Below are 288,358 nucleotides of genomic sequence, written 5' to 3' on the forward strand. Positions count from 1 at the left end.
AGTTATCAAAGTGGGGGAAAAAAATGGGAAGGGGAAAAAGAACAGGGACCTGTCCAGGAAGCATTAATTTGGCTCTTCAAATTTCCTGAAACGGTGCTTAAGTTACTATTACAAAATACAATACAGTGTTCACAACACACTATGAGGTAACAGTATCAGTCAGTTTATCAAAGAAAATGCTTTTGTTCTCAGAATATACACGATTAAAGCTGTCTGAGCAGGACTATTAACAAGATTCTGCTACAGACATTTTCATTTCTTCTGTGCTATTTCTGTATCAAACTTCCTCATCGTGGTATAGAATTAACAGCCAAAATAATTTTATTTCTAAGGCTAAAACAGTTCTATGACCAAACCTGTTCTCCTTACTTCTGCAACATCATGCAGTGATCAAGTTTGCAGGACTGCAGGGAAAATATTCTAGAATTGACTGCTTCTTCCTTTTTAAAAGGAGCAACCCATCTCCATGTTCCAGAAAAGGAGCCGGCGGGGGGAAAACCCAGCTTGATTGGGTAGGGAAATCTTGAAAGATATCAAAAAGAGGAATGTCTATAAGCTCTGGAAGAAGGGACAAGCGTCTTGGGTGGACTACAGGGAGGAAGTGAGATTGTGCAGGGAAAACATCAGGAGGGCTAAGGCCCAACTAGAAATCAAATTGGCTAAGTCTGTGAAAGATAATAAAAAAACTTTCTACAAATACATTAACAAGAAAAGGAGGACTAGGGAGAATATTCAGTCCCTATTGGATGCAGAAGGAACAACAGTGACAAGGGATGAGGACAAGGCTGAGGTACTTAATGCCTTCTTTGCCTCAGTCTTTAATAGTAAGGGAACTTGTTCCCCCTGTGTACAAACCCAGGAGTCAGAGGAGCAGAATGAGGCTCCCATGATCCAAGAGGAAGCAGTTAAGAGACTTGCTTGCCCAGCTAGAGACCCACAAGTCTATGGGGCCGGATGGGATCCACCCAAGATGGAGCTGGCAGATGTCCTTTCCAAACCCCTTTCCATCATCTGCCAGTGGTCCTGGCTGACTGGGAATGTTCCACTGGACTGGAGGCTGGCTGATATTGTGCCCATCTACAAGAAGGGTTGCAGGGAGAATCCAGGGAACTCCAGGCCTGTCAGTCTGACCTCAGTGCCAGGGAAAGTCATGGAACAGGTGATCTTGAGTGCTATCATGAAGCACATGCAAGAGAATCGGGTGATCAGGCCCAGTCAAAGTGAGTTCATGAAAGGCAGGTCTTGCCAAACTAACCTTATCACCTTCTATGACAAAGTGACTCGACTACTGGATGAGGGAAAGGCTGTGGATATAGTCTTCTTGGACTTCAGTAAAGCCTTTGACACAGTTTCTCACAGCATTCTGCTTAGGAAACTGTCAGCCTCTGGACTGGACAGGCGCGCACTCTCCTGGGTTGAAAATTGATTGGATGGCCAGGCCCAGAGAGTGGTGGTAAATGGAGTTAACTCCAGCTGGAGGCCAGTTACAAGTGGGGTTCCCCAGGGCTCGGTACTGGGTCCAGCCCTGTTCAATGTTTTTATCAATGACCTGAATAAAGGCATTGAGTGCACTCTTAGCAAGTTTGCAGATGACACTAAGCTGGGTGGCAGCGTGGATCTGATGGAAGGTAGGGAGGTTCTGCAAAGGGATCTGAACAGGCTGGACCACTGGGCTGAGACCAATGGCATGAGGTTTAACAAGGCCAAATGCTGGGTCCTGCACTTGGGGCACAACAACCCTATGCAGTGCTACAGACTAGGAGAAGTCTGGCTAGAAAGCTGCCTAGAGGAGAGGGACTTGGGGGTGTTGGTTGACAGCCGACTGAACATAAGCCAACAGTGTGCCCAAGTGGCCAAGAAGGCCAATAGCATTTTGGCTTGTATCAGAAACAGTGTGACCAGCAGGTCCAGGGAGGTTATTCTCCCTCTGTACTTGGCACTGGTGAGACTGCACCTTGAGTCCTCTGTTCAGTTCTGGGCCCCTCACCACAAGAAGGATGTTGAGGCTCTGGAGTGTGTCCAGAGAAGAGCAACAAAGCTGGTGAGGGGGCTGGAGAACAAGTCTTACAAAGAGCAGCTGAGAGAGCTGGGGTTGTTTAGCCTGGAGAAGAGGAGGCTGAGGGGAGACCTTATTGCTCTCTACAACTACCTGAAAGGAGGTTGTGGAGAGGAGGGAGCTGGCCTCTTCTCCCAAGTGACAGGGGACAGGACAAGGGGGAATGGCCTCAAGCTCTGCCAGGGGAGGTTCAGGCTGGACATCAGGAAAAAATTTTTCACGGAAAGGGTCATTGGGCACTGGAACAGCCTGCCCAGAGAGGTGCTTGAGTCACCTTCCCTGGAGGTGTTTAAGGGACAGGTGGATGAGGTGCTCAGGGACATGGTTTAGGGATTGTTAGGAATGGTTGGACTCGATGATCCAGTGGGTCCTTTCCAACCTAGTGATTCTATGATTAATTATTAAAATATTTGTATCAATTATTTCACACTTCTGTTAGTAATTTTTATTCCCCTTTTCAAAAACCCCAATATTCAAGAAGCAATTAAAAATCTTTTCTGAACTGCACAAAGATCTTCAATATGGAAGCTGTAGCAGTGGACTTTATATAGAAAAAAAGAATATGGGCTTCCAAATTGAAAATAGATGGCAGCACACCTAAAATGATTTATAGTCAGAAGCTGGCTAGGAGGCAGAAACTGATGATCAACAGCAATTAATTAATTAAGTATTGGTGTCTACTTAACAAAACATTTTTCTCTCATTACGAAACCAAACAGATTTGTCTAAATTAAAAAGCTATTTAATATGGTTTTGCAAACAAGCAACCTTCTTCCACAAAAAAAAGAAAAACTTAAATGAGAACTTGGTTTATAATTAGATCTAAACTAGCAGAATCCACACTTGTTACTTCTATATAGTGACACTGATGGAAGGTCTGGATTTGCTGTGCTTTATCAGCCCAAGAATGACAGACAGTTAAGAGCTTTCAATTTTAAGAAACAAATACTAAATTATCTTCTGGAGAACACTTTGCTTTTGTCCTTTTTCATTTCCAACTATTGGCCTTTTCTAATAAAAAAGAAGTGTTGAGGGTTTTTTTCTGTAAAAAATTAAACTGAAAGTAGAAGGCTTTCTTGATCTATTGCACATTAACAATATTGAGAAAATGCAAAACTTTGATATAATGCTATCTATTTTGCCAGGTAATAACTTCAGGTGACTTAAGATTGCAATAATTTTTTTCCACATTAGGATATTTGTGGAATAAGTCAACTCAACATAGTCTTTTTTAATAGAAAGACAGAAACATACATCATGTGAAATCATACTCTCATTTTATGAAAGTTAATGATTTAACTTTTTTGATTTGTAGGCGGTAATAAGCTTCAGGCAACAGGAAGTAAACTGGAAGAAATGAAATCAGCTGAAAGTGTTAAAACAGCAACTGCTGCTACAGTACAAACACAGGAAGTAAAATCAGACACAGCAGCTGAACCAGTGACTCCCACGACTCTTGCTGCCTTGCAAAGCAATGTCCAGCCAGTGGGCCATGACTATGTGGAGGAGGTATTTATATGAAAATGTGGACTACTTTTTAACTATTTCAGTGAAAAATTATTCAACGTGAGACAACCACAGAATGGTTGAGGTTGGAAGGGACCTCTGGAGGTCATCTGGGGGTCCAATCCCACTCAAGCAGGGCCACCTAGAGCCCAGGACCATGTCCAGACAGCTTCTGAAAATCTCCAAGGAGGGAGACTCTACAAGTTCCCTGGGCAACCTGTGCCAGTGCTCAGTCACCCTCACAGTAAAAAAAAGTATTTCTTGATGTTCAGAGGGAACCTCCTGTGTTTCAGTTTGTGCCCATTGCCTGTGGTCCTGTCACTGGGCACCACTGAAAAGAGCCTATAGAACACACATTTTGTAGCACTCTGTAAACAAGCTACTAAGGACCTGCCAAATCTGCTTCATGAAGCTCCCTTTTAGGCATTTTAAGTGAATCCTGTGTTTTCTGCTCAAAATATTAAATTTATTCTTATGGAAGGACTGCTTTAACCTGATTGCTTTGTCTCTTCACTTTCAGATGTGGTAAACATACAAACCGTTTACGGGGTGCAGTCTTTTGCTAAGATGCAAACAGAATAGTATCTTGTGCTTATGATAGCAAAGGAAAAAGTTTCTTTCAATCAGTTTTTCCATTTTCTCAAGAACACATTTAGGATTAACTATGAAGACAGTTTTGAACTTGAACTGTATTCCAATTATACGTTTTTATATTACAACTCAAAAGGAAATTTCAAATTAGTTGTTCAGGTTCTTAAGTCTATAAACCACCTCAATAAAAGGAATAATAATTTTAAAAAATTAATCTCCACTTCAAAACTACAGATGGATCTCAATTTATTATTCACTTAAAGACTGTTTATTTACTAAAAAAAAAAATCCTCTATGCTATTTAGAAACTCCTCCATCCCATGATGATCCAGTTTCAAATTTCACTATAACTGTCAAGTAAAACATACTGTGAGCACCTAATCTTAAAAGGACTAGAAGATGAATGAAATTTAATCCTCTTCTTTAACTATTATACATTGGAGTAAATGAAAATGTATGTACTCTATGTTCATTTCCAGAAAACAATAGATAGTTTCCCTGAAGCTGAAGAAGGGCCTGAAGGCAACAGACAGTAACTCGCTAGTGTTGATAACTACAAGTGGCCATTTTAATTTAAGGGCCTTGGGACCTGATGCTGATTCTCCTCCTCCTCCGTGGTGCCCGGCTCCACCTCCCCACCCTCATGCCACTGGGGATACAGGGAGGCCCTTGTCAGGAGGATAAGAATACACACCCGCGGGCGGGGCAGACAAGCAGAAGGGTCCTAAGCACAAACATCCCGAACAAGCGGGATGCAGAAGAGGCCCCCACACTGGGCGGGGGATGGGAGCAGTCCCGAGCACTCACCCCCGAGGGGGTGGGGAGATCCCGATCAGAGACAAGGGACCGGAGACGAAGAGGGAAGAGGTAGCTCCGGGCCTGGACAGAGGGAGGGGCAGGGTGGGATCGCGGCGGTTACCTATACTGGGCAGCAGCCCCGCTATGGGTGAAACCAAAGTAGTTGCCGGTGGCCATTTTGGCATCTTCTCCCAGCCGGCTGGGCACTGTGGCGACGATAACCAAGAGGCGGCGACGGCGGCGGTGGTGGTCGGGACCATGACAGGAGGCCCGGCAGGAGGAGGAAGCGGGGGTAGAGGAGGAAGAGAAGGGGACAGGCAGACAAAAGACAGAAAGAGCGCGCGAGCGCCATGTCAGACACGGTGCCTCAGGACCCCGTTTCCCCGCCCTGCGCGCGGGCCGCATCCCCTCCCCCTCATCGCCGACCCCCGCGCGCACAGACACAAATAAACACCGTTTATAAGCGCCATTACTTACCATAGGTGAACGAAACTACCGGGCATATAGGAATCATGAGTCCAAGCAGGCAGCGACAACAGCGACTAAACTCTTAACTCTCACCCCCTCCTCCCCCCTCCTCACCGCCGCGAGTACTCCCTTCCCCCCCCACACACCTACGGCGACAACGGCGGAGTGCGGCCGGGCCAGGACCGTGCGCACGCGCGAGACGTGAGAGGCCGCTGGGAGTTGTAGTCTGGCCCATGACTGCACACACACCACATCACCCCCCAGAAGATCGCGCTTGCTGCCGCGGTAGCCGCCGCCGCACTTCAGAAGCGGATCCTCATATGCGCATGCGCGGGATGTGCAAACGCTCTTGAGAACTGTAGTCTCTCTCCCTGAGGCCCAGGCGCGAAGGAGAGCTGCTGTCAGAGAAGCGCTGCACGTACCGCTCGGCCTGCCGCTTTCCTCCCTCCATTATCCCGTGTTTTGCACTCACAGTCACACTGATACCAAAAATGTCGGCAAATAAAATATTTGGAATCTGTCTATATATTGACTCTCTTGTCTTGACTCAAACCCAGGGCCCTGGTTAGGGCCACTAATTTGGCTTTCTGAGCAGAGGTTGTTGATGGCAAAGCACGAGCTTCCACTATGGAGCTTATTGTGGTAACTGCATACCCCGACAACCTTTTTTTTTTCCTCCTTGCACAAAACTGCTCCCGTCCATAAATAATTACCGGTCTGGATTCTCAAATGGTTGATCTTTAAGGTCCGGATGGCTGAAATATACTTCAGTCATCTGCAAACAATCATACTCGGGAGTCCCTTCCACATGGTCAGTAGAGAGAAACACTGCCAGGTTAACAACTGAGATGGTCTTAAGGAGGACATCATCGCGCTCTAATGATATCACCTGGTACTTCAACATTCAACTAGGAGAGAGCCAATGTCCTCTTTTTGTTCCAAGACAGTGTTGACCATATGTGGTACATATACTGTCATCTTCTGACACATTGTAAATCTGCATGCTTCCCAGATCAATATTACTGTGGCAGCAACTGCTTTCAGTCAGGCCGGCCATCCTTGGCTGACATTATCCAGTTGTTTTGAGAGACAGATCACTGCGCATCTCTGCTCCCCCAGAAATTGCAACAGCACTCCCAGGGCTGTCCCATGCCTCTCATCAAAATATTTTTATAAGTCTGGAAGCCCAAGTGCTGTTGCTTTTATTAAAGTAACATATCTGCTTTAGGTGATATACACAGGTGGGAGAGGAATATAAACCATAGCTTGTATTTGTCCAGTAAAATCAGAATAACACCGGGTTACACAAAAATACTTTGCAAAGTAACACTCGAATGACCCACTAACCAAGCACTTAAACCATTACCAATAGGACCAAAAGCTTGGAGCGATACCTTGTGAACGCATTAATCCCTTATTTTGATTGAGGAGGCTCTGGAGAAGATCCAAGCAGGAGCATTTACTGTTATCCTGTGTCTCCGCTGAGCGCTGGGTTGCTGGTTTCCTTGGTTCTTTAATGTTAACAGTTTACCCCCAATATCGTATTTGAAACGGCGTTGATTTGTAAAGTAAGAACGTTTTCGACATTTATGGTAACGGTCCAGGTGTTGTTGAGTTCTTGGCCCCTTTTGTCTGTTTTCACCTGTATGGGAATTCTCAAGGCTGCAAATGCATTAACTTTTCTATTCCTTTGCAGTTTTTTAATCTCAGAGGATACTCCTTTTGGACTCTTAAATCATGCTCTCATTAGTGTCTGGCTAAAATCCCCTTTACGGTTGTCTGCACTAGGACCCAGCAGTTGCTGATCTAAGAAAGGACACTGGAGTGCAGAGTGTTCTTCATAAATTGTTACTCCCCTAGAGAGAGATAAGGACTCCCAAGCTGAAAGAAAAAAAAAATCTTCACATTCAAAAAAAAATCAGGAGAACGGTGGGGGAGGAAAAGGTGGTGGGGGGAACTCACACACAGCCACAGAGCTGGTTTTTTTTCCATTTTCTTTTTCTATTTTCTACGTTCTTTTTTCTATTTTTCTATTTTTCCTTTTTCCATTTTCTTTTCTGTTTTTCTTTCTGTATTTTCTACTTTCTTTCTTTTTTCTATTTTTTTTTCATTTTCTATTCTCTCTCTCTCTCCATCTTTTTTTTTTGGTATTTTAAAATTTTGTCCTCTGCAGCCTTTCACTTCAAAGGTCCCAGGTAAATCTACCTGTTTGCCAGCTTAGTGGATGCTTGAGATTGAAAGGTCTCAGAGTTTCATTTTTAAGATTAATCAAAGAAGCGGAGGCTCAAACTCCTATAACCAATTTGCAAATCTTACAAATGTTTAAAGTGCTTTAAACGCAGACACACACACAGAACCACTCTTTTGAAAGCTAGCTTAATATACCTATGCAATGTTGTTTATGACCAGTCAATAAGAAAAGCATGATGGTATGAATATTTGAACTATACATGGTACCAAACACATACGACACTTTAAATATGCACATGTAATAAAAAATAAGGTTTGTATCGATTGTTTAACAGGTAATAGTCTTTGGTTGTTACAGCATTTTTGTGGAAAAGGACTATCCTGTGGTGGCTGTGAATTATTCATGCATGCGATGGAGCCGGCGGCTGCTTCAAGCACTGGGGCAGTGGGCAGCTTGGTGGTGAAACAGTCAGTACTTTCACTTTTTACAGCTTTTTTAATTTCTTTTATCGCTTCATAACTAACTGATTCCCAGCAAAGATCTGCATCTCGTAATAAATCATGGGAGAAATTTGCAACAGTTCAACCTGTCCCCGGAGCTGCGCCTCCCTTCTTGAGGAGGAGGACTTGTGCCCATCTGAATTACTTTCATCCTCAGAAGTTTCACTTGGTAGTGGAGGACAGACGAATGGATTAGTGGTATTCAGCGGAGATCTTACATCGGAAAGAGGTGGGGCAGAGGACTGTACTAGATTTAATTGCTTGCCTTTACCTTGTGGCTTGGATTCGCTCGCAAGTTCAGCAGGTGTATTATATTCTGACTCACATTCTATCAATAGCCCATATTTAATAAACTGATCTATTATTGGTCAGATACCTTCCCGGTCTTCCACTCTTAGTGGATATTGTTTGATTCTTGCAGCATTTGCCCCTTGCTTTACCTTAACTACTATTGGGGAGGCAGTTTTTGCTTTTCCCAGTGCCTCCGATGCCCATATCCCTGGGTATACCTCATTCCGGACTTCTTCGGGTATCTCAGTTTTGGTGGGAATATTGATGAGAACTAAGCTTAAAACCCCAATTAATTGTTGGCCTTTTACCTTAAATTCTACTTTTCCTCATTCAAATTTTATTTCCGCTTTCAATTGTTCCAAAAATCCCTCCCCGACAAAGGTTTTGTTGAATTTGGCATATACAAAAATTTATGTACCCCCTACTGTTTTCCCAGTTTAAAACCAGGGGTTTCAAAAAGTATGCCTTTTCCTTCTGGCCAGTAGCTCCCCTTAACGTTACAAAATCATCAATAGGTGTTAAAACATGATTTAAAACTGAAAATGTTGCTCCTGTATCAACCAAAACCTCTAATTTTTGTTGTTGTTTCCCTAGCTTTAATACAACCAGTGGATCCGCTAGGCTAGATTCCCCAAGTCCCCGTCAGTCCTCCTTGATGTGAGCCTGTATCCTGTTTCATTTTCTTCTTTCAGGACACCCATTTTTCCAGTGACCCTCCCTTTTACACCATGCACATTGATTTCTTACCCAAACCCTCCTAGATCCGTGTTTCTTTATTTCCCAAGCTTCCTGTAACGCTGCAACTAGCATCCTCCTATCCTTCTTCTTTTCTTCTTCACGGTTACTATATATTATCCAGGCTTCATCAAACAGCCTCTCTAGATCCCTACTTTCCGTTGGCCTTAATTTCTGTAACTTCCTTCGAATGTCTGGTGTTGATTTTTCTAAGAATATAAAGATTAGATGTTGCATTCCTACTTCTGATCCTGGATTAAGGGGGTTATGTCTCTGCATGGTGTTCTGTCCTATCCTACATGTTGAACAATATCGTCTTGAACAAACCATCCCTTGGGAGCACGGCGACCCGGAGCATGGCAAAGAGGTGCAGGGCACATTAGTGTAACAGGGCAGTTTGAGTGGCAGTTCGAGCAGCCAGGGCGAGCAGGGAGGGCGCAGAGAGTGGCTGGAGGCCGGCCATAAAGGACTGTTGACCATGGTGGTAACCCGGCAGAAGATTAAAACCGCTCTAAATGCTGCAGCGAGCAGGATAGATGTTGCCACCCGGACAGAGCCTCAGTGGGTCCATGCAGCTCCCCAGAGCCTGGGCTGTAGGCAGTGCCCCCCTCCTACACTAGCACACACCTCTGGCACTGGCTCCACTTGTGGAAGCTGTGCTCGCCTAGGGGAACTACTTCGCATAGTGGCAGAGCTGAGGGAGGAGGTGAATAGAATAAGGACCATCAGGGAATGTGAGAGGGAGATGGATCACTGGAGCAGCGTCCTCTCACAAAATCAGCAGGCTGCTGGAGTTAGTGCGGCTGAGCAACTCCCACCTGCAAACTGTAAGGTTTGGGGAACAAGAGATGGGGAATGGCAGCAAATTCCTGCCCGGCGCAGGAAACCTGCTCCCCCCACCCAGACAACAAACCCCCAGATCCCCTTGAGGAATAAATATGAAGCGCTGCAGGTGGAAGCTATCCCTAAGGATGAAGAAGATGGCTCCCACAGCCTAGAAACATTCCCTAGGCTGTGCCATCCTCAGATGACCATAAAAACATCCTCAGTAAATAAGAAGAGGAGTGTTGTGAGGGAGGTTCAGAGGCCCTTGTTTTTTGTTGAGGAAGGAAGACGTGCACAACTCAATATGAGTTATAAGCAGGCTCCGTTTATTGCCTTCAGATAGCTCAGTTATATACAGCGCGAGTTAATTATGCCTACTAGTCCTACTCTGATTGGCGAAGCCTAAGGGTTAGGTTTTTACATGTGTCCTCCTACTTGCGGTTTCAGCTTAAGCTAGTTTCTCATTCTTTCTACAGCTAGTTCCCTAAGGTTATTTATGAAACTAGTCAAGGTCACAGTGTCCTTGCCAGTTCGCGCTATCAACATGATTGTGCAGCTTCTTGGTCCTCCTCCATTCCTCCCAGGAGGGGCGAGGAGAGCAGTTATCGGTGAAGACTGAGGCAAAAAATTTGTTGAGTACCTCAGCCTTTTCCTCATCTGTTGATACATGATCCCCATTTCCAGTCATCAGTGGGGTCCAGTTCCATCCAGTTCCAACCCCCCTGCCATGGGCAGGGACACGTCCCACTAGATCAGGCTGCCCAAGGCCCCATCCAACCTGGCCTTGAACACCTCCAGGGATGGGGCAGCCACAACCTCCCTGTGCAACCTGGGCCAGGACCTCACCACCCTCAGTGTGAAGAATTTCCTCCTAATTTCTAGTCTAAATTTGCCCCTCTCCAGTTTATAGCCTCTCCTCGTCCTATCACTCCAGGCCCTTGTAGAAAGTCCTTCCCCAGCTTTCTTGTACACCCTCTTCAAGTACTGGAATGTCACTATGAGGTCTCCTCGGTGCCTTCTCTTCTCCAGGCTGAACAAGCCCAACTCTCTCAGCCTGTCCTCTTACAGGACGTGATCCAGCCCTCTGGTCATCTCCATGGCCTCCTCTAGACCCATTCCAAGAGCTCCATTTCCTTCTTATGTTGGGGATTCCAGAACTGGACACAATACTCCAGGTGGGGTCTCAGCAGAGCAGAGGGGCAGAATCACCTCCCTCGACCTGCTGGCCACACTTCTTTGGATGCAGCCCAGGGCACTGTTGGCCTTCTGGGCTGTGAGTGCACATTGCTGGCTCATATTGAGCTTCCCATCAATCAGCATGCCAAGTCCTTCTCTGCAGGGCTGCTCTCAATCACATCATCCCCCAGCCTGTATTGAAACCGGGGATTGCCCCGACCCAGGCGTAAGACCTTGCACTTGGCCTGGTTGAACCAGTCCCAGTACAGACCCCTGAGGGACACCATTTGTCACGGATCTCCATCTGGACTTTGAGACATTGACCACTACTCTCTGAATATGACCATCCAACCAGTTTCTTATCCACTGAACTGAGGGGATTGAAGATAACGGACTCCAAGTGCAAATCGAAGACCCCTTATTGATCAGAAGGCTAAGCTTATATATGTTTTCTTAACTGTCCACGCGCTCAAACTTACAATCTTATTGGTTAATTACTATTGTTCACGTGCCTATTCTAAACAGTTAATTGGTTAACTGACTGTGCATATTTACATGCTCTTCTACATTATCATCATAACTTGCATTTTCTTAAGCCTTGTTTTCTTTCTTCTACCCCAGGCGTGCTGCCAATTCTTCTCATTCCTCCCTCCAACTCTCTCTTATCTTGTCGTTCAAGGTCCTTTAAAAACATTGTGGCCTCCAGCTTCTAAGAATGTTTCCACACCGAACAGTCCACCCATGAAATCCATATCTCTCCAATTTAGAGAGAAGGATGTTGTGGGGGACCATGTCAAAGGCTTTGCAGAAGTCTAGATAGATCATGTTGGCAAATCAACTCTCAAAGACTCGCTTTGGAGTTTTAGAAAGCAAGCATCCTTTGTCAGGCCTGGGCAACATACAGGAGTGATCTCCATCAGTCACATGCAGCAAGACAAAAGCTGGTTACAGAATATATTTCCCACTTACATGCATCTATATACATTTTCCCAGAAATCTTATGGATATGCTATTGCTTTCCAAGGTCTAATTTTAATGTTATTATGAAACTTTGCAACAGTCAGATCTCTTGCTCATTTGGAGCTGGCTCCAGCTCTGCCTGACCTTGCCTTAGAGAAACACTGCAAACAGAGGGGATTAGAGAAGAAGAGACACCTGTTCAGCACAGATCACACTGAACACAAGACGTTATTATCTCCAAAGAATGAACAGTGTCTGGAAAAACATTGTCTGAAAGAAAACATGCTCTCAGAGGGACATTCCGACTAACTTTCAAAAAACACAATTACTTAGATGAAACTGAACTCTACTTTAGCTAAAATCAAAACCATTCCACTTTTTTAATAGTAACTACTTCCTGTATCAGTATAAGTCCAAAATAAACTTCCTGGTTTTCCTCAATTAAAAGTTTTAAGACATTCCTTTATTTAAACTATTTTATTCTTATTTTAGGAAGAACAAAACAAAATTTTAACAGCTACCTTCATATACAAATGTTAAGAATGAGTGAAGGGGGATCCTGTCATTATGTATGCTGCATCAGAAGAAAATAAATATTACCCTTAATTTCAATGACAAGGTCAAGATGTTAATAGGAGTTGTGTAAAAGCACTGAAAGCACAATGAACAAAGTTAGATGAAGGACTTGCTTCATTCAGTTTTTACCACAAAGGATCATTCCTCAGGCTTTTGGCTAAAGTCATAGAATCATAGAATAGTTTGGGTTGGAAGGGACCTTAAAGATCATCTAGTTCCAACACCCCTGCTATGGACAGGGACACGTCCCACTAGATCAGGCTGCCCAAGGCCCCATCCAACCTGGCCTTGAACACCTCCAGGGATGGGGCAGCCACAACTTCCCTGGGCAACCTGTTCCAGTGCCTCAACACTCTCATAGTGAAGAAATTCTTCCTTATGTCTAGTCTAAATCTGTCCCTCTCCAATTTATACCCATTGCCCCTGGTCCTATCCCCACAAGCCTTTGTGAACAGTCCCTCCCCAGCTTTATTGTAGCCCCCCTTCAGGTACTGGAAGGCTGCTATAAGATCTCCTCTGAGCCTTCTCTTCTCCAGGCTGAACAAGCCCAACTCTCTCAGCCTGTCCTCGTAGGGAAGGTGCTCCAGCCCTCTGATCATCTTTGTAGCCCTCCTCTGGACCCGTTCTAACAGTTCCATATCCTCCTTATTTTGAGGATTCCAGAACTGGACGCAATACTTCAGATGAGATCTGGATTAAAGCCTCTGAAGTCAGTACTTTACTAAAAACATCAAAGATAAGAAAAAGACAGAAAAATCCCCTTTAATTCAAGTATCAATATATATACATGTGATCCTCGGTATTTTATTTTACTTGTGAAAATACTTTACAAGTGACCCATTATCAAATACTACTGAAGCTCAGAGCACTCAGTGAAAGTGTGAGATGGAAAAATGTCTTCATAAACAATTATTAAAATAATTGTGTCCACGTAGAAGATGGTTGTGAAGAATATGAAACTCCTAGAACACTTCACAATTCTTCATAAGATCCTAAGTCAAATATGCAGCTTTAACACACCTTCAGTAAAACTATAATTCAGCATCTTAAGACTCTAAAAGAAGCCATTTCAGTTACTTTAGTCACTTGTAATAAAACTTTGCTGGTCCACCCCTCACCATGATATGCACTTAAGCCAACTAAAAACCTCATAAACCAAGACAAGCAACATGAATGAAAATAAGCAAGCTGGATAAGCGCGTCTCCCTAGTGAGAATGCTACCAAAAAAAAGTTTCTGATAGCCATCCTTTGCAGTCATTTTGTTTTGTATTGAGATGGAATTAAGTTTAGTGTTGTAAGCAGCTTCCTTTAAAAAAATCATAAACTATCAAGCAGTTACTGTTCTAGATCTCAGACAAGACAACTCATATTCATCTATTTGCAAAAACTTGCAATTTGTATAAATTTAAAATATACTCCAAAGGAGTCATGTAATAAGACAACTAATCTAAATCAGTTTTTAATAGACGCTGCTGGTTTTACTCCAATTGCTAATTAAGATTTAACTGATGGCCATGCAGCTACACTTCTTATTCCACTCACTGCACAGAAGTATCTTCTTCTGAGATGTGCATACAACTGTTCGAGTCACCATCATTAAAAGAACTAAAATCCAGCTAACACACCTTAGTATAGAAATTAATGTATCAATAGAGCCAGGCCATTTGAACAATGGGTTTCCCACAAATACATTGTTTTATTTCTTGAATTTCTAAGACAAGAATAAACATACATTCAGGAAACTAGGAAGATTTTTAACATCTCTGATATTTAAAAGGTTACACTACAAAGTCCAGTAGTGCATTTGATTTCATACTACCTAATTTATCCATTACTTGGATGAGTTAAGGATTTTATCCCAAAACAGTAATGTTACATTACATATTTTCAGACAAGAAGTGCACCTGTCTTTTCAGAGTATTCATTTGGCAAGGAAACATTCTGGCTGACAGGATCAAATTTAACAAACCCCTTAGCTTTCATTTGCTTGTAAAAACATATTCTTCTGATAAAGATTTAAGTATCACCTGCTCTAAAGTCTCTGCTTCTCAGCAGGATAAACCATCAAGATGGGCAAGCAAGCACATCAGATTGTCCTTCTGAACTATCTGCTCAGTTCCTTCCCACCACAGGGAAGGCAATATGTACTAGAGCTCTGGTTTCATAACAGCCCTGGGAAGAGGACTCCTGAGAGTTTTAACCTTGTAGTAATTTACTGGAACAGAGTTGGCAGGAGGAACTGTACAACAGTGTTATTAGCATGTAAATATACACAGTGTTGGCCACCTAGGTTCCCTCCTCTAGCACATTCAAAACTGCTAGTGTTTTACTAGTCTCTCACTATATAATAAAACCTAGTTCCATAGAATACAGACTCTCCTAAAAAAGATTTAAGTATTTTTATAAATTTACTAAGCCAAGGTACATGATAAATTAATACCGAACAGAAAACTGGGCCAGGATTCACAGAGGTGGAAATTCCAAGTGTCCAAGCTGACACAGCTGAATGGGACTATTTTTAAAGTAGTAACTGACCCAGCATTTTACAAAAAATTAGACCCCCAACCAAGTACCTAGAATTAACCTTCAAAAAGCAAAGCCCTAGAATTATGTCTTTGATAAAATAATTGGCTTTAAAATATAACAAATTACAGAAAATTCAAGCCTTTTATAAAGTAAATAATTCGCACTGCAAAGTAAACAGATACTAGAGACTGCTTCTAACAATTCTCAAACTGAAACATCAAAATATATATCTCATGACATTTGTCAAACTGTTTAAATAATTATTTGCTCACGTGAAGAGTGAAGTAAATAAAACAAGCAGAGTACCTATCCCCTATTAATCTTCTGCAGTCAAGATGTGGTACAATTTTGTTGTAAAACCTGCTTTCAGCTCCTCTATAGCTCTGTCTAGAAAAACTCATGACTTTAAAACTTCAAATTTTATTCCAGGGGAAAGAACCATTGTACCTTCTTCTGTCTCTATTCAACATTTTAGAAGACCTTTTAAACTGAAAGATTTATCTGAAGTTTCTCACGAAGATTTCCTAGCACTTCTAGATTATGGGAAAACAAATGTTTTATCTTTTTAATCCAGAAAGAAAATAATGAAGGAATTGAACTATTATGAACAACATTATTCAGTAAAAACTACACCAGAAGTGGTACAGTTATCTGCAACCTTGTTTCTACTCTACTCAGCTCTTGTGAGACCTTCTGGAATCCCCAACATAAGAAGGATGTGGAGGTGTTGGAACAGGTCCAGAGGAGGGCTATAAAGATGATCCAAGGGCTGGAGCACCTCTGCTATGACAGGCAGAGTTGGGGTTGTTCAGCCTGGAGAAGAGAAGGCTCAGAGGAGACCTTATAACAGCCTTCCAGTACCTGAAGTGGCTCCAGGAAAGCTGGAGAAGGACTTTTTACAAAGGCATGGAGTGATAGGACGAGGGGGAATGACTTTAAATTGGAAGGGGGCAGATTTAGACTAGACATTAGGAAGAATTTCTTCACGATGAGGGTGGGGAGGCCCTGGCCCAGGTTGCCCAGAGAAATGGTGGCTGCCCCATCCCTGGAGGTGTTCAAGGCCAGGTTGGATGGGGCCTTGGGCAGCCTGGTCCAGTGGGAGGTCCCCCTACTCATGGCAGGGGGGTTGGAACTGGATGGGTTTTGAGGCCACTTCCAACCCAAACCATTCTATGATTCTATGATTTTACAGATATGTGTTTATTGCCAATACATTCATAAATAGTGGTAATCTGTTTAATTTTTAGTTTAGTTATAAAGTCTCTCATTTTATGATGTTTATGATTGACATCTTTAGAAGTAAAACTCAAACCCCTCACATTTTTGCAGTAAAATTTGTATATCAGCAATACAGAACAACAGTATCTGTTCTACTGTTCTAAGAAAGGTAATGACTATTTCCAGTTATAATAATTATTTGTAAACTTCTTGCAATCTCTAAGACACTAGAAGGGGTACAGATTGAGTACTAGAATTTCTGATGAAAGAATAAACACAGTAATGAAGCACAAAATAAAGATCCAGTGGAAAAAGCATAGAAGGAGGTGGAGAGGAGTGAGTGGTCTACATCAGCATATCGGTTTGATCACCTCTATTTCCCATGGCTTTGGTTTGCATCCCAGATTGGTCTTGGAGCAGGCAAACTAGTTTTCTTTAAAAGTGAACTATACTGGAAGACTGTGCTTCCAGAGCACACCTGACACATTCCAACTACTAACTGAGGTTCCCTCCATGGGACCAGACTAGTAGTAGTCTGAAAAAACACCTCTTAAAGCATATTCACCTCCTGCTCTCATTCAGGGTAGAGAAAGAAGTTCATTCAGAATTTAAAGGGGAAAATACTACTGCCATTTTTAGCTGCCACATAACTGGAGAATACATATAAATAGTTATGTCGATGCCAAGAGCTCTTTAAAAAAGTAATAATCCCTCAATGGAAACTTTCAAGCAGCATAACACAGAAAAATTACACAATGATTTGTCACAAGGAGGAAGTAAAAGAAAGTACAATTTTACATCATTGCTCTTATGATATAATGAGATGTGCATTCCAAAACTGAAGTTACCTCAATTAACACTATTCAACACATCTTTGTTGGGTTGGGCCAGTCCTTCCCAATTCACTACATATGTTCATAAATTGTGAAGGGATATGTTAAACTGCTTCTTTTTTTTTTCCCCTTTCTGCAAATATTTCTCCACCCATAAATATTGGCAAGGATACATATCTTGGACAGAGTTCTGAAGAAAAAGAGTATTTATAATTTTGTTCCCTGAACTGTGAAAATAATAGGCAAATAAAAGGACACAGCTACCTCACATGCCTCTGGACTGAGCCGGTAAAGCAGAATGAAAGCAGGCAGTGTAGAGGCTCCCCAGCAACCAGGAAGGAGCAGACTGCTGAGCCCACCTGACGGAGACCAACTCACAGGGACGCCTTAAAGAGACAGACGGACTACCGCTCTGGTGGCGAGTAGCAATATTTTATTCTCCAAATGGAGTTTTTATACTCTTCTGGTTCCTCTTCGGACAATGATTAAGTGCTTCTAGTTAAGATAACATCGTGCTTGCATGCACTATTTACATACTTTATTACTATTCTTGTCGTGAGAAAGCAGGCTCTATAAGTTCTACAAACAAGGGTCTACGTGTCTGGCCAGAGTTCACATAACATCCTTAACTAAGTCTGCAGGTGTTCCTGGAGTGTATACATTTAGCTTGGGCCCTGGAATGGGGAGAAACCCATTATATTGCCAAGAACCTCTGTGTCCACGTCCTCCCTTCCAGGAGGAGCGGCTTTTGATCTTAGCACAGTGTTCTGTTATTGATCCTTCCAGGCCCTACAGAACACTGCTCTCAAGGCCTCTGGCTTCATCATTCTGCTTTTGACCCTTTCAGGCCCTCAGAATGTATAATGGTTCTCCTCATTTCACCCTTTCTTTTTAAATTGAAAGCAGAATCAGCTTATCTTTAATGTGTTCCAATTTCATTTTTCTCATGTCCACGATTATTTGTCAAAACTGTTTTATGATAAGCCTCAAGATGTATGGACAGACAAGTAGTCCCAAAAAAATTACAATAGCAATTATTATTAAGCCATAAATCCCTTGTTTAAAAGATTCAAAAGATGGAGGTAACTCACTGACATATGCAGCTGTTTGAATACTGGTGGTCAAGGAAATAGAAGCCACTGTTACAGTAATAGCAGCGATTAGGGCCGCAATTCCCGCTATTATTAGCCCAATCATTCTCTTATGCCGATACATTAGCGGCTGCGTCGCTTATTCTAATATTTCCGATCCTCTATCAGCGTACCAATTTTGTGATAAATTGATAGGTAAATATACATAATCAGGTTGTTTTACCAATAAAAAGGAATCACTAGTACTGTTTATACAATTAGAGATTTGACAGTTGGTGCAATTAACTGTATCGTTAACGATGATCAACATTCCGCTTAAGAACGCATAAGGTTCTGGAACACAAGCCCGCATATAGAATTCAGTGACATTTTGTGTTTCTTCCATTGCCCATACTGATCCCACTTGGATCCATGAGATGTCCAGTTTTTTTTGCTTTAATTTTTCCCAAGGCAGCAACAGCCTTCCATAAGTTGGAATAAAATGTTCGATTATTTTTTGTCCATATTCCGGAGACTAGAATTATTGGCCGCGATTGCCTATTAATCATGTTCCAGTCACATAGGGACGTATTAGAACATGTTGTTTCATTGGCATAACACATTCTTCAAGATGGTGCAAAGTCCATCCTTGGAGGAGATACACTTTGGCATGGGGAAATATGCGGTGGGGGTGTTCCAGGACCTTTGTTTCTATTCTTAAGATTTGGATAATAAAAATCTAAGGCCCAATGAATTCCTGCCGACACATTAGTGTCCCAGTCATGTTGGATAATCACTTCCTCACATGATGATTCGGTACGATTGATTTGAAAACACATTGGATTGCCATCTAACCTTCCAGAAAAATTAAAACTTGCTGAAAAGATCACAATATGTTTATCAGAATATTGTCCCATAAACATAGTCTGATTATTAAATATGGGAATATCTGTCGGCTCTTCCCATGTAACTGGATGGATAACAGGAGGGTTGGGAACAAATGCCCAATATGTTTCTGCCTTACATCCGTGTTGTAACAGCCATAGGGTGCTCAGCAACGTTGCTAACAATCGAATCCCCATCTCCCAGTCTCTACTCAACGACAGCCTCTGCATTCATCGCCGTAGTTTCCCCATTCTTGTTTTTGGCATGTCGGACGCACCTTCCCGGAATCCACCATGGCGAAGTTTCGTCTGTAGGAAAAACACAAACATACCCTCTGCCCCAGATCAGTACCGGATCAGGACCACGCATTTTTCCATCCATTGGGTCTTTCCAGTATACCTCAGGCTTAATATTAATTTTATGATTCCACTGTCTGTCAGCAGCAGATTGACCATCTTCGTCCAACGTTAAAAAATTGAGGATGAATAGGGCATGCGATAATAAAGAAAATGGGGTATCCTTTACCCCCCATGTCCCCCTTTTTATTTTATTAATTTGAATTTTCAAAAGATGATTATACTTTTCAACAATTCCTTGCCCTTGTGGATTATATGGAATACCCGTCTTGTGTTGGATGGAAAATTGCTGACAAAAGGTTCTGAATCCTTGACTGGTGTAGGCAGGGCCGTTATCAGTTTTAATCATTTTTGGGATTCCCAGGACACTAAAACAATGGAGTAAATGAGTGCATACATGTGATAATTTTTCTCCTGACAAGGCAGATGCCACGGAAAAATGTGAGAAAGTATCTATGGTGACATGAACATATGAAAGTTTTCCAAAGGCTGGAATATGAGTGACATCCATTTGCCATAAATCATTAGGTAATAAGCCCCTAGGGTTGATACCATATTGAGGGGCAGGTAATAATGGAGCACAGGAGGGACAGTTCTTAACTATTGATGGCGCTTGTTCTCGAGTAATATTACACATTTTCCTTAAAGTTCGAGCTGATAAATGATGTAATTCATGTAGGTGTGTGGCTTTGGATATGTTATATACTTGTGGTTTCGTCAGATTATCAGCTGCTTGATTACCTTGTGCCATAGGACCAGGCAGGTTAGAATGACTACGAATGTGTCCCACAAAAACTGGACAATCCCTTTGTAACAATAGGGATTGTATAAGGCTCAAATGCTGTTGGATAAAAGTCACTTTAGAATTTATGACTGGTACTGTTTCAAGCATATACAAAGCTTGCACAATGTATAGACTATCCGTGATGATATTCAAAGGCTGAGTGTATTTTAGTAAGGCTTGATAGACGGCATATAGTTCAGCCATTTGTGCAGATACATCCTGTAACATCCAAACATAATGATTAGGTGGTGCTAGTAATACAGCACGGCCATTGGAAGAGCCATCAGTATACACAGTCAAGGCATTTTTTTAAAGGTGCTTGTTTTACTATAGTCGGGAAGACAATAGTATGATACGTAGCAAAGCTAAGCAATTTATCCATCGGATATTTGTTAGAAAGTTCTCCTGGAAAAGTTGCAAGGGATAAAGCAAACTCATCCACTGTGTTAAGCAACCACGTAATTTGATCAGGTTTATAAGGTAAAATAATTTTAGCAGGTTCTTTTCCAAGATGAGTTATACTCAATTTTCGTCCCTGCTGTACACAATCTGCAATTTTATGAGAGTATGATTTCAAAGTTGTACTTTGGTTATGGCGACCATGAATCCAACAAAGAATTCCATTTTGATACAAAACTCCAGTGGGGGACAATTTAGTGGGGAGAACAAGCAAATTCCAAGGTTTAGCTAAATTGGCATAATTTAATCTTGCATTTGTCATGGCATTTTCTACCTTTGTTAAAGCTTGTGAAGCTTCTTTTGTTAAATTTCTAGGGGAATTAGGATCAGAGTCCCCTTCCAATATTTTGAATAAGGGACTAAGCTCTGAAGTGGTAAGTTTCAGGAATGGCCTTATCCAATTGATATCACCCAAAAGTTTCTGAAAATCATTTAAGGTTGTCAGGTGTTGTACTGAAAGGGCAATTTTTTGTGGTGCAAAGTACTTAGGGTATAGCTGAAACCCCAAGTATTTAAAAAGGAAAAGTTCGCTGTATTTTATCTTGGGCTATCTTCAGCCCGCTTTGTTCCAATTGTTGTTCCATATGGGAATAGGCCGCTACTAGTAATTCGACAGATTCAGCAGCCAACAAGATGTCATCCATATAGTGGATACAAATCAATGATGGAAAACACTGCCTCGTCTGTTTAAGACTTTTATCCACAAATTTCTGACATAATATAGGACTATTAGCCATACCTTGAGGTAAAACTTCCCATTGGTAGCGGTCCATAGGTTCGCTGTAATTAATAGAAGGAACACTAAAAGCAAATCTTTGGCAGTCATCAGGATCCAGCAATATGGTATAAAAACAGTCCTTTAAGTCTATGATCAGCAAATGCCTGACAGAGAATAACAAAAACATACATATTGGATGACCATCAAGTCGTTTTTTGTTTGTTTGTTTGGGTTTTTTTTTTTTTTGAGCAATGTTTTTTTCAATTTTGCCCAAAGTTTGTTGTGCATCACTCCTAAAAGTACGAGGTGCTGTTAAAGCCACGTCCTCCCTTAAGAAGATCAAATAATGCACTTAGTTCTGCATTAGTTATACCCAAATAAGGTTTAACTCAATTGATTGTTCCTAGGAGCTTTTGTAAATTGTTTTAACTACTATTTGCAATTTGGCTTGCTGGGGTTCCATTGTGGCATTCAAACTTTTCCTACTCAAAATATTTCCAGGTTTGAATTTTTTCCAGGTGTGACTTGAAGGCCTATTTTCTCTAATACAATCCTTGAAATGGTATTAATTGAGTAATACAACTGCTTTGGGTGATATACACAGGAGGGAAAGGAATATAAACCATAGCTTGTATTTGTCTAGTAAAATCAGAATTAATAACACCAGGTTATACAAAAAGACTTTGCAAAGTGACACTCGAATGACCTACTAACCAAAACACTTAAACCGTTACCAATAGGACCAAAAGCTTAAAGCGAAACCTTCAATCCCTTATTATTGAGGAGGCTGTAGAGAAGATCCAAGCAGGAGCATTTACTGTTGTCACACGTCTCCGCTGCATGCTGGGTTGCTGGTTTCCTTGGTTCTTTGATGTTAACGGTTTACCCCCCGGCTTCTTTCGTCTGTTTTTACCTGTATGGGAATTCTCAAGGCTGCAAATGCATTAACTTTTCTATTCCTTTGCAGTTTTTTACTCTCAGAGAATACTCCTTTTGGGGTCTTAAATCATGTCTTCATTAGTGTCTGGCTAAAATCCCCTTTACAGTTGTCTGCACTGGGACCCAGCAGTTGCTGATCTGATAAGGGACACTGAAATGCAGAGTGTTCTTCATAAATTGTTACTCCCTTAGAGAGAGATAAGGACTCCCAAGCTGAAACAAACAAAAAACCCTTACAGGAGTAAGGGGGGAGATGGGGGGGGGGGGGGGAACTCACACACAGCCACAGGGCTGGGTTTTTTTCCATTTTCTTCTTCTATTTTCTATGTTCTTTTTTCTATTTTTCTATGTTTTTTCTTTTTCCATTTTCTTTTCTGTTTTCTTTCTGTATTTCCTATTTTCTTTCTTTTTTCTATTTTTTTTTTCTAGGTATTTTAAAATCTTGTCATCTGTAGCCTTTCACTTCAAAGGTCCCAGGTAAATCTACCTGTTTGCCGGCTTAATGGACGTTTGAGATTGAAAGGTTTCAGAGTTGCATTTTTAAGATTAATCAAAACAGAGGCTCAATATAACCAAAACCCAATTTGCAAGTCTTACAAACGTTTAAAGCGCTTTAAACACACACACGCATACACACATACAGAACCACTCTTTTGAGAGCTAGCTTAATATACTTATACAATATTGTTTACGACCGGTCAATAAGAACAGCATGATGGTATGAATATTTAAACTACACATGGTGCCGAACACACACAACACTCAAAACATGCACATATATCACAAAATAAGGTTTGTATCAATTGTTTCAATCTGTTTTCTAGTTACCTTTACTCCTCTAGCACAAAGTAAAGATTTAAGCATACTTGCAAATATTTTTCGTTCTGTACTTAATGCTATTCCCATTTCTTATCATGTCTGCTCTATAATACACTATTCCTTACCTTCGGACTCTGACCAACCGCGGCTGTTGAAGGCAAGCGACGTCCTGTCCTTTAGCAGCCGAGGTTCCCGGGTTTCGGCACCAAATGACAGAGACCAGCTCACAGGGACGCCTTAAAGAGACAGATGGACTACCGCTCTGGTGGCGAGTAGCAATATTTTATTCTCCAAATGGAGTTTTTATACTCTTCTGGTTCCTCTTCGGACAATGATTAAGTGCTTCTAGTTAAGATAACATCGTGCTTGCATGCACTATTTACATACTTTATTACTATTCTTGTCGTGAGAAAGCAGGCTCTATAAGTTCTACAAACAAGGGTCTACGTGTCTGGCCAGAGTTCACATAACATCCTTAACTAAATCTGCAGGTGTTCCTGGAGTGTATACATTTAGCTTGGGCTCTGGAATGGGGAGAAACCCATTATATTGCCAAGAACCTCTGTGTCCACATCCTCCCTTCCAGGAGGAGCGGCTTTTGATCTTAGCACAGTGTTCTGTTATTGATCCTTCCAGGCCCTACAGAACACTGCTCTCAAGGCCTCTGGCTTCATCATTCTGCTTTTGACCCTTTCAGGCCCTCAGAATGTATAATGGTTCTCCTCACCCACCCACAGCCACACAGCGCGGCTACATGGCACAAAGCACCCAACCTACAATCGCTGCCGCCCACAAGACAGAAGGCTTCAACAGCCTCTTCGCCTGGCAGCCCCAGGGAGCAGCACATGTGCCCACCAGTCACACACAGACGGCAGACCCATTAACCTGCAGTGAGGAAGCCTCATATCTCACCTGGAAGCTGGCAGCACCTCCCACTTCTTCCTGCGGCCTCTGTGGCCACCAAGTTTTGTTAAGAGAAAGGTTTGCCACTGAAGGAAAGAATAAATCATCAAGAATAATAAGAATAATAAGAATAGTAAGAATCAAATCTTGGCCAGCTTGCAGTAAGAAAGAATGTGATTGTAACAGGAATTTAGCTTGTTTACTAGTTGAAACAAGGACAGTCCCTCAGCGGGAACAAAGGACAGACCTGAGCTCACCAAGAGGACAAAACGAGGAAGGAGATAAGATAAAGAGCATTAGAGGATTCTGAAGACAGAATGGAACTGTGATGTACATTCGAGAGTGGGTGATAAGATTTCACAGCATAACCACTCGCTCCCTAAATCGTGTCAGCTTAGGGTAGGGAAGGCAGTACCACTTCTCTCACGCTACAAAGTGAGCAGAGTCAGATAAACGTTTTACCTTACTAAAGAAAGAGTCCTCCCTCTCCCGAAGGGCCAAAGAAAGAAAGAAAGAAACAAACCACAACAAATTCCCTCCCTCGTCAGAAAAATATCACCTAAAGTAGCACCGCTGCCCTTGCCTAGCAGTGGAGGGAATGGAGTTGGGCTGCGAAGGTAAAACCTACTGAGAGTACCACAGAAACGAGGAAACAAACACCCGCCAAAAGGACAGAAACAGTAGCTACAGCAGATTACATCTCCGAGAGCTAACTGTGACCTAGTTTACCGCTGTACAGAAGACTACAACTCCCGGCAGGCGCCGCGAAGACTGGCTACCGGAAGTGGGACGGAAGACAAGGGGCGGATCTGATAAATAGTGGCACAGAGCGCCTGCCTCACGTAACGTGATGGTGGTGGTTGCGTTCTAAGTGCAGCGCGTGTCAAGTAGATGCGTACTCGTTCTTCCTCTCCTTATTGCTTCTATGTTGTGGCTGTAGGTAGAGGCTGTGGAGCTACAGTAAGGGGAAAGCCCAAGTTTGTGTGCCTCGGCGCCGGCTGGTTGCTGGCAGGGCCGGGCGGCGCTGTGGGAGCGAAGCAGTGCTACTCCGATAGAGCCCGCTGCTCACGTCCCTTCAACAGGAGGAGACTGAGGCTGCTGTGGGTGGGGGTTGCTCGGCTTTTTCCTGCTCGGCTATGTCTGACAATCAGAGTTGGAATTCCTCCGGCTCTGAAGAGGATCCTGAGACTGAACTCGGGCTGCCTGTTGAGCTCTGTGGGGTACTCAGCAAGGTAAGTTGTATTTCCTTCTCTCCGCAGCCTGTGCCTGACGGCCTCTCGCTTCCCCTCTCTACGCCGAACTACGGCTCCACCCTCCCGTAGCTGGCCGAGGGCTGTCAGCTCCATCTGTCTCCTCCCAGCCCTACCTCTCTGGACGATCCGGCCGAGGCTCCCGCCTCCTTGGGTACTGGTGGAGGGGCCTGGTGGGTGCGCGGGAGGCGCCGGCACGGCCGAGACGGGGGCCATCTGATGCGGGGAGCCTGCTAGGCAGCTGCTCCGGCGCAAACCGCCCGCACTCCCTCCCTCAGTTGGGGGTACCAACCCCGCCGGGCTGGGGTGGGGATATCGCGTACTTTTACCCCCATATCTGCGTAGTGCCCGCTCGTCTCTCCCCACCCCCGAGAGGCGGTGTGAGGAAGCACTTTGATGGGGAAGAGCCGCGAGTGCGGCTTCAGCCCTGGCCGGGTGGCTAGGGAAGGTGTCGCTGCCCAGCCCGAGTCCTTGCCGCCCTCACCGAGCCCACTGGCTGCCTGGAGTGAGCTTCTGGGGGCGAGGGGGCGGCCGGGTGCGCTCGGGGAGGGTGTCTCCCTTCAGACTTCTGGCCGAAGCTGGTGGCGGCCTGGGCGCAGGCTGGAGCTGCGGCATCCCGCACGCCCCACCCGGGAGCTCCTGAAGGTAACCCCCGCCCGTGGTCACTTTCCAGGAGCAGGCCCCAGTACAGGAGCGGCACAACCTTTAGTCCAAGTATCAACACAGGGCAATAAAATACCCCTGCAGCAACAGACAAATGGAGATGGGGTGGAGGGGAAGGAAAACGGAGCTTGTTTTTTCCCCTTTTAAAAATAAACTTCATTTTTTGCTCTTTTATCGCTGAAAATAAGATGACTTGCAAGTATGCATTGGATGATACTGGGAAGCTTTAGGAGTGCTTTGAAATTGAATGTTGGATTGCTAAGTTTGAAAGCAGTTTTTTTTTTTAAACAGAAAGGGCATTCAGAATAATGTTGATTATCTTTAGAATTGAAGCACTATGTTTTGAATTTCTTTCCTTTCCTATACAGTAAGGCCACGCAGAGGCCAGTGTAGAAGGCACAGATCATGGAATGCTGAGATCATAAACAGGCCCTGGATGCTGAGTAAGCAGCTGTAGTGGGGCCAGTGCTCTTCTTTTTGTGAGGGACTTTGTGAACCCCTTCCAGTCTTGAAAATGTTTCTAAGCCCAGAGTTGGGAGAAATGGTTAGGAGAAAAGAAAGGCCTTAGCTCCTAACTTTAAGATCTTATCTAATAGTGGGTGGTGGAGGGAGAGGATGAGATGCATGTGAGCTATTATAGCAGTTAAAATGTGAGGTTTTGATTTAGTTGCATATTTTTATTGGTTTTTTTTTCATTGCAAAGTTTTTCTTTGATTAGATGCTTCCTATTATTATTTGATATGCAATTGATTTTTTTTGTTGGCGAATTAAATACTTTATTAAGTCTTAGTGCTGTGTTTTTAGTGGTGTAGCAGATGAAGCCATGGCTGCTTCTGACATTCTGTAGCTTAGGTATGTGCAAATGTTTCTGGATCACTATGCTGAGTGTAGTTGATGCTGTCTTTCCTGTGAGAACACAGGATGCAATCTGAACAGTCATGTATGGCAAAATCTGTTGCAGTGAATATGCTTGAGGGATAAGTTTACCTTTTGCTAGTTGATGCCTCAGCAATACTTGAAACAAACTAATTAAAACAAAGTGGTAGCATACCAAGCTTTCTATTAAAGAAATATTTTTAATAACTTGTTATGTGTAATTACATTTTAAATCAATGAAAGTAGGCTGCAGTTCTCAGTGTTCTTAGTAGTGTTTCAGTTGTTCTGCCTTTTGGTCAAGGAAGAAGCTTTGAAGGAAATGGAGTAATTTGGTAGGAGAATCTTATTGGAATTGCCTGCCTGTCCCTAAATGTTTCAAACTTCATTTTTTTTCATTGTATTTGCTGCTTACCATTTTAAGGTGCATACAAAGAAGAAACTTTGATGTGGAAGTGTCTTTCTTGAAGCACAAGAATCTAGATGCTTGAACTAGTGTTCTTCTCTTTGTCGAAACCTTGTTTCTGTATACTTTAAGGAGTCTCTTAGTTCATGGCATGCTTTGATTGCAACAGCAAATGCAAGATTGACTGCTATATTTACCTTGCTTACCTGTGTCAAAGAGGGAAAGGTGTCCTCCCTGTCCCTTGCTTTTTTGTCAAGATAACTTTGGACTCTACCTTTTGCATATGGAAAGAGTTCAGAATATGAGAGATGAGAAAAGGAAGAAGGCAGGAAATAATATACCTCCGTGACAGCTTGTGCTACCAGTTCATGTACTAAGCACAGCTGAGGCTTTCTTAAAGAAATACTAAACTTAGAAATTTGATATATTAAGAGATCGTAAAGGGCTTTAGTTTTGAAGAGCAAATCTAGGTCTTACCTACATTTTGAAAATTGTTAGAAATTTATCAGCTATAGAATTTTTCTGTAGACCTATTGTTATTAATAGAGTTAACGTGCTGTTATGTGATATTATACTACACATTAGTTAATACATGTAGAAATGAGCCTGTTGGTCCACTTTCTTCCCCCATTTGTTATAAAAATGATGAATAATGGTTGGAATTAAATGCTAAACAGACATTTTAAACTTATTTCTTGGAGCTTTTTGTCAAAGAACGGTTATCATAATCAAAAAAGTGCATGTGTGATAAAAGTTTCAGTGGTTCTGTTTCCATTTTTATCTAATTTATAATTTTTGCACTGATTGAAGACTAAACATCAGTGTGTAGCCAAAGTTATAGAACAGTCATCAGTGTCATGATTCTACAAAATGCAGTTCAGTATTGTTGAGAAGATCTTGCAAAGAATAAGATAAATAATCAGAACTTTTAGTCACTTCTAACTAGATCTTTGTATGTTGAATCCAGGGCTTATTCCTAGAATATCACTTTCATTCCATGTGTGGATGTGGAGTCTCTAGAAAAAGCTGAATAACAAAAGGATGATTGGTTGTCTCCTAATAAGCAAGTATCATCTTAATGAGAGTGTTTAGGAATTAAAACCTAAAGCAATCTTTGGACAATATTAAATTGATAAAGAACTGATTGGTCTAGGTGCTGTAATAGTTATTACTAGTGAGATAGTGGCATGTGTTTATATGAAGAGAACTAGATAGTTTAATAAACTAATTTCTGTAGGAATTAACAACTGGATGCCACTCTGTCCAGGTCCACTACATCCACAGCCTTTCCCTCGTCTGCTAGGCAGGTCATCTTGTTGTAGAAGGAGATCAGGTTGGTCAAGTGGGATCTGCCCTTCATGAACCCATGCTGGCTGGGCCTGATCCCCTGGTTGTCCTGTGTGCTGTGTGATGGCACTCAAGATGATGACCTGCTCCAGGTCTGGAGTTTCCTGACTCCTCATTCTGGCCCTTCTTTTAGACAGGTGTCACATTGGCAAGCCTCCAGTCAACTGGGACCTCCCCAGTCAGCCAGGACTGCTGTTAAATGATGGAGAGTGGCTTGGAAAGCTCCTCTGCCAGGTCCCTCAGTGCCGTTGGGTGGATTCCACCTGGCCCCATAGACTTGAGTGTCCAGGTGGCATTGCAGGTCGCTGACTGCTTCCTCCTGGATTATGGGGGGTTTATTCTGCTCCCCGTCCCTGTCTTCTGGCTCAGGGGGCTGAAGACCCTGGGGGATAACTGGTCTGACTATTAAAGACTGAGGCGAAGAAGGCATTAAGCACCTCAGCCTTTTCCTTATCCTTTGTCACTGTGTTTCTCTCCATGTCCAATAAAGTCTGGAGATTCTCCTTAACCCTCCTTTTGTTGTTAATGTATTTATAGAAACTTTTTTTTGTCTTTTACAGCAGTAGCCAGATTAAGTTCTGTCATTATCTTATTGTTCATTTGAAATAACTGAGTTTTAGTACCCCCAGGAGGCTATAAAATTATTTTAGGTGCTCTGGGGATAAGAGCAATAGAAGTTCTCATTTGGGAAGAACTCTTATGGAAGTTTTTTTTTCCTCCAAGTGCTTGAAAGACTGAGGAATATCAGCCAAACTGTTGTGGTTGTTGGTTGTTGTCGTTTTGAATTTTTTTTTACAGTGGACCAACTACATTCATGGGTGGCAGGATCGATGGGTAGTTCTGAAGAGCAACATACTCAGTTATTACAAGTCTGAAGATGAAACGGAATATGGCTGCAGAGGCTCTATCTGTCTGAGCAAGGCTGTTATTACGGTAAGCGCTATTTTAGTATTGTCATTTTTTCATGTTTTGGGGCATTAAATATTTGTAGGCTGATGTCTGGTGAAAGCAAATATGGGTATGTCAAATAAATTGTTAGGTAATATAATATTAATTTTAGGGATGATAGTGCAACACTGTGGAGCAGGGCAAGGATTTACCAGTAAGAAAACAAGTTGTTCTCTTTTGAGACATTGTAATGGTTTAACCCCAGCCTGGCCAATTTCAGCAGCTAAAACAGGAGTAGTTGGCCTCCCAATTTCCTTGCTTTCTTATTGTGAGGTGATCAAACATTTGAACAGGCTTGTCCAGAGAGGTTGTGAAGTCTCTGTCTGTGGAGATATTCAAGCCTTAACTGGATGCAGCCCTGGGCAATCTGCTCTAGGTGACCCTGCCTGAGCAGGGGGCTTGGACCAGATAATTTCAAGAGGTCCCTTCCAACCTCAACTGTTCTGTGACTCATGCCAACCACAGGCTACTTGGCCTCCCCTCCTGGATAGCCCTCTTGTAACAGAGGAGGCCATCCCTCACATCAAGGTCCGGTATGGCATGTATCCCCACTGCTCAACACCTACTGGATTGCAGCCAACAGCGGAGCTAAATGTTGTTCTTGGTGGCAAACACAGAGGCCAACCCAGTCTTGCCATGGACTATGGTAGGAGGTGCTTAGCCAGTCTCAGTCCTTTCACCTGGTTGTCAATGCAGCATTTCACCTGTCTCATCCTGTAACAAATTGCTACCTTGGCAAAGCACAAGCAGATCTGCACCCTGTTGTAATTGTTCTGCTACTGCAAAAGTGTGTTGAAGATGTTGGTAGCTGTGGGGGACCAACTGAAGAAAATTTCACAGCAGTGGTGTTCTCCCACTCTCTTAATTGGTTCCATTACCTGTTTTACAACTTTGCATCATGATGTGCAGTAATTAGGATCTTTTTAGCTTTTGCCTTAGCATTTTCCAACAGCTGCTGTAAATTTGCATACAGTTTCTTTTACAAGTGACAAATCTATACTGATGGGGGTTGGGGTTATACTATGATAGAAGGTATGGTGTCCAGTTAGCACCTGGCTAGTTAACATGGGTGGTTTATATACAGAATTGCAGCCTCTGACAATAGCTACACTGCAGGCACACACATCTGAGCCATTAGACATGGTCTGATTATAAGCTTCATTATTCTGCACATATTTGTACATAGTCCTGAACCCCCTTCTTTCCCTACATACACTAATGTGGTTTTATTACTGCTCTGGGAATGATCTCCAAATGGCCCACCCCTTCTTTGGGGTCAAAGCAAACAGCACTCACCTTAAAGGCACCATCTTTACATATGAATCCCAGCCCCCTGTCCAAAATGTGGGCTTCCAAATCTACTGATTGCCATTTTCCATCAGACCCCCTCATCCACATGTGATGCTCCAGGGAGTAGAGCACAGACACATTTGTCTTTATCCCCAGGGCTGTGATGTAGCATGCCTTTTGCCAGTGCCTTTCATCAATAGCATCCAAGGTAAGACTGAGGACCATTAAGAAGCCACAAGTCTTATGAGCCATTTGTAGGCCATCAGCACCTGCATGTATTTTAATGCATAGGAGACCACAAATAGTTAAATGTTGAAATGATAACAGAAAGGTTTTGCTGTCAATGGAACTTATTCATTACTGTATGTCTTATGATTACTTTGGTAGAGAAGGGAAATTGGGTTTCTTACTGACTTAATGTTCAGCAGCACTGATCTGATGTAGTTGGGATCTTCATTTTTTGACAGTCTTTCACTGTACTGTAAATTGAGTTTTCCTTGATCCAGAGTCAGGTGTCGTAACTACCTATCTCCTAATCTGCTGTATTGCAGGAAACTTTCCTTAAGTACAAAGCAGGGCATGAGTAGTATTGTTGGAAAACTCTAGTTTGTCTTACTAAAATGTAGTCGAATAACTAATAGTTCTAACAATTCTATTAAATATAGTTAAAAACTAACTACTCTGTTGAAATTTCGCTTGCTCCAGGGTATAGTCTCAGGTATCCTTATTTGGGAAGGAATGCTGAAAACTCTTACTGAGCCAGAAGAAATCTTATCTATGTTAACAGGACATAGAGTTGGTATCTTTTCTAATGCAAGCAGTAAACTTGCAAAGAGATAACAGTTTGCATAAAAATGTAAAGAATGCTGAAAATGTTGCAAGACCTGATGTGGCAATCACCGAAATGAATATGTATTAGAGTAGGTTGCATCCCTTTTGAATATGTAACAGATTGAGCAACACTTTAAGGATAAATGGCGAATGCGATGTGACGGTCTTGGAACCAGATTTGGGTGTGCATACCCCTGGTTCCCGGGGCCTCGAAATAAAGCACCACATATAACCTTCTTCGTATGGTTATGTGTTTGTCTCTACGCTAACAGTATGAGATGGGGGGATTGGATTCTCAGGAAGCTTTCTTTTAGGTGCTCAGATTAGATATGTACTTTTGCCTTTAATGAGGGGCACAATGGTTTTCTGTGTGTAATTAATGCTACTAGTAGTATAGAATGTCCACAGCTGCAACAATTAGGCCTAACTCAGCTGGCTACAATTCTTCTCACATAACAACCCACAATTCCCCTTTCTTTATTTACAACTTGTAAGGCATTAACTGTCTCCTTCATGTCTTTGTTTTCTTTTTTATAAGATTCAGTTTCTCCAAGTCTTTCTCTGTCATCTCACTCCCTTTGCTCCTTCAAGCACTCTATTATTCTTTCCTTTTCTGATAGAGCTGCTTCTAAGGTTGCTACTGCTGCTTCTGTGTTACTAGAACCCATCTGCAATGACTTCACTCTGTCTTTGACATTAGTTAGTTGACATGCTTTTCATTTTTCCTTTATACTGTTTAAAAGCTCTTGCCAGCAATTCCACATTCAACAAAGCTTCATTTCTTTGTTGCTCTGCTCTCTTTCCTCACATTGAATGTGGCAGTCTGGTTTAAAACGTCCCTCCTTGCCACATCTACAACAGAAAGTCTTTCTGTCCCCATTTGTAGCCAGAGTGGTAGCCATTAGCTGTGCTTGATAGGGGAATGACCCCACCTGCATTTTTCTATCACTAATTGTAAAATTAAAACCTCTTTAGCTGCCAGGTGGTCTACCTGCTTGTCCACTGTGCCCTTCAATCTGTATTCAAACATTAACCACAGGGTTGTCCCTGGTAGCCACATCCCACAGTTTAACTCCTGCGGCGTTCCAGACTTCTATATTACATAGATGAGTCACATCTAAACCTGGCTCCTGACCCTATATCCATTTCAACAAAGTCCTAAGTCATTGCTCATCATACTTGGCACCTTGTTCTTTCAAAATTAGTTTAAGATGTTAAGTGTAGAACGCTCTTACATGGACAGTGCGGACCCCATCCTGGTCTCTTTCTCAGTTGCTCACCTTCTTTCAGGCATCGTTGTCCGGACTACTTCAGTGCTCCTCACTGGCTTTATGATGTTCAACCAAGCATCGCTGGATCCTATCCGGGTCCCATTCTCAGGTGCTCACAGTCTTTCAGGTGTTGTACTACTTCAGTGCTCCTCCCTGGCTTTATTACATTCAACCGAGCTTTGCCAGACCCTATCCCAGTCCCAGGTTCATGACCCACGTTGGGTGCCATTTGCAGCAATTAAAGGCCCAGCCTCCCTTTAGGTGATCTAAGGACATCCCTCTATTATGCCCAGGCAAAGCTTTATATACCCTTATCACCTCATTAGCAGCTACCCCAGTGATTTGCCACTTCTAAGGATCTCACAGCTGCAGCAATTAGGCCTAACTCAGCTGGCTACAATTCTTCTCACATATCATCCCACAGAGTTCAAAGTTCGTCTTCCAGGAAAACTTACCTTTCAGCTTGTAGTATCTTTGCCTTCATTACTGTCTATTCTGATAGTGCCATTGATGCTTTTATTCAGAGGGACTTGTACTATCTCAGGCAGTGACAGTGTGATATATCAAGAAGCAACAAGGTATGCATGGAGCAATTTAATTTCAAGAAGTCCCTTCCAGTTTATCTGCTGTGCCTCCCCCTGCTCCAGGCAGTCTCACAGACTAGAATAATAGAATAGAATCATAGAATCACCAAGTTGGAAAAACAGTGCAAGGGTAACAGTGACCTGACCTGACCTGAGCTGAGCTTGCTAAGGATGCACTCAATGCCTTCATCTAGGTCATGTGTACACTTAGTATTTTTTGTCACTAGAGGTGATAGGAAGAATTAAAAAAGTTTGTTCTACCTTAAATTTGAGCTTCTATTGATTCAAAGGAATTGACTCTCAGATGGGCTGTAAGTAAAAGTACCTTTATTTATCCAGCTGGGAGGACAGTATCTGTGTCATGGCCCACTTTAAAAAAAAAAAGTGAACTCTTTATCCCAGTACGGCGCCAGAGTGATCCAAAGTCACTCAGGAGGAGGGTGTAAACGATACTTTCTACTAAACAAGCTGCATGCCCTTAAAACACTAGATTCAAATGAACAAACAACCCGTATGCAACAGAGTACAGTCAGAAAAGCTGTAGCCACGGAAACCAGAACAGCCCTTCAGTCTGCAACGATCGGCAACACTGTAACAATCTGCTTAACTTAAGGGAACCAGGAAACAGCATGGGGAGCCAGAGTCAAACTAAAATCAAACCAAACCCACCAGCTACAGCCCACTGCAGCCACACATGTTGCAAAGAGGAAAGAGAGAAAAAAGAAGTAAAGGAGAAAAGAGAGAAATAGTTACAAGAGAAATAGGAAAGATGAGAGACAGTCACTGTGAGAAACACTTATTCACTGCTAAAATATTGAAAAGGACAAAGTCTTCAAAGCAATGGCAATAATTTTATTTTACAATTCAGTGCTGAATTGGATGCCCTTCTAAAAAAGGCATCCCATCTTACAAAAACAGTGGGTATATATACTAGTTTTAGACAAAGGACCTTGTAAGTCCTCAAAGAATGTTTATTTTTTAGGTTATCCAACCATGTCTGGAGACTCCCTTCAGGTTCTCTCTTGACCTAAACCAGCTACATCTTACAAGACAGATTTATATGATGAGATAATTAAACATACAAACCAGCTGCAACAAAACTTATCAATTAATTCTCACAGTCACCACCTTAGGAACTCTGCATGTAGCAACATGTGTTTCTTTGTCCAGTGGGTCCAGAAGATGGTGAATGTCCAGACACTACACAACACAAGACACAGACACAAGACATGAGGTTGCAGGCTTTTGTGGGGATTTTTAAGCTCTCTGTCGCTTCCCCTCACCGGATCAGGTGGGAGGACAGGTAACACACTTGCATGCCCCCCACTAGGCAGATCCAGACATGCTCTCCAATGTGTCCACTCTTGTCGCTGGGGGCCATCATCTGCTTTGAGCCATTAACCCATGCCATGCCGGGTCTATACACCATTCCCCCCCCCCCACACACACACACACAGTGGGGTTTTGGCCTAGTTTATCAACACTCCACTTTTTATCAAACACTCCATACATCACGTGGTTAGTATTGATAAGCAGGCAGTTAGGTTATATAACTTCTAAGTTCCCCTTCAACCCTCCTTCTTACTAAATTGTTTACTTCAGAAGTTGCTAAGCAGTAATTGCTGAGCTGTAATCTTAACCCCTCAGGTGGTAGGCCCCTGTTTGCAACAAGCCAGTTACATAAATGCTAAGAGTCGTTTAATTTTGTTAAGCAAGCTTATTCCCAACCTTGTCCCTTAATTCACTATTCAGGTAAGATTCATATCTGCCATGTTGTTTAATCTAGTGATTGGTCTTCATTTTACTTTCTGTATTACTGATATAGAAAAACGTTTTTATTTCTAATTTGGTAGCTCAAACAAGATGCAATAACTGTGATGCAATGATTTTCCTTGGGTTTGGTTATACTGAGACGATGCATACTCATGTAAAAATCTTAGATCGAACTTCAGTAGTAGAAAGTTGAAACTGTCTCTTGAGTGCTCTGTGACCCTGGTGGAAAAAATTGATGAGAAGCATTTGCTTGTTGCATAATGTTTGGTACTGGTCCTAATGCTACCGCAGATACTAATTGGTCAGCCCGGGCATTTCCTTCTGCTATAAAATCAGGTAAGTCAGTATGGCTTTTTATGTGTAGAATATAATAGGGTAGGCTGCGCTTTTGTACGGTTTCCCACAGGAGCTTCATAACTCCAAACAACAGGTGGTTTGTCACTTGTCCAAGAACTGTTTTATCCAATCTCTGCACTAGGCCTGCAACATAAGCAGAGTCGGTTACCACGTTTATGGCTTGTGGGAACTGTTGAAATGCCAATGTGACTGCTCGTAATTCCACCACTTGTGGGAAGCCTTGTTGATGCTCAATTAAATGTTGCCAATTTTGTCCATCAAACCATGTAACAGCAGCTTTTCCTGTTTTCCCAGACCCATCTGTGAAAACTGTGGATCCATCAACAGGTGCTGTTTGGCTTAACAATTTCTGTGCGATAGAGATTTGAGTTCCCAGTTTACAAAGTGGATGGGAAGGAAAATGATACAATATCTGGCCTGTAAAATTGAGTAGCACAGCTTGAAGTGCAGAACTATTGGCAAGGCACCATTCAAAATATTGAACTTGTAGAGGAATAACAATACATTCCGGATCTCGTGCCAATAGTTCCACACATCGTGTTTGAATTTTTATAATGAGTTGAGCTAACAGCTCATATAATCCTGGAGCAGCCTTCTTTGTTTGAAATGGTAAGAAGATCCACTCCAATATATGGAGGGGGTCTTCCCACCCCTGATCCCACTGCACGAGCGCAGCATAGGGCATTGAGCCTTCCACAAAGACCAATGCCTGCACAATTGCAGTCAGGTCAATGCGCCAGACATGCTTTTCCTGAATGGCTTGCTCTACTAGTGTCATAGAATCATAGAATCACCAGGTTGGAAAGGACCCACCGGATCATTGAGTCCAACCATTCCTAACACTCCCTTAAACCATGCCCCTAAGCACTTCATCCACCCGTTCCTTAAGCACCTCCAGGGAAGCTGACTTGACCACTTCCCTGGGCAGCCTGTTCCAGTGCCCGATGACTCTTTCCATGAACAACTTTTTTCTGATATCCAGCCTGAACCTCCCCTGGTGGAGCTTGAGGCCATTCCCCCTTGTTCTGTCCTCTGTCACTTGGGAGAAGAGGCCAGCTCCCTCCTCTCCACAACCTCCTTTCAGGTAGTTGTAGAGAGCAATAAGGTCTCCCCTCAGCCTCCTCTTCTCCAGGCTAAACAACCCCAGCTCTCTCAGACACTCCTCGTAAGGCTTGTTCTCCAGCCCCCTCACCAGCTTTGTTGCTCTTCTCTGGACATGCTCCAGAGCCTCAACATCCTTCTTGTGGTGAGGGGCCCAGAACTGAACAGAGGACTCAAGGTGCAGTCTCACCAGTGCTGAGTACAGAGGGAGAATAACCTCCCTGGACCCGCTGGTCATGCCATTTCTGATACAAGCCAAGATGCCATTGGCCTTCTTGGCCACCTGGGCACACTGCTGACTCATGTTCAGAACATTTTTGTCTTCTTTATTTAGAATCATGGGTGCTGCAATATCTCTGTCCCCTTTTAACCGATCAACTAGGGGTTGTATTTGTGATGATGTAAGGCCCAAATAGGGTCTCAGCCAATTTATAATTCCAACTATTTTTTGAACATCATTTAAAGTCTTGATTTCAGTTACTGTCTCAATTGCCTAAGGTTGGACTGTTTTGGCCAGCACTTTCATGCCCAAATACAACCATGGTTGAACATGTTGTACCTTTTCAGGGGCAATGACCAGGCCATAACATTCCAACATTTGTCTAGTGTCCCTTTCCAATTCTCCTAGTTGTTCTGACATTGCAGCAGCCAATAAGATGTCATCCATATAATGATAGCAATAGCATTCAGGATATTTCTGCCGCACAGCACTCAGTGCCTGGGTTACAAACCATTGACAGATGGTAGGTGAGTTTTTCATCCCTTGGTGTAAAACCTTCCAATGATATCTTTTTGTGGGTTCTGCATGATTAGTCGAAGGAACTGTAAAAGCAAATTTTTCGACATCATTTTCATCTAAAGGAATTGCAAAGAAACAATCTCTTAAGTCCATCACCAGTATGTCCCATTGCATTGGAATCGTTGTTGGGGAAGGTAGTCCCGGCTGTAGTGCCCCCATGGTTGCAAGCACTTCATCGATTTTTCACAGGTCATGTAATAATCGCCATTTTCCTGATTTCTTTTTGATCACAAAAACTGGTGTGTTCCAAGGACTGTGTGACTCTTCAATATGGCCTGCAGCTAACTGTTCTACCCCTAATGTGTGCAGGGCTGTGAGTTTCCCTTTGTTAAGGGGCCACTGATCCACCCACACGGGCTTATCTGTGAGCCATCACAACCTTAAAGTTCGTTTTTTACTGCCCTGCAGGATAGTGACCCCTATGGAAAATCCGTTGTGATACGGACTCCCCATTGTCCCAAACAGTCTCTTCCCCAGAGGTTTAAGGGGGCTGGAGTAACATAAGGTTGTATAGTGGCATTTTGCCCTTCGGGATTCATAATAATGACAGGTTTTGCTGCAATGAGACTAGTAGCCATACCTCCTAGTCCCATTACTCCTGAAGTTGCAGGTACCACAGGCCAAGAATCAGGCCAGTCCCTTCGAACAATGATAGTAATGTCAGCCCCTGTGTCAAGCAGTCCAGATATTTGAATGGAATGTGGAAAAGCGGTGTTCATAACAAGGATACATTTCATTTCTTGCCTTGTGTCTGAGAGAGGTTGTGACCAACAAATTTGAGGTGGTCCAGTGGATCCAAATCCCCCATCTGCACGGATGACTTGTTCTATTTTAAGAACACTGCTTTTAAAAGGCAGCAATTGTGCAATGCGAGTTCCCTCTTGTATTGTAACGGGGGGGGGGGGTGGTGTGATAGTAGAAACCATTGCAAAAATGTGTCCTGTAAAGTCCTCATCAATTACTCCCACATGAACTAGAATGTTTTGTAAGATAGCACTGGAACGTCCGATAAGTAAGGCGCTGAGTCCATAACCGATGGGCCCCCACGCTTTCAGAGGGACCTTGTGTACTCCCTGTGTATTAATAGTTACTGTGTGGGCGGTGGATGCATCCATCACTGCTGCTCTGCTGGTTTTTACTTATAACAGGTCGCAAAGGCCTGGGGCTGCATTGCAGGAGACCAAGCGTTCTTCATGGGCACGGGTATTTGTGTCTGGGCGCGCCCCCCCCCCCCCCCCCCCCCCCCCGTGCTCTGTCTCCCGTTTCCCGGCTGTAGCAACTCTCCATTTATGTGATATTTGGACTGGCATTGCTTAGCAAAGTGTCCAGATTTCCCACACCTGAGACATCTGCTAACAGCTGATGTGATCGCTGATCTAGCAGTGCCATTATTCTTTTTTCGTCTATTTGAACAGGCAGTTTTGAGATGCCCAGTCTGGTTACATTTACAACATCCTTTGTCAGGTGTTCCAATGGCTGCCATAGCAACAGCAAGAGCAGCCATTTTTTGGTCAGCCGACCCCATCTGGGCACAAGCCATGATCATAGTTTCAAGAGTTGGTTCACCTGGCAAGGCACGTATTATTTTTTGACAATCTGCATTAGCATTATCTTGCACCAGCTGTGTGATCAACAGTGTTTTGACATAGTCATCAAAAACTTGGCGTTCTACAGCAGCCCGCAGCCTCTCTACAAATTGTAAAAATGGCTCTCGAACTCCCTGTCTAATTGTTGTATATTTATCCTTTGGTTCATTGATCTCAGCTATTCTCATCAGTGCTTCAAGCCCTACTGCTTTTACCTGTTCAAACACTGAAGGGTGCCACTGAGCTTGATTCTGTGGATTACTAAACTGCCCAGTTCCTGTTAAAACATCTACACCGTTCCCATGTCGGGGAACTGGGGGAGCTGCAGGTTCCGTATTGCCTGTGCTTCTGCCCTTTGGGTCCAAATATTTCAAAAAACTGTGCACTGAACAGGCTGAAACATAATTTGTGCAATTTGGGCAAAGTCATATGGTGTCATTTCTTCCATAGTTAATAATCGAAGCAATTGCATTGTTGCAGGGGAGCTGGGACCATACTGTGTAACAGTTTTTTGAAGTTCCTGTATTACTTTCCAGGTGTATGGTCTGTGCTCATCCATAATTCCATGTCCTGGATCCCCCTGGACCACCGGGAATGCCATAGCTCTTGCAGAACTCTGTCACATTCCTTTAAAGGTGTAGTTATTGCCTCGGACAATGCCCAAAGTCCTTCTAGCATAGCCTGTTGTTTTACCTTTTGCCAAAATACACAGGGATCATACGGTCTCACAGTAACCTGTGCCGGGGGTGATTCGCACACTTGAGGGGTTTGAGGTTTACTGGAGGAACCCCCAAAGGTTGGCTTGGCGTTAGCTTGGATCTTTCTATTTTTTGAAGGAGCCGCCTCAGTGCCCGCCCCTGCCACAGGATTGTCCCAATCACCCGGCTCATCTGGCAGAGGCGGGTGTACCAAGGGATTGTACGCTTCGGGTGCCCCTCACTCTTCAGGGGGCAGTGGAGGGGCAGACGGCATTCCGGGATTAACCCGCCATCGGCTTTGTTTATATATCGGACAAGCCGAGTCTGTTTCATTGTCTGACTCATCAACAAGAAAACTTTTTTGCACTAACGGAGATGGTTTATTCTTTGGGTGCGTTAGCAGATTTCTTGAATTTAGGTGTTGGAACTCAGATAGAGATGCAGAGTCTGGGTCGGCAGTTAATATGGAAAATTCCTCTTGCTCCGTTAACAGATCCTCAGCAGATGGAGGCTCTCTCGGGAGGCAAGGGGTGAAAGATCTTGCTCTGCCCGATCCCTCTGTTTTTTAAAGTCTTTCAAAGTATCAAACAAAAGGCACCATGTGGATAACAAGGATACTGACTCTTTGTCTCTGTGTGAAGTGCTATCAAACAGCCTATTCCCTATTTCTTTCCAATTCGAAACAGTAAATGATGTCATTATACCTGGAGTATAACCCTGTCTCTTGCTCCATAAAAGCATCTTTTGCAACATTAATTCCTCTAGCTTTACCCCCTTCTTTTCTAGTATTTGCTTCCACATGCTTATAATCATTTCCTCCTCTTTTGTTAGTGAGGCTCCCATCTTTTTTCCCCAGCAGCTCACCTGCACTCGGTGGCTTCTTAAAAGTTCCGGATCCGGAATTAAGCAGCTTCTCTCACCACTCCTCTTGGCTATTCTCGCCGAAAACTCTTTTAACAGGTTCTCTCGCCGCTCCTCTTGGCTATTCTTGCCGAAAACTCTTTTAGCAGCTTTTCTCGCTGCTCGTCTTGGCTATTCTTGCCGAAAACTCTTTTACAGTGGCTATTCCACCTCGTGGAACCCCAAAATTAAAACTCTCAGAAAATCGCTTGCTATATCACGTCGGGGTCACCAGATGTCGCTGTTGAGACACGACACGGTGATGTGGAAGCAAGTTTCTCTATTGAAGTTACATGGCTGGCGGGCCCGCGCTTGATTTTACACGGGCCTCTTACACCCTTTATTAACACACGCGTTTCCGCGTGATTGGATTAGCTTATACATAAACAATCTGTGAATGGATGGTACTACTTTCGTGCACAGTCCTATATTGTCTGCCCACTTCCCGTCCCATGATCTCCTTACGAGTACAGTCAGCAGGGGTCCCCAGCCCGCTGTGGACCTCCACACCAGACCTCACTTTCTGATATGCGTTTCTGGAACGCTAAGGGTCATAGAATCATTAGGTTGGAAAAGACTTTAGAGCATGGCATATTAACATGCACAGACTCAGCTTTCATTTCAAGCTAAGACCTAGTTTATTGTTACAAGCTCATATTTATACCTTACTAAAAATGTCAATACCGCTCCTACAAGACCCTCATAAAAATTTCCACGTTATGTTTTTCTCATTCCAACCTCCTTGTGACCACTGTTATTGTTTCATGCCTTCTTGTTTCTGCCAGCGATATTTATTCTTCTCAGGCCCACGGCTTGCTGGATATTAAATGTTCTGTACTCCTGCTCCAGAGGCTTAACAACACTCGTGGCTATTTCCTGCTCACCATCTCTTCTGACATTAGAGATCATCAACTCCAACCATCCCTTTCTACTACTGAATTGTGTCCCCAAGCACCTCATCTACCTGCTTTTTAAACACCTCCAGGGATGGGGACTCAACCACCTCCCTGGGCAGACTGTTCCAGTGCTTGATCATCCTTCAGGCCAGACTTTTTCTGCCATGATGGTGACATCTGCACCAGTATCCACCAACACAGTTATTTGAATTGTTTGATTTTCTAACATCAATATCACCTTTAATTGTGGTTTTGATTTTTGAATTTCTAATGCTCACATTATCTGTTTTGCTTGTCTTGTAGATCCAAAGCCTCCACTCCCCCTTTCTTTGTTTTCAGCTTGGGGAGCTTTACTTTTAAAAGGTATTAATTGTGCTATTAGACTGAATGCCTGACACAGAGTAACAAAACCAAACAAACACATTGGATGACCATCAAGTCATCTATGGGCTTTTCTCTGAGTAATGGCTTTTTCAATTTTGCCCAAAGTTTGTTGTGCTTCACTCATAAGAGTAGGAGGGGCTGTTAAAGCCATGTCCCCCTTGAGAAAATCAAATAATGGACTTAGTTCTACATTAGTAATATCCAAATAAAGTTTAACTCAATTGATTGTTCCTAGGAGCTTTTGTAAATCGTTTTAACTACTATTTGCAATTTGACTTGCTGAGGTTCAATTGTGGCATTCAAAAATTTTCCACTCAAGATATTTCCAGGTTTGAATTTTTTCAGGTGCAACTTGAAGGCCTATTTTCTCTAATACAATCTTTGAAATGGTATTAATTAAGCAGCACAACTGCTTCGGGTTATATACACAGGTGGAAAAGGAATATAAACCATAGCTTGTATTTGTCCAGTAAAATCAGAATTAATAACACCAGGTTATACAAAAAGACTTTGCAAAGTGACACTCGAACGACCCACTAACCAAGCACTTAAACCATTACCAAAAGCTTGGAGTGATACTTTGTGAACGCATTAATCCCTTATTTTGATTGTGGTGGTTGTGGAGAAGATCCAAGCGGGAGCATTTACTGTTGTCACTGGGTTGCTGGTTTCCTTGGTTCTTTAATGTTAACGGTTTACCCCCAATATCATATTTGGAATGGTGTTGATTTGTAAAGTGACAACCTTTTCGACATTTATGGTAACAGTCCAGGCATTGTTGAATTCCTGGCCCCTTTTGTCTGTTTTTACCTGTACGAAAATTCTCAAGGCTGCAAATGCATTAACTTTTCTATTCCTTTGCAGTTTTTTAATCTCAGAGGATACCCCTTTTGAGCTCTTAAATTATGCTCTCATTAGTGTCTGGCTAAAATCCCCTTTATGATTGTCTGCACTATGACCCAGTAGTTGCTGATCTGAGAAGGGACACTGGAATGCAGAGTGTTCTTCATAAATTGTTACTCCCCTAGAGAGAGATAAGGACTCTCAAGCTGAAAGAAATAAAACTGTTTTCTATTTTCCATTTTCTTTTTTCTATGTTCTTTTTTTTTATTTTTCTATTTTCTATTTTTTCTCCATTTTCTTTTCTCTTTTCCTTTCTGTATTTTCTATTTTCTTTCATTTTCCTATTTTTTCCCCATTTTCTTTTTTCTCTCTCTCTCCTTTCTTTTTTTTTCCTAGGTATTTTAAAATTTTGTCCTCTCCAACCTTTCATTCCAAAGGTCCCAGGTAAATCTACCTGTTTGTCAGCTTAGTGTATGTTTGAGATTGAAAGGTCTAGAGTTGCATTTTTAAGATTAATCAAAACAAGCAGAGGCTCAAACTCCTATAACTAAAACCCAACTTGCAAATCTTACAAACGTTTAAAGCACTTTAAACACACACACACACACAGAACCACTCTTTTGAAAGCTAGCTTAATATACCCATACAATTTTGTTTACAACCAGTCAATAAGAACAGCACGATGATATGAATATTTAAACTATACACGGTACTGAACACATACAACACTTTAAATATGCACATGTATTATAAAATAAGGTTTGTATCGATTGTTTAACAGGTAATAGTCTTTGGTTGTTACAGCATTTTCGGGCAAAGGACTGTCTTGTGGTGGCTGTGAATTATTCATGCATGCGACAGAGCCTGTGGCTGCTTCAGGCGCTGGGTCGGTGGGCGGAGCCGGGGGGGGCAGCTTGGCAGCGAAACAGTCAGTACTTTCTCTTTTTACAGCTTTTCAAATTTCTTTTATCACTTCATAACTAACTGATTCCCAGCGAAGATCTGCATCTTGTGAATAAATCATGGAAAAAACTTGCAACACTTAAAACTTTCCCCACAGCTGCGCCTCCCTCCTCAAGGAGGAGGACTTGTGCCCATCTGAATTACTTTCATCCTCAGAAGTTTCACTTGGTAGTGGAGGACAGAGGAGCAGATTAGTGGTATTCAGTGGAGGTCTTACATCGGAAAGAGGTGGGGCAGAGGACTGTACTACAGTTAATCATTCGCCTTTACCTTGTGGCTTGGATTCACTTGCAAGTTCAGTGGGCATCTTATAAGTCCTGTCTGTAGTTGGATATGATTGTTTCTTAACAGCTTCCTCATCCTCAGAATCACTCCACAATGGTGATCCCTTTTTTATTTTCCTTGAAGTCCTTTTAGAAGTCACCTTTAGGTCCTTCAATACCGGACCAGGAGGGTCAGGATTGTTTAAGGCACCAGCCTCTGCTAGATCTTCTTGTGCTTTAAAATCTTTCAGTGTTTCATATAGCAATCGCCACGTTGTTAACACACGGGAAGCATTTAAATCTCCCTTTGTGGCATGTTCAAACAGTAATTCACCAGCCTCCTTCCAAGTCCCAATGTCAAAAACACACAGTGATTCCGCGGGCACATTCTTACTCCCTAACCATGCTAATAACAATTCCAGTTTATGTTCTTCCTAATGAACTCCTTTCCTTTTCAAAATATGCTTAAACATCTTTACTATTGCCTTTTCTTCTGTTGACATATTCGCCCGCATCTTATACTACTAAGTTTCTCAGCTGCTCACCTGAATCTCGTGGAACAGGTGATTATAGGCTGTCGGAGTGGGAGGCGGACCCGGAGTAACGATGGAGTCTCAATATGAGTATGATCGTTCTCATTTATTCATGCACCTTACACTTCTTATATACTTATTCCAATAGTGCACGCGCTAACAAAACAAATCCTAATTGGTTATGTCCCGCTGTTCATGCACCTTATGCTGTCACGCAACTGGCCAGACGCTCTTGAGCACGCGAAAGGGGCAGATACAAGGTTCTCATCACAACTCTTCGGGACTTTCCCACGCTGGATTCCACATTCTTGTATTCTACTCCCTTTTATCTTATCTCAAGGTCAGGCCTAGCTACAGACAGCAAACCCTGGATTGTTCACTGCTATTAAATCATGAGCCATCCTTCCGCAATTCCCCCTTTTTGTTTTGAACAAGCCAGGGTTCATTTGTTGTTCACGATAGCATTTTTCTTAGACATAACCTTACACAACTGAAAAGAACTATTTCTACAAGTATAACTATCAACAACATTAATCACGTTTTTAGTACGCTCCTAAGCCAACCAGTCAATCCTAACCAGTTGGATAATCCATCCAAATCAAAGAAAAGAGAAAAAAAAGGAGAGACCTAGGTCAAAATCGCCACAGCCATGACCATGCGCCAATAATAAACAAAAAAAGAAGAAAAATTTATTGCTGCAGCCAGTTCAGACAAAATTCGACTTGTCATGTTGGCTTGCTTCACTACCGAACAAAATAATTTTTCTAAGTTTTTATGCGCTTTTATGGCTGCGACTCTTGATAGCAAAAGAAATGCAAAAATCTTTCCCAAAAATTCCATAATTCAGGTCTCTTTTCCACCTTGTGGGATGAGTTTGATTTGGATGATGATATGGAACGCCCAAACTGGGCTGACCAATGGTACATGGTCCACCCTTTGGGTTAGAGGGCATGCCTGCCCACGCTCGATTACCACAGATCGAAAGGTATCCTGGTGGTAATCGTCTTGGTAATACAGTGCCAGGAGCGGAGTGAGTTTTATTTTGCATTGTAATGTTGCACCACTTCCGCTCCCAATCACTGCTGTTCCCCATGGGATTAATTATTGTTGGTGCTGCTTGGTCCGCTAGTCTTGTTTCCTTGTATACCTCAGACCACGATGCTAATCCTATAAAAACAAAAAAAACACAAAAAACAATACGTAGCATTCAGAGAATCCACAAGTTCAAGTTCTTGTGGTTCGGATCCAATTGGAAGTTTGTTATCCCAATTATCATATTTATCGAATGCTTTGCTCTGGTTTTCCCATCAAAAGGGTGAGTTACTAGTGATGTTAAACTGTAACTTCAACTCTTGCATTGTTTGATTAAAGTTAAAAAAAAATTATTTTTTTTTTTTTATGGGAAGTCCTATAAGACAAGTCACAAATGGTCGCCAAACTGGCACAAAACTAGTAATGTTCAAGACTTGTGCAAGAGTAATCCATACATTTTTCGATACTGTTTCCATTTACAAGAATGCCTACAGTTTTCTTTTACTTTCTTCCAATTTTGATCCTTAATAGTCCATATTACAGGGTCACTGATTATTATCACAGTCACCACAGTTATGGAACACCCAGGGATCACAATTCCCACAATTACAGCTTTCTTCATTCATTCCTGTGCAGGATCTTCTTGTGTAGGCCATTGATCACGTTCTGATGACGTCTGTAGATAGGGTCGAATGCTTTTTGCTGGTATCCACCTAGGACCACCTTCTGTGGAAACACACATATATCCTCGACCATTAAATATTACAGCAACAGGTCCTTTCCATATTCCCATTACTGGATCTCTATATAATACTCGAAAGCTGGGAATAATTGTCTTTTCATTCAACCTTATACTTTGATGATGTATTATCACCAGTGGCTCTTCTCTATCACTCATTAAACACAAATAGTTTAATGTGAACAAAACCTTATTCAATCTCATTTGCACGTCCATTTCAGTGTCTTTTTGTCTTTGTAAATAATCTTTCAACACTTGATGAGTTCGCTCCATCAAAGCCTGCCCAGTGGGAGAGTGTGGGATTCCTGTGATATGTTGTACTCCCCACTTGGACAAAAAGACCCTTGTCTTTTGACTAGTATAGGCAGGCCCATTATCTGTTTTTATGGTCTCAGGCACCCCCATTACAGCAAAGCAGGACAACAGGTGTTTACACACATGTTGTGCTTTCTCACCAGGTAATGCGGTTGCCCATACAAATTTTGAAAAGGTATCGATTGTCACGTGAACATATTTTAGTCTTCCAAATTCCCCAATGTGAGTGACATCCATTTGCCAAAGCTCTAAGGACTTTAGTCCTTTAGGGTTAACTCCGATCCCTATTCCTGGACCGTGATTTCCAGATCTTGGACAGGCTTGTACAATACTACGGGCTTCATTCTCTGTTAAGCCATACTGTCGTTTTAATCCTTTGGCATTCTGGTGAAATTGGTCGTGACTCTGTCTTGCTAGACAAAATTTATCCATAGGGGGCATATGCTGAACTGGACTAACGAAGCTATCTGCTATCTGATTACTCCTTCCTAGTCCTACGTCAAGTTGATGACTTCGCACATGAATAACACAACAAGGCTCTGTGCGTGGTTGAAGCGTGGAGCGTAATTGCACAAACAATGCTCCTAATCTTGGGTTAGTTGTCTGTCTTAGAAGAGCATCCTCTAATCTTGGGACTACTCCTGCTACATATAGTGAGTCTGTTACAACATTAAGAGGGGTGGTTAGCCAATTCAACAGGGCCCAACCAACAGCAGTTAACTTTAAGGTCTGTAAAGAATCTTGGGGCTGTCCCTCCAAAATATGCTTGTGCCATTCAGCACGTTTGTGCCATACACAAACAGCACGATGCAGTCGTTTTCCAGCATCAGTATATACAGTAAGGCCATCCACCAGTGGTTGCCTACTGACTTTCATTCTTTTCAGCCACTGATTTCGTGTCAATATCTGCCACTTTTTCCCTTGCGGCTGCTGCGAATGTATTTGTCCTTCAAATCCTAATAGGGCTTCCTGAAGTGGTATTACATTTCGTAACCACCACTCTAGGTCTACAGCATTAACTGGAATGCTAATGTCTGCAGGTTCTTGACCACTGATCTCAATAATTCGAGATCTGCCTTTTCATACTAACTCTGCCACAGCTTCGGGTCTGGTTTGAATGCTCGTTTTTGGCTGCACACCCAGAAACACCCATTCCAATACCCAGAATGATTCAGCTTTATCAGTTCTCTTACTACTGGCAATGGCAGGGTCATTCAGGTCTCCATCCTTCCCAGATTCCCCTCTTTTGTTTTGCCATCGACAGATGACTGCATATGGGGATTCGCTATTCTTACAAACCAAAAGCGATATCGGTAAATTCAGTATCTTCCAAGATGACCAAGATATTTTGTAAGCGACAACTGATTTTTTGTAAAAGAGTCCTTTGATCTGCAGTAAGCTCAATTTTGGAGGCTGTGTCAGCATTGTGCAACAACACAGTCAAGGGAGCAATATCAGAGTTGGAAATGTCCACACAACGGTGGACCTATTGAATATTCCCTAACAATGTTTGAACATCTTTAACAGTTCATAAACTGGTCATCAGTTCGATTTTCAGGTCAGTTCGATTTCGTCAGGTGGGATTTGGGCATCAGAAATGCACCAGCCCAAATACTTCCACAGAGCTGACCTTTATACTTTTTCAGTTGCAACAACAAGTCCTTTATCTCTCAGCATATCCCTCAATGTCTGCAGTGCCAGTTCATCAAATGGTTCTTATAACGGACACTGGAATGCAGAGTGTTCTTCATAAATTGTTACTCCCCGAGAGAGAGATAAGGACTGCCAAACTGAAACAAAACAAAACAAAAAAAAAAACCTTCACATATCAGGAGTAAGGGCAGGGAGGAATGGGGGGGAAAAGAAAACCTCACACACAGCCACAGGGCTGGGGTTTTTTTTCCATTTTCTTTTTCTATTGTCTACGTTCTTTTTGGGTTTGTTTGGTTTTTGTTTTGTTTTGTTTTGTTTTGTTTGTTTGTTTTTTTTTTTTTTTTCAGTTTGAAATTGTGTCCTCTGCAGCCTTTCACTTCAAAGGTCCCAGGTAAATCTACCTGTTTGCCGGCTTAGTGGACGTTTGAGATTGAAAGGTCTCAGAGTTGCATTTTTAAGATTAATCGAAACAAACAGAGGCTCAAGCTCCTATAACCAAAACCCAATTTGCAAATCTTACAAACGTTTAAAGCGCTTTAAACACACACACACAGAACCACTCTTTTGAGACCTGGCTTAATATACCTATGCAATATTGTTTACGACCAGTCAATAAGAATAGCACGGTGGTATGAATATTTAAACTATACACGGTACCGAACACATACAACACTTACAATATGCACATATATTATAAAATAAGGTTTGTATCAATTGTTTAACAGGTAACAGTCCTTGGTTGTCATATACTTTTAATACAGCCTTTTGTCCTTCAGGGAACTCTAATTGAATCGGTTCCCGACTGATCTGTGGGAGAGAGTGTCCTCCTACTCCAGCTATAGCTGATAAAGGTTGCTCCACTGGCCAATGTCGAGGCCATGTTTCACAGCTGATTATCATGATATCTGCACCAGTGTCTAACATGGCTCGAATCTGTCGATTCTCATTGTCACGGAGTAGTCCAATTGCTAATACAGGCCGTTGATGTAGTTTAGTGGTAAAGCAAACAGCAGGGCCTGTAGATCCAAAACCTCGGTCGCCCCTATAGAATTCCACTCGGGACTGTGAAGGTAAGATACTTTCAATGGCCACAATCTGTGCTATTTTACTACCTGCTGGTATAAAGATAGGTGGATAAAGTGTATACACCATAACTTGTATCGTCCCTGTATAATCTGCGTCGATGATCCAATGGGTCCTTTCCAACCTTGTGATTCTGTGATTCTGTGATTCTGTGATCAATCCAGGTATTATAATTAATAATGCCCTTCATTCCCACATTGATAACACTTCCCGTGGAAGGATTGGTTGGTTGATGACTTTCCTCCCTTTAGCACACAGCCCCTTCCTTTCTGAGGTGCGGTAGCAAGTGATTGCACAAGTTCACGTACAGCTCCCTGCACTGCGGCAGCAACAGAGCTACTTTGTTTATAAGAGTCAGCTCCTTCTACTCTTAAAAGCATCTTCTCCTGAAGCAGTCCTTCAGGGCAAGGGAGCCCATGAGGGTTGGGCGCTCTTGAAAAATGAAATCCTAGCAGCTCAAGAGCAGGCCATCCCTGTGTTCCGGAAAAGGAGCCGGCGGGGGGAAAAGCCAGCTTGGTGGAGCAGGGAGATCTCAAGATGCGTCAATAAGAAGAAGAAGCTCTATGTGCTCTGGAGGAAAGGACAGGCATCTTGGGTGGACTACAGGGACGAAGTGAGATCGTGCAGGGAAAAAATCAGGAGGGCCAAGGCCCAACTAGAATTAAAACTCGCTAAGTCTGTGAAAGACAACAAAAAGTCTTTCTACAAGTACATTAACAGGAAAAGGAGGACGAGGGAGAATATCCAGTCTCTAGTGGATGCAGAAGGAATAACAGTGACAGGGGATAAGGACAAGGCTGAGGTACTTAATGCCTTCTTCGCCTCAGTCTTTAATAGCAAAGAAAGTTGTTCCTTCTGTTTACAAATCCAAGAGTTAGAGGGGCAGATTGAGGCTCCCGTGATCCAAGAGGAGGCGGTTAGAGACTTGCTTGCCCAGCTAGACTCCCACAAGTCTATGGGGCCGGATGGGATCCACCCAAGAGTATTGAAGGAGCTGGCGGATGTCCTTTCCAAACCCCTATCCATCATCTTCCAGAGGTCCTGGCTGACTGGGGAAGTTCCACTAGACTGGAGGCTGGCTGATGTTGTGCCCATCTACAAGAAGGGTTGCAGAGAGGATCCGGGGAACTACAGGCCTGTCAGTCTGACCTCAGTGCCAGGGAAAGTCATGGAACAGGTAATCTTGAGTGCTATCATGAAGCACATGCAAGAGAACCGGGTGATCAGGCCCAGTCAGCATGGGTTTACAAAAGGCAGATCTTGCCAAACTAACCTAATCACCTTCTATGACAAAATCACTCGACTACTGGATGGGGGAAAGGCTGTGGATGTAGTCTTCTTGGACTTCAGTAAAGCCTTTGACACAGTTTCTCACAGCATTCTGCTTCAGAAACTGTCAGCCTCTGGCCTGGACAGGCGCACACTCTCCTGGGTTGAAAACTGGTTGGATGGCCGGGCCCAGAGAGTGGTGGTCAACGGAGTTAACTCCAGCTGGAGGCCAGTCACAAGTGGAGTTCCTCAGGGCTCAGTACTGGGTCCAGCTCTGTTCAATGTCTTTATCAATGACCTGGATGAAGGCACTGAGTGCACCCTCAGCAAGTTTGCAGATGACACTAAGCTGGGAGGAAGTGTCGACCTGCTGGAGGGTAGGGAGGCTCTGCAAAGGGATCTGAACAGGCTGGACTGCTGGGCCGAGACCAATGGGATGAGGTTTAACAAGGCCAAATGCCGGGTCCTGCACTTGGGGCACAACAACCCTATGCAGCGCTACAGACTGGGGGAAGAATGGCTGGAGAGCTGCACGGAAGAGAAGGACCTGGGGGTGCTGGTTGACAGCCGACTGAACATGAGCCAGCAGTGTGCCCAGGTGGCCAAGAAGGCCAACGGCATTTTGGCTTGTATCAGAAATGGGGTCACCAGCAGGTCCAGGGAGGTGATTCTCCCTCTGTACTCAGCACTGGTGAGACCGCACCTTGAGTACTGTGTTCAGTTCTGGACCCCTCACCACAAGAAGGATGTTGAGGCTCTGGAGCGTGTCCAGAGAAGAGCAACAAAGCTGGTGAGGGGGCTGGAGAACAAGTCTTATGAGGAGCGGCTGAGAGAGCTGGGGTTGTTTAGCCTTGAGAAGAGGAGGCTGAGGGGAGACCTTATTACTCTCTACAACTACCTGAAAGGATGTTGTGGAGAGGAGGGAGCTGGCCTCTTCTCCCAGGTGACAGGGGACAGGACAAGAGGGAATGGCCTGAAGCTCCGTCAGGGGAGGTTCAGGTTGGATATCAGAAAAAAATTCTTCACAGTAAGAGTCATTGGGTACTGGAACAGGCTGCCCAGGGAGGTGGTCGAGTCGCCTTCCCTGGAGGTGTTTAAGGAACGGGTGGATGAAGTGCTTAGGGACATGGTTTAGGGAGTGTTAGGAATGGTTGGACTCGATGATCCAATGGGTCCTTTCCAACCTTGTGATTCTGTGATTCCACTCCGGCTCCCTTTGGGAGCCCGGCTAGAATCTGTTTGGTAGCCTTGTTGGCATTATCGAAGGCCAATACTCGAAACATTTGCTCTTTACTTTCAGGAGAGAGATCAGGGTGGTTCATGACGTTTTCCCAAAGTCGATCAACAAAGTGGGTATATTTCCCTGTTGCACCCTGCACCAGGTTACCAAACGATGGGGCACTAGGTCCTGGTAGGCTCAAAAAGGCTTCTAAAGCTAATTGGGTGGATTAGCGCAGCATATCCTCAGGAAAGGTGGTTTGCACTCTGGTATCAGCATATTGACCTTGACCGGTGAGCATATCTGGTGTTACCCCCCTAAGGGGATCCTGTGGATCCTGGCGACGTACTGCTGTTGTAACTGCACGCTGCTGCCATGAGGATTGCCATAGCAAAAGTTGAGTCGGGGTCAAAAGTAGTCTCATTAAATTTTGACAATCATACAGACACATCAAATCTGCTGAGAAAATCCAGGTCACTATCTGTCGCACAGCTTCGGATTTCGGCCCATATGTGGTCACGGTGGCATGTGCCTGTTGTAAAATCTTCCAATCATGCGGTTCCCACCTCCCCTGTCCATTTTCTTGGACGACAGGAAAGGCTAAGGGCATTAGCCCCTCACTATTGTTAGGTGACATCCACTGGCCTTGCACTATGGCATCTTTGATAATTCCCTTCCATTGCACTCCCCGTAATAAAGCCGGTCGAGTAGTGGATAAGCAGGGCGGTAAGGCTTGTTCGGCGACAATGAAGGATACAGAGGCGGAGGGGAAGGCGGCACTAGAGGAGTTAATTCCTCGATTGGGGGGGCAGAAGCCTGTACCGAAGGAGGAGTACAGGAACATGGGCAGCAACTAAAGCCACCCTTGGGTACTTCCTGCTTTTTCTCAGTCGGTTCCATGTCTCCCAACGCATCAACTTCCTCCTTCCCGAACCAGCGCTCCCCCTCCTTCTCCCCTGTTTCAGCTTTTCGCGTTAACTCGCCAACATTCTTGCAAATAGTTCCTTTCATGCCTTTCACCGCAGGCAATCCGAATAAACGGGAAATCGAACCCGCCCCGGCTGGGTTTTTCTCGACATTAGGTAGAGGTCCCAGCATTTGGGCTGCTGCACAAGCCACCTCCCTCTCCGCTTTCATCTCTTTTGAAGTGTCCAACACCAAATTCCAATCCCCGCTAACAGTTTTAATTTCCTTTTCCTCTTTGTCTGTTCCTGATATAGTCTTTTGCCACAACGTTTCTCCATAATCTCGCCACTCCGTAACAAAAAACATCATGTGCAGATCAGTAAAGTGTCCCCATTTTCTACCTAAATGTAGAAGTTTTATCAGCAGTTTTGTGGGCAGTTCATGCCCTCTCTTAGAGAGGATTCCCACAAGTAGCGTTGCTGCAGCTTCTGTTTCCATAATTATCCCTAAGGGGTGAGGAGCGACCTCACACCAGCTGTCTACCTTGACTATGCACAGGCAGCGCTTCCCTTAGCCGCTGTTTTCCCACTCCCCTCCTCTAGCTGCTTACCGCAGTCTTGGAGAAGTCAAAGGTGTCCTGTAACCATCCTCTGCTACCAGATGTCGGAGTGGGAGGCGGACCCGGAGTAACGATGGAGTCTCAATATGAGTATGATCATTCTCATTTATTCATGCACCTTACACTTCTTATATACTTATTCCAATAGTGCACGCGCTAACAAAACAAATCCTAATTGGTTATGTCCCGCTGTTCATGCACCTTATGCTGTCACGCAACTGGCCAGACGCTCTTGAGCACGCGAAAGGGGCAGATACAAGGTTCTCATCACAACTCTTCGGGACTTTCCCACGCTGGATTCCACATTCTTGTATTCTACTCCCTTTTATCTTATCTCAAGGTCAGGCCTAGCTACAGACAGCAAACCCTGGATTGTTCACTGCTATTAAATCATGAGCCATCCTTCCGCAATAGGCCCCGGGACTTTCTCCTTTTTTCCGCTTGGTCCAGCCGGCAAGATGATCATTCAGCTGAGACATCTCCTCTGTACGGTATCTTCTTCGGCATCTTTCAGATCCCCAGATCGGCGCCTCTCTTGCTGCGTCACGTGAACGTCGGGGTCACCATTTGAGGAGACTGAAGATAAGGGACTCCAAGTGCAAATCAAAGATCCTTTATTAATCAGAAGACTAAACTTACATATCTCTTCTTGACTGTCCATGCGCTCAAGCTTGCAATCTTATTGGTTAATTACTACTGTTCACGCGCCTATTCTAAACACTGAATGGGTTAACTGACTCTGTGCATATTTACATGCTCTTCTACATTGTCATCATAACTTGTATTTTCTTAAGCCTTATTTTCTTTCTTCTACTCTGGACATGCTGCCAATTCTTTTAATTCCTACCTCCAGCTCTCTCTTATCTCACCATTCAAGGTCCTTTAAAAACATTGTGGGCTCCAGCTTCTAAGAATGTTTCCACACTTGATAACCCTTTCTGTGACAAAATTTTTCCTAATGTCCAATCTAAACTTCCCCTGGTGCAGCTTGAGGCCATTCCCTCTTGTCCTATCACTTGGAAGAAGAGACCGACACCCACCTCTCTGCAACCTCCTTTTAGGTAATTGTAGAGAGCAATAAGTCTCCCCTCAGCCTCCTCTTCTCCAGGCTAAACAACCCCAGTTCCTTCAGCCGCTCCTCGTAAGACTTGTTCTCCAGCCCCTTCCCCAGTTTTGTCACTCTTCTCTGGACACACTCCAGTCCCTCAATGTCCTTCTTGTAGTGAGGGGCCCAAAACTGAACACAAGATTCAAGGTGGGGCCTCCCTAGTGCCGAGTATAGGGGCACAATCACTTCCCTAGTCCTGCTCGCCACAGTGTTTCTGATGCAATCCAAGATGCTGTTGGCCTTCTTGGCCACCTGGGCCACTGCTGGCTCATGTTCAGCCGCTGTCAACCAACACCCCAGGTCTTTCTCTGCCAGGCAGCTTTCCATCCACTCTTCCCCAAGCCTGTAGCACTGCACGGGGTTGTTGTGACCCAAGTGCAGGTCTCAGCACTTGGCCTTGTTAAACCTCAGCCCATTGATCCAGTGTGCCTGTCCAGGCCAGTGGATGCCAGTTTCTCAAGCAGAATGCTGTGAAAAATGGTTTCAAAGGCTTTTCTGAAGTCCAGGTCCACTACATCCACAGCCTTTCCTTCATCCATCAAGCAGGTCACCTTGTCACAGAATGAGATCAGGTTAGTTTGGCAGGACCTGCCTTTCATAAACCCATGCCGAGTGGGCCTAATCTCCTGGTGTACTGTGTGTGTTGTGTGATGGCACTCAAGATGAACCACTCCATGACCTTCCCCGGCACCGAGGTCAGGCTGACAGGTCTGTAGTTTCCTGCATGCTCCCTCCAGCCCTTCTTGTAAATGGGAGTAATATCTGCCAGCCTCCAGTCCAATGGATCCTCCCCAGTCAGCCAGGACTGCTGGTAGATGATGGAAAGGGGTTTGGTGAGCACCTCCGCCAGCTCCCTTAATGCCCTCAGGTGGATCCCATCTGGCTCTGTAGACTTATGAATATTTAATTTGCCTAGCAGGTCTCTAATCATTTCCTCTTGGATCAAGGGAGCTTTGTTCTGCTCTCCCTCTCTGTCTAGGAGATCTTATAGCAACCTTCCAGTACCTGAAATGCATCTACAAGAAAGCTGGGGAGGGACTGTTCACAAAGGCTTGTAGTGATAGGACTAGGGGCAATGGGTATAAATTGGAGAGGGACAGATTTAGACTAGACATAAGGAAGAATTTCTTCACTATGAGAGTGTTGAAGCACTGGAACAGGTTGCCCAGGGAAGTTGTGGATGCCCCATCCCTGGAGGTGTTCAAGGCCCGTTTATGAGACTTCTCCCAGTTGCTTGTAGAATATCTCATCAGCTTCCTCATCCTAGCTAGGTGGTCTATAGCAGACTCCCACCACAAAATCTGCCTTATTAGGAACCTCTGATTTTCACCCATAGACACTGAACCCTATCATCACCGTCAATGAGTTTGAAGCTGTCAAAACTCTCTCTAACATAGAGGGCTACCCCACTGCCTCTCCTTCCTCGCCTATCCCTCCTTGTCACTGTTGAGACACGACACAGTGATGTGGAAGCAAGTTTCTTTATCGATGTTCTATGGCTGGCTGGCTGGCTCAGCTTGATGTTACATGACCACCTCTTTGTTGATCTTACACGCGCCTCATACCTTTTGTCAACACGCACGTCTTCGCATGATTGGTTTAGCTTATATATAAACAGTCTGTGGCTGGATGGTACTTCTTTCTCGCGCGATCCTGTATGGTCTGCTCACTTCCTGTCCCATGACCTCCAGGTTCCGCAGATGTTGCCTCCTTGTTTACGTCTCGGCCTTCCGGGTACGGTCAGCAGGGGTCCTCAGCCCACTGTAGACCCCAACACCTCCTGAAGAGTCTGTAGCCTTCCGTGGCAGCACTCCAGTTACGTGAGTCATCCTGTTAGTGTAGAGACAAACACATAACCATTCCAGGAGGGTTATATGTGGTACTTCATTTCGAGGCTCTGGGAACCAGGGGTATGCACACCCAAATCTGGTTCAAAGACGATCACGGCGCGTCCACAATTTAACCCTTAAGTGTTTTGCAATCTAATGTATATTCAACAGATTACATCATTTCTTCATGCATATGTATTTGAGGATTGTCACATCATTTGTGTGGACACCAGCATTTCCTTATCTTCACTTGACTACCCTTGGTATGCTTCTGGCCTTCACAAATGTAGGCTGTGTTCAGATAAGGTTGTTAGTAAAAGCGTAGGCTCTGCTTGGATAAGGTTGTTAGTACATACTTTCTAAGCACTCCCTAATACCATGTACTTGTGAAGGTTTTATGTGGTTTGTGAGAAAACCGTTGCTGTCTGCAGAGACAGACACAAAGTCTGCACATACTTAACTATAAAGATCAACAAAATTAAATGCTAAACACAATATATATAACCTATGATTTTAATCTTATTTTAATTGAGCCCTGATTCTTCAGCTAAATTAACGTTTTCCAACATTTCCCCCCTTTGAAAATACTTCATTTTTCTGCAAGTATTTTCATTTACATAACTGTTTCCTGGTAAATCGGCGGGGGTGTTGGGTGTTGTGGGTATTCTCGTGTGATGGCTCCAATGATTCTGTGAGTCCAATTGTTTTTACGAACAATTTCCTTTCGGATACACAGGTATACCAGACAAATTGCAAGAAAGATAAGCAAGAGGGTGAATAGTGTTTCAGCTAGTGATTGAATCCAGCCAGTGAGATGGATTCCTAATCCATTAAACAGTTCCCCAATCCAATTGTGACTAATTACCTCCTTTTCTCTTTCAGCCTCCTTTTCTATTTTCCCCAGTTGTGAGTTATCATATTCTATGTCTGCAGTTACATTTGGTATATGTACACAGCAATGATCAGTCCAGCCTTTGAGGTACCCGCATACTCCATGTTCTTTTAATAGCAATATATCTAATGCCATTCTGTTCTGCAAGGTCATTTTTGTTGTGGCCTGCAATTGCAAATTTAGATCTCTGAAACCCTTCTTGGTTACTCTAGCTAACCTTTCAGTTTGTCCAATTAAATTATAAATCATTTCCCTATTACGATATGCAGCTACCTGAGCAAAAAGAGATTCCAATGCCCAGCCTATTTTAACCCCAGTTGAAGGTTCTTGCCATATGTCATCTATATCTTCAATATCATCGTTTATGTCTCTCCTAGTTCAAATCTGTAAGGTTTCCAATTCACCTTTAAAAGGGGATCGCTTCCAAATTGGACATAGGGTAGGTAAGCCCAAAGTTATTTCCCATACTGGTCCTGTCATTGGGAGGTGAGTAGTCCAGGTTCCATCGTTAGCTGCCCATACAAAGTTGCCCATACTATGTATTGTCGAATATCTGCAATCTGTTTGACTTGCTCGGATCTGTATTACTTTTCCGTTAACTTTCAGATCTGGACATGCACATCCTGTTATTAAAGCCATTCTTACAGGAGGAATTGTTATCTGTCCAGGGTCTGTGTCACAATCAAAAGTCTTAGAGCAGTTCCACCATGAAACACTCTCAATGATATCCCGACTGACCTTGTTAGTTGCCAATAATGTTAGATCATTTGTTACACTCTGTTTCCCTGTCCATCTGAAACACCAAGGTGTGTCACCTCCATATTGAGATTTTTGTAAAATGCTAGTTGACCAGACAGAATCCCATTTTGCGTTTACCTCACCCTTTTCTCAGCATATCCACTCCTTTCTCTCCTGAGGGGTTATGATTTCTTTAACCACATCATATGTACACCATCCCACGTCTCCGAAACTAAACATTGAACTACTTTGGACAAACTGATGGTTTGGTAATTTGTAACAATCTTCTCGCCTTCCTGGAAATTTCCATTGCTGCTTTATATACTGTTTTTGTTTCACCTGTAACACTCTCGTTTCTTGTTCACATACTGTATTATTCCCTACATTCTTTGGGAAGGGAAAAGTCATTATTCCCCATTTCATTGGTTCCCCTGCTGTTTTCGGCAAGGGTAAACATGCCATAATTCTACTAGTGTTTTGCATTTTCGCTGTATCCGGAAGCAGTTTCATTCTGGTATTGGCATCTGTATGTTCCCATATCTGATTCATTTATTCGTCTAATAGTCTGAACTAACATTCCTCCTAATCTTAATTCTGTTAGATGCCTGCCATCATTTGGGATTTTCTTCCCATTCCTTGTCCATCCAAACTCCCTAGGTCGTGGATCATCCAATAGGCAATAGATAAGTATATCACTGTCCAGAGGAATCTGATAGTATGCATGTCCTGCCTTTATCCCATGATCCTGAAGGGGGTTACGCAAACAGAATTTATTTGACACCTTGCCTCTAGATTTCCGTTTTCCTGCAATTCCCATCTATACCTGTTTGATTCCAAATTCCTCGGGACAGTGTTTCTGACCTTGCAAAACGGAGTGGCATTTTGTCCAGTGACAGATTTCATCACTTCCTTTTTCTGTGGAACCTCTACAAAAGTGATAACCATTAGGGGTGTCAAGGACCAGATTGCAATTAAGGTATTATATACAAAATTCGACATTTATCTGCTTTTCAGTCTCAGTTTTGTTGGTCCAAGAGCTTCTACTTCCCAATTTCTAGGAACCTTTTTCACTCGAGTATAATGAATCCAAGAGTCTATTCCTTTTACTTTTACCGCAGTAAATGTTGTTAGTAGCACCAAGTACGGTCCATTCCACCGTTCCTTCAATGGTTCTTCATTCCAATCTCGAACGTAGACCTGGTCTCCTGGCTCAATTTCGTGTACTGGATTTTCTAATGATAATGGACGGTTCCAGATCAGGGCACTTCGTAGCCGCGTCAGAGTTCTACTGAGAGACAGTACATAGTTATATACATCTTGATTCCCTTTTATATGCACATTTGGATTTGGTTGCGGCGCCTCATATGGTTTCCCAAAAAGGATTTCATAAGGGCTTACTGTCATCCCACTACTTGGCTTAATTCTTATCCTTAGGAGTGCTATTGGTAACGCTTGTGGCCATTGAATTTTAGCCTCCTGACATATTTTACTGATTTGCTGCTTAATTGTCTGATTCATCTTTTCTACTTGTCCGCTTGACTGTGGCCTCCACGGAGTGTGGAGATTCCAAGAGATTCCTAACATCTTGCTTACCTCTTGAACTATAGCTGCTACGAAGTGTGGTCCCCTACATGAAGATAGGCCTAGGGGTACGCCAAATCTTGGAATAATCTCTCGCAGCAACCATTTCACTGTCTCCTTAGCTTGGTTGGTGCGACAAGGAAAGGCTTCCGGCCATACAGAAAATGTGTCAACCCCAACTAACAAATACCTGTATCCTTGACTTTTAGGTAATTCTACAAAATCAATTTGCCAATAATCACACGGTTCCATACCTACTCTGATATGTCCCATTTCTATTCCTTTTCTAACCACCGGATTGTTCTTCAAACAGATTTCACATTTCGAATTTATTGACCTTGCCATTGTTAACATCTGTGTCGAGATTATGCTGCGCTTTAAATACGCCACTAAAGCTTCTGCTCCCCAGTGACATTCCTGATGTTCCGTCTGTAAAACTGTCCGCATGATGGTAGATGGTACAATCACTTGTCCAGTTGCAGTTAGGTACCATCCATCTGAACCCAATTGGGCCTTCATTAGTCTAGCTAATTTCTCGTCTTCCTCCGAGTACTTCGGCTTCTGCGTTAAATAATTTTGTAAAGGGCTTACCTTCGTGGGTATTAAGGCCATCATATTTGATACCTGTCGTGCAATCTGTCAAGCTGTCCGGTCCGCCAACGTTTTCCCTTCAGCTATTTTGGAATCTCCTCCTTGATGTGCTTTACAGTGCATGATCGCCACCTGTTTGGGTAACTGTACAGCAGTTATCAAATTCAGAATTTCTTTTTGGTATTTTATATTCGAACCTTGCGAAGATAAGAGTCCTCGTTCTTTCCATAGTGCTCCATGTATATGAACCACTCCAAATGCATATTTTGAGTCTGTCCATATATTTACTTGTTGATCCCTGCTCAATTCCAAGGCTCTCGTGAGAGCTATTATTTCTGCTCGCTGTGCTGAAGTTCCTACAGGAAGAGCCTCTGCTTTTATTACCCCTTTTTGTGTGGTTACCGCATACCCGGCATATCGTGTCCCGTTTTCTACATAACTACTTCCATCTGTAAAAAGTTCTTGATCAGGCTGTTCAAGTGGGGTGTCCTTCAGGTCAGCCCTTGTTGCATGAGTGTGTTCGATAACTTCCACACAATCATGTTCCAAAGGGCCATCTTCCACAGGTGCTCCTAAGAAGGCTGCTGGATTTAACAAATTAGTTGGTTTTAAGCTTACATCGTCTTGTTCGGTCAGTACCGCCTGGAATTTCATCAACCTGCTAGGGGAAAGCCAATGCCCCCCTTTTTGTTCTAGGACAGTTAACACCATATGAGGTACATATACCTCAATATGCTTTCCCAAAGTCAATTTTCTGGCTTCTTGTATCAAAATCACCGTTGCTGCTACCGCTCTCAAACATGATGGCCAGCCAGCACTCACAGGGTCTAACTGTTTAGAAAAGTACCCTACTGGTCGTTTCCAGCTTCCCAACTTCTGCGTTAAGATCCCTAGTGCCAGCCGTTGCCTTTCATGGACAAACAACTGGAAGTCCTTAGTCAAATCCAGCAGGCCTAATGCTGGCGCCTTAGTCAGGGCTTCTTTTAATTTTTTTAAATGCCTCCCTCTGGGGTCCTTCCCAGATGAAAGTTGGTGACTTCTGTGCCTCATATAGAGGTTTTGCTATGAGTCCATAATCCAATATCCACAACCTACACCAGCCTGCCATTCCCAAAAATGTCCTTAATTCATGTAAGTTTTGAGGCTCTGGAATCGCACAGATTGCTCTAATACGATCCATTCCTAGTCGTCGTTGTCCCTGTCCCCAAATATAATACAGTTGTGCAGGCAATTTGAGCTTTGTCTTTCGAGACTTTGTACCCATTAAGGCCTAATTGGTTTAAAATTTCGATTGTCACTTGGATACATACTGATTTGTGTTCTGTTGCAATGAAAATATCATCCACATATTGTAGCAGAAGATATTGTGATCGCGGTACCTGAACTTTCTCCTGCATTGTCCATGATTCCAATTCTTTTGCCAGCTGGTTCCCAAAAAGCGTTGGACTGTTCTTGAATCCCTGTGGAAGCCTTGTCCATGTCAACTGCATTTTTGGTCCATTTTGCGGGTTCTCCCATTCAAAAGCGAAGAATTTCCTACTATCTTTGTCAAGGGGAATACAGAAGAAGGCATCTTTTAAATCAATTACTGTAAACCATTTGTATTTCTCCTTCACAGATGTTAACAATGTGTATGGGTTAGCTACTACCGGATGTATATCTTTCGTGATTTCATTAATAGCCCTTAAATCCTGTACCAATCTATATTCTCCATTTGGTTTCTTTACTGGAAAAAATTGGGGTATTATATTCTGATTCACATTCTTCTAATATTCCAAACTTTAAGAACTTTTCAATAATTTTCACTATTCCATATTGGGCCTCTAATTTTATGGGATATTGTTTTATCCGTACTGGTTTCGTTCCTTCCTTCAATTCTGCTACTACCGGTTGAGCCATTTTCGATTTCCCTGGTATATCAGTTTCCCATACTGTAGGGATCACTGCCTCTTCTATCTCTCTGGGTACTTGAACTTTTGGATTTTCCTTCAACACTAGTATCTGTCCTGACTTTGATTCTGGAACTTGCATAATTAATTCCCCATCCTCAAAGACAATTCTTGCATTTAATTTAGATAATAAATCCCGTCCCAACAGGGAGATTGGACAATCAGGCATATACAAGAATTCATGCCATATTTCATTTTCTCTGAATCATAGTTCCAGGGGTCGCATGAATGGCCGGGTTTCCTCTTTCCCTGTGGCTCCCACTATTGTGGTTGTCCTTTTCCCTATCTGTCCACATAAATCATTTAGAACTGAGTATGTTGCACCAGTATCTATTAAAAATTGCACTTCTTTCTCCCTAGCCTTACTTTCACTAGGGGTTCATCCTTTCCTGATTCTAGTCAGCTCTGATTCCCATACTCTCCCAAAATAATTTCCTTGGCCACCTTGGTGTTTCTGAATGGGATTCCTGGCTGCAAATTCTGCCTCATTCTGTGCGGGCACGCATTCTTCCAATGTCCTTCCTGCTTGCAATATGCACATTGGTTAATACCTAATTTATTCAACTTTGATCCTAATTCATTAGACAAGTGAGTAAATCCAACCCCCCTTCCTCATCCACGTATCAAGCCTCTTCCTCTACCTCGACCTGCAGGATTGTGCTGGCCTCTGCCCTGCATCACCGCCAGCAGATGTCGCTGTTGTCTTTGAGAACTCTCCCTCTCACGGTTATTGTATACTTTCCAAGCAGTCTCTAATAGCCTATCCAGATTACGCAGCTCCGCGCCCTCCAGTTTCTGCAGTTTCTTTCTAATATCATCCTGCGACTGCCCTAAGAAAATCAGGGCCAGCTGCACCTTAGCTTGCTCTGTTTCTACGTCTAAATCTGTGTATTTCCTCGCCACCTCTTTAAGCCGCTCCAAAAATGCAGACGGGGATTTTGTTTTCTCTTGCCTGACATTATACAGTTTTGACCAATTGATTGTTTTTGGCATAGCATTTTGTACTCCAACAACTATCCACTCCTGGTATCTCCTCAGATTTCCCATTCCTCTTGCAGTATTATAATCCCACATGGGATCTTCAGTCGGAAAATTCTGATCAACTGTCCCTGTGACAATCCCCTGCCTAATGTCTTCTCTAACTCGTTCACGGGCAGTTCTCAACACCATTTCCTTCTCTGTAGAGTCCATTAGGGTGTCTAGTAATACCTGTATATCATCCCAATCAGGATTTTGGGTTTTCAGAATCATCTTTACAACTCGTGTCACTTTACTCAGGTTCTCCCGATAAGTTCCAGCAGATTGTTTCCAGAGCATCAGATCTCCTGGAGTGAAAGGTACTTTAACATATACGGGTCCTTCTGCCCCAACCCCTTGCCAAAGTGGTGCTAATATTGCACTGGATGTCTGCTGTCTAACTTGAATATCCCGCTGCCGTGTTCGGTGGGATATTGGGGTAGTGGGATACTCCTGTTCCTCTTTGCACCCATATTTTCTATCTATTTCTACCTTATCCTCCCCATCGCCTCTTACGCCAGTATCTCTGGGGGCTGGTGGGGCTGACGGAGCCACTAATAAATCAAAATCATCATCTTCCTTATGCTGCGAAGCATTTTCCACTGCCAGACATTTCATATATTTCTTCTCAGTCACACATCCCTCACATTGCTCATCTGATTTTGTGCTGACAGCCATTATCCCACACGCCTTTTTCCATTCCTCATTCCCTCTTAAAATAAAAAACAATTCTACATATGGTACTTCATCCCATTTGCCCTTGTGCTTACAAAATAACATCAATTGTAGGATGGTATTATAATCTAAAGTTCCATTTTCTGGCCAACGCACTTGGTCCTCTAAATTATACTGTGTCCACCATACATTACAATACTCAACCAATTTCCTTTTTTTTGCATGTCTTACCCAAACCGCCCCTCTTTCCAATGCATCAAAATACACCCTAACGGTGATGACCTGGGTATCGGTGGCATTTTATAACAGTCCAGACCAACACCAAACAACAAAAACCAAACAAAATTCCACGTAACAAATAATACAGATTACCAAAAATACAAAACCAGACCACAGTTGCCAAACCTGCAGAGCTTTCACTACTGTCTTACGGACGGTGCCTAGGCTTCCCTCTGGAGCTCCGTAGCCCAACCAAGCGTAGCTTTCACCGCGTCTAACAGGCAGGATTTTACCAGACCACAGAAAATGGTACCATTCCCGGTAAAGCACCATGTCTTACCAATATCCCTGGTCCGTCGAGGGCAGTGGAGGTCAGTTGCGGTCGATGGCTCCCTGAGAATCACTCGGTGCCGGCTGGAGCACGATCCATGTGCGAGCCGCCTCAGCGATGCCCGCGAGGTCCCATCTGGGTCACCAAAACTGTTAGCGTAGAGACAAACACATAACCATTCCAGGAGGGTTATATGTGGTGCTTTATTTCGAGGCCCCGGGAACCAGGGGTATGTACCCAAATCTGGTTCCAAAGACGATCACATCGTGTCCGCAATTTAACCCTTAAGTGTTTCACAATCTAATGTATATTCAACAGATTACATCATTTCCTCATGCATATGTATTTGAGGATTGTCTCATCATTTGTGTGGACACCAGCATTTCCTTATCTTCACTTGACTACCCTTGGTATGCTTCTGGCCTTCACAAACATAGGCTGTGCTCAGTTAAGGTTGTTAGTAAAAGTGTAGGCTCTGCTCGGATAAGGTTGTTAGTACATACTTTCTAAGCATTCCCTAATACCATGTACTTGTGAAGGTTATATGTGGTTTGTGAGAAAACCGTTGCTGTCTGCAGAGACAGACACAAAGTCTGCACATACTTAACTATAAAGATCAACAAAATTAAATGCTAAACACAATATATATCAAATGCTAAATACAATATATATAACCTATGATTTTAATCTTATTTTAATTGAGCCCTGATTCTTCAGCTAAATTAACGTTTTCCAACACACGCATTCCTGAACTCAATTCCTGACCCCAGCTCCCTCCTAGCCCAGGACCCATTCCCTCATGTCTGCTCTGCAGCATCTGTGGTGACGCACAGTCATCGAGGAGTGGGGGCATGATCTCATATATTTGTATATATTTTATTACTTTCTAATTATTTACTTCATCATTATTGTTATTGTTATCATTTCATTAAAGCTGTAGTTTTAGTCTCTAACCCACAAGTCTTTTTCCTCTCATTTCCCTCTCCTTTCCTGCAGGGTGGAGTGGGGAAGGGATTTTGGAAGCTCAACCGCACAGTTTTAGCTGCAGGAATTTGGCCAAGTGGGGCTAAACTGTGACAGGCAGAAATGCTGGGCCAAGAGGCAAAGTAACAGTCAGTGCCAGCCCAGAGCCTGGCAGCACTTCGCAAAGCTATTTCCTCCACCCTGCAGTTAGGAGGAGGCATGAGTTGTTCCCCTCGCCCACGGCACAGGGGACAACATATCGTCTGCGGCAGGGGGAGAAGCGATGTGTTTCTTTGGGCTCAGGCCTCCAACAGTCCAAGGTAACATCCTTCCCAGGCAAGCTAACTGGGGCTCTGCTCATGGCAGGGCCAGCAAAGCCGAGTCCCCCAAAACTGAGCTGTTCTCTGGGGGCCCCCACTGGTCAGCTGGCTGTTGCAACCAGACCCCAGCGCCTGCCCTACTGGGACTGGCCAGAGTCCACCAGTCCAGGAGGAAACATATTGCAGAGAAGGTGATGACTGCTCTTGCCACCAGGACAAGAGGGGAGGGCAGAGGTGTCTCAGGACAGAAATATCTCATGGGGCCTCAGGATTCCAGCTGAAGACTAGCTCCGCTCTGTAGACCTGTGTGAAGCAAGAGAGGAGGGGAGCAGTTTTCACCAGACTCCTTACCCCATCCACTTCCCCCAGGAGAGGCAACAAACTGACCATGGCCCAAACTCCAGTCTCTAGTCTGGCAGCCAAGGGAATGAAGCCCTTGCTCCAGCCCCTGGGGCACCCTCTCCCTGCCCTAGTGCTGGTCCAAGTACTCAGAGGAACCTGCAGGGTCTCCTATCCCCATTACAGAGCAGGATTTATAAAGCAGGAAGCACCGCAGGTTCTGGGCAGAGCCCCCTGAAAGCAGGCAAGTCCAAGTTCCAGCAGATTGTTTCCAGAGCATCAGATCTCCTGGAGTGAAAGGTACTTTAACATATACGGGTCCTTCTGCCCCAACCCCTTGCCAAAGTGGTGCTAATATTGCACTGGATGTCTGCTGTCTAACTTGAATATCCCGCTGCCGTGTTCGGTGGGATATTGGGGTAGTGGAATACTCCTGTTCCTCTTTGCACCCATATTTTCTATCTATTTCTACCTCATCCTCCCCATCGCCTCTTACGCCAGTATCTCTGGGGGCTGGTGGGGCCGACGGAGCCACTAATAAATCAAGATCATCATCTTCCTTATGCTGTGAAGCATTTTGCACTGCCAGACATTTCATACATTTCTTCTCAGTCACACATCCCTCACATTGCTCATCCAATTTTGTGCTGACAGCCATTATCCCACACGCCTTTTTCCATTCCTCATTCCCTCTTAAAATAAAAAACAATTCTACATATGGTACTTCATCCCATTTGCCCTTGCGCTTACAAAATAACATCAATTGTAGGATGGTATTATAATCTAAAGTTCCATTTTCTGGCCAACGAACTTGATCCTCTAAATTATACTGTGTCCACCATACATTGTAATACTCAACCAATTTCTTTTTTTGCATGTCTTGCCCAAACCGCCCCTCTTTCCAATGCATCAAAATACACCCTAACGGTGATGACCTGGGTATCGGCGGCATTTTATAACAGTCCAGACCAACACCAAACAACAAAAAACAAACAAAATTCCACGTATCGAATAATACAGATTACCAGAACACAGTTGCCGAACCTGCGGAATGAATAATACAGATTACAAATAATGCAGATTACCGAAAATACAAAACCAGACCACTGTTGCCAAACCTGCAGAGCTTTCGCTACTGTCTTACGGACGGCGCCTAGACTTCCCTCTGGAGCTCCATAGCCCAACCAAGCGTAGCTTTCGCCGCGTCTAACTGGCAGGCTTTTACCAGACCAGAGAAAATGGTACCATTCCTGATAAAGCACCGTGTCTTACCAATATCCCTGGTCCGTCAGGGGCAGCAGAAGTCGGCCGCGGTCGATGGCTCCCCGAGAATCACTCGGTGCCGGCTGGAGCGAGATCGATGCGCGAGTCACCTCAGCAATGCCCGCGAGGTCCCACCTGGGTCGCCAAAACTGTTAGCGTAGAGACAAACACATAACCATTCCAGGAGGGTTATATGTGGTGCTTTATTTCGAGGCCCCGGGAACCAGGGGTATGCACACCCAAATCTGGTTCAAAGACGATCACGGTGTGTCCGCAATTTAACCCTTAAGTGTTTCACAATCTTATGTATATTCAACAGATCACATCATTTCTTCATGCATATGTATTTGAGGATTGTCTCATCATTTGTGTGGACATCAGCATTTCCTTATCTTCACTTGACTACCCTTGGTATGCTTCTGGCCTTCACAAATGTAGGCTGTGTTCAGATAAGGTTGTTAGTAAAAGTGTAGGCTCTGCTCGGATAAGGTTGTTACTTTCTAAGCATTCCCTAATATCATGTACTTGTGAAGGTTATATGTGGTTTGTGAGAAAACCGTTGCTGTCTGCAGAGACAGACACAAAGTCTGCACATACTTAACTATAAAGATCAACAAAATTAAATGCTAAACACAATATATATATAATCTATGATTTTAATCTTATTTTAATTGAGCCCTGATTCTTCAGCTAAATTAACGTTTTCCAACAATCCCACCACATTTTCATGATGGCGATTAAATCATAGTACTCCTGCCTTACGATAACTTCTAGCTGCTCCTGTTTGTTGCCCGTGCTGCGTGCATTGTTGTAGGTGCACTTCAGTCGGGCTGTTGATCCTGCTATGCTCCTAAGGGGAGCAGTGTTAATTCCTAAGCAACTACACACTGAATTATCTAACCGTTCTGTGGTGCCATTTGAAGTGCTGTCCCCTACTTCCTCTGAGATGGCAGAGCAAAGGGCCTCGCTGGCACACTGTTCCCCAGACACTGGAGTGCCATCCTCAGGATTTCTTTTGATCAAGCCTGCTTTCATCCCCCTCCCTCTTCAAACCTAGTTTAAAGCTCTGTGGATGAACCCTGCAAGTGTCTCGGTGAGTGTCCTTTTGCCCCTTGGGGACAGGTGTACCCCATCATTTGCCAGCAGGTCTGCTCTTGTGCAGGCCAACCCACGGTCAAAGAACCCAAAGTTCTGCTCCTCACAGCAGGTTTGGAGCCAGGTATTTATTTTCCAGCACTTCCTAATCTTTCCCTTATCATTGCTGGTAGTTGGAATGACAGGGGAGAAAACAATGATATTTAAATGATATTTAATTATTTAAATGATATTTAATGATATTTAAAAAATAATAATCTTACAAAATTAATGACTTTATCTAGTAACTTTAATATTTATACTGTCAAAGGAAAAGTGTCTTCAAAAACAACTCAAAGAAGAAAGGATCTTTATGCGCTTTTATAATTGCATTGAGTGTAAGGCAAGGGTAGGGGCTGCAGGGCAGCCTCTATGAAGAAAGGCTGGGGCTGCTGTGCACTGGACACAGCCAATTCCAACTGGCTCTAGTGGACCTACTTGCAGGGCACAGCTGAGCCACTCAGCCACTGTGGTGGTGCCTTGGGGTAAGCAGTTAAGAAAGGGCAAAAGCACTGTGCAGCAGTGTGAGAGAAAGAGGAGTGAGGAAAAAAGTGTGAGAAACAGCCCTGCAGTGAGAGCAGATGTTCCATGCACTGAGCAGAGATCCCCTGCAGCCCCTGGAGACCACTTTGCAGCAGGCATTTCCCTGCAGCCTGTGGAGAGGACCATGCCGGAGTGGATATCCACACTCTGGCCTGTGGACATCCCCACACCGCAGCAGCTGGATATGCATTGAAGGAAGCTGCAGCCTGTGGAGAGCCAATGCCTGGAGCAGGTTTATTCTGAAGGACTGCAGCCATGGAGAGGAACCATGCTGGAGCACAGGAAAAATGTGAAGGAGTGGCAGAGTTGAAGTATTACAAACTGACTATAACCCCCATCCCCCTGCATCCTGTGGTTTTAGTTTTGTCTTTGTTTCTCATCATCCAACTCTGTTTTTAATTGGCAATAAATTCAATGAGTTTTCACCAAGTCAAGTCTGATTTGCCCATTATGGGAATTGTTTAGTGATCTCCCTGTATTTATCTTGACCCATAGCTTTTAATCTTATTTTCTTCCACTGTACAGTTGAGGAAGAGGAGTGAGAGCACAGCTGAGTGGGCACCTGGCAGCCAGCTAGGCTATATCCACCACAATAATGTAGAATATTCATAGATATAGTTTGGGATTAATATACTTGTTTGAAAGAATAAGAAGGGACAAGGATTGCTCTTAAGCAGAGGCAGGATTTTGCTGCATGTACTCCAACTTTGGGGAAGGAAGAGATCTCTAAAGGAAAATACAGTGATAAAGGAAATAATGTTTAGGGAGGATATAACAAGGAATAGGCCATCTGGATGAGCAGTGTTCAGGCTGTATTCTGAAAATGAACAGTGACTCCAGAAAGTGATACATGAACTTGACTAAATATTCCTCCTTAATATTTAATAGAGCACAAGAGACCATGTTTTTAGACCTATCTTGTCTGGTAAAATTCTTACCAAGCATAGTATTAATTGGTAAAACACAGATAGCTTTTTTTCTTTTAAGATAATTTTGTGAAACCTAAGTAAAACAAAATGTATTGCTTTACAAAATGTCTTTTCTAAAGCAATGATTTCTCACAATTTTGCAATAGTTCTATTAGAGGAAATAAAACAGGTAGCACTTAATATTTGCTTTCATTATAAAATTACTCTTTTAAGAATATAGATGTCTTATGAGATTTCATGGCTGTGATAACAGTCCACAGAAAAATAAATCTGGTGTTCTAGCAGGATGAACGTGAAAATTAGCATTAGAAGTCTCATGGAATATGGCTTAAATATGACTGGAATTTAGAAAATCAAGAATATACTAAAATATGAAGAATTGTATTCAACAACTGAACAGATCTGCACATTTAGCCATGGGCAAACTCAATGTGCAGCTATATTAATTTTTTCTTGATCTTGTATTAAAAAAATGACTTCTTGGCATCACAAAAAAAAACCCCAATAAAAACTGGTATGTCAAAGCTTCAGGGATAAATCTTTTTGTACTGCTACTGCTGAATTAGGTGAGCACAATGTTAGTCTGCACTCATTGTGTATATGTTACTACAGCATATAACACTGGTGTATTGTATGCTGCAATTATCTTCATAGTGGTATAAGGTATTGTTTTGTTAATAACTGCAAACCAGTGGTGCTAGGATAGATAACAGCCTCTGTCACATTTATGCTAGTGCTGTTCCTGCCTGAGAGAGAACTGAAGAATGGTGATTCTTGTTTTCTGTAGGTCTGTGTTGTTTGTCTTGTGTCCTAGTGTCCTGCTCAGTATTTTCTTAATACAAAAAAAAACCCTTCAGAGTTTTAAAATAACTTCACTGTAGATAAGTTTTAGTTCTGCAATGGGAATAGCAGTTCAAGCACCCTTTATATTTGCAACATACAGACTTGAGTTGGATCTGCCCTGGGTTTCCTCTGCAGAGAAAAGAAGAAATACCATTTAGAATAGCGAGAGAGACTGGTTTAACAAGCAAAGGTTTTTTCAAGTATTTACACCCCCTCACCTCCCATGGAGTACTCTTGAAGATTATGAAGTATATAAAAACACTTAAACCTCCTTATATGATTTGCCTTAAGCATTTAAACCAGTATTTTTCAAGTAGATACTGCTCTGAAGCTTATTTCATGAGTACCTCAGGCTTAAGAACTGTATAGCAAGAAGGATTTTGTGTCAATGCAGTCAGCTATGACTCATGAGACCTGAGGTGACTATGGACTTCCTCAGTAACTGTAGCCAAGTAAATGTTTCTTCATATCAACTGCTTGATTAAAATTTAAGAGTTAGTATCAGTTGGTTTTATACAGAAAAATCTGGGACACTGGAATACTTTCAATTGCCTTTATTTTGGCAGTATTGTCTGCAGTTACCTTTGAAGAAAGCTTTGAGAGACATGCAGAAAGGATGTTTGGTGATGCCAGAGGCTTATTTCTTGCAGTGTATTCTTGCATGTGTGAGAAACACTTGTTCACTGGTAAAAACATCAAAAAGGACAAAGTCTTTGAAGCAAAGGCATAAAAATTTATTTAAAATATACAAGTCAGTTGAGTCAGGTGCATCTCTCTTAAAGAGGAGAGCAACCATTTTACAAAAATTCAAGGTATTTATCTCTCATTCTTAATTCTCTGATTGCCTGCCCCCATTTCTCATTGGATGGGGCTCACGTTGTATTCCTTTCCTCTTAAGGGAGTGTTTATTCTTTCAGGTTATCTAATCTGTGTCAACATGTCCAGAGACTGGTTTCTTGTCTGCATGTCATCTCCTGACACAAAACATCTGCATCTTGTAAAAATAGTTAAACATACAAAATGGCTGAGGCAAAATTTATGAATCCATTCTCATACATGGAATTATGGTTTAGATGTTTTTCTTTGAAATGCTGGCTCTAGAAGAAGCCCTTGACATGCACATAGGCTGCCTCTGCCAAACTCGCCTTTGAAAACTCTATAAAGGTTCTCAGGTGCTCCCATTCACAGTGTCATGTCAGTCTGGGTTTTGTTCCCCAGTGCCCTCTTAATTTGTGTATGCTGCTTGAGGGGTGGGGGTGTTAGAAAAAAGCATCTGAAGTTCTCCAACCTGCTTTAGGTCCTGAAGGTAGACAGCGAATCCTACTTGCTTTCTGCTTCCCTGTGTGACTAAAGCATTCCTCTCTTTCTTGCCTTATCTTGCTTGTGAAAGGGCAGTAGGACTTATCCTGGCCTCAGTACAGGTCCTTGGCTTGTTACACTTGAAAACCACTGTTTTTCCTGCAATGTCTTGTATCGCGAATGGAGATCTAGTGATGCACTTCACTCATAAGAGAGAATAAGCAATATGTTTATTCATCTAAAGCAGAGATTTTATAAATTTTGATAATAAATGTGACAGTAGTTTGACAAGGTTCAGTGGTAAGGTATACTTGATTATTTACTGCATAGAGGACAGGGCCAGACAAAACTGTCAGGGAGACCCTCCTGTTGAATCATGACGTTCAGGAAGGACTCCCTTGCTTTCTAAGCTGCTTCTCAGAGAGAAGTTTAGGTGTGGCTGGATCCAATCCTAGTCCCAGACTTGGTCAACACTTTATATCTAAAGGATTATATGTGCACAATCAGTCCTTTATACCTCTTAAATCACAGTTTCAGTGCACTTATTCACAGTTCCCTCACTGAGGGTCTGTTGAGGCAAGTGTTATCTAAGGGGAACTAGAAGAAAGCTTTTGATCCTCGAGGCTGAAAGAGTAACAAAGATATTCAGTGCCTTGTTTATCTTCTAGGTTTCTGCTATATCCTAACATCCACTCAGGGCACCCTGACATCTCCAGACACCTGTTAAGGGAGAAAGGCACTGAGTTGTGAGAAAGTGATAAGCTCAGTATTTAATCAATTCAATGCTGGAACCTGCATCTCCTCAAGGAAAGGAGTGTCAGATAGGGTGAACTTGTGATGGTCTAGGGGAAAGTTGTCTTTATCCTAACTAAGGATGTGAAAGAGCACAATAAGCAGTTTTTCAGAATTGTGTAACTTAATGAATATGTATTAGATAGGTGTAACAATTGTATTAATTAGGTGGGATCTTAAGCATTTGGTTTGTATAAATAACCCTTTGTGGTTTTCCATGGGGGTGCTAGTTTTGTGGAAAAATCCTTCCACCTAGCACCCTGTGCAGAATAAAAGTAATGTCTCCTGTCATAAACAGACAATGCAAAATCTTTTATCCAATCAAACAAAAGTTTATTATGAAAAATTTATTATGAGGTATTCAATTTTGCAAAGTAAGGAAGCAGCGCTGGGCGCGTGGCTGAGGCTCGGTCACATCAGCCAGAGGCGCACCTGGTCCAGGCTCCCCTCTCCTTTTATACACTTAATGAAAACCATTACATTTTGACGGGAAAGCAGTTAACAATAAGGCCCATCTGTCCCCCCATCAGCGCATGTCTTTCGAGAAGACCTGTACGATGGGCAGAGGAAGGGGGGCAGAGGAAGGGGGGGCGAGCGGCGCCCACTGGGAAGCACTGCCCCTCCAATGAACCCACACCACAGACAAGCTGGCATCACCAAAGAAAGACATTTTGGATCTCCACCCATCCTCAAGCCAAAAATGCCAATAGTCTGTTTATTCCCTTAATATTTGATCTAATTTTTGGCTTGAGATTGGAACTTTTAATCCACTTTTCTTTCCACCGTTTTTCTATACCTAAATTGAACCCACCCCACGTCTGAACTAAAACATGAACAATCCACTAAATTTTAAACAATCATTAGAGTTTTATCTTTCCCCCCTCATAGTCCATCATGAGGGTCTTTAGGGGTAGCATTATATGTCCTTATTTGGCATTGTTAACTGTCGCAAAGCCAAGCATTCTTCCCGGTTTTTCACATCTCCCCTCTAAACAAATATTTTGTTTTGGTAGTTCTTTTATTAATTTCAGGTAACACAAAGATTCTCTGAACCTCGAGGAGTTATGTTGAGAGGCATCCCTTTCAAGGGGAGATCCCAGTGTGCAGCCTGCTGTCATTTGAGGAGAGCTCAAGGGGCTCTCAGACTGCTCACTATGCATGGAGTAGGATGATTGATTCATAGTCATATTTATACACTGACCACAGGCACCAGTTTCTTCCAAATTTAGCTTGAGCTGGACACTGGCCAGCACTGCAGCCAGATGGGTGCTGTGAGGTGGATGCAGCCATCATGATCATCACTGGCCATAAGGATCACCACTGGTGGTTATTACTTGATCAGGACTACTGAAAAGGTCAGGCTGGGGGGGCAGCACACCATCACATTACTTTAACATGAACTTATTCAGTCTTATCCCATTTTTCCCCCCCCCATCAGTTGGAACTCTAACCCATGCCTTTTAGCTTGTGAGTGTGGATTATTTTTTATTGCATTGATAGTTAGCCACATCACCTGAAATCGAGGCCTTATTGTGTAATGCATTGTAAAAACTCATAGTAGATATTTCCTTTCTCAAAGAGTTTAAAGTCTAAATAGATGAGTAAATTAAAGCAAGTCCATGGTCTATTAGCATGTGAGGGGTGGTCTTGCTGTGAAAATTCTCGAATTGGGGCATGCATGGTCAGGTTGGGGGGGAGCCAGCTTCCCACTGCCACATCTCCCCCTCCCCCCCTGCGGCATCCCATCCACGGGTGAGGGGAACGGTGCCTGTTCCTACACCTCCCCCTCTCGTTGTTAAGCAGGAGCCACAGAAAAGCTTGTCAGGCTCAAGCAGCCCTGCACTCAGACAAAGCTTGAGACACAACAAATACAAGTAAACAAGTCAGTCTTTACAAAAGTCCTTATGATGGAGCCTGTCTTTAAAAAAATTGCAGAAGAAAAGGAGGGAAATAATTACTTCAGTTGCCTGAAAAGTATGGAAAATAGGCAATTAGTAAGTGCTATAAGATGGTAAATAGGTAATGTGCATTTGTCAAGAGCAAATCATGTATCTCCTACCTAACTTCCTTTTCAAGCAATATTTAGCATTGCTAGTGGAGATTTCTTATCTTTAAGCAACTTGTCTAACAGGAGCACCTGTTCAGCTGAAGTTTTTGTGATATGAAATTGGACAGTGAGCTGAGGATACCCCTAGATCTGATTTATAGTGACCTCATCTCTCAACTATAGGTAATGCAGAAGTGTGTGTGCAGTGAATGGCCCAGAAAGATGTTTAAAAGTTTTAGCTTTCTTGTCATAGCAACAGGGCATAGTTTTTCACAATAAAAAAAGTTGCTATGCAAAGAAAGGGAATACATAAACCTGCCTTTGAAAAGGGCGGAGAAGTAATGATCTTAAATCACAATAAAAGATGCTTAAGTTAGAGATGGAGGAAAAAAAATTGACAACAAGGATGGTTGTGCACTGGAATAAGTTATATATGGAAGTGTGGAACCATTAGTACTGCAGGCTTTTAAGATTAATTTTGGCAAGCCTTTCTAACTTGTAGCATGTGATAAATAATTTGGACCAAAGCAGGATTCCAATCAAAGTCCACAATTTATTAAGTAAAGGCAAGCAAACAGCACTGTGTGCGCCGGGAGTCTCTGCTCAACCACGACGCACACCCTACAATACAAGGCAACTTCTTTTATAACTTAGCTTTAGTTACATATTCCTAATGGACGTGTTTCCCCTACAAGTTCTCCACCCCTGGGTTGCGCAGGCATAGTAGTTCTTCTAGAAGCTTCTCCGGTGATTGAGAGATCTTCTATATAACAATCAAGCCCTTTACTACCCATGTGCAGTAACAGTAATTTTGTGCAACACAAACAGGTTTAACAGAAAAACACAGCAGACCCCCTTTTTCCCAACATAGGAACCATATACACACCACCCTGCTTTCCCCAAGTCTGCAGTTGTACAAGGACAAACAGAATGGCTAAAAATTACATGTCACCCTGTGGTCTCAGCATTGCTCCATACTGACATGAATCAGGTGAACACATCTCACAATCCCCCATTTTCTTTTTTATGTTATTGATTCGTGTCTTTGCCTCTAATCGAGTCAATATTTGTCTAATCGGTGTCGACTCTGGATCTTCTTTTGCCTTTAATATCATCAGGGAATGAGTTCCCTCTTTCCCTGATTCTGGATCAATGGGTATCGCAGTTATCTGCATTCCTTGTATAACCGAGTGTATTAGTCTAGTAAAACAAGGTATTAAACATGGAATTATTAACAGTCCTCCACATATCCCCAATACTATTATTCCGATTTTAGTAAGCCAGTTATCACTTATAAAGCTTCCCCATATCCTCCTAGATTGATTCCATTCCAAGTCTGAACTGGGACATGTGCAATTTTCTTCATTTCTCTTATTAGTTCATGTACAGCTTCTCCTTCATCATTAATTTCTAAACAACAATTACTAAGGTTAAATTTTCCACAAACACCCCCTTCTTGTGCTAACAAATAATCTAAAGCTAAGTGATTTTGATACAAAGCAGTCCTCATCTTGGTGTTTTGTTTTGCAATTAGTCCAAGTGCATCTCCAGTTTTATTCACAACTATTTCTACTACAGCTTGTAATTAATTATTCTATTTAACATATATATTTGTGTCCTATAGCCCCAGGACCCATCTTCTGCCCATGTAGGTGGATCATAGTAGGCAATAATTCTCTTGGGAGGCCATTCATTATCTTTCCAATTTCCAATATGTAGGCTTCGTTTATGGCGCCTTCTTCTTAACTCGTCAGCTTCAGTATATACTTGGACCCCCAATCACTCTCCCCGATTTATAGGTAACAGGAAAAAACTTGGCCTTATAGTTCCTAATACACAGGGTCCCACCCAATTTTTTGGCAAATATGCATAGGCTAGTTTACCACAAATCCAATAATGTCCTTTGGGAGTTGGCCGGCCCTTTGGTATGTTTTTCCCATTGGTCCAATTTTTAAATTGCCCATTCATTTTCAGTGGGCTTCCCCACTCATCCCATTTATTCTGAGTTTCATTCCATAGGTAACCTCCTTCACACTCCAGATTACCTACTTGTTTTCCATCTTCTTTTAAATTTTGCCAACAACTCCTCCCAATTATACTTGTTTGGAGTATCCATTGTTGTTTCCTATTACCTTTTCCCAGTGTTTTCCATACTCAGGGATCGCTAATGTTACTTTCCATAGCCTCCCATGGCCATCGTTCACCTTGATTTGTCCCACCACAAACATAACAATTAGTGACATTCAATGACTTAGCAATATTTTCAGCCAGATTTACAAATAAATTCTTAGCAACCGTGGGAATTTCATATTTTACTCCTGTCTCTATTTCATGATAAAATGAATTAAACAATAACCGGTGTTGTATTGACTCTCTAGATTTTTCTCTAATTATTATCTGTAAGACAGCTCCTGGATCTTCTCCAGGTCCATAAATCAATAGTCCAATTCTTACATCTTGCTGTTTCCATTGTTCTGGATTCCAAATACTCAGATTAATAGGGTTACAAGAATGAGCTGTGCAGTTGGAGAGGGCCAATCCCTTTTTTATCTCTGCTTTTAATTCGGTACCCCTGCATTGTTGAGGCCATCCCCATCTAGGAGCTGTACTCCAACAGGCGCAATTCCATCCAGTGCCTCCACAATAGTAATAGCTCCTGGCAATCTCATCTATATCACTGATATAACAATTGGAGGGTGGTGACAACTTAGGCCTGGGGCATATATACTTCTCACTTTTGCTATAATATTTTCTCCAGCCCATGTTTCCACAATTAGAATACGGATCATCATCAATAGTGTCACATGTGTCAAAAGTCACCGACACCGGGGTATTTAAATTGGCTATAACTTTACTTGTTCCAATCAATCTACCTCCTTCAGAATTTGTCCTTATTTTTATCCAATACTGATAGGGGAGTTCTTTTGGATCATAACATACAGTTCTGTTCCCTTCTCTACACAGAGCATATTGGGTTAGGTTATGAATACAACTTCCCATTTTTTGGCCCTTACAACCATAAATAGTATGATAAACCAAGGTCTGAGAGCTTTCTCGTCCTCTCCTAGTAGTTACTACACATTGACTACAGTTGTTTGCCATAATCTGAGTCCAGGAGCTTACCCCAAGTAGGACTAGAAGAGTTCCGGTCAAGGCCATAGTGTTTGGCGGTCACAGCCCGAAGGGGTTGCAGCCCTTGGCAGACCCTTTTTGAGCCGCACCACCAGCACCCCTCTGGTCTTGCCCTCTTCCTTAACCTCTCAGGGGGTAATCTTTAATCAAAAAACACTCTCTGGTTAAGCTGACAACAATAAAACCTAACCCACAGCAGGTTACATAGGAGGGTGTTGGTCCCCACAGTGAATATACAAAAAACCTAAACCATTTTTTGGATTAGTACATTTTGCCCTTAAATCACTGGCCCTCCTCCCATTCACTACATATTACTCCAAAAATATTCCTGTCCATTAATTCTACAGGAGTAGTTACAATGAAATTCCCACAGCAACTTAGCTTATGCTCCTTGATAAAAGCCTCTCTAAGTTCTTCTGATGGTTAGCTTAGTTTCTCCAGGCTCAGAGGTGAATCTCCATTCCTTTACGGGACCTTTCACTCGCGACACATGGGTGCATCCTTTTTCAGCAGTTCTCACAGCCATTTCTGTAGTTAATAAGACAAGAAAAGGTCCCTCCCAGAGGGGAGATAAGGTTTCCTCCTTCCATGTTTTTATTAGAACCTTATCTCCTGGTTTTAACTGATGAATTGCAAATCCCAATGGTGGTGTTTGAGCCATCATCCCAATCTCTCTCAACTCTTTTAATCTTTTTCCAAGAGTTACTATATATTTTTGAATACTATGATCTTCAATTACATTGTTCCCCAGAGGCATCCCTTGGGAATAAGGCATGCCATATAACATTTCATACGGCGATAATCCAGTTTCACTGTGCAGCTTAGTTCTTATGTTTAATAGTGCCAATGGTAAACATCTTGTCCAGGGCATCTGTGTCTCAATCATTAATTTAGCCAATTGCTGTTTTATTGTTTGGTTCATTCTTTCTACTTTCCCCGAGCTTTGGGGGTGCCACGGAGTGTGATATTCCCACTGAATACCTAATGATTGACATAATAATTTTATTATTTTAGAAGTAAAGTGTGTGCCTTGATCAGAATCAATGTACTGGATTATCCTGTATCTAGGTATTAAGTGCTCTAATAAAATTTTTACCACCATCTGGGCTGTAGCCCGCGCTACAGGGCAGGCTTCTACCCATTGTGTTAAATGATCTGCTATTACCAATAGGTATTTTACCCTCCTCACCTTAGGCAATTCAGTGAAATCAACTTGTACTTTTTCAAAAGGTCTATAAGCTGTTTTCCTTCCTCCCATGGCGGCTTGTCGAAATACCTTCTTGTTTATCTTTTGACAAGTTAAACATCCTTGTGTAATTTGCTTTGCTATTTCAAAAATCCCAATACAGCCAAATTCTTTAAGGAAATGATCACTTAACGCTTTTGTACCCCAATGTGTTTGTGTATGTAATCGCTCTAATATTCGCCTGGCATAGGCTTTTGGCAACATTTCTCGCCCATCGGGTAGCGTCCATTTTCCCTGTTCTAGCTTAGCTCCTATCCTTTCCAATTTTGCCTGTTCCTCAGGAGTAAACCTCTTCCCTGTTTCCTGTCGCCTTTCTTCGCTTATGTCTTCTTGCGTTTGTACTACATTAATTTTAGCGACTTGAGTCCTCAGGGCTGCTTCCTGGGCCTCTTTATCTGCTAGGTTATTTCCTCTGATTCGATAATCTAGTCCCTTTTGATGTCCTCTCACATGTACCACTGCTATCTCCTTTGGTTCTCTTAACACCTTTAAAATTTTCATTATTAATTCTTGATGTATTAGATTTCTCCCTTGAGTATTAATTAAGCCTCTTTCTTCCCAAATTTTTCCAAAAGTGTGGAGCACTCCATAAGCATATTTAGAGTCTGTAAAGATAGTCCCATTTTTTCCTTTTAATAATTCCAGAGCCCTCCAAAGGGCATACAGCTCACAAGCTTGAGCTGACCATGAGGGACTTAAAGGTCCTGATTCTACAAGCTCTAGATCCTTATTAACTATGGCATATCCTGATTTTCTCCTCCCTTCCACCACTTGAGAGGAGCCATCTATAAACAATGCTTCTCCCTTTTCCAATTCAGTATCTCTTAAGTCTGGCCTCACCTTAGTCTGAGTTTCAGTTACCTCTAAGCAATTATGTTGTACCTCCTCCGATGGTTCTCCAAACAGAAAGTGTGCTGGACTCTGAGCAGAAGTCACCCTCAGTTCTAAATCAGGGGAGTCTATCAGTATTGCTTCACATTTTAAGATCCGGCTGTCCGTTAACCATTTTTCTGCCTTCTGTTGTAACACATTTCTAACATGTGTGTGGGGTATACACCTTTAAAGGAGCACTAAAGGTAATTTTCCGAGCTTCCTCTATTAATAATGCTGTAGCAACCAAAGCTTGGAGACAAGCAGCCCATCCTCTACTGACTGGATCAAGTAACTTAGAACAATACCCCACAGGTTTTTTCACTCCTGCCCAATCTTGAGTAAGAACTCCATATGCTGTCTGGTTCGAAGTGTTCACAAAAAGATGAAAAGGTTTTTCTAGGTCTGGGAGGCTCAATACAGGGGCTTGTATTAATGTCTTTTTTATTTCCTCGAATTTCTGATCATCTTCTACGAACCACCTGAGTTGGTTACTCGTTAGCTTTTCATAAAGGAATTTTACCTTTTCACTATAATTTTCAAGACATGGCCTACAATATCCTAATAATCCAAATATTTGCCGAACTTCTTTTTTAGTTTTTGGAGGTCTTAAGGATAAAATTCCAGATACCCTGTCAGGATCTAACTTCTTCCTTCCCTTACTCAGCCAATGTCCTAAGTATTTTACCTCCTGTTCTACAAACTGTAGCTTTGATCGGGACACCTTCAATCCCTTCTCCCCTACAAAGTTTAAGAGTTTAATGGTGGCTCCTCGAGTCTCCCCCTCAGTTTCTCCTGCTATTAATAAATCATCTACGTATTGCAATAATTTTACCCCCTGAGGTAATGTAAAATCCTGTAAAATTTTCTCTAAAGCCTGCCCAAGTAGATTTGGTGACTCTGTAAACCCCTGTGGCAATACCGTCCATCTTAATTGCTGTTTTCGTCCTGTTTCAGGGTCCTCCCACTCGAAAGCAAAATAATCTCTGGATCCCTCATCTAAAGGACAGGCCCAAAAAGCGTCCTTCAAATCTATTACACTATACCAAGTATGCCTGGGAGAAATATGACTCAATAAAGTGTAAGGATTTGCCACTACAGGGAATTTAGTAATCGTCCGCTGATTTACAGCCCTTAAATCCTGTACCATTCTGTATGACCCATCCGGTTTCTTTACAGGCAGTATGGGTGTATTATGAGGTGGCATACATGGTTCCAAAGTTCCTTTTTTCAAAAGTCTGTCAACCACAGGTTTTAATCCTTTTCGACCCTCCATGGGTATAGGGTACTGCTTGATTCTAATCAGGCGATGTGGATCTATTATTTGAACATTTATGGGTTCCATTTTTAGTTTTCCAGTTTCCCCTTCTTTATACCATACCAAGGGGTTAATGGCTTCATCTTCCTGTGTTAAAGTATACAATTTAATCTGCACTTTGTTCCCCTGACTCTGGATGCTCAAGTTTAACTTCAAAATCAAGTCCCTTCCTAATAAATTGTATTCCGCTTCAGGGAGCAAAAGTAAATCATTGAAACAAATCTTCTCTTTTGTTTCTACTTCTGCATCCTTTAAGATGGGTACTTTAAAGGGTTCTCCCTTTGCCCCGTCTACTGACATATAACTCCTCCCTATCTCTATTCCTTTTGGAAGTGTTTGGATGGTTGATTTTTCAGCTCCTGTATCCACTAAAAATAAAACCTCCTCCTTATGGGGACCTATTAATAATTTTATCAAGGGCTCTGTTGATGTTGGAGTCCCCAAAAGATATAGCCCCTGACACCCCTATTCTTCTTTGAACATTTTCTCATCTTGTTCTTGCTTACGACAGTTCCTCTGAACATGTCCCCTCTTATTACAGTAGTAACAGATGGGAATTGTGAATCTCTCTCTCTGAGGCTGTCCCCTGGGTGCCTATTCTATTCTTTTTTCCCTTTTCTCCCCAACCGGAGTCTTAATTTTCTGACTTTCTCTCACAGCTGCTACAAAAATTTTTGCTTTCGCTTTTTGTTTTTCTTCATCCCTCCTAACATAGACCTTCTGGGCCTCTCTGAGTAACTCCTCTAATCCTCTTTCTTGCCAGTCTTCAAGTTTTTCTAATTTCCTTCTTATATCTCCCCAGGATTTGGCTACAAATTAGGTTCTGAGGAGTGCAGTCCCTGCTACTGTATTTGGATCAATTCCAGCATACATTTGTAGGCATTTCCTTAACCTCTCCAACCATTCTGTTGGAGATTCGTCTTTTCCTTGTTGTTCATTAAATGCTTTATTAATGTTTTGTCCTCGGGGAACCACTTCCCTTATTCCCTGTGTGATTAATGTTCTCAAATCCCTCATATTTTGCCTTCCTAGGGGTTGTTGGTGATCCCAGTGAGGGTCCACATTGGGCCATTTCTGATCTCCTGGGGGTCCCACCTGATTCTGTCTTTCCCAAATTCTCATTCCAACTTGTCTAATCATTCCCCGTTCCTTGGCAGTAAATAAAATCCCTAAAATGGATTGTATTTCTTCCCAGGTATAAGTATTGGGACCTAAGAATTGGTGTAATTTTTCAGCTACTCCTAAGGGATCATCTGGTAGGGTCCCCATTTCTTTCTTGAAATTCCTTCCATCTGTGGTATTTAATGGGACTGCCACAAACCCGATGCCTCCCTGATTACCTCCAAGGGGTACCTCTAGTAAGGGATATAGAGAAGCTCCCTCAGATGCAGCAGTCCTACTTCTTGTACATAAAGCTGGAGGTTGATCTCATTCTGGTGCTGTTGGTGGTGGAGGCAGGGGTAGCGGTGACTCTGGTGGAGATACTACAGCTGCTGGAGGGGGAACCGCCGCCAGAGGTGGATTGTTAAAATATGGAGGTGGAAAGTTATCCAGTGGCTCCCATTTATCCTCTTTTTCCCTTCCTTTTTCATTCTTATCTCCCTCTTCTTCCTCAAACTTTTCATCTGTTTTTAATGTAAGTATTGAGGCTGGAAAGGGACGTGAAGTCCTAATCCATAATCCTGCATAATCACTTTCCTCCTGACTAAAAGGTACCTTTGAATTAACATATATCTTTAAAGCCTGACAAATCCAGTCTTCAAAAGATCCAAAAATAGGCCAAAAACCATGTGGTTTTAAAGGTTCCTTTGGCCACTCAATCATACAATATTGAATCAATTTTAATTTACTTTTTCCTTTTCTGGGGCCCCTTTTATTCCAATTCCTAATCATTATTCCTAATGGACTTTCTGGTGGTATATCTGGTAATTTGCTCCCTTTCTTCTGGTCCTGGGTCTTCAATTTTGTTTGACCCATCCAGGAATTTTATTGTGGCAATTCCTACAGCCCTTGGTTACCCGTAAGAGTGTCTTGCAGGGGGTTTAGGATCTATCACCTACCCATGAATCCTATAGGAATCGCTTTGGTCCTTCATCGGCCAAGTCCCTCGTGGGAGATTGGAACTGTGGTTAGAAGACCTCCACAATCGCTTTGGAACCAGGTTCCGTCTCAATCACACTCTTACACACACAGGCAACCGAATCCCACCCAACCAAATGGTATACGCCTTAAAAACTTATGACTCCGTCGTCTTCGTCCGGATCTTCGCACGCAGAATTACGGGCAAAATAAACTGCTGCAGCCGGCAAGGGAGCTCAAAAAAATCAAATTTTTGCTTGCCCCTACTCAGGTTCAGGGTGGCGTTAGTCCCAACACGACCCAATCAGGAGCCACCAAATGGTGGGGCGCCCCTCCTAGATCAAGTCAGAAATCGGGAACCAAGACCATCCCGGACGAGCCCCCAGTTGTGATAAATAATTTAGACCAAAGCAGGATTCCAATCAAAGTCCACAGTTTATTAAGTAAAGGCAAGCAAACAGTGCTGGGTGTGCCGGGAGTCTCTGCTCAACCACGACGCACACCCTACAATACAAGGCAACTTCTTTTATAACTTAGCTTTAGTTACATATTCCTAATGGACGTGTTTCCCCTACAAGTTCTCCACCCCTGGGGTTGCGCAGGCATAGTAGTTCTTCTAGAAGCTTCTCCGGTGATCGAGAGATCTTCTATGTAACAATCAAGCCCTTTACTACCCATGTGCAGTAACAGTAATTTTGTGCAACACAAACAGGTTTAACAGAAAAACACAGCAGACCCCTTTTTCCCAACATAGGAACCATATACACACCACCCTGCTTTCCCCAAGTCTGCAGTTGTACAAGGACAAACAGAATGGCTAAAAATTACATGTCACCCTGTGGTCTCAGCATTGCTCCATACTGACACGAATCAGGTGAACACATCTCACATAGCATGTAATTTCTTTTAACTCCTCCCAAAGGGCCTCAGAGAGAGAGATTGAGCAGAGAAATACTGTCATGGCAGGAAAAACTTTGATAGCTGATTCTTGTATGCTTGACTTTTGGGTGAATTTTTGGGGAGAATCCTCCATTGTTGTAGGTGTGCATATCCCCCACCACATGGCTAAAAGAGGTCCTGAGAGAGGGATGGCTGGGAACAGGCTTATAAGCCTGACACATTGACACGATAGGTGGCAGTCTTGTTACCTTGAAGCAGATAAACATCTTTCTCATATATAGTAGTAGTAATGTAGCAAATGCAGTTTGAAAAAGAGGGGCCTGGACTAGAAGACTTGATATCCCTTACATACCTTTGTTCTGTGGTTCAGTGAATGCAGCATAAATAACCAGTTTTGAAAGTTGTTTGAATAGAATTAAGTTGAGATGGTCAAGTATTAAGGGAATTAGTAGCTGTAGTTGATTCACTTGATTGTCAACTTTGTCAGTTGCTGGATTTTTTTTTTTTTCTGAGAGAAGCTTAAATTTCTTTGAACTGACCTTAGGTTAAGATGCTTATCCCAATATGTGAAGCTATTTAAAAAAGTGATCTTAAAGTACTTTTGTTAAACTCTTCCTAGCTCAATTTTTATTTTCTAGTTTTCTTCTGTTGTATTTTAATTCCTCCTTGGTATATTTAAACAAGAAAGACTGTGTATTATGTGTAAGTAGATTTTGATTTCCAGAGCCTTAGAGAAGAATTCTTACTGACACTGAATTGTTGCGCATAACCTTAGAGACTGTGGTTACTTGTATGTGTAACTTTTCTTTGTATTCAAATTCAAAAAGGTGTTCAGCTATACCCATGTTACACGTTAAGCATAGTTTTCAGTGGAGGGAGGAGAAAATGTTGTGCTCTGTGTTGGATGTTTGCTAGGGAGTAACTTTGAACTGACAGTATCAGGGCACAGGGCAGATTAGATCGATGTTTTGTTCCCTTGTACTTTCCTTACCAGCTTCACTGTAATGCTAGTAAATGCTTTTTGGAATTTGAAGCATGTGAACAGAAAGTTAGATGCATTTGAGTGGTGATATGGGAAGGGATTGTATGTTGCTCCCAATTATCTGACAATCCTTTCTTAGTGAAGGTAGTTGAGGCAGAGGGTGCCACAGCTTCCTTCAATTGCCTGCCTTCCTGCTGATTTTGCTATACTCTGCTTTTATGGTTCTATCCTGGTGCTTGTTGCTGCAATATATATATTACTTCCATCTAAAATCAGTATTGATAACAATAACTTTAATTTCTCTTTCCTGCTTTGAAATTTAAAAAAAAAGGTATGATTTCCTGGCTGTGTCCACTAGTTATTTTGCTAAAGGATTCCTTTGGAAGTAGGAAGGTTTGGTCAATGTTTATGTGGAACTTTCATGACAACTTTGTTTAACAAGAATGCACTAAGCAGGCTTTTCTGTTTCAGAAGACTGCCATTTTTCATTATGGAAGTGTATGCTAGTTCATTATTTGAAACAGCTACATAAAACAGAGTTTAGAATCTAAGATGAATTCAAGACAATACAGATCAATTTTTCTAAGTACAGTATTTTAGAGTATGAGATATTATTGATCATGTTGATAATTTTAGTTATTTTTAAACTCTTTTCTTTCACAGCCCCATGACTTTGACGAATGCAGATTTGATATTAGTGTAAATGACAGTGTTTGGTACCTCCGAGCTCAGGACCCAGACCATAGACAACAGTGGGTAGATGCAATAGAACAACACAAGGTATGTTTTTTTTCCGTTTCCCTTTCTCACTCCTTCATTATATCTAGTGGTGCTTGCCGAGAGTTCTAAGGTTCACTGTACAGTCATTAAAGTACTCAAGATATTTATGACAGATAAAAGCTGCAAGATTGAAGCAGTGTGTTAAATATGTTCCAAATGAATTGATTTGCTTATACTTATATGCAACAGTTTTTAGAACTGGGAGCTAAAAACTGTGAATCTTTCTTGAGCTCTCTAGCTTGAAAAAGAAAGGGTTGCATTACATTTGAGTGAATTTTTAATGGTTTTCTCCATCTTCTCTCACTGATAATGGAACTGGTTATTATCTACATGTCCTAGATATTAACCTTGTTACTCTTACCATCCATTCTCCTAGGTTATCACTCTGTTTTTTAGGCTCATATCTTTAATCAGTTGGCTGCTTTTACTGTATGTGATTACTGGCTTTTGTCTTCTTGTCTTTTAAGGCTCTAACATTCATCAACATTTTGGTTCAGCTTTCCTGATCTATGCCTTATATCTTCCAATGAACTCTGTTACTTTTATTTTACCTAAAGAGCTTGAAGGTCGGGTATTTTTAAAGTATGTGGCACATAAAACATCTGTTTTGTTTTCAGATAGAAGATAGGCACTGCTCCGAGGTGTTGAGTTTAACTACAATACCTAGCACAGTGCAATTTCTGCATCTGGGTTATACAGGTAGAATTGTAGAATACCTCAAGTTGGACCCATAATGATCATTGAGTCCAACTCCCTGCTCCTCACAGGACTACCTAACACTAAACCATATGACTAAGAGTGTTGTCCAGATGCTCCTTGAACTCTGATAGGCTTAGTGCCATGACCACTTCCCTGGGGAGCCTGTTCCAGTAACCGACTACCCTCTCAGTGAAGAATATTTTCCTAATGTCCAATCTGAACTTCCCCTGATGCAGCCTCATGTCCTATCGCTGGTCACCAGAGAGAGATCAGCACCTCCCCCAGCTCTGTTGCCCCCCTTGAGGAAGTTGTAGACTGCGATGAGGTCACCCCTCAGCCTTCTCTTCTCCAAGGTGAACAAGCCAAATGACCTCAGGCGCTCCTCATAAGTCTTGCCCTCGAGGCCTTTCACCATCTCTGTCTCCCTCTTCTGGACACACTCTTAACAGTTTGATGTCCTTCTTTTCTTGAGGCGCCCAAAACTGCACCCAGTGCTTGAGGTGGGGCTGCACCAGTGCAGCACAGAGAGGGACAATCTCCTCCCTCAACCAGCAAACTAGGCTGTGCTTGATGCACCCCAGGACATGGTTGGCCCCTTTGGCTACCAGGGCATGCTGTTGGTTCATGTTCAACTTACCATCAACTCAATCCCCTAGATCTCTTTCCGTAGGGCTGCTCTCCATCCTCACATCCCCCAATTTGTATGTATAACTAGGATTACCCCATCCCAGGTGGATAATCTGGCACTTGTTCTTGTTAAATTTCATATTGTTGGTGATTGCCTAGCTCTCTAGTATATCCAGATCTCTCTGTAAGGCCTCTCTACCCTTGAGAGAGTCCATAGCTCCTCCTAGTTTAGTGTCATTGGCAAGCTTGCTTAAATTACATTCAAATCCTGCATCCAGATCATTTATAAAACCATTAAAGAGCACTGGCCCTAAAATTGAGCCCTGAGGAACCCCACTGGCGACTAGCCAGCAGCCTGATGGAACCCCTTTACTATGCTTTGAGCTTGACCCATCAGCCAATGGTTCACCCAGCGTATTATGGACTTGGTCTAGCTGTGTGTTGGACATTTTCTCCAGAAGGATACTGTGAGAGACAGTTTCAAAAGCTTTGCTAAGCTTTTGAAGCCACAAGATCTACGGGCTTCCCTTGGTCAACTAGACAGGTGACCTTGTGATGAAAGGAAATTAAGTTGGTTAAGCAGGGCTTTTCTCTCATGAAGCCATGCTGGCTGTGGCCAGTGACTGCATTGTCTCTTAAATGTTTTTCAGTAACTCCCTGAATAACCTTCTCCATAATTTTACAAGGCACTGGAGCGAGACTGACAGGCCCATAATTACCAGGGGTTTCCTTTTTTTTCCCTTCTTGAAACCTGGGACAACATTTGCCAGCTTCCAGTCAACTGAGACCTCTCCAGATTCCCAAGAGCATTGAAAAATAATGGAGAGAGGTCCCACAATAACATCAGCCAGCTCTTTCAGTGCCCTGAGACGAATCCCATTGGGCCCCATAGATTTATGCACATCCAGCTGGAGCAGCAAGTCCTGAACAAGTTCAGAGTAATCTGAGAGTTTATCATCCCCCCAGTCACAGTCTTCCAACACAGGGGTCTGGGGGTGCCCAAGCCCATCATCAGTGTTAAAGACAGAGGTGAAGAAGGCATTAAATGTCTCTGCTTTGTCTATATCCCTGTTTGTGAGGTGACTGACCTTGTCAAGCCATGGACCAATGTTATCTGTGATCCTCCTTTTGCTGTTGACATTTTTAAAACGCCCTTTTTGTTGTCCTTCACAGTGCTGGCCAGCTTGAACTCTAATTGAGCTTTGGCTGCGTGACTTTTCTCCCCACAGAGGCCAACAGCATCCCTGTAGTCTTCCCATGTTACCTACCCTTTTTTCCAACGTCCATACACTTTCCTTTTTCACCTAAGTTCTTGAAGAAGATCCCTGCTCAGCTAAGCCAGCCTTCTGCCCCACTTGCTTGACTTCTGACACTTTGAAATTGCCTGCTCCCATACTTTAAAGAGATGGCTCTTAAAAAGTGACCAGCATTCATGGACCCCAATACCTTCAAAAGCAGATTCTGAGGAAACCTTACTAACTAGGTCCATCAGTAGCTCAAAGTCTGCTCTCCTCGTATCCAGGGTCAAAGTTTTGCTGGCAGCTTTTTTCCTACTGCCAACAATTTGAAACTCAACTACTTGATGGTCACTGTGACCAAGACAGCCACCAATCACCACTTCACCCATGAGTCCTCTGTTTGCAAACAACAATCTGGCAGGGCACCTTTCCTAGTCGGCTCCCTTAGTAACTGCACCAAGAAGTTATCTTCAACATGCTTCAGGAATTTCCTGGACCTGTTTGTCTCTGCTTTATGATATTCCCAGTTGGCATCTGGGAAGTTAAAATCACCCCTAAGGACAAGGGCAGCAGATCTAGAGATATCCCTAAATTCCTTGTAGAATGATTCATCAGTGTTACAGGGAAACAAAATAAAATAGATACATAAGTAGGTACATGTTTCTACTTTGAGCTTCTTGAAGTATTGCTTATGTGAGTACTATCTGTAATTAGGGATTTTCACCTTTTATTAGGTAAACCTTACAATGAGCAGTAGATGCTCTTAAATTTAAGTGCTGTCTTTTGACAATGATCCTCTAAAAAATTCATCTTAATTAGAATATTAGTCCATTTATAGCTTGGCGTTTTGCATTAACTTTGATACAGAGGTAACATTAAAACATACAAAATTGTTTCAAAACTAGAATTATTTTCTAAAGTCTAGTGAAAACTATGAAGTTAACCATGTAGTGGTTTTAGAGACAAAAATACTGCAATTTGTTACTCTTGCAGTACCTCAGAAATGTCTCAAGAGGATACACTGAACAAGTTGCTGGATTACACATCTGTAGAGCTGGCATACCAAAAACTGCTTTGCAGGCATGGGGATGTTCAGGCATGGGATAATAGGGATATGGAACCTGATAACCCTTGGCTAAAATTCAGACTAGGTTTGGTGAATGATTTAGCTAGTGAACTGCAGAACTTAAGCAGAAGTCTGGCTGAGCAGAAATGTGTGCCAGGTCATTGCAAGCTACCATGAAGGAATGAATGAGGAAAATACCCGTATCCTGTTCTTGAACTATGCCCTTCTACTCTGCTCTCATGAGATCTCACCTGTAGATCTGCATTCAGTTCTGGAGTCCTCAGCATAGGAAGGACATGGATCTGTTAGAGCGAGTCCAGAGGAGGCCACGAAGATGTTCCAAGGGCTGGAGCACCTCCCATAAGAGGCCAGGCTGAGAAAGCTCGGGTTTTTCAGCCTAGAGAAGAGAAGGCTCCAGGGAGACCTTAGAGCAGCTTCCAGGGCTGAAAGGGGCTCCAGGAAAGCTGAGGGGCGCTGTTGATCAGGGAGTGCAGGGATAGGTTGAGGGGGAACGGTTTCAAGCTGAAAGAGGGGAGATTGAGATGAGATCTTAGGGAGAAATGTTTTCCTGTGAGGGTGGTAAGGCACTAGCACAGGTTGCCCAGAGAAGTCATTGATGCTCCATCCCTGGAGGCAAGGGTTTGAGCAACCTGATCCAGTGGGAGGTGTCCCTGCCCATAGTAGAGGGGGTTGGAACTGGATGGGCTTTGAGATCTATTCTAACTTAAACCATTCTATGATTCAGTATCAACAACTACAAAAAAGGATTCTTCAGGTGTGTAGACAACAAGCAGAAATGAAAGGAAAATATTGTCCTGCTGTTAAACAGGAGAGGTGAATTAGTCACCAACAGTGGTGAAAAGGCAGGGGTTCTCAATGCTTTCTTCACCTCAGTCTTTACCAGCATTGTTGGGCCCAAGGCCTTGGGCACAAAATCCCAGGCTAATGCAAACACAGACCCACCATCAGTCAATGTAATTGGTGTGTGAACTATTACAGTAGCTTGACCCCTACAAATTGATGGACCTTGACAATATCCACCTGAGGGTAAGAGAGCTGGCTGACATCATTGTGAGGCTGATTTCCATAATCTTTGAGAAGTTGTGGAGATTTGGAGACATCCCAGAAGACTGAAAGAAGGCTGATGTCACCCTGTTATGCCCCAGTCCATGAGCTACACACTCGTGTTCAGGCCTTCTTTCGACCTGCACAGTCAAAGAAGGTGGTTCAATTATCCATGCGGTGATCCAGAGGCAGACAAGGTCACTTTCAGGGTGAGATCAAAAAGCAAAATTCATTCTGACTTTGACCAAAATAAACAGACCAAAAGACTCAGGTGCACAGCTGAGATATGGGGGTGCAACTTCCCAAAGTTACAGGAAACAGATCCCAACCTATTTAGATCACAATATGATCCCTGAAAAAAGGAAGGGGAAGGGGTAACCACTCCAGAGCCCACCTGCTCCAGAGTGGGGTCCTCCATATGCTGCAGGTGGATCTCTGCTCTACTGTGGACCTCCATGGGCTTCAGGGGGATAGCCTGCCTCACCATGATCTTCACCACAGGCTGCAGGGGTATCTCTGCTCTGGTGCCTGGAGCACCTTCTCCCCACCCTCCTTGCCTGACTTTGGTGTCTGCAGAGTTGCTCCTCTCACAGATTTATACTCCTCTCTCCCAGTTGCTGTTGCACAGCAGGTTTTACCCCTCCATAATTAAACACATTATCCAGAGGCACTACCGCCATCAGTGATGGGAGAGGCACTACCGCCATCAGTGATGGGCTTGGCCTTGGCCAACTGTGGGTCCGTCTTGGAGCCAGCTGGCATTGGCTCTATCGGACACATGGGAAGCTTCTCACAGGAGCCACCCCTGTAGCGCCCTCATTACCAAAACCTTGCCATGCAAACCCAATCCAGAGGGAAAAGTCTAAGACAATGATAAGACTATCAGTGAGGCAAATGAGGAAGTAGTTTGCATGTAACCAGGAGTCCTTTCTTCTACTCAAATGTTTCATTAAACATACTTAGCAGGTATTTATCTGTAAAATATTAAATTGCAAGGCTGTATTTTACAAGGAAGCTTTTCTGTTCTTCTACCCTAACAGATAGTCAGATCTAGGATGGCTGATGACCTTTTTCTTAGATGGATCTAATGGCAATGTATATTACTGAGGAAAGGAAGACCAGACTTGTTTTCCTTATTTCTCTGGTGTAAAAATATTAATGATGCATGCACATCCAGGTATCAATACTTCTGAAAAGTTACTCTCTCAAATAATAAATTAAAAGACTGACTCCTGGTCTTTACTGTGGTTTGAAAATGGAGCATAGAATTTCATAGAATCGTAGAATTGCTTGCTTGGTTTCAGGCAGTTGTAGACAGTGATAAGGCCTCCCTTCAGCCTCCTCTTCTCTGGGCTAAACAACCCCAGTTCCCTCAGCCACCTCTCATAAGACTTGTTCTCCAGTCCCTAGACCAGCTTTGTTGCTCTTCTCCGGATGCGCTCCAGGACCTCAATGTTCTTGTAATGAGAGGCCCAAAACTGAACACAAGATTCAAGGTGGGGCCTCACCAGCGCCAAGTACAGGGGCACGATCACTTCCCTAGTCCTGCTCTCCACAGTGTTTCTGATGCAAGCCAAGATGCCGTTGGCCTTCTTGGTCACCTGGGCCACTGCTGGCTCATGTTCAGCTGCTGTCGACCAGCACCCCCAGGTCCTTCTCTGCCAGGCAGCTTCCCAGCCATTCTTCCCCAAGTCTGGAGCATGCATGGGGTTGTGACCCAAGTGCAGGACTTGGCACTTGGCCTTGTTAAACCTCATCCCATTGGCCTTGGACCATCGATCCAGCCTGTCCAGATCCCTCTGCAGAGTCTTCCTGCCCTCAGGCTGATCAACAATTCCGCCCAGCTGTTTTACCACAAGGCTTTTAGCACAGAGTGCGATCAGCATAAAAGCCCAAGCTCTCAAATACTCTGTGAAATCAACTTTTACTCAACTTATTACAGCAAGAAAGGTAACAAATCATAGTATCATAGTATCGTAGTATCATAGTATCATAATATAGTAAGGGTTGGAAGGGACCTTAAAGATCATCTAGTTCCAACCCCCCTGCCATGGGCAGGGACATCCCACTAGATCAGGCTGCCCAAGGACCCATCCAACCTGGCCTTGAACACCTCCAGGGATGGGGCAGCCACAACTTCCCTGAGCAACCTGTTCCAGTGCCTCACCACTCTCATAGTGAAGAAATTCTTCCTAATGTCTAGTCTAAATCTGCCCCTCTCCAGTTTATATCCATTCCCCCTGGTCCTATCCCCACAAGCCTTTATGAATAGCCCCTCTCCAGCTTTCCTGTAGGCCCCCTCCAGATACTGGAAGGTTGATATAAGATCTCCTCTGAGCCTTCTCTTCTCCAGGCTGAACAAGCCCAACTCTCTCAGCCTGTCCTTGTAGGGAAGGTGCTCCGGCCCTCCAATTATCTTTGTAGCCCTCCTCTGGACCCCTTCCAACAGCTCCATATCCTTCTTACGTTGAGGATTTCAGAATTGGACACAGTATTCCAGATGAGGTCTCACAAGAGAGGAGTAGAGGGGCCTTGACCTGCTGGCCATGCTTCTTTTGATGCATCCCAGAATATGGTTGGGCTTCTGGGCTGCGAGCGCACATTGCTGGCTCATGTCGAGCTTCTCATCAACCAAGTCCTTCTCTCAGGCTGCTCTCAACCTCATGAGGTTCTCAGAGGCCCACTTCTCCAGTCTGTCCAGGTCCCTCTGGATGACATCCTGTCCTTCCGCTGTGGCAACTACACCACTCAGCTTGGTGTCATCCGCAAACGTGCTGAGGGTGCACTCAATCTTGCTGTCAATATCATCGATAAAGATATTGAACAGCACCAGTCCCAGTACGGACCCCTGAGGGACACCATTTGTCATGGATCTCCATCTGGACTTTGAGCCATTGACCACTACTCTTTGAATACGACCATCCAACCAGTTTCTTATCCACCAAATAGTGCACCCATCAAATCCATATCTCTCCAATTTAGAGAGAAGGATGTTGTGGGAGACTGTGTCAAAGACTTCACAGAAGTCTAGATAGATCACATCCATGTCCACTGCTGCAGTTACCCCATCATAGAAAGCCATCAAGTTGGTCAGACAGGACTTTCTCTCTGGTGAAGCCATGCTGGCTGCCATTAATCACCTCCCTGTCCTCCATGTGCTTTAGCATAGCTTCTAGGAGGATCTGTTCCATGATCTTCCCAGGCACAGAGGTGAGGCTGACAGGTCGCTAGTTCTCAGGGTCGTCTTTTCTACCCTTTTTAAAAATGGGCACAATGTTACCCTTCTTCCAGTCACCAGGGACTTCTCCTGACTGCCAGGACTTTTCAAATATCATGCAGAGTGGCTTGGCAACCATATCAGTCAATTCCCTCAGGACTCTGGGATGCATCTCATCAGGTCCCGTGGATTTATATGTGTTCAGGTTCTTCAGGTGTTCACAAACCTGATCCTCCTCTACTTTGGGAGGGGGTCTAGCCCCTGGTCAACATCTTGCTGTCCCATGACCCAGGAGGGGCAAGGAGAGCAGTTATTGGTGAAGACTGAGGCAAAAATGTTGTTGAGCACCTCAGCCTTTCAAGTCAATGCACCTAATCATTGCTACAAGAAAATAAGTATAGTAATTAAGAAAGATACATCACCAACTGCCCTATCATCATCATCCAGAGCTGCAGTCGCCAGGGAGACTCTATTGCAGTGAGGATTTGGAGAGCCTGTCCTGGCAATTGGGGGTCCTGTGCAGTGTGTCCACCCATAGGTGGGATCTCCAACAATCATTGCGATGGGCCTAGCTTTTATACCATTGAACAAACAACTTACATCACCCTGAAAAGCAGAGTCTGGCCCCAGCTGCTTACTGCCATCCCCCTCCTCCTGAAATGTGGTCAAGGTCCCAGGAGAGGAGATAAGGAGATAGCTGAATATCTCTTATGTTTAAGCTAAGGGGCGGTAGAGATGCAATGTTCCTGCACAGCCCCTCTCTTTTTCACGCAGCATCTATGCTTGAGCTGATTCGTCAGCCAAGGTGTTGATAGTCTTTTATTGACTTGTTTACTTGAGAAGCTATAATTAAGGTGGCACAGCCCAATTCTGCAGATAATGCCAGCCATGAAACACTTTCTCACACTCTCTGTTTCAAGTATAGCACAGCACAATTCCACTGATCATAGCAATGTGAGAAGTTACAGACTGAACAGTATGCAGAGCAATGCAATATGAAACATCCATGGGTCACCCACATTACTCTGGGCCAGTCCGTCAGGCCCTGTCACTTCACCAGCTTAGTGTCATTTGCAAATTTACTAAGGGTGCATTCAATTCCCTCATCCAGGTCATTGATGAAGATATTGAACAGAACTGGCCCCAGCACTGAGCCCTGGGGACACCACGTGTGGCCAGCCTCCAACTGCATTGAACTCCATTCCCCACGACTCTTTGGGCCTGGCCATCCAGCCAGTTTTTAACCCAAGAGAGGGTGTGCCTGTCCAGGCCAGTGGCTGCCAGTTTCTCAAGCAGAAAACTGTGAATAAATGGTGTCAAAGGCTTTTCTGAAGTCCAGGTCCACTACATCCACAGCCTGTCCCTCATCCATCAAGCGGGTCACCTTATCACAAAAAGAGATCAGTTTGGTTTGGCAGGACTAGCCTTTCAAAACCCCATGCTGAGTGGGCCTAATCCCCTGGTTGTCCTGTCTGTGCTGTGTGATGGCACAAGAAGACCTGGTCCGTGACCTTCCCCGGCACAAAGGTCAAGCTGACAGGTCTGTAGTTTCCTGTATGCTCCCTCCAGCCCTTGTTGTAAATGGATGTAACATCTGCCAACCCCGAGTCCAATGGAACCTCCCCAGTCAGCCAGGACCAGCAAACATCTGGTAGATGTTGAAGTCTCCCAGAAGGAGACAAGGGCTAGCACTTGTGAGACTTCTCCCACTTGCTTGTAGAATATCTCATCAACCTCCTCATCCTGTCTGGGTAGTCTATAGCAGACTCCTACCAAGAAATCTGCCTTGTTAGGTGCTCCACTGATTTTTACCCATAGACACTCAACCCTACCATCACCATGACTGAGTTCCAGGCTATCAAACCACTCTCTAACACAGAGGGCTAGCCCATCACCTCTCCTTCCTCGCCAATCCCGCCTGAAGAATTTATAGCCATCCATGGCAGCACTCCAGTTATGCGAGTTGTCCCACCATGTTTCCGTGATGGCGATTATATCATAGTTTTCTTGCCATACAATGGCTCCCAGCTCCTCCTGTTTGTTGCCCGTGCTGCATGCATTGATGTAGGTGCACTTCAGTCAGGCTGTTGATCCTGCCACACTCCTGAGGGGAATAGTCTCAGTTCCTAAGTGACTCCTCGCTGTTGTTTCTAACCCATCAATAACCTTTGCATCTTTGCTACCAGTTGGAGCACTGTCCCCCACTTCCTCTGAGGTGGCAGAGCAAAGGGCCTCGCTGGCACACCATTCCCCAGACACTGGAGTGCCATCTCCAGGCTTTTTTCAATCAAGCTGCTTACCCTGCCTCTCAAACTGCCACGTCACACCCTTCTGCCAGGCCACGCTCCTGTTTGCTGCATTCCTGTTGTTGGTGCTCCTTAGGGGCTGTTTAAATCTCCTGTGGATGCTTCCAGGAACTTCCCCTCCTCGTCAGCCACCCATGTGGGAGCTGCTAGGACCAAGAGTCGGGAGCTGCCTGCCCCTCGCTCCCTGCTTGATTTCCCTTGCTCCAGGGACCACCAGCCTGCCTCGATCTAGCACCCGGCTGCAGAACTTACCATCCCTGCCGCCAGTTGTTGCTGATCGAGACTGTGTATCTGAGAATTTGTTTAGAAATGAATGTTTCAGGAGAAACTTATGTTTGTCCTGTTTTGTTCTATCTTAGTTTAATTTTTTTCACACAGATTCTGCATGTGTTCATTATTTACTTTGTGACTCTTCAACAAAATAAATTGACAATGTTTTAAGTCTTGAATTTTCAAAATCTGATGTTTATCAAACTGAAATACTGTTTTAAATCTTGTTGAACTTCTTACAATTCCTGTCTTTGGTATGTAAAACTGGAAGAGGTCGTTCTGCAGAGGGATATCAAATATATCAAATAATTTTGGCATGTGAGGAGTAGATAGATTCCCTTTTTCATTTTCAAGTGCTGATGTACAAGGTGTTTAGATATAAACCAGAGCCAGAGGCCTGAATTTCAAAGTCTGACTATGAAAGGCTACTGTGTGGCTACCTTGAAAGAGGGACTACTTCATTTTTTTTTTCTGTTCATTAGACACTGGGAAAAGAGTCAGCTACTTAGAATAAGGGTTATATAGAAAATTCAGGAACAGTAAAACTTAAAAAATAGTGTCTCTTTTCTAGCAACTATTTTCCCCAGATAGCTTGGAGGGAGGGTACATGGTAGCCTCAGCAGGTCAAAGATAGCTTAGCTTGTAAGTAATTCTAATTTTGTGAGTTTCTTAATTTTTTTTTTAAAAAGCAAGTTATACTATATTAGAAATTGTCAAAACAAACTCAGTAATACTCTACATCCCAATTTTTCTTATTGCTTTAAGTATGGATCTAGTTAAGATGTTGAAGAACCAAAAAGTTGCATTTGGCAGGCTCATTAAGTAAAATTTAGACATAAGTATTAAAACAGTTGATTTACATTCTTTGTTAATTGCTGATACATTTACAAACAGTAAATTAGAATTGGGACATTTAGTTTTGAAAAGATTAGTTTCTGAATTTGAATCCTAGCTCATAGATTCATTTATAAAACTACAGAGCAAAGTGTTATGCACTAGAGAAGCATCTTATATTAAAAAAAAAGAAACCCAACCCAAAAAAAGACCCAAACACCAGAGTACTCTTAAAGGAGCCCTCTCAAACCATGTTAATTATATCAGTTCTAGAAGGTTGAGCTAGTGTCAGATTGCTTAAATCAATTGGTAATACAAATCAGCTTCTGGGTAAACAGTATGAAGGGCATGAGGTAAAATGCTAACTGTGGAGTAGTATGATGTAGTAGTGTGACAAGAAGTTATGTTCTACTGTTTCCCTGCTGACTGGAAGCCAGCCAGTGTTCTAATTTACAAGAAGGGTGTGAGGGAAGACCCAGGGAACTAGAGAGCTGTTAGTCCAACCTCAGTACCTAGCAATAATATGGAGAAGATTGTACTGGGCTCTACTGAAAGACATTTAAAGAGCAATGCAATCATCAGGCACAGTCAACAGGGATTGACAAAGGGAAAGTCCTGTCTAACTCATTCAATCTCCTTCTATGATAAAATCACACACCTAGTGGATGGAGGGAAGGTGGTGGATATATTTTTTTCAGGATGTTAGGAAGGCTTTTGATGCTCTCCCTCACAGCATCCTTCTGGATAAGCTGTCCATCCATCAGATGAGCAGGTACACAGTGCGCCAGGGGAAGAACTGGCTGAAGGGCAGGGCTCAAAGGGTTGTAGTGAATGGGGCTGCATCTGGCTGGCGACCGGTCACCAGCAGTATTCCTCAGGGCTCAGTTCTAGGGCCAGTCCTGTTCAACATATTTATCAGTGATCTGGATGTTGAAAGCACCCTTAGCAAGTTTGCTGGTGATACCAAACCAGGAGGTGCTGTTGACTCTCTCGAGGGACAAGAGGATGTGGATAGGTTGGAGCATTGGGCAATCATCAGTGGCATGAAATTTAACAAGACCAAATGCTGGATTCCGCACTTGGGAGGGAGTAATGCCGGGCACAAGTATAAATTGGGAGAGGAGTGGCTGGAGAGCAGCTCTGCAGAAAGGGATCTGGGGGTGCCAGTCGACAGCAGGCTCAACAGGAGTCAGCAGTGCCCTGGCAGCCCAGAGGGCAAACCGCATCCTGGGGTGCATCAAGCACAGTATAGCATAGGTCCCTTCCAATTGAACTATCCTATCCTATCCTATCCTATCCTATCCTATCCTATCCTATCCTATCCTATCTTATCCTTTCCTGCAGTTTAGATGTTTAATAATGTGTTGCATCTCGTCTCGTCTCATCTTGTCTTGTCTTGCATTTTATTTTATTTTATTTATTTATTTTATTTATTTTATTATTTACTTCCTCAGCAGTAGTTGCTGAGGTCTGAAGAGGGTAGAAAAAAATGTGGTCCCTTAATCTGTTCAAGAGTTAGGGGTTTTTTTTGGCATTTCATCCTAATACCAGTTTTTCTATCCCTATTTCCCTCACGTCCCCCTCAACTGTTCACAAGTAAGACTGACCTGAACAGAAGCAACAAACAGTACAAGGCAGAGGAAAGCAGAGGAGTTATGAGTATAGGTAAATATTATTTAACCTTGGTTTTATTTTTCAAGTCCATAGTGAGGATTGTAGGAGAGTGATGAAGCCTCCTTTTTCTCTGATCTTGGTGGCCTAAGTGTTGGAACAATTTTCTTAAGTAGTTTTGGTGTCAGCTACTGTTTCCTGTCAGATTGATTTGGGTTGCCATGTTCTGTTGTCTGACACTCTGCAGCACATCAACAAAGTCAAAATTTCTTTTTATGCTGACACTTTGGATTGTATTGAATATCCTATTATATTCTATGATGGCTTTAACAACTAGTACTAATATAGTTTATTTCTACAGGATACCAGATACTGGAGTGAACTGTATCTTGCATGCAACTGCAAAAGTATGGTTGTTTCAAAAAGGCTTTAAAATAACTGTACTTGTGAAAGACCTGGTGAAAGAAAGTAAATGTTGGTACAGAAGGAAAAGCCAGCTGAATTATGTAGCATGGTGTGTTTCAGTGCTGCTAGAATGCAGTTTGCTTTGCATGTTAAAATATTTAGAGTCACAGACTAATTCTTGATGTGGTAACTTGTGTCTTTCAGTTTATGTAACAGGAATTTTGCTGTTCAAGCATTTGAGTTGTTAAAAGGTGAAAAGTCTGAATTACAAATAAAAGAATAACAATCTCGTGATAAGAGTAAAATATTCCTAAAATACTTGTGTATTAATGATCTGTATGTAATCTCTTGCTAGTCACTTGGAACATATGTAGTTTGCTAAATCTAGCAAAGCTTGGTGGGAGTTTTCTGAAACAGTAAAAACATGAGGGTTGGCATACTGCTCCTGAAGCTAGTGCTTTCACTGTGGTGTTGCAAGGCACTGACTTGCAGCAGCAGTGCAACTTGCCTGAGAGGAGACTGGAGAACAGTATGCAGGTATCTTTATTAAGCTGTAAAAAGTTTGGTTGCCTATTTAACAGACCTAAATGTGTAAGCAAGTTACTGATGAGTGGTAGGGCTATATGTTTAAAGGTGTTGCAAAAACAATGTTTAGTAGTTTGAAACTAGAAAACTGTGAATTGTTCCTCAGGCTTAAGCAGGAATTTGAATCTGCTCTTGTTGCTGTTCTGTCACAGTTGTGTATTGACATAAAATATGTAACTTAAGTTCTTGTGTATTCATATTTGACATCTCCCATTTAAAGCTGAATTTGCAAAAACACTCCTTGATAACTAAACAAAAAGTTAAGTCTAAGCATAGTCTTCTGAATGCTGCAGTAATAAACATTTATTTTGGATTTTGGCCTGGATCTCAGACTAAAGTAGGAAATACACAGGAGAATAGAATCATAGAATCGCCAGGTTGGAAAAGACCTCTTGGATCATCAAGTCCAACCATTCCTATCTGTCACTAAACCATGCCCCTGAGCACCTCGTCTACCCGTCTTTTAAATACCTCCAGGGATGGGGACTCAACCATCTCCCTGGGCAGCCTGTTCCAGTGCCCAATGACACTTTCCGTGAAAAATTTTTTTTCTAATATCCAGCCTGAACCTCCCCTGTCACATCTTGAGGCCATTCCCCCTTGTCCTGTCCCCTGTCACTTGGAAGAGGAGGCCAGCACCCTCCTCTCTACAACCTCCTTTCAGGTAGTTGTAGAGAGCAATAACGTCTCCCCTCAGCCTCCTCCTCTCAAGGCTAAACAACCCCAGTTCCCTCAGCCGCTCCTCGTAAAACTTGTTCTCCAGTCCCCTCACCAGCTTCGTTGCTCTTCTCTGGACACACTCCAGAGCCTCAACATCCTTCTTGTAGCGAGGGGCTCAGAACTGAACACAGGATTCAAGGTGTGGTCTCACCAGTGCTGAGTACGGAGGCAGAATAACCTCCCTGGACCTGCTAGCCACGCTGTTTCTGATACAAGCTGAGATGCCATTGGCCTTGTCCACCTGGGCACACTGCTGGCTCATGTTTAGTCGGCTGTCAATTAACACCCCCAGGTCCTTCTCCTCCAGGCAGCTTTCTAGCCACTTTTCCCCTAGTATGTCGCACTGCACACGGTTGTTGTGCCCCAAGTGCAGGACCCAGCATTTGGCCTTGTTAAATCTCATTCCATTGGTCTCAGCCCAGCCTGTTCAGATCCCTTTGGAGAGCCTCCAGCAGATCAACATTTCCTCCCAGCTTAGTGTCATCTGCAGACTTGCTAAGGGTGCACCCGATGCCTTCATCCAGGTCATTGATAAAAATATTGAACAGGACTGGACCCAGCACTGAGCCCTGGAGGACATCACTTGTGACCAGCCTCTAGCTGGAGTTAAATCCATTTACCACAATTCTTTGGGCCCGGCCATCGAACCAGTTTTCCACCCAGGAGAGTGTGTGCCTGTCCAGGCCAGAGGCAGACAGTTTCCTAAGCAGAATGCTGTGATGTAGCTGTCAAATCCAAACACTTTTACTATCTTCTGAAGTTCATTGATCCTTTAACTGTGAATACTGGGTTTTTCTACTGGAGAAATAAACTGAAGGGCTCTCCTGAAGGGTCATAAAGCTCAACCTGATTCTTCCTGTAATATAATGTGAGCTAAAAGTCATCCTTATTAGATGCCATGTTTTATTATAAGTTAGACTGGTAAGTGTTGCAACAGTGTGGGATTGTGGAATCATTTTAACCTGTTTTTGTTGTTACAGGTATTTCTTCTCTCTGTCCACATATAATCCAAGTTTTTCTTCATAGAGTAGTCTCATTCATAGTCAGTCTGGGAAGGAAATTATTCCCTTCATCTTTGCACTGCTTAAGATTTCTTGTCTTTTCTATTAGACCAAACAGCTCCACATTCCTTAATTATTGCTCACTTGAACATGTTTTACAACTCTGATACCTTGTATAGCCCTCCTCCAAAATCAGTCTTCAACTTTCTTTGAGGTACAGCACCAAAGTTGGACTTGATATTCCTACAGAGGATCTTAAAGATGTTGAATAGAACCTAGAATGGTTTTCTGTTTCATGTAGTCCACCCTGTTGTCCCAGATTAGCCCCCCTCCCTGGCCAGGTCAGTAACTAACCTGGGCAGCTTTTATCCCAGTCCCCACATCCACAAAGGAAAGGGAAATGAGAGACTTTCAGGTTGGAAACTACCACTAAAGCAGCTTTAAGGAAACAATAATGACAAAACGAAAACACAACAATAAGAAAATAGTAAAATATATTCAAGCATACAAACCCAATTCCAACTCCCCCAATACCCATATGTCACCAGTGACGCTGCAGGGCAGGCGCGGGGAAGGTCCTGGACTGGACTCAGAGGCAGGAGGGAGCTGAGCTTAGGAACTGGATCCGGGAACTGGAGGCAGGAACCAGTGGACAGGTTCAGGGACAGACAGACAGATGAGATCCTCCCTGAACATCAACCGCTGGTTGAGTTGGAGTCACCTCTCCTGTCCGTCCCTCCACTGCAGGTGTGACCCCTTTCACCACCTTGATTTCCATAGAAATAGGTGTGAGCAGTGGCCTCTCTAGGCACCAATGCCCATTACCTTGGGGATAAACATCAGGCTGAAAAATCAGATAAAAATGTTCTGCTTTAGCCCAAACCAGCACACCTGTATTGCAACGCCATGATTTTTCTATTTATTCATCTTGAGAACCAGTAAATCTGATTCATGTCTAGAACTATCTGCAGATTGTTACTTGCCTTGTACTTGTGAAGTACAATATTTTCTATAACTTAGTAAACTTTTAACTTCATTTTTCTTAAGTGTATAGAAGTGTTAAGTTTTTGCTGCTCTTCCATCAACTTCAGTCTTTCCAGCTCTGCTGTTTTGGATTTTGGTTTCTTTCTTTGTGCTGCTTACATTGGGTTCTGATTCTTTAGTGATTGTGTTCGTTGATCTAGTACTTTCTAAAGAATGGTCAGAATGGAGACTGGCTGTCTGAGGAAAGGCTAGATCATTTAGTGGTAACTTGATTGATAGCTGATCTTGCTTGTTCTGTTGGGAGTCTGAAGTGGTACACTGTGCTTGATTTGGCTGTGAGAGTTCATTTTCTTCATGGCAGCCAGTATGGGGCTGGTTTGGATTTGTCCTGGGAACAGTGTTGATAACACAGGGATGTTTCAGCTCTCGCTGAGCAGTGCTCACACAGAGCCAAGTCCTGTTCTGCTCCTCACCCCACCCCACCAGCAAGCAGACTGGGGTGCACAAGTTGGGAGGGGACACAGCTGGGACAGCTGACCCCAAATGACCAGGGGGATATTCATAGAATAGTTTGGGTTGGAAGGGACCTTAAAGATCATCCAGTTCCAAACTCCCTGCCATGAGCAGGGACACCTCCCATTAGATCAGGCTGCCCAAAGCCCCATCCAACCTGGCCTTGAACACCTCCAGGGATGGAGCAGCCACAGCTTCCCTGGGCAACCTGTTCCAGTGCCTCAACAATCTCACAGTGAAGAAATTCCTCCTTATGTCTAGTCTAAATCTGCCCCTCTCCAGTTTATACCCATTGCCCCTCGTCCTATCACTACAAACCTTCCACACCATAGGACATTATGCTTAGCATAAAAAGCGAGGTTGGCAGGGGGGACACTGCTTGGGGACTGGCTGGGTGTCAGTTGGTTGGTGGTGAGTAATTGTTTTCATTTGCATCACTTGGTTTTCTTGGGGTTTATTTTTCTCTCTCTGTTATTTTCCTTTTCATTGCAATTTATTTTTATCATCATTATTATTTTATTTCAATTATTAAACTGTTCTTATCTCAACCCACAAATATTCTCACTTTTACCCTTCCCATTCTCTTCCCCCATCCCACTGGAGGGGGAGTGAGCAAGCAGCTGTGTGTGGCTTAGTTACCAGCTGGGGTTAAACCATGACAGTCCTTTTTGGCACCCAACATGGGGCTTGAAGGGTTTGAGATAACAACAGATTTGACCAGAGCGTATTAGAAGTGATTTATATCAGTCAGTAATTGCAAGTCACATATTGATTCATCTGTTCTCTATATTAGGTTATCTGATCTGCGTCATGCTCTCTTTTTTCCTGTACATGTTGAAGACTGATGTTGGCTTTTGCAGTTTGCTGTGCCCTGTAGTGCTTAGTGATATTATTTTGCCTGGGAGGTTTATTATTAAAACACTGGCCCTGATCTTAATCTGCTACCTGGGCTCTGTACTGAAGCCATTACTGTACTTTGGGCACCATCTCATGGAGACAATTAACAATTCTACTTACTCTGAGAGGTTTTTTGTGGAGGAAATACAGAATGGATCCTGATGGAGTGAGAGAATATTTGAAAGGAAAATGCTGTGGCTGTTCCAAAGAGACACAACATACTGCACTGTGCTGGGGCCTGGCTTGATATTATGCAGCACCCCGAGGGAGAAGAGAGGGTCTCTGGATCTGAAAACAGACCGACACTATGGCTAAACCAGAGACTATATAGGTCACCCTTATAACTAAAAAGAAACAATGGAAGCAGAAGTCAATTCATTTAGTAAAGGATGAAGAAGCTTCTCCTAAGAGGGAGCAGGACAGAGAATCAGAAGAGGTAGCCTGTTCTGCAGCAGGACAGTCACAAGAACAGGAGGAGGAAGGGACTGAAACCATAAATGAGACAGAAACCACTCAATCCCTATGCCTAAATGAGCTGCGAGAGAGGTGAAAAGAATTTAGCCCTTAACCAGGCGAACTAATTCTCAGCTAGTTTCTCTGGTGCTAGGATATTGGAACCAGTAGTCAGGAATTAGAGCATAAGGAAGCCTGGCAGCTGGGATCCCTTGCTAGGGATCAGGGCATTGACAATGAGATTGGAAAAAGGGCAGGAGTCCTCAGTCTATGGTGGCGACTCCTTTCAAGTCTGAAAGACAGGCAACCCTTCAAGGAAGAACTTGCAAATTCCTGAAGCAAATGAAGCACCACTGAGGGAGGTATCCAGTATCTGAGGGAATTAGCTGTGATGGAGATGATCTATAACAAACTCAATAACGACCAGGTATCCAAAGACCTGGATAAAATCTGGTGCACATGGTCCATGCGGTGAAAGTTTATGCAAAATGCACTGTCATATGCCAACCCCCTGGTGATAATGAGCTGGACAGACATGGAAGCACCAGCTGTGGATGGATTGTCCAGACAACTCCAAGAATATGAAGATAACCTAGCTTCCTCCATGCAGGCCTGAGTCTCAGCTGTGAAGGAACTGACCTCAAAATTGTCTGAGCAATCCAAGAAAGATAGATTTTCTTCACCCACACTGACCGATGTCTCAGCTATTAAGAGTCAGCCTTTTTCTGTTCAAGGGAGAGGGTACCGGTGGTGCACACCATGTGCAATCCTGTGGTTCTTTCTGCATGACCAGGAGAGGACATGAGGAAGTGGGATGTGCACCAGTGACAATTTCACACCAGTCAAGACTCCGTGGTTCCCATCCATAAGCTGATCCATCGACTGAAGAATCAAGGAGTGATCAGTACAACTCATTCACCCTTTAATAGTCTCATATGGCCAGTGTGGAAATCTAATGGAGACTGGAGGCTAACAGTGGACTATTGAGGCCTGAATGAGGTCACACCACAGCAAAGTGCTGCCACACCAGATGTTAAGACCTGCAACCTGAACTGGAATCAAAGGCAGCCAAGTGGTTCACCACAACCAATATTGCTAATGTATTTTTCCCCATTCCTTTGGCAGCAGAGTCAAGCCGCAGTTTGCTTTCTCCTGGAGGGGCATGCAGTACAGCTGCAATCAACTGCCCCAGGAGTGGAAACACAGCCCTACCATTTGCCATGGATCAATCCAGGCTGCACTGGAACAGGATGAATCATAGAATCCCTAGGTTGGAAAAGACCTTTGAGATCATCAAGACCAACCATACATGTCCACTGCTAAAGCAGATCCCTAAGCACTTCATCTACCCATCTACCTAAACACCTCCAGGGATGGGGACTCAACTGCTGGCTCATGTTCAGCCAATGCTGACCAACACCCCCAGGTCCTTCTCTGCCAGGCAGCTTTCCAGTCACTCTTCCCCAAGCCTGGAGTGCTGCATGGGGTTGTTGTGTCCCAAGTGCAGGACTCAGCACTTGGCCTCGTTGAACCTCAGCCTGTTGCCCTCAGCCCATGGATCTAGTCTGTCCAGGTCCCTTTGCAGAGCCTCCCTACCCTCAAGCAGATAGACACTTCCACCCAGCTTAGTATCATCCGCAAACTTACTAAGGGTGCATTTGATCCCCTCATTGAGGTTATTGATGAAGATATTGAACAGGACTGGCTCCAGCACTGAGCCCTGGAGGCACCACCTGTGACCGGCCTCCAGCTGGATATCACTCCATTCCCTACGACTCTTTGAGCCCAGCCATCGAGATGGTTTTTTACCTAGCAGAGGGTGCACCTGTCCAGGGCAGTGGCTGCCATTTTCTCAAGCAGAAAACTGTGAGAGAAGGTGTCAAATACAGCTCCAGAACACCTGCAATACAGCGATGACATCATTGTGTGGGGCGACACAGCAGAGGAAGTGTTTGAGAAAGGGAAAAGAGTAATCCAGATTAATCTGAAAACTGGTTTTGCTATAAAACAAAGTAAGATCACAGGAAATCCAGTTTTTAGGAATAAGATAGCAAGATGGGTGTTGTCATATCCCAATGCATGTGATCAACAAAACAGCAACTATGTCCCCACCAACTAGCAAAAGAGAACCACAAGCCTTCTTAGGTGTGGTGGGGTTTTGGCAAATTCATATTCCATGCTACAGTCTGATCATAAGGCCTCTCTATTGAGTGACCAAAAGAAGAATGACTTTGAATGGGACCCTGAGCAGCAGCAAGCCTTTGAACAAATTAAATGGGAGTTCCTGCAGTAGCACTTGGGCCAGTTGAGACAGGGCAAGACATGAAAAATGTGCTTTACACCTCAGCCAGAGATAACGGCCCAACCTGGAGCCTCTGGCAGAAAGTACATGAAGAGATTAGAGGTCGATCTCTAGCATTCTGGAGCTTGGTATATAGACTAGTTGGGGTTGGAAGGGACCTTAAAGATCATCAAGGCCCCATCCAACCTGGCCTTGAACACCTCCAGGGATGGGACATCCACAACCTCTCTGGGCAACCTGTTCCAGTGCCTCACCAGTGCCATGGTGAAGAAATTCTTCCTAATGTCTAGACTAAATCTGCCCCTCTCCAGTTTATACCCGTTCTCCCTGGTCCTATTGCCACAAGCCTTTATGAATAGCCCCTCTCCAGCTTTCTTGTAGGCCCCCTTCAGGTACTGGGAGGTTGCTACAAGATCTCCTCAGAGCCTTCTCTTCTCCAGGCTGAACAAGCCCAACTCTCTCAACCTGTCCTCATATGGGAAGGTGCTCCAGCCCTCTGATCATCTTTGTAGCCCTCCTCTGGACCCATTTCAACAGTTCCATATCCTTCTTATGTTGAGGATTCCAGAACTGGACACAGTACTCTGGATGAGGTCTCACAAGAGAGGAATAGAGGGGCAGAATCACTTCCCTCGCCCTGCTGGCCACGCTTCTTTTGATGCAGTCCAGAATATGGTTGGCCTTCTGGGCTGCGAGCGCACATTGCTGACTCATGTTGAGATTCTCATCACTCAGCACCCCTAAGTCCTCCTCTGCAGAGCTGCTCTCAATCACATCATCCCCCGTCTCGTACTGAAAGCGGGGATTGCCCCAATCCAGGTGTAGGACCTTGCACTTGGCCTTGTTGAACCTCATGAGGTTCTCAGAGGCCTACTTCTCCAGGCTGTCCAGGTCCCTCTGGATGACATCCTGTCCTTCTGGTGTGGCAACTGCACCACTCAGCTTGGTGTCATCTGCAAACTTGCTGAGGGTGCACTCAATCTCACTGTCAATATCATTGATGAAGATATTAAACAGCACTGGTCCCAGTACAGACCCCTGAGGGACACCATTTGTCACGGATCTCCATCTGGACTTTGAGTCATTAACCACTATTCTCTGAATACAACCATCCAACCAGTTTCTTATCCACTGAACAGTCCACCCATTAAATCCCTCTCTCTCCAATTTAGAGAGAAGGATGTTGTAGGGGACCGTGTCAAAGGCTTTACAGAACTCCAGATAGATCACGTCTATTGCTTTTCCTGTGCCCACTATGTTGTCACCTCATCACAGAAAGCCACTAGGTTCATCAGGCAGGACTTATCCTTGGTGAAGCTGTGCTGCCTGTCTCTAATCACCTCCCTGTCCTCCATGTGCTTTAGCATATTTTCTAGGAGGATCTGTTCCACAATCTTCCCAGGCACAGAGGTGAGGCTGACAGGTCGGTAGTTCCCAGGGTCGTCTTTTCTACCCTTTTTAAAAATGGTCACAATGTTATCCTTCTTCCAGTCACCAGGGACTTCTCCTGACTGCCATGACTTTTCAAATATCATGCAGAGTGGCTTGGCAACCATATCTGCCAATTCCCTCAGGACTCTGGGATGCATCTCATCAGGTCCCATGGATTTATATACGTTCAGGTTCTTCAGGTGTTCGCAAACCTGATCCTCCTCTACTTTGGGAGGGGGTTTACCTCCCTGGTCACCATCTTGTTGTCCATTGGCTCAGGAGGGGTGAAGAGAGCGGTTGTCAGTGAAGACTGAGGTAAAAACATTGTTGAGTACCTCAGTCTTCTCCTCATCTGTTGATACAAGGTCACCATTTTCAACCATCAGTGAGGGTACATTCTCTTTAACCTTCCTTGATGTACCTGTAGAAGCCCTTCTTGTTGGTCTTCACCTCCCTTGCCATGTTCAGCTCCAGCTGTGCCTTGGCCTTCCTATCCCTACCCCTACACAACCGGGCAGCGTCCCTGTAGTCTTCCCAGGTTCCCTGTCCCTGCTTGTACTGCCTGTGCAGTTCCCTCTTGCTCTTCCATTTGACTAGAACGTCTCCACTCAGCCACGCCAGTCCCTTCCCTTCCCTTCCCTTCCCTTCCCTTCCCTTCCCTTCCCTTCCCTTCCCTTCCCTTCCCTTCCCTTCCCTTCCCTTCCCTTCCCTTCCCTTCCCTTCCCTTCCCTTCCCTTCCCTTCCCTTCCCTTCCCTTCCCTTCCCTTCCCTTCCCTTCCCTTCCCTTCCCTTCCCTTCCCTTCCCTTCCCTTCCCTTCCCTTCCCTTCCCTTCCCCATTTCCTGCATCTGGGGACTGAGCACTCTTGTGCCTCATGGAAAGCATTCTGAAATATTTGCCAGCTCTGCTCTGCTCCCTTGTCCCTAAGTGTGGCATGGACTCCATTCAGGGTCAAAACGAAATCCCTTTATTGTGCACAAGCAAGGCTTAATATACCCTTATCTGCCTCATTAGCAGCTACCCCATTGATTTTCCACTTCTAAGGTTCCCACAGCTACAGCAATTAAGCATAACTCTACTTCACAGAATCACAGAATCACACACAAGGTTGGAAAGGACCCATTGGATCATCGAGTCCAACCGTTCCTAACACTCCCTAAACCATGTCCCTAAGTACTTCATCCACCCGTTCCTTAAACACCTCCAGGGAAGGCGACTCGACCACCTCCCTGGGCAGCCTGTTCCAGTACCCAATGACTCTTACTGTGAAGAATTTTTTTCTGATATCCAACCTGAACCTCCCCTGACGGAGCTTCAGGCCATTCCCTCTAGTCCTGTCCCCTGTCACTTGGGAGAAGAGGCCAGCTCCCTCCTCTCCACAACCTCCTTTCAGGTAGTTGTAGAGAGTAATAAGGTCTCCCCTCAGCCTCCTCTTCTCCAGGCTAAACAACCCCAGCTCTCTCAGCCGCTCCTCATAAGACTTGTTCTCCAGCCCCCTCACCAGCTTTGTTGCTCTTCTCTGGACACGCTCCAGAGCCTCAACATCCTTCTTGTGGTGAGGGGCCCAGAACTGAACACAGTATTCGAGGTGCGGTCTCACCAGTGCCGAGTACAGAGGGAGAATAACCTCCCTGGACCTGCTGGTGACCCCATTTCTGATACAAGCCAAGATGCCATTGGCCTTCTTGGCCACCTGGGCACACTGCTGGCTCATGTTCAGTCGGCTGTCAACCAGCACCCCCAGGTCCTTCTCTTCTGTGCAGCTCTCCAGCCATTCTTCCCCCAGTCTGTAGCGCTGCATAGGGTTGTTGTGCCCCAAGTGCAGGACCCGGCATTTGGTCTTGTTAAACCTCATCCCATTGGTCTCGGCCCAGCAGTCCAGCCTGTTCAGATCCCTTTGCAGAGCCTCCCTACCCTCCAGCAGGTCGACACTTCCTCCCAGCTTAGTGTCATCTGCAAACTTGCTGAGGGTGCACTCAATGCCTTCATCCAGGTCATTGATAAAGACATTGAACAGAGCTGGACCCAGTACTGAGCCCTGAGGAACTCCACTTGTGACTGGCCTCCAGCTGGAGTTAACTCCATTGACCACCACTCTCTGGGCCCGGCCATCCAACCAGTTTTCAACCCAGGAGAGTGTGCGCCTGTCCAGGCCAGAGGCTGACAGTTTCTGAAGCAGAATGCTGTGAGAAACTGTGTCAAAGGCTTTACTGAAGTCCAAGAAGACTACATCCACAGCCTTTCCCCCATCCAGTAGTTGAGTGATTTTGTCATAGAAGGTGATCAGGTTAGTTTGGCAAGATCTGCCTTTTGTAAACCCATGTTGACTGGGCCTGATCACCCGGTTCTCTTGCGTGTGCTTCATGATAGCACTCAAGATTACCTGTTCCATGACTTTCCCTGGCACTGAGGTGAGACTGACAGGCCTGTAGTTCCCCGGATCCTCTCTGCAACCCTTCTTGTATATGGGCACAACATCAGCCAGCCTCCAGTCTAGTGGAACTTCCCCAGTCAGCCAGGACCTCTGGAAGATGATGGATAGGGGTTTGGAAAGGACATCCGCCAGTTCCTTCAATACTCTTGGGTGGATCCCATCCGGCCCCATAGACTTGTGGACGTCTAGCTGGGCAAGCAAGTCTCTAACCGCCTCCTCTTGGATCACGGGAGCCTCAATCTGCCCCTCTAACTCTTGGATTTGTAAACAGAAGGAACAACTTTCTTTGCTATTAAAGACTGAGGCGAAGAAGGCATTAAGTACCTCAGCCTTGTCCTTATCCCCTGTCACTGTTATTCCTTCTGCATCCACTAGAGACTGGATATTCTCCCTCGTCCTCCTTTTCCTGTTAATGTACTTGTAGAAAGACTTTTTGTTGTCTTTCACAGACTTAGCGAGTTTTAATTCTAGTTGGGCCTTGGCCCTCCTGATTTTTTCCCTGCACGATCTCACTTCGTCCCTGTAGTCCACCCAAGATGCCTGTCCTTTCCTCCAGAGCACATAGAGCTTCTTTTTCTTATTGACGCATCTTGAGATCACCCTGCTCCACCAAGCTGGCTTTTCCCCCCGCCGGCTCCTTTTCCGGAACACAGGGATGGCCTGCTCTTGAGCTGATAGGATTTCATTTTTCAAGAGCGCCCAACCCTCATGGGCTCCCTTGCCCTGAAGGACTGTTTCCCACGGGACTTTGCTAATCAACCTTCTGAACAGGCCAAAGTCTGCCCTCTGGAAGTTTAATGTGACTGCTTTGCTAACCCCCTTCTTAATCCCACCTAGAACTGAAAACCCTATCATCTCATGATCACTTGATCCCAGGCGTCCTCCAACCGTCAAATCCCCAACAAGACCTTCCCTATTCACAAACAGCAGGTCTAGGAAGGCACCCTCCCTTGTTGGTTCGCTAACCAGTTGTGCAAGGAAGTTGTCTTCGATGCACTCCAGGAACCTCCTAGACTGTTTCCTTTCTGCTGTATTGTACTCCCAGCAGACATCCGGAAAGTTAAAGTCTCCCACAAGGACAAGAGGCAGAGATTTAGAGACTGTCCCCAGCTGTTTATAGAAGAGTTCATCAGCAGCTTCTTCTTGGCTGGGTGGTCTGTAACAGACTCCTATCACAAAGTCCCCTTTCTTGTGGGCTCCTCCGATTTTAACCCATAGGCACTCGATCCCGTCCTCACCGTAATCCAGTTCGAGAGTTTCAAAGCACTCTTTGACATAGAGGGCTACCCCGCCTCCTTTCCTACCCTTCCTGTCCCGCCTGAAGAGTTTATATCCCAACATAGCTGTAGTCCAGTTATGTGAGTCATCCCACCACGTTTCTGTGATGGCAATGACATCATAGTCACCTTGCCCTACAACAGCTTCCAGCTCATCCTTCTTATTGCCCATGCTGCGTGCATTGGTGTAAATGCACTTCAGCTGGGCTGATGAACCTTCAGCCCTCATAAAGGGAAGAGAGTTTATTCTCGATTGACTGGTCCTTGGAATAACTAATTCCACAGACCCAGTTTTATCCTTACTGTCCCCACTTATACTCGCCCTCACTTGCCCTATTGTGGTGTACTGGTGGTCCTCTCCAGCACACCATTTCTCAGCCGCCGGTTTCCCACTTCCAGGCTCATTCCCAACTAGCCTGGTCTCCTCCCCTTCCCCCTTCACATCTAGTTTAAAGCTCTATTTAAGAGCCTAACCAGATTTTTAGAGAGAACTTTAGTTCCCCTTCGAGACAAGTATGACCCATCCCTAGTAAGAAAACCTGGGGGTGGGTGGGTCACCCCATGATCAAAGAAGCCAAAGCCTCTCTCCTCACACCAGGCTCGGAGCCAGGCATTAATCATCTGTACGTTCCTGACTTCCTGCTCCATATTCCTTAGTATTGGGATGGAGCTAAACACCACTTGAGCTCCAGAGCCCTCAATCATCTTCCCTAAATCCCTGAAGTCTCTTTTGATGGCTTTCAGCTTTCTGCGCTGTAAGTCATCATTACCTATTTGAAATACTAAGAGGGGATAGTAATCCGTTTCCTTCACCAAGGAAGGGAGTTTTCTATTGATATCCCTCACTGAAGCCCCCGGCAAGCAGCAGACCTCCCTGTGGAGCGGGTCCGGTCTGCAGATGGGACCCTCCATTCCTTTAAGAAGGGAATCCCCTAAGACGATCACTCTCCTCTTTTTCTTGACGGAGGATGTTTTTAGGGCCCTCCGAGGATGCTGGAGCCTAGGGAATGTTTCCAGGCTGTGGGGACCATCTCCTTCTTCCACTGCTTCTTCCTGGGGAATAGGTTCTACCTGCAGCATTTCATATTTATTTCTGAGGGCTATCTGGGGGTTAATTGTCTGGGTGGGGGAGCAGGTTTCCTACGCCGGACAGGAACCTGCTGCCATCCCCCAACTCTTGTTCCCCCTGCCTCACAGATTATAGGATCAAGCTGCTCCGCCGCATTGGCTCCAGCAGCCTGCTGGGTTTGTGCGAGGGCACTGCTCCAAAGATCTATGTCCCTCTCACATTCCCTGTGTACTTGCTACAGATGTGTCTTTTATCTCCATGTTTTCTCCTCCTGCTTAACTATTTCACAGTTTCTTGCTTTCGTATTTCCACTAGACTGGAGGCTGGCTGATGTTGTGCCCATCTACAAGAAGGGTTGCAGAGAGGATCCGGGGAACTACAGGCCTGTCAGTCTGACCTCAGTGCCAGGGAAAGTCATGGAACAGGTGATCTTGAGTGCTATCATGAAGCACATGCAAGAGAACCGGGTGATCGGGCCCAGTCAGCATGGGTTTACAAAAGGCAGATCTTGCCAAACTAACCTGATCACCTTCTATGACAAAGTGACTCAACTACTGGATGGGGGAAAGGCAGTGGATGGAGTCTTCTTGGACTTCAGTAAAGCCTTTGACACAGCTTCTCACAGCATTCTGCTTCAGAAACTGTCAGCCTCTGGCCTGGACAGGCGCACACTCTCCTGGGTTGAAAACTGATTGGATGGCCGGGCCCAGAGAGTGGTGGTCAATGGAGTTCACTCCAGCTGGAGGCCAGTCACAAGTGGGGTTCCTCAGGGCTCAGTACTGGGTCCAGCTCTGTTCAATGTCTTTATCAATGACCTGGATGAAGGCACTGAGTGCACCCTCAGCAAGTTTGCAGATGACACTAAGCTGGGAGGAAGTGTGGATCTGCTGGAGGGTAGGGAGGCTCTGCAAAGGGATCTGAACAGGCTGGACCGCTGGGCTGAGGCCAATGGCATGAGGTTTAACAAGGCCAAATGCCGGGTCCTGCACTTGGGGCACAACAACCCTATGCAGCGCTACAGACTGGGGGAAGAATGGCTGGAGAGCTGCACGGAAGAGAAGGACCTGGGGGTGCTGGTTGACAGCCGACTGAACATGAGCCAGCAGTGTGCCCAGGTGGACAAGAAGGCCAATGGCATCTTGGCTTGGATCAGAAATGGGGTCACCAGCAGGTCCAGGGAGGTTATTCTCCCTCTGTACTCAGCACTGGTGAGACCGCACCTCGAATACTGTGTTCAGTTCTGGGCCCCTCACCACAAGAAGGATGTTGAGGCTCTGGAGTGTGTCCAGAGAAGAGCAACGAAGCTGGTGAGGGGGCTGGAGAACAAGTCTTACGAGGAGTGTCTGAGAGAGCTGGGGTTGTTTAGCCTGGAGAAGAGGAGGCTGAGGGAAGACCTTATTACTCTCTACAACTACCTGAAAGGAGGTTGTGGAGAGGAGGGAGCTGGGCTCTTCTCCCAAGTGACAGGGGACAGGACAAGAGGGAATGGCCTGAAGCTCCGTCAGGGGAGGTTCAGGTTGGATATCAGAAAAAAATTCTTCACAGTAAGAGTCATTGGGCACTGGAACAGCTGCCCAGGGAGGTGGTTGAGTCGCCTTCCCTGGAGGTGTTTAAGGAACGGGTGGATGAAGTGCTTAGGGACATGGTTTAGGGAGTGTTAGGAATGGTTGTACTCGATGATCCAATGGGTCTTTTCCAACCTTGTGATTCTGTGATTCTGTGATTGTCTTGTATTCGCTGGTGCCGTGTATGCGCAAGGACATCGGCCATATTTTCTTGTGCACGTGTGATGGTGGAATCTTTTGCACCCACACCTGAGGACCATGTCCCAGGGGGTCCTATCAAGTAACTCCTTGAAGAGCTGGATGTCTGCTTTCCTGAAATTTAGGGTCCTGACTATACTCCTCGCCTGTCCCATATCCCTCAGGACCTTGAACTCCACCAGGATGTGATCACTGCAGTCCAGGCTGCCTCCGATCCTGATGTCACTGATGAGTTCACTTGCCTTAGTGACCATCACGTCCAGTATTGCATCTCCTCAGTTGGGAGTCTCTATCAGCTAGACTAAGAAATTATCCTCAGTGCACTCCAGGAGTCTCCTGGATTGCCTACAGCTTGCCTTGCTACTTTTCCAGCAGATGTCAGGGTGGTTGAAGTTCCCCAGTAGGGTGAGAGCTTGCGAGCATGAAGCCTCCTGTAGCTGGAGGAAGAAGGCTTCATCAGTTGTCTCTCCTTGATCGGATGGCCTGTAGCATACACCAGCCACAAGGTTCCCGTTGGTTCCTCGGTCTTTTATTCTGACCCACAAGCTTTCAACCTGTTTGTGGCTGTTCTTCAATGACAGTTCTTCACATTCTATCCCTTTCCTGACCGTTCCTTCCCAGTCTGTCCTTTCTGAACAGCCTGTAGCCATAGATAGCCACACTCTAGTCATGGGATTCACGGTAGCTTCCAGCTCTTCCTGCTTGTTGCCCAAGCTTCGTGTGCTTGTATAGAGGTACTTCAGCTGGGCTGCCGGTCACATTGCCTTCTTAATGGATCCTTTTATTTCCTATAAGGTGTTTTGGAGAAGTTTGCTCCCTGACACCTACTGCCTCAGGAGCCTCTCACTCATCTCCACAAGACTTCAGCCATGTCATGGCATCCCCAGTATGCCCCTGGGCAGCAGGTGGAGGGCCCATACCAGCACCCCAACCATTGTCTGTCCTCCCACCACTTGTCACAGGCTAGCCTGACATCATCCTCCTCCCCCTTCATATCTAGTTTAAAGCCCTATCTACGAGCCCTGCAAGCTCCTGAGCAAAGCCCCTCCTCCTGCTTTGAGAAAGGTGGCTCCCATCTGATATTTGTAAACCTGGTGCCGTGTAGGCCATCCCATTGTCAAAAAAAACCAAAGTTGTTGTGGAGCCATGTATTAATAGACTGGGCCCATCTGATCCCTACAATGTCACTACCTGTAACTGGAAGGAGGGAGGAAAAAATTACTTGGGCCCCAGATTCCCTCACTAGCTGTCCCAAGGCCCTAAAATCTCTTTTAATCTCCCTTGGGTTACGTACTGCAGCTTCATCCCCTCCCACATGGAGCAGCAGTAATGGGTAGTAGTCTGAGGGCCTTACAAGGCTGGGAAGTTTTCTAGCAATATCCCTTACCTGGGCTCCTGGGAGGCAGCAGATTTACCTGTGAGTAGGATCTGCTCGACAAATTGGACCCTCTGTTCCCCCTCAGCAGAGAGTCTCCTACAACTATGACTCTCCTTTCTGTCCTTGTGGCAGTTGTGGCAATATGGGGTGTGTGCCATTGCAGTCTCCGCCCTTGCTCTGATGTAGATGAGTCATCCCCCACGTTTTCCTCCAGTCCGTCCTCCACATCAAGAGCCTCGAATCTGTCGTGGAGAGACACCTGGGGAGGTGTGGGCAAGGAGGGAGTTAGTTTTCTGCCCTGTCGGTGGACTTGCTTCCACTCACTACTTCCTTTTGAGCCCCTGCCTACATCCTGGTGGGGGGAAGATACCAGATCCCTTTGATCATGGGCTTTTTCCTGTGGCTGTTTCTGCTCCTGTATCCTGGAGTTCAGGGTGTGGTTCCACCAGTCTATCTCTAGCTCAGAACCCCTGATGCTCCTCAGCCTCTCTACTTCCTCTTTCAGGTCTGCCACCAGGCGGAGGAGCTAGTCCACCTGCTTGCGCCTTATGCGGCCATTGCCCTTGCTGCCCTCTGTTTCCAGTGCAAGCTGGTGGCATTCCAGCCTGAGACCTGGACGGCTGCGTGTTTTCCTGGGAGCTCAGTCTGGACTGACGTGTCCCTTCTGGCAGGTGCGGAGGATGCAGCCATTCGCCGGGTGGACATCATGGTTGGGCTCCCTTTCACCGACCAAGCTTCCCTCTTGAGCATGGAGACTGTGCCCTCTCTGCACGCCCTGCCTTCGCGAACTGCTTGAGCTTGCCCCTCTGACGAGCTCGCCCCTGTTTGCGGCGCTCCCTGGAGACCATTTAAATCTCCCACAGCTGCTTCCAGGTTGCTTCCCCTGCATCAGCCATGACGTCGGAGCCTCCCCTTCTGGGAGTCCGGACCTGCCCGCTGGGCTCCCTTTGGGGTTCCTGAGCTTCCCTTGCTCTGGCAACCACCCCTTTGCCTCAGTCTAGTGCCCAGCTGCAGCACTTGCGTGTCTGCCGCCGAACCGTGTCAATTAACCATTGCTGCTGGCTTTGCCGAGTTTAAATCTCCCGTGGCTGCTTCCGGGTACCCTGGGAAAAAGCTTTTGAAGGTGCTGGGGTCCATCGGTGCTGGTCACTTTTTAAGCACCATCTCCTAAGAGCACAGGATCAGGCAATCCTGAAATGCCAGAATTCAAGCAGGCGAGGCAGAAGCCAGCCCGACTGAGCAGGGATCTCCTACTGGAACTGAGGCATAAAAGGAAGGTGTATGGCCAGTGGAAAAAAGGACAAGTGACATGGGAGGACTATAGGGATACTGATCACCACTGTGGGGCAGAAATACGTATGGCCAAAGCTCCATTAGAACTGAAGCTGGCCAGCACCATGAGGGACAGTAAAAAGGGCCTTTTAAAATACGTTCATAGCAAAAGGTACGGCAGAAGTAACATCAGCCCATTACTTGATGAGCATGGACACCTCACAAACAGGGATTTAGACAAAGCAGAGACGTTTCATGCTTCCTTCGCCTCGGTCTTCAACACCAATGATGGGCTCCCCCTCCCAGAGCCCTGGGCTGGTGGACCAAGACTGTGCAAATGCTAAACTTCCAATCCCAATGTGTGTGGGATTTGCTGCTCCAGCTGGGTCCCTATAAGTCAATGGGACCTGATGGGGTTCATCCCAGGGTACTTAAAGAGCTGACTGAGGTCATAGCGAGACCTCTCTCAATGATTTTCCAACGCTGTTCGGAATCTGGAGAGGTACCAGTTGACTGGAAGGTGGCAAATGTTGTCCCAGTCCTCAAGAAGGGCAGCAGGGATGACCCCGGTTCCTCCAGGCCTGTCAGTCTCACCTCAGTGCCTGGTGAGATTGTTCTGCGGAATTCAAACCCTATAACCCAAAAATGAGTTATAAAGCAGGTATGTTTATTGCCAGTGCTGGGGTGCAATGGGGTTCTCCTCCTAGCTTGCACACTGCATAACAAACAGCTATTTATAGTGTAAAGACATGCATAGTTATAAGCGCCTACTACGTATTCATAACTTTTCCCTGCTTCGTATTATAATTAGTTCTGGAAGGTTGTCTCCAGTCTTGTGCCTGCACAGCACCTCCTGGTGGTCGTGGGTCAGGGTCTCCGGGATGAAGTCAGCAGTCTTCCTCAGGATGAACTTTTTTTTCCCTCGAACTATGCGCAGGCGCAGTCCCCTTCTGGTTATTTTCCAGCTTGAGACTGCTGATTCTGCATTCCAGCTCTTCTTTTATCATCAGAAGTAGCATACAGACTCTCATTATCAACTTTCAAGGCCTTTGCTAACGAACAGCACGAGTTCCAGTGAGCATTCCCAACTCCCCCTGTCTGCTATTGTTCATCAAGATGATGGAGAAGATTATTCTGGGAGCCACTGAAAAACACCTAAAAGACAGCACAGTCATTGGTCCCAGCCAGCACGGGTCCACAAGGGGAAAGTCCAGATGGACAAACTTAATCTCTTTCTATGACAGAGTCACCCACCTGGTTGACCAAGGGAAGCCAGATGACGTAATCTTTCTGGAATTCAGCAAGGTCTTCGATCCCGTCTCTCTCCGACAAGGAAGGGTGCCCACCTGGACCTGCTGTTTGTGAACAGAGAAGGCCTTGTGGGGGATGTGACGGTTGGAGGATGCCTGGGACAAAGCGATCATGAGATGACAGGGTTTTCAGTTCTATGTGAGATGAAGAAGGGGATTAGCAAAACAGTCACATTAAGCTTCCAGAGGGCAGACTTTGGACTGTTCAGAAGGCTGGTTGGCAAAGTCCCATGGGAGACAGTCCTTAAGGGCAAGGGAGCCCACGAGGGCTGGGCGCTCTTCAAAAATGAAATCCTAGCAGCTCAGGAGCAAGCTGTCCCCATGTTCCGGAAAAGGAGCCAGCGGGGGAAAAAAACAGCTTGGTTGAGTAGGGAGAGCTTGAGAGGCATCAAAAAGAAGAGGAATGTCTATGAGCTTTGGAAGAAGGGACAGGCATCTTGGGTGGACTACAGGGAGGGAGATCATAGAATCACTAGGTTGGAAGGGACCCACTGGGTCATTGAGTCCAACCATCCCTAACACTCCCTAAACCATGCCCCTCAGCACCTCATCCACCCGTCCCTTAAACACCTCCAGGGAAGGTGACTCAATCACCTCCCTGGGCAGCCTATTCCAGTGCCCACTGACCCTTTCCGTGAAACATTTTTTCCTGATGTCCATCCTGAACCTCCCCTGGCAGAGCTTGAGGCCATTCCCCCTTGTCCTGTCCCCTGTCACTTGGGAGAAAAGGCCAGCTCCCTCCTCTCCACAACCTCCTTTCAGGTAGTTGTAGAGAGCAATAAGGTCTCCCCTCAGCCTCCTCTTCTCCAGGCTAAACAACCCCAGCTCTCTCAGCCGCTCCTCATAAGACTTGTTCTCCAGCCCCCTCTGAATCTGGCTGACAGTTTCTGAAGCAGTATGCTGTGAGAAACTGTGTCAAAGGCTTTACCGAAGTCCAAGAAGACTACATCCACAGCCTTTCCCCCATCCAGTAGTCGAGTCATTTTGTCATAGAAGGCAATCAGGTTATTTTGGCAAGACCTGCCTTTCGTGATCCCGTGTTGACTGGGCCTGATCACCTGGTTTTCTTGCATGTGCTTCATGATAGAATCACAGAATCACCAGGTTGGAAAGGACCCACTGGATCATCGAGTCCAACCATTCCTAACACTCCCTAAACCATGTCCCTAAGCACTTCATCCACCCTTTCCTTAAACACCTCCAGGGAAGGCAACTCGACCCCCTCCCTGGGCAGCTGTTCCAGTGCCCAATGACTCTTTCTGTGAAGAATTTTTTTCTGATATCCAACCTGAACCTCCCCTGACGGAGCTTCAGGCCATTCCCCCTTGTCCTGTCCTCTGTCACTTGGGAGAAGAGGCCAGCTCCCTCCTCTCCACAACCTCCTTTCAGGTAGTTGTAGAGAGTAATAAGGTCTTCCCTCAGCCTCCTCTTCTCCAGGCTAAAGAACCCCAGCTCTCTCAGACACTCCTCGTAAGACTTGTTCTCCAGCCCCTCACCAGCTTTGTTGCTCTTCTCTGGACACACTCCAGAGCCTCAACATCCTTCTTGTGGTGAGGGGCCCAGAACTAAACACAGTACTCAAGGTGTGGTCTCACCAGTGCCGAGTACAGAGGGAGAATAACCTCCCTGGACCTGCTGGTCACACCGTTTCTGATCCAAGCCAAGATGCCATTGGCCTTCTTGTCCACCTGGGCACACTGCTGGCTCATGTTTAGTCGGCTGTCAACCATTACCTCCAGGTCCTTCTCCTCTGTACAGCTCTCCAGCCACTCTTCCCCCAGTCTGTAGCACTGCACAGGGTTGTTGTGCCCCAAGTGCAGGACCCAGCATTTGGCCTTCTTGAACCTCATGCCATTGGTTTCAGCCCAGCGGTCCAGCCTGTTCAGATCCCTTTGCAGAGCCTCCCTACCCTCCAGCAGATCCACACTTCCTCCCAGCTTAGTGTCATCCGCAAACTTGCTGAGGGTGCACTCAATGCCTTCATCCAGGTCATTGATAAAGACATTGAACATGGCTGGACCCAGTACCGAGCCCTGAGGAACCTCACTTTTGATTGGTCTCCAGGTGGAGTTAACTTCATTTACCACCACTCTCTGGGCCCGGCCATCCAACCAGTTTTCCACCCAGGAGAGTGTGCACCTGTCCAGGCCAGAAGCAGTTTCTGAAGCAGAATGCTGTGAGAAGCTGTGTCAAAGGCTTTACTGAAGTCCAAGAAGACTACATCCACAGCCTTTCCCTTATCCAGTAAGTGGGTCACCTTGTCATAGAAGGCGATCCGGTTAGTTTGGCAAGATCTGCCCTTTGTAAACCCCTGTTGACTGGGCCTGATTACCCAGTTCTCTTGCATGTGCTTCATGATAGCACTCAAGATTACCTGTTCCATGACTTTCCCCAGCACTGAGGTCAGACTGACAGGCCTGTAGTTCCCCGGATCCTCCCTGCAACCCTTCTTGTAGATGGGCACAACATTAGCCAGCCTCCAGTCTAGTGCAACTTCCCCAGTCAGCCAGGACTGGGGCTACCATAGAGGGTACCGTAGAGGGCTACCCTGCCTCCTTTTCTACCCTTCCTGTCCCACCTGAAGAGTTTATACCCTCCATTGCTGTACTCCAGTTATATGAGTCATCCCACCACGTTTCTGTGATGGCAACGACATCATAGTCACCTTGCCCTGCAACACCTTCCAGCTCCTCCTTCTTATTGCCCATGCTGCATGCATTGGTGTAAATGCACTTCAGCTGGGCTGACGAACCTTCAGCCCTTATAAAGGGCATAGAGTTCGTTCCCAATTGTCTGGTCCTTGGAATAACTAACTCCACAGTTCCAGTTTCATTCTTGCGGTCCCCAGCTGTACTTGCCCCCTCTTGCTCTGTGGTGGTGTACTGGTGCTCCACTCCGGCACACCATATCTCAGTCGCTGGAGTCCCACTACCAGGCTCATTCCCAACTAGCCTGGTGTCCTCCCCCTCCCCCTTCACATCTATTTTAAAGCTGTATTTAAGAGCCTAACTAGATTTTTAGAAAGTACTTTAGTCCCTCTTGGAGACAAGCGTGTCCCATCCCTAGTAAGAAAGCCTGGGGGTGGGTGGGTCACTCCATGATCAAAGAAGCCAAAGCCTCTCTCCTCACACCAGGCTCGGAGCCAGGCATTAATCAGCTGTTTGTCTTTGACCTCCTGTTCCTTATTCCTTAGTGTTGGGATGGAACTAAACACCACTTGTGCTCCAGAGCCCTCCATCATTCTCCCTAGAGCCCTGAAGTCTCTCAGCTTCTGCGCTGTAAAACATCATTGCGTATTTGAAATACCAGCAGGGGGTAATAATCCATTTCCTTCACCAAGGAAGGAAGTTTTCTAGTGACATCCTTCACTGATGCCCCCGGTAAGCAGCAGACCTCCCTGTGGAGCGGCTCCGGTCTGCAGATGGGTCCCTCCACTCATTTTAGAAGGGAATCCCCCAGGACAATCACTCTGTTCTTTTTATTAACAGAGGATGTTCTTAAGGTCCTCTGAGGATGCTGGAGCCTAGGGAATGTTTCTAGGCTGTGGGAGCCATCTTCTTCATTCTTGGGGATAGGATCCACCTGCAGCGCTTCATATTTGTTCTTGAGGGTGATTTGGGGGTTTGTTGTCTGGGTGGGGGGAGCAGGTTTCCTGTGCCGGGCAGGAACTGCTGCCATTCCCCATCTCTTGTTCCCCCAGCCTTGCAGTTTGTAGGTGGGAGCTGCTTAGCCACACTGGCTCCAGCAGCCTGCTGAGTTTGTGAGAGGGTGTTGCTCCAGCGATCTATTTCCCTCTCACATTCCCTGATGGTCCTTAACCTATTTACTTCCTCCCTCAGCTCTGCCACCACGTGAAGGAGTTCCCCCACACAAGCACAGCTCCCACAAGTGTAGCCGGTACCAGAGGCATGAGCTGGTGGGGGAGGGGGGCACTGCCTGCAGCCCAGGGTCTGAATAGCTGCATGTACCCACTGAGGTTCTGTCTGGGTGGCAACATCCATCCTGTTCGCTGCGGCACCCGGAGCAGTTTTAATCTGTCTGGTAGCCACCCTGGTCCACAGCCCCATCTGACCAGCCATCACTCTCTGCCTGAGCCCTTCCTGCTCGAACCGCCGCTCGAACTGCCCCTTTATACTAACGTGCCACGCTTCTCATCACCGTGCTCCCAAGGGACCGTTTTTAAATCTCCCGCGGTACCTGCCGGGACCGCCCCCTCCCATCAGGTATCGTGCGGGCCCGTCGGCTGCTGTGTGTTAGGAGCCGAGCCCTGCTCCCGCTCCCGCTCGGTTTTTCGTAGGCTTTTCCCGTCTCAGGGAAGTGCCCCACCGCCTCAGATGGCCACCCCACCGCAGTACTCACCGTCCTGCCGCTGGATGCTGCTGAAAAATTCGAATGCATTTAAAGGTAAAGTAACTTTTTCATCACCATATAGCCAGATTGGTGACCCAGGGCGTTTTGAAATGTCTTAGAAATATTTTTATAATGTTATTTAATGAAAGACAGTGTACATGGCTGAAATAAACTTGGTGTCATGTCTAGTGCTGAGTCTTGAGGTAACTGGAACTAAGTTACCAGACTCAGCATGCAGCTGGCCCTGCAGTAAATAGCCAGTCCCGTTGCTTTAAGCAAGTGGGTTTCTATTAGTAAACTCAAAGGTGTTATTAATTTACTTTGTGAAAACAACTGGGATAGATACTTTTGATAGTGTATACTTTCATTTTATACAAATAAGGGGAATGTCAGTGTTTGTAACTGGCAGAATGATACATAGTAGCTCTTAGGAGTCAAGCGCTCTGTGGCAGGATGGCAGCACACTTTTGCACAATCTCCCTGAAAACAATATCATTCATTGAGACACCTGTGTCAAGCTTGACTTTAGTGATAAATGGCTCTTCAAATCAGGGTAAGCGCTGCTCTTTCTATCAAGAACAGAAAGTACAGAGTTGCAGTGTGGAAGTAGTGAGTGGTTAAACAGTTAAAAGTTGACACTTGCCAAACAGATCTGCATGCTGTTTACTCAGAAGTATTACTCATCAGCTCAAACAGTACTGTGCATTAACAGTTCAATAGAAAAATCTTGGATACTCTGCCTCATCTACCAAATGCAGTGTCTTTTTTCTTTCTTCTCCCTCTCCTAAAAAGAATTTGTAAGGGGTAGGTTTTCTTCAGTGAGCTTTTATTAGGGTGAAACTCATCGAGTTGATATAAACAGACCAGAGTTGCACCCTAAACATAGGGGAGTAAATGCTGCTCAGCCACACGGGTGGGGTGCACAAGTAACAATGATATCTATTATGTAACACTCAGCAGGGGTAATGTTGTTCCAAGTCCTTTGTGGCTTTTTGGTTCTTTTGACACACACACACCACACTCCCCCCATGCCCCTCCAAAAAAAGAGAATAGCTGCAGGAGCTAGCATGAATCTAAAGAGCTGAGGGAGACTTTGAAAATGGGAATTCCTTTAAAAGCCAAACAAGACAACTTGGGACGACATCTGCTTAATTCAATGTCCACTTGCCTTTATTGCAAACTTTGAAGGTAATTCTCCTAATACAATTTCTATTGTAGAAGAATAAAAAGATTTTTTTTTGGTCTCTCTGTGAAAACAAATAAAGCTGGAAAATATTCATCTACTGTCTCTTTAGTGTTATCTAGGTGAATAGACTTACTGCAGAGGAATCAAAATTCTGGTGTCTTGAACATATCTATTTTAAATGGGGAGGGGAGAAAGAAAGGTTTACTATTTAACTCCTAATATTTAAATGTCATAGATATTGATTGATATGAACATGGCCATTAGAATATGTTGGGGTTTGGCCAGAGGGGAATGGAGAGAGAGGTCTCCCTCTATCTTCCCCACAGTAATCTGAAATAACTGGTGGGGACTTTTGTATTACCCTGTAAATATTATTATCTGTGTACCACACTGTAAAATTGCTGGTTTGAGTAAGCCAAGTATAGCTGGGGCTGCTCAGCTGATATATACTAATTGCCCTGATGTATGTTATGACGCTGATAATGAAACTTGTAGATACTGTGGAGAAGCCATGCTTTTATGGGAAGATTAGATGGGAAGATTGCTCAAACTGTTGGTCCTTTACTGGAAATAACAAAAGTTTCTTTCTTTAAAACTGCATCAAATACGCTCTTTCAAGGAAGAAAACTAAGGTTGGGTATGTCTTACACATTCCATTATTTTAGCACTGATGTCATCAAGAACCCTTAATATATATGATATTGCTTGTCATTTAACATTGTTAAACTTGCTAAGTGCACTTATTGCTGGACATTATATATTTCCTGAAATAAAACTTTATGGGAAAGCCAGTGAATCAGCAGTTTCAGTTGACTACATAAGTGTATGTTGCAGCAAACCTTAATGCTGTCACTTCCAAAATGTTGAAACTTCCCTTCCAGGAAAGAAAAAACTAGTTCTTTGTCTCTCTTGGCACCCTTTCGCCTCTCTTGGATCCATGTTCCAACTGCAGCAGTAAGTTGCAACTTTATTAGTAAGTAGTTACAGTTGAGACTGTTTAAAGCTGGACTTAAACTTTCAGTGAATTCTAGCCCAACATGCTTGATTAACTATAAACAGTGCAGATTGTTTCACTTTGACCAACCCAATCTTTCTTTGCATGTGTGTCCCAGTTATGTTTCATAACAATCACTTTGACTTTGAAAGTAGATATTCTAATTCTCTGAAGAATACATCTTTATGGAGTGGAGGCCTGGATATCTAATTGGATGTGCTTTGAGCAGGAGGGTGGTACTAGAGAACCCTTGCAACCTAAGTTATTCCGTTTCTGACAAAACCCCATTGCTTACAGCAGTTAAATTCTTCCTTGCATATGTCATAATATTTTCTACCTCACAGCAAAAGGACTCCTCATTCCTGTCTTGAAATGTTCTTTTTTGTTTAACAAACTGAAGTTTTATTACCTCAACTTTGCTAGTTTTCAGACTTTGTAAATACAAGATCTGGTTTAGCTGTGTTCTTGAAGTTTTGCTTTATTCTTGCACTGTTTGGAGGTGCAGCTTCTACTTATTTCCATTCTTGTTTATACTCACCCCCAAGTATGTTTAACGAGGCTAAGCAGGAAACAAAATATCAGTTTTGTGTGTTGTTTAGTAGCATTAGTCGGTTTGAGGAAATCTATTAGGTAAACCTACCATTTTGAAATATAAAAAGAAAATGCGAAGATAAGCAACAACAGCTAATTAGATTACACTTCCCGTAATCTACTCAAACACATAGGACTTAAGGTTTGTACAAGTGTATCTAATTGAAGCTGGTAAAGGGGCTGGGGAACAAGTCTTACCAGTAGCCACTGAGGGACCTGAGGTTGTTTAGCCTGGAGAAGAGGAGGCTGAGGGGAGACCTCATCACTGTCTACAACTGCCTGAAAGGAGGTTGTAGCCAGGTGGGTGTTAGTCTCTTCTCCCAAGTGATAGGTGATGGGATGAGAGGAAATGTCGCTGTTGAGACACGACACGGTGATGTGGAAGAAAGTTTCTTTATTGAAGTTACATGGCTGGCCGGCGCCCCCGCGCTTGATCTTACACGTGCCTCTTATACCCTTTATTAACACACGCGTCTCCGCATGATTGGATTAGCTTATACATAAACAATCTGTGAATGGATGATACTACTTTTGTGCACGGTCCTATATTGTCTGCCCACCTCCTGTCCCATGATTGCCTTCCGGGTGCATTAAGCAGGGGTCCTCAGCCCGCTGTGGACCCCACAAGGAAATGGCCTCAAGTTGCAGCAGGGGAAGCTTAGATTGGATATTAGGAAAACTTTCTTCACCAAAAGGGTTATCAGACACTGGCAGAGGCTGCCCAGGGAGGTGGTGGAGTCCCCATCCCTGGTGACTGATTTAAAAGACAGCCAGATGAGGTGCTCAGGGACATGGTTTAGTAGTGGACAAGTATGGTTGGCCTTGATGATCTCAAAGGTCTTTTCCGACCAAACGATTCTATGATTAATTGTTCTTCAGAGAATTATTCTTCTGGCTTGTGTTTTAATTCTTGAAAAGAGGCCATTATGGCTGCTAGACTAATTTCTTTAATAGATCAAGTGCATTAAGTCAACAATACCAGTCATACATAGCCTCTTTTTGGAGTATCCATGTGAGTAGGGAGGTGATGCACATGGAATAAATCCATGCTCCATTATGTGTTTGGGCTTGGTCACATGAAAAGGAAGTTTGCAGTATGTGACCTGAGGCTGCAAAACTTGTGTGTCACCTGGCTGGAAAGGTTTTCTGCCAGCCTTATTGGTTTATAGCATCCCGCTATAAAATGCTTCAAGAAAGGTCTCATCTTTTTAGAGCCCTATGATACACAGGCAATCTGCAACGTTTTCCTTTACTATACTAGACTGTGGGGGAGCTTTGAGTCTGGAGTGATTTTGGATGAAAATACCATAGCCTCATCTTTCTGCCATTTTATCTGTCCGAATGTGAAGATCTGGTGGCAGCATACATATAGTGCAGAATGGACAGGGAACACCACCTTGCTTGCCTACCATCAAATTGGAGTCTGCCTCCTCTCACTTTAGCAGTGGAGGGAAGTCAGCTTTTAATGTGTTGCAATTCAAAGCAGACAACAGCATGAATATGGCCACTCTCCTTAAGTCTTACACCACATCCATACACACACTCCAGTGTCTGCTGGCAATGGCACCAGTGTTTTAAGCAGTTGCTGAGCTCTTAACACAACAGGTAGTTTTCTCATGATGAATTCTGCGGGGATATGCCACTGTAAGGGAACCAGCAATGGGATTGGACTTTAGCAGTTTGTAGAGAATATGAGGTCCAACACAACCCCCCACCCTCCCCGAGACTGTGCCTGTAACCTATTTAACAAATTAGGCAAATCAACTATGCTCACCTTCACAACAGTTCCCTTCTGAGCTGACACATTGCTGCAATCGACGCTGCCCACATCCAAAGCAATTCCACAGATCACTCTCTGAAAGGCTGTTGAGGATCTCCATCAGTTTGGCTTTCACATCTTCTGCCGACAAAAAAAGGGGTTCCTCTGAGCACCGACTTGATCTTTGGGCTCTTCACCGCACGCCTCAGTCAATAATTGAAAAGTTTCCATTGGGGATTTCTTCAGTTTCACAAGAAACTTGATGTTCACTCTTGCACACTGACATTTTCCGACCGAGGGTAAGACAATGTCTGTATTTGAACATACGTCCCCTCGCTCTGAGTGAAGGGGTCGAGCTGAGCCCTGTCTCACTGTCACAGAATCACAGAATCACCAGGTTGGAAAGGACCCACTGGATCATCGAGTCCAACCATTCCTAACACTCCCTAAACCATGTCCCTAAGCACTTCATCCACCCATTCCTTAAACACCTCCAGGGAAGGCGACTCGACCACCTCCCTGGGCAGCCTGTTCCAGTGCCCAATGACTCTTTCTGTGAAGAATTTTTTTCTGATATCCAACCTGAACCTCCCCTGGCGGAGCTTCAGGCCATTCCCTCTTGTCCTGCAAGACAAGACTTGTTATCCAGCCCCTTCACCAGCTTTGTTGCTCTTCTCTGGACACGCTCCAGAGCCTCAACATCCCTCTTGTGGTGAGGGGTCCAGAACTGAACAAGATGCCGTTGGCCTTCTTGTCCACCTGGGCACACTGCTGGCTCATGTTCAGTTGGCTGTCAACCAACACCCCCAGGTCCTTCTCTTCCGTGCAGCTCTCCAGCCACTCTTCCCCCAGTCTGTAGCACTGCATAGGGTTATTGTGCCCCAAATGCAGGACCCGGCATTTGGTCTTGTTAAACCTCATGCCATTGGTCTCGGCCCAGCGGTCCAGCCTGTTCAGATCCCTTTGCAGAGCCTCCCTACCCTCCAGCAGATCCACACTTCCTCCCAGCTTAGTGTCATCTGCAAACTTGCTGAGGGTGCACTCAGTGCCTTCATCCAGGTCATTGATAAAGACATTGAACAGAGCTGGAGCCAGTACTGAGCCCTGAGGAACTCCACTTGTGACTGGCCTCCAGCTGGAGTTAACTCCATTGACCATCACTCTCTGGGCCCGGTCATCCAACCAGTTTTCAACCCAGGAGAGTGTGCGCCTGTCCAGGCCAGAGGCTGACAGTTTCTGAAGCAGAATGCTGTGAGAAGCTGTGTCAAAGGCTTTACTGAAGTCCAAGAAGACTCCATCCACAGCCTTTCCCCCATCCAGTAGTCGAGTTTTTTTGTCATAGAAGGTGATCAGGTTAGTTTGGCAAGATCTGCCCTTTGTAAACCCATGTTGACTGGGCCTGATCACCCGGTTCTCTTGCATGTGCTTCATGATAGCACTCAAGATTACCTGTTCCATGACTTTCCCCGGCACTGAGGTGGGACTGGCAGGCCTGTAGTTCCCCGGATCCTCTCTGCAACCCTTCTCGTAGATGGGCACAACATCAGCCAGCCTCCAGTCTAGTGGAACTTCCCCAGTCAGCCAGGACTGCTGGAAGATGATGGAAAGGGGTTTGGAAAGGACATCCGCCAGCTCCTTTAATAATCTTGGGTGGATCCCATCCGGCCCCATAGACTTGTTGGAGTCTAGCTGGGCAAGCAAGTCTCTAACCGCCTCCTCTTGGATCATGGGAGCCTCATTCTGCCCCTCTAACTCTTGGATTTGTAAACAGAAGGAACAACTTTCTTTGCTATTAAAGACTGAGGCGAAGAAGGCATTAAGTACCTCAGCCTTGTCCTTATCCCCTGTCACTGTTATTCCTTCTGCATCCAATAGGGACTGGATATTCTCCCTTGTCCTTCTTTTCCTGTTAATGTATTTGTAGAAAGACTTTTTGTTGTCTTTCACAGACTTAGCCAATTTTATTTCTAGTTGGGCCTTGGCCCTCCTGATTTTTTCCCTGCACGATCTCACTTCGTCCCTGTAGTCCACCCAAGATGCCTGTCCTTTCCTCCAAAGCACATAGAGCTTCTTCTTATTATTGACACCTCTTGAGATCTCCCTGCTCCACCAAGCTGGCTTTTCCCCCCGCCGGCTCCTTTTCCGGAACACTGGGATGGCTTGCTCTTGAGCTGCTAGGATTTCATTTTTCAAGAGCGCCCAGCCCTCGTGGGCTCCCTTGCCCTGAAGGACTGTTTCCCATGGGACTTTGCTAACCAGCCTTCTGAACAGGCCAAAGTCTGCCCCCTGGAAGTTTAATGTGATAGTTTTGCTAGTCCCCTTCTTTATCCCACCTAGAACTGAAAACCCTATCATCTCATGATCGCTTAGTCCCAGGCGTCCTCCAACCGTCAAATCCCCAACAAGACCTTCTCTATTCGCAAACAGCAGGTCTAGGAAGACACCCTCCCTTATTGGTTCACTAACCAGTTGTGCGAGGAAGTTGTCTTCCATGCACTCCAGGAACCTCCTAGACTGTTTCCTTTCTGCTGTATTGTACTCCCAGCAGACATCCAGAAAATTAAAGTCACCCACAAGGACAAGAGGCAGAGATTTAGAGACTATCCCCAGCTGTTTATAGAAGAGCTCATCAGCTGCTTCTTCTTGGCTGGGTGGTCTGTAACAGACTCCTATCACAAAGTCCGCCTTCTTGTGGGCTCCTCTGATTTTAACCCATAGGCACTCGGTCCCATCCTCACCGTAATCCAGTTCAAGAGTATCAAAACACTCTTAACATAGAGGGCTACCCCGCCTCCTGTCCCACTGTGACAGGTTAGAACATGTTCTAGAACCATCTCTCCCCTCCCAATCTTGGTTCCCCAGCTATAGGGTTAGTCTCGGGTTTCTTGTGTTGAACCTCATATATGGGTCTACAAAATAATTTATTATAAGAACATACATATCGTATGTTTCTGAAGTTGCCTGGATTTTTAATAGTACAGTGTGAAGTTAAGGCGCAAGTTCTTGCAGAAAGTGTTCCTATGGTTTATACGCAATACAGTGGTGCTGTAATGAAACAAGACAGATTAGCTACTAGACAACTGAGTTGGAATAGGCTACTAAACCATTTTTATCAGTAGTACACTATTCTCTAGCTCAGGCTTATTGTGGGAAGGTTTTTGTATTGGTGCCTAGCACTGCACTGGCATCCTTGTCATCTTTAGACTTTTTACCTCTCTGAAAGTTTAATGTGCAACCTAACAATGGCCAACAGTATTTACAGTGCTATATAAAATAGGTGATAATGCTTATCTTCAAAGTCAGCAGCATTTTAGAACCTAAATGCTTTGTTTTGCTTCTGGTGCACTAGAAAGCAGCCTGTTGTGAGGTGGTTTTTTTTCTTTTTTTCTACCACTTCTGAGGTTTTCCTTTAAGGGCAGGATAGGTCAGCTTACCGTAGAGACCTGTGCTGTGCTTGAAGTTGATTTTGCTTCTGTCTTGCACAGTGTTGGCTTTCAGCAAATAAAGACAGTCTGTTTCTTTTCACATTAATGAGTAATGATAGCGTGGGTGGGTTGTTTTTGTATCAGCAGATTAAGCTGAATTTAATAGTTTTACTGATTGTGTGTGTAATGTCAGGTAACATTTTTAATTATCAAAGATTAGATTTCCAAAAGTTGCATTGCATAAAACAGTCCTACAAGCACTTAAGTAAGCCTGCTTAAACTTAAGTGTTATGGAGTAAATAACTTCTTTCAAATGAAGCGTCTCTGTATCACTACTGCATGACTACTTAGAAGTTTGGAAGGGTTTAACCAGAACTTTGTTTCTTCTGATGCTTCTCAAAGTGCATATGCATACAGAGAAAACTAGTTTGGCGAGAACCTACGTTTTGCTATTTCTCTCTAGTGGTCACACAGGATATTGACTTGGGGAGGTGAAATACATGAACTGGTATCTCTTCAAGTACTCATACATAAATAAACTACCACAGAAGTAATATGGGTTGTATGGAAACTTAATTTGTCCAGTCCTAACCTGTTAGAATGCAGTGTCGTGATATCTTGTGATGGGAGGGTATACTCCTGCTTCAGGTTGGTGGTTCAACAAGTTTTTGGAAATGATCTGCCCTTCCCTTGAAAATCAATTGCACAGAGCTCTTAGCATAATCTAAAATAGCTTCTAAAGTGCTTTGAGCCTTTTGAGGTGAGCGCTGCACTATAAACATATGGTTTTCAGCTGAAAGAAGGTAGACTGAGATGAGATCGTAGGGAGATATGTTTTGCTGTGAGGGTGGGGAGGCCCTGGCCCAGGCTGCCCAGAGAGGTGGTGTCTGCCCCATCCCTGGAGGTGTTCAAGGCCAAGCTGGATGTGGCTTGGAGCAGCCTGATTCAGTGGGAGGTGTCCCTGCCTGTGGCAGAGGGGGTGGAACTGGATGGGCTTTAAGGTCCCTCCCAACCCATTCCATGATTCTATGAACTCTGTAATTGGTGCAGTGAGCCTTCCTTGATATTTGGGGAGTTTGAGGGATGTTGAGACCTGATAAAAACAAGGGCTACAGCAAGAAGGAAGTAGGAAGAATAGGGAATAGGTTTTGAAAGCCCCCCCAAAATTTGTTAAGGTACATAAGATGTGGGATGTAAAACAAGCACTGTTGAAAGCAAAACTCCTTTCCCTCCCCCCACCTTTTTCCCCACAAAATTATTGTTGTGAAATTGCAGTTTAAATGTGGATAAAGGATAAAGATTATCAAAGGCCAGTCATTTGCCTTTTGGTTGCCTCTTTGTCAGCCTGCATTCTCTTCTCTCTGCAGTATTTTGTCTTATTGGTACTACTTCTTGACCCTTTTCTTTAAAAAGTAGTATGTGGTTCCAGGGCTTATCAACCTGTGCACCCCTCTAGCTCATGCAGCTATTAAAGATGCTTATTGTCTGCAGGCAACACATGGTGACTTATGAAAGGTGTATGGTATTTGAGAAGTAAAGACCCAAAAGATGATGTTACTTAGACTAGATGGGTGTGTATAGCAGTTATGATAATCTTAGTGCTCTATTGCTGTAGTCTTTGTTTATTCAGTTGTCTTATTATGCTTATTTTTCATCTCAGAATTCCTTTTTTTTCCTTCTGTGCATGTAACATGATTATTTACTGTGGAGTTGCAACATTTATCACTGTTGGAGGAAAAATACGTCTACATTTCTTTACCTGTTCTTGCAGCTGCAAAGAAACATCACATTAGAAGCTTTTTTCTTTTTAAGTAGACTCCTGCACTGTGCTTGGGAGGGCTGTAGGCAGGGGAATCATCATCCAGCTGCTGTGACCTGGACTGTGAAATTTCTCTCTTTGCCTTCCTGATAACTGCTTTGATAAATCAAACCTACAGACACATGTTAATTGTATCTTTAACTTCAATCCACAGAAATACATCCCAGACTGCCCTGTCTGTAGTGTCTGTTCTTCTGTCTGCAGCAATCCCTAGATAGCCCTTCCTTGGCTCATCCTAGCAGTACCCCTTCTTTCTTCAAGTATGTGTTGAAACCTTTGCAGCAAGTCTAAAAATTGCCCTTGGAACACAGGTGTTCAACAGAGCTTTTCTGCTTAGTCTCCATCAAGTCTATCATAGTACCTTCCAGCTCTTTCATTTTGTGCTTCATTACTCTTTTTTGTAAGATATTATGGTTTGATCTCATTGATGTTTTTTCACAAATACAGCAGAGAACATGATTAGAGTCACTGTATCCTAATGTCTCTTCTTTCACCTCCTAGGGTGATCTGTATGTCTTGGAGGAGCTGCCTGCTGCTTGTATTATGTAAAATAATAATTTATAATGCTAACTGAAAATGTCTGCTTTGGTGGAGAAACATACATGGAAGTGCTTGACAGGCACTAAAATGAGCCATAGTTAAAATAATTCCTTTAAGATGTGGAAGAATAATTTGCCTTATTTGATTTTTTTTTTTAAGTGGGGGAGCCTTTCAGTGAGTCTTTGCTTTACTCCAGAGTATTATTTACCCACTCTAAGAAATACTTAACTGGCAGATCAGTGTGAGCCATAATAGAGATCTGCAATATGATTCTGCGAATACTTGGTGGTTTTTCTGATGCACTACATTGTTGCTGATACCAGCACCTGCTCTAGTAAAGAATCACACAAAGCTTTGCATCATGTAGCCTGGTCTAGTGGGATGTCCCTGCCCATGGCAGGGGGGTTGGAACTAGATTATCTTTGAGGTCCCTTCCAACCCAAACTATTCTATGATTCTGTGTTGCTCTACGGATTATTATCCCCTCTTAATATTCCAAGTAGGCAATAATGATATCCAGAGGAAGAAACTGAGGGCAATTAAAAGGGACTTCGGGGCCCTGGGAAGAATGGTGAAGGGCTCCAGGGCACAAGTAGTGTTTACCTCTACCATTCCAACTACAAGGAATGAAGAGGGAGAGAACAAGAAAAATCAGACAATTAATACCTAGCTCCAAACCTGGTGTGAGGAGCAAAACTTTGGGTTCTTTGACCATAGACTGGCCTACACACCTCCAGGCTTCCTTTCCAGGGATGGGGCACACTTGTCCCCTAGAGGTGTAAGAATTCTGTCCAAAAATCTAGCAGGGCTCATTAATAGAGCTTTAAACTAGATGTGAAAGGGGAGGGGGATGAAGCCAGGCTTGACAGAAAAGAGCCTGGAAATGGCACTCCAGTGGCTGAGAGATGCTGTACTGGTGAGGACCTCCAGTGTGTCACCTCAGAGTGAGTGAGGGCGAGTACACCTAGTGACATAAAAGATGTAAATGGCACTGATGGGCTACATAATTTAAGGACCAGTCATTTGGGAATGAAGACTATTCCCTTTATGGGTGCTGCGGGATTAACAGCCCAACTGAAGTGTATCTACATCAATGCACGCAGCATGGGCAATAAACAGGAGGAATTGGAAGCTATTGTAAGGCAAGGAGGCTATGGTGTAGTTGCCATTACAGAAACATGGTGGGACGAGACATATAACTGGAATGCTGCTATGGTGGGATATAAACTCTTCAGGTGGGATAGGAAAGGTAGGAGAGGTGGTGGGGTAGCCCTCTATGTTAGAGACTGCTTTGACACCCTTGAGCTGGATAATGGTGATGACAGGATCGAGTGCCTGTGGGGAAAAATCAGAGGAGCCCACAAGAAGGCAGATATTATGATGGGAGTCTGTTGTAGACCACCCAGCCAAGAAGAAGAAGCTGAAGAGCTCTTCTACAAACAACTGGGAGAAGTCTCAAGATCGCTAGCTCTTGTCTTTGTGGGAGACTTTAATCTTCTGGATGTCTGCTGGAGGTACAATACAGCACAGAGGAAGCAGCCTAGGAGGATCCTGGAGTGTGCAGAAGACAACTTCCTCACACAATTCGTGAATGAGCCAACAAGGGAACATGCCCTCCTGGACCTGCTGTTTGTGAACAGAGAAGGCCTTGTGAGAGATGTGACGGTTGGAGGATGCCTGGGGCAAAGCAGTCATGAGATGGTAGAATTCTCAGTTCTAGGTGAGGTGAGGAGGGTGGGTAGCAGAATGGCTACATTAAACTTCCAGAGGGCAGACTTTGGACTGTTCAGAAGGCTGGTTGATAAAGTCCCATGGGAGACAGTCCTTAAGGGCAAGGGAGCCCAAGAGGGCTGGGTACTCTTCAAGAAGGAAATCCTGGCAGCGCAGGAGCGAGCTGTCCTCATGTGCCAGAAAATGAGCCGTCGGGAAAAAAACACAGCTTGGCTGAGCAGGGAGATCTAGATGGACATCAAAAAGAAAAGGAACGTCTATGAGCTTTGGAGGAAAGGGCAGGCATCTTGGGTGGACTACAGGGAGGAAGTGAGATTGTGCAGGGAAAAAATCAGGAGGGCTAAGATCCAACTAGAAATCAAATTGGCTAAGTCTGTGAAAGATAAAAAAAAATCTTTCTACAAATACATTAACAAGAAAAGGAGGACGAGGGAGAATATTCAGTCCCTATTGGATGCAGAAAGAACAACAGTGACCGGGGATAAGGACAAGGCTGCGGTACTTAATGCATTCTTTGCCTCAGTCTTTAATAGCAAGGAAAGTTGTTCCCTCTGTGTACAAACCCAGGAGTTAGAGGAGCAGAATGAGGCTCCCATGATCCAAGAGGAGGTGGTTAGAGACTTGCTTGCCCAGGGAGACACCCACAAGTCTATGGGGCCGGATGGGATCAACACAAGGGTATTGAGGGAGCTGGCACACGTGCTTGCCAAACCCCTTTCCATCATCTTCCAGCAGTCCTGTCTGACTGGGGATGTTCCACTTGACTGGAGGCTGCCTGATATTACACCCATATACAAGAAGGGTCGGAGGGAGGATCCAGGAAACTACAGGCCTGTCAGTCTGACCTCAGTGCTGGGGAAAGTCATGGAACAGGTGATCTTGAGTGCTATCATAAAGCACATGCAAGAGAACTGGGTGATCAGGCCCAGTCAATAAGGGTTCATGAAAGGCAGGTCCTGCCAAACTGACCTGATCGCCTTCTATGACAAGGTGACCCACTTACTGGATAAGGGAAAGGCTGTGGATGTAGTCTTCTTGGACTTCAGTAAAGCCTTTGACACAGCTTCTCACAGCATTCTGCTTCAGAAACTGTCTGCCTCTGGCCTGGACAGGCGCACACTCTCCTGGGTGGAAAACTGGTTGGATGGCCAGGCCCAGAGAGTGGTGGTCAATGGAGTTAACTCCAGCTGCAGGCCGGTCACAAGTGGTGTCCTCCAGGGCTCAGTGCTGGGTCCAGCTCTGTTCAATGTCTTTATCAATGACCTGGATGAGGGCATTGAATGCACCCTAAGTAAGTTTGCGGATGACACTAAGCTGGGAGGAAGTGTCGATCTGCTGGAGGGTAGGGATGATCTCCAAAGGGATCTGAACAGGCTGGACCCCTGGGCTGAGACAATGGCATGAGGTTCAACAAGGCCAAATGCCGGGTCCTGCACTGGGGGCACAACAACCCTGTGCAGTGCTACAGACTGGGGGAAGAGTGGCTAGAAGGCTGCCTGGAGGAGAAGGACCTGTTGGTGTTGATTGTCAGCTGACTGAACGTGAGCCAACAGTGTGCCCAGGTGGCCAAGAAGGCCAATGGCATCTTGGCTTGTATCAAAAATGGCATGGCCAGCAGGTCCAGGGAGGTTAAATTCCCTCTGTACTCAGCACTGGTGAGACCACACCTTGAGTACTGTGTTCAGTTCTGGGCCCCTCACCACAAGAAGGATGTTGAGGCTCTGGAGCGTGTCAAGAGAAGAGCAACGAAGCTAGTGAGGGGACTGGAGAACAAGAGCTGGCCTCTTCTCCCAAGTGACAGGGAACAGGACAAGGGGGAATGACTTCAAGTTCTGCCAGGGGAGGTTCAAGCTGGACATCAGGAAAAAAATTTTCACGGAAAGGGTCATTGGGCAATGGAACAGGCTGCCCATGGAGGTGGTTGATTCAACTTCCCTGGAGGTGTTTAAGGGATGGGTGGATGAGGTGCTGAGGGGCATGGTTTAGGGTTTGTTAGGAATGGTTGGACTCGGATGACCTAGTGGGTCCCTTCCAACCTAGTGATTCTATGATTCTTAAAGTGCAAAACCACGGCAGCAAAAGTGCGGGCAGAAAGAGGGTTTGCTGCGATTGAGAGACGGGACACAGCCTGATGTAAGCAAGATGTCGATTTTATTGTATTCTTAACATATATTTATACTAGTTACAAGCGACGCGTTTCACGCTGATTGGTTATAGTCCATTGCTGTATGAGCTAATATTTGGCATTGCTGCATAGCTACAGATATCTACTCTTTTTGCAGGTCATTAGCTTCTTTAGACAGTAACAATGTTTCCTCCTATCTAGATGGTTGCTATGCCATTTGCACGTAGCCCATGTAGCTGTTACTCCTTGCTCTTCTTTTCTTGAGGGGAGTTCTTGTTTTTAGCTTATCCAAGGTCTGTGGCCGAGCTTATCCAACACATCCCCCTTAAACAATCGTTCTGTACTTTGGGTTTTTCCACTGCCTGTCAGACCTTGTCCTACAAGGGTTCTCCAGTGCTCCCCTTGAGCAGGAAAGGGTGGGCTTGTGACAAGTGAGTGCATTTGGTCTTGTTAAACCTCATGCCATTGGTCTCGGCCCAGCGGTCCAGCCTGTTCACGTCCCTTTGCAGAGCCTCCCTACCCTCCAGCAGATCCACACTTCCACCCAGCTTAGTGTCATCTCCAAACTTGCTAAGGGTGCTCTCAATGCCTTCATCCAGGTCATTGATAAGGACATTGAACAGGACTGGACCCAGCACTGAGCCCTGGGGGAACCCCACTTGTGACTGGCCTCCAGCTGGAGTTAACTCTATTTACCATAACTCTTTGGACCTGGCATACCAACCAGTTTTCCACCCACAAGAGTGTGCACCTGTCCAGGCCAGAGGCTGACATTTTCCTAAGCAGAATGCTGTGAGAAACTGTGTCAAAGGCTTTACTGAAGTCCAAGAAGACTACAGCCACAGCCTTTCCCTCATCCAGTAGTCGAGTCACTACTCCATATAATAGGATTAATTCTTAAAAATTGAGCTTTTAACACTTCTGTTGCTATAGTTATGTAGCTATTTTTCTAGAACTCTTGTTCTGTATAAAATAGTTTTGAATGCATGATTTATAGCAGAAATTTCTAAAAATCTCTTGCCTTCTATCATTTCACTCTGTCATTTAAAAACTTCTGTTTCTGCTATTGCAGATAAGTTACAAGATTTCTGGGTTTTTTTGCTAATTTAAGCAATGTATTTAAGATGTGCCTTATTAAATATTTTGAACTTAAGAATGCCCATAGGTTTTTTTTTAAATTTTAAGTTGACGATCACTTAGCCATCTTCCACCAAGACATGAACTACATTTCTAACTACACTTACATTTCTTGGTCATATTCATTTTTCTACTTTGCTTCTACTTTTGATACTCAGCCTGTTTCTCTTTCTCCTGTTTCCTCAATGCTGGTTTTTTTGTCTTCTACCTCATCCTTTAAATGGGCCAGATCGAAACTGATTCTTGGCTCCTTCTTACTCATTTTTGCTGGGTAATCTCATTCAGTCATGTTCATTCAGGAATTATTTTAACAACTCTGGAACTCACATTTTTCTTTTCAGTCATACCTTCATTTCTCCAAAACTGTCTTCCTCTGTCACTGCTCCTTTGAAACCCAAACATGCATACTTTGTCCTGCACACTTGCAGTGTTGTCCAAATTCTCCTTTTTCAATCAGTTTCAAGCTTTTGTCCTCTCTCCTTGCTTTTAATATTCTTTAAGTTCAATTGCATCTTAATTTATCAGCACTTTCCTGCCTTCCCAAAGCCTATGCCATTTTCAATTTTTCCACAAAAGTGCAACAGCTAGAATTTCATCATTGTTTCTTGCTTGTTCCATATAATTTGTTTGGTCTCCTCTTCTCCCTGTCCCATCTGAGTTTCTCTGACACTACAGAATATCTTATTCCTGTCAAAGGTCCTTCATAATATTCTCTGTCTACTTGATCAAGTTCATCTATTAACAGCATTTCAGATATTACCCTGATCCATCTGTTTCTTTTTTCACAATTTTTTTGCAACTGCCCATGCCAACATAGAGGAGAGGTTCGGACACGAAGTATAGAATTACAGATGTCATTCTTTTTTTCATGCACGTGAGGTGTTCCATTCAAATTGGTGCACCCTGAATCTGGTTTCATACACGGTTCTTATACCTTTCAAGTGTTCAGGTACAACATGTTTTGACCGATCACTACTTAACACACACACTGCTGTTTTGCAAAGCAACTATAATTCTATGGCGGCATCATCATCCATGTGCTTTTTTTCTTGATCAAAATCATAGAATCATAGAATTGCTAGGTTGGAAAGGACCCACTGGACCATTGAGTCCAACCATTCCTAACAATCCCTAAACCATGCCCCTCAGCACCTCATCCACCCGTCCCTTAAACACCTCCAGGGAAGACGACTTAACAACCTCCCTGGGCAGCCTGTTCCAGTGCCCAATGACCCTTTCCATGAAAAATTTTTTCCTGATGTCCAGCCTGAACTGTTTTGCGGAATCAAACCCTATAACCCAAAATGAGTTATAAAGCAGGTATGTTTATTTCTAGCGCTGGGGTGCAAGGGGGTTCTCCTCCTAGCTCGCACACCGTATAGCTTAACAAGCAGCTACTTATAGTGTAAAGACATGCATAGGTATAAGTGCCTACTACATATTCATACCCTATCCCTGCTTCGTATTATAATTAGATCTGGAAAATTCACTCCAGTCTTGCGCCTGCATAGTGCCTCCTGATGGTCGTGGGCCGGGGTCTTAGGGATGAAGTAGGAAGTCTTCCTTGGGATGAATACATTTCTTTTTGAACTTTGTGCAGACTCAGTCTCCTCTGGCTGTTTTCAAATTCTTGAACCAAATGCAGCCAGCTCTCCGCACTCCAATGCCTACTTATCAGTAAACTTCTGCTAGCTGGCTCCTTTGTTATCAACTTCCAAGGTCTTCAAGGTGAACAACGCCAAGCTCTAACGAATGCTCCCAACCCCCCTTGTCTGCTTTCGCTCATCAGAACCTCCCCTGGTGGAGCTTGAGGCCATTCCCCCTTGCCCTGTCCCCTGCCACCTGGGAGAAAAGGCCAGCTCCCTCCTCTCCACAACCTCCTTTCAGGCAGTTGTAGAGAGCAATAAGGTCTCCCCTCAGCCTCCTCTTCTCCAGGCTAAACAACCCCAGTTCTCTCAGCCGCTCCTCATAAAACTTGTTCTCCAGCCCCTTTGCCAGCTTCGTTGCTCAAACTTATTATTTTTAGATCGTTCTCGTGCTACTGTAAAGAGATGTTTTACATTTTCTGCATTATTTAGTTAGTTACTATTACTGTATTTTCCCTCTTGCTTACAATATCTCACCTTGTTTTATGTAGACTATTGTTCTTTGTGAAAATAATTTCAGTCTAGTATAAAGAAGTCTGCTAAAGAAGCCTGGAATAAGCAAAAAAAATGATAGCAATAATTATCTGCTTTTCTATGATCTCTACTAATTTTGTTGCTTGTAAAACTAACATGGCAGTATTTGAATGATTGGAAGGATTAACTGAGGCTGTTGGGTGATTTTCTTCAAACTGAACCATGTTAATCTCTTGTTTAATTGTAGAATTTTTGAATGCTATGTGAAAACTGCATGGTAGGGATTGCATATACCAAAATAATGGAAACATTACCCCTTTTTTGAACCCTCAGTTATATGTTGTCTTGCTCTTTTGCGAGCACATAAGTTGCAGGTAGCTACTTCTTCCTAGATCATTATGATAACAAAAATACATTTATAGTAACTTTACAGATGTTGTGCCAACATATTAAACTTGCACACACACTCTGAATTGCCAAGTCCCTACTGCTTCCTGACAAGAAACAAATGGGTTGATTTTAGAGGAGATGACATTAAACTTACTGTCATGATTTCTAGTTTTGTATGTGGTTTGGTTTTTAGACTGAATCTGGCTATGGATCAGAGTTGAGTTTGCGACGCCATGGCTCCATGGTGTCTCTTGTTTCTGGAGCAAGTGGATACTCTGCAACGTCCACCTCTTCGTTCAAGGTCAGTGAATAACATTTTCTTAGTATTGGTGGGTAAATAACTGTCACGGCTTAGCCCAAATTTGCCCCGGCCTGATCAGCAGCTAAATGCAAATAGTTGTGACCCCCAACCACCCCCACCCCACACCCCCCACACCCCACCCCCAGAGAAAGGGCAAAGGGAAATGAGACAGAGACTTGTAGGTTGGAAACTAAAACACCTTTAATGAAACAACAATAATAATGAAGAAAATACTATTCATAAGGAAAATAATAAAATATACAAAATTGAACCATCTGATGACTTTGTCACCACAGACACTACAAAGCAGGCACAGGGAAAGGTCCCGGGCTGGACTCAGTGGCAAGTGGGAGTTAGGCTCAGGAACTGGATTCAGGAAAGCACAGATCTGAGATCAGGGGCAAACAGACAGCCGAGGTCCTCTCTGGGCGTCGGCCATCGCAGAAGAGAGCGACACTGTCATGATCCTTCAGTTTTATCCTGAGTATGACGTCTATGGGATGGAATCATCTGTTCATCGAGTTGGGGTCACCTCTCCTGCCCACCCCTCCCTGCAGGTGCCACCCTTTTCCCTTATGGTTCCACCAGCTTGAGGATGGCCTTGGTTTCCATAGGGATAAGCGTAAGCGGTGGCCTTTCTGCACACCAGTGGCCTGTTGCTTTGGTGATAATCATCATTTTAAGTATTATCACGTCTAGAGACAGACACTATCTGAAAACATGCAGTTGACTTTCAGAAAATGAAATTACGTAGATGAGGCATAGCTGAGAGCTAGCTCAAACCAGAACAATACACACACAACTGGAAAGGAAATAAGCTATGTAAAGACTTATTCATGCAATTATAGGAAAAAAAGCACAAGTCTTTGGTTTATTATAAGTGTTAGTAATTCAGCATGTGATGATGAACAGATTGTACAGGAAGCTTTTTCATGCATCTGTGCAGTTGTCCCTCTTAAACCATGGTGTCATTTTTGAATGGCAAGGAAATCAAAACTGTGAGAGGATTTATTAACCTTTCCTAGCATACTTCTGAGAATATCAGACCTTCTAAACAAAAAGAAATGCTGATTCTGTGACTTAACAAATTTGATTAATACTGACTGACAAATGATGGCTTTCTTTGTTTGATGTGTATAAATATTTCACTTGGGTGGGCTGTACTTCTGGGAGAGCAGAAGAGGAGCAGCACAAGAAAGGAGGGAGTAATGATTAGAACAAAGATCTTAAACTAGAACTGATTGTTTTCAGGCAAATAGGTGTAAACCTAGTAGCATGCAAGACTGTGTTTTTAATAAGCTTTTACTGAATGCTCTATAGTAGCAGATGCAGTCAAAAGGAAAATTTCAGACCAGTGGACAAAATGAGTAAGAAACACTTTTTATACAGTTTCTTATGTTGTTCTAACATTAATATTTTTTCACAGCTGCTGATATATGAAACGTCATTAGTGTACTTGAAGAGTTTGTTGTGGGTGTTTACTACAGGCCACATGACCAGGAATAGGAGGTCGACGAGGCCTTCTACAGACAGCTGGAAGTAGCCTCTTGCTCACAGGGCCCTGGTTCTCATGGGGGACTTCAACCACACGGATATTTGCTGGAAAGATAATACAGCCAGGCACGCACAGCCCAAGAGATTCCTGCAGAGCATGGATGAAAACTTCTTGATATAGGTGGTGAAGGAGCCAACGAGAAGGGGTGTGCTGCTGGACCTTGTACTAACAAACAAAGAAGATCTGGTTGGGGATGTGAAAGTTGGGGGCAGCCTTGGCTGCAGTGACCATGAGATGGTGGAATTCAGGATCCTGCATGGAAGAAGCAGGGCAATAAGCAGGATTACAAAACTGGACTTCAGGAGAGCTAAATTTAGCCTCTTCAAAGTCTTACTTGGAGGAATCCCATGGGATAGGTCTCCAGAAGGTATGGGATCCAAGAGAGCTGGGCAATATTCAAGCATTTCTTCCTCCAGGCTCAAGGTTGATGCATCCCTAGGAGTATGAAATCAAGCAAAGGAGGCAGGACGCCTGCATAGATGAGCAAGGAGCTTCTGGAAAAACTCAGCTGGAAGAAGGAATTTTCCAGAATGTGGAAAAAGGGACTGGCCACTTGGGAGGAATATATGAATGCTGTCAGAGTGTGCAGGGATGCAATGAGGAAGGCCAAGGCCCACTTGGAATTAAACCTGGCAAGGGGCAAACAGAAGGGCTTCTTTGAGTACATCAGTAGCAAAAGGAAGACTAGGGAAAATGTGAGCCTGCTCTGAATGAGGTGGCTGCCCTGGTGACAGAGTACTGAACTAGAGATCATTTAGACAAACTGGACACCCAAAAATTCATGGGCCCTGATGAGATGCACCCACAAGTGCTGAAGGAGCTGGCAGATGTTGTTGCTAAGTCATTGTCCATCACCTTTGAAAGATCATGGAGAACAGCAGAAGTGCCTGAGGACTGGAGAAAAGCCAACGTCACTCTAGTCTTCAAAAAGGGCAAGGAGGAGGACCCAGGAAACTACAGGCCATTCAGCCTCACCTCCATCCACGGAAAGGTGATAGAACAGCTCATCCTGGATGCCATCTCTAAGCATATGGAGGAAAAGAAGGTTATTGGGAGTGGTTAACATGAGTTCACCAAGGGGAAATCATGCTTGACCAATCTGATGGCCTTCTACGATGTCATGACTGGCTGGGTAGATGAGGGGAGAGCAGTGGATGGCATCAGCAAGGCTTGTGACACTGTATCCCACAACATCCTCATAGATAAGCTTAGGATGTGTGGGTTAGATGACTGGACAGTGAGGTGGATTGAGAAATGTCTGTATGGCAGAGCTCAGAGGGTTGTCATCAGCAGTGCAGAGCCTAGTTAGAAGCCTGTGGCCAGTGGTGTTCCCCAGGGATCGGTACCAGGCCCAGTCTTGTTCAACATATTCATCAGTGACCTAGATGAGGGCACAAAGTGCACCCTCAGCAAATTTGCTGATGATACAAAACTGGGAGCAGCAGCTGATCTACCAGAAGGCTGGGCTGCCATTCAGCAAGACCTGGACAGGCTGGAGAGCTGGGCAGAGAGGAACCTAATGAAGTTTAACAAAGGCAAGTGCAGGGTTCTGCACCTTGGGAGGAACAACCCCATGCACCAGTACAGGTCAGGGGTTGACCAGCTGGAAAGCAGCTCTGCGCAGAAGGACCTGTGAGTCCAGGTGGACAAGCAGCTAACCATGAGCCAGCAGTGTGTCCTCAAGGCCAATGGAATCCTGGGGTGCATTAAGAAGGGTGTGGCCATCAGGGCGAGGGAAGTTCTTCCCCTCTACTCTGCCCTAGTGAGGACCCCATCTGAAGTCCTGTGTCCAGTTCTGGGCTCCCCAGTTCAAGACAGGAAAGGAGCTACTGGAGAGTCAAACGGAGGCCACGGAGATGATGAGGGGACTGGAGCATGTCTCTTATGAGGAGAGGCTGAGAGACCTGGGTCTGTTTAGCCTGGAGAAGAGAAGACTGAGAGGGGACCTTATCAGTGCTTATAAATATCTAAAGGGTAGGCGCCAAGAGGATGGGGCCAGACTCTTCTCAACGGTGGCCAGCGACAGGACAAGGGGCACCGGGCACAAACTGGAGCATGAGAAGTTCCACCTGAACGCGAGGAAAAACTTCTTCACTGTGAGGGTGACAGAGCACTGGACCAGGCTGCCCAGAGAGGGTGTGGAGTCTCCTTCTCTGGAGATATTCAAACCCGCCAGGACACACTCCTGTGCAACCTGCAGTAGGTGCCCCTGCTTTAGCAGGGGGGTTGGATTGGAAGAGCTCCAGAGGGCCCTGCCAACCCCCACCATGCTGAGATTCTGGGATTTGTTCTTTATAATTGCAGGATTTTTTTTTTTTCCTCATTGAACTATTCCTGAGTAGGCTTTTTTCTCTTGTATTTTCAGAAGGGCTATAGCTTATGTGAGAAACTTGCAGAAATGGAAACCTTTAGAGACATCTTGTGTAGACAAGTTGATACTTTACAGAAATACTTTGATGCATGTGCAGATGCAGTTTCCAAAGATGAACTCCAGAGGGATAAAGGTAAAACTGTAATTAAAAACGCTTATTTCCATAGAATTTAACTTTTTACACAGTAACAGATGTTGAAATAATAGTTACTATAGCATTTGATACCATATCAATAAAATAAGTATCTTAAACTTACTCCTTAGTAATGGGATCAATCATAGGTATTTCTGCATAAACAGTGTTAGCTATTTTCACTTCAGGAGTTGGATTCCCATAAAAATCTGCTTAACCTGTAGTTGTCAATTCTATTAAAGAAATGTTCTTTTAAGCATTTGATGTTATGGAACAATATTTACCCCATAAGACGAATGCAAGTTAGTTTACTGCTGTATCTCTTACCTTTATTTTGAAAAACAATAGGATATTAGTTTTGATAAGAATAATACATTCTTTTAAAAAGGCAAAAGTTCTACCATAATGAATGCTCCTGAGATGTATTGGCTGCAGCTAGAGCACTGAATGCACACTTGAGGTCCTAGTAGACTCAGGTGTGTATGTCTGCATGTCTACAAATGTCTGGATTGCTCATCCCAGAGCACGGCTTCTTGTATTCATGCACTCTCCTGAGGCACTTATATTGATCCCATTTTTTCTGGCAGCCTGAAACTTTTACTAGTGAGAAAATAGTAGATAAGTACCATTCTATTTCTTTGAGAACTTCCTAGTATTAAAGACCAGATAGTTGCTCGATTGTAGCTCTCTGCTTATCCAGTTGTAACACCGAGATAAGGTTCTTACCATCATAGAATCATTTGGTTGGAAAAGACCTTTGAGATCATCAAGACCATCCCTGTCCACTACTAAATCATATCCCCAAGAACATCATCTAACTGTCTTTTAAACACCTCCAGGGACGGTGACTCAACCACCTCCCTGGGCAGCCTCTGCCAGTGCCAGAGAACACTCTTGGTGAAGAAATAGTTCCTAATGTCCAATCTGAACCTCCCCTGGCGCAGCTTGAGGCCATTCCCTCTTGTCCTATTGCCTGTCACTTGGAAGAAGAGAACAACATACACCTCTCTTCAACCTCCTTTCAGGCAGTCGTAGACAGTGATGAGGTCCCCACTCAGCCTCCTCTTCTCCAGGCTAAACAACCCCAGTTCCCTCAGCTGCTCCTCGTAAGACTTGTTCTCCAGACCCTTCACCAGCTACGTTGCTCTTCTTTAGACACTCCAGACCCTCAATATCGTTCTTGTAGTGAGGGACCCAAAACTGAACCCAGGACTTGAGGTGCAGCCTCACCAGTGTTGAGTCCAGGGGCACAATCACTTCCCTGCTCCTGATGGCCACACCGTTTCTGATACAGGCCAGGATGCTGTTTGCCTTCTTGGCCACCTGGGCCACTGCTGGCTCATGTTCAGCCACTGTCAACCCAAGACCTTCTCTGCCCAGCAGCTTTCCAGCCACTCTTCCCCAAGCCTGGTGTGCTCCAATGGGTTTTTGAATCCCAAGTGAAGGACTCTGCACTTGGCCTTGATGAAACTCAGCCCATGGATCCAGCCTGTTCGGATACCTCTGCAGAGCCTCCCTACCCTCAAGCAGATCGACACTTTCTTCTAGTTTAGTGTCGTCCGCAAACTTGCTAAGGCTGTACTCGATCCCCTCATCCAGGTCGTTGATAAAGATATTGAGCAGAGGGTGCACCTGTCCAGGCCAGTGGCTGCCAGTTTCTCAAGCAGAAAACTGTGAGAAACAGTGTCAAAGTCTGAAGTCCAGGTCCACTACATCCACAGCCTTTCCCTCACCCATCAAGCAGGTCACCTTGTCATAGAAGGTGATCAGGTTAGTTTGGCAGGACCTGCCTTTCATGAACCCACGCTGAGTGGGCCTGATCACCCGGTTGTCCTGTATGTGCTGTGTGATGGCACTCAAGATGACCTGGTCCATGACCTTCCCTGGCACTGAGGTCAGGCTGACAGGTCTGTAGTTTCCTGGATCCTCTCTCCAGCCCTTCTTGTAAATGGGAGTAATATCTGCCAGCCTCCAGTCCAATGGAACCTCCCCAGTCAGCCAGGACTGCTGGTAGATGGTGGAAAGGGGTTTGGTGAGCACCTCTGCCAGCTCCCTTAATACGCTTGGGTGGATCCCATCTGGCCTCATAGACTTGTGAATGTCTAATATAACAGACCAAAAGTCCGCCCTCCAGAAGTCCCAGGTGGCCATTCTGCTGACCCCCCTCCTTACTTCTCCTAGAACTGAGAATATCTGTCATCTCGTGGGTGCTGTGCCCCAGGCGTCCTCCAACCGTCACATCTCCCACAAGGCCTTCTCTGCTCACAAACAACAGGTCCAGGGGGGCACCTTCCCTAGTCGGCTCGCTTAACCCATTGTGTCACAAAGTTGTCCTCCACGCACTCCAGGAACCTCCTAGACCATTTCCTCTCTGCTGTACTGTACTTCCAGCAGACATCTGGTAGGTTGAAGTCTCCCACAAGGACAAGGGCTAGTGCTCGTGAGACTTCTCCCACTTGCTTGTAGAATACCTCATCAGCCTCCTCATCCTAGCTGGGTGGTCTATAGCAGACTCCCACCACAAGATCTGCCTTGTTAGGTGCTCCGCTGATTTTTACCCATAGACACTCAACCCTACAATCACCATCACTGAGCTCCAGTCTATCAAACCACTCTCTAACATAGAGGGCTAGCCCATTGTCTCTCCTTCCTCGTTGATTCTGCCTGAAGATTTTATAACCAGCCGTGGCAGCACTCCAGTTATGCAAGTCGTCCCACCGCATTTCCGTGATGGTGATTATATCATAGTTTTCTTGCCATACAATGGCTCCCAGCTCCTCCTGTTTGTTGCCCATGCTGAGTGCATTGATGTAGGTGCACTTCAGTCGGGCTGTTGATCCCACCACACCCCTGAGGGAAATAGTCTCAGTTCCTAAGTGACTTCTCACTGTCATTTCTAACTCATCAATAACCTTTGCATCTTTGCTGCTACTTGGAGTGCTGTCCCCCACTTCCTCTGAGGTGTCAGAGCAAAGGGCCTCGCTGGCACACCATTCCCCAGACACTGGAGTGCCATCCCCAGGCTTTTTTCGATCAAGCCTGGTTTTGTGCCCCTCCCCCTTCAGACCTAGTTTAAAGCTCTGTGGATGAGCCCTGCCATCATCTCGGTGAGTATCCTTTTGCCCCTTGGGGACAGGTGTACCCCATCATTCACCAGCAGGTCCACTCTTGTGCAGGCCAACGCACGGTCAAAGAACCCAAAGTTCTGCTCCTCACAGCAGGTTCAGAGCCAGGTATTTATTTCCTGGCTCTTCCTACTCCTTCCCTCATCATTCCCTGGAATAGGAATGGCAGGGGAAAACACTACCTGTGTCCCCGATACCTTCAGGATTCGTCCCAAGGCCCTGCAGTCCCTCTTAATTGCCCTCAGGTTTCCTGTTGGGGTTTCATTGCTGCCTACTTGGAAACTCAACAGTGGATGATAATCCGTGGGCCTGACCAGAGTTGGAAGCTTTCTTTGCACATCTCTAACTGAGGCCCCAGGTAGGCAGCAGACTTCCCTATGAAATGGGTCCCGTCTGCAGATCGGGCCTTCCGTTCCCTTCAGAAGAGAGTCTCCTGTGGCAATGACCAGTCTTTTCTTCGTTACAGAGGCCGTTTTGATGGAGGGCTTAGGGTGTCTTAACCTAGGGAATGGTTTGAGGCTGTGAGACCCATCATCCACATTAAGGTTGGGTTCCACTTCATATCTATTGTGCAAGGGAACCTGGGAGGCTGAGGTTGTCACAGGGCAGACACGGCTGTGCGCCAGGCAGGAACCTGCTGCCATTCCCCTCCATCTCCTACATTTCTCTGTTCAGCTGGATGGAGAGAGGATGGGGCGTCCTCTGTCACATGAGGCACGCCTGCCTGTTGGGTCTGAGACAGGGAGCATAGGGTGTTGCTCCAGTGGTCAATCTCCCTCCCACACTCCCTGATGGTCCTCAGCCTGCTCACCTCCTCCCTGAGCTCTGTCACCAAGTGGAGGGGTTCCTCCACCCGAGCACACCTCCCACAGGTGAATTCCCCACTGGTGTCCAATACCAGTGCAAGAGGGGGGCGCGCCCTGCAGCCTGGCATCTGGGTGGCAGCGTGCATGCACTGGGGCTCTGTCTGGGAGGCTGCATCAGTCATGGCCAATGCAGAGCTCAGAGAGGCCTTCATGTTCTGCCGAGTGGCCACCATGATTCCCCAGTAATTTCCCAGTTCATCAAAGCAAGTGCTAAATTTCAACACTGAGCAAATGTTAGTCTCCTGATGGTTTCTGACAGTAAGTTTAATAGTGGTCTTGGGCCAAAATAAAGCAGGGTTTATGGGTCATGTCTATTGTTATAGGAAAAAATCTTAAATGCTGCTTAGCCATGAAGATGCTCCTAATTTGGTTTTGCACTCTAAATAATTGGGAAAGCTTTCTCACTCCCATAACACTCACTCTCTCTCAAATTTAGTGGTAGAAGATGATGAAGATGATTTCCCTACAACACGTTCTGATGGGGATTTTTTACATAACAGTAACTGCAGTAAGGAAAAATGTAAGTATGTCAACTTTTTCACTGAAAATGCATATGAATGGTATGATACGCCTGATACAAAATGGGTATTTATGCTCTTTTCTAAGAAGAAAATTACAGGAATAGTTGGCAAGAACATTTGAATTTATGTGACAGGAAGTTCTTATTTGTGCTAAGATAATTATGAGAAGTAGCTAAGGAATGATAATCTGAGTTATTCATAATTCACAGAAGTATTAATGCAAGCTCGTCAAACTGCAATTTCCTATTCTGTGTCCAAAGCCATTTCCACTACAAAATTATGTTGAAACAGCTGCATCATTCGGGTATTGGGAACTGAGATCTGTAACAGGCAATTGCAGTTTTTCTTGCAAGTGCTATCTGCTTTAGCAGTATGCTGGAGCACAATGCTTTTCCACTTAGATATGCCCCATTATGGTTTTTCTAAGTTCTATGGCTTCATAATGGTTAAGTCAACATTGTTACTGATTGTCACTCATTATAATTTTAGCACCTTTTTAAAACTGCATTTTCCAGTGTTATGATGAACAGAATTTTGATTTTTATTCTTAAATGATCTGGTTATAGTCATTGTACTCACTGCATCCATGCAGTACATGGGAAGAACTCACACAAGTCTTGCTGGTTTAGAAATCTGATACTTCTGGCCTGCCAGAAGGTGTGTATGCATTTAAAATCTGTTTGCTTTCTTATACTTTCTCTTTTTTCCTGACTTAAATTATTTCAGTATTTACATTCTGTAGTTGCTGACAATTGAGTATTTGTTAGACTTTGGTTCACAAAACTTTGAAGCAATCCAGTTTCAAATTTGATGGAATCTCCAAAAGAATTACTTACCAAAAGCATTTTTAAGACTATAGACACTTTCTTCAAGAACCTGGAAAATATATGGGCAAAATAAGCCTTTTTGGTCATAGACTGGTTTGGGTTGGAAGGGACTGCAAAGCCCATCCAGTTCCTAAACCCTGCCATGAGCAGGGACACCTCCCACTGGACCAGGCTGCTCAAGGCAGGGGGCAGCCACAGTGTCCCTGGGCAACATGGGCCAGGGCCTCACCACCCTCATCATGAAGAATTTCCTCTTAATGTCTAGTCTAAATCTTCCCCTCTCCAGTTTAAAGCCGTTATCCCTCATCCTATCACTCCATGCCCTTGGAAAAAGTCCCTCCCCAGCTTTCTTGTACACCCCCTTCAGGTACTGGAAGGTTGCTATAAGATCTCCTCAGAGCCTTCTCCTCTCCAGGCTGAACAGCCCCAGCTCTCTCAGCCTGTCCTCGTATGGGAGGTGCTCCATTCCTCTGACCAGCTTCATAGCTTCCTATGGACCCATTCCAACAGTTCCATATCCTTCTTATGTTGAGGATTCCAGAGCTGGACACAGGACTCCAAGAGAGGTCTCAGCAGAGTGGAGCAGAGAGGCAGAATCCCCTCCCTCACCTTGCTGGCCACGCTTCTTTGGATGCAGCCCAGGACACCGTTGGCCTTCTGGTCTGCGAGCACACATTGCCAGTTCACGTCGAGCTTCTCATCGACCAGCACCCCCAAGCCCTTCTCTGCAGGGCTGCTCTCAGTCACGTTGTCCCCCATTCTATGATTCTGTAATGAAACCATGGTTTTCTGATTTCTTTTTAACTCTCTAGTTCCCCCTACATTGCATGTTTCCTTGTTGTGTTTAATTTCTCTTTCTAGATTATTGCCAAAACTGTTACAAGGAAAGGAAATGGAAGGAGCTTTCATTATTCTTCCAGAGAATTAATCATGAGAGTAGATTTTTTAATATAAATTATATATATTTATTATATAATAAATATATATAATTTATATAAAGTATAATATATATAAATTATATAAAGTTCTTGCTCTGCTACGGATTAATTGTAGTGCTGATTTCTGAAGTTAAGCAGTGAACTCTGAAGGTCTGAATAAATCTTTCTTGCTTTTTATCAGCAAAGATAAGCATGCTTGCAACACTTACCTGTAAGCAAGTCTACAGTTCCACTAATCCTATTTTATATATAAAAGTCTACATTTTTAAGGACTGTTAAGTCAGAACAAACTTCAGAACATTTCTTCATATTTACATTCTTCTGGTATATCTGCTATATATACACATTCAATATGTGAAATGTCATTAGGAAAGTTTGCATCTTTAGTACATCTGGTCATTTTAGAACATTTGAATGCAATGTGACTTCATTCTTTTTCATGGCATCTTCAACAGGAATTTGAAGTAATATCCACATTCCTCTTGTAAAAAGTTCTGTTTAACAAGTCTTCAGGAACTTATGTGCTAAAAAATTGCGATGTATTATCGGTACCTGTATATAAACTCACTCACTACAGAAAATAATTTCTGTGATCCTTTGCTTTCTGCAAAAACTTCTAATACCAGTTCTTATGAATTCTGACTCCATTAAATTTACTTTCCATCATTTATTTCTGTTAAAAGCTTTATCTTCATTTTAGTTTTCTATGCCTCTGTTTGATTTCTAAGTGATAGATTCATTAAAGGTTTAGTAGCTGAGCGCTGCAAAGCTTGATTAGAAATTAAAAATTAGACTCTGTGCCCTGAAGTGGAATCATGAGTAATGCAGTGGGAGAAGTAGGTGTCTCAGGCTGAGACACCCATGCCTGTGTTTTGAGGCTAACTGATAAGGCAAAAAATATCATAAATGGCACCCTTTTTGAAGCTTTGCCTCAGAGCAACTGTTAAGATTCTTTGGTTTCTCAACTTTCAGGTTCCCTTCTTGAAGTCTTCATCCAGTCCTGGAAAGACTGGGACAATCTTTTTAACTTTAGCTGAGAATTATAGAATCATTTATGTTGGAAAAGACCTTTAAGATCATTGAGTCCAACTGTAAACCTAACACTGCCAAGTCCATGTCCCTCAGCACCACATCTACCCATCTTTTAAATACCTCCAGGGATGGGGAGTCTACCCCTTCCCTGGGCAGCCTCTGACAGTGCTTGACAACCCTTTTGGTGAAGTAATATTTCCCCATATCCAACCTAAACCTCCCCTGGCACAACTTGAGGCCATTTCCTATCGCCACTTGGGAGAAGAGACCGACACCTACCAACATTAGTGTGTAGTGCTTGATTTGTAATTTTGTCAACCTACCTATGAGTTTACCACAGAATACGTAACTTTTTGTCACGCAAATAAATAGCCGTAAATAAAATAATTAAAAATCAAATAAGATTATTATTTAATTTAATTATTAATTAATTGTTTAAGAATAATTAAATTTAATTAATTGATTATAAATAAATAAATAAATAGATAGATAAAAATAGCCCTTTAAATAAATAAATAGGCCTTTAAATAGCCTTAGCAACAGATGGCCTGGTTGAGAGCATGAAGTAGTAGTTGTAACTGCAACATCCCAGAGTACTTGGATAGGTCAACACATGATAGTTTTATATCATACCTTTTTATGTTGAGATTTTTAAACCTATAGTTATCTGCTTAAAGCTACCTTGAAATGTTACCTTTTGGGTTTGATTAAATTTTGCAATCATACCTTTCTTAGTGCTGTATCGGATATGATTCAAAGTTGCTCTGTGTTAATTAGGCCTACTTCAAGCTGTCAAACTGCTATTGTTACAAAGTATTCCAGTTCCCTCCACCCACATTATTTGCAGAGTACAGCATTACAAGCAGACTTGAAATACAGTATAGCAATATGAAGCTGAAGGGATGCATTCCTCCTTTTGAATCTCTTTCCTTATCCTATGGATAGCTGAAAATTATTAGTGCTTTCAATTTTTATTTTTAAATTAACTTTCTAGCCAGTCTATTTTCTTCAAACAATTGTAATATAAAGCATACATGTAAAATGCTTGTTTGAGTTAAAGGCAACAATCACTGAATGATTCATGTTTGGTTTTAGTGTTTCCACATGTGGCACCCAAAGGAATTAATGGCATAGACTTTAAAGGAGAAGCTATAACTTTCAAGGCAACTACTGCTGGAATCCTTGCTACACTCTCTCATTGTGTTGAGCTTATGGTAAAACGTGAAGAAAGCTGGCAAAAAAGACTAGATAAGGTAAGATCATTTTCATTTCACTTTTTTTGAAAAAAAATGTTTTCTTTAGCTTGAAACTGAAATTTCAAATTAGCTGGTTTTAACTTTTTTATTCCAGATATTGCTTTTATTTTTATGTGCAGCATTTATTAATTTTAGGTGCTTTCATTATTTATTTCTCCTATAAAATGTTAAAACCTCATCCTCAATGTTGGTGATACAGTAGCATTCATCATATTCTTTCTTTTCCCAGCCCTTGTTCAGATAGCATTCCTGTAATTTTTATATCTGTAAAGATCCTGATAGCATTCTATAGTAAGTGTATTGCTTGCAGCCTTCAAAAGAGACCTAATTATCCATGTTTGCAAAATGATGTGCAAATCATAGAATCATAGAATAGTTTGGGTTGGAAGGGACCTTAAAGATCATCTAGTTCCAACCCCCCTGCCATGGGCAGGGACATCCCAGTAGATCAGGGGAAAAATAGGATGAGAAAGTTCATGGGTCAAAAAAAAGACAGGGAGATGCTTACCAGTTCTTGTCATGGCAGAACAGTCTCAACTTCGGGAAAAATCAATTTGTTGCTGATTGAAATAGGTACAGTTAGTGGGAAGCAAAAAGACAAACACTAAAACAGCTTTGTTCCCCCATTTCTCCTCCCATGCAGGAAATCAGGCAGGGAAGGGAAGAGAGCAGCGTGGCTGAGTGGAGACCTGCTAGTCAAACTGAAGAGCAAGAGGGAACTGCACAGGCAGTGCAAGCAGGGACAGGGAACCTGGGAAGACTACAGGGATGCTGCCCGGTTGAGAAGGGGTGGCGTCAGGAAGGCCAAGGCACAGCTGGAGCTGAACTTGGCAAGGGAAGTAAATGCTAACAAGAAGGGCTTCTACAGGTACATGAGCCAGAAAAGGAAGGTTAAAGAGAATGTACCCCAATTGATGGATGAAAGTGGGGACCTCATATCAGCAGACGAGGAGAAGGCTGAGGGACTCAAGAACGTTTTGTCTTCCCACAACTTTTGAGTGGATGGAACACAAGGCAGGGAGTGGGGAGCAAAGCCCCTCCCACTGTAAGGGAAGATCAGGTTCGTGACCACCTGAGGAACCTGAACATACATAAGTCTGTGGGACCTGGCGAGATGCATCCCAGAGTCCAGAGGGAATTGGCCGATGTGGTGGCCAAGCCACTCTGCATGGTATTTGAAAAGTCATGGCAGTCAGGAGAAGTCCCTGGTGACTGGAAGAAGGGTAACATTGTGCCCATTCATCAAAAGGGTAGAAAAGATGACCCTGGGAACTACTGACCGGTCAGCCTCACCTCTGTGCCTGGGAAGATCATGGAACAGATCCTCCTAGAAGACATGCTAAAGCACATGCAGGACAGGGAAGTGATTAGAGACAGGCAGCACAGCTTCACCAGGGGCAAGTCCTGTATGACCATCCTAGTGGCTTTCTATGATGGGATGACCACAGCAGTGGGCATGGGAAAACCAACGGACGTGATCTGTCTGGACTTCTGTAAAGCTTTTGACATGGTCCCCCACAACATCCTTCTCTCTGAATCGGAGAGATATGGATTTGATGAGTGGACAGTTCAGTGGATAAGAAACTGGTTGAATAGTTGTATTCAGAGAATAGTGTTCAATGGCTCAAAGTCCAGATGGAGATCTGTGACAAGTGGTGTCCCTCAGGGGTCCATACTGGGACCAGTGCTGTTTAATATCTTCTTCAGTGACATAGACAGTGAGATCGAGTGCACCCTCAGCAAGTCTGCAGATGACACCAAGCTGAGTGGTGCAGTTGCCACACCGGAAGGACGGGATGTCATCCAGAGGGACCTGGGCAAGCTGGAGAAGTGGGCTTCTGAGAACCTCATGAGGTTCAACCAGGCCAAGTGCAAGGTCCTACACCTGGGTCGGCGCAATCCCCAATTTCAGTACAGGCTGGGGGATGATGTGACTGAGAGCAGCCCTGCAGAGAAGGACTTGGGGTGCTGTTTGATGAGAAGCTTGACATGAGCCCACAATGCCCAGAAGGCCAACGGGGTGGAAAAGGGTGGCACCTGCAGGGAGGGGCAGACAGGAGAGGTGACTCCAACCCGATGAACAGAGGATTCCATCCCATAAACTTCATACTCGGGATAAAATTGAGGGATTATTATTATTATTATTATTATTATTATTATTATTATTTAAAAAAAGCTTGTTTAGTTTTAGTTTCCAACCCACAAGTCTTTTTTCCTCTCATTTTCCTTTCCCTGGGGGTAGGGAAGAAGGGAACTGGGAGCCCAACTGCTTGGTTTTAGCTGCCAAACTTGACTGGGCTGGGGCTGAACTGTGACAGTCTGCAGTATTCGAGGAAATATCTGCTGCAGTGGGAGTCCTCCATGGAGACCTCCACAGCCAACACCTTGACACCTACACAGTACACAAGAAGATGACAGTCTACTGTATTCAGACCTTTGCTAATGCTCTTTATTCCGCTTCAGTTGTAGGTCTTCTGTTTGGTTTTTTTTACCTTGTTTTAATTGCTAAACATGACTCTGTACAAGTGTCTTCTATGACTATGGACTTGAACGAAAAAACATTGCTCTATCATCTGATAAATAGATGCAGGAGGAGAATGATGTTGATCTCTATACTCTTGGTTTTCTGGATAGATACTTATGCTACTCTGAAAAGGAAGTAAATATTGGGAGATGCTAAAGTTCAGAATATATTCTCTAAGAGATTAGAAGGGAAAATTATATGAAATTGGGCAGCCGTTTGTGTTTGCAAGTGTTCTAAAGCTCTTGTAAGTCTGTCCAGTGTCTGTAAAAGACTAGCTAGAAGAATTGAAAGGTGCAGCATCAAGTTTGTCCTTTGTATATTAGCAGATTCACTCCAGAGGCTCTGTGCCATGCGGGTTTGTCACAGGAAGAACAGGATCTCTGTCAGTGTCTAAAAGCAATGAGTCTTACAAGTAGTGTTAAGTACCATTGTAATCCAGCTTGCCCTCCTTCCCTATCCAGCCTCCTCACTCCACTAGCTTCAGAACCAAACACAAATGTGATTAGTGAGAGTCCTGCTACTTCACAAAACTGTACAGCCTTCATCTTGTAGAGGGCCAGTTTAGCCTAAAGATGTGTGAGAGTTCTGTCTGCTGAACTTGAAGCAAATATATTTCAAAATTATAGCTGTCCTAAAATATTTCTAATATTAAAAAGCTCAAGTTCATCAGAACTTGTTGAATCCAGAGCTGACTACAATTTGATTTGAGTACAGTGTTATGAAGTATCTTTCTCTAGAAACCCTGTTTTTTAAATAAATGAAAGGTTTTTAAGTTCCACTCTGAAGGTTGGAAACTTTATTTTTAAACCTTTGAAAACAAGAAATCATTGTAAAAACAGCTTTTAATTTTGAAGGAGACTGCTAAAATAATGGACTTAGTGACTGTAATTTTAGAATTCTATATTTAGTTTTCTTACTGTTACCAAAACAGTCAGATGGCCAGACTAAAATTAATGCAAAAGCATGTAATTTTATCTAAAGGTAATTGTAGTTACAGCTTTGCTTTTGACATTTTATTCTTAGCTGTTAAGATCTTGAGCTTGACTTCTTATTTTTCCAGTGCAGTACATTTTTCAGTATAAGCCTCTTGAATGTATTTTTAAAACACACTGTTTATAAAGACAATGCATAAACAGGGAACGGATTTAATCTCTAGTATTTGGTCCATTGTTTAATTTGCAACAAAATCCTTGTGATAATGCTTTTTTTGTTGTCTGCTGCAACATTTTTCTGTTCTTGTTTCCTTTGGTCTTAATAATTGGTATTAATGTGCAAACTTATCTTCTGAATGTTACTTTAAGATTAACGTGTTTGAGTAGCTTATTTTGTTTACCTTTTACAATTGTAACTTAAATGTCTCATTGAATTTTGCAGAGTTTTAACACACCAGTAATTTTTCTGCTGTGCAATCAAACAATTTCCCAATTTCTGCCTTATATAATGTTGTTGCCAAGAGAAGCTGGCAGATTTGGAGAGCTGTTTATCGACACATAAATTACCACTAATTTGCAGACTGAAGTACAGAAAGTGTGGGCACTGGGGGGAGAACTCTTTTTTTGGGTGAGGAGGTTGTTTTTCATTTCAAGTTTTCTGATAAAACTTCTGTACTCTTAATGACTTACACTGAAGTCATTCTTTATGCATCTTTGTGACTCTCCAGTTACTTTCAAAATAGATAAACTTGCAAAATTTTGTGAAACATAAGTATTAGCAGTTATCGCCTGTGACTGATAGTTTCAGGAAGGGAGAAGCCTACATTCACAGATAAAGGCAATACTGGTCTTCATCTAAGTGCTGCTTTTTTCCTAAGAATTTTCCTGTAGAAAAATATGCTACTACTTTGCTTTGCATCAAAACTGTTGCTTTATTTTTCAAACTTTTCTTTAGAACATGGGAAGTATGTGTTCCAGAGTAAGCCTTATCACCAAATTCCCAGTTGGTAAACTCAGTCTTTCAGTGTTGTTAACGGTTTTCCACTGAATCGTTAAAGTTCAGACTGGGTTGCTGAATAATTATATCTGCAAGAAGTAGTGCGTGGTGTCCAATTGCCTAAAGAGAATGATGTTGAGTTGTCAGTATCTGCATGGAGTTCACAAAATCATTAATGTGGATCCTATGCCAGCTAATTATAGATACAAGCTTGCACACTGTGATTCACCAGTATCTCAAACCATTCAACAAGTTAGCTTTCTACTAGTCTTACTTTTGACCCTTTGTTAACACTGCCCAAGCATGTGTATCAAGGCATTTATATGACCTGTCAGATACCAAGTCTGACCCTCAACAAACTATGAATAGCTATGCTTAAACTAGATACCATATTTTGCTTGCTGATATTGTCTCTTCCACGTGACTTAAAGTATGCTCAAGGTAGCTAGCTCCCCAAGCTTTGTATTATATATGCATGTAGATGGGCACATATATAATGCATGCATGCAAATAAAATCAGAAAATCAGCAACTTTGCAATTGTTACTTGGGGGAAAGCTCTGGACTGGTCATTCCATTTATTGGCATACTGATTATTATCAGCCAATTCATTCTTGCTGCATCAAATAATCATGTAATTTTACAGGAGACAGAGAAAAGGAGAAGAATTGAAGAAGCATACGAAAATGCTGTGACAGAACTTAAGAAAAAGTCCCATTTTGGAGGGCCAGACTACGAGGTGCAAATTGTGCTTTTGAAATTTTAAAAAATGCTAAGACTTTTAAAGACTGTTTTTTTCCCCAAAGGAGAGCGAGAGAGTGTGTGCGCATGCGTGTGTAAATCAAGGTCTTTGGCTGTGCAAGTGTGTTCATGCCACTTTTCTTTTTCTTGGAAACTAAAATGGAATGAATATTTTTTTGAGAAAAGAAGTCTGTCTTCACCTCAGGCTTCCTTATTCTGCTTTTGTCTAAAGCATTTTGCTTACAGATATTTCTACTGAGTTTTTAATTATTTTCCTTGTACATTTGATACTGCTGCTCATATGCAAGTTTTGTACTCTTACTTTTTAATGAGTCAGCTGAATAGATATGTAATGCAAATAGGAAAACCCTGACTGCAGAGGCAGTCCTAGAATCTAAAGTTTAATTTGAATTTATTTTTAACTTGTCACTGCCACTTGAAATGTGTTGATAAATTCAATGATTTTAGGTTCTGTTTCATCTGTTAAATTGCATGTTTTAGTACCTTCCTCCTCAGTTTGTTTATTTAGTCAAATTCTAAGGCTCTTAAACTACCTTCTAAAGAATAATGTAGCCAATGCACCTATAATGCAGTTTCCATAATTTTTGAGAACTCAACTCTTTCATTTACGTTAATCAAGCAGATTTCTACTTACAAATCATAGTCTGAGAAATAGTAGTAATATGTTGGGTTGTTTAAAACATACTTCAGCTTAGGTTCTCCGTTGTGACTGAGGCACTGTAAAAGAAAAATATGGATAGGAAGTTGGACTTTGTCTACCTGGTTATGAACCCAACTGCTTCTCCCAGATATCCCCGATGTAAAACAGTGTTTTGAAATTTGCTCAACCAGTTTGTTTTGCAATACAATAAAAGCAGGAAATCTAGTTTTCCTAAATTGCCATTTTACTTAGTGGACATAAGTTTTTAATAGTTAACTCAACTCTACCTGCTGTTTATTGTCAAAATGTTCTTTCCACAAATTTTCAATAGCAATCCCCAGGATTTTGTCTTGTCTTGTGCTTTTGAACACATTGAGGCACTGGAATACTTGGAAGGAGTCTAACTACACAATTATATTAATGTTTACTTTACTGACACACTCTAAACATTTTTAAGAGAAGATATATGTTAATTAAAACCGAAATCTGATGTCAAAGCATATTGACACTGTTAATCAGTGGGGTCTTTTACTTATTTGTAGAACTACCTCTAAACTGTAGTTAAAGGAAATAACTTCCTTTAACAAATAGGGTTTTCAGATTAATTGTAAACTAAGAATATTGGTGAAAATATTTGAGATCTATGGAAGAAATGTAATTCTGTTAGTTATATGCATTATATATAAATATCCAATATTAAACTTAAGTGGAGCTCTCGTGTCTCCAAAATTTTAAACTAGTTTTGTTTCCTATGCTCTAGGAGGGTCCTAATAGTCTGATTAACGAAGAAGAATTCTTTGATGCTGTTGAAGCTGCTCTCGATAGACAGGATAAAATGGAAGAACAGGTATTGCTACTTGAAAAATGTGTTAATGATGGGCACTTCATGGAAGACTCAGGGGAGCTGTTGACACTCTTGAGGGCAGAGAGGCCCTGCAGAGGGATCTGGACAAACTGGAGAGCTGGGCAATTGCCAACCGCATGGAGATTAACAAGGGCAAGTGCCAGGTTTTGCCCCTGGGACACGGCAACCTTGGATGTCCATAGAGACTGGGGAGTGAGAGACTGGAGAGCAGCCCTGCATCAAACGGATCTGGGGGTTCTGGTCAACGGCAAGTTGAACACAAGCCAGCAGTGCCCTGGCAGCCAAGAGGGCAACCGTGTCCTGGGGTGCATCCAGCACGGCATCGCCATCTGGGCGAGAGAAGGGATTGTCCTGCTCTGCTCCCCACTGGTGAGGGCCCACTGCGAGTGCTGGGCACGGTTTTGGGCACTGCAGTGCAAAAAGGATCTAAAGCTACTGGAGAGTGTCCAGAGGAGGATATGGAGTTGGTGAAGGGCTTAGAGGGGAAGCCGTATGAGGAGCAGCTGAAGTCACTTGGTCTGTTCAGCCTGGAGAAGAGGAGACTGAGGGGAGACCTCACCACAGTTTACTGCTTCCTCACAAGGGAAGGAGGAGGAGCTGATCTCTTCTCTCTGGCAGCCAATGTCAGGACCCGAGGGAATGGCAGGAAGAAGTTCCAGGGGAGGGTTAGGTTGGACATTAGGAGAAGGTTCTTCACCCAGAGGGTGGTGGAGCACCGGAACATCTCCCCAGGGAAGCAGTCACGGTGCCAAGCCTGACTATATTGCAGAAGTGTTTGGCCAATGCCCTCAGCCCCACAGTGTGACTGTTGGGGTTGTCCTGTGCAGGGACAGGAGGTGGACTCGATGGTCCTTGTGGGTCCCTTCCAACTCAGGACATTCTGTGATTCTGTGAAGATTTCTGTGAGTTAGTCCTGGAGTGCATATCCTGAAGCACTAGATATTTTATACTGGTACTTATAAGTGCAATTCACTACTTAATATTTGTACAGTTAAATATCATTACTTAACATTAATTTTGAGAAAGTGACTTCACAGCTTGCATAGAAAAGGATGGTATAACTGTTAAGCTAATTGAATGTCTTTGGTTTCTAATTCCTAAATAAGTGTATTAGTCCTGAATAAAACCTATCTTTACATGTAACTAATACAAATAAGAATATCAAATGCTGCAGCTATTTTTCAAAACCTAATTATTGTTCTGAAGTTTTTTTTGACTGTAGCAGTATGTGAAATAGGAAAGGCAGTTCTGTTGGTGTTTGTTATTATTAAGAAATTGTGTAGGGTTTGCTATTTCTCTAACTCATTTCTTGAATACATTTCAGTGACAAGGATCAAAAAGGGATAATATGCATGTGATGAAATATATAAAAAATGAAAACATATAATAGTGCATAAAATGAGAGGGAATAACAAAGTGGTGACTCCTTTGTCTTAAAAGTGTTGAGGCTTATGAATACGGTGAATACAATGACTTGGTTAAGAATTATAAGACTTTCTAGTGGACATATAGTACCCAACAGAGTTTATCTGTGTTGGAGTCTCTTAGCAGAGAATAAAAGTTTTGAGTGAGTGTTGTACTACTACATGGATGCAACATCCTTAATGCTGCCAATCTATTTTACTTAACCTGGAAATACAACTTGAAGTATAGATGAATCAGTAATTCAATCTCCTGGCCCATTCACTTTGTGAGAATGACAACTTCATGTCTGTCATGGATAGCATTAGTTGTTGGAGCCACTATATAGATTGAGGATGCCTTGCTCCATTTCATAGTCCACTCAAGTAGCAGCTGACTACCAATAATTAAACCTATTTTGTTGCAGTCTCAAAGTGAAAAGGTCAGATTACACTGGCCAGCATCCTTACATTCTGGAGATGCATATTCTGCTGTGGGGACTCATAGATTCATCCAAAAGGTAAGATATTTCTCATGATCATGATCTTCCGAATAATGGACTGACTTATATTTCTAGATAATGTTTTATATGGATAGGTAAGATTGATTTTTTTTTTAGAAAATTTTATTATTTTTTTTTAGGTATTTCTAGTATAACTTTCAATGGCTTATTCATTTTCAATTGAAATAGCTGGAATTGGAAAAGAACTATTTTCTGTCTTGGCTCAAAAAAATTGACTTGTATCAAGCTTGTCAGTTAGAGATGATATTAAAGGAAAAAGAATCTCAACTTGCTCACCTCAATGTTTTTAAGATATGTTCACCAAAATTCATTTAATTGATTTAAAAAAAAAAAAAAAATCCAGTCTCTTGCATTAGAATCAGTTGACTTATTTTTTGATGCTATGCTCTTAGGGCTACACTGGGAGCATAATACATAATAGGTACATGAAATCAACATTCACTGCTGTGCTTCCTGCTCATGCTGCTTCTATTTTCCTTTTCTTTGTTATCGTGTGCTTGCAAGTTGGTACTGAATGTTCTGTTGTGCCGTTGTTCTGATTACTTGGTTTTTTCTTTATCTGTCTCTGGTAGCCCTATAGTCGCTCTTCCTCCATGTCTTCCATTGATCTAGTCAGTGCCTCTGATGTTCACAGATTCAGCGCCCAGGTACTGTATTAATGTATAGAGTGTGGGTTGCAGATCTTTGCTGTACTGCATCCTCTTCTCTAGAACATGGGGGGTTTTGTTACATAAATCACTGCTTTCTTTAAGCTATGATGTTGAGACAAAATAAAAGGAGTTCTCTATGCCTATACTAAATGGTTGTCTTTTTACATTCTGCTTGCATGCATATCACTTTTGCTGAGAACCAAATCTTGTGAAACTGTTGGATTGATTTCAGTAGCTTTAATAAAAATGCCTACAACTTGAAAATTTTGTATTTCTGATTATGATAGAAGTAATAAAATAACAACTGTTTTGTGTGGACAGGAGATTGTCTTTGCTTCAAATTGAATAGTTTTTCTTGCTTTTAAATCAAAGGTTTAATTGTGTCTTTACAATTTGTCACTTCTAATGACATTAAGATACTAAATGTTAAGGTTATCTATTAGCACTTTTTGCCTCTACAACTAGTTTTATTACTGAAAGGTCATAAAGTATGTTGTTAACAAATGTGATTGTGGGCATGAAAGTTTTTACTGAAAAGTTCGAAAATATATTAAATTATCCTTTAGAAAATGCCTGACATCCTGAATATGTGAATGTAGTCATAGTGACATATTCCAATAATGTACAAAATTACTCTAGGTGCTTGCTCTGAAATTCATGGTTTAGAGTTGAATTAGATAAATGAATTCATGTGTTTGGTCTTTATTCTCAAAAAAAATTTGTTCAGACGTAGCATTCATGCTAATAGTTTCCTTCTACTGTGGTTCATATATGATTGTGAATATGGGACTTCCTTCTAGAATCTGTTTTTGAGGTTTTGTTTGGTTTTGGGTTTTTTATAATTATTTTCTAACACTGCAAACAACCTGCTTTTTCAAATAGAAGGAATGGATTTTCTTTTGATTAACAGAACCTGGAATCACTACCTGCAGACCTTGCCACCAGGTTTGTGAGCAGAACCCTAACATTAATGGACTTGCTTATTGGACTGAAATCCCAACACTTTCCTTGACCTAATGCAGTCAGTTAATTTCTGGAATTTGAACTTATTGCAAGGGGAAAAAGTACACAGGTCATATTGTACAACACCGATAGGCTCATCTATTGGTACTCAAGTAGTCACGTTAGTAATTCAAGTTTGGTTGTTTTTGGGAGGAGGGGGAAAAATCAAGTAATAGAAAGCAAGTTTGATTCCAAAGATAGAATTGGTTGTCTATCAGGCTATAGGTACATGGCCAGTTCAATGTAAGGGAAACTCATTAAAATATGTGAACCTTCTCATTTTCATCTTTCATGCCTGTGATAACATTTGTGGATCCATATGGTAAACCTGAGTATCAGAGCACTATTGTGGCTGAAAACATAACCGTTTAAAAACAAATGTGAGGTTGATCAGATCCTTATCACAATAATGCAAATTGCCGTTAAAGATCAGAGTCAAATGGACTGGATTATGGAGTCAAGGTGCTGTCAGCAGCTGCAGGGATTATACTACAGAGAAGCTACTATCCACTGCCTTAGGATGTGGTTTCAAGTTAACTGACTCGCTGCAGTGAGATGGATGATCTTGCTAATTTGAAAGAAATCTACTGCCTTCTGCCCCCTCCTTCCCCCATATTTTCCCTAGAACAAACATTTGCCAGATCAGTAAATTGGTCCACCTGCTCTGGAGCTTCATTGCTAGTGAACAAGCAGGTGAAAAACAACTGAGATCATGAAGAGAAAAGCAGCACACCTTTTGTTGACAGTCTGCTGTGGACCTTATTAATAGGAAATTGGCCTCTGTCCCCTGGCTGAGGATTTGGCTTTTGGAAAGGCAAGCTAATATCATGATTTTGAATAAATGGGACTTGTTTCTAGACTTCATTCATACCAAGGGAATTTTGGTACTTGTAAAAGGTCAAGTAGAATCTTGCAGCTTTGTTTTTAAGACTGAGAAGTGTAAACAAATGTATTCTGATGGATTCTGGTTCTTCAGTGTACCTTCAGAAAGGCATTGATTTGCCTCTGCCAGTTGAGTGGGAGGTTATGGGCTTAAAATGCTGCAGATGTTTTGCAGATGACTTTCTCCTCTTTTAAAGAAGAACTAACAGATTTTAAAATAGTTTGAGCTTAAAGTGAACTGCCTACTTAATGTTCAGGACAAGGCTGCATGGAGTAGAGGTTGCAAATATTTTTGCAAGACCATTCCTGTAGTCTGCCAGGAACACAGAGGTGATAGTGTGGTCTCCTCAGTAGGAAAGAAGCTGTGAATCTTGACTCTGTGCCTAATGTGGTATCTGAAATAAGTGCAGGCTGACAGACAGCGACCAGCAGGTAGATCTTGATTTGGACAGGTAGTATGCACAAGACAGTTTTAGGCACTGCAATTACTTGGTCAAGTAGAAATAATTGCTTCTTAGCGAAAACCAGCATTCGCTCTCTTCTGAAAGCTGCAATGATGATACCTCTCCTTCCCCAAACCTAAGGGAGAGTTGTCTCAAAGATGTTGCATTAGGAGGAATGAAACTTTATCAGGAGAGAGAGAGCCAAACTAAAAGTGCCTTTCAAGTTTTCAGAGGAAATCGGGGAGCTAAATGCTGAACAATTCCAAAGGCCTTAAACTGTTTAGATCGCACTCCTGGTGGATGCCTCATTCTCTTCTTTCTTTGCTATTCCCCTCCTCCCTCTGCATTTAGCATAAAGCAAAAAGCAGCAAAACATAAAACAAACATAAAAGCCAGCTTTGTCCTTAATAGATTGGGAGCTAGGGGAGAAGAGAGATAGGGACCTCTAGGTGTTGCAGGTAAAGGTTGGGAGCATGGAGCATGACACGGATTCCTTTCTGAAAGAAGTGTGACCTAGAGCTAGTAAACTGAATATTTAAATTGCCCACATTCTTACCTGACTTGAATTATTAAAATATTTAATAGGATTATTAAAACCACTCATAGTTTCCCTAACAATTCCCACTTTTTTGACGTGCCTGAGTAGGAGTAATTCTCCCTTGCCCCCTCCTCCCTGAACATGACATTGTTTAACAGTTACCACTTTGGCAGGCGCAGGCAGCACAATAGGATCCCAGTTTAGGAATCTATGCAGTATGGTTATAGATCAAATAGCAAATTCTGCTTGCAAAGCTGTGAAGCAGGAGACACCATTTAAGGTTTCAACTGTTTGTCCTGCTAGCACATCAATACCCAAGAGATATTCTTTAATTGGGCCAATTGACACCATTGTGGTAAATGGTGTGACATTGTTTATTAAGGTAACGTTTTGCATTTTGCATTGAAGTGGTTTATGAGGTGGAGGGTGGGCACAAATTTGGTGGCAGGGCTGGGAGTGATTGGCTTTTTTGTATAAATGCTTACTTTTGCCATCAGCAAGACATTTAAGATCATGAGATACAGGCTTGTACAAGATCATTCCCCATTTGTTTCCTCCTTACCTGCACTGTAACTCCACTTAGTCTTACTGGCTTTTCTTTATTCACCACCTGCACAGATGGCCCTGCAATTACAGCCCCAATTACCCTCAAAGTATTTATTAAGGCACCTAGATTACCGTATCATTTGTCACTGCTGGTATTAAAGGGTTTTAGTGAGGTAGGCCTCCTCTCAAAAACTGTGTTCTGATACTTTTCATTACTGCTGCACTGTCCAGATTAGATGCCATACCCAACGCCTGAGCCATCCCTAACTGCCACACCACATTAATACGAAGACTGTACACCAGTCCCTGAGGGATGATAACTAATTTGGCTGGTTCTGCATATGCTGTTCAAAGTACTGCACACAACCACTGATACAGCATAGGTGCAATAATGTCTTGCCCATCAGGACCTGTAATATGTTGCAACTGAGCACATCCTCACCGAATGCAGGCAGAGCGCAGGAGCAACCACAGATAAAATGAAAAGAGTAAATTTATTCCCGTTACCTCATGATCTGGGGTGATTCAAAGGACAGAGTTTCCAAACCCCCTTGCTTTCTAACACTCCTCACTAAAGTGGGAGGCTAGGTGCGGCTGGGCAAGGTTTCCGAGATAATAACTCGATAACAACTATATAGTCGTTATTAAGCAGGTATTCCCTTTATTATTAGCAGCACTGGATGTGTAGGGGATTGATCCTCCAAAAACACACATCCCAAGCAAGAAAACTGTGCGTCTTTTATATTATAGATCTATGCATATTCATTTAATCACCCAAAAAGGTATTACATATTCACTCCCTTTCGAAGAATCATTAACATACCTTCACATTGTGTTGGTATGCGCAGACAATCTGTTGAGTGGTCTGTGGACCCCCTCTTGGGGTCCAAAGATGAAGGCTAGAAGTAAGGGGGGTGCACCAAACTTTGAGAAAAACAGTCTTTTTTCTGCTGGCTGCAGCAGTGTGGATTCCAGGCTTCCTTATCTTGTCTTGTGGAATGCCTGTTCCTTGCACAGCAGGTCCCCCTTTAGATAAACATCCCTCAAGGCACATACCATAGCTTAGACAATTGCTACAGATCAAGACACAAGCTCAGACATTTGCCATTCATCAGTCCCCTTTTAGAAAAAAAAACCAAACAAACATACTAACTTAGACAATTACTATTGACTAATACACAAGCTTAAAAATTTGCCACTTATCAGGGGCAACTCGGAAACAGCACCCAGCACAGGAAGCAACCAGGAATGCAGGCACTGAGGAGCTCGGGCCTTCCTAGAAAGAATGAGAGCAAACCGCTGCTTTTTCTGTATTTATCAGAGGAGAGGAGAGTCTTTGATCTTTCTCACAGCAGGGCTGGAATCTCAAGCACGTTGCATGGCTCTGAATTTCACAGGCCTATGTTAGCTAGAGACAAAGGGTGCTGCTTGTCAAGCACCCAAGACTAGACAACGATTAGCATGGCTTATGTGTTTTTCTACATCCCAGCTGCAAGGTCACTCAAGCGTGTTTTACAGTTCCTGGTCTCTGTGCCATGGGTACTTCTAATGAAGTCTGGAACAACCTTATTTGATAGGAGTAATTGTTGTATATGTTGTTAGTATGGTATTTGTCACCATGGGGATTTGGGGCAGCGATGATGAGCAAAAGCAGACAAGGCAGGTTGGGAACGTTCGTTAGAGTGTGGCGTTGTTCGCCTTGAAGACCTTGGAAGTTGATAATGAAGGAGCCAGCTAGCAGCAGTTTACTGATAAGTAGGCACTGGAATGCAGAGAGCTGGCTGTATTTGGTTCAGGAGTTTGAAAACAGCCAGAGGAGACTGAGTCTGCGCAAACTTCAAAAAGAAATATATTCATCCTGAGGAAGACTTCCTACTTCATCCCTAAAGACCCCGGCCCACGACCATCAGGAGGCACTACGCAGGCGCAAGACTGGAGACAGACCTAATTATAATACGAAGTGGGGATAGGGTATGAATATTTAGTAGGCGCTTATACCTTTGCATGTCTTTACACTATAAGTAGCTGCTTGTTAAGCTATACGGTGTGCAAGCTAGGAGGAGAACCCCCTTGCACCCCAGCACTGGAAATAAACATACCTGCTTTATAACTCATTTTGGGTTATAGAGTTTGATTCCGCATAACAGTGAGGAGAGCAAAAACCCAACAAACACAATTATCTACTCCTTTGATTTGATGCACCAGTCTGCTGCAAGGTGTGATGAGGCAAGTTTATGCAACAAATGGAAGACTTCTGTTTTTTATAGTCAAAAGTTAATGACGTAGAGTATAGTGTAGTTCAAAGATACCAGTGAGCTCTAGAAATGAGCTAGTTTGGGTATCGGAGGCAATTAGCTGCAGCAAATGATTTAGTATGGTCTGCTCCCCTGCGGTTTCCAATATTGATACATCCCCAGAGTGCTACCACTGAACTATTGAGAGTCACTTGTTTGGAGTGTAGTAATATTTGTGACACTCAACCAAATCCTTCCTTAATTGTACCCTGAAAACCATGAACTGGTCATACTCCTTTTTTTATGACATTTTCTAATTTTTATACTATGAAACTTGCTGCAAAAAAGTGTGGTCTGAGATAAGCAATGTTCAATCCGTAAAGAGCTGCCAACACTTTGTTACATTTTGTTCTTAACATATCCTGTAGTTATTCCTTCTGAATGTTGTTAACTGAAACACTTTACATGGCATATGGTTTTAGCTTTCGAAAAGAGCTTTGTCCTATATACTGCATATTTTCCATTGACTTATGAAACTTGCTTTATCTTAAAAACTTGTTCTTATTCCTGACACTTGTGGAACATTAATCTAATTTTTAAATTTTTTTAGACTAGACATTAGGAAGAATTTCTTCACTATGAGGGTGGTGAGGCAGTGGCATAGGTTGCCCAGGGAAGTTGTGGCTGCCCCATCCCTGGAGGGTTGGATGGGGCCTTGGGCAGCCTGATCTAGTGGGATGTCTCTGCCCATGGCAGGGGGGTTGGAACTAGACGATATTTAAGGTCCCTTCTAACCCTAACTATTCTATGATTTTATGATTCTCGCCAATCTTCCCTTATATTCTCACAGCTTTTAAAATGCTCTTCAGTGAATATTTGCTTTCAAGTCTTACAATGCAAAAGTAATTTCCTACATGCTGAAATAAATCTCTTAGGTAGTAATAGTGAGTTTTGACAGTTTAGAGGTGCAAGGGAAGGATAGGGAATTACCCATAAAGAATGAAGTTGGAAGTTTAATCTAGATGTTGGCTTTTCTTTCTGAAGGCCAGAAGTATCTGCTTGTTCTAACCTGTGACAGAAGGATCTGTTGTCCATGTTTAACTCCTGAACAGGATTTGAAGTATTGACTTGTAGCTTCCAGTGCTGTACAGTCCCCTGGCCAAGAAGATGGAAGGAATGATTTAAAAATGTGTATTTTTTCCTTTAAAGGTGGAAGAGATGGTACAAAAGCATATGACATATTCCTTGCAAGATGTAGGAGGAGATGCCAATTGGCAGCTAGTGGTAGAAGAAGGAGAAATGAAAGTAAGCATTTGTTTTTTTGCTTAATTGATATACAATTATATGCTGTGAAGACAGATATTTTTGTTCTTTTTTAATACTATCACTCAGAAAGTTATGCTGTTAAAACTTCTCTCTGAGAAATGTATTGTTTTAGTTAGGGTGAGAGTCAACAAGAGCTGCAGCTTATAATATATTTATTCATGCAAAATCTTATGCAACTCTTGTGATAGCTTTGTCTTTGCAGATCCCTTTCTCATTTCTCCTACTTAAATTTTGATATCAAAATGGTATGTAAATTCAATGTTATATGGTAGCAAGTTACTGTTGGCTACTCCACTGTGCTTGTATGCATTCACATGCGTGGTGATTAATAAGGTAGTTTAATCACTTTTTGGAGTAGAGATTCTTGAAATACTAGTATTTTAATGCAAAGTGTCGTGGAAGAACATCTGCATTGGTAGTTACTAGAGTACACTGACGTAGAAAAATATTAATTTGTGAGTCTTCTAGGTAAGCTTTTATCAAAGCTGATGGAAGTTTAAACAATTGAAACATGAACAGTTTTAACAATTCCTGTTCTGCATTTCTTTCTTTGTATTTGGCCATAGGTGTACAGAAGAGAGGTGGAAGAGAATGGAATAGTTTTAGATCCTTTGAAAGCAACGCATGCTGTTAAAGGGGTAACAGGGCATGAAGTTTGCCACTACTTCTGGAATGTCGATGTTCGTAATGACTGGGAAAGTAAGGAATCAGTTCTTAAGTTTTGCGTGTTTATCAACAAGCATATTGTTTATAACATTGATCTAATATCCATGATTGTATATTGATGGACTTTTTTCCCCCCCTCTTTTAGCAACAATTGAAAATTTCTATGTTGTGGAAAATTTAGCTGATAATGCAATCATCATTTACCAGATGCATAAGGTAATAACACTTCACCTGTATTCACACCTTAGTGAGAAAGTCTGGGGCATCTGTGTTCTAATCTTTTCTGAAATACTTTAATGTCTTAACAACTTAAAATACTGTTCAAAACAACAGTTCAGAATAATCATAGGAAAATAGAATCATGGGATGGTTTGGGTCGGAAGGGACGTTAAAGATCATCCAGTTCCAACCCTCTGCCATGGGCAGGGACACCTGCCACGGGATCAGGATGCTCCAAGCCCCATCCAACCTGGCCTTGAACACCTCCAGGGATGGGGCAGCCACAGCTTCCCTGGGCAGCCTGGGCCAGGGCCTCCCCACACTCATAGGAGAACATTTCTTCCTAAGATCTAATCAAAATCTCACTTCTTTCAGCTTAAAACCATTCCCCCTATTCCTATCCCTGCACTCCCCAGCTTTCCTGTAGGCCCCCTTTCTGTGCTGGAAGCTGCTCTAAGGTCTCCCTGGAGCCTTCTCTTCTCCAGGCTAAACAACCCTCAGCTTGGCCTTATAGGAGAGGTGCTCCAGCTCTCAGACCATCTTTATAGCCTTCTCTGGACCTGTTCCAACAGTTCCATATCCTTCTTATGTTGAGGATTCCAGAGCTGGACACAATACTCCAGGTGGGGTCTCAGCAGAGTGGAGCAGAGGGGCAGAATCCCCTCCCTCGCCCTGCTGGCCACGCTTCTTTGACACCATTGTGGTCTCATGTCAAGCTTCTCATCAAACAGCACCCCAAGTCCTTCTCTGCAGGGCTGCTCTCAGTCACATCATCCCCCAGCCTGTACTGAAATTGGGGATTGCGCCGACCCAGGTGTAGGACCTTGCACTTGGCCTGGTTGAACCTCATGAGGTTCTCAGAAGCCCACTTCTCCAGCTTGCCCAGGTCCCTCTGGATGACATCCCGTCCTTCCGGTGTGGCAACTGCACCACTCAGCTTGGTGTCATCTGCAGACTTGCTGAGGGTGCACTCGATCTCACTGTCTATGTCACTGAAGAAGATATTAAACAGCACTGGTCCCAGTATGGACCCCTGAGGGACACCACTTGTCACAGATCTCCATCTGGACTTTGAGCCATTGAACACTATTCTCTGAATACAACTATTCAACCAGTTTCTTATCCACTGAACTGTCCACTCATCAAATCCATATCTCTCCGATTCAGAGAGAAGGATGTTGTGGGGGACCATGTCAAAAGCTTTACAGAAGTCCAGACAGATCACGTCCGTTGGTTTTCCCATGCCCACTGCTGTGGTCATCCCATCATAGAAAGCCACTAGGATGGTCATACAGGACTTGCCCCTGGTGAAGCTGTGCTGCCTGTCTCTAATCACTTCCCTGTCCTGCATGTGCTTTAGCATGTCTTCTAGGAGGATCTGTTCCATGATCTTCCCAGGCACAGAGGTGAGGCTGACCGGTCAGTAGTTCCCAGGGTCATCTTTTCTACCCTTTTGATGAATGGGCACAATGTTATCCTTCTTCCAGTCACCAGGGACTTCTCCTGACTGCCATGACTTTTCAAATATCATGCAGAGTGGCTTGGCCACCACATCGGCCAATTCCCTCTGGACTCTGGGATGCATCTCGCCAGGTCCCACAGACTTATGTATGTTCAGGTTCCTCAGGTGGTCACGAACCTGATCTTCCCTTACAGTGGGAGGGGCTTTGCTCCCCACTCCCTGCCTTGTGTTCCATCCACTCAAAAGTTGTGGGAAGACAAAACGTTCTTGAGTCCCTCAGCCTTCTCCTCGTCTGCTGATATGAGGTCCCCACTTTCATCCATCAATTGGGGTACATTCTCTTTAACCTTCCTTTTCTGGCTCATGTACCTGTAGAAGCCCTTCTTGTTAGCATTTACTTCCCTTGTCAAGTTCAGCTCCAGCTGTGCCTTGGCCTTCCTGACGCCACCCCTTCTCAACCGGGCAGCATCCCTGTAGTCTTCCCAGGTTCCCTGTCCCTGCTTGCACTGCCTGTGCAGTTCCCTCTTGCTCTTCAGTTTGACTAGCAGGTCTCCACTCAGCCACGCTGCTGCTCTTCCCTTCCCTGCCCGATTTCCTTCATCTGGGGACTGAGTACTCTTGTGCTATATGGAAAGCATCCTTAAAGATCAACTCCTCCTGCTTGTTGCCCAAGCTTCGTGTGGATTTGTGTAGAGGCACTTCAGCTGGGCTGTTGGCCACATTGCCTTCTTAGAGGAACATCCCTTATTTCCATTAAGGTGTTTTGGAGAAGTTTCCTCCCTGACACCTACTACCTCAGGAACCTCTCACTCCTCTCCACAGGACTTCAGCCATGCCATGGCATTCCCAGCATGCCCCTGGACAGCAGGTAGAGGGCCCATACCAGCACCCCATCCCTTCAACCGCTGTCTGTCCTCCCACTGCTTGTCACAGGCTAGCCTGATATCATCCCTGTCCCCCTTCACATCTAGTTTAAAGCCCTGCAAGCTCCTGAGCAAAGACCCTCCTCCCCCTCTGAGAAAGTTGGCGTCCATCTGATACCTGTAATCCTGGTGCTGTGTAGGCCATCTCATTATCAAAAACCCCAAAGTTGTTGTGGTGACACAGCTACAGAGCCATGTATTAATAGACTGGGCCTGCCTGAGCCTTCCAGTGTCACCACCTGTAACTGGAAGGAGGGAGGAAAACATCACCTGGGCCCCAGATGCTCTTACTATATAACCTGATACACATCTATAAAACAACTACATTCTGTTTCAGTTTTGAAAATTGCATGAAATTACTAACTTGAAAAAAATTTTTTACTTAAATAACAACTGACCTGTTTTGCCTTGGTTTTTTTTTTCTTTATCTAAGGATAGTAAGTGCTTAATTTGCAAAACTGGAAAAGCTCATATTCAGGTGTTTCTCTGCAGAGGGTGTGGCCAGCTTCTCAAAGAGATGTGCTGTATTTGTCTGCCATCAGAAAGATACCAGCATTCAGTGAAAATGATCCTGAAACATGGATTGTGTGCAATTTCTCTGTGGAACATGACAGTGCTCCTGTAGGTCTTATTTTCATTCTATCAAGTTCTTCTTTTAAGATACCATTTTTCAATTATGTAGTAATGATCTTGCAATACTAGTGTTATGGGGTATGGGGTTAGGGGTATGCAAAAATACATTTTGTTTAAATGAGATGATACAATGACCTGATGAAGGAATTCTGAACCTAAAGCGTTCTTACTTTATCTCAACAGTTGGCAAACCTAAATTCTTGCAGAAAAATGGAACAAAATTTCTGGAGATGTGAAAACATTTTAAAGAACTGAGGTTACTTCGTATGGAGTCAAATCAATAGCTATTCAGTATCGTCAGACATGGGAATAGGCTTATATAACTGTAGATATGGAATCTGTTTAATCAGCAACTTATACAGTTCTGCCTTGGTTCTGTTAGATAGTAGCAATGATTACTTTCTTTGGAGTATTTCTGTGCTGATTGCTATGCTTTGCCTGCTTACAAGGGAGAAATTACTAACTGATATTTGTAAATGCTGATGCATTATTCTTTAGATGTTTCCTTACTTGTCACAATTAATGAAATAATTCACTGTATTAAGCAATACAGTGAATGAGATTCAGGCATTTCAGAACCTTTTCCCTATTCACCGTGTGCCTTTCATTTTTTTCACATTCATGTTACATCCACGTAGTGCTAGAACGCAAACTCCCTGAAAAACAATTTTTGGAGTATCTTCGACTTTATACTAAATTAAAATATTATCAGTCAAGTACACTGAATAAACTTAGTTTGAAGCTTAGAAATGTTCCTTATCTTCCTTTTTTTTTTTTGGCAGCTGAACAATCGCTGTGTCCGTGCCAAAATAAATATTGCTATGATTTGCCAGACATTAGTAAGCCCACCAGAGGAGAGCAAGGAAATAAGCAGGGACAATATCCTATGCAAGATTACATATGTAGCTAACGGTAAGGCTAAAATTTTTTAGCATGACATTCATGATATGTGCTAGTTCTGGGGATCTGAATAGTGGCAAAAAAGATATTGGTGCAGTTTTCTGTTAAATTTATATATAGGATCACATTTGTAGTATTTATGGTCAAAAAAAGATGCAAATTAATGTGCTACATAAATTGGTGAATGGGATCTTTCGTTGTGTGGCATTCTGGGAGGAATAAATGAAAGTAATGTGTAGCTCACTCCTAGGTACAGAACCTTGTGGGGCAGTGGGCAGAAGAAATGTCTGCAACTTGGATCACTTGGCATAAGCTATTAGATTCAGTAATAGTCTGGGGGTTTATTCATGTATTGTTGCCAGGGTTTTTCCCCCGGTTCATCTTGTTAGGCTGAAAAGCTGCTGACAGTAACAATACAGTTCTTCCTCAGTATTAAGAAGGGGCAAATAAGTGAGTGTCACAGTTTAGCCCTCCCTCAGCCAAGTCTGCAGCTAAACGTGGGCAGTAGTGACCCCCCAAACACACACAGGGAAAGGGAAATGAGAGAGACTTGTGAGTTGGAAAGTACAACTAAAAAAAAATCATGAATGTAACAAAACAATAATAATAATGATAATAAGGAAAATATTATTAATAAGAAAATAATTAAATATATGCAAATATACAAAATGACACACCCCCCTCCAATGACTTTGTCACCACTGACTCTGCAGAGCAGGCACTGGGAAAGGACTCAGGCTGGACTCAGTGGCAGGAGGGGGCTGGACTCGGGAACTGGATTCAGGAACACATGGATCAGGGGCAAACAGACAGACGAGGTCCTCACTGAACATTGGCCATTGCAGAAGAGAGTGACACCCTCGTGATCCCTCAGTTTTATCCTGAGTACGATGTCTATGGGATGGAATCCTCTGTTGGTCGGGTTGGGGTCACCTCTCCTGTCCACCCCTCCCTGCAGGTGCCACCTTTTTCCGCCCCTTTCCCTTACGGCTCCACCAGCTCGAGGATGGCCTTGGTTTCCGTAGGGATAAGTGTAAGCAGTGGCCTTTCTGCACACCAGTGCCCTGTGTTATCAGTTCTAAAGAGAAACGCTGTCTGAAAACATGCAGTTCACTCTCAGAAACTGAAGTTACTCAGACGAGGCTTAGCCGAAAAGTTAGAAACTGATTCTGCTTCAGCTCAGACCAGAATAATGAGGATGTTTGCAAGCTGTATAATCTAGTCTACATATTTTAAAAATTTTTAGAAGAATCATAGTCTGAAGAATGGGTTCAGAAAATCTTTGCCATACACGAGTGATGCAACTTGTATTAAATCCTGCACAAATAATACTATATGATGTTAAACTCTGGAGTAAGCTATTTTGTTTCCTGTTTAGAAGTTACCAGATTATTTAAAAAATACATTTTCATTGACAAATTTGAACTGCGATTATATGGGATGTGGCAGCTTTTTCAGCAAAGTACTTGACCTGTGAATTTAGGTGTAGTTTAGAATCGGTTCAAATTCTGTTTAAAGTACTTCAAAAATAATTTGTAAGACATTGCCTGTGTAGTAGTCCTGCAGGCAAATGCAGCAGTTATTGAAAAGTTGACTGAATTTTATTTTCTTTGAAATAAGAAGTAACTTGTCTCTTTTTCTTTGTTTCTTGGATGTACTTAAAGAATATCTTTCATTTGGACATTTCCCAAAGACAACACATCATGTTTAATGGTTTCTAAATAGTGACATCATAGAATTGGACTGGATTAGAGCCCTGAGAGTAGAAAGTACCACATTACAAGCTGTAAAGGTGTCAGTTCTGCTGATTATACTTTCCTGTTACTTCAGAAAGAGTTGCAGGAATACAAACTTAAATTTTCTTTTCCAGCTTTAAGCAGATTTGCTGTATTTCAGTGTCTGGCTTCCTGTCTACTTCTAGTGAACCCAGGAGGATGGGCACCAGCATCAGTGTTACGGGCAGTGGCAAAACGAGAATATCCAAAATTCTTAAAGCGTTTTACATCATATGTGCAAGAGAAAACGGCAGGAAAGCCTATTTTATTCTAATATTAGCAGGTATACATTCATTTTTTTATTCTAGATTCACTGTTGTAAATATTTAAGGCCAAACAGAAGTATGCAATCTAGAAATGTCTTATAATGAGCATGAAATCGCTGCTTAGTTTTAATATATGTATGAAATTTGGTTTTTAAAACATTCACGTATTTCATGCATGTTTCATGAAATTAATGAAATTCATGAAACATGCATGAAAAATAAGGACTGCACAAGTTATCAAGCATTAATTTTTGTAGGCTTTTACTAGTTTGTCTTGCAAGATTTTGCATGCCTGTTTAATTTATGTAGAACTATGAAAGGATGAAGTGTTTTTTTCTCAGCTATCACAGGCATTTTACACTTGTTCTGAAAAGTATATATACTGAAGTTTCTCTAGAACCTCATGAGATTTTGACATCTTAAATTCTAGTTATACTTGCATATCTGATAGAATATTATGAAGGTCAAAGTATTCTTTTATATTGACAGAATAGTTTAGATCTAGGATTTTTTATTAGTGGAAATTTTCTGACAAATCAGTGTCAATTACTGGAGTATTTAAAAGACTGAAATTTTTAGTCTTTCTGATGAGCCTAAGAAAGAAAAGGAATTTACAGATGTTTTCTGAGGTTAATGGATATATTTTAATGGACTAGGTCATTGGGCTAATCTAAATTTTTTTTTAAATGATGATATGACATTAGAAAATAATTTCTCAATCACTTTTGGGGATGTCTGAATCTGTCAGATGTAAGCCTTTGTGCTAAGTAAGGCTTTGCTTAATTTTTGTTAGTGTAGACTCTTGCCATATAATTCTTTATGTATAACTGTAGCGTCAAACCACCGAATTCCAACTACAAAGCAGCATTTGGTAGTTTGACTATTAGAGCATGATCTGAAAATGAGTTTTTATCACTTTTCTGTGCATGACATAGGCTACCTCTGTTTATAGGTTCTATTTATTATGTCAGACTCCAAAAGTCTTAGTAATTTGATCCTTCTGTATCAGGTGGCCCTGTAATGATTCACATTTTTAATTGTCTATTGTTAGAGAACTAGTGTAGGTGAACAATTTAAAACATGGCTGTCATGAGCCAATAGTACAAACATGATAATTGCAGTGTTGATAATACTTAAGGAGTTTAATTAATTCTTGTTTTCCTATTACTGTTCAAAATTTTCCATACTGTATTTTGTCTTTGATTACCTGCAGTAATCAGAACAAGATTGGGTGAGCATTCTGCCTTGAAGTGGCCATGCATAGAGTACTCCATGCTGGAATGAAGGATCTACAGTCTTTTTATGGTCAAAGTTCTAAGTTTTGTATACTGAAGTAAAGAAGTGTTGCAACACAATGAGACTTGAACATTTAACACTCTCGCCTAAACTTTTTGTGGAATCAGTGTGTAATTATAAATAGATGTATTGATAGCATGTATATGGCTGTTTTATTTGCTTGCTTTAGAAGAGGAAGAACATGTACAACTTTGAATCACCAACATGGATTGCTGCTTTAACTTTAAATAACTTGCAGAATTTCACTATCAACATTCCTAAGATACTTGTGCAGTTTTTGTGCGTGTCTAATGAGCACAAAAGACAAATGACACATATAGCATAGTATACATGCTTTATATGCACAAAAAAATATGTGGTATTTTGAGGAAGACGGAGCTCAGTAAAGCCTAGGTGACTTATTGGCAGTTTTTTAGTTTTCTTTGTATAATCATAGGTCATTGCTGCTTGTATCTATAATGAATCATCTTGTTACATAAAATGTCAGTTAGTAATTGAGAGCTGTCAATATTCTTATAGCTTTGCTTTTCCTATTGCCCTTACTCTTATGAAGATCTTTGAAGGAGTAAGAGTGTAAAAAGCTTTATTTTTATTCCAGATATCTTTATATTTCTATTGTAACTTTCAGTTGTATAATATGTGCTACAGAATTTTTGTTAGTAAGCATGATCCAGAAATTTCTAGGAAGATTCTGTATGAAAGGGCAAGAAACCGCCTGAAAACTAGAAGTCATCTATCCATGATATATGTGGACTGCTTTCTTGCATGATGTCTGGGGCTTTCCTGAAGCTGTGAGAATGTACATCATAATATTTATTGAAGTAATTTGGACTACATAGGACAACATTCCCAGCCTAGAATGAGGATTAATACATTATTTTCAGATCCTGTGTGTGTTTTCCTCATCTTAATAAAGCCATGCATTGAGGTTTGTGTAGAAAATGAGTTGCACTGATACTTGCATCTTGATCAAAATCCCATCAGAGCTGTAAGAACGTGTAGTTCTTATTGGAAAGTTCCCTCTAGTTGCTGTGAGAATTTAGATGTCAGCTTTGATTCTGGAGACGCTCATTAAGAGAGGACCTTGGCAGACTGGTACTGACTTCAATGTCTTTTATCTATGTCCTGTAGTTGGAAACTCTTCAAAGACTGCTGAATGTTTCACTGACCTGTGTATCTCAAGAAAAAGTTTCAGAGAGATTTTTATTTTTTTTTAAAGAAAGCTGAAGGTCTTATTTGATATAGTATGCTTGGTGAATGATTAAATGTGAACTGCACCATGTTGAAAAAACTACTTTATCTGTTCATCTCTATAGAGATGAAATCATACATAACACATGATTACATATGCACATAGATTTCATGCTGCATAACTCTTCCCTTTTTATTTGCCTTTTTCTAATGGCATGCATGGAATATGCCTTATTACAGTTATTTTAGTAATTTAAATTTGTGGAAAAGTGCCTATATGTTAATGCTAGTAAGGCATAGTAAGATGAAAATTTGTACGTTTGTACGTTTACTAAATCACTATTGAAAATTTTATACAGTGATGTTAAAAAAAAACTTGTCTCAGATGTACTCCATCATTTCACACTCAACCAAACAATGGTTCATTCCACCATAGCCACTGATGGGAATGTAAAGAAAACATTTTAAAAGTCCAAAATATAAACAGTTTAACTCTTTATTTGACATTTCTAGCAAGTGTTGAACACAGACAAGTAACTTTTTATTAATTTAATTGGATGGCTTTAGTTTACAAAGGTATGGAAAGTTTACAAAGCAGTGTATAAATCATATTAGTTGCATTTGCACTAAATGTGATGTACCTTTGCAATTTATTCTGTAAATAAAATTAAACTACAAATACTATTTGTAAAGAATATTTTACTTTTAGATAAATGATGCTGTGAAAAAGGCCAAATTCAATAATCAATGCCAATTTGATCATTAAGCAGGTATTCCTTTAATATATAATACGACATCGAACACACAGGGAATCATTTCACCTAATGCGTGTGTCCGTTGAGGCTGGTTACAGGACTTTTATACTGGTTAAACTTACATATTCATATAGATTCCAAGAAACACTGGTTACATATTCTGGAAATATTGGTTAAACATACATAAAACTTATTATCATATTTTATCACTCACTCTGGAATGTACATCACAGTTCCTTTGTGTCTTCCGAATCCTCTGATTCTCTTTATCTTATCTCTTTCCTCATTGTGTCCCCTTGGTGAGCTCAGGTCTGTCCTTTGTTCCTGCTGGGGGACTGTCCTTGTTTCAACTAGTAAACAAGCAAAACTCCTGTTACAATCACATTCTTTCTTACTGCAAGTTGGCCAAGATTTGATTCTTATTAGTCTTAATGATTTATTCCTTCCTTCAATACCCCCCTTTTCAATTCCGTTGCAAATTCTTTTGCAATTTTAGAAGATACCATCCTTTTCGATGGACTTAGCGAAATACTTTCCTGCTTCTATTTGCTGTCTTTGTTTCACTTCCAATCACTATAACTTTTTGCTGAATTTTGTCAACACCATAAGAAACACCAAAACATTATACAGGCTATGACAATTAATATTTGAGCCATTTCAGATTTGGCATCCAGGATGTAAGCTTTTCCCAGATTTTCTGAAATCCATGTGAGGTGACATCCAGCGAGATTCTATACATTATAATATCATATATTATCATTATAATATCATATAATATCATTATATTATTATATTATATTTCCAAGTTTCATCTGAGTCTGTTTCTATACGTTTTTCCTTGTTAATATAAGAGCAACAACTAGCATTTATTACTACACAAACATCATCTTCTTTGGCGGTTAAGAGATCTAGTATTATTCGATTTCATAAAACTACTTTACTAAGGGAGGATACATCTATTTGCAAGTTATGTATGGCATCTATTGTTAAGTTTTCAATTTTTTTTCTGTAGTGACTGAGGTATTAACAATTGCCTTTTCCAGTTCACTTTCAACTGAGGGAAGAATCACCAAACAAAACTGTCATATCCTGTAGGCCCTTCGATTCTTTATGATGCAGCCAATTCTGTTCCCAGGGGATGTGTATTAGTTCTGGAGGCGTATGAGAGAGTTTATAAATTTGGTCTTCGGATACTCAAGATGACTTGCTCCATGACCTTCCCCGGTACCGAGGCCAGACTCACAGGCCTGGAGTTTCCTGGCTCCTCCTTCTGGCCCTTTTTGTAGACAGGCATCACACTGGCAAGCCTCCACTCCTCTGGGATCTCCCCTGTTGACCAGGACTGCTGATAAATGATGGAGAGTGGCTTGGCAAGCTCCTCCACCAGCTCCCTCAGTGCCGTTGGGTGGATCCCATCTGGCCTCATAGACTGATGTGTGTCTAAGTGGTATAGCAGATCTCTAACCATTTCACCGTCGATTATGGGGGCTCCATTCTACTCATCGCTGTCTTCCAGCTCAGGGGGCTGGGTACCCCCAGAACAACTGGTCTCACTCTTAAAGATTGAGCATCTTGGAAATGGAGGTGTGCAGCTCAGCAGAACAGCTTTGCACAGAGGACATACCTGTGCTGTAGTGCTGCTGGTCCTGCCCCTCTGAGGTGTGTAACACTGATGTGGACCAGCAGCATCACCTATCCATGATGATGAACCTTAGGGGAAGAGCAGCATATCCATTGCTCCTGGAGGCAAGGTGCATTTCCAGCAGGCATGTGCAAATAACCTTGTCAGAACATGTTTTAATTTTTTAATTTAAGATTCTTTAATATTTTAGGGTTGAAGAAGAAGTTGATAACAAGATGACAGGAAACGCATACAAGTGTTGATTCAGTCTATGGTGCCTCAAGGTGGGTTTTGTTTCGTAGGACATTCAAGGACTTCAGAATTCAGTTTTCACATCTGGAATGACAGTGAACATTTTAAAAACTTCTGCTGGAACAGAAACAGCTATGACTTCAGTTTTCACTTCAGATTTCTGAGAAACTCGATTTTCATGTTCTAATATTTATTCTTACAAAATTTTTATTTTTCCTTTTCCTAGACAGTTTTTCCCAGTATTTCATAATGACAATTGTTATGAATAATATAGTAATTGAAATTCATTTTTAGCAATAGTTTAAAAAGATAGTTAATGTCATCTACTATTTGCTATTAGCGTACACACCTAATTTCTTTTCTAGGTCAAAGTATTTTTGTGTAGAAATTAAAATGACACAAAATATATAATAAGATGTCAGGCATAAGGAAACATGCATCACTACTAATGATCTGCTGTGTAATTAGTTAAATAAAAAAATCAGATTTGAAATCAGATGTCAAAATTCCTGAGCAAAATTATTTAAGCATAAATTCTGTGACTGCAAGCAATTTCATCATTTTTTAACTCCTGCTGGGATTTTTTTTCATGAAAAGCAGCATGTTTGCAGAGCACTTCAATAAAAAAAGCATCTTTTACTCACAAAATAAAAATTCTTGATTTTTTTTTTTTTAATTTTTAAATCAGATTTACTCATGAATAAAGATGAGCCAAATGGTGGGCCAAGCCAAAAGCAGGACCAAGCACTGAGAATATGTTGCCATTTTTCCCTGTGGTCATAGGAACCCTGTACATAATTAGATGTATTTTTCCTTCTTGAATGTGTGTAGTCTGGTCCTTAGCTTAGTTTGTTTGGTATTTTTTAAAAATGTTCTCTGTATTCATTTTCACAAGAGCAAAGAAGAGCAGATGCAAAAAACATTTGGAGATTGTACAATGGAAGGAACTGACTGGATGGTTACACTCAAAGACTTACAGTCAATGGTTCAATGCTCAAGGGGCGACCAGTGATGAGTGGCATTATTTAACATCTTTGTCACAGACATGGACGGTGGGATTGAGTGCACCCTCAGCAAGTTTGCCAATGACACCAAGCTGAATAGTGCACTTGATTCGCTGGAGGGAAGGGATGCCATTAAGAGGGACCTTGACAGGCTTGAGAGGTGGGCCTGTGCGAATCTCATGAAGTTCGACAAGGCCAAGTGCAAGGACCTACACTTGGGTCAGAGCAATCCCAAACATGGATATAGACTGGGGGATGAAGGGATTGACAGCAGCCCTGCAAAGAAGGACTGGGGATGCTGGTGGATGAAAAACTGGATATGAGCTAGCAATGTGTGCTTTGCAGCCCAGAGGACCAACTGTGTCCTGGGGCTGCATCAGAAGAAGCATGGCCAGCAGGGCAAAGGAGAGGACTCTGCTCTTGTGAGATGCCACCTAGGGTACTGTGTTCAGCTCTGAGGTTCCCAGAATAAGAAATACCTGAACCTTGCTTGGTGGGTCCAGAGGAGGCCACTAAAATGACCAGGGAGCTGGAGCTCTGTGACAAGTGGTGTCTCTCAGGGTTCCGTACTGGGACCAGTGCTGTTTAATATCTTCATCAATGATATTGACAGCGAGATTGAGTGCACCCTCAGCAAGTTTGCAGATGACACCAAGCTGAGTGGTGTAGTTGCCACAGTGGAAGGATGGGATGTTATCCAGAGGGACCTGGACAGACTGGAGAAGTGGGCCTCTGAGAACCTCATGAGGTTCAATCAGGCCAAGTGCAAGGTCCTACACCTGGGTCGGGGCAATCTCTGATTTCAGTACAGGATGGTGGATGATGTGATTGAGAGCAGCCCTGCAGAGAAGGTCTTGGGGTGCTGGTCAATGAGAAGCTCGACATGAGCCGGCAATGTGCACTCACAGCCCAGAAGCCCAACTGGGGAGAGACTGTTCACAAAGGCTTGTAGTGATAGGACAAGGGGGGATGGCTATAGACTGGAGAGGGGCAGATTTAGACTAGACATAAGGAAAAATTTCTTCACCATGAGAGTGAAGAGGCACTGGAACAGGTTGCCCAGGGAAGTTGTGGATGCCCCATTCCTGGAGGTGTTCAAGGCCAGGTTGGATGGGGCCTTGGGCAGCCTGATCTAGTGGGAGGTGTCCCTGCCCATGGCATGACCTTTAAGGTCCCTTCCAACCCAAAATATTCTATGATTCATTTTTTTCAGGTGGTCAGGAACCTGATCTTCTCTTATAGCAGGAGGGACTTTGCTCCCCCAGTCCCTGCTTTGTGGTCCATACTGTCTTGAAAGCTGCCAGGCAGAGAAGAACCTGGGGTTGTTGGTCGACAGCCTACTGAACATGAGCCAGCAGTGGTCCAGCTGGCCAAGAAGGCCTACAGCATCCTGGCCTGTATCAGAAACAGCGTGGCCATTAGGAGCAGGGAAGTGATTGTGCCTCTGTATTCAGAGCTGGTGAGGCTACACCTCAAACCCTGAGTTCAGTTTTGGGCCCCTCACTACAAGAAAGACATTGAAGTCCTGGAGCATGTCCAGAGAAGAGCAACGAAGCTGGTGAAGGGGCTGGAAAACAATTCTTATGAGGAGCGGCTGAGGGAACTGGGGTTGTTTAGCCTGGAGAAGAGGAGGCTGAGGGGAGACCTCATCACTGTCTACAACTGCCTGAAAGGAGGTTGTAGAGAGGTGGGAGTTGGTCTCTTTGCCCAAGTGATAGGACAAGAGGGAATGGCCTCAAGCTGTGCCAGGGGACATTAGGAAAAACTTCTTCACTGAAAGGGTTATCAAACACTGGCAGAGGCTGCCCAGGGGGGTGGTTGAGTCACCATCCCTGGAGGTATTTAAAGGATGTGTAGATGAGGTGCTTGGGGATATGATTTAGTAGTGGGCAGGGGCGGTTGGGGTTGATGATCTCAAAGGTCCTTTCCAGCCTAGGGATTCTATGATTCTATCCACTCAAGAGGTGTGGGAAGATGGGTTGCCAGTGAAGACCAAGACAAAATGTTGTTGAGTACCTCAGCCTTCTCCTCATCCATTGTTACCATTTTGCCAGTTGTGTTCATCAGGGGATAACACTTTCTTTAACCTTCCTTTTCTGATTGATGTACCTGTAGAAGCCCTTCTTGTTGGTCTTTACTTCCCTTGCCAAGTTCAGCTCCAGCTGCACCCTGGCCTTCCTGACCCCACTCCTACACAACCGGGCAGCGTCTCTACACATATCCCAGCTTCCCTGTCCCTGCTTGCACTGCCTGTGCAGTTCCCTCTTGCTCTTCAGTTTGACTAGCAGGTCTGCACTCACCCTCCCTGCTGTCTTCTCTTCCCTGCCCAGTTTCCTGGATCTGGGGACTGAGTGCTCTTGTGCTTTCTGGAAAGCCTCCTTAAAGATCTCCCAGCTCTGCTCCCTCATCCCTGAGGACCATATCCCAGGGGGTCCTACTGAGTAACTCCTGGAAGGGCTGGAAGTCTGCTTTCCTAAAATTCAGGGTTCTGACTTTACTCTTTGCCTGACCCATATCCTTCAGGACCTTGAACTCCACCAATATGTGATCACTACATCCTAGACTGCCTCCAGTCTTGACGTCACTGATCACCTCACTGGTGTTGATGACCATTAGGTCCAGCAACACAGCCCCTTGGGTGGGGGTGTCCATTACCTGCCATTGAGAAGTTATCCTCAATTCACTCCAGGAATCTCCTGGATTGCCTACAGCTCGCTGTAGCACTTTTCCAGCAGATATTGCAGTGGTTGAAGTCCCCCAGTAGGATGAGAGCATGAGAGTGGGAGGCTTCATTAGTAGGCTCCCTTTGATCAGGTAGCCTGTAGGAGACACAAACTTTTGTTACCTTGGTCTCTTATTCTCACCCATAAGCTTCCAACCTGTTCGTGGCTGTTCTTCAGGGACAGCTCTTCACATTCTATCCCTTTCCTGATATGAAGGGCAATGCCTCCATCTCTCCTTCCCAGTCTGTCCCTTCTGAACAGCTGTAGCTATCGATAGCCACACTCCAGTCATGGGATTCATCCCATCAAGTTTCAGTAATGGCAACCAGGTCATAGTTTTCACCTTGTTAAATATTAAACTGGTTTATGATTAAGTGCTGCTAAAAATCCAACTGTTTAATCTATGTCAAATTATCAATACATTCTAAATTGCTGCTAAATTATAACCACGTAAAATATTTCTTTCTGCAACATCACTCCTGCCATGTAGGTTGGTCCTTTGCATGGCTGTACCAGCACAGCTACAGCCAGGAACCCGTCGGAAATGACAGAGTCTAATCAACAGGCCTAAAACAAAATAGGTGACCCATGGATGATTTGTATTGCATTGCTCTGTGTACTGTTCAGTCTGTAACTTCTCACATTGCTGTGATCAGTGGAATTGTGCTGTGCTACTCCTGATGCAGAGAGCATGAGAAAGAAAGGCAGTAAGCAGCTGGGGCCAGAAACTCCACATTTTTGATGTGATGTAATTTGTTTATTCAATGATATAAAAGCTGGACCCTTGCAGCAATGGCTGGAGACCCCACCTATGAGTGGAGGACCCCCCAATTGCCAGGACCAGCTCTCCAAATCCTCGCTGCAATAGAGGCTCCCCAGCAACTCCAGTTCTGGATGATGATAATGGGACACTTGGTGATGTATCTTTCTTATTTACTATGCTTATTCTCTTGTAGCAATGATTAGATGCCTTGCCTTGATAGCTGTTACTGTTAACTCATTATTGACCCCTACTAATCATTTGTTACCTTTCTTGCTGTAATAAGTTGAGTAAAACTTGATTTCACAGAGTACTTGAGAGTTTGGGCTTTTGTGCTGATCGCATTTTGTGCTAAAGTGCCTTGAGGTAAAACACACAGGGCACTGGTGTGCAGAAAGGCCACCGCTTACATTTATTCCTATGGAAACCAAGGCAGTCCTTGAGCGGGTGGAGCCATAAGGGAAAGGGGTGGAAAAGGGTGGCACCTGCAGGGAGGGGCAGACAGGAGAGGTGACCCCAACCTGGCCAACAGAGGATTCCATCCCATAGATGTCATACTCAGGATAAAACTGAGGGATCACGAGGGTCTCATTCCCTTCTTCAATGGCTGACATCCAGTGAAGACCTCATCTGTCTGTTTGCCCCTGATCCCAGATCCGTGCACTCCTGAACCCAGTTCCTGAGCCCAGCTCCCTCCTAGCCCAGCACCTATTCCCTCATTTATGTTTTGCAGCATCTGTGGTGACGCACAGTCGTTAAGGGGTGGCAGTGCAATTTTTATATATTTTATTACTTTTTTTATTATTATTTCACTAAAGCTGTAGTTTTAGTTTCCAACCTGCAAGTCTTTTCCTCTCATTTCCCTTTGCTCTTTCCCCAGGGGTGGGAGGCAAGGGAATTGGGGACCCAAATGCTTTGTTTTAGCTGCCAAAATTGGCCAGGCCGGGGATAAACCGCAACACCTGGAGGTGTTCAAGGCCAGGTTGGATGGGGCCTTGAGCCCCCTGATCCAGTGGGAGGTGTCCCTGCCTGTGGCAGAGGGTTGGAACCGGATGGGTTTTGAGGTCCCTTCCAACCCAAACCATTCCATGATTCTATGATTATTTTTTTAGTGTAACCATAACTCTAAATGATACATTTATAAAATCAGCCTGAATAAAATATTTTGAATACCTAAGTTTGCAGCTCAGCAGCAAGTACATTTTGATTTAAAAATATTTCAGTTTTGGAACAGGAATTTCCTAGACTTCTGAAGTGACTTGTGGACTGAACTTACAAACAGAAAATTTTAATTTATTATTTAAACTACTTCAAGCTTTTGTAGACATTTAATTCCTTTTTCTCTCTAGGGAAGTATGCACAACTAACAGATAGTCAAAAAAACTGATGGCTGTATTAATGTAGTTCTACTTGTCTACCTTATGCTTGATACTAAGCATCGGACATAAGCTTCTGCAAAATCAGTGCAGTTTCAACAAGCTTGTAAGATCTCTGGAACTTTCAGTTATTCAAGAGCACTGACCCCACAAGCTGTTGAGAAGCTTAAAGGTGCCAGAAACAACTGCTCAGATTTTCATATTTATTATGTTTGCTCAGCTGAACACTGTAAAAAAAAAAAGATTCCATTTTTATGTTTTGCTTATGTGGTATGGATTTGATCTAAACCTTCTTATTTTTTTTTTACAATAGATATATTGTATAAATACTTATTCTGCTCACATTCCTAGCGATAGCAAATACGGCCACTGCCTCCCCTATGATGGTCTACTGTAATAGCTAAAGGTACAGAGGAACATAGTACTTTGCATTCTGCTTCTGGGAAAGCAGTGGCGTTGGAAGAATGCAGCTATAATCTTACAGCACAATTACATCAGAACTTAAACACTGTTTGGTACTTGCCTTCACAGAAGCATAAGCTTGACATCATTTCAGCAGCATGGGGATGCAGTGGGGAAGGTAACTAGAAGGGAAGCTATTTCTTTTTTCCTGTTACCTCGTTTCCTTCTCTCCCTTACCTCCTTGACTGCATTAATGAAAAGAATAAGGGCTAGGGGGTGTAGCGTTGAAGTTCCTGGCAAGAGAAGTTGTTTCAGAAGCTCAAGTTTATGAAGTTATAGAGATTTTATAATGTGAAATTTGAGAAATCAAGTAAAACTGAAGTTGTAAGCATCAACTGATCAATGTATATTTAGCTTACATCCTCAAAATGCAAGAAACAAAAGCTGCTTCTAAACTGGAAGCTTTCAACAATGTTGTATATTAACTGCATCAGTAATCTTCCAGTTGGGAAGTTGGTGGTAAACAAACTTAGTACAATCTACTACTACAAATGCAGATACTCACCATTTTATATTTCTACTCTTAAACAGTGAAGCACTAGGAGCCAAGGAACTTTTAACACAAATTCCAAGTCAAATCCAGTTTACGGAAACTCTTACCCCTCAAAACTGTCAAAGGGAAACTTCCAAACAAAACTTTAAGATATTTCAGAAGACAGAATGTGCATAGATTTTGAAGGTTTTTTTGCATTAACATAGGTGAAACTTTAAGACTAGAGGTGGTCACACGTGCAGTAAGCCACAGGGTCAGACAGATTATATAGGCAGGTGATTATAGAATTACAGAGGACTTAAGGTTGGAAGGGACCTCTTGATATTGTCTAATCCAACCTCCCTACTTAAAGCAGAGTAAAGTACAGTAGGTGTCTGAGGGCCATGTCCAGGCAGGTTTTTTAATATCTCCAAGGACAGAGACTCCACCACCTCTCCGGACAACCCAATTCAGTGTTTGATCACTCTTACAGTTTAAAGTGTTTTATGTTTAAATAGAATTTCCTATATTCCAATTTTGTGCCCACTGCCTCTTGTGTCCAGTTATTGGACATCACTGAGAAGAGACTTGTTCCCTTTTCTTTATACCTCCCACTAGGTATTTGTACACAACAGTAAGATCCCTCCCTCCCCAAGCTCTCTCTTCTCCAGGTTGAACAACTGCAACTCTCTCAGCCTCTTGCATGACAGATGCTCCAGTCTCTTATCATCTTCATGACTGCAATGGTATTTCCATATTTCCAGTGCTACCACCGCATCAAGGCTATCTTTCAATTCCTCCTCCAGAAGCCAGTTGGCTGGGGGCAGGCAAGAGGTTGGGAGAGGAACAGCTGAGCCAAACTGACCAAAGGGATATTCCATACCATATGACATTGTGCTCAGCAATAAAAGCTAAGAGAGAGGAGGAGGGGCATTCGTTATTAGATGACAACAAAATTACAACAAATTAGAACAACCAAATTACATTTGTCTTTCAGAGCAACTGCTATGCGTACCAAGACCCTGCCTCTCAGGAAGTGGCTGGACAGCACCTGCTGATGGGAAGTAGAATCCCAGAAAGGTTAGAAGCTCATCCAGTCCAACCCCCTGCTAAAGCAGGGGCACCTACTGCAGGTTGCACAGGAGCATGTCCAGCCGGGATTGAATATCTCCAGAGGAGACTCCACACCCTCTCTGGGCAGCCTGGTCCAGTGCTCCGTCACCCTCACAGTGAAGAAGTTTTTCCTCACATTCAGGTGGAACTTCCCATGTTCCAGTTTGTGCCCGGTGCCCCTTGTCCTGTCGCTGGCCACTGTTGAGAAGAGTCTGGCCCCATCCTCTTGATTCCCACCCTTTAGATATTTATAAGCACTGATAAGGTCCCCTCTCAGTCTTCTCCAGGCTAAACAGACCCAGGTCTCTCAGCCTCTCCTCATAAGAGATATGCTCCAGTCCCCTCATCATCTCCGTGGCCTCCACTGGACTCTCCAGTAGCTCCTTGCCTGCCTTGAACTGGGGAGCCCAGAACTGGACATAGATCTGGAACTCTGGCCAGGGAGTCAAGCTAGCTGCTTTTGTACCAACAGCTATGCTATCTGATGCTATCTGGTAGAGACAGTATTTTAAAGATACTAAAGTTTTCTCCTCTTGCACGCTATTTTGTTAGTTCAACACATTGCCCTAGTCTAGACTTAGTAACTTCCTATGGTTTTTACTTATTTGTGTAGTGATAAGTGATTTGAAACTAAGGGAGGGTCAGTAGCCAAGCCAGTAAGTAATTTCCTAGGACAGAAGTTATTTTGTCAAAACAGTTAAGTTCTTTGTTCTTGTTTTTAAGTTTTTAAGTTTTTTTTAAGTTCTTGTTTTAACAAGTTTTAACAAGTTTTAACAAGTTTTAACAAGTTTTAACAAGTGAAACTTTAGTTTCATTTACTGTTTAAGTCCAAGGCTGAAGTCACAAATGAACATACTCTAATCTCTATTCCTAGACTAAATAAAGCTCAAAAATAATATTGCTTGCTTTCACTGTACACATGTAGTTCCACAGCATGTTGCAATAACATTTGGTATAAACTTAAATATTCATCATTTGCTAGTGAGATTAGATTTCAAAGTGTTCAATGGTGATAAGACAGAGAGTTAACAGACAAACACACACAAAAGCCTAAAACCAACTTGTTCCTCAAGATAAAACACTTCACTGTTTGTTTCATTATCAGATATATTCCCTTGCATTAATGTAACAGAAGGGATAGACTATTAAGCTACTGTTCCAATGGGATAATCAGTACATAGAATCATAGAATCACTAAGTTGGAAAGGACCCACTGGATCATCGAGTCCAACTGTTCCTATCTGCCACTAAACCATGTCCCTGAATACCTCGTCTACCCATCTTTTAAATACCTCCAGGGATGGGGACTCAACCGCCTCTCTGGGCAGCCTATTCCAGTGCCCAATGACCCTTTCCATGAAAAATTTTTTCCTGATGTCCAGCCTGAACCTCCCCTGGCAGAGCTTGAGGCCATTCCCCCCTTGTCCTGTCCCTGTCACTTGAGAGAAGAGGCCAGCACCCTCCTCTCCACAACCTCCTTTCAGGTAGTTGTAGAGAGCAATAAGGTCTCCCCTCAGCCTCCTCTTCTCAGGGCTAAACAACCCCAGCTCTCTCAGCTGCTCCTCATAAGACTTGTTCTCCAGCCCCCTCACCAGCTTCGTTGCTCTTCTCTGGACACACTCCAGAGCCTCAACATCCTTCTTGTGGTGAGGGGCCCAGAACTGAACACAGTGCTCAGGGTGTGGTCTCACCAGTGCTGAGTACAGAGGGAGAATAACCTCCCTGGACCTGCTGGTCACACCGTTTCTGATACAAGCCAAGATGCCATTGGCCTTCTTGGCCACCTGGGCACACTGCTGGCTCATTTTCAACCAACACCCTGAGGTCTTTCTCCTCTAGGCAGCTTTCTAGCCTTGTTGTGCCCCAAGTGCAGGACCTGGCATTTGACCTCATGCCATTGGTCTCAGCCCAGCGGTCCAGCCTGTTCAGATCCCTTTGCAGAGCCTCCCTACCCTCCAGCAGATCCACACTTCCACTCATTTTAGTGTCATCCGCTAACTTGCTAAGGGTGCACTCAATGCCTTCATCCAGCTCAGTGATAAAGACATTGAACAGGGCTGGATCCAGTACCGAGCCCTGAGGAACCCCACTTGTGACTGGCCTCCAGCTGGAGTTAACTCCATTGACCACCACTCTCTGGGCCCGGCCATCCAACCAGTTTTCAACCCAGGAGAGTGTGCACCTGTCCAGGCCAGAGGCTGACGGTTTCTGAAGCAGAATGCTGTGAGAAACTGTGTCAAAGGCTTTACTGAAGTCCAAGAAGACTCCATCCACAGCCTTTCCCTCATCCAGTAGTTGAGTCACTTTGTCATAGAAGGTGATCAGGTTAGTTTGGCAAGATCTGCCCTTTGTAAACCCATGTTGACTGGGCCTGATCACCCGGTTCTCTTGCATGTGCTTCATGATAGCACTCAAGATCACCTGTTCCATGACTTTCCCCAGCACTGAGGTCAGACTGACAGGCCTGTAGTTCCCTGGATCCTCCCTCCAACCCTTCTTGTAGATGGGCACAATATCAGCCAGCCTCCATCCCAGTGGAACTTCCCCAGTCAGCCAAGACCACTGGAAGATGATGGAAAGTGGTTTGGAAAGGACATCCGCCAGCTCCTTCAATACTCTTGGGTGGATCCCATCCGGCCCCATAGACTTGTGGGTGTCTAGCTGGGCAAGCAAGTCTCTATTACATGTTTCTTAAAAACTGCCTTTTTTCCATAACCTTCCCTGAACAAATTAAAAAGAAGCATGGTACTTCAGCAGCTGAAAAAAAGGTAAGAATTTTTCTTATACATTAAAACAGCTTATAAATACAGTTAAACTGTATAAGCACAAAATTCAAACCCAGATTCTTACATTAGCTTCATAGAGGGATGAAAATTAAGACAGCATTGCAACTATTCAAGTGAACCTTGTATTCAGAAGTCCTGAACAGCAATTTCTAGATACCTCTATTTTTGAGACACTATAGGAGGCTAGTTCACTTATCTTAGAAAAGGTATATAGCAGGACAAATAGTGATTTCCTGTTCTTAGAACCATTGTTCTTTCCTGTTCCTGAGTTTTTAACCCATTACGAGAGGAGCATTATTTATTGAAAGAAACACATAGCAAACTAACGAGTAACTTATTTAACTTAATTTGTCATACATACAATATATGGCTTGCCAGGAGAACCTCTGATGGGAGACATGCATGAAGAGCCTGTTTATTTCTGTTTGCATACAGCAAAGTTTGGTTGCTGCTTTTAAGAAAAGGTATGAACTGGGAAGCTATTATCTCAGGAATTACACCCAAGCTAGAAAAAAAAAATGGGAATCACAAGTATTTGCAGCAATCACCAGCTAACTCCTAAAGGCACAGAAGTTTGACAAACAAGTATTAGCTGAAACACCCACTAATACTCACACTAATGAATGTCTCAATCACCTGAAAGGCCAGAGCTCACAGGAGTCATATACCTGGCAGATAAAACATTTTAATAGCTACCCCACAGCACCAGCTGAGTATTTGGAAAACACAAAGCACCACTTCCATTCAGACCAAAACTAGATCAAAATTTTTCATATCCTTTTCCTGTAATGTAACAGGAAATCAAGTATCCACTCAACACATGCAAGTAGTTAGGAAGGCAATTCAAACAACTCCATGCATGTACTGGAGTCTACACTCCATAAATTTTGGGAAAACTTTTGCTTAGTGAGATGCTCATTTTGGAAGCTACAGTGTTGTGTAGACACCATTTAATCTTCACATAAAGAACTTAATCAGTGTGCGCTATGGTAGATACTGCATTGATGGTGTTTCTGCTGACTCAGCTGTTTCAAGTAATTAGCAAATAGTAGTTGGGAATCAGAAGTGGAGGCAATTCTCTCCAGTCTGATTCTTGTGAAAGACAGATGCTGCTTATGTTGTTTTGATCTACTGAGTTATACCTTCTTATACATTTTGAGACCTAGAATTACAGAATCTTACATTCTTTAAATCTCATCTGAGAAAATCTATAGGGAGGGAACAGGAAGCAAGGAAGGATTTTTCTTGTTCTGCTCCTCCCCACAGTAGAGAACACAAAGTTATTAAAGAAATGCTAGAGTGATGTCTGGTGTCATGGAAGTCTATAGTGATAAATGGCAAATGTTTAAGTTTGTGTATTAATCAATAGCGATTATCTAAGTTTGTATATCCTATAGTGGTTGTCTAAGTTTGTATATCCTATAGTGGTATGTGCCTCGAGAGATGTTTATCTAAAGGGGGACCCATTGTGCAAGGAACAGGCATCCCACAAGATGAGATAAGGAAGCCTGGAATCCACACTGCTGCAGCCAGCAGAAAAGGAACATTTTCTCAAAGTTTGGGCTGCACGCCCCTTAAGGTTGAAAGTTTAACAGCGAGGAAGACTTTGAGCCTTCATCTTTGGGCCCAGGAGGGGTCCTCACGACCACTCAAAGGACCAATTGCGCATGCGAAAGAGGTGTGGAGATATGTTAAGGATTTCTCAAAAAAGAATGAAAACGTAATACATTTTCGGGAGATTAAATGAATATGCATAGATCTGTAACATAAAAGACGAGCAGTTTTCTTGCTTGGGGTAGTGTTTTTGGAGGATCAATCCTCCACGCATCCAGCGCTGCAAATAAAGGGAATACCTGCTTAATAACAACTATCCAGTTGTTAGTGAGTTATTATCTCAGAATCCTTGCCCAGCCGCACCTAGCCTCCCACTTCGGTGAGGAGTGTTAGAAAGCAAGGGGTCTTGGAAACTCCTTCCTTTGAATCAATAGCAATTTAAGGAATCTTAGTAGCGCCAGGATCTCACACTTTAATTTTCTTTCAAGACTGCTACCTCAAAAATATAAACTGTTCCCTTTGCTAGCACAACTGTATTTATTCAGCATGTATCCTTTACAAAAGGAGGAGACTCCAATGAAGCTCAATGTCTAATGATTACATACAGTGTCCCATATGGTTCATTTATACCCTAGTATTTTACATAAAATAATAACTTCCTTGCAAACAGATGAATTAACAATCAATATTTCATTTTTAAGCCAGCTTTCCTTTTTTCTTGGGTGGACCTTTGTAACCTTTGACCTTTCTTCACAAGTTTCTCCGATTTACAACAGGTACCTCAATTTCTACTTCCTCAGAGCTACTGTTAGCAGCCCGCTCTGTCATTGTCTGTGTGTACTGATCCGTCTGCTCAGCAGACTCTTCCAAGTGTTCTTCCAACTGGTTCTTCTGTACTTCCTGTCCAGAAGGTTGCTGAAAAGAAACACCCTCAAGCTCAACCACTATCAAAGAGCTTCGACTCAAAGCAACAGGGGCCTCCTGTGAGTTGTGCTTTGCTTCCTCATTTTGATCTTTCACTGAGGAAGTCGATTTGGGCAATATGTTTTCAGAAACAGATTCTTCTGCTGCTTCAGTTACCATACAGTTGGGCAGGCCACTGTCAGAGGGTTCTTCCTTTGGTGTCAAAGCAGCTATGTTTGCAGTGGATGATGACTTCTTTTCAGATTCTTGGTGTCGTTCTTCAGTTCCCTCCTTCTCTACTGATGTGCTTTTTTCAGTCAGCACTTCTGAATCATTTGCATTTAAAACCTGCAGGGAAGGTTGTCAAAACAATCAAAGGGACAATTAATTGAAGATATAAGAGGCTGAACAACTACTGCCCCCAGCTAGCAACTTCAGAGGCTATTTTAGCATTCAGCATGACTACATGCACAGTCAACAAACCAGTCCTCTCCTCCTTTTTGCACAATACTATGTTATGAACTGCATTTGATATCCAGAATTGCTCTCCTATTTTCAAATTCAAATCATTCAATGGATTATTCAGGTACAAAAAAACTATTCTGAAATTAATCCTAGGGAAAAAATAAAGATGTTTTATTTTAGACAGACACAATTATAATTTTGCTAGCATATAACAATCTGCTTTTGCACTTTAAACAAAAAACAGTAAAATCTGTGTTCTAGAAGTGTATTTTACCATTAATTAATTGCTTGTACACTTCAGCAGGGCAGAATTACTAGACAAAATAACAAAGTGGCTTTTCACTCATATCCAACTAATATTTTTAGTGATAATTAGCTGTTTCATTACTTTCAAGCCAAACTAGAGCAATGTATCTTTCTTCTTGGTATCACATACTTATATGCCCTGCTTCTGCATATTAAAACATAAGCGTTAGTACATTCTGTTTATGGATTTATATTATCTGGCCTAATAATTGCTGCTCCCAAGAATTTCATATGATGCTAGGGGCTACTTTCTGTCTGTTACTTAACAAAATAAAAAGCAGCAAGGTATGTATACTCTGAAGGAAGGCCTTAACATTTTGTTTTAATTCTCTCACCTTTGATACAGTGTCTTCTGAAGGTTTTGCTGGAGACTCAAGAATTAATGGAACAAACAGCATTAAGGATTCATCTCCTTGACATTCAGACTGCAATTTTGATTCACCACCTAGAACTTCATTTGCTGTTTCCTCTTCAGCCATAAATGAGGCCTTACCAATTTCTTCTGTTACCTCACCGTTAAAAGGTTCATATGGAGTTTCCTAAAAATCACATTTCTAAGTCAAGATTATGCCCAACTACTGTTCCCAAACACTAGTGGGTGTATCTGTGATCTAAATTTCAGCTTAATCTGAGAAGCAGCTAGCTCAGGTACTTAGAAATTACTAAAATACTGAGAAAGTATAGCTTAGTGTAGAGTAGCTATCCAACTATTTAACCAGCACATTAGCTTGGTGTTGTCAGCTGCACTAAGTTTCTGACCATGGCTTAAACTATTAGGAGCAAAGATGAGTAGTTTTTATGCATCTCACAAGCATACATGCTACATTCCTTCCTTGAGACCATAAGTTAACAAACCCAAAATAGTGTAAGATCCACTTTCTCACCGTTCAGTAAGAACATAAAACCCTGGAGGTAACTGCTAGACACAGAGGATACTCCCAGATTTTAAATCAAGCTGGTGATAAGTGGCAAAAGTTTCAGCTTGTGTATTAGTCAATAGCAACTGTCTAAGTTAGTATGTCTTACAGTGGTATGTGTCTTGAGAAATGTTTTTTTTCCTAAAGGGGGACCAATGAATGGCAAATGTCTGAATTTGTGTCAGTTGTCTAAGCAATTGTCAATTGTCTAAGATTGTATATCCCATAGTGGTATGTGCCTGGAGGGATGTTTATGTAAAGGTGGACCAGCTGTGCAAGGAACAGGTATCCCAGGCATCTTGCAAGATGAGATAAGGAAGCCTGAAATCCACACTGCACACTAGCAGAAAAGGACTGTTATTTTCCTCAAAATTTGGGCTGCACTCCCCTTACTTCAGGAGGGGGTCCTCAGACCACCCAACAGACTGTCTGCACATATGAACATGGTGTGGAGATATGTTAATGACTCTTTGGAAAGGAATGAATACCTTTTTTGGGATGGGGTGATGAAAAATGCATAGATCTGTGCTATAAAAGATGCAGTTTTCTTGCTTGGCATGCGTGTTTTTTGGAGGATTGATTCCCCCACGCATCCAGCGCTGCTAATAAAGGGTACCTGCTTAATAATGACTATCTAGTTGTTATTGAGTTATTATCTCAGAATCCTTGCCCAGCCGCACACACCTAGCCTCCCACTTCATTGAGGAGTGTTAGAAAGCAAGGGGGCTTGGAAACTCCATCCTTTGAATCACTGGTAACAAGTATTTGTAGATAAAAATTGGTTTAAAAATCAAAGCAGGCAAGCTTTAAGGGGAGAAATAAAAAGAGTCAACAGCAGTTCCTCACAATATTTGAGTAGGAGAAATCAATTAAGAAAGTTAGGTTGATAGAAAAGCTAGAAATTCACCTTACTGAATATTCTATGAACTCTATCATTCAAAATAAGTAAAGGAATATTTCCTGACACTAATTCTACACTAACTTTAGATTCTCAGATATATTTCTCAACAAAGCATTGGTACAAAAATCAAAGAGCTGATAGACACATGGATTAAGGCAGCAAGGACCATACTTAAACTGTAGTTGTATTCCAAACTTCTTATCTGCTATCCCTATCACTTGCGGCTTACCTCCTCACTCCATTTCACAGGGGGTGATGCATGTAACTCTGTTTCTGACACAAATTGTTCCTTATTTTCAACAAACATTTCCTCATCATCAATAGCATTCTCTTCAGGTTCTTCGACTAAGTCTTCGGATCTTTCAAATGTATGGGCAGGAAGTTCCAGCCTGCAGCGGGTATTAAGATATATCCTTTAAGTTTTTAAAATTAATACATAATTTTGGTGATCTCAGCAGCAGGGAAACTCTTTCATGACCAATTTTAAACTGCTATATCACATACTTGACATAGGAAATATGAATCCAGAAAACTAAATACATTGAAAACGAACTAACTCCTAATTAGTGATGCTGTGAAAAAGGCCAAACTCAATAATTGATGCCAATATGATTATTAAGCAGGTATAGCTTTCACAGAATCACTAGGTTGAAAAAGACCTCTTGGATTATCGAGTCCAACCATTCCTATCAACCACTACCCATGCCCCTGAGTATCTCATCCACCCGTCTTACCCGTCTTTTAAATACCTCCAGGGAAGGTGACTCAACCACCTCCCTGCGCAGCCTGTTCCAGTGCCCAATCCCTTTCACCCTTTCCGTGAAAAATTTTTTCCTGATGTCCAGCCTGAACCTCCCCTGCCAGAGCTTGAGGCCATCCCCCCTTGTCCTGTCCCCTGTCACTTGGGAGCAGAGGCCAGCTCCCTCCTCTCCACAACCTCCTTTCAGGTAGTTGTAGAGAGCAATGAGGTCTCCCCTCAGCCTCCTCTTCTCAAAGCTAAACAACCCCAGTTCCCTCAGCCGAATACAACACTGGACAGACAGGGAATCATTTCACCTAATATGTGTGTGTCCATTGAGGCTGGTTACAGGACTTTTATATTGGTTAAACATACATATTCATATAGATTCTGAGAAACACTGGTTACATATTCTGGACATATTGGTTAAACATACATAGAACTCATTAGCATATCTTATCACCCACTCTCCTATGTACATCACAGTTCCTTTGTGTCTTCAGAATCCTCTGATGCTCTTTATCTTATCTCCTTCCTCATTGTGTCCTCTTGGTGAGCTCAGGTCTGTCCTTTGTTCCCGCTGAGGGACTGTCCTTGTTTCAACTAGTAAACAAGCTAAACTCCTGTTACAATCACATTCATTCTTACTGCGAGCTGGCCAAGATTTGATTATTATTATTCTTAATGATTTATTCCTTCCTTCATTAGGAAAGACACATTAACTTATCAAAATTGCTGTGACAATGTTGTAGTTCAGCCCTTAGTTGACAGATAAACAGTACACAGATGCTCTCTCGCCCCTCCCTCCCACCCAGTGGGATGGGGAGGAGAATCAAAAGAAAATGAAAAAACATGAGTTGAGATAAAGAGAGTTTTAATAAAACAATAAAAGAAGAGATAATAATAATAACAATAATAATGATAATTTAAATTCCTCTGGGCAAACACATGTAGCATGGGGAATAAACAAGAGGAGTTGGAGACGTGTGCACATCTGCAGGGCTGTGATCTCATTGGCATCATGGAGACACGATGAGATGGATCCTGTGATTGGAGTGTTGGGATGGAGGGATGCAGGCTCTTGAGGAAGGATAGGCAGGGAAGACGAGTAGGGAGTGTTACCTTCTATGTCAATGACCAGCTGGAGTGCATGGAGCTCTACCTGGGGATGGATGAGGAGCTGACCAAGAGCCTATTGGTCAGGATTACAGGGAAGGCAGAGACAAGAGATGTTATGGTGGGGATCTGCTACAGGCCGCTCGTCCAGGAAGAGCGAGTGGAAGAGGTCATCTATATACAGATAAAGCCCTGGAGGGGAGGGGGACCTAAGATAGCTGGTTAATATTCAAGGCTCACCTCCTTCATGCTCAGGAGCAATGCATCCCAACAAAGAGGAAGGCAGGTTAGAGAATAAAACTACAGCTTTAATGAAGTGATAATAATAATAAAAATGTAAATAATTAGAAAGTAATAAAATATATACAAATATATGAGATCATGTCCCCACCCCTCAATGACTGTGCGTCACCACAGATGCTACAGAGAAGATAAAAGGGAATGGGTCCTGGGCTAGGAGGGAGCTGGGCTCAGGAACTCAGAATAAAAGACCGAGGAACCAACGGGAACGTTGTGGTTGGCATCTACTACAAGGCCACCTGATCAAGGGGAAAACAGATGAAAACTCCTTCCTCCAGCTACAGGAGGCTTCATGCTCGCAATCTCTAATCCTACTGGGGGCCTTCAACCACCCTGACATCTGCTGGAAAAGTAGCATGGCGAGCTGTAGGCAATCCAGGAGACTCTAGGAGTGCATTGAAGAGAACTTCTTAACCCAGGCAATAGACATCACCACCGGAGGGGATGCAATACTGGACTTGATGGTCATTAATGCAAGTGAGCTCATCAAGTGACGTCAGGATCGGTGGCAGCCTGGCCTGCGGTGATCACTCACTGGTGGAGTTCAAGGTCCTGGTGTTGGAAAACGTTAATTTAGCTGAAGAATCAGGGCTCAATTAAAATAAGATTATTTAGCATTTGATATATATTGTGTTTAGCATTTAATTTTGTTGATCTTTATAGTTAAGTATGTGCAGACTTTGTGTCTGTCTCTGCAGACAGTAATGGTTTTCTCACAAACCACATATAACCTTCACAAGTACATGGTATTAGGGAATGCTTAGAAAGTATGTACTAACAACCTTATCCGAGCAGAGCCTACGCTTTTACTAACAACCTTATCTGAACACAGCCTACATTTGTGAAGGCCAGAAGCATACCAAGGGTAGTCAAGTGAAGATAAGGAAATGCTGGTGTCCACACAAATGATGAGACAATCCTCAAATGCATATGCATGAAGAAATGATGTAATCTGTTGAATATACATTAGATTGCGAAACACTTAAGGGTTAAATTGCCGACGTGCCGGGATCGTCTTTGAACCTGATTTGGGTGTGCATACCCCAGGTTCCCGGGGCCTCAAAATAAAGCACCACATATAACCTTCCTGGAATGGTTATGTGTTTGTCTCTACGCTAACACTGGGGGATATGGGACAGGGGAGGAGTATAGTCAGGACACTAAAACTCAGGAAAGCAGACTTCCAACCCTTCAAGGAGTTACTTGGAAGGACCCCCTGGGACATGGTCCTTGGGGACAAGGGAGCAGAACAGAGCTGGCAGATCTTTAAGGATGCTTTTCCAAAACTCAAGAGCACTCGGTCCCCATATGTAGAAAATCAGGCAGGAAAGGGAAGAGACCAGCGTGGCTGAGTGGAGACCTGCTAGTCAAACTGAAGAAGAAGAGGGAACTGCACAGGCAGTGCAAGCAGGGACAGGGAACCTGGGACGTGTATAAGGATGCTGCCTGGTTGTGTAGGGGTGGGGTCAGGAAGGCCAAGGCACAGCTAGAGCTGAACTTGGCAAGAGAAGTGAAGACCAACAAGAAGGGCTTCTACAGGTTTATCAATCAGAAGAGGATGTATCCCCACTAATGGTTGGGAATGGTGACCTTGTATCAACAGACAAGGAGAAGGCTGAGGTACTTAACGTTTTTTGCCATCTGAGTGATGAGCTGCCAGCTACTCCAGCAGAATGCTGTGGGAAGTGGTGTCAAAGGCTTTACTGAAGTCCAGGTCCACTACATCCACAGCCTTTCCATCGTCTGCTAGGCAGGTCAACTTGTTGTAGAAGGAGATCAGATTGGTCAAGCAGGACTTGCCCCTCATGAACCCATGTTGGCTGGGCCTGATCCCCTGGTTGTCTTATGTGTGCTGTGTGATGGCACTCAAGATGACCTGCTCCATGACCTTTCCCAGCACTGAGGTCAGGCTGACAGGCCCGAAGTTCTCCTTCTGGTCCTTCTTGTAGACGGGCATCACATCGTCAAGCCTCCAGTCAACTGGGACCTCCCCAGTCAGCCAGGACTGCTGATAAATGATGGAGAGTGACTTGGCAAGCTCTTCCGCCAGCTCCTTCAGTCCTTCAAGACACTGAAACTCAGGAAAGCAGACTTCCAGCTCTTTAAGGAGTTATTCGGTAGGACCCCCTGGGACATGGTCCTTGGGGACAAGGGACTGGAACAGAGCTGGCAAATATTTAAGGATGCTTTCCATAAAGTGCAGGAGTGCTCAGTCCCCGTATGTAGAAAATCAGGCAGGGAAGGGAAGAGACTGGCGTGGCTGAGTGGAGACCTGCTGGTCAAACTGAAGAAGAAGAGGGAACTGCACAGGCAGTGCAAGCAGGGACAGGGAACCTGGGAAGACTACAGGGACGCTGCCTGGTTGTGTAGGGGTGGCGTCAGGAAGGCCAAGGCACAGCTGGAGCTGAACTTGACAAGGGAAGTAAAGACCAACAAGAAGGGCTTTTACAAGTACGTCAATCAAAAGAGGAAGGTCAAAGAGAACGTACCCGCACTGATGGTTGGAAATGGGGATCGCGTATCAACAGATGAGGAGAAGGCTGAGGGACTTAACAACGTTTTTTGCCTCAGTCTTCACTGATAACCGCTCTCCTCACCCCTCCTGGGTCATGGGACAGCAAGATGGTGACCAGGGGGATAAACCCCCTTCCACAGTAGAGGAGCATCAAGTTCGTGACCACCTGAGGAACCTGAACATATATAAGTCTATGGGTCCTGATGAGATGCATCCCAGAGTCCTGAGGGAATTGGCCGATGTGGTGGCCAATTCCGACATTCCGACACCGTCCGTCATGGATATGTGGTCATGAATATATTTGTGTCTTAGAATATTATGAAGCTGTCCCTCTATCTCGTTTGTGTTCTAAGGTCACACAGAATGTGGTGAGGTTCACACAGGCCCACAGCTCTTTGGGTGTGATCATCCAGCCAATTCCTTATCCACCAAGTGGTCCACCCATCAAATCCCTGTCTCTCCAATTTAGAGACCAGAACATCAGGTGGGACGGTGTCGAATGCTTTGCACAAGTCCAGGTAGATGATGTTGGTTACTCTTCCCTTATCAACCAATGCTGTAGCCCCATTGTAGAAGGCCACCAAATTTGTCAGGCAGGATTTGCCCTCAGTGAAGCCATGTTGGCTGTCACCAATCACCTTATTTTCTATGTGCCTCAGCAGAGTTTCATGGAGGATCTGCTCCATGATCTTGCCAGCACAGTGGTGAGACTGACTGGCCTGGAGTTCTCTGGGTCTTCCTTTTTTCCCTTTTTCAAAAATGTGGGTTATGTTTCCCCTTTTCCAGTAAGCAGGGACTTCACTGGACTGCCATGACTTCTCAAATATGATGGATAGTGGCTGAGCAACTTCATCTGCCATTTCCCTCAGGACCCGTGGATTCATCTCATCAGGTCCCATGGACTTGTGCACCTTCAGGTTCCTTAGATGGTCTCGCACCTGATCCTCTCCTACAGTGGGCAGGTCTTCCATCTCCCAGTCCCTGCCTTTGCCTTCTGTGCCTTGGGTGGTGTGGTTTGAGCCCTTGGCAGTGAAGACTGAGGCACAAAAGCCATTGAGTACCTTGCACTTCTCCATATCCTGGGCAATCAGGTCTCCTGTTTCCTTCTGGAGAGGGCCCACATTCTCCCTAGTCTTCCTTTTGTCACTACCGTACCTACAGAAGCTTTTCTTGTTGTCCTCTATGTCCTTGGCCAGATTTCATTCTATCTGGGCTTTGGATTTCCTGACCTGGTCCCTGGCTACTTGGACACTTTCTCTGTACCTGTTTGAGGGAAAGTAGAGTCAGTTTTGTGACTAACTCAGTTTCTGTAAGTAACTTCATTCTCTGGAAGCTAACTGCATGTTCTTGAGACCGTGTTCTTCTCTAAAGTGATAGCACACAGCACTGGTATGCAAAAAGGCCAAAACATATACTTAACCAAGGCCATTCTCAAGCTGGTGGAAGGGGCCGCATCTGCGAGGAGGGGCAAATAGGGCAGGTGACCCTGAACTGACCAACAGAGGACTCCATCCCATACGTGTCGTACTCTGTATAAAATGAGAGACCATGAGGGTCTCACCCTCTTCTATGATGGCCAACGTCCAGTGAAGACCTCATCTGTCTGTTTGCCCCCAATCCTGGATCTGTGCATTCCTGAACCCAGTTCATAGAATCATAGAATTATAGAATAGTTAGGGTTGGAAGGGACCTTAAAGATCATCTAGTTCCAAACCCACTGCCATGGGCAGGGACATCCCACTAGATCAGGCTGCCCAAGGACCCATCCAACCTGGCCTTGAACACCTCCAGGGATGGGGCATCCACAACTTCCCTGGGAAACCTGTTCCAGTGTCTCACCACTCTCATAGTGAAGAAATTCTTCCTAATGTCTAGTCTAAATCTGCCCCTCTCCAGTTTATACCCATTCCCCCTGGTCCTATCCCCACAAGCCTTTATGAATAGCTCCTCTCCAGCTTTCCTGTAGGCCCCCTTCAGGTACTGGAAGGTTGATATAAGATCTCCTCTGAGCCTTCTCTTCTCCAGGCTGAACAAGCCCAACTCTCTCAGCCTGTCCTCGTATGGGAGGTGCTCCGATCATCTTTGTAGCCCTCCTCTGGACCCGTTCCAACAGTTCCATCTCCTTCTTATGTTGAGGATTCCAGAACTGGACACAATACTCTAGGTGGCGTCTCACAAGAGAGGAATAGAGGAGCAAAATCATCTCCCTCGACCCACTGGCCACGCTTCTTTTGATGCAGCCCAGGATGCGGTTGGCCTTCTGGGCTGCGAGCTCATGTCGAGCTTCTCATCAACCAGCACCCCCAAATCCTTCTCTGCAGGGCTGCTCTCAATCACATCATCCACCATCCTGTACTGAAAACGGGGATTGCCCTGACCCAGGTGCAGGACCTTGCACTTGGCCTTGTTGAAGGTGAGGTTCTCAGAGGCCCACTTCTCCAGTCTGTCCAGGTCCCTCTGGATGACATCCCATCCTTCCACTGTGGCAACTACACCACTCAGCTTGGTGTCATGTGCAAACTTGCTGAGGCTGCATTCAATCTTGCTGTCAATATCATTGAAGAAGATATTAAACAGCACTGGTCCCAGTACGGACCCCCGAGGGACACCACTCGTCACGGATCTCCATCTGGACTTTGAGCCATTGATCACTACTCTTTGAATACGACCATCCAACCAGTTTCTTATCCACCATAATGTCCACCCATCAAATCCATATCTCTGCAATTCAGAGAGAAGGATGTTGTGGGGGACCATGTCAAAGGCTTTACAGAAGTCCAGACAGATAACATCTGTCGGTTTTCCCGTGTCCACTGCTGCGGTTACCCCATTATAGAAAGCTACTAACTTGGTCATACAGGATTTGCCCCTGGTGAAGCCATGCTGTCTGTTTCTAATCACCTTCCCATCCTCCATCTGCTTTAGCAAGCTTGTAGGAGGACCTGTTCCATGATCTTCCCAGGCACAGAGGTGAGGCTGACAGGTCGGTAGCTCTCAGGGTCATCTTTTCTACCCTTTTTAGAAATGGGCACAATGCCACCCTTCTTCCAGTCACCAGGGACTTCTCCCGTCTGCCACGACTTTTCAAATATCACGGAGAGTGGCTTGGCCACCACATCGGCCAATTCCCTCAGGACTCTGGGATGCATCTCATCAGGACCCATAGACTTATATATGTTCAGGTTCCTCAGGTGGTCACGAACTTGATGCTCCTCTACTGTGGAAGGGGGTTTATCCCCCTGGTCACCATCTTGCTGTCCCATGACCCAGGAGGGGTGAGGAGAGCGGTTATCAGTGAAGACTGAGGCAAAAAACGTTGTTAAGTCCCTCAGCCTTCTCCTCATCTGTTGATACGCGATCCCCATTTCCAACCATCAGTGCGGGTACGTTCTCTTTGACCTTCCTCTTTTGATTGACGTACTTGTAAAAGCCCTTCTTGTTGGTCTTTACTTCCCTTGTCAAGTTCAGCTCCAGCTGTGCCTTGGCCTTCCTGACGCCACCCCTACACAACCAGGCAGCGTCCCTGTAGTCTTCCCAGGTTCCCTGTCCCTGCTTGCACTGCCTGTGCAGTTCCCTCTTCTTCTTCAGTTTGACCAGCAGGTCTCCACTCAGCCACGCCAGTCTCTTCCCTTCCCTGCCTGATTTTCTACATACGGGGACTGAGCACTCCTGCACTTTATGGAAAGCATCCTTAAATATTTGCCAGCTCTGTTCCAGTCCCTTGTCCCCAAGGACCATGTCCCAGGGGGTCCTACCGAATAACTCCTTAAAGAGCTGGAAGTCTGCTTTCCTGAGTTTCAGTGTCTTGAAGGACTGAAGGAGCTGGCGGAAGAGCTTGCCAAGTCACTCTCCATCATTTATCAGCAGTCCTGGCTGACTGGGGAGGTCCCAGTTGACTGGAGGCTTGACGATGTGATGCCCGTCTACAAGAAGGACCAGAAGGAGAACTTCGGGCCTGTCAGCCTGACCTCAGTGCTGGGAAAGGTCATGGAGCAGGTCATCTTGAGTGCCATCACACAGCACACATAAGACAACCAGGGGATCAGGCCCAGCCAACATGGGTTCATGAGGGGCAAGTCCTGCTTGACCAATCTGATCTCCTTCTACAACAAGTTGACCTGCCTAGCAGACGATGGAAAGGCTGTGGATGTAGTGGACCTGGACTTCAGTAAAGCCTTTGACACCACTTCCCACAGCATTCTGCTGGAGTAGCTGGCAGCTCATCACTCAGATGGCAAAAAACGTTAAGTACCTCAGCCTTCTCCTTGTCTGTTGATACAAGGTCACCATTCCCAACCATTAGTGGGGATACATCCTCTTCTGATTGATAAACCTGTAGAAGCCCTTCTTGTTGGTCTTCACTTCTCTTGCCAAGTTCAGCTCTAGCTGTGCCTTGGCCTTCCTGACCCCACCCCTACACAACCAGGCAGCATCCTTATACACGTCCCAGGTTCCCTGTCCCTGCTTGCACTGCCTGTGCAGTTCCCTCTTCTTCTTCAGTTTGACTAGCAGGTCTCCACTCAGCCACGCTGGTCTCTTCCCTTTCCTGCCTGATTTTCTACATATGGGGACCGAGTGCTCTTGAGTTTTGGAAAAGCATCCTTAAAGATCTGCCAGCTCTGTTCTGCTCCCTTGTCCCCAAGGACCATGTCCCAGGGGGTCCTTCCAAGTAACTCCTTGAAGGGTTGGAAGTCTGCTTTCCTGAGTTTTAGTGTCCTGACTATACTCCTCCCCTGTCCCATATCCCCCAGTGTTAGCGTAGAGACAAACACATAACCATTCCAGGAAGGTTATATGTGGTGCTTTATTTCGAGGCCCCGGGAACCTGGGGTATGCACACCCAAATCAGGTTCAAAGACGATCCCGGCACGTCGGCAATTTAACCCTTAAGTGTTTCGCAATCTAATGTATATTCAACAGATTACATCATTTCTTCATGCATATGCATTTGAGGATTGTCTCATCATTTGTGTGGACACCAGCATTTCCTTATCTTCACTTGACTACCCTTGGTATGCTTCTGGCCTTCACAAATGTAGGCTGTGTTCAGATAAGGTTGTTAGTAAAAGCGTAGGCTCTGCTCGGATAAGGTTGTTAGTACATACTTTCTAAGCATTCCCTAATACCATGTACTTGTGAAGGTTATATGTGGTTTGTGAGAAAACCATTACTGTCTGCAGAGACAGACACAAAGTCTGCACATACTTAACTATAAAGATCAACAAAATTAAATGCTAAACACAATATATATCAAATGCTAAATAATCTTATTTTAATTGAGCCCTGATTCTTCAGCTAAATTAACGTTTTCCAACACCAGGACCTTGAACTCCACCAGTGAGTGATCACCGCAGGCCAGGCTGCCACCGATCCTGACGTCACTTGATGAGCTCACTTGCATTAATGACCATCAAGTCCAGTATTGCATCCCCTCCGGTGGTGATGTCTATTGCCTGGGTTAAGAAGTTCTCTTCAATGCACTCCTAGAGTCTCCTGGATTGCCTACAGCTCGCCATGCTACTTTTCCAGCAGATGTCAGGGTGGTTGAAGGCCCCCAGTAGGATTAGAGATTGCGAGCATGAAGCCTCCTGTAGCTGGAGGAAGGAGTTTTCATCTGTTTTCCCCTTGATCAGGTGGCCTTGTAGTAGATGCCAACCACAACGTTCCCGTTGGTTCCTCGGTCTTTTATTCTGAGTTCCTGAGCCCAGCTCCCTCCTAGCCCAGGACCCATTCCCTTTTATCTTCTCTGTAGCATCTGTGGTGACGCACAGTCATTGAGGGGTGGGGACATGATCTCATATATTTGTATATATTTTATTACTTTCTAATTATTTACATTTTTATTATTATTATCACTTCATTAAAGCTGTAGTTTTATTCTCTAACCTGCCTTCCTCTTTGTTGGGATGCATTGCTCCTGAGCATGAAGGAGGTGAGCCTTGAATATTAACCAGCTATCTTAGGTCCCCCTCCCCTCCAGGGCTTTATCTGTATATAGATGACCTCTTCCACTCGCTCTTCCTGGACGAGCGGCCTGTAGCAGATCCCCACCATAACATCTCTTGTCTCTGCCTTCCCTGTAATCCTGACCAATAGGCTCTTGGTCAGCTCCTCATCCATCCCCAGGTAGAGCTCCATGCACTCCAGCTGGTCATTGACATAGAAGGTAACACTCCCTACTCGTCTTCCCTGCCTATCCTTCCTCAAGAGCCTGCATCCCTCCATCCCAACACTCCAATCACAGGATCCATCTCATCGTGTCTCCATGATGCCAATGAGATCACAGCCCTGCAGATGTGCACACGTCTCCAACTCCTCTTGTTTATTCCCCATGCTACATGTGTTTGCCCAGAGGAATTTAAATTATCATTATTATTGTTATTATTATTATCTCTTCTTTTATTGTTTTATTAAAACTCTCTTTATCTCAACTCATGTTTTTTCATTTTCTTTTGATTCTCCTCCCCATCCCACTGGGTGGGAGGGAGGGGCGAGAGAGCATCTGTGTACTGTTTATCTGTCAACTAAGGGCTGAACTACAACATTGTCACAGCAATTTTGATAAGTTAATGTGTCTTTCCTAATGAAGGAAGGAATAAATCATTAAGAATAATAATAATCAAATCTTGGCCAGCTCGCAGTAAGAATGAATGTGATTGTAACAGGAGTTTAGCTTGTTTACTAGTTGAAACAAGGACAGTCCCTCAGCGGGAACAAAGGACAGACCTGAGCTCACCAAGAGGACACAATGAGGAAGGAGATAAGATAAAGAGCATCAGAGGATTCTGAAGACACAAAGGAACTGTGATGTACATAGGAGAGTGGGTGATAAGATATGCTAATGAGTTCTATGTATGTTTAACCAATATGTCCAGAATATGTAACCAGTGTTTCTCAGAATCTATATGAATATGTATGTTTAACCAATATAAAAGTCCTGTAACCAGCCTCAATGGACACACACATATTAGGTGAAATGATTCCCTGTCTGTCCAGTGTTGTATTCGGCTGAGGGAACTGGGGTTGTTTAGCTTTGAGAAGAGGAGGCTGAGGGGAGACCTCATTGCTCTCTACAACTACCTGAAAGGAGGTTGTGGAGAGGAGGGAGCTGGCCTCTGCTCCCAAGTGACAGGGGACAGGACAAGGGGGGATGGCCTCAAGCTCTGGCAGGGGAGGTTCAGGCTGGACATCAGGAAAAAATTTTTCACGGAAAGGGTGAAAGGGATTGGGCACGGGAACAGGCTGCGCAGGGAGGTGGTTGAAGTGATTGTGCCCCTGGACTAGGCACTGGTGAGGCCATACCTGGAATTCTGGGTTCATTTTTGGGCCCCTCACTACAAGAAGAACATTGAGGGGCTGGAGCATGTCCAGAAAAGGGGAATGAAGCCAGGGAAGGGGCTGGAGAAACATTATGAAGATTGGCTGAGGGAGCTGGGATTGTTTAGTCTAGAGAAAAGGAGGCTGAGGGGAGACCTCATCGTTCTCTGCAGCTCCCAGAAAGGAGGTTGTAGTGAGTCAGGTGTTTATCTCTTCTCCCAAGTAACAAGCAATAGGATGAGGGGGAATGGCCTCAAGTTGTGCCAGGGCAGGTTCAGATTAGATATCAGGAAACATTTCTTTACCAAAAGAGTGGTGGAGCATTGGCAGAGGTTGCCCAGGGCAGTAGTGGACTCCTGATCCCTGGAGGTTTCCAAACATATGTGTAGCTGTGGCACTGGTAAGGCCATACCTGGAATCCTGGATTCAGTTTTGGGTCCCTCACTACAAGGACATTGAAAGGCTTGAGCATGTCTGGAGAAGAGCAATGAAGCTGGTAAAGGGGCTGGAGAACATCTTATGAGGAGCAGCTGAGGGACCTGGGGTTGTTTAGCCTTGAGAAGAGGAGGCCGAGGGGAGACCTCATCACTGTCTACAGCCTGAATGGAGGCTGTAGAGAGGTGGATGTCGGTCTCTTCTCCCAAGTGACAGGTGATAGGACAAGAGGGAATGGCCTCAGGTTGCAGCAGGGCAGGTTCAGATTGGACATCAGGTAAAAGTTCTTCATGGCAAGGGTTCTCAACCTAGTGATTCTATGATTCTATTAGTTCCAGTCCTGAGCTAAGGAATGAGGAGCAGGAGGTCAAAGAGAAACAATTGATTAATGCCTGGCTCCGAGCCTGGTGTGAGGAGAAAGGCTTTGTGTTCTTTGACGATCGGGTGACCCACCCACCCCCAGGCTTTCTTACTAGGGATGGGACACGCTTGTCTCCTAGGGGAACTAAAGTCCTTACTAAAAATCTAGCTAGGCTCTTAAACAGAGCTTTAAACTAGATGTGAAGGGGGAGTGGGAGGAGACCAGGCTAGTCCGTAGTGAATCTGGAAGTGGGACTCCAGTACCTGAGAGATAGTGTGCTGGAGAGGACTGCCAGTACATCACCTCAGAGCAAGTGAGGGCAATTATACCTGGGGACAGTAAGGATGAAACTGGCACTGTGGAGTTAGTTATTCCAAGGACCAGTCAATTGGGAATGAACTCTATTCCCTTTATGAGGGCTGAAGGTTCATCAGCCCAGCTGAAGTGCATTTACACCAATGCACGCAGCGTGGGCAATAAGAAGGAGGAGTTGGAAGCTGTTGTAGGGCAAGGTGACTACGATGTCGTTGCCATCACGAAAACATGGTGGGATGACTCATATAACTGGAGTGCAGCCATCGGGGGGTATAAACTCTTCAGGTGGGACAGGAAGGGTAGGAGAAGAGGCAGAGTAGCCCTCTATGTTAGAGAGTGCTTTGATACCCTTGAGCTCGATTACGGTGAGGAAGGGACTGAGTGCCTATGGGTTAAAATCAGAGGAGCCCACAAGAAGGCAGATATTGTGATGGGAGTCCGTTACAGACCACCCAACCAAGAAGAAGCAGCTGATGAGCTCTTCTATAAACAGCTGGGGATAGTCTCTAGATCTCTACCTCTTGTCCTCGTGGGAGACTTCAGTCTTACGGATATCTGCTGGGAGTACAATACAGCAGAAAAGAAGCAGTCTAGGAGGTTCCTGGAGCACGTAGAAGACAACTTCCTCACACAACTGGTGAGTGAGCCGACAAGGGAGGGTGCCCTCCTGGACCTGCTGTTTGTGAACAGAGAAGGCCTTGTGGGGGATGTGACGGTTGGAGGACGCCTGGGACAAAGCGATCATGAGATGATAGGGTTTTCAGTTCTAGGTGAGAAGAAGGGGATTAGCAAAACAGTCACATTAAGCTTCCAGGGGGCAGACTTTGGACTGTTCAGAAAGTTGGTTGGCAAAGTCCCATGGGAGACAGTACTTAAGAGCAAGGGAGCCCACGAGGGCTGGGTGCTCTTGAAAAATGAAATCCTAGCAGCTCAGGAGCAAGCCATCCCTGTGTTCCGGAAAAGGAGCCGGCAGGGGAAAAAAAACAGCTGGGTTGAGTAGGGAAATCTTGAAAGATATCAAAAAAAAGAGGAATGTCTATGAGCTTTGGAAGAAGGGACAGGCATCATGGGTGGACTACAGGGAGGAAGTGAGATCGTGCAGGGAAAAAATCAGGAGGGCTAAGGCCCAACTAGAAATCAAACTGGCTAAGCCTGTGAAAGATAATAAAAAATCTTTCTACAAATACATTAACAAGAAAAGGAGGACGAGGGAGAATATTCAGTCCCTATTGGATGCAGAAGGAACAATAGTGACAGGGGATAAGGACAAGGCTGAGGTACTTAATGCCTTCTTTGCCTCACTCTTTAATAGTAAGGGAAGTTGTTCCCCTTGTGTACAAACCCAGGAGTCAGAGGAGCAGAATGAGGCTCCCATGATCCAAGAGGAGGCGGTTAGAGACTTGCTTGCCCAGCTAGAGACCCACAAGTCTATGGGGCCGGATGGGATCCACCCAAGAGTATTGAAGGAGCTGGCGGATGTCCTTTCCAAACCCCTTTCCATCATCTTCCAGAGGTCCTGGCTGACTGGGGATGTTCCACTGGGATGGAGGCTGGCTGATGTTGTGCCCATCTACAAGAAGGGTTGCAGGGAGGATCCAGGGAACTACAGGCCTGTCAGTCTGACCTCAGTGCTGGGGAAAGTCATGGAACAGGTGATCATGAGTGCTATCATGAAGCACATGCAAGAAAACCGGATGATCAGGCCCAGTCAACATGGGTTCATGAAAGGCAAGTCTTGCCAAACTTACCTGATTGCCTTCTATGACAAAGTGACTCGACTACCGGATGAGGGAAAGGCTGTGGATGTAGTCTTCTTGGACTTCAGTAAAGCCTTTGACACAGTTTCTCACAGCATTCTGCTTCAGAAACTGTCAGCCTCTGGACTGGACAGGCGCACACTCTCCTGGGTTGAAAACTGGTTGGATGGCCGGGCCCAGAGAGTGGTGGTCAATGGAGTTAACTCCAGCTGGAGGCCAGTCACAAGTGGGGTTCCTCAGAGCTCGGTACTGGGTCCAGCCCTGCTCAATATCTTTATCAATGACCTGAATGAAGGCATTGAGTGCACCCTCAGCAAGTTTGCGGATGACACTAAGCTGGGTGGAAGTGTGGATCTGCTGGAGGGTAGGGAGGCTCTGCAAAGGGATCTGAACAGGCTGGACCACTGGGCTGAGACCAATGGCATGAGGTTCAACAAGGCCAAATGCCGGGTCCTGCACTTGGGGCACAACAACCCTATACAGTGCTACAGACTAGGAGAAGTCTGGCTAGAAAGCTGCCTAGAGGAGAAGGACCTGGGGGTGCTGGTTGACAGCTGACTGAACATGAGCCAGCAGTGTGCCCAGGTGGCCAAGAAGGCCAATGGCATCTTGGCTTGGATCAGAAACGGTGTGACCAGCAGGTCCAGGGAGGTTATTCTCCCTCTGTACTCGGCACTGGTGAGACCGCACCTTGAGTACTGTGTTCAGTTCTGGGCCCCTCACCACAAGAAGGATGTTGAGGCTCTGGAGCGTGTCCAGAGAAGAGCAACAAAGCTGGTGAGGGGGCTGGAGAACAAGTCTTATGAGGAGAAGCTGAGAGAGCTGGGGTTGTTTAGCCTGGAGAAGAGGAGGCTGAGGGGAGACCTTATTGCTCTCTACAACTACCTGAAAGGAGGTTGTGGAGAGGAGGGAGCTGGGCTCTTCTCCCAAGTGACTGAGGACAGGACAAGGGGGAATGGCCTGAAGCTCCACCAGGGGAGGTTCAGGATGGACATCAGGAAAAAATTTTTACAGTAAGAGTCATTGGGCACTGGAACAGCTGCCCAGGGAGGTGGTTGAGTCACCTTCCCTGGAGGTGTTTAAGGGACAGGTGGATGAGGTGCTGAGGGGCATGATTTAGGGATTGTTAGGAATGGTTGGACTCAATGATCCAGTGGGTCCTTTCCAACCCAGTGATTCTATGATTCAAGCACTGGCAGAGGCTGCCCAGCGAGGTGGTCGTGTCACCATCTCTGGAGGGGTATAAGAGACGGGCAGATGAGGTGCTTAGGGGCATGGTTTAGTGGTGGACTTGGCAGTGTTAACAGTCAGACTCGATGATCTTAATGGTCTTTTCCAACCTAAATGATTCTGTGATTGTGACCACCATGATACAGCATTTTTATTAATTGAAAATAATGAGAATTATAGAAATTATGCAATGCATCATTACTTTAAAAGAAAAAACCCACAAAAAGATAACAAAGATGATCAGAACAAATTAGCTGACTGCTTTCCTATCTTGGTTGCCAGACCAGAATAGATCAGTAATCCAGACAGTTTACTACTGTATTTTTAAGAATTTGCAAAGGCACATATGTAAGTCAGATGGGGGAAGTCTTCAGCAAACCTCCAATACTGCCATTAATCTGGAAGTCATTAACCCCCTCTAGAAATAAAACAAAAATGACAATTTCTTCTTGATCCAGAAGTTCATATTCTACAAAGTGCTATCACTGTGCTAAACAGCTTACTCAAATGCTAGATTTTATTTAGCAAAGACTGAAAAATCCAATTAAGTCAAAAATAACTAAAGGGAAATTATAATGTTTCAGAAAAACAACTGAAAATCTGTACCATTAATGACAAATCTGCTAACTAAACTGTAATCTGAAGGAATGCATGTGTGGAAGGAAAGGCAATCTTTTTGTTACCATCAAGTATAGCTAAATCTTGTGCCTGTAAGCAAAGTTTACGTTGTAATGCTATAACATGTTTAAGTGATAATGACATCTGATTCCACAATCATTTTAGATAAACAGGAGCTCTGTATTCTGGAGCTAGGCCAAAAAAACCCCACCAAAACCCAAGCAAAGCCCAATCTAGTAGTAAACGATTGTTCTACAGGAAGAAAAAAAAAAAGAAAAAAAGTTTTCAGGTACGCCTCATTTCTACAATTTTAAATCTATTTTGTAGAATATGAAGAAATCTAAAAGCTTTCTTGTATTACTAAAGGACATAAGCATTTAAGCCATAAATTTTAACTGTAAACTGACTTATGAACGCAATAAAACACTAACTCACTAGTCTTGCAAAACTTGTAAACTCTACCAAACAATATTCTTCAAAAAAGCTCCCCATCTCCTCCCTTCTACTCCCTTAAAATCCCACAATACACAAATGTTTTACCTGTAGGTTTAACAGAATAGAACCCAATAGCCTTTCCTTTTTTCCACATGATCTTAGCATAGTCATTGCTACCGTGACAGAGAAATGGCACCTCATTTCTTTCTATTTCGTGTTTCCGATAGCTAATTCGATTCAGAACATAGAGAACCACCCTCTCTCCGACAGACTTCACCTAATGAAACACAGAAAAAAATTTTAGAAGAGTGATCAGTTGATATGCACACATCAGCGACCTTATTTTTCAAAGTTGCCAGCTAACACAGCTGCAGATAGTGTCAAGAGAACCTCTAAGTGCTAAAGCAGGATGAAGCTCTGGGGTTTGCTTGAGGCTTAGGAGATGCTCTGAAGCCATAGCAATAGGTTAAGTATAAAGCACTACCACAGACGGAGGATATTTCATGACTTCAGTGTCACTCCCAGTCCAACTGGTAAAAGCTGAGAGAAGTGCTGGGAGTGGGGCAGTGGGTGGAATGTTTTGATTTTAACTCAAAAGTATTTTTTTATTTAAAAAACACAGACAGTATAAAATAGCAGTATGCTAGCTTCAGATTTCTCAGGCTAGCAGGTAACTGTAGTCCTACAAAGAAGAAATTATGAGCCTCATGGTGTAGCAGGATTTAGCACACTCAATCACTGCTGACAGAGTAGCAAGACAACAGGACATAATGCAGTGGAAGAACTAGTAACAGTTCAATATCCTTTTCTCTGTTCTGCAGGGTTCCTTTTATATATGAAATTTAGGTTCACCACTGTCCTACCCACTGTGAAGGAAGAATGGAGAAATCATGCTCCCTTCCCAGTGCCCAAAGTCTCAGCTACCCTACCTGTAAAAAATTCAGCTCTCTTGATTTACTCACCATCTTACCATTATGAAACACACAGAAAACAAGGCTACATGCCAAATTCTCTAGAGTAAATTTAAATACAAAAATCAAAGATGAATGCCCAGGTATGAATTACACTCCTGGAAAAATACAGGTTTCCAGTTTTGAAAGAAACCAAAACTCTGTATTACATGGGTGTCAGTAATGTTAACATAGCTCAATGATGAGCAATAAAGCAGATACATGAGGTTTGGGAAAGTAAGTTGCCTGGTATTACCAACTGCAGGCCACCAGCCTCTATCAAACAGGTTCCTTTCAATATTTTTAGCTTACTAATCTCCTGAAAAGACCAATAGGTATTGCTATGATAGAATGCACCAGTCTACTAAGATATTTCAATATGATCAGACATACTATGTTCTAAAGAACAAGGAAAAAACTCTTAACATCATTAACATCTAAATAGCTTGCATATGAAGCTACTGTACAAGAGTCCCTCTTTCTCTAGACACTATCTTCATAATCCTTCCCCCTAGTACCCATTTCCTCTATTCCCATTGACTTTTGCTTTTGATATAAGACAGATAACTCATTTCTGAATTAAATGAGAACATATAACATCTTACACACTAACTATTTGCCATTACTTACCATTATCTTGAATGATAATAATTGCTAGGTGAATGTTGGAGCACTTTACCTGCTGAAGACCCTCTCTAGAAGGGACAGGTGTTCTCACAATGTCATCAATTGACCACCACCGGTCAGCAAGATACAGAGCTACAGCTTGAAAGAAACAAGGAAATAAAATGTTAATGATTCTTACCATTCCCAAAAGATACATATTCATTAATGCTGCTAAACAATTAGAAATAACAATGTGGTAACCAAGTTAAGTATCTTCTAGTTGGCACTATATTAATGCAGCTCTTACTACCTCAGCACAACATATGTGGTGCTATACATCCCCCCATAAGCAATGCTGTATTGGGTTTGCATGGCAAGGTTTCAGTAGACAAAGGGCTACAGGAGTGGCTTCTGTGAGAAGCTGCCAGAAGCTTCCCCTGTGTCCACAGAGGCAGCTCCAAGATGGACCCACCACTGGCCAAGGCTGAGCCCATCACTGACAGTGGTAGTGCCTCTGGATAACATGTTTAAGAAAGGGAAAAACTGCACAAGAGAAACTGCAGCTGGAGAGAGGAGTGTGAATATGTGAGAGGAACAACTCTGCAGACACCAAAGTCAGGCAAGGAGGAGGAGGAGGAGGTGCTCCAGGCACCAGAGCAGAGATACCCCCGCAGCCTGTGGTGAAGATTATGGAGGTTAAAGGTGGAGCAGAGATCCATCTGCAGCACGTGGAGGACCCCCATCTGAAGCAGATGGATGTGTCTGAAGGAGGCTGTGACCCCATGGAGAACCTGTGCTGGAGCAGGCTCCTGGCAGGACCTGTGACCTCATGGGAGGACCCATGCTGAAGCAGTCTATTCCTGAAGGACTGCACACTGTGAAAAGGAGTCATGCTGGAGAAGTTTGTGGAGGACAACCTCCCATGGGAGGGACCCTACACTGGAGCAGGGGAAGAGTGTGAGGAGTCCTCCTCCTGACGGGGAAGGAGCAGCAGAGACAACATGTGATGAACTGACTGCAATCCCCATTTCCCCATCCCCCTGCGCCACTCGGGGGAGGAGGTAGAAAAGTTGAGAGTGAAGTTGAACCTGGGAAGAAGGGAGGAGTGAGGGGAAGGTGTTTTAAGATTTGTTTTTATTTCTTATTACCCTACTCTGATTTGATTGGCAATAAATTAAATTCATTTCCCCAGTCCAGTCTGGTTTGCTTGTGATGGTAACTGGTGAGGGATCTCCCCTCTCCCTACCCTTATCTCGACCCACGAGCCTTTTGATATATTTTCTTTGCCCTGTCCAGCTGAGAGGAGTGACAGAGTGGCTTGGTGGGCACCTGGCAGCCAGCCAGGGTCATCACATCACAATAACTCCCTGGTCCAAAATTTTCTGAAAACTGAGAATGATAAAACCAAATGCAGATTTTTGTGCAGCACAACATACAAGAACTGTGTCACTGTGCTCCAACACCTTTTTCCACTAAAAACTGGACCATCCAAGAAGAGTCTCATTCATACATGTATTTTAGTTTTGGTTTATTAATGGTTACTGATACTGAAACTGTGCAAGTTTTAGATTGCCAGATGAATGTAAAAAGGCTGATGGTCATGCGATTAGCAATCAGGAAGTTTGATCCATGGGCACATGTGGCAAACTTAGTAATCATATAGATGGCATTATATGGAATGGGAAGGAAACATGGAGGACTGGAAAGGAAGGAAGAAAGGGAGGAAAAATCTCCCCAAAACCAGTGAGATGTCAACTTGGCCAGAGCTATGTTAGGACCTGAAAGTAAAGACAAATTTACACTTGATGCTGATCAATCAGTGCTAATTAAAAGCATCCAAATTCATGGGCAAATATATAGATTCTACAAATGCTCAATAAATTTCTTTTGGAGAGGGGTAAGGTGTACATAAAATGATCAAGAGACATGTACGTGGATTCAGATGAGCGGCATATTATTTTGCTACATATCTTCTGAATTCAGTGGGTCCAGTTCTACTCTGATTAGAGAGCAAAGTTTTATCACTTGTGTATTTGAATCCACAACAACAAGAAGGCAGCGAACAAAAAATGCAAAAGTGGCAAAGTTGTGAGCTACACTAGCATGGAATAAGTAAGGGCCTGGTTACATGTATTTGTCACAGAAAAAGAAACAGCAACACACACAGAGATGAGAATCTTAAAATGAAACCTGTGAGTGAGTCCTCTGGTGCAAACAAAGCAAGAACTTTGCGTGTCTGCTCTCCACCATAAAGAGGTACGAAGCCCACAGTTGACAAGCTAATAGGAATCTGAAACAACAATGTACAATAGACTCTTGCTAATACAACATTAGTAAAATATACATTATAAAGAGCTCTGATTCTCAAGCTCTGGCAGGTTCAGCCACAGCCATTTATACTGTTACAGTTCTCTGCTGTCAGCAGTTTGCATTTATGTGCACAACTCAAGTAAGGTGTGCAAAGAGCCAACAGTATGATCACTTCAGCTCCCCCAATTACACAAGCTGTCAAAGCTGACAGAAGAACGAGGCAGGCAGGCACAGAAACAAACTGGCACAGCAAAATTGCTGTTGTCCTGACATGCTAAGCTGGGAAGGTTAGATTCAAAACAGTTTTCTTCCCTTGAATTGCACACATTTCAGAAATTTCAAATTTGTCTGCTTGACTTTCCTTCAGGAACAACATGGGTCAAATCAATCTACCTTTCATGAGTTGAGGATGTTCATGAAAAATGCATTTTGATATTTAAATTCGTGTTTTCAATATTTAATTAATACATAAAAACTACAAAGGCATTGGTAAATAGACATACTTACCCAATTTAAGAAGATTATGATATGCGATGTCAAACTAATGTTAGTACAGACAAATATTTAGGTATACAGCACCTGCAGAAATGAAGGAAAGCATTCAAGACTCTGCTTCTGCCAAGGAATATGCAGCGCTGACCTTTTGTTCCCACAGAGAATCCTCTCAGCTCGCTTATTTTTCATTAGTTACACACCATTGCTTTTATTGGTATTAGTTCTATTAGAAATACTCATCTAGACAAATCCAAGACTGACTAACTTATCACTCAAGGGATAAGTGTTTAAAACATGAAATGTCACAGCCAGTCTCTACTAGAACTCCCAACAACAGCAGGGAATATTTCAGATAAAAAGAAAAAAATCACTTCTAAAATTAATGAAACTTGCTGATCAAGAATTGAACCCAACCATGAAGAAGGACAGGATACAAAGAGAGCCAGTTAGCTTCTGTAAATGATAAACTCCTTAGTTATGGTGATAGATTTTTTGTGACTGTGTGAGTTAGTATTTTTAGGAAAGAGTTTATCGTTGAGATTTTAAGGGTTTTTCAAAAATTACTTTATGCATACAAATCCATTGCCTAGAAGCAGCAAATAGCCACTGACGCACAAATTTAAACCAAATTACAGAATGAGTAAAAGAGTAGAGATTAACACACAAACAGGAATTTGGAAAATATAAAAGCTTTGCTAAAATTATGATGTAATTCAATATTTATGGATTGTATGTTTTAAATATACACATATATTAATAAAAATTGGGACTAAGGTATTTGCTGGTTCTTACTTTGCCATGGTCTGGCAGGGACAAGAATTCAGGACAATTTGGATCCCCACACTGAAGGTTAGACAAGTAGTCTTCTGCAGAGCTCTCCAAGTCCTCATGACTGTAGCGGTTCAACATATCCACAGGAAATGCCATCATCTTGAAAAATAAGCAACATTATTACTGCAGTTAGTTTGAGAGGTATGATGCACAGCTTCTCACATATTCCGACTAAACATGTAACTAAGACTGTCGAACACTCCCCTCTGCTGCTCTCTAGAGCCCTCTTATGTCCAAGACAGAAAGGAGAAACGTTCCAGGTATTTAATTAGGATGGTGTCTATTAATACCCAGTCTGTAAAATAATACATAAACCAAATCTGTGTTTATAAGCAGAAAAGGAAGAGTTAAACTCACAACCCCCCTGTTTGCAGCACATTTACAATAGACCACATACCGCCTTAAGTTGGCAGGCTCAGTTATCTCCCTCACAGCAAATAAAAAGGAAACAACTCAAAAGCTAAATTAACTCCTCTTTCCTGTTATTTTGGAGAATTCACACTGAAATCCATCTCTGAAGAAACAGAAGTGTTGTTCAGAACTTCTCTCTACAACTGGCCAGTTAGCATGCCTACCAGCTGGTATTTTGCGGAATCAAACCCTATAACCCAAAATGAGTTATAAAGCAGGTATGTTTATTTCCAGCGCTGGGGTGCAAGGGGGTTCTCCTCCTAGCTTGCACACCATATAGCTTAACAAGCAGCTACTTACAGTGTAAAGACATGCATAGGTATAAGCGCCTACTACATATTCATACCCTATCCCCGCTTCATATTATAATTAGATCTGGAAAGTTCGCTCCAGTCTTGCACCTGCGTAGTGCCTCCTGATGGTCGTGGGCCGGGGTCTTAGGGATGAAGTAGGAAGTCTTCCTCGGGATGAATATATTTCTTTTTGAACTTTGCGCAGACTCAGTCTCCTCTGGCTGTTCCCAAACTCCCAAACCAAATGCAGCCAGCTCTCCACACTCCAGTGCCCACCCATCAGCAAACCTCTGCTAGCTGGCTCCTTCATTATCAACTTCCAAGGTCTTCAAGGCGAACAATGCCAAGCTCTAATGAACGCTCCCAGCCCCCCTTGTCTCTTTTCACACATCAGTTCCCCCCTGTCTTTTTAACATGGGCAAATTAATTTGCCAACTCTGTAATTTATCTTTCAAAGGGGATATTATATATAGTTATAGTTATATATAGTTATAGTTATATATAGTTATATATATTATATATAGTTATTATAATATATATATTATATTATATATATCATATAATAGTATGATATTTTGTTGGAAAATTACCTTTTTAATGCATTCTTATGGGCATTAGACATAGAAGTCAAAATTATTAGTCGTTGTAGCATTCTCCAAATCCAAATAAATAACATAGCAGAGAAAACAAAGCAAACTAAAACTAACATCAGAAGGGCAATAATGGGGTGACACAACTTGTTTAGAATGCCAGTCGCAGTAGGGGACCATCTGAACAACACGTCCCTCCAATGATGGTTTAAATTTCTTTTACCCTTTTAGGACCCCCTTTCTTTCCAGTCATGGTGGACTGTTATCAGGGTCTTGTTCTGCTTTCCTGGACCTCGTCCAGAATTATAATCAAGTCCTGATGTTTCATTAATTATTTTACCAATGTAAGATTCATTCCAATAGGTACAGGTGATAATTTGTGAAATATTGTATAATCGGATTTATGAGCTGATGGGATACGACTGGTGCTAAATAAGAAAAGTCACACCCAACAATCTTAACAAGCTAACAAATACAGAAATTAGAAATTAGAGTGATTCTCACTATCCATAATTATCTCATCTATTGCTATAGAGGTACAAGCAGTTCTCAAACACACACAACCCTGGCCCACATATACAAGTACAGTCCTCGGATTAGCATCTAGATGGATCTCAAAGTGACAGATGCTTTGCTCAGTGTCGAGGCAGATGTCTTGAGAATCGATTGCATTATTTAGCAAATGAATCCTTGTTGTTCTCGTGTAATGCAAGATTCTAAATTTACAGTTTGCCATTTACCGTTCACTATTTGTGTCCATGTTCTGTGTTCAGAAGGATAGAGCACAGTTTTATCATGGCTTAATCCTAATGCAATGATGGGGTGGATTACACATATTGCTGAGTTACGTATGGTCAACACAAAGGCTGTGGCTGTATTAGTGATGGGGTCGTAGGTGAAATTTACCAGAGTCTACCAGGATTGAAGCTTCCTCTCTAAGCCAGTGGCACTGTCCCAAACCACTTTCCAGATTTTGGTGAGAAAGTACCCTCACCACGTTCTCTTATAATTAAGGCGGCCACTGATTGCATCCATAATTGTGCCTGTATACAACTGAGGGCCAAAGAAACGTTTTCTTGGATCACACTGAGTACATTTCCTATTAATTCATGGTCTTGTTCCTCCACCTTTTCCCACTTCGGTTACATTTCTGATAGTCAATTCCATTTAGGACCTCCAATCCTGTCTCTAACACTCTGGTTGGGCCCCTTTGTGTTCTGCCCCTGAAGGGCACTTGCTTTCACAGCCAGATTGTTCAGCCCTCGAAGGATGTTTCTAGGAAATGAGAGCATGCTGGTTGAATTTCAGAAATATCAGTTTGCATTAGCAGTTCAACACCTTTAAGAGACCATTCTGGGTTGAACAGCATTTGCTGTTGGCCTGTATTCCTGATTATATACGGACCAATCTCATAAATTCTGGGTTGTAACAGGCTTAGCTATAATATTTTTTTAAATTTGAATGAGAGCCCAATGGTATCATAGGCCCAGAGACAAACCACCTTAATGGCCTGTACTAATGTAAAATTATGCCAACAGTCTAATTCATTGGAAATACAGGTCTTTGTATTCTTATCTGTAGGTGTAGTTGAGATAGTAATTTGGGATGCCTTTTTATGGATAGTCCTATTAACCATTCAGCATCCTACTTTGATTTCTCCTCCTACAGTCCCCTGAAGTTGCTGAATCCCCTGTTCTCATCCACATTCCATACTTGCCTCACATATACTTGATTTTCATGCATAACCACAGTTGACAGATTTAAACCCTTTCGATTCAGAATATTTCCCAGGGCTCCAGTATACCAAATAAAAGTTTGAGACCAAGGCCACTCAGTATTCTTTTGGCTAGAGGTGCCTTTACCTCCCTGGATTATAATTATAATTATGGGAAAAATAATTTTCCTGGTTGGACTTGCGTGACCCTTCATGGAGATCTATGTCCCTTTTTCACTCGGGTGCGATGGATCCATGCACTCTGCTCCTTGATTTTGATTGCTGTGAAGGAGGCAAGAAACATCTGGAATGGCCCTTCTCACTGCGGTTCCAGAGTCCTCTCTGCAAGAGACTTTACATATACATAATCTCCAGGTTGTATGTTATGCACAAGTTCATCCAAACCCCTACTTCACATCTCAGCCTCATGTTTTTCAATCTTTTGGAGCTGTTTGTCCAATGCCACCATGTAGGAGGTCATGATTTCATATGCAAATAGTGACTGATCTGTTGTACTACTTCTGAGATAAAATGTGGTCCTCTATCAAGAGACATAGTTGTTGGACCCCTAAAGTGTGTTATTATCTCCTGTATTAATGTTCTAGTTATCTCCTTGTTCTAGTAGGGAATGCCTCCAGCCAAACTGAAAAGGTACCAGTTAATGCTAATAAGTATCAACATCCCCCCTGTTTTGGGAGGTCCGAAAAATCAATCTGCCATTGTTGCCCAGGCCCGTTGCATCTTCCAATTTGGCCCATTTCTGGTTTGGGGTAATTTTGGGATTAGTCTGGAGGCAAAGGTCACACTGCTGAGCCACTCGTCTCACAATGGTGTATAAATTTCTAGCTGCAATCCCTTTAATTAGGTGTTTATATAAAGCTTCTGCTCCCCTCATGTCTCTTCCTGTGTTCTTCCCTCAAAGGCCATCTTAAATAAGGGGGAATGATTAGTTTCCCTTGTGGAGTGAGGACCCACTCCTCTTTACTATATGACCCTTCCAGGTCTATTATAAATTTCTGATTATCTGATCTTCCTTGGTATATTCTGGCTTACCTTCTACAGAGATATGCCTATCAGGGAACAAAGCCCCTTTTGTTTTTACCTCACCTTTGGCCGCCACATTTGCTTCTCTGTCCGCCAGCTCATTTCCTCTCCCCAATTGCAAATTCTCTTTCTGGTGCACCTTGATGTGCATGATTGTCACTTTCTCAGGTAGCTGAACTGCTTCCAGCAGTGTCAGAATCCCTCTGCATACTTGATGGTTTTGCCTGGGTATGTCTTTTATTGCTTAAGACATAGCTGTTTCCATCCATGAACCAGCCCTCAGCGTCTTCCATGGGACTGTCTTTCAGGTCCGAACGGCTCAAGTATGTGGCCTCGATGGTCTCTAAGCAGTCCTGGTGCACTGGTTCTCCTGTATTTCCACTGAGAAAAGAAGCTGGGTTGATGGTGTTAGTAACCACAATTCCCATATCATGTTCCAACCTTATAGCTTAGTATTTTAGGAACCTTTGTGGAGAAAGCCAGTGCCCATCTTTCGCTTCCAGACACTAACACAGTCATTTTCTGGCCCAGGGTAAATCTTCGTGCCTCCTGGATGTTTGGCACGATGGCTGAAACCGCTCGTAACCAGCCAGGCCCTCGGGCAATCCCTTGCTTCTCATGAGAGAAAAGGAAAAATGGCTTACTCTCATATTGAAGTCCTAAGGCCAGGGCCGACATCAGGGCTTTCTTCAGCTGTTCAAAAGCTTGCACAGCCTCTGTGCTCTGTTGGAGGTATTTCTGTTTGGCGGTGATTAGTGCATACAGGGGTTTAACAAGCAGTCCATAGTTATAGATCCATAGCTGACACCACCCAGTCATCCCCAAGACAGTTCATAACTCTTTCACTGTTTACAGTCTCAGGGTTTGATATACTGCCTCTTTTCAGGCCTGTCCCAAAGTTCTTTGTCCAGTGCTGATTTCATAGCCCAAGTAGATTGCATTATTTGGGCCTTCTTTTAGATACCCAGTATCCCTGGAGCCCCAAAAACATTAACAGACTCACCATCCAGGCCATGCAAGCATTGTCTTGGTGGCAACTGGGTATCATCTACATACTGCAACAATCTCCCTTCATCAGGTGCGGCTTCCAGGCCTCAAGATCTTTTGCAAGTTGATTACCAAATATCCAGGTGAGTTGAGTTCTGCACCTGTTTTCAGGGTTTTCCATTCAAATGCAAATATTTTCTTGGTGGCTTCATGGAGAGGGAGGCAAAAGTAGGCATCCTTCAGGTCTAAAACTGGAAGCCAGGTTAGTTCAGGTATTAATACAGTTAAAAGGGTATATAGATTTGCCTCCACTGGGTAAAGGTTTTGTTATTTTATTTACAGCCTGTAAGTCCTGGTCACATCGGTGGCCCATACCTCGGGGTATACCTGGTTCGTGATTTCTTCTCTGATTTTTCCTTCCGTGGGAACACTGACTAAGGATAAACCCATTCTTTGCATATACTGCTGGTCATTTACCTCCAGAGTAATCTCTCCCTTTTCAGATTTGATTATTGCACCCAATTGTTCTAATAAATCTCTCCCCAAAAGTGCCTTCGGGGAGTTGGGCATATACAAGAATCTGTGGATGCCCCATTGTATTCCCAGTTTATATCTTAGAAGTTCACAAAAATACACCTTTTCACTTTGGCCAGTTGCTCCTTTTACCATGATGTAGTCATTTCCTAGGGACATCAAAGCTTAGTTCAAAACTGAATACGTTGCCTCTGTGTCAACTAAAATTCTACTTTCTTCTCCTCTTTCCCTGGCTTCATTATAACTAGTGGATCCCCTAGGGTGGATTCCCCAGGTCCCCGTCAGTCTTCCTTCACATGAGCCACTATTCATCTTTTAGACTGGCCCAAAACCAAAACCTAGTTGTTGTATTCCTACCCTTGACCCAGGATCCAGCAGTGTTGCAGCACATTATATCCCTCAGTCGATTTAGGAATTCAGATGGTGGTTTAGAGGGACCTTGTTTACTTGTTTGGGAATGGCCCTTTTCATTCCCTTTGAGATTCACTCCTGATATACCTGTAGCTTTTCTACATGTTTAGATCTGTCTGGATCCCACATTGGGTCTTGGATGGGAAATACTCTTTCCAAATCCCATACAGTTTTACAATCAGTTTTGTTTTGGTTTTGGTTTTGTTTGGGTTTTTTTCTCCTTTTTCGTCTCATTCTTCCCAGAGAGGTGCCTGTAAAACTGTCAAAGCAGACCTTTCCCTGACGCAAGAAGACACCGGGCTATTCGGGGGACCCGTCCAAGCCCGTATCCCATTCCTGTGATCGAGGGGGAGGCTTAAGCAAATGAGATAAATCTTGTTCTGTTCTGCTGTCCAGTGAATTTTATTTATTCTAGTGCATCCTTGCTCAATACTGCACGTCACGCAACACTGCCTCAGTTTACCTTTAAATTGTTATTTTTCCGCCTAAGGGCGAGTACCATAGGGTCCTGCGGCGACAAAATCCCACTGTCCCTTTGCCACTCCCGATGGTTTTGGAGGGTGAAAAACACTTCATTCCACTTTCCCTCTCTTTAAAAACAACATTAGATGCAAAACGGTACTGAAATCCTCTTCTTACTCATGGAGCCTCCGACTCCCCCCACCAATTCCTTCCAGTAATATGCATCCTAATGGGCTTGCCCAAGGAAATTCTTGCTCGGTTTTGCCCCCATTATACTACCTTCCGACTCTACCTTTCTCCAACTTCCACAAACCATTTAAACACTTACAAATGTTCTGTCTCTTAAGTTCTCAGGGACTTTCCACAAGACTAGCAACAACAACAATTCCCATCTACAGATTACAGACATTCAGGACAATAGAGTGATCCCAACCTAGCTGAAGAGCACAATAAAACTTTATGATAGTCCGAACACCAAATCTGATCCATTCCCGCAGCCTGCACAATTCTGGCCCCTCTGTCTACGCAAACCTTTTGCTTTTACACTTTCAAATTAGTCTTTTCTGTCACACAGAACACTTTACTCACATTCTGGGAGGGGAAGGGTTAACTCACACACACACAGCACCTAACTCGCATAACTCCCTTACCAGGAAGGGGGAAAAGGGAAGGGCACTCTCAGCGGCTTCTCCTGTTTTTTCTCCTTTTTTTCCTTCTTCTATGCTAGGTATTTTAAAATTTCATCCCTTGCAGCCTTCCATTCCAAAGGTCTGAGGTAAATATTCCCATTTGCCGGCTCAATGGATGTTTGGAATTAAAAGGCTTCATAGGTGCATTCCTAGGATCAAGACAAACAGGGCTTCTAAACAATTTGCAAGTCTTTCAACATTTTGAGCTCAGTCCGCCTCTGGCTCCTGTCTATGGAGGAAGAACGTCCCCCTGTAAGCTATCCCTCTCAATTCCACTGATACTCTGTTATACGTCAGACAATTCACAGAGTATACTTATGACATAAAACACACAACATATAGCAGTGACCACTCGCTTCGTTCGTCTCCGGCTGCTTCCTTCGCAGGACAGCAGAACCGCGGATCGGAAGTCCCCACTCGCTTCACGCTCAATTGCATGTCTCATGCGCCCACACACTCACATACAAACACTCCACAACATACGAGAAATTTAAAATGAGCTCTTAACGATGTTAAAATACACACGGTACCGATACTGAAGATTTGCAACAGGTATAACAGATGATAGCTATCTCATATGCAGCACTCCTGCTTACTCAGCAAAGAGTACCCAATTCATAATAGTATATGTTATAATATTATCTTATCTATAATACCATATATAACACCATAACCCCTCACTCAACGTTCTCCGCCTTACAAGAATCTTGGGATTATACCATAGTCCCTCACCATGCGTCTCCATCTCACGAGAATCTTGGGATTATATTTTACCTGGTGCTTTGCTATCGCAGCAGGGAGCATCCAGACCACAGCAGCGAATTCGCTATTTTACCCAGGGGCAGGCAGTGCCACCTCCTCACCCGGCGCAAGTAGGGGATTCATATCCCCCCTCATGGACCTACGGGGTCTCGGAAAAATGACCCTAGCCCTTCGCCATCGCGTGAGGTGTCCCATCCACGACTTACAGACTCGTCCCCTCTTTTTCCTGCAGGTACATCCAAATTATCATACATGAATCACATACCTGGTCCGCCCGCTGATGGGCCGTCTCTCCCCCGGCAGCAATCGTATAGAGATGGGAGATTCTCCGGAGAAATAGCTTACCAGGGCGCGCCTTAGAATGTCCAACTTCCCACTGATCCTGCAGCCGGGCAGAGAGGGAGTCCCATCTGGGGTGCCAAATTGCTTTGCGGAATCAAATCCTATAACCCAAAATGAGTTATAAAGCAGGTATGTTTATTTCCAGCGCTGGGGTGCGAGGGAGTTCTCCTCCTAGCTTGCACACCGTATAACTTAACAAGCAGCTACTTATAGTGTAAAGACATGCATAGGTATAAGCGCCTACTACATAGTCATACCCTATCCCCGCTTCGTATTATAATTAGATCTGGAAAGTTCGCTCCACTGTTGCGCCTGCGTAGTGCCTCCTGATGGTCGTGGGCCGGGGTCTTAGGGATGAAGTAGGAAGTCTTCCTCGGGATGAATATATTTGTTTTTGAACTTTGTGCAGACTCAGTCTCCTCTGGCTGTTTTCAAACTCCTGAACCAAATGCAGCCAGCTCTCCGCACTCCAATGCCCACCCATCAGCAAACCTCTGCTAGCTGGCTCCTTCATTATCAACTTCCAAGGTCTTCAAGGCGAACAATGCCAAGCTCTAATGAACGCTCCCAGCCCCCCTTGTCTCTTTTCACACATCATTGGTTGTTTCCAAAAGCATTTTGACTGTGAACAGGAGATGCTACAAACTCGTTAAAAACAAGAGCAAACAACAGACTAAAGTGACACTTTAAGCAGGTGACAAGACAAAAACTAAAGCACTGAAGACCAACCATAGTGGCAATAGCTCCTTGAAAGCTCTTTGATTCAAATTCTCCTTGCCAAAGCACTGTCAAGTTTAAATGAACAAGAGCTCCTGGAATTCACCAAGTGCCCTTCAGCTAAGGCTCTTTCATGTCTATAGAACTATACACACTATACACTACTGATGCCATGAAAAAGGCCGAACTCAATAATCAATGCCAATTTGATTATTAAGCAGGTATTGCTTTAATACATAATACAAGACTGGACACACAAGGAATCATTTCACCTAATATGTGTGTGTCCATTGAGGCTGGTTACAGGACTTTTATATTGGTTAAAATACATATTCATATTGATTCCAAGAAACACTGGTTACATATTCTGGAAATATTGGTTAGACATACATAGAACTCATTAGCATATCTTATCACCCACTCTCCTATGTACATCACAGTTCCTTTGTGTCTTCAGAATCCTCTGATGCTCTTTATCTTATCTCCTTCCTCATTGAGTCCTCTTGGTGAGCTCAGGTCTGTCCTTTGTTCCCGCTGAGGGACTGTCCTTGTTTCAACTAGTAAACAAGCTAAACTCCTGTTACAATCACATTCATTCTTACTGCAAGCTGGCCAAGATTTGATTATTATTATTAATGATTTTTTTTCCTTCCTTCACTACACCTCAGCCCCTTTCAAGCCCAAACTCATAAGCATGAGCTACCACAAATTCATGAGTTCAGCCTGCTCTAGAGGAACCCTAGGATCTCTTTAGGTTGGAAAAGTCCCATTTCAATCTACAGCAGAGCATAAGAGAGTAGTCTAACAGTTCAAACTGCAAGCATCTTCATTTTGAAAATCAATGTAACCTAGCAAAGACAAATCAAATGGTGGCCAACGGTAATAAATTAATACATTTCCCTCATAAAAAACACAAATGGTTTGCCAGTGCCTTTAAAAATTAAAAATGCAGATTGCTTCACATCTAGACAGTCTCTTAAGAAATGGATGAGAGAAAGAGGGAGAGAGAAAATAGCTTTTCAGTTTTCCTTGACAAAAGCATTACACATTTTTCTCCACAGATGCAGCAGGAACAGCACAGGTCTCTGCCATGCAGTCAGTCCATCATGCCTCCTTTTAGTTGTTCTAATTGTCCATGTGTTGCACAATTGTAAATCTGTCAGTTCAAATCCACATGCTGCAGGACTATGCTCCACTGCTCACAGAGTACCACTCCAATTGGTTAGCTAAGAGTCTGACTGAGCAAACATAACGTAGCCTTAATCAACCAAGCTCATCACGACCATTTGTACAAAAACCATATTAGAAGTGTGTGTATTTTTTAAATGAGGCAAATTATGCTTTTCATGTTTTAAGTGAAAGAAAAAATCTTACACTTTATAACTATATCATTTCACATAATAGGATCAAAATTCTATGTAATAAACTCACATGAGAAACAGTTGCTTTAATATGGAAATGCATCACTTTTCCCCTTCTGAACATTATGCAAGCTGCTATGGGAGAAAAAGCACATCCTTTTTCAGGAACAATTGCAGCACCAGAAGATAACGGAACACTAACAAAACCCACATTTAACACGATGAATGAACATATTCCCGTGCAACTGAAGCAGTTCCTTATTCACAAAATCGTCATTGTTATAAGTTGGAGGCGAATAATTGATTCAGCCTTTGAGGATCAATTCACAGTTTTATTAATTACAGCAAGCGATAGCAAGCAAACAGCGCTGGGTGCGCTGGGGAGTCTCCGCTCCACCAACGGCTCACACCCAAGTCCGAGTTCTCAGTTCCTTTTATATTATTTTGCAGGTCGATATTGTCCATGTGGCGATCTCCTTTTCGTTTTCCTTATCTTCACTTCTGTACTTTGAACTCGGTTTCCTGCACGAGGTATCTTTCAGGTCGTTATCAAGTTAATCCTCAGTCTCCTGCTATTGTTCCATGCCTCCCTAGGGGGTCCTTACTCAGGCTCCGAATCACTCCAGCAGGCCTTTTTCCCTATCGTCTGTAATGCTAATTTGCAGGTGGGGTGATAGGCCTCTTCCTTGTGGTTGTCAGTTCCTGCTAAGTCTGCTACTTTCATATTTTATGGTTTAGCCTTTACATAGTTCCTCCTGCATTCAAGTTTCCACTCTCGATGAACAAACATCTTATTGTTATTTTTCACATTCCCCCCTTTTTCTTTTCATCATTTTGTTCATCAAATCGCTTTACTTCTGGGTGAGCTAGTATTAAAGTTTCTCCTACTTCAGGGTCTTCGGGGAGGGTCTCGTACTTGGCCCTGATTAACATTAAGTGTGCAGCTTCTAACCTTCCCTTCACTATCTCAAGTACCTTATTGAATACGCACGGACCAAATGTTAATCCTAATAATAATAATATTAGGGGGCCTGCGATTGTGGAGAATAGGGTAGTTAACCTTGGGGAGCTATTAAACCATGCTTCGTACTAATTTTGTTGGGCCTCTCTCTCCTTCTTTCGTTTTTCGACTCCCTCTCTCATTTTGATCATTGTATCCCGCACTACTCCAGTGTGATCTGCATAGCTTAATATCCATCCCTCAGGTCTAGATGTTTGCGAAGAATGGGTGTAATTCCAGATTAAAAGTTGTTGGGGGTCTGTCCCTTTCCCTCTCCAAGGCCATTGTTCTGTCATTTGGGATCCTCCGCATATCCAACAGGACAATATATTCAGTTCCGTAACTATTCTCTGCATCAAGTCTACATATAAGTTTTTACCCAGAGTGGGGAGATCCCACTCACTAAGTCTAGGTTTTAATTTTTTTTTTTTTTTTCATAAAGGGAGGGGCCAACCTTTGCCCGATCCTTGAGTTCTGTACCTGATCATTTGATTTCTGTCCCCGATCATTCGATTTCTGTATCCGATCATTCAATTTCTGTAAATGCTGGCTAGCATCCCGAACTAATTCTTCCTTATATCTGTCCTGAACTCCCCCTCCATCGGTATAGCCCCACATTCCTCCCTGGGTAAAACATATACATATATTTCTCCTTTCGGGCAGGTACCGTATCCTTTAATAACTCGTCCTGTTCTACTCCCACGGTTTTCTGCTACCCAATATTTTTGCCCTTGGATGTAACAACTTTCTAGTCGTCTCTCCTCGTAACAACCAGCGTTAATGTGTGAATGAATTGCCAATGCTTGGATGATTTGGCATCCATATTTAACATTTTGGTAACACTTTGAGCATGAGTCAGCAGTCCCATCGGTTATTAGATTTAGCATGATTATTATCCATTCCCACTTTCGTATCCCTCTGCCTCTTCCTACGCCTACCGGGTTGCCTCCGGCAGCGAGGGGAGCCATCTTCTTGGCAGCAGGGATATTCTTCAGGGAGTCCAGGGGAGGACTGCCGGAACTCATGTCTTTTCTTAAAGACATCCCAATTCCTTTTCTTTACTGCTGGTGCAGAACAAGGGACTTTAATTTGCTTTCTGCACTCAAGGGCAACTATATTAGGGTGCGCTCTTAATTTTCTTTGGACTCCGTTTAAAAATAATTCCCACCACTCTTGGGAGTCTATTTCTATAGTTCCTAGAAGTCCTGTGATATGGAGGTTCTATTCAGTATTTTTGGCACTCCAGACATACCCCACAGGGAGTATAACCACATCTACAATGACAGACTCACTTTTCCTTGCAATAATACATAGAAAGCAAGTAAGTAGATAACAAACACACTCTAGTTTCCCACAATTAATCTTTTGACTGCGATACCACTGTTCCTGTGATTGGGCTTCCTCTTGCATCAGTTCGGCGTTGAATCCGGAGTTTCAGGCTTTCGGGCAGGGAGACCACTGTCCATTCATTTTTATCCAAGTCTGGTTGAATAGGTCCTTTCACTCGTGACGTATGGGTCCAACACTTCTCAGCAGTTCGTATTGCAGTATCTGTAGCCAAAGCACAAGAAACGGTCCCTCCCATCGAGGAGTGAGGGAGGTTTCTTTCCAGCCTTTTACCATTACATAATCTCCCAGTTGTATTTCATGTATTGCAAATCCCAAAAAGGACATTTTGTGTTAATAGGCAAAGTATTATATAAGATTGAATAGACATATCATTTACCCGTGGGTGATCAATGGGCATACCATGGGAATATGGCATCCCATATAACATTTCAAAAGGTGCTAAACCACTCTCCGAATGTGGCATTGTCGTAACATTTAATAGGGCTAATGGAAGGCATTTTATCCATGCCATTTTTGTTTCTCTATTCACTCGTTCAACTCTACCAGAACTTTGGGGATGCCATGGGGTGTGATATTCCCATTTTATACCTAAGGCCGCTATGATCTCTTTGAGAACCTTCGATGTAAAATGCGATCCTTGATCTGAATCGATTACCTGAATCATACCAAAACGAGGGATAATGTTTTCCAAAAGATGTTTAGCCACTGTTTGAGCTGTAGCTCGTGCAGTAGAGAAGGCTTCAACCCAGTGTGTGAATTGATCTACGATCACTAAAAGATATCTATACCGTCCTACCTTTGGTAATTCAGTAAAGTCTACCTGTACCTTTTCAAAAGGTCGATAGGCTAGGGGCCTACCACCAAAGGGAGTCTTCTTAACATAATTCTTATTTACTTTTTGGCATACGAGACATCCCCGAGTTTCTTGTTTCGCTATTTCAAAAATGCCAACACATCCATAGAATTTTAAAAATTGCTCGCTCAAAGCTTTTGTTCCCCAATGGTTTGTTTTTGGTTTTTTTTTGTGTAATTCATGTATTATTCTTCGAGCATAAATTTTAGGTAGCATTTCTCTGCTGTCCAGCAGTAACCATTTATGTTGTTTCCACTCAACTCCTGATTTCTTATATTCTTCTATGTCTTTCTGACTATATATTTTGGTTCCACAATATTCATTGTTGTTATTCTCAAAAACTAAATTCTCCTTTATTGACATTGATAACAGGGCGGCCCTTTTTGCCTCCTCATCAGCTAAGTTGTTCCCTCTCATTTTAAACTGTAGCCCATGCTGATGTCCTTTAACATGGGTAACTGCGATAGCCTCAGGTTCTCTGATAGTTTGTAAGATCTGTCTAATGAGTTCTTCGTGTACCAGTCCATTTCCCTGTGAATTAATAAGTCCTCTCTCCTCCCAGATTTTTTCCAAACATATGGATGATGCCATAAGCGTATTTTGAATCTGTAAAAATAGTTCCTACTTGATTGTGTAACCTCTTTAATGCTCTTAATAGTGCATATAATTCACATGCTTGGGCCTACCAAGTCGCACTAAGTGGTCCTGACTCAATTACCTTCCCCGTTTTTCCATCTACTATCACATATCCTGATTTACGTTTCCCTTCTATGACCCTAGAAGAACCATCAACAAAAAGTTTCTCTCCAATTTCCAATTCTTTTTCCTCTAAATCAGGTCTAATTTTAGTTTGTAATTGTATCATTTCTACACAATCATGTAGTGGTTCTCCCAAAGGTTCCCCGAACAAAAATTGAGCTGGATTTTGAGCATTTGTCGTTTTTAATTCTAAATCCTGTGAATATATTAAAATGGCCTCATATTTCAACAGCCTACTATCAGTGAGCCATTTATCGGCTTTCTGTTGTAAAACTCCCCTGACGTTGTGTGGTGTATACACTACCAGGGAAGCCCCAAATGTAGTTTTCCTTGCTTCTTCTACTAATAAAGCCACAGCCACAATGGCTTGTAAACATGTAGGCCAACCCCGGCTCACGGGATCCAATAATTTTGAAAAATATCCTACTGGTTTTTTACTTCCTGCCCAATCCTGAGTTAACACTCCATACGCAGTATGGTCCTTGGTATCTAAAAATAACTGAAAGGGTTTGTTTAAATCTGGCAAATTTAACACTGGTGCGCTTATCAACTGATCTTTTAATTCTTGGTATCTCTTTTCATCCTCTTTGGTCCATTTTAACCTGTCAATGGTCAATTTGTCATATTATCAGTAGGTCTGGGCGGTAGGGTTTTGAGGGTCAGAGTAAACATAAGCAGCAAAAAAAATAGAATTAAAAAAATATACCCCTGCCTCTTTAACTTTAAAGCGCATGTGTCCAGGGCTTGCGCATGCGTTCTAGGAGGTGAGGAGGGGTGAAAGGGTCTTATTGCGCACTTAGCTTCGGCCGAGCCACCAGCACCCATCCCACCAGGAAAAAAATGACCGGAATCTGGGATGAACCCCTTTGTGTTGCCATGCTGGTGGGGTATATCATGCAGGTGCTCGTGTTAGTGGCTGCCATCACGATATTTGAGTGTGTGACTAGGGGCTGGCTTAGAAGAAGAAGAAGACCGCCTCCCCCTTCCACTTGTCTGAGGCCAATACTGAGACCAGGACCGAGACCAAGACCGCTAAGGCCATCAGCATGGCCTGAAGTTTCAGTTCAGCCACTGGAGACAGCTTTATAAAAAAAAAAAAAAAAAGGAAAAACAAAAACAACAACAACAAAAAAAGGACAAGGTTAGTCACCATGTGGCGCATAGTTTCTTGTTGGACTTTTCCTATCGTTATCACCCCTGTGAGAAAATACCACGATGAACAGAAGGATTGAAGGTCATCGTCAGGTGAGCATCGGGTGCCTTAAGATCATGCAGCACGCTACGGGAGAGAGAGACGGAGCCATATTTGTCCACCTCTTCTGGTCCCTAGTCAGGTTGTCCATCATCCTGACAACCACCAAAAGACTGTTCTGAACTCACGGGTGGTGTATTTCTGTTTTGATTGCGTCGCTTGGGATTTTGTCGAATTGTTATACAGTTAATTGTTCTCAGGTTCTTATTTTCTATTAAATTGTTTAATAGTTCACTAAAGTTGTCTTGGGATTGCATTAACTATATAATCCTTATTCTTGACTGCGTGGTTTGGTATTCAGAGTTATAATGTTTTGAATCAATTGTATAAAACATGGAATAGCACATGGCAAAAAAACCCAACCAAACAAACAAACAAAACCAAAACCCAACAATGTGGCTAATTCACATAACAAATAAAATAAGATTTGTTTTTCCCATGGACTTCCGGGAAGCCAGGAAAACAGGTCAATGCCCCAGCCTTTCCAAATTTGGACGGGGACGTGTGCTAACTTCCATTGCAGTCCCTGTGGTAAGCAGGACAACAAAGGGGCCTTCCCAACGTAATGTTAAAGAATTTTCTTTCCATGATTAATAAGCACCTTATCCCCTGGCTTAATTTTGTGAATCGCTATATCTAAGGGAGGTCTCTGGGCCAACACCCCTTTTTTTTTTTTTTCCCTTAGTTCCTGCCTTCAGTTCATTATTTGTATTATGTAATGCTTAATCTGGGAATCCTTTAAGCATGGATGGTCCGTAGGGACTTCCATATCATAAGGCATCCCAAAAAAGCATTTCAAACGGGGAGATTCCCACATTGGTTCGGGGTTGGGTGCGAATGTTTAACAAAGCTAAAGGCAAACACTTAATCCATGACATCTTGGTTTCTAGCATTAATTTAGTCAGTTGTTTCTTAATTTCACCATTCATTCTTTCTACTCTTCCCGAGCTTACCAAAAGTATGTACTACTCTGTAATCCTTCCTTATTGATCTCTATTCCTATTCCTAACTCAATCATTAAATCCCTCCCCAATAGATTATAATCTGCTTCTGGGACCAACAAAAAGGACCCCATCCCTAATTTAGAATTGCTTTCCAAGAGTACATCCTTAATTACAGGTACTCCAAAGGGTTCCCCTTTGGCCCCAACACCTGTATTGTTTCAGATGAAATTTTGCACCCTCGGGGAAGGGTTTGGACGGTTGATCTTTCCGCCCCTGAGTCCACAAGGAACTCATATTCTTGCTGCTGGGGACCTATTTTTTTAGCTTTACCAGGGGCTAAAATGTTTGATTTTTTTTTTTTTTTTTCCCCCCAGCAGGTAGAGCCCCTGACCCCCCCAATCTTCTTTGAACTATCTCTCATCAGCCATCCTCTGCCGACATTCTCGCTTCAATGTCGCTTCAAGTGGCCCCTCTTACCACAGTAAAAACAAGTAATAAATAACTTTGTCCTTGTTTCCCCGACTATCCAAAGGGCCGCATACTCGCTTTCTTCCAAATTAAAGGATTCTTTAGAATTAACATAAATGTTCAAGGCCTGGCATATCCAATCTTCGAAAGACCCGGATATCGGCCAAAATGACTGATCTCCTCTTATTTGCTTTCCTCCTCAGACCTCCATGCAGTAATGAACCATCTTGGTTTTGTCTTTTCCCTTCCTAGAGAGGAAAGCGTTCCAATACTTAATCATTACTCTTAATGGACTGTCCTCTGGAATGTGGGGAAACTTTACAGGGGTTCCCCCCCCCATGGGTTCAGAGGGCTTGCTTTTCCTCTGACCCATCTTCTGGAGTGCCTTCACTCACACACACACTTCCCCCAATTCGTGGCCCAGTCCGTCGCCGGATATGGGAACCGCACTACTATGGGGTCCGCACTTGCCTCGTCCTAGAGGGACGTCTCACTCAGCACACTCCAGGATCCCAACCCCCAACCGAGCGGATCCTACTTCCCCGAAGCAGGACACCTCCTACGGACACAAGGTCCTTCGGAGAATACTTACACCATCCGATGTCTTCGCCCGGGGCTTTGTGCACAAAGATTAAGGGCGTTGCCGGCAATTCTTTGCTTGCTATTGGATTTTAGCTTCGTCGGTCAGGGCTTCAGGGAAGATTTCTCACGCGGGGCTTGCCAAAAAGAGACGGCAAGGGCGCCTCCCCGGGTGGAGCCTTCCACCAGGGCTGCCTGATCCGAGTCACGGCACCAAATTTGTTATAAGTTGGAGGCGAATAATTGATTCAGCCTTTGAGGATCAATTCACAATTTTATTAATTACAGCAAGCGATAGCAAGCAAACAGCGCTGGGTGCAGCCGGGGAGTCTCCGCTCCGCCAACGGCTCACACCCAAGTCCGAGTTCTCAGTTCCTTTTATATTATTTTGCAGGTCGATATTGTCCATGTGGCGATCTCCTTTTCGTTTTCCTTATCTTCACTTCTGTACTTTGAACTCGGTTTCCTGCACGAGGTATCTTTCAGGTCGTTATCAAGTTAATCCTCAGTCTCCTGCTATTGTTCCATGCCTCCCTAGGGGGTCCTTACTCAGGCTCCGAATCACTCCAGCAGGCCTTTTTCCCTATCGTCTGTAATGCTAATTTGCAGGTGGGGTGATGGGCCTCTTCCTTGTGGTTGTCAGTTCCTGCTAAGTCTGCTACTTTCATATTTTATGGTTTAGCCTTTACATAGTTCCTCCTGCATTCAAGTTTCCACTCTCGATGAACAAACATCTTATTGTTATTTTTCACAGTCATTACTGCAAGCATTAATATAGAAAAAAATATTTTTTTAAATAGAGAATAAATGAGCAATGTTGCAAATTGATTTAATAATAAATTATAGTGGTAACCTCTATTTCATCTTAGAAGTGCATGAAGGAGAGATGCACAGTCCATGCAACTTCCAGGCCATGCTGAAAGAAGAAATCATTTGTTATAAGTTTAAATATAAGGAATTTTAACTGGGCTGTGACTGTATCTGATTAAGCCAGATAACAAGGACTGGTACAAGGATAAGAGGAAGAAGAACCAGCTGGGCCAGATACAGCCTTGAAGAGGACCCAGAGAGCCTAAAAGCATGCACAAGGAGGAAAGATGAAAAGTTCAACGCGAAGAAGACTGCCTGCCCTCATTCCCAAAGACTCTATGGACCACTACCACAAGAAAACACGCAAGCACTAAGAGGAGGAGACCTATGATAATGAGTTCCTGTGACTAATCTTACTAACCCTACCCACTTCTTGGAAAAGTCATGACTATGTATGTTAACCCAATGCATATGTATAATATAGCACAATAAATACATGTCGGCTTTGATGCTTGGTGTGCAAGCTTGGAGGACAAATCCCCCTTGCACCCTGTGCACAGCTGCATACCTGCACCTAACTCTGAGTTTGGTGTCGTTATTCCACGAGTCAATGCAAGGATTTCAGCAGGCTCTTAGAATCAAGAGATCTGGTTGACTCACTGCAGAACCTCAATACTGACTGCCATGAAATAACAGAAAGATAAGACAAAAGCTATATTGTTTCTTACGGCACCAGGATGAATTTCCATCTCTAACACAGGCTATTGAAGAAACTACACCATCTTGCCAGGAATTATGCCACCCTCAACACCATTGGCCCATGTTAAGGGAATTGCACTACCCGCAGGAATTATGCCACCATCTACAGGACTTGGCCCTAGGTTCCTGCTTGAAGAAGATGAGTCGCCAATCCATTGAGTAAATAAGTAGTTTACTTATCTAACATGCAGAGCAGCTTGAGCTGGGTGCCTCTGAAGAGGGACTCTGAACAAAGAAATCCCTGGGCAATTATACTCTTACAAACTAAGTTCCCCACCCCTCATGCAGCAGTTCTGACCAATAGGAATATTAGGGTCTGGAGTCTTCCTGTTCTTCATTGAGTCCCCTTCATTGTCTCTAGGCAGGACATTTCTTCTCTTATCTCTAAGTTTGCTGTGTCAGCTGATGATTGTAGCTGCCTGCCTTGCTTCCTTATCTTCCAGGTCCAACCAGCTCTGGGGCCTTCTTTTACTTAAAAGTTCTTTTACTTAACTAAGTAAAAGTTCAGTATATCTGGGTGAAAGTTCACAGCTTGCAGCTTAAGGCTTCAGTAAATTTAGCTACTAATGCTAAGCAAGTTCTATATAATTATTCAAAATTGCACAACACAGACATGTTAATTTATCTGCTTGAACTCCTCATCTATAAAATGGGAATAATCATTACCTCAGAGAGACCAGTATGAGAAATTCTTTACCAAGATCACGAGATACACAAATCGTATTGAAACTTTTCAAGTACCAGAAGTAAACAATTAATAGCACAACTTAATTGCACAGCTCATTTTCCTTTAAAAAATAAAAACACAAACAATCCACCAAGGGCATTTCAACATAATTGGCACAGATAAACATGTAGGGTATAACAAATACATGCAAAACTTAATCAACAGCTACGTAGTAGGCAATCAGTCTTCAGATTTAAGTTTGTGTTTAGAAATAAATTAAGTAGTTTTCACTAAAATCTGAAGTTACGAGAACAAATGTCAGGGTGCTCAAGGTATGGCCTACAGAATGTTTCTGCTAAACAACTAATCCAGTCCCAGCCCTCAGGACATACACAGCAGGTCCAGTCCTGTGATGAAGTACTGGCCTACTCTGACAAAAAGTTAACCATAATAACTGACCTAAGGTTTAATCTATTTAAACAAGTGCTGAAATAATGGAACACAGAACTCCAAGGACTACCATGCATTTCTTATGAATCATCATGCACCTTGAACCAACTTCTAAAATTACAATCCTACCATGGTCTCCCAGACTACCTACACTTAGGGTAGTATTGTAAGAAGAGACTTAAATTACAAACTAAGTACATATTTCCATATGTGCCCTAGCTGCTGATGTTACGGAGGAAACCAAGCCACAGGACTATGGAAGTCCCAAGCTATGCTCCAGAAACAGATTTGACCATAATCAAATCAGCAATCATCTACTTGATCAGAATAGCAGTAACATCATTTCTGTTTTGCTGTTAGTTTCCCACCTTGCAACATCCAATTGCTGGTTTGTTGAAAGCTGTGAAACCACATAAAAGTTGGAAGAAAAATAATTTTTTTAAAAAGTAGTATTTTTAGCTTTCTAGCTTCAACTAAGCTTCAAAATAACATCTGCCACTTCTAAAATTGTGACGTTCTAATACTAATTCTATTAACAGCTAACTAACTTACATAAATGTTTCTCTGCTTAGACTACCACCTGTCATACACAAGATTTTCGTGGCTTTTGTTTCTTCTTTATTCAATATCAAATACTTGAAATGGGAGAGTGGGGTGGAGTGCTTTCAGATGTATTACAGAATTGAACTTTTTCTTGTTTCTATCTATATACAGGCTGAAGCAAATCAGTTAAAAAGTTGTTTATCCTTTTCTAATATAAAAATAAGTAAATTTTAAATGTTTAATTATCTTAGCATAAGTTTAACTATTATTTATAGAGTACCCATCTAGTTCATTATGAGTCTTGTAGTTTAAAATTCATAGAGAAGACCTGTCCCATAATTAACAATTTAAATTACTACTGTAAAAAAAAAATCTTTTATGTTTTATAAATATCCCCCTCCTCTTTTTTAAAACTATTTTAATTTGTATTGTAGTGTATGTAGACTGAGAGAAGAGAAAGACATATTAGAAAAGGGAAGTTATTTTTTAAAAACAGAGTATATAATAATATTTGTTTAAAACCATACAGGCTTGAAGAAACAACGATAATGCAGTATTTGACCTTCCACATTCAACAGACAACTCAAGCCCGCCCCTATCAAATAACTACATATTTATAGGTAGGGTTTCTTGGAGTTTAATTTAAAGAGCTTAGTTTTATATATTAATAAGTAGGCTTCAAACCATTATCTGCAACCTACCACTAAGACATATAACCCTATTTCCTGCAGTGAGGCTTTTCGTTCACATTTTTAGATACTATAGATACATAAATCTTAAATACAAGATCTTAGTTCTTGTCAGCTCAGATAAATTTGTTCTGGTTTAGGATTTTGTTATTTCCTAAAAGGAAAAAGAGATGTTTTGTTAGGTTGATTTTTTTTTTAAAATAGGAATATAAGGCCCCAAACAACATCTACTCATACCCTATAAAATCCCAAGTAGAAAGTTCTTAAGGAAACCACAGGAAAGAGGTCTAGAAATTGTCATCAATATCCACCAAGAGCTCTGGATTAATATGCCAACCACATTACCCATAATCTGCTTGAAACAGGTTAGGAAGCATTGGTTTTCTATCAGAGACAAAAATCAAAGCTGTTGGTTCAAATGCAAATAAACAAAAATAATCAATCCTTTCCATTTATTAGTTACTCAAAATGATTTATTTTCATTTAGTTGTATAACAGAATTATGGGTTCTACATAAAGCATCCAACTCTCCACTCACAACTTCAATGGAGATCAGCAAGAAATAGGGCAGAAAGACCTATGTGACTAGGTTCAACCAGTCTCTTGTGAAATGAAACGTGAAAGAGGAAGAGTCTTCTTCCACCTAAAGAAAAAAAAAAAAGTATTTGCACATGATTTCTTTTCAATTTGAAATAAAGGCTCAGCACTAAAGTTCAAAAAAATTATATTAATTTAATTTAAAAAAAATATAATCCTAAAAAACATTTAAGAAATCATTTCTACTGTGTACTGGGTTTGCACAGGAAGGTTGTTAGCCAAGGGGCTACAGAGGTGGCTTCTGTGAGAAGCTGCCAGAATCTTCCCCTGTCTCCAATAAAGCCAGCTGGTTCCAAGACAATGGCAGTGGAGCAGGGATTCCCCTACTCTTCAAGAAACCAAATGATAATGAGATTAAAGCATGAGACTGTATAGGAAAATATAAATACCAGGTTACTAGTTTGCATACTCAAGAACTAAGTCTTTGACTAACTAGGCTATCTAATCAAGAGCCTAATTTTAATCACTTGAGCAAAACACCAGTATTAAGAACCATACCTACCTAGGGTGGGTTTGAGAATCATAGAATAGCTTGGGTTGGAAGGGACCTTAAAGATCATCTAGTTTCAAGCCCCCTGCCATGGGCAGGGACATCTCCCACTTGATCAGGCTGCCCAGGGCCCCATCCAACCTGGCCTTGAACACCTCCAGGGATGGGGCATTGTCACACCCCGAGGGAGACAGAGTAGGACACAGAATTGTATTTAAACATTTAGTTTATTACCTATAATATTACAATTCTAAGTCAAGAATATTAAGCTTAAGTCTAACCAATATTAGCATCCTATAAGGATTTGTGAGGGACCATACAACCTGTACGGAGTTCAGTGATAAAGTCTTTAGATGTTCTGCAAACGCTCTGGTGTTTGGTGTTCGTAGATTGTTGACGTTGGTGGGGGATCTCAGACCAGCTGAGAGGGAACTCCGATTAAGGTTTGTTCCTCTCATTCTCTTATAGTCCATTCTGGAGTGATAACATCTGGGGTACCAGTCGGCCCATCTCCTTTACTTTGGTCAGTGGCGCCTGATGGTATGGGACACGGTGGATTGCTTAATCCCCACCAACTGCGTAGGAATCCAGAAAATCCAGGGACAAGGATAAGGATGTTTCCATCACAAAACCTCATAGTCTAAATCACCCAAGTACAACATATGTAGATTTCCTTTCACAAATCTTATTAATATTTCTGGTTTGAGGATCACCTCTGAGTCTTTGTTCTGAAATCTATGGTGTAAATCTGATAAGGGAGGGGAAGACCAGGCGCCAGTTTAGTCATCCTGATAGGCAAACGAGTGGCAGAGACATAATGGCTCATTCTCCCAGACTCATCCTTGCTGCACAGGTGGGCTTTGATATGGACGCTGATGTGGAATGGCGCCAGACCTCCATCTGGCCCCTCTCCATGCTGTGACTCAGCAAGGCAGCAGCCCTCTTCAGCAGCTTCAAGAGGGGGAGGGATACGTCATTTCCACCCTGTGGCTTTGTCACTTGTATGCCTATTAAATTTAAGCAAAGCATGTCAGAATATTGAGGAGTATCACAACAAACGCCATGGTTATCCTCGATAATAGGAATCATGTCATATTCACAAGTGATCATCAAAGCATTCACGTTTGACCACTAGATTCACAAACAATTGCTTAACACAAGCTAACACAATTATTATAACCACAATGATAATAACCAATCCTATCATATATTCTACCAGTGAAGCTAACCATCCTTGAATACTAATCCCAAATTTTTGTAACAACCCCGCAACCCATCCAATAGGGCCATCGGTTCCAGGTTGTGCTCTCACAAACAATTCACTCGTATGGGCTCCAATAGTTGCTAAAGCTCTTTGAGCTTCTTCCACTGTGGATGATACATTTGGTATAGCAATACAACACTCATCAATAGAATAATTCAATAACCCACATACACCCTTTTCCTTTACCAAATCATGTCTAATGCTAACCGGTTTTGTAAAGCCATTTTAGAAAGAGCCTGTATTTGACGGTTCATGGCCCCAAAGGTTACCTGTGACCAGTTACTTAATAGTGACACTTGCCAAGTGATATTCTCAATGGCAAACTGATGTATCCGGATCAAACTTCCTGGCATAAAGATTGATCTAAAGGCCAAAGAAATTTTTTGTCCAAATGAATATTAATTGGGCATTGTCATCAAACAGATAAACCCCTTAACTATTTCAAAAGCTAAATTATCAGTTATTATCTCATCAGTTTGCTTTTTCCAATTCACCTTAAATGGTATGTCATGCAAATACAACACACAAAAAAATACACTTGCTAGCACTAATACAAAATTTTCATACATAATTATAGCAAGAATTGCTTAATTCTTAATCCACTTAGGTCTATCAACACCTATCCTTAACCATAAAACTATTCACACAATTATCATAAAGCATATATAAACAATGCCTATTGTTCTTAACAGGTTAAAGCCTGAGTTTCCACACTACAATTACAATTAAGGTGATAACTATAAGTAATGCAGCCAGAAGTTGTCCTGCGGGACAGTCAGTCTCGATCCAGTCAAGTCCTTTGTGCCAGGTACAATTCATTGCCTGTAAGACAAAAGAAACATTTCTCCATCCTATTAAAAGGACGGGAAGATCCATCTGGTTAAGATTCAATGTGTTTTCCCAGAGTAATCCTGAGCCTCCCACGTATAAACGTTTTTGGGTTTGGTCAGTATCATTGGGACATTGCCGATATGAGGCAGCTTTACCAAAACTGGTTATCCTGAATATTTATCAGGATATTGGCCTGATTTCCTGTTATCTACGGGAACTAAGGTTGGTGTTGAGGACAAAAAGGCTTTCATTTTTGGACTCCCACCACCAGTCCATCGGTTATTGATCAGAAATACTGCTTTGGATACACGGAGGTCCCAATTCACCTCAGTTGTTTTGGCATACTTCTTGACCAAACCATTAATGCGTTCTACTATTCCGTTGGCTTGTGGGTAGTACGGAGTATGAAAGGTCCAATGCACTCCCTCCTCTTTTGCCCAGTCCTGTACCACTTGGGCAGTGAAATGTGAGCCATTGTCACTCTGTATCTCTTCCGCGAGGGGAAGTACTCCAAACCATTCCTGGAGAGTCCACACTGTGTAATTACTTGATGCTTTTGGGACAAGGGTAGCCATGGTAATTCCTGAAATTACTTCCACACCTACCAATATATATCTCTTGCCACTGGAGGGTCTAAATGGTCCAACATAATCTATCTGCCAAGTTTGCCACAGTGTCTTTTGATCTCGAATATGCAAAGGCGGAGCTTTTGCTGGGTGATCCTGAGTTAATCTCAAACGACATGAGGCACATCCCGTAACTATTTGAGTACACTTTTCCTGAGTTGTCGGCCATCCTCTAGCCAATGCCTCCTGATACAGATCTTGTGTGCCTGAGTGTCCCCATTTTATATGCAACCAGTCTAACAACCTCTGCCAATCATCTGCTCTTTTGTCCCCAAGGACCATGTCCCAGGGGGTCCTATCATGTAGCTGCTTGAAGAGATGGAAGTCTGCTTTCCTGAAATTTAGGGTCCTGATTGTACTCCTCGCCTGTCCCATATCCCTCAAGATCTTGAACTTCTAGTAGCATGGTAGCTTCCAGCTCCTCCTGCTTGTTACCCAAGCTTCATGCGTTTGTGTAAAGGCACTTCAGCTGGGCTGCCGGTCGCATCACCTTCCTAGTGGACCCTTTATTATCTATAGGGTCTTTGAGGGAAGTATCCTCCCTGACACCTGACCCTTGACACTTGTCCTCCCACCACTGGTCCTAGGCTAGCCTGATGTTATCCCTGTCCCCCTTCACATCTAGTTTAAAGCCCTATCTATGAGCCCTGCAAGCTCCTGGGCAAAGACCCTCCTCCCCCTCTGAGAAAGGTGGCGCCCATCTGATACCTGTAATCCTGGTGCTGTGTAGGCCATCCCATTATCAAAAAACCCAAAGTTGTTGCGCTGACACCAGCCATAGAGCCATGTATTAATAGACTGGGCCCATCTGAGGTGTGCTATGTCACCACCCATAACTGGAAGGAGGGAAGAAAAAAATCACCTGGGGCCCAGATTCCCTCACTAGCCATCCCAAGGCCCTAAAATCTCTTTTAATGTCCCTTGGGCTTCTTACTGCTGCTTCATCCTCTCCCACATGGAGCAGCAGTAACGGGTAATAGTCTGTATACCTCACCAGGTTGCGAAGTTCCCTGGCCACATCCCTTACCCGGGCTCCTAGGAGGCAGCAGACTTCCCTGGGAGTGGGGTCTGCTTGACATATTGGACCCTCTGTCCCCTTCAATAGAGAGTCTCCTACAACTATGACTGTCCTATTGGTCCTTGTGGCAGTTGTGGCAATACAGCGTTTATGCCGTTTCGGTCTCTGCCCCTGCTCTGATGTGGGTGCATCTTCCTCTGTGTTTTCCTCCAGTCCGTCCGTCCACCTGCTTGCGCCTTATGCGGCCATTGCCCTTGCTGCCCTCTGTTTCCAGTGCAAGCTGGTGGCATTCCAGCCTGAGACCTGGACGGCTGCGTGTTTTCCTGGGAGCTCAGTCTGGACTGACGTGTCCCTTCTGGCAGGTGTGGAGGATGCAGCCTCCTGCTGGGCGGACACCATGGCTGGGCTTCCTCTCACCAACCGAACTCACCTCCTGAGCACAGAAAGAGACTGCGCCCTCCCTGCACGCCCTGCCTTCGTGAACTGCTCTCGCCAACTGTTCGAGCCCGCCCCTCTGATGAGCCCGCCTCTGTTTGTACGCTCCTGTTCACTGCACTCCCTGAAGAACATTTAAAACTCCCGCACCCGCTTCCGGGACCGCCCTCACCCACGTACGAGCCTGGGCTTCCAGGAGTCCGGCCCGTCCCGCCGGGCTCCCTTCAGGGTTCCTGGGCTTACCCCGCTCTGGAAAGTGACCCTCCGCTTTGATCTAGTGCCCCGGCTGCAGCACTTACCGTGTCTGCTACCGAACCGCGTCGATTAGAGAATGATAATTGCATAATATATTTTCCTAATACTACCCTGCCACTTCAGATTTGATAAGATTTCTGTCCTGTTTTCATTAAAGTCATAGAATTTTGTAGTTGTTAAGAGATCATGTTTTCTGCAAATTTAACTATTTAATTAAAAGCACTCTTAATGTTGTTGCTTATACTTTTATGAAGAGTATCTAGTTTTGTGTTAGTACATTTTTGTGGCAGTTTAGTCTTTTAGAACTACCACATTGACTGCTCACAGAAGCCACCCCTGTAGCATCCTCATTACTAAAACCTTGCCATGCAAACCCAATACACAGGGAAAGCAGATAAACAACGTATCCCTGCAACAAGGTGATTTATTTCCCTGTTCTAGTTCATATGTGCCTTTTTTCCATCCTTCTGAAGATGGGATGAGGAATGTGATTCTCCCTCTACTCTGCTCTGGTGAGACCTCACCTGGAGTACTGCATCCAGCTCTGGAGCCCTCAGCGCAAGAAAGACATGGACCTGTTGGAGTGGGTCCAGAGGAGGCCACAAAAATGACCAGAGGGATGGAACAGCTCTCCTATGAAGAAAGGATGAGTTTGGGTTGTTCAGCCTGGAGAAGAGAGGGCTCTGAGAGACCTTATTGTGGCCTTTTGATACTTAAAGGGGATGTAGCAAGAAAGATGAGGACAGACTTTTTAGCAGGGCCTGCTGTGATAGGACAAGGGGGAATGGTTTTAAACTGAAAGAGGGGAGATTAAGACTAGATATAAGAAAGTTTTTCTACAATGAGGGTGGGAAGGCCCTGGCCCAGGTTGCCCAGGGAAGTTGTGGCTGCTCCATCCCTGGAGGTGTTCAAGGCCAGGTTGGATGGGGCTTGGAGCAACCTGATCTAATGGGAGGTGTCCCTGCCCATGGCAGGGGGGTTGGCACTGGATGATCTTTAAGGGCCCTTCCAACCCAAACCGTTCTATGAACAACAGATCCCTGTCAGTCAACCCTAAAACTTTCTTGCAGATCAGCAAACACACAGAATTGAGACGTTTCAGAGTCTGACTATATGGCCTTATGGCCCATTTACCATAGCGAGAGAATCAGAATCTGGAAATCAGCACTACAGTAAGTATAAAATTTGGAGCAATAAGAATTTAAACCTTACTGTAGATTAAGAATTGCATTTTCTTCCAGAAAGGGAATAGGCAGGTATCACCAACCATTATTACAATATTATTATACAAATATTATTTCCGGAATATGTCCAGAAAAAGTTCAGAAAATAACTAGTTTATTTAGCTGCACATTTCCCTCTTCTTACCTTTTCACAAGGCATATCACAAGCTTGTAATTTTATAGTCCTGACAGACACTTTATCTCTTTTCAACAGGTGCTCATACTACAGAACAAAAAGTCTCAGCCAGATAATCTAGTAATCTAACAGAATTAGCAAGAAATGCATCCAAGCGTGACCTTTGTAATTCCATTCTCAAAAGCTGAAACTGGAACATGTTGCAAAACTCCTTAGCAATCACAGAAAAAAAAAACCCGCAAAACATTTCAGTTTCCTGCAAAACAGTGCCACAAAATTAAAATACCAAGGCATGAACAAATTTATAGGAGGAGCGGGGAAAAAGAGCTAGATAATTTTTTTTACAAAATATTACCCCCAAAACATCTGTCCCCAAACACTCCAAACATTTTCCGCAGGTTACTGCAAATTGTTTTGATAGATAAAAAGTACATTACTGTGGAACAGTAACATAACAGATGCTGTGTGAAAACAAGAAAATTATATGAACTTTCCTTATAGCAATCTCAGAGTGAATCAGGAAGACTAGTTCTACTACTACCAAAACAGGACTACACAACATATGTTGACAAATCTCTAAAAATAAAAATCATGGATTAAAAAAGTAGGATATACATAGAGACAAGCATGCAACAAATTAACATTGATCAAAGGTTTCTTTGAACAGACAGGAGGGCAGTCTTTACATCATAAAAGCTACTCATGTTCTACATAGCATTTTAGGAACTTCTTTCCATTAACCAAACAACTGCAGTTACAAATACCCTTGCTTATGACAAGCAGACATCCATGTGATAACTCTATCCATTTTTACCCCAGGAACTGTCTCAGTGTACCATTTTCTGAGATGTTAATAATCACTTCAGGAAAAAAAGCATTTGTCCAGTACTTTCACTGCAGACAGTAATCCAAGCTAGCATGAAGAAAACTAGGTTGCTGCAAAAATAATCAGTCTTTGGCATTGTAAACTGTGATGCTCATGTTGGGTTAAACCTTTATTGAACAGTGTCCATGCAGTACACCATTTTAAAGTGCAAAATCCACTCTACTTATTTATGCTAATGTCATAAATAAGTTTTTGTTGGCTTTTTTTTTTTTTTTTTTTACTATTACACTGTCAATATAAATATGGGGGTGAAGCAGTAGAAAACAAAACATAGAAAACATTTAAATTCTTAGTGTGAAACAGTTGTTTTTAGATAAGTATATGTGGTGGGTTGACCCTGGCTGGCCACCAGGTGCCCACCAAAGCTGCTCTGTCACTCCCTTCCTCAGCTGGACAGGGCAGAGGCAGAGAAAATATATCAAAAGGCTTGTGGGTCAAGATAAGGACAGGAAGATCACCGAACAACCATGGGCAAAACAGACTCAACTTGGTGAAATTACCCTACCAACTTTGATTGGTAATAAATTAGACTAATGAGAAGTAAGACTACATTTTAGAATGCCTTCCCTCCACTCTTCCCTAGGCTCAACTTCACTCCTGCTTTTCTCTACCTACTCACAAGAAAACACAATTTAAGCTTCCCTAGTAAATCACCACTGAGCCAAGGAATATTTATTTCTGATCTTCAGCAGGTGTCATTCACATCTTTACATAACAATATCACAGAATCACAGAATCACAAGGTTGGAAAAGACCCATTGGATCATCGAGTCCAACCATTCCTAACACTCCCTAAACCATGTCCCTAAGCACTTCATCCACCCGTTCCTTAAACACCTCCAGGGAAGGCGACTCGACCACCTCCCTGGGCAGCCTGCTCCAGTGCCCGATGACTCTTACTGTGAAGAATTTTTTTCTGATATCCAACCTGAACCTCCCCTGGCGGAGCTTCAGGCCATTCCCTCTTGTCCTGTCCCCTGTCACTTGGGAGAAGAGGCCAGCTCCCTCCTCTCCACAACCTCCTTTCAGGTAGTTGTAGAGAGTAATAAGGTCTCCCCTCAGCCTCCTCTTCTCAAGGCTAAACAACTCCAGCTCTCTCAGCCGCTCCTCGTAAGACTTGTTCTCCAGCCCCCTCACCAGCTTCGTTGCTCTTCTCTGGACACGCTCCAGAGCCTCAACATCCTTCTTGTGGTGAGGGGCCCGGAACTGAACACAGTATTCGAGGTGCGGTCTCACCAGTGCCGAGTACAGAGGGAGAATAACCTCCCTGGACCTGCTGGTGACCCCATTTCTGATACAAGCCAAGATGCCGTTGGCCTTCTTGGCCCCCTGGGCACACTGCTGGCTCATGTTCAGTCGGCTGTCAACCAGCACCCCCAGGTCCTTCTCCTCTAGGCAGCTTTCTAGCCAGACTTCCCCCAGTCTATAGCGCTGCATAGGGTTGTTGTGCCCCAAGTGCAGGACCCGGCATTTGGCCTTGTTAAACCTCATGCCATTGGTCACGGCCCAGCGGTCCATCCTGTTCAGGTCCCTTTGCAGAGCCTCCCTACCCTCCAGCAGATCCACACTTCCTCCCAGCTTAGTGTCATCTGCAAACTTGCTGAGGGTGCACTCAGTGCCTTCATCCAGGTCATTGATAAAGACATTGAACAGGGCTGGACCCAGTACTGAGCCCTGGGGGACACCACTTGTGACTGGCCTCCAGCTGGAGTGAACTCCATTGACCACCACTCTCTGGGCCATCCAACCAGTTTTCAACCCAGGAGAGTGTGCGCCTGTCCAGGCCAGAGGCTGACAGTTTCTGAAGCAGAATGCTGTGAGAAACTGTGTCAAAGGCTTTACTGAAGTCCAAGAAGACTCCATCCACAGCCTTTCCCCCATCCAGTAGTCGAGTGATTTTGTCATAGAAGGCGATCAGGTTAGTTTGGCAAGATCTGCCTTTTGTAAACCCATGTTGACTGGGCCTGATCACCCGGTTCTCTTGCATGTGCTTCATGATAGCACTCAAGATTACCTGTTCCATGACTTTCCCCGGCACTGAGGTGGGACTGGCAGGCCTGTAGTTCCCTGGATCCTCCCTGCAACCCTTCTTATAGATGGGCACAACATCAGCCAGCCTCCAGTCTAGTGGAACTTCCCCAGTCAGCCAGGACCTCTGGAAGATGATGGATAGGGGTTTGGAAAGGACATCCGCCAGCTCCTTCAATACTCTTGGGTGGATCCCATCCGGCCCCATAGACTTGTGGGCGTCTAGCTGGGCAAGCAAGTCTCTAACCACCTCTTCTTGGATCACAGGAGCCTCATTCTGCCCCTCTAACTCTTGGCTTTGTAAACAGAAGGAACAACTTTCTTTGCTATTAAAGACTGAGGCGATGAAGGTATTAAGTACCTCAGCCTTGTCCTTATCCCCTGTCACTGTTATTCCTTCTGTATCCAATAGAGACTGGATATTCTCCCTCGTCCTCCTTTTCCCGTTAATGTATTTGTAGAAAGACTTTTTGTTGTCTTTCACAGACTTAGCCAATTTTATTTCTAGTTGGGCCTTGGCCCTCCTGATTTTTTCCCTGCACGATCTCACTTCGTCCCTGTAGTCCACCCAAGATGCCTGTCCTTTCCTCCAAAGCACATAGAGCTTCTTCTTCTTATTGACACCTCTTGAGATCTCCCTGCTCCACCAAGCTGGCTTTTCCCCCCGCCGGCTCCTTTTCCGGAACACAGGGATGGCCTGCTCTTGAGCTGCTAGGATTTCATTTTTCAAGAGCGCCCAACCCTCGTGGGCTCCCTTGCCCTGAAGGACTGCTTCCCACGGGACTTTGCTAATCAACCTTCTGAACAGGCCAAAGTCTGCCCTCTGGAAGTTTAATGTGACTGTTTTGCTAACGCCCTTCTTTATCCCACCTAGAACTGAAAACCCTATCATCTCATGATCGCTTAATCCCAGGCGTCCTCCAACCGTCAAGTCCCCAACAAGACCTTCTCTATTCGCAAACAGCAGGTCTAGGAAGGCACCCTCCCTTGTTGGTTCGCTAACCAGTTGTGCAAGGAAGTTGTCTTCGATGCACTCCAGGAACCTCCTAGACTGTTTCCTTTCTGCTGTATTGTACTCCCAGCAGACATCCGGAAAGTTAAAGTCATCCACAAGGACAAGAGGCAGAGATATAGAGACTGTCCCCAGCTGTTTATAGAAGAGCTCATCAGCTGCTTCTTCTTGGCTGGGTGGTCTGTAACAGACTCCTATCACAAAGTCCCCTTTCTTGTGGGCTCCTCTGATTTTAACCCATAGGCACTCGATCCCATCCTCACCGTAATCCAGTTCAAGAGTATCAAAGCACTCTTTAAGATAGAGGGCTACCCCGCCTCCTTTCCTACCCTTCCTGTCCCGCCTGAAGAGTTTATATCCCAACATAGCTGTACTCCAGTTATGTGAGTCATCCCACCACGTTTCTGTGATGGCAATGACATCATAGTCACCTTGCCCTACAACAGCTTCCAGCTCCTCCTTCTTATTGCCCACGCTGCATGCATTGGTGTAAATGCACTTCAGCTGGGCTGATGAACCTTCAGCCCTCGTAAAGGGAAGAGAGTTTATTCTCGATTGACTGGTCCTTGGAATAACTAATTCCACAGACCCAGTTTCATCCTTACTGTCCCCACTTGTACTCGCCCTCACTTGCCCTGTTGTGGTGTACTGGTGGTCCTCTCCAGCACACCATTTCTCAGCCGCCGGTTTCCCACTTCCAGGCTCATTCCCAACTAGCCTGGTCTCCTCCCCTTCCCCCTTCACATCTAGTTTAGAGCTCTATTTAAGAGCCTAACTAGATTTTTAGAAAGTACTTTAGTCCCTCTTGGAGACAAGCGTGTCCCATCCCTAGTACGAAAACCTGGGGGTGGGTGGGTCACCCCATGATCAAAGAAGCCAAAGCCTCTCTCCTCACACCAGGCTCGGAGCCAGGCATTAAGCATCTGTACGTCCCTGACCTCCTGTTCCATATTCCTTAGTATTGGGACAGAACTAAATATGTAACAATATGTTGAGAGCAGAGGACAACAAGTTTGATCTCCAACAAGAAAAACTTTTCCTATTAGATTGGTCTTCCGCATGTAGTCACCAGAGCTACAGTCAAAGACGAATACTACCGGTAAGTGGATGGCAGTAAATGGAAAATAGATAGGACATGATGATCCTCTATCAACCCCAAACTGCATTTCTTCCCTTTGAGCCAAGGTCAGTTCTGATTCTGTGGCTATAAATTGCCAAACTAATCAAAATTACTTGGAGAAAAATCTGTTTGGTTCAAGGCTTCAATCAGTTAATACACTCCTTACAGATCAGTCACGGCAAGCATGTAAAAAAAAAAGCATCTTTCCTAAAGGAGCCTACACTAATCTATAACCAATGATAAATAAATGGGTGAGAAGCTTTTTTCTATCTAATCTATGGTTACATTTATTGTCAGATCAAAAAGAAACTCCACTCAAAAGATAATCGGCTATTTTTTTAACAGTAGCAACTTATCAGGCACTTCTGTTTAGCATTTGAAAGCGTGTTTATATCTTCTTCCATATCCACAACACTTGTTCTTCTATCGTACTGAAAAACCTTCTATCCCTCTGGGCTCATGCAAGCAACCACTCACCCACAAACATGGACCAAGATTAAGTTTTCAAATTTCCAAATTACAACAGTTACAAGAAAAATTGTTATGAAAATGGCTGTTTAAGTATAAAAGTTTTAGTGCAGCTAAATTTCTATTAAAAATAACAGTCAACAGAAGTCTTCATTTATTTCCAAGTGTTCAAATTGGTACTACACATATGCCATTTAACTACTTTTTAGTTGAACATTAAGATAATAACAGTTGGAGGGCACATATTTTCAGTGCTCTCCCTGCAGTAAATGCCACCAGAACAAAACATAAAACATTCCACGTGGTTGACAACATGACTTCTGAGTTACCAAAAATACAGCAATCAATTTTTCGCTAACAGATCACATAACTAGTACATAACTCAGGGATTTACTTTAACAGAAATATCTAGCTTAGTACTGCATTTGTTTAACTTCAATATGAACATCTCTACATAAGAGCCACGTTGTGTATGACAGCTTGATTTAGCACACATATGATACTTTTTTGGTAGCTCTTAAGGCAATGTATGTTTCCTCCTAAGCTCCATAGTAGGTTTAATTTATAAAACATATTACTAATATGCCCAGCATAAATATCAAGAATCAAATGCATCTTTCTTCTGAAATTTCAGTGAGAAGGGGAGTAGTGTTTCTATCTCGTATAACACAGTCTTTTTATACATGCAAAATTTTCTTCCATGGACACTTCTACATGTACCCTAACTATCATTTTGTCTGCAAGAAAATAATCTTTAAAAAAAAATAATCCGAATTTTCTTCTCAAATTAGAAAGCTAGACAATTACATGACAAATCAGAATCAACTATTTATTCCAAAATAACATTGAATTTGCCAAATTTTTATCAAGTAACCAGCACCATAAGTCATCTGAGGTGCAATAAATTCCCTCACAATTAAACACGTACTATTTTGAGTCCATTTGTGAAACTGACTAGTTTATTAGCTACTGTTTTATAGGATGGTCATACCCAGTCCTTAAGACTGGCAGAGGTAAAATATACAAGGTCTGACATGAGAAACCCGAGACTAACCCTATAGCTGGGGAACCAAGAGTGGGAGGGGAGAGACAGAGAGATGGCTCTAGAACACGTTCTAACCTGTCACAGTGAGATGGGGCTCAGCTCAACCCCTTCGCTCAGTGCGAGTGGACGTGTGTTCAAATACAGACGTTGTCTTACCCTCGGTTGGAAAATGTCAGTGCGCAAGAGTGAACAGCGAGTGAACATCAAGTTTCTTGTGAAACTGAAGAAATCCACAACGGAAACTTTTCAATTATTGCCTGAGGTGTGCGATGAAGAGCCCAAAGATCAAGTCGGTGCTCAGAGGAACCCCTTTTTTTATCGGCAGAAGATGTGAAAGCCAAACTGATGGAGATCCTCAACAGCCTTTCAGAGAGTGATCTGTGGAATTGCTTTGGACGTGGGCAGCGTCGGATGCAGCCACGTGTCAGCTCAGAAGGGAACTGTTGTGAAGGTGAGCGTAGCTGATTTGCTTAATTTGTTAAATAAAGAGTTCCAGGCGCAGTCTTAGACCTCGTATTTTATATTTCTGCCAGTAATAATGATAACTGGCAGATGGAAAACTATTTTTAAACACACAAACTACGTAAAATCAAGCTGCTCCAAGTTTTTTCAAGCAAAATGGAACAAACACATCCAGTAAATCACCACAAATTCAGCAAGGGTGTTACCTATAAGAGGAACTAATAATTCTTGGTTAACAAATATTAATTTCTTTGAACATCTCTACCATCAGTTTCCACAAGAGAACTAATTGCTACATTAAAACATTTTCACCTACTCCCCCCAAATGAATTAATTTAATTCTCCACCTTCTTGAACACAATTATACTGTATCATGGTACGCAATTGCCATTTAATGACCTACTGCCACCAGTAGTCTAAGGGAGAACAGTGTTCCCTCGATTGTTATAATCATGCACTTTAAAGCAGCCACATAAAAGTTTTGAGGTAAAATGGGTGAAATCTGGTTCAAAATTTCAGATTTAAAGGAATATATATACACACATACCACAAATTAAAAAAAAAAAAAGAATAATTCTAGAATCTGTTGACAGTCATCTGAAGTAATTTAATTCACACATCTGTGAAATTTTAGTAGATAATTCAGATTTATTTTATTTGGTCCAAACACCCTTGCGTGCCATTAAGAGTCACTCAAAGAATGCTGTGCCCAAAAATGCAGCTGCTGCCACAAAACATCTCTTCACCCTTTTATTCAGCTTCAAGCAGTTCTTAGAACTCAGATTTCCTGAGCTATACAAAAGAGATCTTAACTTTATTTAAAATATGTCAACAACGGATAAGTTAAAAAGCAGGTAGAGGTATCCGACATAATATCTAAATTAACTAATATATATTTAATTTGATTAAGTCACCCTTCCTCATCCTTCAAACCCCATTTGTACTGAATTATAAACTCTGCAGCACAAGAACAGTCTGTGTACAGCACTTAGCAGAACAGGACTTCCATGCATGTCTGCAATATAAACAATTGTATTAAGATATTCCAAAATTAAACAAAAAGTAAATCCTGTTTATGTATAAAAAGCCCCATTAAATTTAATGGGAAATGGGAAAATTACAGCCAAACCACTAAGTTGTACATTCACTACATAGTCTTGAAATGTCAGTTTTCACAAAGTTGTTTCATCATCTTCCTTTCATTAACTGAATTAAATCAGAAAAACTCTTCTCCAATTCCACTAACATACATTCCTTCCCCGTAGTTGTGTCAGCTAACTTTGATCTTTCACCGTTAACTTCTGTAACCAGCATGCCCCTTATCTCTCCAAGTTCTACTCAAACATCATATTCTCCCTTCTTCATTCCACAGTTTGTGACACCTACCAAGAAGCCCTTCAACTGGGGCAGCATCTAGTCTAATAGAGCAGAAGCTTCCCTTATCAGAATAATACACTGGTAGGCAAGTGAAGATTGCTAGTCATGATCCACTATGTACCAGTGCTCCACTGCAAGCGCTAAGTATCTTCTCTACAAAAGATAACAGTTGTGCACATAAGCCACACAAGGCAAGCAAAGTTAACTGGTTTGGGCAGGTAGTGTGGACAGGGCAGAAGCACGATAGCCAGATGTTTTGGCTGAAGCATTTTTAACCCTGTCTGACTGTTTAACCTGTGTTACAGTCTAGTTTAAGCACTGTTGTTTACACAATACTCTCAAACGAACAAAAGCCCTACCAAGACAGGTTAACTGTTCTTTTCTACAGAATAACTAGTCAGTATGCGTTCAAGAATTAATTTAATGCAAAGCTTGAAAAGGGTATCTAATAACCACATTTGGAGCTTTTAAATACTAGCTTACTCTAAGGTCTATTACTGTAAAAGTTTATGTACCACATTCTAAAATCTAGGGTCTAAGAATACAGGCTAATTATATTTTCTAAGTCAAGCAAGCTATAGAAAAACAGGAAGAAAGAGTGTGTGGCTTGTGTTTAAGTGTTATTGTTTAGCATAACACTTCATGCAAGTAACGCAAAAAGTCTATATACTTAGGACTGTTTACATCTGAATAAATACAGTAAATTAGCAAATACGGTATTTAAAATTATCTACAAAAATGTGTTTTACCAGGTATTCACTGTTTGTGTCAAGTCTTAAAGCAGAAAGCTATCAGGGCAATACCAAAGAGTATGAAATAAAAGAAAAAAAAAATAAATTGCCTCAGAAAGCAAATTCACATTAATGGTTAACTAAACTGAGACTAAAACAAAGACTAAAGCTATTAGGTGGCCTTATCAGCAAACGCTTTCAATCAAAAGGCCATCAACAACTATGCTTTACATATTATTTGATTTATTTTATACAATGAGATGAAAATAACACATTTCCTTTTAGTAAATGTATATACAAATAGCCTCACTCAGAATACATTTTTAATGCACATTTATAAGTATTCATTTTACAAATCATTTTGCAATTCGAATATACAATAACTTGGAAAACAATATTTTAGAAAACCAAAGCCAATGTAAAAAGACCACTTAACTAAAACGATAAAGCTTTCTGTATGGCTCTGTATTTACAGTTTTCTTACTGCATCATCAATATCAGAAATCTGTTCCTTCAGCTGGTTCCACTGCTCTGGATTTAAAGAAATACCTGAAATACATTAAAAATAAATACTTAGGACAAAAAAGAATATTGTAGCGCAGGATCTTGCATAATTACTGTAGAGGCTGGTTTCATACACAAAGTCTATGTCATAACTGTTAATGCTACCTCAAGCGTAACAACCATCTCTGTTACAAAGTTAAACCACTTATTTAGAACACTAGTTTAACTTTAGACCTCAGCTTATTTCTGGATAAGTTTAACTTGCATAGAAAACAAGTGCAGTATAAAAAAAAAAAATTCATTCACAAGTGTTGGGGCTAAACACAGGAAGTTAAACACAGCTCTGGCTTTGACAGAAGGCAACACAAAAGAAATATAGGAAATCAATCATGTTCCTGTTGTCTCCTAAGAGCCATACTTCTGTGGACTAAACTTCTATTCCCTTTTAACATACCATAACTCTGGGGTGGTTTTCTTCCTGCTCTAGCACTGTGAATAACATATAGTATGAGTAACATTTTGGAGAGACACTATTCCACTCCCTAGCACTCACAAACCAACACAGAATTTATTTTTTCACTTCAAGGTCACTATCACTTCCAGTGATATTCAATCATTAATTATTCAGTGCCCCACAACCCATCTCCTCAGTTCTAAGTTTGTACTTCCTCAAGTTCAAGTCCAGGCACGTTTCCCTTGTGCAGTCTTCTCATTCTTCTCCCCAAATCTCTACGCCAACTATGCAAGTACAGACTCACAGGCCTACCTCCCATACTCTCCAGCAAGACTCTTGTACTATTTACCCCCAACTCTTCCCCCTCAGTGATCAGGCTTCCTTCATTGCTTTCTCCCTGTAGGTGGAGCAGGACCTGAAAACAGGTAAAATTTTGAATTCCATTTTTGGGGCTCATCACTTTTTTTGGTTTTCTTCTACCATCACTGTCTTATCAGAGCAGCAAACAGTCTGCATGGAACTATTCTAAGCACTTTTCCACCAGCCTTTAGAGGGCAGGTTTCTTTTGAAAACAGTTAGACCAAGTGTGCTGACCATTATTAGGGGATCAAACATCATCAAGATGTCCCTGAACAACATACCCAGATAAACTGCATGCAGTTCAGACCTGCTTCTGGAAATAATTCTAAGCTGTTGGAATTTTTTTTTTTCTCCTATATTTTATTACACAATTTGAACTGTTCATATTGTTTTTCGAATAGCTAGATAAGGGGCTCATGAGTGCATCAATGGAACATTAGAACTCTCATACTGTATCAGATTATTAATTTTATTCTAATAAAATAATTCTAATAAAGATCAATCTTTTTGACACACCGATGAAAATTTCTATTTACATAATGTAATTTAGGTTACCACTCAAACTGCACATACTTTTGATTTCCATATCAAAACACAACAGTTTAAAGTCCTGTTCATACAAACCTATACTCAGTGGTTCTTTAAGAGCTGTTGAAAATGTTTCTCAAACTTTCCAAAAGTCTATTTGCTCCTGGACGCACTAGGAGAATGTAACAAACCTTATGCTGTTTCTATATTAAATGTCTTCAATCTCCAGGACAGGATGTTTCATGCTTGCCTCTTTCCTTGGCACAGTATGAAAACTGATTAAAAGTAGGCTTTACTAACAGAAGCAACGTGACATTAAGGAAAGCACTACTACGGCAACGATTCTCACATCCCCATCTTGCAGGTGGCAAAGTTCTGAAAATGGTTGAGTGAAGGCATGCCATAAAAAGTAGGTATGGTAGTAGCAATTTAAGGTACAATGGCTTATGCTGTGTTGCAGATTAGAAGCACAGTACCAAAACATGAACACTTGAGGTATTTTCACCTGAACCAAATATTTAAATATTCTTTACAAAATTAGTCACATTCAATATTTTAATTAATTTTAATCTAAAATTTGATTAAAATGGAAGATAATAATTGCTTTAAAGAAATTAACATATTATTAAAAACTAATAACTTAAATCTTTTCAGTGTATTCTGAAATAAGAAATCCAATTGCAATAAAAATCAAGAAACTGAGTTAAGTTAATCAGTGGGAAAATGTATGGCTATGTATATAACTCCCATATCAAGTTTGCTTGTATTTGATGCCTTGTTTTCCATAAGTCATGGGGGATCCATCCAGGAAAACAGACTCAGGCCAACAAAACCACTTTGCTTTTGTTTATAATCTACAGATAAAACTAATCATTTGTTGAAATACTAATTATAAAAAAGATAAAAATATTACTCTAAAAATACAATGTAATAACAAAGTATAAAAATCTGATGCAAAGTTCTCCAGCAAATTGCAGACAATGTTTTAATACAAACTACCACAAAGCAGAACAATACCTTTTCTGCCAGGCTTCATTTCACCTTCTTGATCCATCCAATATTCTCTGATATCAATTAAGATTTTCCCTTTAAAGTCACGAACACTGACATATCTCATTTTGCCAATCTGTCAAAACACACAGATATTTTAGATATTTTACATATTACAGCATTCACTTTTCCCAGCAGTATTGGACTTTAACACGTGACACTGCACACTGCAGCTTATTCTGGGCACCAGAGAAACAACTAGATCAAGAGCTTCACACAAAGTAGTCAGTAGGCAAATAAGTAACGACAATATAAACGGATGAACAACTTAAAACCAGTTGAAAATTCAATGCTTGATGCAAAAGTTGCTCTCCTAGAATAAAAATACCTATATTCTTAACAAGCTTACCTCTTACAAAACCCACTAATTTACTGTTTTCCAAAATAAAATTTTGCCTCTGCTATAGCCATATTTGTTAGTAACAGTTGTAAACAAACAGGGAAGAGGAAGCTCTACTCAGCAATCTACATTTTAGTCCATTCCATGTGTACAGAAATCAAATTAGATATTCACATGAGAGAAGCACGGTTTCAGGAGGGTATTTTTCCCTCCCCCCTTTTTTCTTTCCTTTTTTTAAAAAAAACAAAACACAGTACGGAACAGCGTTTAAGAGACTATTGTAATGTACCAGATGTTCCAAAAAAACATCCAAAACCTTTAAGTTTACCAGTACGTAGCACAGTATGAAGTGACTTCAGAATTTCGTAATTTCAAACCACAGTGGCTTAACTGAACAGTATTTTGTGATTGATTTATTAAATACTTCACATTACTACAAATTTTACATTAAAAAAAAAACGATGTTATGGTAGCAGAGTTCTTTCAGACCGAACGTGGTACCATGCCCAAGTCCATCAGCACTGCTGGCAAAGGATATCCAAAATAGACTACATGAACATTTCTTGGGTTTACCCTACAAAGCTTCAGTGACTTTAAAGGTCACCTCTAAAACCAGCTTCAAGTAGAACTCCATAACATCATCATTTTCCAGGTCTATCAAAGAATATTAGTGCATTGCCAAATAATTCCAGATCATAGAATCATAGAATAGTTTGGGTTGGAAGGGACCATCTAGTTCCAATACCCTGCCATGGGCAGGAACATCTCCCACTTGATCAGGCTGCCCAGGGCCCCATCCAACCTGGCCTTGAACACCTCCAGGGATGGGGCAGCCACAACTTCTCTGGGCAACCTGTTCCAGCACCTCACCACTCTCACGGTGAATTAATTCTTCCTCATATCAAGGCTAAATCTGCCCCTCTCCAGTTTATACCCGTTCCCCCTCGTCCGATCACTAGAAGCCTTTGCGAATAGTCCCTCCCCAGCTTTCTTGTAGGCCCCCTTTCAGGTACTGGAAGGTCGCTATAAGAGCTCCTTGGAGCCGTCTCTTCTCCAGGCTGAACAAGCCCAACTCTCTCAGCCTGTCCTCGTAGGGAAGGTGCTCCAGCCCTCTGATCATCTTTGCAGCCCTACTGTGGGCCCGTTCCAACAGTTCCATCACCTTCTTGTGTTGAGGATTCCAGAGCTGGACACAACACTCCAGGTGAGGTCTCACAAGAGAAGAATAGAAGGGCAGAATCCCCTCCCTCACCTTGCTGGCCACGCTTCTTTTGATGCAGCCCAGGATACGGTTGGCCTTCTGGGCTGCGAGCACACACTGCCGGCTCACGTCGAGCTTCTCATCAACCAGCAGCCCCAAGCCCTTCTCTGCAGGGCTGCTCTCAATCACGTCACCCCCCATCCTGTACTGAAATCGAGGATTGCCCCAACCCACGTGTAGGACCTTGCACTTGGCCTGGTTGAACCTCACGTGGTTCTCACAACCCCACTTCTCCAGTCTGTCCAGGTCCCTCTGGATGACATCCTGTCCTTCCGCTGTGGCAACTACACCACTCAGCTTGGTGTCATCCGCAAACTTGCTGAGGGTGCACTCAATCTCGCTGTCAATATCATTGATAAAGATATTGAACAGCACCGGTCCCAGTACAGACCCCCGAGGGACACCACTTGTCATGGATCTCCATCTGGACATCAAGCTGTTGACCACTACTCTCTGAATATGACCATCCAACCAGTTTCTTATGCACCGTACCGTCCACCCATCAAATCCATATCTCTCCAACGTAGAGAGAAGGATGTTGTGGGGGACCATGTCAAAGGCTTTACAGAAGTCCAGACAGACCACATCCGTCAGCTTACCCGTGTCCACTGCTGCGGTTACCCCATCATAGAAAGCCACTAGGTTGGTCATACAGGATTTGCCCCTGGTGAAGCCATGCTGGCTGCCATTAATCACCTCCCTGTCCTCCACGTGCTTTAGCAGGTCTTCTAGGAGGACCTGTTCCATGATCTTCCCAGGCACAGAGGTGAGGCTGACAGGTCGGTAGCTCTCAGGGTCGTCTTTTCTACCCTTTTTAGAAATGGGCACAATGCCACCCTTCTTCCAGTCACCAGGGACTTCTCCTGACTGCCATGACTTTTCAAATATCACGGAGAGTGGCTTGGCCACCACATCAGTCAATTCGCTCAGGACTCTGGGATGCTGGATACAGCAGATCGAGGGAGGTGATTCTGCCCCTCTATTCCTCTCTTGTGAGACCTCATCCAGAATACTGTGTCCAGTTCTGGAGTCCTCAACGTAAGGAGGAGATGGAACTGTTGGAACGGGTCCAGAGATGATCAGAGGGCTGGAGCACCTCCCATACGAGGACAGGCTGAGAGAGTTGGGCTTGTTCAGGCTGGAGAAAAGAAGGCTCAGAGGAGATCTTATAGCGACCTTCCAGTACCTGAAGGGGCCTACAAGAAAGCTGGGGAGGGACTATTCGCAAAGGCTTGTAGTGATCGGACGAGGGGGAACGGGTATAAATTGGAGAGGGGCAGATTTAGGCTTGATATAAGGAAGAATTTCTTCACCATGAGTGGTGAGGCACTGGAACAGGTTGCCCAGGGAAGTTGTGGCTGCCCCATCCCTGGAGGTGTTCAAGGCCAGGTTGGATGGGACCTTGGGCAGCCTGATCTAGTGGGACGTCTCTGCCCGTGGCAGGGGGGTTGGAACTAGATGATCTTTAAGGTCCCTTCCAACCCAAACTATTCTATGATTCTAAGTTTTAAATAGGCTTCTAAAATAGAGTTAAAAAAACTGAATCAAAACTCTTAATCTAAGTAAATTGATGTTTCTTGAAGTTCAGTTACCTGCAATTCTGGCATTGAGTCATTTCTGAACAATTCTTTGTTCATGCAGCAGCTGATAGTCCTAGAATAATTTCACCAAGACCTTTGAATCTCTGTAACCACATTAGTGTTCCAAGGGCTGTACTGATTTATAGCATGGTAGTTACTGCAGTTCAAGCTTCACAGACAAGTTCATATACTTTTTATTTTATTTAAGATTTCCTTAGATATAAGATTCTATTGAATTAAATAAATTGGAAGACACTGAAAACCCTATTTCCCGGTTTTCATTTCTTAGAATAAAACGCACTGAACTGCGTCTAGGTTTCTTTCACAGCTATGCAACTGACTTCCTGTACAGCTTTCAGCAACCACATTCTTCACCATTTTTCCTCTTATTTCCAGTTTACCTTGATTAAACTGTATACACACTGTGGAAACAGAAACAGCAAAAAAAAGCATCCTTCTTTCTTAGCTGATAACTATATGTATATAGCATTAGAAGCAGCACAATAAGCTAATATAAACTCCTAGAATAGAAAGATCTGTAAACAGCTGAGATCTGCAAACAGCTGAGATCTGCAACACAGCAAACTGGTTTAGCCCATTAATTCTGAAACTTGGATGGTCACCAAGGCATTTCAAAATCACCTTCCAGACCATCACAAATTATATATTTATCTACTTTCAGGAGCACATGAAAGCTAAAGACATTACACTGGGAAACTGAAGAACTTGTTTCTCATAAGTCAAAAAACCAAATTTGACCCAAACTTTTTTAAAAAAAAAAAAAAAAAAAGAGGAGGACACAGGACAATGAGGACAACAGGCAAACTACCCTTGAAGTAACAATTTCTGTGAAATGCCTGACCACATCATGTGGTTCCACACTGGACAGTCATGAATACTGTATCCTGAAAGCATTAAGAAACCTTATGCAAATCAGGCATATGTAGATGGACAGGATTTGTCAAACTAACCAAAGCACACGATGCAGAACTCACGTTGCTTTGAAGCCAGACAGGAATCTAATGTATCAACACTAAACTCTTCCACGTTAACATGAATAATGCTTGTCCTTAGGGCCTCTCGTAATACATCACAAATGGGAGTGAGAAATTTCCACACTCCAACTGCACCCAAATTCTTTAACACGTTGCAAAGCATACTAGGCTACGTATGAAGCCTAAAAAGGCCAAGACATGTAAATAAGATACACTTGGTCTCTTATACAGAATTAATCCCCTTCTACTTACAATTACTCTGTTCTCTGTAATTAGTTTCAAACAAAAATAATAAAGCATAGATCTCTATAAAAATGCTGATTCTTTTGAATACAGCAGTCACAATGAGCCTGATATTAATAGAAGCTGTATAATTTAAGAACACAGCCCAAAGGTGTAGAACAGCGAGCCATCAAGTTTCATGTAATTTCACATGATGCCACTTCCACGCACAATATGGACGCCACAGAACTTCTGACTATCCTAGACCTTACAGTCTGATTTCCATCAATTGAGGCCACACTTCCAAGTTATACTGCAAAGTTGCTTGCACAGAGATCATTTTACTACCATGGGGAAACACAGAGGAGAGTTTCTAGTATTACTAATAGTCCTAGAACAAACAAAACTATACCTAAAAGTTAACACACAACTAGATCTTCCAGCACGCTCGCTTGGGTAGTACTGGAAGTATCCTCAGACCTACAGTGCTATTTCTGCACTGAAACAGTTGCATCTACGTTAACACGCAAGCTGATGTAAAATCCACAATGCTTCACATAACACAATAAACAATCTAAAACCCTTTTGTTGTTGAGTAACTAAAAGGCAGGCAGAGACTAAGGAAGGCTGATGGTTTAGGTCAAATTTCAAACTGAAATATTTTTTTCTATATTTTACTCAACACCAGGAAAATCCTGCTCTTATCATACTAACACAGTCCTCTACTGCCCGTTTTTAGTAACTTATTATCTTAGGCAAAAAGGTTGAAAGAAATCAGAGCACACAAATGCTTTTGCTTATATTTGAAAGGATTTGGTTTGGTTTGGGGTCTGGGTTTTTTTTTGATCAGGAGAGCTTTAAGAATTTTAATTGTTTTCCCTAAGGCTAGAATTTCTGAGCCTATTACAAGCATAGCATAAACCTATACATAGTATCTTCTACACCTAATGACGCCTCGAATGCAGTTAGAGCTCAAAAAAACTATCGCATTTTTCCTACATGGATCAAATCATGCCCCAAGAGAACTAAAACAATTATATTCTTCCTTCGATATGGAAGTCCAGGCACCGATACCCAGTGTCTTAAACTGAAGCTCTCCCTCCAATTATACATGGAGAGGAAAGTAAGAATTGGTACATTAAAAACAACCACCCTATATTACAGTATCAGTTAAGCAGGTCTTCTCTCTAGAGAAGATTTTTTTTCCCCCCATATTACTTTGTACAGCTACAGCCCCAAACCATTTGCCTTACATAGTATTGTGGCCATCTTATTAGCACCTCTACCGTACCATCTCATAAACTTAAGAATCAAAGTCTCTAAGTTCCTTTTCTATTCCCTGCCCCTTTCAAGCCAGCTAGTCACAGACGTTTAATAAGCCTTAAACCACACCCCTAAAACAGGTAATTCTGAGCCATGTATATTCTTGCACAGCTTTTAGCACATAGTGCTACAGCCTCAGCTAACCCCAGGAACTGCAGCACCCTGGCTTCACAAATGCTTTTTGCTACTGAAAAACGTACATTCATCCCATCTTAAAAATAAGGACAATGTCAAAAATTACAACCTTTTTGGATGTTAAGTGAGAAAAACCTGCATCATAAAGGAACAAGCAAAACTCATTCCAAGACACTGTCTTATAAGACAGAAGCCACGTTGCCCTTGATCTAGTTAAATCAGAATGAAGAGTCCATACTTTGGGTTCCAAGAACCTTTCTTTCAAGAGCCACGATTGAAAAAAACAAAACATTTCCACACAGAGACTGTCTTGATCTAATATTTACAGTATGCTCACAGTAAGTGCTATATTTACAGACAAAATGAGAGTTACCATGGGCAAAGACATGAGGGTTAGAATCAATTGCCACAACTCGGATTCTTTTACCCTGATGAACCCCAACAATGCTTTTGCTGAGCGTCTCACCTGCATGCTAGCATCGTAATCCCCTTTGGCCAAGGCTTCAGGAAACCAAGCACTATGCCACCAAGATATTCAGATTGCCTCATAAAGTCCTCTTCAATATCTTTATCAATGGCCCGGATGAAGGCATTGAGTGCACTCTTTGCAAGATTGCAGACGACACTAAGCTGGGAGGAAGTGTCGATCTGCTGGAGGGTAGGGAGGCTCTGCAAAGGGATCTGAACAGGCTGGACCGCTGGGCCGAGACCAATGGCATGAGGTTTAACAAGGCCAAATGCCGGGTCCTGCACTTGGGGCACAACAATCCTGTGCAATGCCACAGACTAGGGGAAGAGGGGCTGGAAAGCTGCACGGAGGAGAACAACCTGGGGGTGTTGATTGACAGCTGACTGAACGTGAGCCAGCAGTGTGCCCAGGTGGCTAAGAAGGCCAATGGCATCTTGGCTTGGATCAGAAACGGCATGGCCAGCAGGTCCAAGGAGGTGATTCTGCCCCTGGACTCAGCACTGGTGAGACTGCATCTCGAATCCTGTGTTCAGTTCTGGGCCTCTCGCTACAAGAAGGATGTTGAGGCTCTGGAGCGTGTCCAGAGAAGAGCAACAAAGCTGGTGAGGGGGCTGGAGAACAAGTCTTACGAGGAGCGGCTGAGGGAACTGGGGTTGTTTAGCCTGGAGAAGAGGAGGCTGAGGGGAGACCTTATTGCTCTCTACAACTACCTGAAAGGAGGTTGTGGAGAGGAGGGAGCTGGCCTCTGCTCCCAAGTGACAGGGGACAGGACAAGGGGGAATGGCCTCAAGCTGCACCAGGGGAGGTTCAGGCTGGACATCAGGAAAAAAATTTTCACAGAAAGGGCTCAATGGGGACTGAAACAGCCTGCCCAGGGAGATGGTCGAGTCCCCATCCCTGGAGGTATTTAAGAGATGAGTAGACAAAGTGCTCAGGTGCCTCAGATAGCCAGATCTCTCTTGATTGGCCACTTCTCAGGATCTCACAGCTGCAGCAATTAAGTTCGACTCAGCTGGCCTACAGTTATCTCTTGTTTACATTTTACATCATTTTATAACATTTACATTTCCCTACACTCAGGGACATGGTTTAGTGGTAGATAGGAATGGCTGGACTCGATGATCCAAGAGGTCTTTTCCAACCTGGTGATTCTATGAAAATACCCCCTCTGCAAGAAAGGTGGCCCCATCTCTGACAGACATCCACACCGTGGGCCAGTCTGAGGCCTCAACACCACTCCTGTTCAAACTAGGGGGACTAACTGAACTGAATTACTGGCAGGAGCATGCAAACATCCAACCCTGCTCCCCAGCAGGCCGTGGCACAAGAGCATCCACTCCTAAGAAGACCTGAATGCCAGGGAACTGAAGAGCAACAAAATTAAAAGTTCTTGTGGAAGGACAGCACTCACACTTAACTTAAGCTACGCAATCATAGAATAGTTTGGGTTGGAATGGACTTAAAGATCATCTAGCTCCAACCCCCCTGCCACGGGCAGGGACATCCCACTAGATCAGGCTGCCCAAGGCCCCATCCAACCTGGCCTTGAACACCTCCAGGGATGGGGCAGCCACAACCTCCCTGGGCAACCTGTTCCAGTGCCTCACCACTCTCATGGTGAAGAAATTCTTCCTTATATCAAGCCTAAATCTGCCCCTCTCCAGTTTACACCTGTTCCCCCTGGTCCTATCGCCATAAGCCTTTATGAATAGTCCCTCTCCAGCTTTCCTGTAGGCCCCTTTCAGGTACTGGAAGGTCGCTATAAGATCTCCTTGGAGCCTTCTCTTCTCCAGGCTGAACAAGCCCAACTCTCTCAGCCTGTCCTCGCAGGGAAGGTGCTCCAGCCCTCTGATCATCTTTGTAGCCCTCCTCTGGACTCGATGATCCAAGAGGTCTTTTCCAACCTGTTGATTCTATGATTCTAATAGGGTCATCAATTTTACCTGAAACATATTCTCATCTCTGTTACTGCTTTGCTTAGAAGAAGCTGCACCTTTTGAACTTTCGCCAGTCTTCTGTTTCTTTACAGGCTTTTCTGGAGCCGCTTGCTTTTTCCGCTTTGCCTTGGAGCAAGAATGAAAAAAAACCAAAAACCATAAAAAAAAATGCATGAACAACAACTCATTTTATAAGTTACAAAAAAGTTTACGTTAGAGGTCACAAACTACACAAACTACTGCTATGCAGTACACGTTATCACCTTCCTTCTGTGAAGGCTGGAATTTAAAAAAAAAAAAAAAAAAGAGAAAATCTTCAGTGAGCCCTATTCTGTTCCCAGTCAAGTTTACCATAATACTTTGGCTTTAAAGAGAACTGAATTAGATCAAAATACATTTCAAAAAGCCTACTCTTTTTGCACAGTAATATTGTCAGTTCAGTAGCTTTAATTAAAATTTTGAAGTCTAATGCAAGTTTCAACTTCCTTTCCACTTAGTGCAATGAAAAATGCAGGACAGCTAACAACTCTTCTAAAAAAAAGAAAAAAATAATAGATGAGATAACGAAGAAAAGATCTGGAAGCCAAATCGAACTTTTTTTAATTGGAGTTCAATCTCCATCCACAGCATGATAAATTAAACATGTTTTTAAAGCATTCAGACAATATCACCTATAAATCAGATTACTTTGCTAGCAGATGCTACAAAGTTCTTATTTCTACTAATGGTTATATAGCAATCACGTCTGCCCCAAAGAAAGAGTAATACAAAGATACCAAAAATTAATCTCACCTTCTAGAATCATATCATAGACAGCCTCTTTTAAAGACAAACAGCTCCAACAAATATGGGAGGTTGTAATAGGGGGAAAAAAAAAAAAAAAAAGTCACCCCTTACTGTCCACTGAAGCAGATTGACTATATCTTTTCAGGAATACATTTCCCTAACAACAATAAAAATACCCAAAAATCGCCTGACCATTTTCTCATATTAAGATTTGACAAAACACCTAATTTGTTAAGTGCAACCAAGTCACATTGAATCAATTCAGTAAAGCAGACCAAGTCTCTTCATCCAAAAGACCTGATGTCTGCATTATCACCTACATTTCTTACAAAGATAAATTTACCGTTGCATTCAATTTTTGTTCGCAATGACTGGTACATCTATACAAACTTATAAATTAAATAACTATTAAAAATAAATGAGAACACTAAATCTATACATTTAAAACAGTTCATGTTAAAATTATCAACTCAAAGACATTCAGGTTGGCTCAGCTCAACTGAGAAACTAGCAAATGTTATTACAGTAAATGTAAGAATCTGAAATGAAACAGAGAAAGAGAACATGCAAACAAGATAAGCAAGTGGCACGTGGATGACAGGGCAAGGGGAGGTTTTTGTTTTGGACTTGCAAGTAATCCAGATACCAAAAAGAAGGGGGACAGGGATGTCCTCAAAATTAAGTCCAAATTCTTGCCACCGGGGCCAGCTTACACAGAAGCCTTCTATCACTTGCCACAAAGCAGTGAAGAATTCCAGGAAGCTTGTGGCTAGATATACCATATAGAAAATCCTGAATAAAGGAAAATGCAACTTAAAAAAAAAAGTTTACTGCAAAGCAAAAAGCATCCACCCAAACCCTAATCTTGAGGGGTTTGGGGGGTTTCCTTTTGTTGGCTTTTGTTGTTTTGGGGTTGGGAGAGGTGTTTGGGTTTGTTTTTTTCCCAAGTTTCCGATAAATCATATGGAATAACATGCATTTTGTGACATAACGCTCACCTAATTCCTTAACTCCAACCTGAAATACAAGAGTTAATACAGTAGTCAAACTGCATATAATGTTCACCTTTTTGTCAAGTTCACTATCTGAATCACTGGCAGATGAGCTTGAAGACACAAGTTCCTTTGACTTAGGCATTCTAGAAGAGAAAGACAACATGAAAACACTGAACAATGAATATGTGTCCTATTAGGGCTAGAAAGCCATCTTCAAACCAGTTTGCAAAAGTTCATCTTATTGAAAACCCTCCCAAAGGTTTTCCTGCCTTTTCATATACGCTTTAACACACATTGTAGATGTGATCTCAAACACCCTCCCCTCTTATATCTCTTCCCCTTTTTGCTGCAACTACCATAAGTGCAGTGTTTCAGATTCTGAACTGTTTACAGTGAGACAATTTTTCACCAGTTTCATATCCCCTCGGGTACAGTAGAAACCATAATGTAAAAATTACAATACTGTCCAGTCAAATTCTCATTATTACATTCATAAATATAAATTATTAAAGCCCCAGCATTGTCTATATTCTTACACAGGTATTTCGTCTAGTTGAATTTGCAAGCAACAGCTGCATAATCGTCATACACAATGCTAGAATTCCCATCAATAACACAAAAATCTGAAAAAAAATCTTAGCTACAGTATTGCAATTAATATTTTCACTGTAGCTTTACCACACCAGTCACTAGAGTCTATTCATCTGCCAGACAAGCAAACATTCAACTTTCCTTGAATGTATGCTGCCAGGTGTATGCAAATATGTGGTTAGATGTAGCAGTTTAAAATTTTGCCTGCTACTAGAAATTCTTTCTAACAAATAAATTGCTTATTTGTTCTTTCAGAATAAAAATAAACACCACAGGTAGAAATCGTATAAAATAAACTACAGCTAGGACAGGCTAATAAAAGATTAAAGCAGCTTATCTCAGGAAAGAAAAAGGAATAACAGTGCTTTTAAACTGGCAATGAAATAAACCATGTGCAAAAGAAAAAACAGAGCCTGAATAATGCTATAGGATCAATGTGGTTCTAAATTAGGGCAAGTTCTGTTTTAATAGTATGGAGCACAACGATAGAAGCTGTAGTACTGAAAATGAAATAGAACATGGGAAGCACACATAAGCCACGCTGCAGGATGTAGACGAAAGCTGGAGCGGGACAATGCAAAAACTAAGCACAGCAATGACACGTAACCGGGAGGCCGAACAAGAAATGTCTGATGGGAGGGGGAGCACCAGCAGAGCAAGAGAGAGAACCCCAGAAATCGCATCAGGATGGAGTAACAAAATGGAGGAAGGTGGGGGCAGAAACTGGAGGAAAAAGAAATACGGGGAGGCGGGTGCCCCTCGGAAGAAGCCGACAGGTAGAACGCGTGGAGACACCGAAGTACCGGAGAGAGCAAGGGCGGAATAAGACGAGAGAACGGAAAATGAGAGAGGACGAACTAGGAAGACAAGGTAGGCGGGACCCAGACGCCATTTTGCTCTCCTCTTCCTTTTTTCTACAACTCGTGTTGCCTCCTCCCCCCCAGGAGCGAGGGCCCGATAGGGAGACGTGGGCAAAGACGCCCAGGTCCTCCCGGGACAGGGTGACAGCAAGAGGAATGCAGGTTACCGGCAACGAAGGAGGGAAAAGGCAACACAAAAAAAAAGGCGGGGTCGGGAGTTGTCAGCAAGCAGGATCAGATTCTGGCATGAGGGGAACGAAGACCCCATCGCCATTTTCTCCCTCATTAAAATCCTCTTTGCCGCCCCAACATGGCAGCGGCTTCTCTTCCCGCCCCAGACCCGCTCTACGCCGGGCATTCCTCCTGCAGGGCACAACGGGCGCTAGAAGAATAGGTGAAGCCTCGCTACACAGTTGCCCAGCGCCTCTCCTGCGCCGGCCGGGAGGAGCCGAGCCCCCGACAGTCGGGGGCGGAGTATGGAGAAAATGGCGGCAGCCCCAAGCGGACATTGAGGGAGAACCCCAACACTCACGTCCTACTCCGCGCGCGGGTCCTCTACACCACAAGAGAAACAGAAGTGACACATCGCACAATCCCCACCCTTGCCGGGCACCATGTGGGAGGAGCGGGGGGAGGTGTTTAAAGGGGACGCGTTCCTTTGTTAGTTGTTTCCAGACCCGGTGGTAGCAGAAAAAAAAAAACCAAACTCCCTCGGGGCTAGTCTCCGCATCCGCTGCTTTGTGTCAACCTAGGGAGGCCTGTGGGGCTGACGGCAGGGCTTTGCCCGCCTCTGTAGCCCAGCCTGGGGCCGGGCCCACTGCACCGCTGAGAACGGGCGTTCAGCTGCCTGCTCTCCGCAGGGGGGCTGTGAGAGGAGGCTGGAGGGAGAGCCCTTAATACCTAAAGGAAACCCTTAAAAAAAGAAAAAAAAAAGAAATCTGTAAACCGTTGCTTTCTTTTGCACACTGCAGCGGTTCCTCGATCTCATTTAGAGCCGCCTGCCAGCAGCTGTGCCTGAGAGGAGAGGAAACACTGTGAGGTGACGTAGCTGCGTTGACTTTGCATACTTGAAACTGCGGCACCCGAGGCGCCGTTCAGGAACGTGCCGGTTCCCCTTTCTTTCACCGGGTTGTTTCACTTTTGGTGTTTCCTTCCTGACAGGCTTTGCGGTTGGGGAGCAGGTTGATACAGGAAGTAGTTGCTATTAAAAAAAAGTGGAATAGTTTTGAATTAAGCTAAAGTAGAGTTCAGTTTCATCTGCGTGTTTTTTTTCAGACAATGTTTTTCCAGACACTGTTCATTCTTTGGAGATAATAACGTCTTGTGTTCAGTGTGATCTGTGCTGAACAGGTGTAATAAACGTTGGACTGGACGCCGAATAATTTCAATCAGTCCTTTTTATTAATAATCAAGCAAGTGGAAAGCGAGCAAAAGCAGCGCTGGGTGACAGAGTGACGGGATGAATCTCCGCTCCACTGCTGCCACACTCTCCAGCGTATATGCAGTCCTTTATATAGTCCATTTTTCTTGTTTTTCTTGCATATCTTCCGTGCGCACCTTGTATTCCGCTAAGAAGCTTTCCTTGTATTCTGCCGAGAGGCTCTCTTTATCTTGAGTAGCAATAATCACGTACACTCTCCATATAAGGCAAGCAAAGTACACAACTTGCTTATCTTGAGTAGCAATAAGCGAAACAAATTGCAGAAGTTACATTGTCACAGCAAAGTTACATATACTGTATTTTTGTAAAGAAGAACTTCACACTTTGTTGAATTTATATACCCTAATAGTTTAATTAAACAATTTTACTTTTAACAATTTCCCCCCTTTTTCTTTTGAAGATTTTGTTTATTAAACTATTTCTGATTCTTTAATATTCTCTCTTCATTAACATTCTGGTGGTGGAATAAAATTGCTCTAGAATTAATATCCTCTTTAGTATTCTGTAGTTCCAAATAAGTAGCATAATAGATGTTATAATACATACACACACCATGATTAACAAAATAATTATGGGGTGACATAACGTATTCAGAATACCAGTTGCCGTAGGTGACCAGCCGAAAAGTGAATCTCATCAGTTATGATTATTGTCCTGTTTTACTCTTCGCAAAACTTTTTTTATTTCTTCTGTGTCATGATGAACAGTGACTAAGGTCTTTTTCCCACTCTCTTGGAGTTCTTTCAAAATTTTAATTAGATCCTCATGTTTTATCAATCGTCTTACTAACGTGAGGTTCATTTCAATAGGTGTGGGTTTCAGTTCATGGTATAAGCTGTAGTTGGATTTTATTAATTGATGCGTTACAACTGGTGCTGAATACGAAAAATCACACCCTACAATTTTAGTAAAATTACAAATACAAAAATTAGAATGTTCCTTTGCAGTTATATTTACATTACTGTCATCTATCACTATAAAAGCACAGATCGTTCTTAGACACACACAACTTTGACCGATGTATATGAGTACCGTTCCTGGAGTAGTGTTTGGGTGGATTTTGAAGTGACAAATATCTTGATTCATATCAAGACATATGTCTTTAGTGTTAATTGTATTACTTTCACAGATAAATCCTTGTTGCTCTCGTGTGATGCAGGATTCTAAATTCACTGTTTGTCATTTCCCTTCTACCATTCGAGCCCATACCCTGTGTTCAGAGGGGTAGAAAACTGTTCCTTCATGGTTTAGTCTCAATGCAACAATAGGGTGTATTGTGTAAACTGTAGCATTACGTATAGTAAGCACAAAAGCAGTATGAGGAGAGCCATTATACATTCTGAGGGCCTGAAAGGGTCAAAAGCAGAATGATGAAGCCAGAAACCTTGAGAGCAGTGTTCTGTGGGGCCTGAAAGGGTCGATAACAGAAAACTGTGCTGAGATTAAAGCCGCTCCTCCTGAAAGGGAGGATGCGGACACAGAGGTTCTTGGCAGTATAATGTGTTTCTCCCCATTCCAGGGCCCAAGCTAAATGTATACACTCCAGGAACACCTGCAGACTTAGTTAAGGATGTTATGTGAACTCTGGACAGACACGTAGACCCCTTGTTTTGTAGAACTTGTAGAGCCTGCTTTCTCACGACAAGAATAATAATAAAGTATGTAAACAGTGCATACAAGTACGATGTTATCTCAACCAGAAGAGTATAAAGACTCCGTTTGGAGAATAAAATGTCGCTACTTGCCACCAGAGCGGTAGTCCGTCTGTCAATTTAGGCGTCCCTGTGAGCTGGTCTCCGTCAGCAGTAGCCATAGTGGTTATTGGATTATAGGTGAAATTTACCAAGGTCCACCAGGATTGGAGTTTTCTTTCTATTTCAGTAGCATTATTTCAGACTGTTTCTCGGATTTCGATAGGAAAAACGCCTTCATTTCCCTCTCTTATAATTAGAGAGGCTGTCGATTGCATCCATAATTGAGCTTGTATGCAGCTAAGGGCTAATGACACATTGTCCTGAGCTATACCAAGCGCATTCAAAATTAGTTCATGATCTTGATCGTTGGTTTTTGCGAGATCCGGGAGTATTTTTGTGATTTGCCATTGACTATTTCCTAGTGCTAGTAGGGAAGATTGTAGGGGTTGATTTATTTTGGTCAAGTCTTTAGTTGCTTTGGCTAATTTGTTAGCCAATATTTCTGAGTCAATCCCATTTAGAACTCCTAGTCCTGTTCCCAGTATGCCGGTTAGGTCTCTTCGTGCTCTGCCTCTGCCTGTTAGGTCTCTTCGTGCTCTGCCTCTGTCTCTGGGGGGTGTTTGTTTTTGTAACCAGGTTGTCCATCCTTTAAGGGATGTTTGTATTAAAGGTGAGCAGGCTGGTTGGATCTTTGAAATATTAATTTGCATCAGTAATTCTACACGCTTAAGAGACCACTCTGGATTAAACAGCAATAGTTGTTGGCCTATGTTCTTCACTATATAGGGGCCAATCTCATAGATTTGTGGCTCGAGTTTAAATGGTGTTGGTGTGACTTGTGTTGGTGTGACCTGGGTTTGGGTTTGAGTAGTGCTGGGATAGGTGGTGGTAGCTATGGCATTTATTTGGAATTTAAATGAGAGCCCAACACTGTTCTGACCCCAGAGACAGACTACTGTAACAGTCTGTACTAACGTAAAGTTATACCAACAATCTACTTTACTTGTATGACCACAAATTTCTTTCTGTTTGTCTGTAGGAGTGGTTGAAACACTAATTTGGGTTACTTTCTTCTGAGTATTTCCATCAATCACTCGACATCCTATTTTGATTTCCTCCCCTATGGTTCCTTGAAGTTCCCAAATTCTTTGTTGTTTATCCCATTTCCATTCCTGTTTTGTATACACTTGATTTCCATGTATAACTACAGTCAGCAGGTTTAAACCTTTTAGATCGTCTCCCATGCTCCCAGTATATTTCTTGAAGTCGTGTGACCATACGTCTTGAGATGGTTCATGTGGATTACCTGATTCCGTGCCTTTAATCAGAACAAGGAGGAGGAAGATCTTAGTTCGGTTTATTCCTCTGCCTTTCCTGTCAACTGGGTTGCAGCCAGCTACAGGGTTTTGCATCTTCTCGGCAGCAGGAGTTTACCGTTTCGCCGTTCTCCTCTTCTTATTTCCGTTCTGTATTTTAATTGGGCACTGAGAGTGGCAATTCACTGACCAAGAACTTAATGTAGTATGGTCAAATGTAATTGTTTAGTTGACTCAAATAACTTTTGTTTTAATGCCTGATTACTTATACCACCAATTATATAAGGCCTATCTCTGGGTTAATACCTTCTATTTACAATTTCCACAGTAAAATTCTATCCCAGATATCTGATTGTCCTTTACTCATGAATGCAGATCCCTTTCCCGCACTTAGCAATTTTCCACAGGTAATAAACTATGAATGACATTATGAAAGGTAGATGTTCGTACCAAGTCCCGATCATTTTATTTGTCCATCTATCGTTTTAACACCAGTTTGGTCTCTCCTGGGGAGCTGATGACTTTCCACTGTGGGGGTGATACTGGTCCCTTTATCCGGCTTGCATGGGTCCAACCACGTTCACTAGTCCTTACGGCAGTCTCTGTGGTAAGCAAAACGAGATAAGGTCCTTCCCATTTGGGTTTCAAAGTTTCTTCTTTCCAGGTGCGGATCAAAATCCAATCTCCAGGTTTTATATTATGAATTTTCAATTCTAGTGGAGGTCTCTGTACCACTATCCCTCGTTTCCATAATTCTTCTCTATGTTTTGACAATTGCGCGATATACATTTCTAAAGTTTGATCTTGAACTAGAACATTTGTTTGCGGTTTCTCTATATTATAGGGCATACCATACACCATTTCATATGCTGAAATTCCCAAGTCAGTTCGGGGACGCGTTCTCAAAATTAAAAGTGCCATTGGCAAACATTTTATCCAGGACAGTTTTGTCTCCACCATTAATTTCGTTAAAATTGTCTTAATTTCGCCATTCATTCTTTCAACCTTTCCAGAACTCTGTGGGTGCCATGGTGTATGATATTCCCATTTTATTCCTAAACATTCTGTTAATTCTCTAATGATTTTTGAGGTAAAGTGAGGTCCTCGATCTGAATCTATTACTTCAATTACGCCATATCGAGGTATTATGTGTTCGAGCAGTACTTTTGTTATCTGATTGGCAGTTGCCTTGCCTGTGGGAAATGCCTCTATATAATGAGTTAAATGGTCTATTATTACCAAAAGATATTTGTATCTTCTTACTTTAGGAAGTTCTGTAAAATCCACTTGTATTTTTGAAAAAGGTCTATATGCCAGATTTCGTCCACCCCATTGTCTTTGTTTATTTCTGCTTCGGTTTACTTTTTGACATGTTTCGCAGGCCCAAGTAATTGCTTTAGCTATTTTATAAGCTCCTACGCATGTGTATAATTGTTCAAAATGATCCACTAAAGCTTGGGAGCCCCAGTGAGTTTTCTGATGTATTTTTGTCATTACCTCTCTGGCTAGTCCTCGAGGCAAGACTTCTCTGCCATCAGGTAACATTTGTTTCCCATTTTGTTCTTTAATTCCCATCCGACGGAGTTTTTCTTTTTCTTTCTGGTCAAAGCTCAAGTTTTCATGTTTATTATTTGTGCTAACTTGATCTTGTATCATTAACAGGGTGGCATAGGTTCCAGCAGCTCGTTTGGCCTCCGCATCAGCCGCATTATTTCCCCTTACTTGATAACTTGTGCCCCGCTGATGGCCTCTAATATGGACTATTGCTATGTCTCGTGGGCCTCTTAGGGACTTTAAGACTCGTCTTATTAATTCTAAATGAACTAGACCCTTCCCCTGTGAATTTATAAATCCCCGTTCTTCCCAGATTTTCCCAAACGTATGTACTATCCCATATGCGTATTTTGAATCTGTATATATTGTCCCTACTTTATCTTTTAATAGTTCTAATGCTTTCCATAGAGCATACAACTCACATGCTTGAGCTGACCAAGTTGCATTCAAAGGTCCCGATTCCACAGTTTTAAAATCTCCTTGTTCTAATTTAACTATGGCATATCCTGACAGCCGCCTGCCCTCAACCACTCTAGAGGAACCATCAATAAACAAGATCTCTCCATCCTCTAATTCTTCTTCTTCTAAATCCGGTCGTATTTTACTTTGATCTTCTATTGTCTGTAGACAATCATGTAGCACATTTTTCGTTTACCCTTGATATAGGAATTCCGCTGGGTTAGTTGTTCCTATCGTTTTTAGTGATAATTTGGGTGACTCAATTAACATCCCTTCATATTTCAACAATCGGCTATCTGTGAGCCACTTATCTGCCTTTTGTTGTAACACCCCTTTAATATTATGGGGTGTGTACAAAATGACTTCTCCATTGAAAGTAATTTTATTTGTTTCCTCTAATAACAAGGCTGCAGTAACAATGATCTGTATACAGGTCGGCCAGCCTCTGCTTACTGGATCTAAAAGTTTAGATAAATATGCTATGGGTTTCTTTTGGTTTGCCCATTCTTGAGTTAAAACCCCGAATGCCGTTCCCTTGTCTATATTTACTAATAAATGGAACGGTCTTTTAATATCTGGGAGGCTAAGAACTGGTGCTTGGCTTAATTCACTCTTTAGTTTCTCAAAATTTTTCTCATCCTCATGAGTCCATTTTGGTATTGTGTCTTTTGTTAATTGTTCATATAAAAATTTTACCTTCGCACTGTAGTTTTCTATCCACTGTCTACAGTATCCGAATAGGCCAAGCACCTGTCTAATTTGTCTTTTGCTTTTGGGTAATGTTAGTTCCTGGATTCCTCTAATTCTTTCCGGGTCTATTATTTTCTGTCCTTTAATTAAATAATGACCTAAGTATTTAACCTTCTCTTCAACAAATTGTAATTTTTCTTCAGAGACTTTTAGTCCCTTCAGTGCTAGGAAGTTAAGCAGTTTAATGTTTTCTTTCCTTACACTTTCTTTATCACTTCCTGCTATTAACAGATCATCCACATATTGCAGTAGTACATTATTTGGTTGTACTTGATATTCCATTAACAACTCTTTTAATATTTGGCCGAATAAATTTGGACTTTCGGAGTGCCCCTGTGGGAGTACACTCCACCTCAGTTGTTGCCTTCGTCCTGTGTCAGGATCTTCCCATTCAAAGGCGAAATAATCCCGACTTTCTTCGGCTAATGGGCAGGCCCAGAAGGCATCTTTTAGATCAATTATATTGTACCAATTTTTATGTGGTCCCAATTTACTTAATAAGGTATAGGGGTTTGCTACCACTGGGAATCGAGTGACTGTTCTTTTATTAATTTCTCTTAAATCGTGGACTAATCGATATTTCCCATTAGGTTTCTTCACAGGCAAAATAGGTGTATTAAATGGGGACATGCATGGCTCTAAAATCCCCTGTGCAAGTAACCTGTCTATTTCTGGTTTTAGTCCTCTTCTTCCTTCCATGGAAATGGGGTATTGTTTGATTCGCACCGGTATCTGAGGATCTTGAATTTGGATTTTTATCGGTGTAATATTCAATCGGCTCATTGTATCTGGAGAGTACCGTACTTCAGGATTAATTTCTTGCCTGTCCTCTATCGTAAGGGGATATGCTTTGACGGTCAATTTCTGATTCTCCACTTTAATTTCTAATTGCAGTTCCATAATTAAGTCTCGTCCCAGTAAATTATAATCTGTCTCTGGGACTAGCAAGAGTTCACCTAATCCAAATTTATTCTCCGTTTCGAATATAACATTTTTAATTGTTTATTTTAAAAGGCTCCCCTTTTGCCCCTTTAACTTGGACTTTTTCATGCGAGATCGCGCATCCCTTGGGCAAGCTCTTAATCGTAGATCGCTCTGCCCTGGTATCTACTAAAAAGGTGAACTCTTGTTTGTGGGGACCTATTTTTAATTTTATCAAGGGCTCTTGATGACTCCGGTCCCCTATAATGTAGAGCCCCTGACTTCTCTATTCTTCTTGCAATATCCTTTCATCCCGGATCTTCTCTCGGCAATCTCTTTTGATATGCCCTCGTTTCCCACAGTAAAAGCAGTTTCCTTGTTCCTTCTGTACTATGCCGCCTTCTATTCTTCGTTCTGTTCTTCGTTGGGGTCTTCTGGTCTCCGCCATGCTTCCTGTTCTTCGTTCTGTTTCTCGCTGGGGTTTTCTGGTTTCCGCCATTCCTCCTCGTCCTTTTTTTTCTTCTCTAATCGCAGCTACCATCATTCTTATTTGTCTCTTGTTCGTCTCGTCCTCTCTTCGTACATACACCTTTTGAGCTTCCCTCAATAATTCATCCATGGGTCTGTCCTGTCAATCTTCTATTTTCTCCAGCTTCTTTCTAATATCTTCCCAAGATTTAGTCACAAAATGGGTCTTCAAAACTGCTTGTCCCAGGGGGTTCGTTGGGTCCGCCCCTGAATACAGCTGCAAGGCTTTCCTTAGTCTTTCCAGCCATTCGGTTGGGCTTTCATCCTTCTTTTGCCTTTCATTAAATGCTTTACTTATATTTTGTCCACGGGGTACTGCTTCACGAATCCCTTGAATTACTATGGTTCGTAAATCCCCCATATGGACTCGGTGCTCTGCGTTTTGGTTGTTCCAATTTGGATTCTGCAGAGGCCATTTAATATCTGCTCGGGGCCCCTGCGCATGTTGGGCTTCCCATATTCTCATTCCTGCCCGCCTAATCATGCCTTTTTCTTCAGCTGTGAATAGCTGACTTAGTATAGACTCTATTTCAGTCCATGAGTAAAGGCTAGGTCCCAAAAATCGGTCTAGCCTTTCGGCGACCCCTAAAGGGTCATCCAATAGACTCCCCATCTCATTTCTTTTAAAATCCCTTACATCATTTGAATTCAAGGGTATCGATATATATCCAATTTCTGGTTGGGGTCCACCCATAGGAACTTCCCTTAATGGGTATGTGTGGACTCGATTTGTTTGGCTCCTCGTTATTCGCTTCTCAGGAGCTATATCTGTGTCTTCAGCGCCCTCTGGTGCATTTGGGATAGCCGGTTCAGGCGCTATATATGGAGGAGGGTTTGTTAATAGTTCTTCTAAAAACTCCTCTTCCTCTTTGTTTTTCTTTTCTTCCCTTAAAGGGAATAATAATGTTTGAGGTTTTTCTAACCAAACTGCAGCATATGCGCTTTCCTCTGGGTTAAGTGTCTTTTTACTATTCACCCAGAGGTTTAGGTGTTGTCTAACCCAATCTTCATCCGATCCATATATTGGCCAGGTAATATTTTTCCGTATTTTCTTCCCTCCCCACTTCTTAGTACAATATTCTATCATCTTAGCCTTTGTCTTCCCTGCCGATCCGGGAAATTGTTTCCAATTATCTAACATGAATGCGAGAGGGGTATTCTGTGGGACCTTGGGGACCCTCCCCATGGGAGTCGAAGGCTTGCTTTCCTTCGCCCCCATCTTCTGGAATATCAGAACACACACACACTTTCGCTCCCCTCGTTCCTAGCCCGGTCCCTCGTGGGATACGGGAAACGTAGTACAAGAGGGTCCGCACTCGCTTGGCTCAGTATGTCGAGCCTCTCAGTCGTTATATTCCAGGAAACCCAATCCCGCCCGAACGGATATCCGTGATACTCATGCCTCCACGCTGTCCCGCGTCTTCGTGGTACTCACGCCTTTACGCTGTCCCGTCGCGTCTTTGTCCGGACTTTAGTGCACTAAACGTTATGGGATTTTTCCGGTCTCAATTGCTCCACTTTCCAGAATTTAGGTTCGTCGGAATTGGTGAGAGTGAATCGTCAGCCCCCAGGGCCGAGAAATGGAGAAGTGCTTGGGGCGCCTCCCCAGGAGACGACGAGACACTATTCTCCAATCCGAGTCACGGCACCAAATTGTAATAAACGTTGGACTGGACGCCGAATAATTTCAATCAGTCCTTTTTATTAATAATCAAGCAAGTGGAAAGCGAGCAAAAGCAGCGCTGGGTGACAGAGTGACGGGATGAATCTCCGCTCCACTGCTGCCACACTCTCCAGCGTATATGCAGTCCTTTATATAGTCCATTTTTCTTGTTTTTCTTGCATATCTTCCGTGCGCACCTTGTATTCCGCTAAGAAGCTTTCCTTGTATTCTGCCGAGAGGCTCTCTTTATCTTGAGTAGCAATAATCACGTACACTCTCCATATAAGGCAAGCAAAGTACACAACTTGCTTATCTTGAGTAGCAATAAGCGAAACAAATTGCAGAAGTTACATTGTCACAGCAAAGTTACATATACTGTATTTTTGTAAAGAAGAGCTTCACACTTTGTTGAATTTATATACCCTAATAGTTTAATTAAACAATTTTAACACAGGTGTCTCTTCTTCTCTAATCCCCTCTGTTTGCAGTGTTTCTCTAAGGCAAGGTCAGGCAGAGCTGGAGCCAGCTCCAAATGAGCAAGAGATCTGACTGTTGCAAAGTTTCATAATAACATTAAAATTAGACCTTGGAAAGCAATAGCATATCCATAAGATTTCTGGGAAAATGTATATGGATGCATGTAAGTGGGAAATATATTCTGTAACCAGCTTTTGTCTTGCTGCATGTGACTGATGGAGATCACTCCTGTATGTTGCCCAGGCCTGACAAAGGTTCAACCAGGCCAAATGCAAGGTCCTACACGTGGGTTGGGGCAATCCTCGATTTCAGTACAGGATGGGGGGTGACGTGATTGAGAGCAGCCCTGCAGAGAAGGACTTGGAGGTGCTGGTTGATGAGAAGCTCAACGTGAGCTGGCAGTGTGTGCTTACAGCCCAGAAGGCCAACCGTACCCTAGGCCGCATCTAAAGAAGCGTGGAAAGCAGGGTGAGGGAGGGGATTCTGCCCCTCTATTCCTCTCTTGTGAGACCTCATCTGGAGTATTGTGTCCACTTCTGGAGTCCTCAACATAAGAAGGAAATAAAAGAGATTAGGGTTTGGGTGGATGCTTTTTGCTTTGCAGTAAACTTTTTTTTTTAAGTTGCATTTTCCTTTATTCAGGATTTTCTATATGGTATATCTAGCCACAAGCTTCCTGGAATTCTTCACTGCTTTGTGGCAAGTGATAGAAGGCTTCTGTGTAAGCTGGCCCCGGTGGCAAGAATTTGGACTTAATTTTGAGGACATCCCTGTCCCCCTTCTTTTTGGTATCTGGATTACTTGCAAGTCCAAAACAAAAACCTCCCCTTGCCCTGTCATCCACGTGCCACTTGCTTATCTTGTTTGCATGTTCTCTTTCTCTGTTTCATTTCAGATTCTTACATTTACTGTAATAACATTTGCTAGTTTCTCAGTTGAGCTGAGCCAACCTGAATGTCTTTGAGTTGATAATTTTAACATGAACTGTTTTAAATGTATAGATTTAGTGTTCTCATTTATTTTTAATAGTTATTTAATTTATAAGTTTGTATAGATGTACCAGTCATTGCGAACAAAAATTGAATGCAACGGTAAATTTATCTTTGTAAGAAATGTAGGTGATAATGCAGACATCAGGTCTTTTGGATGAAGAGACTTGGTCTGCTTTACTGAATTGATTCAATGTGACTTGGTTGCACTTAACAAATTAGGTGTTTTGTCAAATCTTAATATGAGAAAATGGTCAGGCGATTTTTGGGTATTTTTATTGTTGTTAGGGAAATGTATTCCTGAAAAGATATAGTCAATCTGCTTCAGTGGACAGTAAGGGGTGACTTTTTTTTTTTTTTTTCCCCCTATTACAACCTCCCATATTTGTTGGAGCTGTTTGTCTTTAAAAGAGGCTGTCTATGATATGATTCTAGAAGGTGAGATTAATTTTTGGTATCTTTGTATTACTCTTTCTTTGGGGCAGACGTGATTGCTATATAACCATTAGTAGAAATAAGAACTTTGTAGCATCTGCTAGCAAAGTAATCTGATTTATAGGTGATATTGTCTGAATGCTTTAAAAACATGTTTAATTTATCATGCTGTGGATGGAGATTGAACTCCAATTAAAAAAAGTTCGATTTGGCTTCCAGATCTTTTCTTCGTTATCTCATCTATTATTTTTTTCTTTTTTTTAGAAGAGTTGTTAGCTGTCCTGCATTTTTCATTGCACTAAGTGGAAAGGAAGTTGAAACTTGCATTAGACTTCAAAATTTTAATTAAAGCTACTGAACTGACAATATTACTGTGCAAAAAGAGTAGGCTTTTTGAAATGTATTTTGATCTAATTCAGTTCTCTTTAAAGCCAAAGTATTATGGTAAACTTGACTGGGAACAGAATAGGGCTCACTGAAGATTTTCTCTTTTTTTTTTTTTTTTTTAAATTCCAGCCTTCACAGAAGGAAGGTGATAACGTGTACTGCATAGCAGTAGTTTGTGTAGTTTGTGACCTCTAACGTAAACTTTTTTGTAACTTATAAAATGAGTTGTTGTTCATGCATTTTTTTTTATGGTTTTTGGTTTTTTTTCATTCTTGCTCCAAGGCAAAGCGGAAAAAGCAAGCGGCTCCAGAAAAGCCTGTAAAGAAACAGAAGACTGGCGAAAGTTCAAAAGGTGCAGCTTCTTCTAAGCAAAGCAGTAACAGAGATGAGAATATGTTTCAGGTAAAATTGATGACCCTATTAGAATCATAGAATCAACAGGTTGGAAAAGACCTCTTGGATCATCGAGTCCAGAGGAGGGCTACAAAGATGATCAGAGGGCTGGAGCACCTTCCCTGCGAGGACAGGCTGAGAGAGTTGGGCTTGTTCAGCCTGGAGAAGAGAAGGCTCCAAGGAGATCTTATAGCGACCTTCCAGTACCTGAAAGGGGCCTACAGGAAAGCTGGAGAGGGACTATTCATAAAGGCTTATGGCGATAGGACCAGGGGGAACAGGTGTAAACTGGAGAGGGGCAGATTTAGGCTTGATATAAGGAAGAATTTCTTCACCATGAGAGTGGTGAGGCACTGGAACAGGTTGCCCAGGGAGGTTGTGGCTGCCCCATCCCTGGAGGTGTTCAAGGCCAGGTTGGATGGGGCCTTGGGCAGCCTGATCTAGTGGGATGTCCCTGCCCGTGGCAGGGGGGTTGGAGCTAGATGATCTTTAAGTCCATTCCAACCCAAACTATTCTATGATTGCGTAGCTTAAGTTAAGTGTGAGTGCTGTCCTTCCACAAGAACTTTTAATTTTGTTGCTCTTCAGTTCCCTGGCATTCAGGTCTTCTTAGGAGTGGATGCTCTTGTGCCACGGCCTGCTGGGGAGCAGGGTTGGATGTTTGCATGCTCCTGCCAGTAATTCAGTTCAGTTAGTCCCCCTAGTTTGAACAGGAGTGGTGTTGAGGCCTCAGACTGGCCCACGGTGTGGATGTCTGTCAGAGATGGGGCCACCTTTCTTGCAGAGGGGGTATTTTCATAGAATCACCAGGTTGGAAAAGACCTCTTGGATCATCGAGTCCAGCCATTCCTATCTACCACTAAACCATGTCCCTGAGTGTAGGGAAATGTAAATGTTATAAAATGATGTAAAATGTAAACAAGAGATAACTGTAGGCCAGCTGAGTCGAACTTAATTGCTGCAGCTGTGAGATCCTGAGAAGTGGCCAATCAAGAGAGATCTGGCTATCTGAGGCACCTGAGCACTTTGTCTACTCATCTCTTAAATACCTCCAGGGATGGGGACTCGACCATCTCCCTGGGCAGGCTGTTTCAGTCCCCATTGAGCCCTTTCTGTGAAAATTTTTTTCCTGATGTCCAGCCTGAACCTCCCCTGGTGCAGCTTGAGGCCATTCCCCCTTGTCCTGTCCCCTGTCACTTGGGAGCAGAGGCCAGCTCCCTCCTCTCCACAACCTCCTTTCAGGTAGTTGTAGAGAGCAATAAGGTCTCCCCTCAGCCTCCTCTTCTCCAGGCTAAACAACCCCAGTTCCCTCAGCCGCTCCTCGTAAGACTTGTTCTCCAGCCCCCTCACCAGCTTTGTTGCTCTTCTCTGGACACGCTCCAGAGCCTCAACATCCTTCTTGTAGCGAGAGGCCCAGAACTGAACACAGGATTCGAGATGCAGTCTCACCAGTGCTGAGTCCAGGGGCAGAATCACCTCCTTGGACCTGCTGGCCATGCCGTTTCTGATCCAAGCCAAGATGCCATTGGCCTTCTTAGCCACCTGGGCACACTGCTGGCTCACGTTCAGTCAGCTGTCAATCAACACCCCCAGGTTGTTCTCCTCCGTGCAGCTTTCCAGCCCCTCTTCCCCTAGTCTGTGGCATTGCACAGGATTGTTGTGCCCCAAGTGCAGGACCCGGCATTTGGCCTTGTTAAACCTCATGCCATTGGTCTCGGCCCAGCGGTCCAGCCTGTTCAGATCCCTTTGCAGAGCCTCCCTACCCTCCAGCAGATCGACACTTCCTCCCAGCTTAGTGTCGTCTGCAATCTTGCAAAGAGTGCACTCAATGCCTTCATCCGGGCCATTGATAAAGATATTGAAGAGGACTTTATGAGGCAATCTGAATATCTTGGTGGCATAGTGCTTGGTTTCCTGAAGCCTTGGCCAAAGGGGATTACGATGCTAGCATGCAGGTGAGACGCTCAGCAAAAGCATTGTTGGGGTTCATCAGGGTAAAAGAATCCGAGTTGTGGCAATTGATTCTAACCCTCATGTCTTTGCCCATGGTAACTCTCATTTTGTCTGTAAATATAGCACTTACTGTGAGCATACTGTAAATATTAGATCAAGACAGTCTCTGTGTGGAAATGTTTTGTTTTTTTCAATCGTGGCTCTTGAAAGAAAGGTTCTTGGAACCCAAAGTATGGACTCTTCATTCTGATTTAACTAGATCAAGGGCAACGTGGCTTCTGTCTTATAAGACAGTGTCTTGGAATGAGTTTTGCTTGTTCCTTTATGATGCAGGTTTTTCTCACTTAACATCCAAAAAGGTTGTAATTTTTGACATTGTCCTTATTTTTAAGATGGGATGAATGTACGTTTTTCAGTAGCAAAAAGCATTTGTGAAGCCAGGGTGCTGCAGTTCCTGGGGTTAGCTGAGGCTGTAGCACTATGTGCTAAAAGCTGTGCAAGAATATACATGGCTCAGAATTACCTGTTTTAGGGGTGTGGTTTAAGGCTTATTAAACGTCTGTGACTAGCTGGCTTGAAAGGGGCAGGGAATAGAAAAGGAACTTAGAGACTTTGATTCTTAAGTTTATGAGATGGTACGGTAGAGGTGCTAATAAGATGGCCACAATACTATGTAAGGCAAATGGTTTGGGGCTGTAGCTGTACAAAGTAATATGGGGGGAAAAAAAATCTTCTCTAGAGAGAAGACCTGCTTAACTGATACTGTAATATAGGGTGGTTGTTTTTAATGTACCAATTCTTACTTTCCTCTCCATGTATAATTGGAGGGAGAGCTTCAGTTTAAGACACTGGGTATCGGTGCCTGGACTTCCATATCGAAGGAAGAATATAATTGTTTTAGTTCTCTTGGGGCATGATTTGATCCATGTAGGAAAAATGCGATAGTTTTTTTGAGCTCTAACTGCATTCGAGGCGTCATTAGGTGTAGAAGATACTATGTATAGGTTTATGCTATGCTTGTAATAGGCTCAGAAATTCTAGCCTTAGGGAAAACAATTAAAATTCTTAAAGCTCTCCTGATCAAAAAAAAACCCAGACCCCAAACCAAACCAAATCCTTTCAAATATAAGCAAAAGCATTTGTGTGCTCTGATTTCTTTCAACC

General features: G+C 43.3%; 4 protein-coding genes and 1 non-coding gene across 6 annotated transcripts in view; 2 read left to right on the forward strand and 3 right to left on the reverse strand.

Moving 5' to 3' along the window:
- Positions 1 to 285: 285 nt before the first annotated feature.
- On the reverse strand, positions 286 to 402 carry LOC128850308 (small nucleolar RNA SNORA66). The gene has a single exon (XR_008447606.1). It is a non-coding gene; the product is annotated as a small nucleolar RNA SNORA66 (small nucleolar RNA).
- Positions 403 to 25,320: 24,918 nt separating this feature from the next.
- On the forward strand, positions 25,321 to 177,221 carry LOC128850298 (ceramide transfer protein-like). 2 transcript variants are annotated; one of them, XM_054053325.1, is made up of 17 exons: positions 25,321 to 25,416; positions 29,522 to 29,656; positions 86,171 to 86,287; positions 141,374 to 141,481; positions 145,402 to 145,540; positions 149,968 to 150,051; positions 153,945 to 154,102; positions 159,204 to 159,296; positions 160,720 to 160,806; positions 162,653 to 162,745; positions 163,321 to 163,395; positions 170,253 to 170,348; positions 170,936 to 171,068; positions 171,181 to 171,251; positions 174,132 to 174,260; positions 175,055 to 175,184; positions 177,094 to 177,221. In XM_054053325.1, exons 1-17 carry the CDS (start codon positions 25,321 to 25,323, stop codon positions 177,219 to 177,221), a joined length of 1,872 nt encoding a protein of 623 aa, XP_053909300.1. The 2 variants fall into 2 exon arrangements, with proteins under 2 accessions (XP_053909300.1, XP_053909301.1); XM_054053326.1 differs by lacking the exon at positions 163,321 to 163,395.
- Positions 177,222 to 195,328: 18,107 nt separating this feature from the next.
- LOC128850184 (soluble lamin-associated protein of 75 kDa-like) lies at positions 195,329 to 220,499 on the reverse strand. The gene is made up of 7 exons (XM_054053172.1): positions 220,362 to 220,499; positions 218,955 to 219,054; positions 216,838 to 216,923; positions 215,301 to 215,485; positions 198,300 to 198,459; positions 196,588 to 196,791; positions 195,329 to 195,829 (listed from the first exon to the last, which is right to left on the reverse strand). The coding sequence occupies exons 1-7, from the start codon at positions 220,497 to 220,499 to the stop codon at positions 195,329 to 195,331; spliced, it is 1,374 nt and encodes a 457-aa protein (XP_053909147.1).
- A 37,814-nt stretch (positions 220,500 to 258,313) lies between these two features.
- LOC128850296 (activated RNA polymerase II transcriptional coactivator p15) lies at positions 258,314 to 270,925 on the reverse strand. The gene is made up of 4 exons (XM_054053323.1): positions 270,854 to 270,925; positions 269,009 to 269,128; positions 260,708 to 260,816; positions 258,314 to 258,393 (listed from the first exon to the last, which is right to left on the reverse strand). The coding sequence occupies exons 1-4, from the start codon at positions 270,923 to 270,925 to the stop codon at positions 258,314 to 258,316; spliced, it is 381 nt and encodes a 126-aa protein (XP_053909298.1).
- Positions 270,926 to 284,091: 13,166 nt separating this feature from the next.
- Positions 284,092 to 288,358, forward strand: part of LOC128850186 (activated RNA polymerase II transcriptional coactivator p15-like) — a 13,511-nt gene continuing 9,244 nt past the window's right edge. The window contains 2 exon segments of the mRNA XM_054053173.1: positions 284,092 to 284,142; positions 285,131 to 285,250. Coding sequence (XP_053909148.1) covers positions 284,092 to 284,142; positions 285,131 to 285,250 — 171 coding nt within the window.

Source organism: Cuculus canorus, chromosome W (genome assembly GCF_017976375.1).
Source record: "Cuculus canorus isolate bCucCan1 chromosome W, bCucCan1.pri, whole genome shotgun sequence".
Taxonomy (NCBI): domain Eukaryota; kingdom Metazoa; phylum Chordata; class Aves; order Cuculiformes; family Cuculidae; genus Cuculus; species Cuculus canorus.

Coding starts and splice junctions, on each gene's coding strand:
- LOC128850296 (XM_054053323.1), bottom strand. CDS start 270,925: ATGCCTAAGTCAAAGGAACTTGTGTCTTCAAGCTCATCTGCCAGTGAT. Junction 260,817..269,008: donor GAGATGAGAATATGTTTCAG/GTAAAATTGATG, acceptor GTGTTTTGACAG/ATTGGCAAAATGAGATATGT. Junction 258,394..260,707: donor AATGAAGCCTGGCAGAAAAG/GTATTGTTCTGC, acceptor AATGTATTTCAG/GTATTTCTTTAAATCCAGAG.
- LOC128850298 (XM_054053325.1), top strand. CDS start 25,321: ATGTCTGACAATCAGAGTTGGAATTCCTCCGGCTCTGAAGAGGATCCT. Junction 86,288..141,373: donor ATGCAATAGAACAACACAAG/GTATGTTTTTTT, acceptor TTTGGTTTTTAG/ACTGAATCTGGCTATGGATC. Junction 171,069..171,180: donor TGTTCGTAATGACTGGGAAA/GTAAGGAATCAG, acceptor CCCCTCTTTTAG/CAACAATTGAAAATTTCTAT.
- LOC128850184 (XM_054053172.1), bottom strand. CDS start 220,499: ATGATGGCATTTCCTGTGGATATGTTGAACCGCTACAGTCATGAGGAC. Junction 198,460..215,300: donor CCTACAGGTAAAACATTTGT/GTATTGTGGGAT, acceptor TACCCGCTGCAG/GCTGGAACTTCCTGCCCATA. Junction 196,792..198,299: donor CTGTGAAATGGAGTGAGGAG/GTAAGCCGCAAG, acceptor TGTGATTTTTAG/GAAACTCCATATGAACCTTT.